Source organism: Spermophilus citellus (assembly GCF_964194105.1).
Source record: "Spermophilus citellus genome assembly, chromosome: 5".
Taxonomy (NCBI): Eukaryota; Metazoa; Chordata; class Mammalia; order Rodentia; family Sciuridae; genus Spermophilus; species Spermophilus citellus.
In genome coordinates this window covers 44,118,692-44,397,514 of record NC_138186.1, presented here as the reverse complement: position 1 = coordinate 44,397,514, position 278,823 = coordinate 44,118,692, and the positions used below count along the sequence as shown (strand labels likewise).

General features: G+C 43.9%; 16 protein-coding genes, 1 long non-coding RNA gene and 2 pseudogenes across 42 annotated transcripts; 9 read left to right on the top strand and 10 right to left on the bottom strand.

The window, feature by feature from the left end:
- Positions 1–36,890: 36,890 nt before the first annotated feature.
- IER3 (immediate early response 3) lies at positions 36,891–38,196 on the top strand. Its single transcript, XM_081293913.1, has 2 exons — positions 36,891–37,140; positions 37,252–38,196. The coding sequence occupies exons 1-2, from the start codon at positions 36,928–36,930 to the stop codon at positions 37,510–37,512; spliced, it is 474 nt and encodes a 157-aa protein (XP_081150039.1). The 5' UTR covers positions 36,891–36,927; the 3' UTR covers positions 37,513–38,196.
- A 366-nt stretch (positions 38,197–38,562) lies between these two features.
- On the top strand, positions 38,563–52,808 carry FLOT1 (flotillin 1). 4 transcript variants are annotated; one of them, XM_081293875.1, is made up of 13 exons: positions 38,563–38,796; positions 39,104–39,160; positions 39,435–39,514; positions 39,596–39,686; positions 39,969–40,112; positions 40,236–40,355; positions 40,443–40,538; positions 40,921–41,073; positions 50,295–50,476; positions 50,789–50,834; positions 50,962–51,099; positions 51,327–51,491; positions 52,508–52,808. In XM_081293875.1, exons 2-13 carry the CDS (start codon positions 39,140–39,142, stop codon positions 52,535–52,537), a joined length of 1,266 nt encoding a protein of 421 aa, XP_081150001.1. In that variant the 5' UTR covers positions 38,563–38,796; positions 39,104–39,139; the 3' UTR covers positions 52,538–52,808. The 4 variants fall into 4 exon arrangements, with proteins under 4 accessions (XP_081150001.1, XP_081149998.1, XP_081149999.1 ...); XM_081293872.1 differs by having other exon boundaries at positions 38,656–38,796; positions 39,435–39,510; XM_081293873.1 differs by lacking the exon at positions 39,969–40,112 and having other exon boundaries at positions 38,656–38,796; positions 39,435–39,510.
- A 1,089-nt stretch (positions 52,809–53,897) lies between these two features.
- On the bottom strand, positions 53,898–58,590 carry TUBB (tubulin beta class I). Its single transcript, XM_081293871.1, has 4 exons — positions 58,333–58,590; positions 56,848–56,956; positions 56,202–56,312; positions 53,898–55,936 (listed from the first exon to the last, which is right to left on the bottom strand). Exons 1-4 carry the CDS (start codon positions 58,387–58,389, stop codon positions 54,879–54,881), a joined length of 1,335 nt encoding a protein of 444 aa, XP_081149997.1. The 5' UTR covers positions 58,390–58,590; the 3' UTR covers positions 53,898–54,878.
- Positions 58,591–60,528: 1,938 nt separating this feature from the next.
- MDC1 (mediator of DNA damage checkpoint 1) lies at positions 60,529–77,313 on the top strand. Of its 3 annotated transcripts, XM_081293847.1 has the most exons (15): positions 60,529–61,031; positions 63,529–63,667; positions 64,920–65,300; positions 65,386–65,458; positions 65,722–67,148; positions 67,288–67,353; positions 68,570–69,331; positions 69,442–69,485; positions 69,963–70,120; positions 71,573–71,909; positions 71,993–72,106; positions 72,215–72,397; positions 72,612–72,737; positions 72,842–72,952; positions 75,643–77,313. In XM_081293847.1, exons 2-15 carry the CDS (start codon positions 63,532–63,534, stop codon positions 75,808–75,810), a joined length of 4,086 nt encoding a protein of 1,361 aa, XP_081149973.1. In that variant the 5' UTR covers positions 60,529–61,031; positions 63,529–63,531; the 3' UTR covers positions 75,811–77,313. The 3 variants fall into 3 exon arrangements, with proteins under 3 accessions (XP_081149973.1, XP_081149972.1, XP_081149971.1); XM_081293846.1 differs by having other exon boundaries at positions 68,570–68,791; positions 69,963–71,909; XM_081293845.1 differs by having other exon boundaries at positions 60,531–61,031; positions 69,963–71,909.
- A 1,291-nt stretch (positions 77,314–78,604) lies between these two features.
- NRM (nurim) lies at positions 78,605–83,480 on the top strand. 3 transcript variants are annotated; one of them, XM_081293902.1, is made up of 4 exons: positions 78,605–80,526; positions 81,083–81,279; positions 81,837–82,013; positions 82,516–83,480. In XM_081293902.1, the coding sequence occupies exons 1-4, from the start codon at positions 80,403–80,405 to the stop codon at positions 82,795–82,797; spliced, it is 780 nt and encodes a 259-aa protein (XP_081150028.1). In that variant the 5' UTR covers positions 78,605–80,402; the 3' UTR covers positions 82,798–83,480. The 3 variants fall into 3 exon arrangements, with proteins under 3 accessions (XP_081150028.1, XP_081150027.1, XP_081150029.1); XM_081293901.1 differs by having other exon boundaries at positions 78,605–80,535; XM_081293903.1 differs by lacking the exon at positions 81,837–82,013 and having other exon boundaries at positions 78,605–80,535.
- A 466-nt stretch (positions 83,481–83,946) lies between these two features.
- On the top strand, positions 83,947–94,874 carry PPP1R18 (protein phosphatase 1 regulatory subunit 18). Of its 2 annotated transcripts, none has more exons than XM_081293864.1 (4): positions 83,947–84,084; positions 85,369–87,028; positions 92,083–92,293; positions 93,995–94,874. In XM_081293864.1, the coding sequence occupies exons 2-4, from the start codon at positions 85,397–85,399 to the stop codon at positions 94,012–94,014; spliced, it is 1,863 nt and encodes a 620-aa protein (XP_081149990.1). In that variant the 5' UTR covers positions 83,947–84,084; positions 85,369–85,396; the 3' UTR covers positions 94,015–94,874. The 2 variants fall into 2 exon arrangements, with proteins under 2 accessions (XP_081149990.1, XP_081149989.1); XM_081293863.1 differs by lacking the exon at positions 83,947–84,084 and adding an exon at positions 84,239–84,336.
- Positions 94,875–98,554: 3,680 nt separating this feature from the next.
- On the top strand, positions 98,555–115,150 carry DHX16 (DEAH-box helicase 16). The gene is made up of 20 exons (XM_081293850.1): positions 98,555–98,943; positions 100,699–100,946; positions 101,042–101,204; positions 101,530–101,586; positions 104,457–104,711; positions 104,867–105,070; positions 105,151–105,342; positions 105,848–105,958; positions 106,123–106,238; positions 108,464–108,674; positions 108,861–108,959; positions 109,068–109,220; positions 110,969–111,109; positions 111,288–111,450; positions 111,543–111,661; positions 111,787–111,854; positions 113,125–113,287; positions 113,397–113,558; positions 113,797–113,970; positions 115,012–115,150. The coding sequence occupies exons 1-20, from the start codon at positions 98,737–98,739 to the stop codon at positions 115,138–115,140; spliced, it is 3,135 nt and encodes a 1,044-aa protein (XP_081149976.1). The 5' UTR covers positions 98,555–98,736; the 3' UTR covers positions 115,141–115,150.
- Positions 115,151–115,274: 124 nt separating this feature from the next.
- Positions 115,275–119,174, bottom strand: LOC308648823 (uncharacterized protein C6orf136 homolog). The gene is given in 12 exon segments (XM_081293868.1): positions 115,275–115,568; positions 115,643–115,712; positions 116,280–116,480; positions 116,661–116,749; positions 117,036–117,437; positions 118,426–118,454; positions 118,457–118,516; positions 118,519–118,675; positions 118,679–118,717; positions 118,719–118,775; positions 118,777–118,845; positions 118,847–119,174. Coding segments are annotated over 12 exon segments (1,476 nt in total). The 5' UTR covers positions 119,036–119,174; the 3' UTR covers positions 115,275–115,454.
- ATAT1 (alpha tubulin acetyltransferase 1) lies at positions 118,963–137,778 on the bottom strand. 6 transcript variants are annotated; one of them, XM_081293886.1, is made up of 13 exons: positions 137,607–137,778; positions 137,080–137,140; positions 136,873–136,964; positions 136,690–136,750; positions 136,453–136,566; positions 135,740–135,841; positions 125,882–125,927; positions 125,702–125,770; positions 124,088–124,159; positions 123,654–123,897; positions 120,614–120,693; positions 120,486–120,528; positions 119,835–120,152 (listed from the first exon to the last, which is right to left on the bottom strand). In XM_081293886.1, the coding sequence occupies exons 1-13, from the start codon at positions 137,711–137,713 to the stop codon at positions 119,978–119,980; spliced, it is 1,266 nt and encodes a 421-aa protein (XP_081150012.1). In that variant the 5' UTR covers positions 137,714–137,778; the 3' UTR covers positions 119,835–119,977. The 6 variants fall into 6 exon arrangements, with proteins under 6 accessions (XP_081150013.1, XP_081150012.1, XP_081150008.1 ...); XM_081293887.1 differs by lacking the exon at positions 120,486–120,528 and having other exon boundaries at positions 118,963–120,152; positions 137,607–137,763; XM_081293882.1 differs by lacking the exon at positions 125,702–125,770 and having other exon boundaries at positions 137,607–137,761.
- A 460-nt stretch (positions 137,779–138,238) lies between these two features.
- Positions 138,239–144,673, bottom strand: MRPS18B (mitochondrial ribosomal protein S18B). 2 transcript variants are annotated; one of them, XM_081293904.1, is made up of 7 exons: positions 144,549–144,673; positions 143,354–143,462; positions 143,159–143,256; positions 142,957–143,025; positions 141,217–141,283; positions 139,552–139,611; positions 138,239–138,785 (listed from the first exon to the last, which is right to left on the bottom strand). In XM_081293904.1, the coding sequence occupies exons 1-7, from the start codon at positions 144,624–144,626 to the stop codon at positions 138,490–138,492; spliced, it is 777 nt and encodes a 258-aa protein (XP_081150030.1). In that variant the 5' UTR covers positions 144,627–144,673; the 3' UTR covers positions 138,239–138,489. The 2 variants fall into 2 exon arrangements, with proteins under 2 accessions (XP_081150030.1, XP_081150031.1); XM_081293905.1 differs by lacking the exon at positions 142,957–143,025.
- A 519-nt stretch (positions 144,674–145,192) lies between these two features.
- Positions 145,193–160,846, top strand: PPP1R10 (protein phosphatase 1 regulatory subunit 10). Its single transcript, XM_081293851.1, has 20 exons — positions 145,193–145,270; positions 145,491–146,011; positions 151,936–152,053; positions 152,697–152,783; positions 152,944–153,079; positions 153,454–153,505; positions 155,080–155,157; positions 155,303–155,476; positions 155,684–155,789; positions 155,889–156,001; positions 156,520–156,620; positions 156,846–156,993; positions 157,224–157,382; positions 157,480–157,726; positions 158,086–158,149; positions 158,277–158,471; positions 158,659–158,734; positions 158,995–159,108; positions 159,271–160,113; positions 160,382–160,846. Exons 3-20 carry the CDS (start codon positions 151,947–151,949, stop codon positions 160,489–160,491), a joined length of 2,910 nt encoding a protein of 969 aa, XP_081149977.1. The 5' UTR covers positions 145,193–145,270; positions 145,491–146,011; positions 151,936–151,946; the 3' UTR covers positions 160,492–160,846.
- Positions 160,847–164,676: 3,830 nt separating this feature from the next.
- Positions 164,677–169,267, bottom strand: LOC308649354 (POU domain, class 5, transcription factor 1-like; annotated as a pseudogene). Its single transcript has 3 exons — positions 169,185–169,267; positions 165,679–165,925; positions 164,677–165,146 (listed from the first exon to the last, which is right to left on the bottom strand). The product of its transcript is annotated as a POU domain, class 5, transcription factor 1-like (transcript).
- Positions 169,268–172,452: 3,185 nt separating this feature from the next.
- ABCF1 (ATP binding cassette subfamily F member 1) lies at positions 172,453–189,180 on the bottom strand. 2 transcript variants are annotated; one of them, XM_081293856.1, is made up of 25 exons: positions 189,023–189,180; positions 183,546–183,592; positions 182,529–182,624; positions 182,268–182,397; positions 182,089–182,126; positions 181,901–182,008; positions 180,682–180,756; positions 180,491–180,604; positions 179,352–179,447; positions 178,818–178,940; positions 178,297–178,397; positions 178,136–178,221; positions 177,706–177,845; positions 177,470–177,618; positions 177,063–177,146; positions 176,724–176,848; positions 176,407–176,519; positions 176,130–176,301; positions 175,716–175,790; positions 175,556–175,626; positions 174,133–174,165; positions 173,879–174,047; positions 173,512–173,576; positions 173,358–173,430; positions 172,453–173,216 (listed from the first exon to the last, which is right to left on the bottom strand). In XM_081293856.1, the coding sequence occupies exons 1-25, from the start codon at positions 189,093–189,095 to the stop codon at positions 173,050–173,052; spliced, it is 2,523 nt and encodes an 840-aa protein (XP_081149982.1). In that variant the 5' UTR covers positions 189,096–189,180; the 3' UTR covers positions 172,453–173,049. The 2 variants fall into 2 exon arrangements, with proteins under 2 accessions (XP_081149982.1, XP_081149983.1); XM_081293857.1 differs by having other exon boundaries at positions 182,268–182,394.
- A 1,837-nt stretch (positions 189,181–191,017) lies between these two features.
- On the bottom strand, positions 191,018–198,166 carry PRR3 (proline rich 3). Of its 4 annotated transcripts, none has more exons than XM_081293909.1 (4): positions 197,262–197,327; positions 194,959–195,140; positions 194,363–194,653; positions 191,018–193,716 (listed from the first exon to the last, which is right to left on the bottom strand). In XM_081293909.1, exons 2-4 carry the CDS (start codon positions 195,116–195,118, stop codon positions 193,610–193,612), a joined length of 558 nt encoding a protein of 185 aa, XP_081150035.1. In that variant the 5' UTR covers positions 195,119–195,140; positions 197,262–197,327; the 3' UTR covers positions 191,018–193,609. The 4 variants fall into 4 exon arrangements, with proteins under 4 accessions (XP_081150035.1, XP_081150037.1, XP_081150036.1 ...); XM_081293908.1 differs by lacking the exon at positions 194,959–195,140 and adding an exon at positions 198,010–198,166 and having other exon boundaries at positions 191,021–193,716; positions 197,262–197,324; XM_081293911.1 differs by lacking the exons at positions 194,363–194,653; positions 194,959–195,140 and adding an exon at positions 198,010–198,166 and having other exon boundaries at positions 191,019–193,716; positions 197,262–197,324.
- Positions 198,167–199,175: 1,009 nt separating this feature from the next.
- Positions 199,176–208,760, top strand: GNL1 (G protein nucleolar 1 (putative)). The gene is made up of 12 exons (XM_081293865.1): positions 199,176–199,314; positions 199,734–199,899; positions 200,240–200,376; positions 200,513–200,664; positions 200,779–200,850; positions 202,008–202,212; positions 202,380–202,475; positions 202,838–203,032; positions 207,262–207,440; positions 207,516–207,678; positions 207,907–208,047; positions 208,408–208,760. Exons 1-12 carry the CDS (start codon positions 199,242–199,244, stop codon positions 208,647–208,649), a joined length of 1,821 nt encoding a protein of 606 aa, XP_081149991.1. The 5' UTR covers positions 199,176–199,241; the 3' UTR covers positions 208,650–208,760.
- A 3,380-nt stretch (positions 208,761–212,140) lies between these two features.
- Positions 212,141–239,064, bottom strand: LOC308648827 (H-2 class I histocompatibility antigen, Q7 alpha chain-like). 5 transcript variants are annotated; one of them, XM_081293876.1, is made up of 6 exons: positions 238,747–239,056; positions 235,052–235,348; positions 233,349–233,624; positions 232,476–232,754; positions 232,226–232,355; positions 212,141–213,315 (listed from the first exon to the last, which is right to left on the bottom strand). In XM_081293876.1, exons 1-6 carry the CDS (start codon positions 238,922–238,924, stop codon positions 213,225–213,227), a joined length of 1,251 nt encoding a protein of 416 aa, XP_081150002.1. In that variant the 5' UTR covers positions 238,925–239,056; the 3' UTR covers positions 212,141–213,224. The 5 variants fall into 5 exon arrangements, with proteins under 5 accessions (XP_081150002.1, XP_081150005.1, XP_081150006.1 ...); XM_081293879.1 differs by having other exon boundaries at positions 238,864–239,048; XM_081293877.1 differs by lacking the exon at positions 212,141–213,315 and adding an exon at positions 230,057–230,114 and having other exon boundaries at positions 238,747–239,054.
- Positions 229,239–229,990, bottom strand: LOC308648839 (nuclear inhibitor of protein phosphatase 1-like; annotated as a pseudogene). Its single transcript has one exon. The product of its transcript is annotated as a nuclear inhibitor of protein phosphatase 1-like (transcript).
- Positions 235,411–258,108, top strand: LOC308648849. Of its 2 annotated transcripts, none has more exons than XR_014021920.1 (3): positions 235,411–236,087; positions 237,040–237,075; positions 258,026–258,108. It is a non-coding gene; the product is annotated as an uncharacterized lncRNA (long non-coding RNA). The 2 variants fall into 2 exon arrangements; XR_014021921.1 differs by lacking the exon at positions 258,026–258,108 and adding an exon at positions 254,713–255,872.
- A 13,201-nt stretch (positions 258,109–271,309) lies between these two features.
- On the bottom strand, positions 271,310–277,760 carry LOC308648828 (saoe class I histocompatibility antigen, A alpha chain-like). Its single transcript, XM_081293881.1, has 7 exons — positions 277,553–277,760; positions 277,062–277,331; positions 276,536–276,811; positions 274,829–275,104; positions 274,593–274,703; positions 271,554–271,586; positions 271,310–271,421 (listed from the first exon to the last, which is right to left on the bottom strand). The coding sequence occupies exons 1-7, from the start codon at positions 277,743–277,745 to the stop codon at positions 271,378–271,380; spliced, it is 1,203 nt and encodes a 400-aa protein (XP_081150007.1). The 5' UTR covers positions 277,746–277,760; the 3' UTR covers positions 271,310–271,377.
- Positions 277,761–278,823: the final 1,063 nt, after the last annotated feature.

The following is a 278,823-nucleotide window of genomic DNA, read 5'->3' as shown; positions in this document are numbered from 1 at the left end:
ACTGGGTTCTCAGCATCACATTAAAAAAAAAAAAGTCCAACAACTAAAAAAAAAAAAAATTAAAAAGAAAAAATCAGCCTCAGCAAAAGTGAGGCTCTAAGCAACTCAGTGAGACTCTTTCTCTAAATAAAATACAAAATAGGGCTGGGGATGTGACTCAGTGGTCAAGTGCCCCTGAGTTCAATCCCTGGTACCAAAAAAAAAAAAAAAAAAAAAAGTCATAGCCAGGTGCAGTAGTGTATACCTGTAATCAACCGGGGAGGCTGAGGCAGGAGGATCTCAAGTTAGAGGCCAGTCCCAGAAACTATCTCAAAATTTAAAATAAAAGGACTGGGGTTGTCGCTCTGTGATAAAGCATCCCTATGTTTAATCCTCAGTACCAAAATAAAGGCATAACTTGAATAGATACTTGTACACCTATGTTCATAGCAGGATTATTCACAATTGCCAAAAAGTAAAAGCAGTCTGTGCCCATTAATAGATGAATGGCAAAACAAAACAGAAAGAACATGCAAGAGGTAGAGACACAGAGAATGGACAATTATCCACTCTTAAAAGGAAAGAAAATTCTAACACTTGCTATGAAATTTGAAGACATTAGTTAGGTGAAATAAAAATCAGTCACATATAGCTGGGAATGTGGCTCAAGTGGTAGCGCGCTCGCCTGGCGTGCATGTGGCCCGGGTTCGATTCTCAACACCACATACAAAAACAAAAGATGTTGTGTCTGCTGGAAACTAAAAAATAAATATTAAAATTTCTCTATCTCTCTCTCTTTAAAAAAATTTTTTTTTTAAAAATCAGTCACATAAGGAAAAAATAAAACTTGAATGAGTCCACTTAAGAGAGGTACCTAGGAGACAGAAAGTAGAATGGTGGTTTCCAGGAGCTGAGCCCCATGAGAAATGAGAAGATATTGCTTCCTGGGCACAGAGATCAGATAGGACAGAAGAAAACACTCAGGAGATGGATGTGGTGATGGTTGCATAACAACGTGGGAAAATTTCATGCCAGTGAACTGCACACTTAAAAATGGTTAAAATGGTAAATCTTATATACACTTTACCACAGTTTTTTAAAAATAGAGATATAATGCCAGGTGCAGTGGCACACACCTATAATCCCAGCTACTCTAGAGGATGAGTAAGGAGGATTCCAAGTTCAATGTCGGCCTCAGCAACTTAGCAACACCCTATCTCTGAATAAAAAAATAAAAGGACTGTGGGTATAGCTCAGTAATAGAGCACTCCTCAATTCAATGTCCATCACCCCAAAAAGGAGGCATATAGTACTTACCTCACAGGGTCATTGTGAGGATTAAAGGATATGAATATTGGCAGAAGAAATGGCTCAGATGAGCCAGAGCTGTGGTACAGAGGCTGAGGCAGAAGGATCACAAGTTCAAAGCCAGCCTCAGCAAAAGCGAGGCACTAAGTAACTCAGTAAGACCCTATCTCTAAATAAAATACAATAAAGGGCTGGGGATGTGGCTCAGAAAAGAAAGAAAGAAAAGAAAAAGAAAGAAAGAAACGGCCCAGAAGAGTAACAGTATTTATGAACCAGGCAGGGAGAGGTGTGGGGAATGAGGGGGGGGGATTAACTTTCTACTTTAATTCATTTATCTTTAGAAAAAAAAAAAACTGGTGTACTTTTGTAATTCAAAAAGGTAAATGCTAAAAAAAAAAAAAAAAAAAAAAAAGTAAATGCTGCTTATATTCCTGTGTTACCACTTAGTTCAGGATTTAGAGCCCACAGAAAAGTGCAGGAGGATTGGGATCATCATTCTATTCTTGGCCTATGTTTAACCTTCTGCATTTTATCTTTGTGTATCTTTTCCCAGATTTCCTTAGCTTTGCTTACCTTTGCTCTCATCCACCCTCTATTTACTTGAGTCTGTTAGTCACAAGATTTTCAACCTCCTAGTGTAATCATTGAATCCTCCTCTCTTGCTCTGAGAAAGGCCCCAGACCCCATGGAGGGCTCCCTGCTCGCCCCTCCCCAGGGTCCCCCGAACTTCTCTTTCCCATGTTTACCTGATTTCCTGTAGTAAAATCTTCCCTGAGATTTCATTTTTCAGTTCCTCTCTTGGCAACTTGAGAGACCTTCCCTCCAGGAGGTCAGAGATGGCTCAGAGCCCACCCAGCCGGAAGTCTGTTTCCTGGGCCAAAGAACACTGGCTGAAATCCAGACCACTGACGTCACCTGGTCCAGATGGCGGAAACCATTGCCCAACAATAGGAAATCGATGCCAACAACACATTTTCTCTCTGGGCCCAAAAAAGCATTTTCCTAGACAGGAGGCAGCTGAGTAGTAGTGGAAAGAAATGCCCTGGCCTTCAACCCCGAAAAAGTGTGGAGTATGAGGCTGGCCTTAGCGTCAACTGACTAATACTATGAGGCCTGAGCACTGGACTTAGAGTCAGAAGACGCAAGTCTGAGTAGGAGTTCAGCCTCCTAACCTCTGACATTTGGATTTTCTTCAGGCGATTTTTTTAAAACTATGAATAATGAATATGACCTCACAGGAACTATTGTTGCAAGGCTACTGTGAAATCATCTATGTGAGAGATTTCATAAACTTGGAGCTGTTGCCAGTGCAAAATTCCACGTCTGTGAGAGGCTTCCCCAAGAGGAGCAGATCCTGGGAGGCCTGATGAGAGTGTTTGCAGGCTGATCCTGGAGCCAGGCTGTGTGAGGGTGGATCTGCCTATGGCTAGCTCTGCAGCTGGGAGGCATGGCTTAACCTCTCTGTGCCTGATTACCTCACAGTCAAAATGCAGATGATAAAAATACAGGTGCTGGGGCTGGGGATGTGGCTCAAGCCGCAGCGCACTCGCCTGGCATGCGTGCAGCCCTGGTTCGATCCTCAGCACCACATACAGATAAAGATGTTGTGTCCGCCAAATACTAAAATAAATAAATAAATAAATATTAAAATTCTCTCACTCTCTCTTTAAAAAAAAAAAAAAAATACAGGTGTTGACCAGGCATGGTGGTGCATACCTGTAATCCCAGCGGCTCAGGAGGCTGAGGCAGGAGGATCACAAATTCAAACCAGCATCAATATATTAGTGAGGCCTTAAGCAACTTAGTGAGACCCTGTCTCTAAATAAAAATTATAAAAAGAGCTGGGGATGAGGCTTAGTGGCAAAGCACCCATGGGTTCAATCCCTGGTACCAAATAAATAAATAAATAAATGCAGGTGTTGTTGAAAGGACAGTCTTTTCAATAAATGATGCTGAGGAAATTGGGTAACCACATAGAGGAGAATGAAATTAGACCCTTATCTCTCACCAGTTATAAAAATAAACTCAAAATAAATTAAAGCCATGAAACTACTAGAAGAAAACATGAGAACTACTTCAGGTCATTGAAATGAAAAAGTATTTTTCTTTTCTTCTTTTGACCCAACACCAAAAGCACAGGAAACAAAAGTAAAAATAAGCAATGAAACTAGATCAAACTAAATCCCATCTATACAACAAAGGAAGCAATCATGGAGGGAAATTCAATGTACAGAATGAGAGAAAAATATCTGAAAACTATACATCTGACAAAGGTTAATATCCAGAATATATAAGGAACTCAACAGCAAAAAACAAACACAAAAAATTAAATTGCAAAATGACTAACAAACCTAAATAGACATTTCTTTTAAAAAGATTCATGAATAGCTAACAAGTACATGAAAAAATGCTCAGCATCTCTAATCATCAGGGAAATGCACTCAAAACCACAAAGAAGCTGGGCACGGTAGTGCACACCTGTAATCCCAGCAGCTCTGGAGGCTGAGACAGGAAGATTGAGAGTTCAAAGCCAGCCTCAGCAAAAAATGAGGCGCTAAGCAACTCAGTGAGACTCTGTATCTAAATAAAATACAAAATAGGGCTGGGGATGTGGCTCAGTGGTCCAGTGCCCCTGAGTTCAATTCCTGATTAAAAAAAAAAAAAAAAAACAAGAGATATCACCTCATTCTGATAATAATGGCTATTATCACCCACACCCACACACACACACACACACACACACAATGAAGATAACAATTGCTGGCAAGGATGTGGACCAAAAGGAACATTTGCACCCTATTGGTGGGTATGTAAATTAGTGGTTATTTTGGTCATCCAGGCTGGTCTTGAACTCATGGGCTCAAATGATCCTCTCATCTCAATCTTCAGAATAGCCAGGACTACAAATATGAGCCACCATTTCAGACTACTGCATTTATTTTGGAAAACACTATGAAGCTTTCTCAAAAAAAATTTTTTTTTTTCTTTTAAAGCTACTACATAAACCCAGCATGGTGGCACACACCTGTAATCCCAGCAGCTCTGGAGGCTGATACAGGAGGATTGCGAGTTCAAAAGCCAGCCTCAGCAAAAGCGAGGTGTTAAGCAACTCAGTGAGACCCTGTATCTAATTAAAATACAAAATAGGGCTGGGGATGTGGCTCAGTGGTTGAGTGCCCCTGAGTTCAGTCCCAAGTACAAACATAAAGCTACTATATAATCCAGCAATCCCACTTCTGGGCATATAGCCAAAGAAATAAAATCATTTGTTGAAGCATTGGCATTCGAGTGTTTTTACAGCACTATTGAAAAATAGCCAAGAAACAGAAACAACTGAAGTGTCCATCAACTGATGAATAGATAAAGAAAATGTAGTAAACATTCACCATGGAATACTATTCACCCATAAAAAGAATGAACTCCTATCATTTGAGACATAGATAGAACTGGAGATAACTACATTCAGTGAATTAAGCCAAACACAGAAAGACAAGTATCATATCAAAATATTGCTGGAATTGTAGCTCAGTGATAGAGTGCTTGCCTAGCCTGGGTGAGGTACTGGGTTCAATCCTCAGCACCACTTTGAAAAATAAATAAATAAATAAATAAATGTAGGTCAAATTAAAAAAATATATTGTATCATTTCATCTATATGTGAATTTTTTTTAACTGGGGATTGAACCCAGGGGTGCTTTGTCACTGAACTACATCCCCTAGCCCTTTTAATTTTTTTTTTTTTTTTTTTTTTTTAGTTTGGAGACAGGATCTCTATATTACTTAGGGCCTTGCTCAGTTGCAGAGGCTTGCTTTGAACTTGCAATCCTCCTGCCTCAACCTCCTGAGCCTCTGAGATCTCAAGTGTGTATCACCAGCCCACCTTATATATGAAATCTTAAAAAGTTGAAATTGAGATGGTAAATATAAGAGTCTGTGGAGACTAAATGGGAAGAGTGGAATGGGGTAAGTTTGATCAATGAGTACTAAGAAGATGTAGTGTGTTACTATACAGTAGTAGGTTGACTATAGTTAACAATAATGTATCATGTATTTCAAGGAGCTAAGAGTCAGGTGTGGTGACACATGCCTATAATCCCAGCTACTTGGGAGACTGAGACAGGAGGATCACAAGTCTGAGACCAGCCTCAGCAACTCAGCAAGGCCCTGTCTAAAAAAATAAAAAGGAATATAGCTCAGTGATAAAGCACCCCTGACTTCAATCTCTATTACAAAAATAAATAAATAAATATCAAAAAAGAGCTAAAAGAAAAGATTGTTAATGTTTTCACAATAAAGAAAGAGAAAAGGAGAGAAAGAAAGAAAAATATCTAAGCCACAGATTGTGGGGAGGATGACATGCTCTAGATGGAGCCTATAAAACTGTTCCACTCTCTCAGCATTGACTAGGATGTTCTCCTGGGACTATCTTGTCCACCTGCCTTTTCTAGGCTGGGCATTCAGCCTAATCCCAAGAGACCTCATGCAAAGAGATGCAGTCCCAACCTACTATTTACCCAGAGAGCAGAGCAATTTAGCAGAAGCAAAATCTGTCACTTCCTTGTTTGCCCAAATCTGTCACTTCCTTGTTGCCCAAATCTCCCCTAGCCTGTCCAAGGAAAGACTAACATCTAAACTTGATATTTGAGTCTCTGCGATAGGCCCCTAAGTCTCTCTCCAGCCTTGTCTCCTGCTGTCCACTGCCTCTCATCAAGACTGCAGCGGGCTGGGGATGTGGCTCAATCGGTAGTGCGCTCTTCTGGCATGCGTGCGGCCCGGGTTCTATCCTCAGCACCACATACAAACAAAGATGTTGTGTCCGCCGAGAACTAAAAAATAAATATTGAAAAAAAAATTCTCTCTCTCCTCTCTATCTTAAAAAAAAAAAAAAAAGACAGCAGCAACCCCAAACTGCAGCTCCTCATGCCCTCTATCTGGCTCCTGCCCTTCTGCCCTGCATGTCTTTCTCTTTCCATTTGTGAATCTTGCCCTTGCTAACTCCCAGCTATCCTTCAAGACTCGAACACATTCATGTTGTCCGAAAACCCTCTTTAACTCCTTGATGCAGGGCCTGGTTCCTCTTTTCCCTTTATTCCTTGTGGCTGTCCATCATTGGTCAGGCCAACTGATAAATGGACAACCAGGAGCTGAGAGTCAAGCTAGTTTGTAACCCTAACATAATAAAGATGTTTGCCTGGGGTTGGGATAAACAAACAGATGCAGTTTCTGTTTGCCTTAGCTGTTGGTTTTTTTCTTAGAGTTAGGGTCTAGATGGAGGAATCCTCTGTACTTCTCTCTTCTTATATTTTTTTTTTTTAAAGAGAGAGTGAGAGAGGAGAGAGAGTGAGAGAGAGAGAGAGAATTTTTAATATTTATTTATTTATTTTTAGTTCTCGGCAGACACAACATCTTTGTTGGTATGTGGTGCTGAGGATCGAACCCGGGCCGCACGCATGCCAGGTGAACGCGCTACCACTTGAGCCACATCCCCAGCCCTCTTCTTATATTTTGTCTCTCCTTCTTTAACACTTTGTTTCTCTTCCTGGCTTTGTCTATTTCTGTACCCTTTTTTGCTTTGTATCCTTTCCCCTTCTCTTTTTTGTGAACGAGTGATTGCCTGATATCTCGATTCTCAAGCAGGACTCTAGATTGGGTAGGAATAATCCTGGGCTCATGACTTCTTAAAAGGGAGAGTTTGAAAGGAAGAAAAAAAATCAAGCCTTGTTATGCACCAAGAAGTTTCATGCAATTTATTTCATATAATTTTAGTAATAAATCTGTAATATGGTACATCATTAAAGGCTAGGTTATACTTCAGTAACAAATATTTCCCAGGTCCCAATGACTTTAAGCAACAAAGATCTATTTTATGTTCCTGCCATATGTACATGGTGGGTTCACTGAGGTTTTGCTCTGAGCTGTCACTGTTCTAACTCCAGGACCAGGATGGAGAGTATCTGCTATCTAGATACAACTATTCAGTTACTACAGTAGAAGAAGGAAAGGATGTGGAAAAGCACCCACTAGCATTTAAGACTTCCATATAGAGTCAGACAAAGTAATGCATACCTGTACTCCCAGCAGCTTTGGAGGCTGAGACAGAATTGCAAGTTCAAGGGCTGGGGATATAGTTCAGTTGGTAGAGTTCTTGCCTTGCATGCACAAGGCCCTGGGTTCAATCCCCAGCACCACAAAAAAAAAAAAAAAAAAAAAAAAAAAGAAAAAAAAGAAAAGAAAGAAAGAAAGAAAGAAATACCGGAATTGCAAGTTCAAGGCTATCCTCAGCAATTTATCAAGGCCCTAAGCAACCTAATGAGACCCTGTCTCAAAAAACAAAAAGGACTGCAGATGTAGCTCAGAGGTAAATTGTCCCTGGGTTAGATTCCCAGTAAAAAAAAAAAAAAAAAAAAGACTATTTACATAGAAGAACATATTTTAATTGGCCAAAATAAGACACAGCTATGCTTAGGTTAATTGGTAAGATTTAAATAGAATGACATCCCCCAACAACTTCCTTTTCTCTCAGCAGGAAGTAGTTTAGAGATGTTATTGCCCATTTTCCCACAGAAATGGAACGTAGAAATTGACAGTGGGGAAATGTAATACCTTGTACTTTGAATATAGCCCTTGCTGCTCTGCCACGGAGACTTATTTTTTAAAGGACCTGTTTCTTTCTCTTCCTCTTCCCAAACCTGCCTTTTCCCTAATGTCCCCCCCTCCCTAATCTCAGGGGAAACAGGATTACTTTTCTTCCCCTAGACAGACAGAATTATCTGTTCTTGAGCACACACCCACCACAGGAATGAAGTAATTCAGACATGGGGGTGGCACTGGAAGATCTCAGAAATGACTCTCCCAAATTAACAAGTAAATTACAACTCCAGAGAGAGATTGTCACCTTTGAACCACCTCTTTAAAACCCCCCTGTTCCTGTTGATGGGCAGAATGACAGCCTCTGGAACAGGAGTCCCCTGTGCTTCTCCTTTGCTAGCAAAGCAACAAACCTTCTTTTTCCTTTTTCTTACAATTGTGTCCTCATTTTAGATTGGCATTAGGAGCAAAGACTGAGCTTTCAGTAACATTACCACTGAGTCACATCCCCAAACTTTTTTTTTTTTTAATTTTGAGAAAGTGTCTTGCTAAGTTGAGTAGCAACTTAGTAGCTGAGTAGCTGAGGCTGGCTTTAAACTTGCAATCTTCCTGCCTCAGTCTCCTGAGCTGCTAATTATTATTATTTTGAGTGTTTTTGTTGTTGTTGTTATTCTGGGAATTGAACTCAGGGCCTTGTGCATGCTAGGCAAGTGTTCAACCACTAAGCAATATTCCCAGCCCTGAAACGGGTTTTACTATGTTGCCTAGGCTGGCCTCAAATTCCTGGGCTCAAGTGATCCTCCCACCTCAGCCTTCTGAATAGCTGACACAAAAAGTGCATGCCACCACACCTGGCTCATGGTGGATATTATTGTTCTAAGATGAGGTGTCAGAGGGCCAAGAAGCTCATGTGCTTTGTTAACAAACATGCAGTAAATGTCAGAGAAAGACACTAACCCAAAGTCCTTCCCACTTCTCTGGATTTTTAGGGTATCTAGGCCTTTGCTGCCATTTTCTACTCACTTTTTGGAGTCTGTTGTGAGTCTTGCCTTGCTAGCCTTTGTTTACCAGCATCTTTAAGGGGCATCAGAATGTCTCTCCAAGAGAATGGAAGGCTTCCAATTTCCAAGACAAAAACAGATAGGTCAGAAAATTAGAACACTGTCATTAAAGACTTTCTAGGAAAAACCAATCTATGGTAATATTGCTGAAAGCTTGGTCCTCATTCCGATGCCAATCCAATAATGAGGACATGGTTTTAAGAAAAATGAAAAAGAAGGTTTATTGCTTTGCTAGCAAAGGAGAAACACAGGGGACTCCTGTCCTAAAGGCTATGATTCTTCCCATCAGCAGGAACAGGAGGCTTTTTGTGTGTAGTGGTGGTGGTGGTGGGAATACAAGGAATTGAACTCAGTGGCATTCGATCACTGAACCACATCCCTAGCCCTATTTTGTATTTTATTTAGAGCCTCACTGAGTTGCTTAGTACCTCGCCATTGCTGAGGCTGGCTTTGAACTCCTGCCTCAGCTTCCCAAGACACTGGGATTACAGATGTGTCATCATGCCCCACTACAAGAGGCTTTTAAAGAAGTGATTCAGAGAAAATGAGATTAGGGAGGAGAGATCAAGAAGGAGAAGATTAGGGAAAAGATCAGGGAGGAGAAAGGGAAAAGAAGGTTAGGGAAAAGAAATCTTGTAAGTTTCAAAGCAACAAGGAATATAGTCAAAGCATTAAGTTACATACTTTGCTGTGCAGCTGTTATATCTCAATAAAAATAAATAATAAAAAGGAACCTTCATCAAAATAAAAATATTCACCATGCAAAAGATCCTCTTAAGACAATGGAAAGACAAGTGGGAGAAAATATTTGCAAACCACATATTCAACATATATAAAGAACTCTCACAACTGAACAGCAAGAAAACAAACAACATGATTTAAAAATAGGTTAAAGCTGGGCACGGAAGCTAGGCCATAGTTCCAGTTACTTGGGAGGTGAGACAGAAGGATTGCTGGAGCCCAGGAGCCCAGGAGTTTAAGTCTAAGCTTGGCAACATAGTGAGACCCTAGATCTTGAGAGGTAGGGAAAGACTTGAATAGACAATTTACCAAAAAGGATAAAAGAAAGGCAAATAAATATATTAAAAGATGCTAAACATTATTAGCTATTAGGAAAATACAAATTAAAACCATGATGAATTACCACTACAGATTTATTACGATGGATAAAATAAAAAATTTTGGCTCTGTACAGTGGCACACACTTATGACCCCAGAGACTCAGGAGGCTGAATCGGGAGGATGGCCGGTTCAAAGCTAGCCTCAGCAAGTTAACAAGGCACTAAGCAACTTAGCAAAACTCCATTTCAAAATAAAATATAAAAAGGGCTGTGGATGTGGCTCAATGGCTAAGCACCCCTCCTGGGTTTGATTCCCAGTACCAAAAATAAATAAATAAATGAAAAGTATTGACCACACTATTGATGATGATGAAGAGCAACTAGAGCTCTCGAACATTACTGGTAAAAGGCAAGATGGTACAGCCTTTAGGAACACAGGTTGGCAATTAATAAAGTTAAACATATACGTTTCATGAGACTTAATCCTCTAGGAATTCACCTGAGGTAAATACAATTGTGTTCATGTAAAAACCCAAACACTAAGTGTTCATGGCAACTTTGTGTAAGTACCAAAAAATGGGTAAATGGATAACTTGGAATGCCCATACCATGGAATACTATCCAACAATAAAAGGAAACTCAGATCTGGCATGCACCTGTAACCTCAGCTGCTTGGGAGGCTGAAGTGAGAGGATCATTTGAGTCCATGAGTTCAAGAGCAGCCTGAGCATCATAGTAAGTCTCTATCTCACAGAAGGGAGATGAGAGGAGGAGGAAGAGGAGGAGGAGGAGGAGGAGGAGGAGGAGGAAGAGGAGGAAGATGAAAAGGAGGAGGAAGAGGAAGAGGAGGAAGGGAACAAGAAAGAAACACAAATTATTGATATACACAATACATTGAAGGTTATACACCACTATATAAAATTCCATTTATGTGAAATTTTGAAAGACAAAACTAGAGTGAGAGAGAATTGATTAAAGGATTCACAGGGAGTAGGAAGAAGGATGTGACTACAAAGGGAGTTTTGGGGGAAAGTGGATTGGTTCTGGTTTTTTTTTTGTGTGTGTGTGTGTGTATGTGTGTGTGTACACGTGTGTGTGTGTGTGTGTGTGTGTGTGTGTGTGTGTTGCTGGGGATTGAACCCAGGACCTTGTGCATGGGAGGCAAGCACCCTACCAACTGAGCTATATCCCCAGCCCTGATTCTATATCTTGAGTGTAGGTGTGATTACATGAATCTTCACATGTGTTACATTCATGGCATTGTACATTAAATAAAGTTAATTTTACTATATGTTACTTTTTAGATATAATTTTTATTTTTTATCTGTTTACTAATTTATTACCAGGGATTGAACCCAGCAAGGGCGCTTAACCACCGAACCACATCCTTACCCCTTTTTTGTTTTTTGTTTAGAGACAGGGTCCCACTAAGTTGCTTAAGGGCCTCTCTAAGTAAATAATTTTTTTTAAATTAAAAAAATATATTTAGTCCAGTGCGGTGGCACACACACCTATAATCCCAGTGGCTTGGGAGGCTGAGGCAAGAAGATCGTGAGTTCAAAGCCAGCTTCTGCAACAGTGAGGTGCTTAGCAACTCAGTGTGACCCTGTCTCTAAATACAAAATAGGGCTGGGGATGTGTCTTAGTGGTCCAGTGCCCCTGAGTTCAATCCTTGGTACCAAGTAAATAAATAAAATAATATATTTAGCTAGGTAAGGTGGCACACCCTTGCAATCCTCCCAATACTTGGGAGGCTAAGGCAAAAGGAATGTCAATTCAAGGCCAGCCTTGGTAATTTAGAGAGATCCTGTCTTAAAATGAGAAATAAAAAGGGCCCAGGGTATGACAGAGTGACCTAGGTTCAATCCCCAGTACCACAAACAAAGGAACAACCAAAATCCTTCCAGCCCTTCAAACAGCAGAGACCAGTTCCTTAAAGGAATCTTAAAGGAACTGGAATCGCTGAAAAGACACCCTGCCACCCACCCTGCACCCACACAGGGCCTGAGATTGTCCTCAGCCCTCTGTGCCTAGCCCTCCCCTGTTTTCCCGGGCCTGGGGATCCAGACATGCCTCCCCTAGACTCTAAATAGGGGAATCAAGGAATTCAGTCTGTTTTGCTCACTCTTAGACTCCCAGCATCAAGTGGCTGCTCCAAATGAAGGAACTTCTTAGCAACAGGCCTGTTCATCTGGGTACGCTGTACACCCTACTCTGTGTTAAGCCTCCTCTCCAGCTGCCCCCAGCATATGAGGACACACCACAGCTGGAAGGCATCCCTGCCCCTCACCATCATGGGCCAGGCGTGGGTCACAAGCTCACCCCTCCTGGAAAGCAGTCTCTAGCTATCCTGTTGCTTAAAGAATTTAGCAATCTGAGTGTTTATTATTGCTGTCATTTGAATTCTTATCGTACAAATAACATCTGTTCAATGGTTGGGGGAAAAAAAGAACTCAAAGAGTCTAAAAATAAAATTTTAAGAAAAGCAGGCCCAGCCCTACTTTCCAGGGGCCATATTATTCCTAGTTCCTTCTCTATCTAGAAATATAAATGTGGGGCTGGGGATGTGGCTCAAGCAGTAGCGTGCTCGCCTGGCATGCATGTGGCCCGGGTTCGATCCTCAGCACCACATACCAAAAAAAAAAAAAAAAAAAAAATAGAAATAGAAATGTGTACATAAGCACATATGCCCATATCTCTTATCAGTATGACTGCTCCACAGCCCTTGAACTACAAATAATGTCCTGTTTCACTCATCCATTCTGGCTTCAGCTCTGACCATCATTGGAACTCCGGTGTCTGACAGTTTTTAGCTAATCTCCTTGGTCATACAAAATGCCCAGGCATACGCAGTGCTGAAGAAACAACAATCTGGTAACTGCCTGCTCTCTGCCCAGGCCTGTGGGGTCCCTTGATCTCAGGTCACTCTGGAAGTTTCTGATCACCAAAGTAAGGGATCAGCAAAATCAGGAGATAAATAGACAAAAAAAAAATTTTTTTTTAACTCTGCAAATAATTTAAAATTTGAGGAGGAGGAGGAGGAAGAGAATGAGGAAGAGAAGGGGGAGGCAGGGGAGAAGAAAAAGAGGAAGAGGAGGAGGAGGAGGAGGAAACCACCAAAGTAGTCATGCTTCTAGGAGAAGTCACAAGTCTGTAGCCTGTCCCTAACTGCTTTGGTCATGTAGTTGTGGGGGTTTTGCTTTTGTTTTTTATATTACTCTGGGCATTGACTGGGCATCATATTTTTAGCACTTCTCTATAGTCTTGATCTGGCTGGGGCTGGGGAGCCTTGGCTGAGGCTCTCAAAGTGCCTGGTGAGCTTCCAGCCCAGTTCTCACACCCCCTGGCAGCCAGTCATTTGCAGGAATGCTTTGGAGCAGGCTTGGGTCTCTTTATACCCTGAAGAAACTATACCCTGCCTCTTTTTTCTGAGTCCTCAGAGGTCCAGGAATCAACAAAGGGGTGAACTCCTGCCCCATGTTTTTCCCTCAGAGACTATCCAGAACCTTCCAAAAACAAGTCTTACTTAAGGTGAGTTGCCTTAGAGCCCCACCCAGAGTGATTCTTCTTCCTTCTTCTAAAATGTACAAATCTAATCCTTCAGGGATTAGGAAACACAACTTCAAGAAAACAAAGTCCTGCCTAGTCAGAAGAGGAAAGGAACACTTTTATCTCTCCTTAATTCTCAGTAGATTGTGGTTAACATTAAATTAATAATAAATTGCCCTTCATAACAACCTATTCCCTTCTCCCCCACCCCCCTTTGGTACTGGGGATTGAACCCAGGGATACTTTACCACTGAGCATATTCAACCCTTTTTATTTTTATTTTTGGAATAACTGTTATGACACAGGGAGTGCCAGCAAATGAAACTTGGAGAAAATATGTCTTCTTGTAACAAAGAGCTTTTGGAACTTAAGAAAGTTTCAGAAATTTAGAAGTACAAAAACTCTTTAATACTGGGCGTGGTGGTGCATGCCTGTAATCCCAGCAGCTCGGGAGGCTGAGGCAGGAGAATTTCGAGTTCAAAGCCAGCCTCAGCAACTTAATGAGGCACTAAGCAACTCAGTGAGATCCTGTCTCTAAATAAAACACAAAATAGGGCTGGGGATGTGGCTAAGTGGTTGAGTGGCCCTGAGTTCAATCCCCAGTACCAAAAAACAAACAAACAAGAAAAAAAACCCACCAAACTCTTTTAATTAGCAATGAATGAAGCAAGGCATGATGGCACATGCCCATAGTCCCAGCTACTTGGGAGGCTGAGGCAGGTGGATTACCAAATTCAAGGTCAGGTCAACATAGCAAGACCCCGGCAGAAGGAAGGAAAGGAGTGCAAGGATTTGGGTGTGAATCTTTTTTTTTTTTTTTTTTTTTTTTTTGAGAGAGAGAGAGAGAGAGAGAGAGAGAGAGAGAGAGAACTAGAGCTATGGGGTGAGATCCAGGAACTGCAGATAAATACCAAAAAAATATTCATCATATTAGAGATTGTTACTTTAGCTGTGATGCCTGTTGGGTATGTTTTTATGGGAAGATCAGTTAATAATCATTTGTGAAAATTTTCTTGGATGAAGAAACTCATGCTGTTGGGGATTTAAAGAAAGGAACATAGAGTATCTTTCTGAACAATTTCAACTCAAATTAGACAACAAATACATGTACTATCTGAGAAACTATTTGAGGACAACTCAGATCAAAAGAAACTTACTGAGAATCTACCAATACAAGCTAATATTTACTGATCACTTACTATGTGCTCAGCACTGAACCAGCCCTGCAGTTACTGCAACCAACTAGAGATGCTGCCTGCCCTGTAGAGCTCAGAATGAAATCATGACTGTTAACAAACAGTAGTTATAGGAGCATATAAGAGGACATAAGAATAAAGAGCACTGGACTTAACACGGGATGGGGTATCAGTGAAGACTGTCCTTAGAAACTGATATTTAAACTGACACTCAAAAGTGACAACCCAAACACAAAGATGTTTGAAGTGGGTAGAAGATGTTGGTGGGGGACAGAGGAGAGAGCTGAATTTATTGCCTTAAAAGGCAAAGGGAATTCAATAAATGAATTTGAGGACTGGAGGATAGCTCAGAGGTAGAATACTTGCCTCACATATACAAGGCCCAGGTTTCTTCCCCAGATCCAGAAAAAGAAAAAAAGAAAAGAAAAGAAAAGAAAAGAAAGAAAGAAAGAAAGAAAGAAAGAAAGAAAGAAAGAAAGAAAGAAAGAAAGAAAGAAAGAAAAGAAGGCTTAGGTATTCCATGGTGGGGAGAGGGAATGTGGGGATTGCAGGTTTAAAGGGGATAATCAGAGAAGACCTCAATGAGAAGTTATTCAATTGAGCAATAACTTAAAGAAAGTGGGAATCTGGAGGGTCAACATTCAATACAGAGAGAATGGCCAGCCCAAACGTCATGAGGTGGGAATGTGCCTGAAAGGACAGCATGAGTGAGAGGGATGTGGGAGGAGATGAGATCTGAGAGCTAATGGAGGAGGAAAGATAGCTGGCTTTTTCCAGTTACTTCAGATAATTTAGTATTCACTCCAAGTTGTAAGCAAGAGCATTTTGGCTGTGGGTTTGTTTGTTTGTTTTATTTTTTTTAATTTATTTTTGTTTGTTTGTTTTGTTTTTAACAATGTCACATTGGTTGCTACAAACAGACAGTAAAGGAGCAAGGGTAGAAGCAAGTAGACCAGGATTGTTGTTAGGAAAGTAGGAATCCTGATGAAAAGTGGCAGTGGCTTAGACCAAGGTGGCAGCATTAGAGATGGTAAGGAGTGGTCAAAGTTTAGATATTTTGAAGGTAAAGCAAGTAAGATTTCCTGATAGACTGGATGCAGAGAAAATAGGGCATTGAGGTAGACCCCCAAAGCCTGAACAGTTGAAAGAATTCAGTTGCCTTAATAAGATAAGTAGATCATCTTCAGGGGGAAATACTAGGACTTTTTTTTTTTTTTTTACTATATTTTTTAGTTGTAGGTGAACACAATATCTTTATTTTATTTTTATGTGGTGCTGCGGATAAAAACCTAGTTCTTCACATGTGCCAGGCAAGCGCTCCATCACTGAGTCACAGCCCCAGCCCCTAGGAGTTTATTTTTAATATGTTAGTTGGAGATGTCTGTGGTATGTCAGAGTGAGCAAACAGTTGGATACTTCTTTGGAGAAGCCCTAGGAAAGAGGCTTGGGGTACAGAATTTTCAGCATATATATGGTATTTAAAGCAATGATACAGACAGAATGAAACCACCAAAGGGAAAATAAATTGCCCAAGGATAAGAGAGCCCTTAGGTGCTCCTTAAGTCCTTAGGGAGAGAAGCCAGATGCAACGGTGAACGCCCTTAATCCCAGCAACTCAGGAGACTACAGCATGAGAATCATAACTTCAAGGCCAGCCTGGGCAACTTAGTAAGGCTGTGTCTCAAAATGAAAAATAAAAAGGACTGGGGATATAACTCAGTGGTAAAGCACTCCTGGGATCCATCTCCAGGACCTGAGTAAATAAAGAAAGTACTAAGTGTACAGGCCCATGGTTATTCCAGGAAGGCATCTTGGTACAATATGTTTGGGTCTTCCATACAGATGGCTAGAGTGGACACTAGGGCCATTAGAATAAACAAGAAGATGCAAGGCACAGTGACACTATGTATGGTCCCAGCACTCAGGAGGCTGAAGTAAGACAATCACTTGAGCCCAAGGGTTCAAAATCAGCCTGGGTGACATAGTGAGGCCGGGTCTCACATACATAAACAAACAAAAGAACAAACAAGGCCAGTCATAGACATTACATCAAGTCAATTGGCTAAGATAGACATTAGAGATGAGGACCAAAATGATGGTTAAGGGTTGGGGTTGTGGCTCAGTGGTAGAGTGCTCGCCTAGCATGCATGAGGCACTGGTTTCGATCCCCAGCATCACATAAAAAACAAATAAATTAAAAAATAAACAAAATAAAAGTATTAAAAAATGACTCCATGTTTTTAAAAAATAATGGTTAATTCCTACATGTGGCAAATACTACAAGGAAAAGAACTGGTATTATGAGTGTATAACAGAAGACCTAACTTGAGGGGCATAGGAAAGTTTTTTCAAAGAGTGACCTCTATGACAATGACGATGAATGGATTACTCACACAATGAGGGAGGGTCAAGTGAAGGAGTGAGGGTGAGAGAGACTTTCATGTAGAAGGAACAAGACGCATGCATGAAAGCCTGGACCAGGGCACCCTGTGCAGACAGAAAGAAGTCCCCCAGAAAGGCAACGGAAGTTCTATTTGGATTGTGGAATTATGGGCATTCTCATTTTGTGTATGCTTTGCACTTAGCAAAGTTTCCCCAACAAACACGCACGGTGGGGGGAACGTTAGTTTAAACAAAATAATAAAGGATGTGGGAAGAAAGGGTGTCCTGGAGGAGAGGGTGCATTCCCGAGGGATTGATGACTCTAGCCATGAGTAATTCCTAGGGGGGTGGGGAGGTGGGACAAGAGGCACATTGGTGGGGCAGGAACAACAGCAAGGGTGACTCACACATGATACAGTTGAGGCTGGCCTACCAAGATCCATGAAGCTGAGGCCGGGAGGCAAAGGTGATATGAGAAGCCATAGTGAGCTACTTTCAGAGGGACTATTCAGGGACAGGCATATTTTAGCAGAAGGGAGGATGGGGAGAAACCAGAATAAAAAATATCTAAAAAGACTCTGCAGGGCTGGTATGGGACAACAGGGGAGGAGGGTGGACTTGGAAGGCATCAAAGGGTTAGAAAGCCCCATGTTTCCTGCCCCTACAACAGAAATGGAAATTGTGGTTTGAGAGTCCCTTCCTGATCTGCAATCTCCAAAATAAACTGTTAGCTTAGGGACGTTTCTAAAAAAGATAAAGTCAAAAGATTGGTAGTGGTGGACAGGAGTGCAGGGGAGTAGGCCCAGGCAGGATTCGGAAATTTGAGGCCTATACAAGTGTTAAGATCTGTACCACCGGGCTGGGGATGTGGCTCAAGTGGTAGCGCGCTCGCCTGGCATGCATGCGGCCTGGGTTCCATCCTCAGCACCACATACAAACAAACATGTTGTGTCCGCCGAAAACTAAAAAATAAATATTAAAAATTAAAAAAAAAAAAGATCTGTACCACCCACTCCTGATGGTGATTAGCTCCCTCCCACCCACTCCAACTGCTGTCCTTTGTCAGTATATCCCCCTGATCCTAATGAAGCATTTCTAGGACTGGGATTTGCCTTGAGCAGGGGGGGGTGGTGGAAATTGGCTCCTCTCTCCACTCTGAGCTGAACCTACAGGAAGAATCTGGGCCACTTCTCTCTCGGTTTTCCCCTTTCCCTGCGCAGATTGGGGTCTGATTGCTTCACCTGAACTCTCCTGGGAAGTTCCCACTCAATGCCCATTCCTCCCTAAGAGCTTCCTGCTCACCACCTGGATAGTAAAATGAGGAGCAACTTTCTCCTGGCCTTCTACCATCCCAGAGGATGAATTCCACATAAAGATCTGTGCCTTAGCCCTTACCTACTCCCATGAAAAAGATGAAGTTAGATGCAGTGGTGCAGGCCTATAATCTCAGCAACTTGACGTGGGAGGCTGAGGCAGGAGAATCACAAGTTCAAGGATAGCCGTAGCAACTTAAGGAGACCCTGTCTCATGATAAAAAATAAAAAAAGGATAGGGACAAAGCTCAGTGGTTGAACACCCCTGAGTTCAATCCCTGGTATCAAAATAAATAAATAAATAAATAAAATATAAAAAAATTAATTATGTAAGATCTTCACATTAAATCTCCATGTGTATCAATGCAGGACCAGTCAGTAAGCAGCACAGGACCTCTGGACATAGCCCTGTGGTTGGCCCTGTGCTACTCTGAGGATGGAGAAAGCCAGGCTATTGAAGAAACAACACAGCCCCCAGGAATTTTATCTGCTGTTTGGAGAAAGCAAGTTCTTAATAAAAGCACCATCAAACTAGAGACCTGAGTTCATGTCACAGCTGAATTCTTGCTAATTGAGTTATTTGAGGCAGACAATTTATCCCTCTAAGCCTTAGTTTCTTTAACCCTGAAATGGTAATGATAGCTACTTCAAGATCAAATGATGCACTGTATGTGAAAAAAATAGATAATAGATCAAAGGAGTTTTTTCCTTCCACACTTATCTACAGTAGTCCTCCCTGTCCATGGTTTTGATTTTTTGGGGGGATTTCAGTTATTCCCCAAAACATTAAATGGAAAATTCCAGAAGTAAACAATTTACATTTTAAATTGTGTGCTGTTCTGAGCAGCATGATGAAATCTCCTGTCGTCCTGCTCTATCTATCACGCCCAGGATGTGAATCATCACTTTGTCCAGGGTATCCATGCTATATACACTACCCATCCAACATCATCATGGCCCCATGATCCAGGATCCTCAATGGCAGATGATCCTCTTCTGACACACCGTCAGAAGGTCAGTAGTAGCCTAATTTTATGTCACAAAGCTGTGTCATTCACTCAACTCATCTCATCACACAGGCAACATATCATCTCAAATCATCACAAGATGGATGAGTACAGTACAGTAAGACATTTTGAAAGACCACATTCATATAACTTTTATTACAGTGTATTATTATAATTGTTGTATTTCATCATAGTTATTATTGTTTATCTCTTACTGTGCCTAATTTATAAGTTGAACTTCATCATAGCTATGTAGAGGAGAAAACAGCATAGATAGAGTTTGGCACTATCCCCAGTTTTAGTCATTTTCTGGGGGTCATGGAATGCATCTCTTCCAGTACGTGAGGACTACTGTATTTTTCAAAGACTGATCCATATATTCATGATCTACTTGTCATATGACTAACATTCCAGGCTAAGGCCATGTACTCTCCCTCTGGGAGAACAAGGGCTGTGACTATTCTGGCCAATGGGGTATGAGAGAAGTTACACAAATCATAAAAAGGTGAGGTCATAAAAAGAATACAAGGGACTGGGGTATAGCTCTGTGGCAGAGCACTTGCCTAGCATGCACAAGGCCCTGAGTTCCATCTCCAGCACCTTAAGAGTAGGTTTGTGGGGAGAAAAATACAGTTCATGCCTCATCTCTCAGCAACCCAGCTACCATGCAAGAGAAACTCAAACTAGATTACAGAGAAGAGAACTGAGGTCCTCAAGCCAGTAGGCAGCACCCTCTGCCAGACATGGGAGTGAAGGAGCCCGTAGATGATGCCAATCGCCCAGCTTTTAGATTTCTAGCTTCAGCCCCAGACACCATGAAGCAGACACAAGCCATTCCCACTCTTCTGTCCAAACACCTTACCTACAGGATTGGTGACTATAACAAAGGATTGTCTTATGCCACTAAGACTTGGGAGATTTGTTGGGTATCATTAGGCAACCAGAACACAGGGTAACTTTAGGTCAAGACGGGATGAGTAGCGTGTAAATTGCAACAGAAAGTGCCCTAGAGGAGTTAAGAGTTAGTCAGAGCAGAATGGCATGAAATGTGAAAAGCATTGCTAGCCCTCACTATTGACATTCTACCCTATTCTGCTGTGAAAATTATTCCTTCAGAGGCCACCAACATCCCCTAAATTGACAAAAAACAAACACCTCGACCTTTTCTTCATACATTGCCCTTCAACATCTTCCCTGGACTTTCAGTCCTAATGAGAGGTCAATTCCCACACTAGCATGATTTTCTACCAGTCACTTTTCTGCATTTTTCATTTATTAGGTGGAAGGATCCACCTACCTTTCCATCAGGGTGTGACCAACTTACTTTCCAAAGGGTTGTTCCCCTCTTGTCTATCCATGGCCTTCCAATAACTCATTTTTTGTGGCTTACATTCTCACTTTTGTGCTAAAGTGCCTTCCCCCATATCCACATATCCAATACTTTCATATGGACTCCTATCTTGTATTGCCAATTTCTCACTAATCACCAAGAATATCCTTATTTCTTTTCCACCTCAAATTAATTTTAACTAAAATGGATCCATTGTACTGGATGCTGTTGGGACCAAGATCCTTTTACCCAGCTGGTGCACTCATCCCCTGGTTGCTGGAAATGTCACACAATAACCACACATAGCTGTTCCCTCTCCTAGAACATCGCTGAGGGACAAATGGAAGCCAGGCCATCCTCTCTTGCATACAGGCTGAACAGACCTTAACTAATAACTACCTGACAGGGCTGCAAAACACCAGCCCTGCCTCCAGGTGTAGCTGACTTGGAAGAAACATAGTTTGTAGCCCTGAGCTTCCCCACTAGCTCATACTGAAGCTAACCCACATGGTTGCTTAGATCTTTCTCCTTTCCTATTCTATTCTATTCCCCTCAGTCTCTTTCTCCTGAGAGCCTCCCCCATTAAATCCCTTGAACAAAACCCCTGTCCCAAGTTCTGCTTCTAATAACCCAGTCTAAAACCCCAATCATCTAGTTTTACTCATTCACCCTACTGTGGGGAGCCTTTGTCCCAAGGCCCCAGCTTGAAGCTCCCTATGAGTTCAACCATCAATCCTAATCCATTTCCTAGCAAATCCCTTTCTTTTATTTCATGCTCCTCACTCCCATTGCCCTCATAGTGGCCTCCCACTTGGACTGTGAAATCAATCTCCTTTCCCACCCCACTGCGGCTTCCTGTTTTTCCTCACTTCTCCAATACATGCTCCAAGTCAGTTTCAGATTAAAATTGCTTAAATACCTTTGATTTTATAGCTCCCCTACTGAAGAGTTCAGTGCCTCTGGTGTCTCACAGCATGAGACAAAAATTCTTTTGTCTGCTTTCCTGGACCTGAGGCTTTCACTTTGTTTATTTAACCTCACTTATCAGTATTTCTATTCCAGTCAGCTTCTTCAGATATAAACAATGTTTATTCCCACTACACGGACACCAGTTTCCCCTTTCTCCTACATGTTCCTAAATCCTGCCCATTTGGGGGAGGGGCTGCCAGCTTTCTTAGCATTCTCTCAGGATCCACACTCCCCTTCCTCCCACTTGCATACAGGGTATATGGCTGCCTGCAGTACCCAACACATCTCCAAGCCTCCCTTGCAGCTAGACATGGCTGAGGAATTCACTCTAACTCATTTCAAGTGAGTGAAAGTGTTATGGGTTACTTCTGTCGGTGGCCATAAGAGGAAGAGGCATGTGTTTCTTCTCCCTTCTCTTTGCTACTGGCTGAAATGTGGAGCTTGAGCCTCCATCTTAGATCATGAAGCAACCGCTAGTCTTTGAGGCTGGTGAGGCAGCCAGGTAGAGCTTATGTCCAAGCCCTGAACTCCCTGCCTTGATCTGAACTTTGTTTCTTCCAGAGAGAAATTAACTTACAGCTAGGAAGCCAATGTTCCATTTGTTTGTCACTCATAGCTGAACCTATTTCCAAACTGGCACACGGTCCTTCACAGTTCTGTTCACATCTTGTGAAGAAAGGAAAGGAAAGAATGCCAAACAGGGGTCAGTAAACGTTTAACAACTGCCTGGGGGTGGGGGAGTGGAAGAGACCTGATTTGCATAATTTCCAATTTCTTTGGTGTAAATACTCCCATCAATTGAGGTCAACTACAACCTGTCAACATCATATCAGTGGGTTCACAGAATGATCTGTTCTCATGAGCTGATGTGAGCTAGCTCCAAAAATCCACTGAGTATGAATAGAAGGGCTGGGAATGGGGCTGACATTTAATGAACCTTGCTGTTGTTGCCAAGCAGGATAATAGACATTTTGCATTCATTATCTCCTTTAGTCCTTATGTTCACCAGTCAGGGGCAGGTAAAGCAAAACTTCCTCAACACAATTCATTCTTTTTGGGGAAAATTCCAGTACAGCTGGATTTATTTATTTATTTTTAATATTAGGTTTTAGTTGTAGTTAGACACAATATTTTTATGTGGTGCTGAGGACCAAACCCAGCGCCCATCACATGCCAGGAGAGCTCTCTGCCACTGAGCTACAATCACAGCCCCAGGATTTATTTTTACATACCTCTTTTTTTTTTGACAGCATTGGAAGATTCATTAGTTACCCCTATTATGGATATTAGACAAAGAAGAGAAAAGAGGTTAAGAGGAGAAAATGGGAATGTAGTAGATTTCTGGAATTTAATCATCTTTTATCTATACTCTCCTCTTTTGATCACAGTTGTTGGATTCTCTGTGCAGTACCAAAGAACTGTCAGCTTATCCTACTCTCTACCTAAACTAAGCTAATCAGACTCCTCTGTTGGGGCTTTGAATGATAAACAGGAATGAAAAGGATAGAAAAAAAAGTGAATGATGCCCATTCATTTCAGCAAGCCACCAAGGCAAGACTGTTGATTCTCACTACCAATCCTCTAGAACTACCCTGGTTCCTGTTGTTTCCTGAGGCTGGTATTCTAGTCTTCTTTTGATTCTAGAAACCATCCAACATCCTCCCAATATTCAGCTTTTCAGTTTAAGTGAGCCACAATGTGTTTCTGTAACTTGAAGCCAAAGAAATTCAAATATTAAAGAAGAAAACTAAAAGCTTTAGAAAAATTAAAGGAAGTTGAAGTAAAGTGGATAGAACTTTAGAAGACCATTGCTAAATCGCTAGTGGCAAGAAAGTGGCTGTAATTATGTAAGGAGAATTTAGGCAAGCCTGGTCAGAGTGCAAGGTTGGACTTTTCGTGTGTTCTATACCAGAGAAATTATGGGCAGAACTAATATTATATAACCCCGAGTGCTAGGTAAAATGTTTGAAATACACCACAGGATGCTCACCACAGCATTATTAAATCAAAACATTTTACATTTAGAGTATCCAACTTAAACTTCTAGAGTCACTGTGAAATGTGCAGGAGTTTTTTTGTTTGGGTATTTGGGTGGAAAACTGGAGAGAACATAGACCAAGTACTCTTAGTCACCTTTTTTTTTTTTTTTTTTTTTTGGTAGTACTGGGATTGAACCCAGGGGTATGTAGTACCACTAAATTACATCCTTAGTTCTTTTTATTTTTTATTTTGAGTCAGAGTCTCACTAAATTGCTTAGGCTGGTCTCCAAATTGTAACCTTCTACCTCAGCCTTCCAAGTTTCTGGGATTACAGGTATGCACCACTGTGCGTGGCTTTTGGTCAGCATTTTATCTTCTAGGAAATAAAAGGAATCCAGGTGCAGTGGTGCCCAGCTGTAGTCCCAGAGACTCAGGAGTCTGAGGCAGGAGAATCTTGAATTTCAGATCAGCCTGGGCAAAATGGCAAGACCCTGTCTCAGACATATGCACACACATATGCATGCACACATGCACCAAATGTTATGCCCGAATTCGGGACCCCCAAAAGACCACCAGAAACCCAAGATTGATGTAAGCAGCAAAGAGGTGTTTATTGCGAGCTAGCTTGGTCCTCCGCGCGCACACACAGCAACTGGTGACGCTGAGAGGCCTCGAACCCAGGGTTTGCAGCAGTTTTATACACTCTTTGGAGAAGGCAGGGACCCCCACATACATCATAGCATCTCTTAGCAAATCATCACACACTGCGGGAAAATCAAATAACAATTCTAAAACATGATTAGCACATTCACTGGCGGGAACAAGTTGGGTAGGGGTGATTGGTTACTACAAGAGGGGGATTCATTTGAACTGATTGGTTTAAGCCAAGAGGGGTGTTCATGCTGAATTACTTGGTTTCCCAACACGTTATCAACCACCATAAACTACTGGGAGGGTCATCTGGCATCCCAGGTATTTCCCTGTCTCATGCTGATTGGTAGCTGCTAGGGGGTTGCTATGGATCCCCACCTAGCCTGACTGAGTCAGGGACACCTGGTGCAGCAGATCTCTCCTGTTATTTGTAGATAAACAACTTAGCAGGGTGGGAATGTGCCTAGAAGTGCTCTGTGGGTCTTTCCAAGGACAAAGGTCATGTCCCTTCCTTGGACAGGCTTTGCTCTGAGGTAGAGGCTAGTTTTTCACATTAAAAACTATAAGCAATGGAGTATATGGTTTCTAGTAAACCAAGAGTTGTATCAAGTTTGCATGACTATCTGACATTCCTGCTGGTTCTATACTTCAACCCAAACTTTCCCCCAACCCCCATTTTGCAGTGATCTCACCCTGCTCTTCAGAATGTTTGCCCTCTGTCTCAGCATTCCATTCATTGACATTCATCATGGTCATCTGTGAGGTCTTCATAGAAGGAAAAGTTCTTATTAAGATCTAATGTTTCAAGCAAATATCAGCTATTATGTTATTAGATATACACACAGCTACAGATAGTTATATGTAGCTACATAGTTATTATACATCTGTCCCTTATTTTTCTTTAACTAGGTTATAAATTCTTTTTTTTTTAAAGAGAGAGTGTGAGAGAGAGGGAGGGAGAGAGAGAGAGAGAGAGAGAATTTTAATATTTATTTTCTAGTTCTTGGCGGACACAACATCTTTGTTTGTATGTGGTGCTGAGGATCGAACCCGGGCTGCACGCATGCCAGGCGAGCGCGCTACCGCTTGAGCCACATCCCCAGCCCGGTTATAAATTCTTCAAAGCTCATATGTTATACATCTCTCTGCCTTCCACAGCTCCTAGTTGGAAAACGTTTGAAAGTCAGCCTACTAATGCTTTTTGCTCTTGTTTTTGGTATCAGAGAGTGAACTCAGGGCCTTGAACATGCTAGGTACTTTCCCATTAGCTAATCACTCTACCACTGAGCTACAACCTTATCCTTTTAAAAAAAAGTACATATATATATATATATATATATATATATATATATAGAGAGAGAGAGAGAGAGAGAGAGAGAGAGAGAGAGAGAGACATGGTCTCCCTAAGTTACCTAGGTTGGCCTCAAATCAGGATCCTCCTGCCTTGGCCTCCTGTGCAGCTTGGATTACAGGCGTGTTTCACCACACCTGGCTCCTACTGATGTTTTGAGTGTGGAGACTAGCCTCCACTGTTTAATAAGTCTATGACCTTTGGCCTCTTATTCTCACCACTCTTCTGTGTCCTTACAGTGCTGCCTGAGAATGGATGACATCATGGGTACAAAGCCCGGTAGAATAGTTAGTTTTGTGTCGCCAATGACAGGGAATTTAGTCGCCTTAGTTCCCCCTTCAACCTCCTGACTTCCTTTTCCTAGAAGTGTAGATGTGAACAGAAAGATCTTTCCTTTTCTCAATAAAATATTTCTCAGGAAGTGGTTTCTGGAGTCCTGAATTGGCAGTACGAGAAAAAAAATCTAATGAGAGGGGATTGATCTTACCTCTTTCTTTCTTTTCTTTTCTTTCTTTTTTTTTTTTTTAGTACTAGGGAACAAACCAAGGACACCAAGGACTTTGTGCATGCTAGGATTATACACCTCTCAACCCTTTTTATTTATCTATTTATTTTATATTTTGAGACAGGGTCTCACTAAGTTGCCTAGGCTGGCCTTGGACTTGCAATTCTGCTCAGTCTTCTAAGTAACTGGGATTATAGCCATGTACCACCACATCTAGCAAATGATCTTAACGTATTGTTTATTTATTTTGTAGTACTGGAGATTGAACTCAGAGGCGCTCTACCACTGAGCTACATTCTCAGCCCTATTCAAATATATTTATTTTTTTATGTAGAGACAGGGTCTCTTTAAGTTGCTGAGGCTGGCCTAGAACTTGCTATTCTCATTCTCCCAAGTCACTGGTTTATAGGCATACACTATTGCTCTTGGCTGATCTTATTGTTCTCAAAAGTCCACAGCCTATTAAACCCATCAGCCTACACTGTTTTCTCAAGGAAGCACTTTTCATTCTCTCACCCCACCCATCATCTAACCTAGTACTAGATCTTTCTGTAAGTATGGGAATGTTCTATATCTGCCCTTTCCAGTATGGTAACCACCAGCCATAGATGGTTATGGTGTTCTTGAACTGTGGATAATACATAATAAAGAAAATGAATTTTAAACATAATTTAATTTTCATTAATTTGAATTTAAATAGTCATATGCTACTGTTAGACAAGATAGAGCTAAATTAAGAGAATCTAGGCCTCTTTATTTATTCATTCATCATTTGACTAAAATCCATTAAGTACATAGTATATGCCAGGCACAGTGCATCAGTGCATTTAATGATTAGTCTTCTTATCAGAAAGAACTCAATTCATTTGAGGAAAGAAATAATCTTTTTTTTTTTTTTTTTTTTTTTGGTAAAAGGGATCGAACTCAGGGGCACTCAACCATTGAGCCACATCCCCAGCCCTATTTTGTATTTTATTTAGAGACAGGGTCTCACTGAGATGCTTAGCACCTCTCTGTGTTGAGACTGGCTTTGAACTTGAGATCCTCCTGCCTCAGTTTCCTGAGCCACTGGGATTGCAGGCGGTCACCACCACACCCGGCTAGAAATGATCTTTTGAGATGACCTCAATGTCTTAAAGGGTCTTCTGGTTACATCCACTACTCAGGAGAAGATGTTTGGGGGAGAGCCTTAGGTCTGGTCACCCTAGACATAACCTTACCACCCAGATCTCACCTGCTAAATTAAGATCTCTGCCATGTTATGGGCATTGGCCTCTTCCCAAGGGCTGGCAAGAGGTAAGAATGTTTCACAGGGCTGTCCCACAAGGTCAGTCTATCCTGGGAGTGTGTACACAGCCCTTTCAGAGTTTGAACATAAAACAAAAGCAGGGACACAAACGTCAAAGCAGGTATAAAATCCCAAAGTCACAAAGAGCAAGGGCAGTGAACTGGATAATGTGAATAAGGAGGCTTGTAAAGAGGCAGGAAAATAGATGGTGACAGCTTTCTCTCTGGAGCCAGATTTTTTTTTTTAGAGAGAGAATTTTTAATATTTATTTTTCAGTTTTTGGTAGACAGAACATCTTTTTTTTTTTTTTAGAGAGAGAGAGAGAGAGAGAGAGAGAGAGAATTTTTTTTTTAATATTTATTTTTTAGTTATCAACGGACACAACATCTTTGTTTGTATGTGGTGCTGAGGATCGAACCTGGGTCGCACGCATGCCAGGCCAGCGCGCTACGGCTTGAGCCACATCCCCAGCCCTGGTTATGGAATTTTGAGAAAGTGAGTTGCCTAATTTGTGGCATCCATGAAAAAGGGGTATGGGGAATAATGGAGGGTTATGAAGGTTTCATGAGTTGATTCATGGATAGCACTTGGAACAGTGTGGTCAAGACACTGCACATGCTTGGAAGCTTGGGCTGGTGTTATTTCATACTACACCATAGAGCCAGGCAGCAAAAACAGAGCCAGGAGAGTGGCTGGCAGGCTGATTCTGAGCCCAGGTTAATCTTGGGTTAAAAGAGACTGTGTCCTTGAGGCTACTGCTGCTTTTCGAAGCTGCTGTGGTCTCTGGTGGACATGCCAGTCTAGGCTGTTGGCTGCTGAGATGGCTGCATCCCAGCCTACCTCTGTCCCCTAAAGTAACTAGAGGGAGAAGTTATTCCCTGACAAAATGTTTTGACCTTACAAAGTTAAAATAAGACTTTACAAGAGGGACATTTCCATGCAGCCTCCTTAAAACAGTCCTATCATAGTATAAAAGCAACATGGTGATTTCTTCTCAAGTTAAAAACATACCCAGTTATACTACTTCTGGATATTTAAGAGATATGAGAATACACGTCCACAAAGACTTGTAAATGAGTGTGTATACCAGTTTTATTCATAGTAGCTCAAAATAAGCCAGTCACAGTGGCCACATGCCTGTAATCTCAGTGACTCAGGAGGCGGGGGCAGGAGGATCACAACTTCAAAGCTAGCCTCTGCAATTTAGCAAGGCCAGAAGCAACTTAATGAAAGCCTATCTCTAAATAAAATATAAAAAGGGCTGGGGATGTGGCTCAGTGGTTAAAGGCCCCTAATGCCCCTAAGCTCTCAGTACCAAACAAACAAACAAACAAACAAACAAACAAAAATAACCCTCAAAACAAGAAAAAAAAATCATAAATGCCTATCAATAGAGGATGAATAAACCAAATGTAGTCTATTTACACAACGGGATATTATTCACAAATCAAAAGAATTACTGAGTCATGCAATAACATGGATGACTTGCAAAAATATTGTACTGAGCAAAAGAATCTAGACACAGAGTGTGTACTATGGTTCCATTGAGATGACATCTTAGAATAGGCAAAACTACAAGACAGAAATCAGATAAGTAGTTGCCAGAGGCTGGGAGTACATGTGTTCAAGGGGGAACTGATTACAAAGGGGCATGAGGAACTTTCTAAGGTGCTGGAAATGTGGCATTTACATAATACATGCATTTATCAAAACTCATCCAAATAGGGGCCAACCATGGTAGCACATGCCTATAATCCCAGCTACTCAGAAGGTTGAGGCTAGAGGATCACAAGTTCCAGGCCAACCTAGACAACTTAGTGAGATCCTCTTTCAAAATAAAAAATCCAAAGAACTAGGGGTATAGTTCAGTGATAAGCACCCCTGGTTTTAATCTTCATTCCAAGGACGGAGGGAAACTTCATCCAACTAGGGGCTGAGGGTATAGCTCAGTGGTAGAATGCTTGCCCTAACATGTATAAAGCCCCGAGTTTGATCCCCAGCACACATACACACACAAAACAAACAAACAAACAAATACTTAATTAAATCATATTCCTGAAAAGGACACATTTTACTGCACTTAAATTATGTTTCAATATGTCTGACTTTTAAAATATGCAATATCATCAACCAAATTATAAAAAGGTTAGAATCAGAGAGAGGATGAGCTCAGTCCCCAGGGATGAAGTGAGAATATCTTGATTACACATTTACTGATTTTTTTTTTCTTAATGCTGACATTTTTCTTCCCCAGAACTGGAAATTGAAACCTGTGCCTTGCACATGATGGGCAAACTGCTACTGAGCTATACTCACAGCCCCTAAAATGGTGATAATTTAAGAATCTTCATAGGCCTTGTCAAAAGATTCTCAGCATTAAAGGAACTATGTCACAATGATACATGCATTCCCCAGGCAATCAGAAAGATAAAACTACACAAATTACTATAATACAGTGTGTTTGATACATCAAGAGATTCATGTACAATGTAGATGGACTAATTTAGAGAGTTTAGCATGCGTGAATCTAGGCATGGGGGCACATACCTGTAATTCCAGCAGTTTAGGAGGCTGAGATAAAAGGATCACAAATTCCAGTCCAGCCTTGGCAACTTAGTGAGACCCTTCTCAAAATACAGAAATGAAAAAGAGCTGGGGATATAGCTCAGCAGTAGAGCACCTCTGGGTTCAACCTCTACTATGGGGGGGGGGGGTTGACGTGTGTGAGAGGGGCACAGATGGGGAGACAATGGGATTGTAGAGAGAGAAAGCCTGTGAAGTTACCTAGATTTAGGTTGAGAGACCAGCATACATGCCACCAGAGAGCTTGGAGCCACTTAAATGACTAAAGCAGCCATTGACATGGTCAATTCTGTGTTTTAACAAGAAAGTTCTGAGGGTAGAAAAGGTGGAGTACAGGGATTAGAGTTAGTTAGGTTCTTTGTGGCCCATGACTGTTATAATTTCTGCTAAAATAAATTGTGCCTTTCTAGTAATGAACTGCTCTGAATTCCGAAAGTATTGGGTAAGTTAGTCCCAACTGGGATGCAGCAGCCAGAGGGTAGTAGCTGAGCTGCCCAGTAATTAGGGATTCCCTGTTTCTTTCCTGAACTGCGGAATCCTAGCAATCAAGCAAGCCCTTCATTCAACCTTCTAGGGTTAGCAGCGCTTATTTTGGAAATAAGATGGTCATGGTCCAGGAAAAGAGCTCAAAAGAGCCAAGAGCACAAGTCATTCTCAATCTCCCCTTGTGAACAATCAGTCTTCTGTGCTGGGTGGGATTTCCAACTCAGGGAAATAACTGACCAATTGTCTGGGAAGAGAAAGTGTCATAAAAGGGCTAGAGCTGACTAGGAGCCAAGGTGACGGCAGCCTAAGGCCCAGACACTCTAGGGAATCCATGAGGTGGTGGAGAGAAAAGCTGAGGGAAAGCAGAGCTACTACTGTCTGCCCAACCCAGCTTCCTCTTTCATGAGCTCATGGTCAAAGCCGGGAGGATGCCAGCAATTGAGTGAGCTTGTTTTTCCCTAACTTGGTTCTGAATCACACATGGCATCTACCCTTCCCAGAAAACCACCGCAGGGCTCACCCTTGGCAGCAGATCAAACCCCAGTCTAACACGCGATCCCCACTGACCAGGGACAGGGAGCTGTAGGCGGGCCACCCCCAGCACCCTTCTCTGTTCCAGAGGCCTCTCTGGGGGAAAAAAAAAATCCCAATCTTAAAAGAAAAGGGTCTATGGCAGTAGCTTCTTTGAAAGGAGGAAGGAGGCATGTTTAACTTTCAGGTACAGATGAGAGATGCTGCTGAATCATGAGGTTTCAGAGGAGGAAGAGCCACCAGAGAGCCTTTGGTCTAAGCCCTTCACTTTATAGATCAAGTCAACAGTAAATACAGGGTGTCTGAAAAGGCAGGACAAAAGGGAAATACTTTGTTTGTTGTACCCCACCCATAGTCATATGTTTTTTTAAAATTTTTCTTTTTCTTTCTTTTCTTTTTATTTATTTATTTTTTGGGGAATACTGTGCTGAGGATGGAACTCAGGGTCTTGAGCACACTAGGTAGCACTCTATCACTGAGTCAATTTTTTTTATTTTGAGACAGGGTCTTGCTAAATTGCCTGGTATGATTATGTTTTTTTACTTGAATTGCAGTCATCCTCTCCAATGCCTACACTGGAGTCAAGTACAGAGAGCTACAAGCTGCCTTCCCTTTGATCAGCTCTAACTAAAGAGTCTTGTGTTTCAGACAGGCTGTATTGATCTAGGCACTGGAAATGGCACCAAACAAGATGGATGAAGTTCTGCTCTCATAGAATTATAATCTGAGAAGGAAACAAGCCAGAGGAAGGAGCCACAACCTTAGGTCCTGGAAGCTAGTGTATGAAGCTGGTGCTGGCAGGAGAGCAGGGATGCTGCGTCCTTTCCCCAGCTCCCTGTTCTCTAAGGCCTCCCTGTGTAGCTAGGCTGCATTGGGCTGTACCCGGCTGAGCTACATCCCAGTGCAGGTGGCAGTGTTACTTCTGTGACCTTGCCTTGATGCTTCAGGCACTCTTGACTTGCCTTTGCGTCAGGGGAAGCTGCCAGGGCCTGGTCTTGACCTGGTCTTTAGCACCTGGGAGCTAAACAAATGTCTTTAGGGGTCATTTATTAACTTGCTGCCTAAAACTCACCACCCCACCCTACCTCCGTGCCTCTGGCCAAGATTGTTCTAGCTAAACTGCGTACAAAGAGGGTGACAGGGGAAGGGTGTCTAAAATCATCTGCATTGGATGAACAAGAACTATGAATGCAGAAGTCTCTGCTCCTCTGGAATAAACAAAGAACCACAAAGCCTGCCTGAGTTGGAAAGGGAGGGAAGGGGAGATGAAAAGATAAATGGCCTCTCCTGGTGATCTTAGCACTGGGAGGCTGTTTTCTCATCCTGGTCTCTTGTTCCAGGGCTAGCCCACTGTGCTTGCCCCTGCTCTGAAGCAGCCCCTTTACACTGAAGGGTACCACAAGGAAAGTCCCTACTACTGCCTGGGATAAGAACACTTATGTTCTTAATCTTTGCAATCACCTAAAGGTCAATTTGCCCAGGTGTTAATTGAGGAAACAGGCTTTTACAGAAGCAACTGGTTCAATATCAAATAGTTAATAAGTAGCAGCTGGATTTCCTCCAACATCACTAGATTATAATGTTCTTTTTGTTACCCCTTGTTTCCATTCAACCTCAAACCTATCTCAAGTTAACAAGTAGTTATTATCTACTATGTATCAGATATAGCTAGGAGTTTTCAAATTGTCATTTCCTGTCTCCAACTCCTGGGTTCCATTCCTGCTTCCCTTTCTCAGAAGCTCCCACTTTCAAATATCTGTCTCCCTTTCACTGTCCAGTCTGCTTCCACCCTTTCTCAGCACCTTGCTGGCCTCCATTCTGGACCTAAGGTCAGCAGTGCACTCCTAGGGCTTCATCACCAGCAGTTGTTCCTGATTCAGTGGCAGATCAGCCAAGTCATATGCTGATGCTACCACAAAGATCTATTGAAAAAGGGCAGATGTGGCTCTAGAGACTCTGGAAATTATATTCGAGTGTGTTTATGGTGGTGGTGGTGGGGGGGGGATAACAGCAAAAAGTAAACAAAGACAGGCCAGAGATGTAGCTCACTGATAGAGCACTTACTTAGCATGCATGTGCCCTTGGGTTCAGTTCCCAGTATTCTCCCCCCAAAAGTAAACAAATACAAACATGATTCCTCAATTGCTATGAAGAAAACAAACAACAGGCTTCGAATTTGGGAGGGTGGGGGGTCAAGACACCAATCAAAGGAAGGAAATGAAGAAACATGATGATCTTTGAAATATGGAAAGAGACAGGAGGAGAGTTAAAAATGCCAGAGACTAAAGGCCTGTTTCTCTAGGATATGGACATTGGGAACAGATCCAGCACATGGTCTTAGCAACTGGCACTTCCTGAACTTATCTCATCTCCCCACTCTCACCCCCACACTCCCTCTTTAGCTTAGTGATTCATTGTCAACCTTTCCCTAATTTCCTGGGTGTCAGGGAGGAGCAGGAGCAGAGCCCTGGGTAGCCAGAATGGGAATGAGATCGGGTGAGAAAAAATGATGAACAGTCTGGGTTCTCTGGGTCTTCTCTTTGTCTCACTCTGGTTCTGCCACAAAAAAGAAGTCTCTCTGTGGCAAGAGGACAGTGAGAATAACTAGGCCCGACTGGAGGCCCAGATTCCAGATGTAGGAGGTGGTGGTGAAACAAGATCCTGACATCCCTTTCATTTCCCCTCCCTGCCTAAAACCCTGCAGAAATTTTCCATCATAAACAAGTTATGCATTCCTGACTCTGGGTGCCTCCCCCTGTCCCCCACCAAAGTTTTCTTCCATCATCACTCTTTCCCCCCTCCACCCTAACTTAGGTCTGTGCATGAGGGTCTGTCTACCCCCCCCCATGTCATGTATGTTAGTCACCGGGTTGTGTGTGTTACCTTGGAACAAGGATCCAGACAGGTGTGCAGTGCACTGTGCTCAGGTATAAATGTAAGGGTGGTGGCAGGTGTGAAAGGCAGATGTGGGAAAAAGATATCCTTGCAGAGGAGGTGTGTTTTATGCCTGCCAGGAAGAGGTATGTCATACGGAAGGGGACTTTTATTGTTTAGACAAGAAGAGTAGGTGTAAAATGCAGCACATATAGTGTCAGGAGGCAACTGATTATACAGTAACAGTATATCTATTTAGGGACTTATTTGCCTTCCTACATATGTCTTTGGTGAAAAATGCCTTTTGGTATTTCCTGCTTGACATATGTGTCAAGAGTTATCCCAGCTTTTCTTAAGACCCTGTACATTTGTTTGGGGGATTTGGAGGAGTGTATCCATGTTACAAAAGCTAAGAGGGGCTGGGAGTGGTGGGGCAGGCCTATAATCCCAGCAACAGGGGAGGCTGAGGCAGAAGGGCCACAAGCTTGAGGTCAGCCTTAGCGATTTAGTGAGGCCCTGTCTCAAAAATAAAAAGGACTGGGATTGTAGCTCAGTGGTAGAATAAAAAAAAAAAAAAATCCTGGAGGGATCTAGTGTGTGAACGCTATGTGCACATTTATAGCTCTGCATCATGCTGGGTCTATGGAGGACACAAAGACATGTGTAGCCAATTCTAATGGAAGAGGTCATATGTGTATCACCTTCTTCACCATGCTGAATAGGATGGTGTAAAGATCTGAACCAGTTAGATGCATTTCAAGTCCAAGAGTCAGCTCTAGTCTTTTCATCCTCTTGCTGTCATCAAGCCCCTTAGGTTCCCTTTCTCTAAAGATAACCGTGTCATTACCAAATTCTGGTAATCTCATGCTAGGAATATCTCTTATAATCACATTTTCAGGCCCATGTTACCCTTGATCTGAGCCCTTGCAGTAGCCTCCTGTCGCCTGCCCCAGCCTCTCATCCTCTAGGCAATATTGTTCATCACAGTCAGTTTCCAGTTTGAACCATGAGCTTCATGGTGGAAAGTCAAACCCATGCCCCTGGCCTGCCAGCTAAGATTTCCCCACCCTGCCAAACTTCTTTCCAGACGTTTTTATTTCCCACTACTCTTTTACAGGAAACTTACTCTGAGATTGTTTTTATTGTGATTCCCCAAACACATCCTGTACTTTTCCAGCTCAAGGTCTTTCTGATTCCATTCTCTTTTTCATAGTCATCCTTTACATCTGAATTTGTCATATCCCACACACTGTTTAAAGTCATCTCAAATGGCACTCTTCCATGAAGTCTCCCCTGATTGATCACTCAAATATGAATACTTGTTCTTTGGGGTTCCCTTCAACAATTAGTTTTCTTAGGACCCTCAGGAGAGTTCTAGTGGTCCTGGTCCTCTCCCCATGCCAGAGGGTAAGGCCCTTGGGGCCAAACTGGCAGCTTTATTGGATTTGCTTCATTTAGCAGCACAGACATTGAAACTGACTTCAGAATTCTCAACAATACTTTTTCTTTTCTGTTTTGTTTTTGATATGGGGGTCTTGACTGTGTTACTCAGGCTGGCCCCAAACTCCAGGGGCCAAGTGGTCCTTCCTCCTGCCTCAGCCTCCTGAATAGCAAGGACTACAGGTATGTGCCACCACACTCTGCTTTAGTGGTAGTTTTAACAGAGCTCCTGCCACAGGTGAATACTCAAAAAATGTTAAATTCCATGTTCGCAAGTGGTCTCTAAGGCAGTATGGAAATGTGTCCATAGTGTGTTGGCTAATTATCACTTCTACAACATTTGAATAATGTCTCACAATTCAAGAAGTTCTTCACATAGATTTTGTTATTCGACCCATACTACTGGGGGGAAATGTGGGCGGTTGCTAACCTCTTGCCTTTGTATTTTGTGGTTCTCTGCACCAGCCTATGTGTGAATATTTCTGTACACACCTAAGAGTAATTTTGTTGTCTCTGTGCAGTCTTTACTTTGTGTTGTGTCACGTGCATATAGCATGGGAATGTGTAATGTACTTGTGTGTTTTCATGTGTGCTAAGATAGGCAGGGCTATGTCTGTGCTTTCTTCTGTTTGTGTTTTCTTATTTTTAAAAAATTGTCTTTTTGGTACTGGGGGTTGACGCCAGGAGCACTTTATTTTTTTTAATTTATTTTATTTTTTTAGAGAGAGAGAGAGAGAGAATTTTTTAATATTTATTTTTTAGTTATCGGCGGACACAACATCTTTGTATGTGGTGCTGAGGATCGAACCTGGGCCACACGCATGCCAGGCAAGCGCGCTACCGCTTGAGCCACATCCCCAGCCCCTCCAGGAGCACTTTAACACAGCTACAACCCCAAACCCTTATTTATTTATTTACATACTTATTTAGAGGCAAGGTCTTGCTAAGTTGCTTAGGGCTCTACTAAGTTGCCCAAGCAAGCGTGGAACTTGTGGTCCTCCTCACAGGGATTATACAGGCATGTACCGTTATGTCCTAGGGAGCCAGGAGTGTGTGCTATCCACGTGCCCTTGGTATGTGAATGTGTGTTCTAACTGTGGTTCCTTGACCTTGAAGGGTCAGTATTGTTGCATAATGGCCATATCTCCTTTTCTAAGACCCCCAGCCTCCCCACGATGGTGGCTGAATCATCTTCTAAACCATAGTGGGCCATGCTCCAGCTGCCACAATGCCTCGACATGTGTCTGCCCCCTGGGATTTCACCCACCAGCATTCACGACTCGCACGCACAGCGTGCACTCCGGCACCTAGAGATGCACAGTCCAAGTCTCCACCCACTCCCTTTGCTTAACTGTTGGAATTTCCAGCCCGGCTCCAGCCAAATGCTCCCCTGCTGCGAGAGGAGGAGTTACAAGAACCCGCCCAATTCTCTGGTGTACTTAAACAGCTCTGCCTGGCTGTAGGTCAGCTCTTAGCTAAACTCTCCTCAGCACTGATGTGTCACTCTCGAAGCTCGCTCCCCACCATGACCGGCCTGAGGGCCCCGTCGTCCCCCGCCCCCTCCACCGGCCCGGGACTCCGGCGGGGCTCCGGCCCTGAGATCTTCACCTTCGATCCTCTCCCGGAGAGGACTGCAGCCTCGGCCACACGCCTTGGCGCCTCTCGCGGGCACCGTAAGCGCAGCCGCAGGGTCCTTTATCCTCGAGTGGTGAGTGTCTCGGAAGTGGGGAGGCCGGGGGACACGCCGCCCAGGTTCCCTGGGGAACGACTGGACTCCGAGACCTTGACCTGATCTGTCCATTTTTTTGTCTCTCCTAAGGTCCGGCGTCAATTGCCAGCCGAGGAACCTAACCTTGCCAAAAGGTTCCTCTTTATTCTTCTCGCCATCATCTTCTGCCAGATCCTAATGGCTGAAGAGGGTGTGTCGGCACCCCTGACGCAGGAGGACGTCCCCAACTCCGCGTCCCCTCTGCCCATCCCGGCTCCCCCAGTCCTCGAGCACTTGAATCTAACTTCGGACCCCTCGGACTACTATCTGGACGTAAGCACCTTTCTCCAGCAACACCCAGCTGCCTTCTAACAAAGAACCTGAAAAACCCAAGAAACACCAGGCGTATCTGGTGCCCGAGAGTGTATCCCAAACTGGGACTTTCAAGACAACTAGAACTCAGAACACTACAGCCAAGACCAGGCCGACCGGTGCTTGGGGCGAGACCGAGACAGACTCGTCCAGGCTAAGCCCAGAGGGGAAGGAGAGCGGCGTTAATTTATTTGTCACTACGCCTAATTAATATTTATATGTATTTATGTATGTCCTCCTAGGTGATGGAGGGATGTATGTAATATTTATTTTAACTTATGCAAGGGTGCAAGATATGCTTCCCCTGCTGTAAATGCAGATCTTTTGGTATTTATTGAGCCTTGTGAGATTGGTGGAGGGAGGGCTCCTAGAACTCAGGCAGAGTGGGAAAAGGTAGTGGAAGGGACGGGTGGGATGACGCCCGAACTGGGAATCGGGCATGGTGGTGGGTCTTAGGTTTAGAGGGTGATACTCCGTTCTCCAGCACCTCAACTCTACCGGTCTATTGTCTGAGATTTAAGCAGACCGTTGGGAATAAAGTCCATGGCCTTCAATCTCGAAGTTCCCCCTTAGGGAGAGCGGGGTTGGACGTCTATGGGCTGTCAGGAGGCGGCAGCCGGAGGTCGCCCAGTATGTTCTGTGAACAAAATAAACTTGATTTTACTGAAAGCAGTCCTCCGAGTGTATCTTTGTCCGCGGCGAGTCCCCATTACCCATCTTCACGCCCCAATGACGGGCGGGAGGAACTGTGGCCACATCGCCAGTCTGTACCTCTCCCCGGGCCACGAAACCCATTTTCCCCGGAGTCACGGGACAGATCCGGCCTCTGAATGTAGTCGTCTGTGGCTCATACGGCGGTTTTACCAGTTAGTCCGCGGCAAACCCGAGATGTGGCAACCTTTCTTATTCAGGAAAGCCTGCGGCCCGCGCCGCGGGGCGGAGCGTGGAGGGCCTAGGCGGGGCCCTGGGCTCTGGCAGATGACCCGGCTGCGGCCAGTGAGCCCCACCCGGTGCTGGACTGGCAACCCGGGGGAGCTGGCGGGCTGCAGACCCAAGCGGGGCCTGCCGGGAAAGGGGCGGAACGATCGCGCGGGGCCGAGGGGTTGGTCCGCGGTGGGGGCGGGGTCGCGTCTGCCGCAGCAACAGGGCGCGGCCGGTTTGGGGGCGCGCGTGTGGGCCCAGCTTCCAGGAAGGTGGGACCGCCACGTTCCTGCTGGTCTCCCAGCTCTGCACGCCCCTGCCCTTCCCGAGACCCCAGCCCCGCCGCCTCCCGCTTCCGGGAAGGTGAGTGGGGGAGGGGAGATGAAGCCTGGAGCTGCAGAGGATGTGCCTGGTGGGGAAAGGTCTGGGGACCTCAGGCGCGGGAGGGCTTCATCTGATAAAGGGGAAAGAGCGTGCACGCGTAGGAAAGGGTCCTTGTGAATCTTAGGAATTTCACAGAGAAGAGACTTAGCAGACCTCTGAGCACCGAAGGAATTGAGCGGTAGCGGGTGCAGACTGGGTGGGTCTGTCGGAAGGGAAAGGGTTCCCTCCCTTGGCCGCCACAGCGCTCCTTTCCCATCTGCAAAAGCTTCTTCTTCCTCTCCTCCAGCTCCGGTTTGAACCATGTTTTTCACTTGTGGCCCAAATGAGGCCATGGTGGTCTCGGGTAAGTATTCTCTTTCCCACAAGTGAACCCCGAACCCCTATAAGTCTGGTCTCTGCCCCTTCCTCCCCCTACCAGCTCCCGACCCCAGACCCCAAGCTTCTGCCCCCTCATGACCTCAGGCTACCTGCTTGAGTTAGGAACTCCCAACTCCAAGGCCCAGGCTGCCTTCCCCAAAAGCTCCCATATCCTCTCCTGTGGGTTGTTCCTACCCTCAAGTTCTTCATTCTAACACATCCTAGCTGTATCGTGGCTGCATAATGCCTTCACTTTGCAGGTTTCTGCCGAAGCCCCCCAGTCATGGTGGCTGGAGGAAGAGTCTTTGTACTGCCTTGCATTCAGCAAATTCAGAGGTAAGTAGGAAGAGAACCAAGGAAGGGGAACCTCAGTTTTCACTCTACTCTTTTTCTTACTGTCGACCCCTTCTTTTTCCCGTAGGATTTCTCTCAACACACTGACCCTCAATGTCAAGAGTGAAAAGGTTTATACTCGCCATGGGGTCCCCATCTCAGTCACGGGCATTGCCCAGGTGAGGCTTTCAAAGCCTTTCCCCACCAAAGTCCACTTCCCAGTCTCTCTGTCCCACACATTAAGAATTTTCTGACCATGGCCTTCTCAATATCTGCCTCAAAAAAAAAATGTCTCTGCTATTGTCCTACTACAGCCACCCAAGGCACTTGGCTCCTCCTCCTCTTTCTCCCTGAGATAGAAGAAACTGCTCTTAGAGGCTTTCCCTTCCCTCCCCTCCCTGCTTCTTCCTTGGCTTCATGATACCTAATGACATCCCCCCCCATCCCTACTCTGGCTGCAGGTGAAAATACAGGGGCAGAACAAGGAAATGTTGGCGGCTGCCTGCCAGATGTTCCTGGGGAAGACAGAAGCTGAGATTGCTCACATTGCCCTGGAGACGCTGGAGGGTCACCAGAGGGCTATAATGGCCCACATGACTGTGGAGGTGGGCTTGGGGACAAGGAAGCATCCAGTAGAGATGCCATACTGAATGGAGCCTAAGGACTCAGCTAATCTGTGAGACATGGTGGATCTGAGAGCTTAAATTCCTACCATTCTTTTGTCTTAGGAGATCTATAAGGATAGACAGAAATTCTCAGAGCAAGTTTTCAAAGTAGCCTCCTCGGACCTGGTCAACATGGGCATCAGTGTTGTTAGCTACACTCTGAAGGACATTCACGATGACCAGGTAAAACTAGGCAGCTATTTTTTCCCTACTTCCTTGCTTCCATCTCAAAACCTCATGACAACTCTGGTTTCTGCACCTCTCCCATAGGACTATTTGCACTCTTTGGGGAAGGCTCGAACAGCACAAGTCCAAAAAGATGCCCGAATTGGGGAAGCAGAAGCCAAGAGAGATGCTGGGATCCGGGTGAGAGAGATGGGAATTGCTCTGTCACCATAGGCTTATAGGACACACAGTGGAAAAATGGGTAGAAGGGGCAGAGCTAATGAGACTATAGTACTGGGTTGGTAGGAAGCTAGGTGTGGCTGTGTATTCATGCCGGTAACCCCACCTCTACTAGGAGACTGAGGCAAGAGGATCAAAAAAAAAAAAAAAGTTGGGGGTTGTAACCAGTGGCAGAGGACTTGCCTAGCATGCATGGCCCTGTTTGAGAATTGTAAGAAGTGAGTTAGCAGGGGGAAAAATGAGGCCTGGGGTAAAGGCAGTGAAGCCTGGTGAGGGGTAGGCTCTCATCCATGGCCTTCCTCATTCTGACCTGACTTTTCCTACCTGATCTGTGTTTGGACAGGAGGCTAAAGCCAAACAAGAAAAGGTTTCTGCTCAGTACCTGAGTGAGATCGAGATGGCCAAGGCACAGAGGGACTATGAACTGAAGAAGGCTGCATATGACATTGAGGTCAATACTCGCCGAGCACAAGCTGACCTGGCCTATCAGCTTCAGGTGAGAGCTGCCACACTAAGCAGATGGCCAAGCTGCTTATTGCCCCTTCCTACTTCCTCCTGTGCTCTCCATTCCAGCACACCACTATTTATCATTCTAACTGTGATCTTCTTCTGGATCTACTTTTCTGATCTACCTCCCCCCACGTGAAGAGGGACTCAAAATACTCAAACTTGAGCTGAAAAGCAAAGGCATGAAAGGATGTGAGCCAGATAAAAGATGCAGCCCATGCACCACTTGCCAGGCTGTACACTGTGGCATGGGTCTGCATCCACAGAGAGGAAGTCACCTTTTTCTGATTTGTACAAGAGCACACAATAGGCTAATAGCAGCCCTGATGATCAAGACAGAGTATGAGGAAGAAAACATGGACATGGACATTGAGTCCTGCAAATTGATCTATGGGCATCCCTTAATATTGCAAGGAGGTATAACTGATTCCTATTATTCATGGATCCCATATCTGAAAATTTGCCTATTCACTAAAATTTATTAGTAACCCCAAAATTAGTACTTGCAGCACTTTCATGGTCATTGGCCTGTATTGAGCAGAGTAGTGCAAAATCCTAGTTGCCTGACGCATAGCTTGTAGACAATTCTAACAAGAAGATGCTCTGCCTTCTTGTTTCAGCTTTCACACCATAAACAGAGTCATTTTCATGGCATATTTACTGCCACACTTTTTGCATTTTTTTGTGCTTTTTGTTGGTGATCTTGCTTTTCAAATGGCCCCTGGGGCCGGGAATGTTGCTCAGTGTTGATTGCTTGCCTAAAAAGCATGAATCTCTGGTTTTGATTCTTCAGCATCACAAAAATAAATAAATAATAAAATCATAGGCAGGCATGGTGGTACATGCTTGTAATCCCAGTGGGTTGGGAAGCTGAGGCAGGAAGATTGCAAGGATGAGGTCAGCCTCACCAATTTAGTGAGGCCCTAAGCAACTTAATGAGACTCTGTCTCAAAATAAAAAAGTTGTGGGTATATGGCTTAGTGATTAAGTGCCCCTGGGTTTGATGCTGGTACCCCAAACATAGTGCTGAATTGCTATCTGGAATCTCTTAACACAAGAGGCTCTGATGTGCCTTATAGAGAAAATATATGTTACATAAGCTTTGTTCAGGCATGAATTGACATACTGTTAGACATGAAGTCTGTGTTACTGAACCAACTATAATAATATATAAAGTGTCTTTAAACAGAAACACATAAAACAAGCTTATATATTGATTGGTTGATAAAAATGTTATGATTAGCCAGCCACAGTGGCACACACCTATAATCCCAGCAATTTGGGAGACTAAGGCAGGAAGATTGCAAATTCAGGACCAGCCTGGGCAACTTAGTAAGACCCTAAGCAGTTTAGTAAGATTCTGTTACAAAGTAAAAAACAAAAAATGACCCTCGGTTCAGTCCCTATTACCAAAAAAATAAGTTTTGATCAGAGGCTCACAGGAATCTGACCCATATTTCTCCTAGGAACAAAATAAGTATTAGCTAATTCAGTGTTCATGGCTATTTTACAAAACAAAACTAGGGTAAGTAATAAGAGTCAACGTTACCTTTGAGACTATCTGAAGGATAGCTACATTGTGAATTTTGTTTTTGCCAAGACTTGGTACTAGCTGAAAGTAAGTTGAGGTACAAAACATCTTTAATTATGATGTAGAATTTCAGCATGGTTTGGCAGATTATTGGCAGTACCATACTGCTTTATTACTCAAAGTATGGTCCATCTAGAAGCAGCAGGAACACTGAGAAGGTTAGTGGAAATACAAAATCTCAGGCTCCAGTCTAGACTGACTAAATCAGAATCAGTGTTTTTAACAAAATCCCAAGGTGATTTGCATGTACATTGGAGTTGAAAAATATCACATAATAAAAACTACTAGCTTACGGTGAGACTGTAGATATGATTCTTTTTTTTTTTTTTTTTTTTTTCTTCCTGGATTAAACCCAGGGGTGCTCTTTCAATGAGCTACATTCCCAGCCCTTTTTTCCACCTCCTGGGTTTCTGAGATTATAGGTGTATAATAATCTTATATAATTATATAATCTTACCAGGCCTGGCTGGTAAGATTTTTGTATTAGTCTCCTTTCTGTTACTATAAGAAAATATTTGAGATAATAAACTATGAAGAGAAAAGATTTATTTTAGTTCACAGTTTTGGAGGTTTCAGTCCATGATTGGGCTTGTAGCAAGGTACCATCGTGGAGGGAGTATGTTGTGGAGCAAAACCATTCACCTCATGGCCATGACATAATGGCCCACAAGGCCCCAACTCCTAAAGGTTTACCACCTCCCAGAAGTATCACCAAGCCTTTAGCACTTAGGCCTTTGGAGGACACTTATCCAAACCATTACAGTTCCTAACCTTTTTAAAAGGCTTTCTTTGTCTCAGGCATGTTGGATGGGCTCCGTTTAACTCTTATCAGTTTCTTATGTGCCAGACACTGTGCTAGGTACTCAAAAAGTAAATATTCATTTAGCAAACAACCTATTAGTGTCTATATGTGACAGATTTCTATGTAGGGGAAGGGGAATACTGGGGATTTAATCCAGAGGTGCTTTACCACTGAGCTACATCCCCAGTCTTTTATATTTTTTGTTTTGAGAAAGGGTCTCACTGAGTTGCCCAGGATCTTGCCGAATTGCTGAAGCAGGCGTCAAACTTGTGATCCTCCTGCCTCAGCCTCCTGAATCACTGGGATTACAGGCATGTACCACTGTGCCCAGGATAGAGATTATTTTGAAAATGAGGATGAATGTATGAATAAGACAGAAAAGATTCTCATTCTCAGGAAGCTTGGGTTATAACAGAGGAAACTACTAATAAACAAATACATGACCTTCTCAGACTATAATTATTTGGGTCCCCCCCCCCTTTTTTTTTTTTTTTTTTTTTTGCAGTGCTAGGAATCAAACCCAGGATCTTATGCATGCTAAGTTCTACCACAAAGCTACATCCCCAGTCCTTATAGTTATCTTACCTAAGTGCTGTGAAGGAAATAAACAGGGTGATGTGAAAACTGTAGGGAAGACTATATCAGGTTAGGGGTGGACAGAGAAAGTGTCTATAAGGAGGTGATATTTGAGATAAAACCTGAAAATAAGAAAGAGGTGTCTAGGCGAGGGGTTTTAGGTCTAGAACATTCTAGGTTAGTTCTGATTAAATAGACATGTGACTGGGCTCAGTGGCACATGCCTATAATCCCGATACTCCGGAATCTGAGGCAGGAGGATCTAGAGTTCAAGGCCAGCCTGAGCAATTTAGCAAGATTGGGGATATGGCTCAGTGAGAGAGCGCCCCTGTGTTCAAGCCCAGTACTGCAAAAAATAGTCATGTAGCCATACACAGTGGCACATGCCTGTAATCCCAGCTACCTGGAAGACTGAGGCAGGAAGGTAGCAAGTTTGAGGTCAGCCATGGCAACTTAAAGAGACCCTCTCTCAAAATAAAAAAGAACTTGGAATGTAGCTCAGTGATAGAGTGCTTTTCTAGCATGGATGAAGCCCTGGGTTTATCTATATATAGTACTACCAAAACAAAACCAATCATGTGTCCTTAGTGACTAGGTAAAGGGACCAATAAGTACACAGACCCTGAGCTTGAGCTTGGTATGTCTGAGGAACAGAAGATACCTGATCTGATGTGGTTGGTATTCTGAGTGTGAGAAGAAGAAGCAGGCAGGACCCGAAACAGACATAGGATTTGGTTTGAGACAGAAGATAATTCAAAGCACAATGGAAAAAGCTATTAGAGAACATTACTCAGGGAGATGCTATGGTCTAGTTCACTTTGTGGCGGGTGGGGGTGTGGTGTTTGTGTGTGTTTGTTTTGCTAATCCACATCTCCAGCTGTTTACATTTATATTTTTTAAGGATCAGTCCTATTGCCTTGCAGATAATGAATTATCAAAAGAAAAAGACAAGGTGGGTTGGCATGCTTGGAGTGCCAGCTACTTGGGAGGCTGAGGCAAAAGGATCACTTTGAGGGCAGCCTGAGCAACAGAGCAAGATCCCATCTTTAAAAAGAAAGAGGGAGGCTGGGGTTGGGGCTCAGCAGTAGAGTGCTCGCCTGGCACGTGCTGGGTTTGATCCTCACCACCACATAAAAACAAATAAATAAAATAAAGATATTGTGTCCAACTACAACTAAAAAAAGTTGAGAGAGAGAGGGTGAGAAGGAGGGAGAGGGAGAGGAAGCAGGAGATGAATTGGAATCTTTTTCAAAGATGGTGGTGAATGCCTATGATCCCAGCCACTAGGGAGTCTGAAGCAGAGGATCACAATTTTGAGGCCAGCCTCAGCAACTTAATTAGAATCTTGTCTCAAAATTAAAAATGAAAAGGTTGGGCTGGGGCTGTAGCTCAGTGACAGAGCGCTTGCCTAGCACATCTGAGGCACTGGGTTCCATCCATAGCACTGCGTAAAAAAACTAAACAAAGACATGCTGTCTATCTACAACTATAATTTTTTTTTTTTTAAATGAAAAGGCTGGGGCTGGGGTTGTGGCCCAGTGGTAGAGTTCTCACCTAGCATGCAGGAGACACTGGGTTTGATCCTCAGCACCACATAAAAATAAAATAAAGATATTGTGTCCACCTAAAACTAAAAAATAAATTTAAAAAATAATGAAAAGTTCTAGGGATGTAGGTCAGTGGTAAAAGGACTCTCTGGGTTCATTCGTCAGTACCCAAAAAAAAAAAAAAAGATGTGTTGAGCAGATGCAGCTAAATTATGCTTTCTAAAAATCTCACCAAAACTGCAGAATGATTTTTTTTTTTTTTGTTTTTTTAAAGGTATAGATGAGGGCTGGGATTGTAGCTCAGTGGTAGAGCGCTTGCCTTGCATACATGAGGCCCTGGGTTTGATCCTGAACACCACATAAAAATAAATAAATAAAGGTATTGTGCCCAACTAAAACTAAAAAATAAATAAATAAATAAAAATGGTATAGATGGAGAAAATAGGAACAGACACCACAGCATTGTTTTGAAAGCTGGAGATCAGTGGTAGTTGACCAAGCTGGTCTGAGAGTGCTGAGCTTGACATCTACTGGGAGGAAGACAGTGAAGGATCTAAGGCTCAGGAGCTAGCAGCACCAGGTGCCCTTGGAGCTATAATAAATGCTGGTGAAATAGAAGGAATAGGAGAAAAGTAACTTATGACTAGTGCCCTTTGCTGGCCTCCTACTCTAGGTAATGGCTTCTCCCCTGCCGCAGCAGCATTTATTGTTAGAAGAAAGTAAAGCAAGGGGATGTGATGGAGGCTGTCCTGGCACAGGTGAGGGCTAGACTACTTTACCAATAAGAGGGGCATGAGGGACTAGGGTTGTGGCTCAGCGGTAGAGCACTCGCCTCGCACATGCAAGGCCCTGGGTTCGATCCTCAGCACAACATATAAATAAATTAAATAAAGTTTAAAAAAATAAGAGGGGCATGAAATGATGGTTAGCCTTTTGAATGCTAAGTGCTGGCAGCCAGCCCCTTCAACCCCACACAACTCCCAAAGCTCCATTTTCCAAAAAAGAGATGGGAACACTGCTCTGGGAAACATGACCAATTCAAGAAGAAAGACTTCAAGGTCCTGAATTGGAGACTTCTCCAGTACATGGTCTGCTCAGATCACTCCAAAGGGGGGAAAAAAAAGTCAAAGTCAACAAGGCTCACCCATGCACTCAGAGCCTCTTTTCAGTGTTTAGACACTCTTTACCCAGAAGAGACAACTAGGAATTACCTGATCAATGAGGATATCCTCCATTGTGGAAGACAAAAGAGCAAAAATTATTTGAAGGATGTGTAATATCCAGAGAGAAGAAGGCTTGAAAGAATAGCTGCTTAATGGCAGAGCATGTGCTTATTAGCATGTGTGAAGCTTGGGTTCAATTCTCAGCACCAAAACAAAGACAAAAACAAAATGTCTTCTGTGAGATAAGAGGAAAGCCCAGGGTCAGGAAATCAGGACATAGAACAGAAAACAAACAAACAAAAAAGAGCACATAGAAACTAATAAGGTGGCAAAAATTTAAAAAAAAAAAAAAAAAAAAAAACAGAAGAAAATTCTAGTAAACTTCCCAAAGGAAGAAACAGTTGGAACTATTAGTAAGGATAAGAATATTACAGACCAGTCCAGGAGCTTCAGCAGAACAAAGAAAATAGGAAATCACTAATGGATTAATTCAGAAATGTATATTTGCACTGAAGGGCAGAATTCCTTTTATTTAGGCAGATTTGGTAAGAAATGGTCCACCCAGCCAGTGTGGTGGCCCATACCTGTAATCCCAGCAGCTCAGGAGGCTGAGATAGGAGGATCCTGAGTTCAAAGCCAGCTTCAGCAATGGCAAGGCACTTAGGTACTCTGTGAGTCCCTGTCTCTAAATAAAATACGAAATAGGGCTGGGGTGTGGCTCAGTGGTTGAGTGCCCCTGAGTTCAATCCCTGGTACCAAAATAAATAAATAAATAAAATAAGAAAGAAAAATAAATTGTCCACCAAATGTCTGACACAATGAATGGAAAATATCTATATCAAAATAATCAATATGAAAGAACACTTATGACAAAGAGAGAGAGAGCTAAAAGCTTCCAGAGAAAAAGAACAGATCTCAAACAAAGGGCTAGGCAGCAAAAAACAAAAAACAACCCAGCACAGTAGCCCACATTTAGAATTCCAGGGACTTGGGAGACTAATGCAAGATCAAAAATTTAAGACCAGCTTCGTCAATTTAGTGAAACCCTCAGCAACTTATCAAGACCCTGTCTCAGAATAAATAAAAAGAGAGATATAGCTCAGTGGCAGAGCACCCCTGGGTTCAATCCCCAGTGACAAAAATAATAAAACCTTACAGTAACAAAAATGACTTAAATTTTCTTAAGATGGAAGACAGTGGAGCAGTACCTTCAAAATTCTGATGGGAAATTTGTTCCAACATAGAAACTGTTCTCCGCTTAATTGTTCAAATAGAAGGGTAAAATAAAAAACTCAGAGAAGTAAGATCTGTAAATAAAATTTTTGTCTTCATATTCTGAAGGAGTTACTGAGGTTCAATTGCACCAAAATGTGGGCAGAAATAAGAAAAGGTGTGTGTGGGGGAGTTGGTGACAGGATACAGGGACTCCAGTATAGGAGACAGGTGATCCTGCACACTGGTGTAGAGGGCAACCAGTCCAGTTTGGAATAGTTTTGAAAATTAAGGGTCAAAGACAATACAAGACACCATATCCAGAATTAAGAGCTGGGTCCAAAAGAAGGCAAATGAGTTGGGCACGGTGGTGCAGGCCTGTAATCCCAGTGGCTCAGGAGGCTGAGGCAGGAGGATCTCGAGTACAAAGCCATCCTTAGCAACTTATCAAGGTACTTAGCAACTCAGTGAGACCTGTCTCTAAATAAAATATACAAAAGGATTGGGGGGCTGGGGATGTGGCTCAGTGGTTGAGCACCTTTGGGTTCACTCCTCAGTACCAAAAAAAAAAAAAAAAAAAAAAGAAGAAGAAGAAGAAAGCAAATGAACCATCATTTGTACTGATGAGACCTATAGGTCTGATGGTTTGTGGCTGAGCTTGAGTAATAGAACTATGGAGAAGGGTATTCCTTTCCTGGTACTTCTCAACATCTTGGCAAGAGCCTTTTGATCCCTGTGCACTACAGGAGTAAGAAAAATCTGCTTAAATAAGAGGAATTCTGTATACACACACACACAGTCTTCTGGGTATGGTGGCACATACTTGTAATCCTAGCTGCTTTGGGAGGCCAAGGCAGGAGGATTGCAAGTTTGAAGCCAGCCTCAGCAACTTAGACCCTGTCTCAAATTAATTCCCACCCCCAGTACTGAGGGTTGAATCCAGAGTCTTGCATTTGCTAAGTGTTTGACCACTGATCTACACCCCAAGCACCAAATTAAAAAAAAAAAAAAAAATTTACAATGGGCTGGGAGAGAGCTCAGTAGTAGAGAGTTTGTTTAGCATACACAAGGCCCTGGATTCAATCCTCATTATGGAGATGGGAGGGCTGGTCACAGGGTTGCTTCCTAGGTAGTTTGGGGAGAGAGATGAGAGGAAGCATTATTTCATATCATCTACTTTTTTCTTTTGAACTTGTGCCATATGTTAAAAGTAAAAATGAAAACCATTTTTATCCAAGATATCCACCGACTTGGCAAAAAAAAAAAAAAAAGTCAGCAGTCTGTTGCATTAGTTGGGGCTGGAGTTGATGGTGGCCCACACTAAATTAAGGCAGCAAAGATTGAGAGAGGCAAGGCTGGTGTTGTGGCTTAGTGGTAGAGTTCTTGCTTAGCATGTGTGAGGGAATGGGTTCAATTCTCAGCACTGCATTTAAATAAAATAAAGGGTCATGGACAACTAAAAAAGTATGAAAAAAAAAAAAGATGGAGAGAGGTGGATGGATTTGAGTGAAAATGTGAAGGTAGCAGATCACCAAGTGCTCAGCATCCTCAAGGTATTTGTACTGTAGAAGGAGACAGTGGTGCAACAGATTAATATGTAAGCTTCTCTGAGGGACACTTAACCCCCTGCCTGAGGGAGAGGAGGGAGCAGGTCCTGGCCCCACCTAGCTCTGAAGCTAAATCTTCAGATCCCCCCCCCCTTTTTTTTTCTTTTAGTACTGGGAATTGAACTCAGAGATGCACTACCACAGAGCCACATCCACAGCCCTTTATTTTTTTTATTTTTTATTTTTAAAGAGAGAGTGAGAGAGGGGAGAGAGAGAGAGAGAGAATTTTTAATATTTATTTTTCAGTTCTCGGCGGACACAACATCTTTGTTGGTATGTGGTGCTGAGGATTGAACCCGGGCCGCACGCATGCCAGGCTAGCGCGCTACCGCTTGAGCCACATCCCCAGCCCAGCCCTTTATTTTTTTATTTTTTATTTTGAGAGGGCATCTCACTAAGTTGATGAGGCTAAGCTGGAACTTGTAATCCTCCTGCTTCAGCCTCCTAAGTGCTGGGTTTACAGTCATGCCATCTCTAATTGGCTAGATCCCTCATCTTTTTTCCTGGATCTGAAGAAGAGCATGAGGCTGCCCCAGGGCCCTGCCTTGGATCAGTATGGGAAAGGACTCCAGTGAACAGGCTGAGCAGACTGGGAACCGATTTCATGGACCTAATCCTATTTTTATGCTTCATCCTGGTGCCCTGGTCTCTCTGGTTCCTCCCGGGTACATGGCTTTTTAGCTCTGACTTTGAGGGGCCCCCTCATACCCAGGTAGCCAAGACTAAGCAGCAGATCGAGGAGCAGCGGGTGCAAGTGCAGGTGGTGGAGCGGGCCCAGCAGGTGGCGGTGCAGGAGCAAGAGATCGCACGCCGAGAGAAGGAGCTGGAGGCCCGCGTGAGAAAGCCGGCGGAGGCTGAGCGCTACAAGCTGGAGCGGCTCGCTGAGGCGGAGAAGTAAATGCTCCCTCATTGGTTCCTTTTTTTTTTTTTTTTTTCTTAATTGTAGATGGACACAATATCGTTATTTATTTATTTTTTAATATGGTGCTGAGGATCGAACCCCGCGCCTCACACAGTCCCAGCCCTCCTTGGTTCCCTTTTGACTCTCCTGCCAAGCTTACCTGCAGATGGAGAGCTGAAGCCTTCCCCACCCGGTCTCCTAAGGAGCTTGGGTGTGTTGGGGGGGTGTCTCTCCAGTGCTGGGTGTTTCTCCTGGGAGCAAGGACCCCGCCTCTGCTCCTCCCTCCACTTGCTTTCTGTCCCTAGGTCCCAGCTGATTATGCAGGCAGAGGCAGAAGCCGAATCTGTTCGGGTGAGTTAGGATGTGGCTCCTTGCTGGCTTATGGAAGGAGTGGTTTGTGGGTTCCTGCATGGCCTTGGGTTTCTTGTTCTTAATTACTCCCATTAATTCCATTACAAGTATTCTGTACCTTGGTCAGATGCGCGGGGAAGCCGAAGCCTTTGCCATAGGGGCCCGAGCCCGTGCAGAGGCTGAGCAGATGGCCAAGAAGGCAGAAGCGTTCCAGCTGTACCAGGAGGCTGCCCAGCTGGACATGCTGCTAGAGAAACTGCCCCAGGTCTGGGGGTAGTAGGGCTCTGGGAGAGAATTCACAAGCAGGGATTGAGGGGTGAGGTGAAATGAGGAGGTTGGGGAGAACCAAGCTAGGGGCCATTAAATTAGGAGTGGGAATTAAAAGCCAGGGAGCAAAGTGAGAAAGCATGAAGTAGAATAAGGGTCTTTAAGTTGTTTGATGAGAGATGAGGCCAGATCATGGGCACTCACAAGGCTTGTCTCACCCACCAGGTGGCAGAGGAAATCAGTGGTCCCTTGACCTCAGCCAATAAGATTACACTGGTGTCCAGTGGAAGTGGGACCATAGGGGCAGCCAAAGTGACTGGGGAGGTACTGGACATCCTAAGCCGCCTGCCAGAGAGTGTGGAGAGACTCACAGGTGTCAGCATCTCCCAGGTGAGGGTCTCTGGGGTGAAGAATTTCTGAGTTTCTGTGTCATGTGATGGATGGAGTAGGCCTAGTATTTCACCCACACCCAGGACACCTGGGAATCCAGACATTAACTGCTTTCTGTGTGTCAGACACACTGTTACGCTTCTACCTAGATGGGTTTTTTGTTTTGTTTTGTTTTTTTGTTAGTTTGTTTGTTTTGTTTTAAACTACTTTTAGGGTATATAGTATTTTTACAAAGTGAAGAACACTACTTCTGACATGTAAAGTAACAGCCCACTCATAGCTGGTGAAGCTGGGCCTGTGTTATTGTTTCACTAGTACAGGGAAGTAGTTGCAGCCTGTTGATAATGAATTAATTCCAAGCCATAATTATCACTATTTTCCTTGGAGCCTCAGTTTGCTCATCCATGGATTATGGAAGAGGTCAGATAACAGGCCCTGGAACACTGTTTTTGTGTGAATTCTGGCTCCAATGCCTGCTAGCTTAACCCCTCTGTATCTGAATCCTTACCTTAAAAACGAGTTAATAATAGAAACTACCCTGTTGAATTGTTAAGAAGGAGCTGGATGGATAGCTGAATGGTAAGTGTGCCCAGCACTCACAAGACCCTGGAGCCTACACCACCCCCACTCCACTCCTCCCGCCCCCACAAAAACAAAAAGCTTTGAACTGGTAAAGAAATATTTTCAGTGATCAGAACCATGCCTGGCACATAGTAAGCACTGTTTGTTAAATAAAAAGTATGTGTACAGATGAAAGCATTGGATCATACCAGTGACTTTCAAGCTGGGTTCCTTGGAGCCTTCATGAGGTCTACAGTACAAGATAAAGGGCCAAGGGTAGTTCTACCCTCTTCAGTGACATTTTATACATGGGTCTGAATGACTTTGCTTGGCAGTGCACTACAGAAAGATTCTTGGACTTATGTGTCCTCCCTACAGCCCATTTATCTGAGTGGGGGCCTGGGAGATCAGGGTACCTGGTTTGCAAGTGCCATCAATTCTTGTCTTTTTGCCAGGTGAACCACAAACCTTTGCGAACAGCCTGAACCCTCAGCCCCTGCCTGTACCCAGCCTCCAAGTTGCCTGAATGGTTTTGATGCATGCATCCCAGCTGACCTCCCTGAGTATCTTTTGACAGTGGGGTTCCTACATCTTGCCAATAGCCTGTGCCTTGCCTTGAAGGGGGTTGCTCCCCTTCCCAAATTCAGTCTGCCATGACTCTCAGTACCCCAGAGGTCCCCTGCCAGCCTTTGATGATCCCACTCCACCCCATCCCAACTTATTTAACTTCCTTAAATAAAATTGTCTGAGCCTGTTGTCTAGAACTTGTTCCTGACAAAGATTGAGGAATGGTCTTGGAGGTTCTTACCAAATAAATGCTTAGTTAAGTATGAACGATTGATAGAACCAGTTCAAAATGGATGCTAGAATGTAGCTTGCTCCCTTGCATTTAATTGCTTTCCAGACTGGAAGAAAATAAAGTTGTTTGTATACTATTAAGAGTTGTAGTTAATTTCTTCCCCAACATGTTGGTTGTAGCCAGAAAAGCACACTAAAGATCTGGGCATGCTGGGTGCACACCTGTAATTCTAGCAGCTTTGGAGGCTGAGACAGGATCACAAATTCAATGTCAGCCTCAGTAATTTAGCAAGGCTGTAAGCAACTGAGACGCTGTCTAAAAATTAAAAGGAGCTCAGGGGTAAATTGCTCCTGGTACCAAAATCCCCAGTACCAAAAGGGGTGGGGGAGGACTGGGAATGAAGTTCAGTGGTAAAGTGATCCTAGGTTCAATCATTGTAATAATTGCTTTAGGTGCAGGGATTTTCGCTCAGTAGGTAGAGTGCTTGCCTGCCATACACAAGGCCCTGGTTTCAATCCCTAGCACCATACACAAAAAAAATTGCTTTACTTCTTAGAATTTGCTAAATTCCTTATACAAAAATGCAGTATTTGCATGTAACACACATATCCTCATGCATACTTTAAATCTTGATTACTAGTAATATCTAATGCTAGTGAATGGGGCTGGGGAATGTGGCTCAAGTGGTAACACACTCGCCTAGCCTGCGTGAGGCACTAGGTTTGATTCTCAGTACCACATAAAAATAGTGTCCACCTAAAACTAAAAAATTTTTTAAAAAGTGAATATTATAGATGGCAGTCTCCCTTATGTATATTCCTTGCTTTATCCCCAGAGGCCCTAAGACAGCCCATTTTCCCTTGAATATATATCTGATCTGCTTTCATAAGTAAACCTCTAATGCTTTGGGTCTGGAGTGGGGAGAGGACAGGAAACAAAGACAATTAAATGTGATATTCTCATCAGTTTAAGGAGAGCAGAATGTAACTAAACTTTGGACTCCATTCCTCCACTGGCAATCTTCCCTAAATGAGCACACATCTGGCAACTTTTTTCCAATTCCCATTTATTTTTGGCTCTTGGGGCAATGTCATCTTTTCAATATGAAAAAAAGCAGCAAGTTCAACACAAATTAGAAATCTGAAGTGTAGGATAGGACAAAATCAACAGTAGGAAGGAAAAAGCAATAGCAAAAGAAATGAGATGTTCTTTAAAAAAGGGTTTTGTTGCCCCTCCTCTGGAAGTGACTCACATTTAGGTGGTAGTATATACCTTTCCACATATCAGACATATTACTCTTTGGAGGGGGGGTGAAAAGGTGGGGGTTGGGGAGGACAATTCTGGAAGCTTAGGGACCAAGGCTGGCCTTCTCCTTTTTTGAAACACTGAGAGGTAGAGCAGAAAGAGGAAGGATTCACACCTCTCAGAGTGGGGCAGATTCCTCTAAAGGGAGAGCACAACAGGGGACAGCTGAGAGGGAAGCTGCAAATGGAAATAATACTGTTAACACCTCTCCTGAAGCTGAGAGATGGAGCCTGGAAGTGCCTAAAAATGACTGTAAAAGCATAGATTCCCCTCTTTAAAAAACTGTCCTAAAATGAAAAATCCCATCCCCATCACAAGTGATTTCTACCCGCTGCTACCTTCTACCTTGTACTATTTTGCCTTAGGATGGTGGCCACTAAAAGCACCTGGCTAGTTCTAAATGGGATCTGGACAAGAACCAGCTTCTTGGGAGAATCATTTTGGAAACAGAAGATATTAAATGGACAGATGTGAAAAGTAGGTACCAGAAAGAAATGCAGGGTAATCCAGAATGGAAGAAATTTAAGTTTGCCAGAGTGGAAAGAGGAGACATTCAAGAAACAAATATTTATTGAGCGCCTAATATGGGTCAGGCACTGTTCTGCATGCCTCCCAAAAGGAAATAAAAAAGGAAAAAAGAAAAGGCAGTTAACACAAATTCTGAAGAAAGGGGCAGCGGAAGGCTGGGGAACTGAGAAGCCTGAGGTGATGGGGGAGCCTCCTTAGGCCTCCTCTTCAGCCTCCTCACCGAAATCCTCTTCCTCTTCTGCGGTGGCATCCTGGTACTGCTGGTACTCGGAGACAAGGTCATTCATGTTGCTCTCAGCCTCGGTGAACTCCATCTCGTCCATACCTTCACCTGTGTACCAGTGGAGGAAGGCCTTTCGGCGGAACATGGCAGTGAACTGCTCTGAGATGCGCTTGAAGAGCTCCTGGATGGCTGTGCTGTTGCCAATGAAGGTAACTGCCATCTTGAGGCCACGAGGTGGGATGTCACAGACAGCTGTCTTGACATTGTTGGGGATCCATTCCACAAAGTAGCTGCTATTCTTGTTCTGCACATTCAGCATCTGCTCATCTACCTCCTTCATGGACATCCGTCCACGGAAGACTGCAGCCACAGTGAGGTACCGACCATGGCGAGGGTCACAGGCAGCCATCATATTCTTCGCATCAAAGACCTGCTGGGTGAGTTCAGGCACAGTGAGGGCCCGATACTGCTGGCTTCCACGGCTGGTAAGAGGGGCAAAGCCAGGCATGAAGAAGTGGAGACGTGGGAAGGGCACCATGTTGACTGCCAACTTGCGGAGGTCAGCATTGAGCTGGCCAGGGAAGCGGAGGCAGGTAGTGACACCGCTCATGGTGGCTGAGACGAGGTGGTTCAGGTCTCCGTAGGTTGGTGTGGTCAGCTTGAGGGTACGGAAGCAGATGTCATAAAGGGCCTCGTTGTCAATGCAGTAGGTCTCATCAGTGTTCTCTACCAACTGATGGACGGAGAGGGTGGCATTGTAGGGCTCAACCACAGTATCAGACACTTTGGGTGAGGGTACTACACTGAAGGTATTCATGATGCGGTCAGGATACTCTTCCCGGATCTTGCTAATGAGCAGGGTGCCCATTCCAGAGCCTGTGCCCCCTCCCAGTGAGTGGGTCAGCTGGAAGCCCTGCAGGCAGTCACAGCTCTCTGCCTCCTTCCGCACCACATCCAGGACTGAGTCAACCAGCTCAGCCCCTTCTGTATAGTGACCCTTGGCCCAGTTGTTACCTGCCCCAGACTGACCTGTAATGGGTTAGAGAGAAAGCTTAATTAATTATTTAAGGTTTGGAATGTACACGTTTCTACCTTTCAACTTTTAGGAAAATTCCCTTAGAGGTAGCTCCTTTCTCTTTCACCTGTGATATATTTTCATAATATCCCAAATAGTCATTTGCCTCCACCCTCCATTTCAGATTTCCTGTAACTCTCCAGTGCAATAATCATCTAACTTTTGTTCTTTCTTGCACCTAAATATAAGAATATCACTAATAACATCTGCATAACTCACCAAAAACAAAGTTGTCTGGTCTGAAGATCTGGCCAAAAGGACCTGAGCGAACAGAGTCCATAGTCCCAGGTTCTAGATCCACCAGGATAGCACGAGGAACATATTTGCCACCTAGAGGGAATCAGGTAGATGTTTGAGAGCTGGCAGTGGGGAAGGTTAAGCAATTGCTGTTAGGAAACAGCCTCATATTTAAATTTGTCATGCCAAGCCCAGCCACCAGGTGGCAGCAGAGCTAGTCTTTGGCCCCTTTATGGTGGGTGTCTAAAGAAGAAAATGATGGATTCATCCAAAGGGGACAATGGGCCCCCAAGAATGGAAACAGCGGAAACACTGGCTCATGTCTGTAATCCCAGCTGCTTGGGAGACTGAGCCTACGCTGCTCTCACTAGTTAGAGAGCAGCTTAGGGCAACTTAGGTAAGACAGTGTCTCAAAATACAATTAAAAAATAGCTGGGCGTGGTGGCACCTTTAAACTCAGAGGCTTGGGAGGCGAGATCATACCTAAAAAATAAAACATTTAAGCGCCCCTGGGTCCAATCCCTGGTACCATAAATTTATTAAATTAATTAAAAAAGAACAAATAGAAAGAGATCCTATAGAAGTGTTAAAGAAATGAAACCCGACTTTCCTGGGCTCCTGCCCTCACCTGTGGCTTCATTGTAATACACGGAGATGCGGTCCAGCTGCAGGTCACTGTCCCCATGGTAGGTACCGGTGGGATCGATGCCGTGTTCATCACTGATCACCTCCCAGAACTGCCAAGGAAAAGCAATGAGCCTTAAGTAGTGCAAATCCCACGCAAATATGCCTCTTCACGGGATCTACATTCCAGATGGGTTGGTGGTAAGTCCTGTTCTAAGGCTTGGCATTCCGTTATCTGCCTGCCACACCTTTGCCCTAGACACTTGCACACTCAGGAAAGCGGCAGCTTTCGTTGCTCGGGATGTTAAGATGATATGCTGCTGGAAGGCCTGGCTTTCGCTAAGTGGGAGTGAACGCATGGAAGGGGTACCCGTCCCCCTTGTAGGAACCGCCCCTGCATGCCGTGTCTGAGCCACCTAGGGCTTTTGCAGTCGACCACCCCCTCCCTCCACGTGACGGCAGCGCACGCGCACTTAAAGAATCCGACAAAAGGAGATGTAGCGCGCGGGCGGGGCTCAAGGCAAATTCCGCGCGCTTAGGGGCGGGACTGCGCTCCAGCTAGCGCGTCCCCGCCGGCGGGCAGGGCTGCATTGTCCCCGCGCGCCGGGGGCGCCTGGACCCCGCCCTTCGGCTACAACGTAGCAGCCGCACTTCCTCTCTGCCCCTCCCCCGCTACACTGTAACCGCGCGCAAAAAAGAAAAAAAAAATCCCCCTAAGGCCTCGGAATTTTATTCTCTGGCCAGTTTTTTTCCCTTTCCCCCCCAACTTGCTTTATTTTTTCTCCAATATTTGGTACAGAGGGAATTACTTAATGGAAGCACCCCTTCCACCTTCTCCCTCTAAGAATGTGTTGACGCCCCAAAAGGTCTTAGAGGCAATGAAAGTTAAAGGAAGCCCCTATATATATTATTCTCCATCCACAGAAAAAGACGGGAACGCCCCTCGGGGATCGCAGAAACACCGATGTCTCCGATCCTTTGTGAAGGTTGCGCGTAGTGTAGCCCACCCTGGTGCAGTGTTCCCCACCTTTGCACTGGGACTTTCGGCAGCTGCCCGCCCAGCCTCAACCCTTCCCCCGCCAGTTTTGCTCTACAAATCCCCGCCAAGCGGGGGGAGGCGGGATCCACATGGGGAAAACCTCGCCTCGCTTTGTCTCGGACCGTTTCCGCATCACTCCTCCCTGGTCCTTGGACCGTTAGAAAAATCTCCTTTAAGAAAACCCTTACAGATCCTGGGTCTTCCAGGCCCCAAACCTGAAAGGTCCTTTTAGTAGCACTCCCCCATAAATGTGCCTGCCAAAATAAATTGCCCATCTTTTCAAAAATCAAATGCTACTACAAATGTGTATCCTTACAAGTAAAAAACTTTTGGAAGGCAAAGCTTGGTTAAGAATGGAGAGTGCAAATTATCCCATAACCATCCTTCGTAAATTAATCGGGATTTTTCTTCTAAGAAATATAATTAAAAGGAGAGGCTTAAAATTCTTACCTTGGCACCGATCTGGTTGCCACACTGACCGGCCTGGATGTGCACGATTTCCCTCATGGCTACAATTTATTTTAATTTATTTTTGCTCGCCTCAATGTATGTTCGGGGCAAGGAAATATGTAATTCGTTTTCTGTGCTGGTCGCGAGCTGAAAGAAGGAACGTGCCCGGGAGGATGGAGCAGTGAGATCCGAACGCGACGGCAGGAAGATTCTGAGAGGCAGAAAAGCAGGGAGGGCGAAGGAGGGAAGGCGGGCAGGGCGGGGCGCGCGTGCGCCAGGGATGGGAGGCGGGAGAACGGCACCCGCTGGGCGGCGGGAAGACAAAGCCTTCTCCAGCCTGCCGCTGATTAGTCGATGCTGATCATGTACCAAACGGCCATTGGTTTCTACGCCAGTGGACTAGCGCAGTTCTCTCTGGGAGTCGTAGTCCTCTATTGTTGTCCACGCTGCAAAATGAAGTTACGAATGGGTGGGTACTTGGTATTTTGCTTTTTGTGGTTTTCTTATTTTTTTTAATGAAAAATTACCTTGCACAAGATTCTTTCTATGTCAGAGGTTTTTGTGGGGGTTTTTTTGTTTGTGAAAAAATGAAATCGTTCTTGGTATGTGGGAATCTGGGGTTCCAGGAGCTAGGAGGTGGGGTAGGCACGCCCTGAAAGCTGCCCACTGCGGTAGCTCTCGGGGAGACAGGACTGCTTAGCTCAGCGAAAACTGGAAGAACTGTGGTACCCTCTTCTGCTACATACATCTAGTCCTTTGGTGACCTTAGGCATAAACTTCAGTAAAAACCCCGTTCCCCCAGACACCTCAGAGGAATAAGGAAGGGATTATCCTCCTCCTTCTTTGGGACTTTTGAGTAAGAAGGCAAAGTTTGGTTAAGGATGGAGAGTGCAAATGATCCCATAACCATCCTTCTTAATTAATCTTAAAAAAGAAACAAAATTGTAGCAAGTGCTTTTCAGAATACAGAGGTTGTCTGGAAGGAATGTTGAAAGAATAAATTGAATAGTTTAGTGAAGCTGAGATCCGGGATTTGTGGAGCTAGAAGTCTCTCTTGGTCCATGAGGGGATCAGGGCTTAGAGTTTGAGGACACCTTGGTCACCTTGTCAAAGGGAACTATGGGGTGAGGTTCCTGATAGAATTTCAGTGTCTTCCCAGCCTGCCTTTATTAGACTCTGAGATGAAGTCAGTAATTTTTCAGTTTTCTAATTTCAGTGACTAGGTGTGGATATCGCAAAGCCTCAGGATTTAAAAGGTGGGGAGGAGGGAAAATGGGATGGGCTCAAGTATGAACCTCTCTGCTTCTTCCCAGTGAGTCATTCATTTGATAGATACCAAGTATCCACCAAAGCAGGATACTATGGATACAAAAATGTTTAAGAATTAGTTCTTTGACCCACAGAATTTTGAGAAGTGTATTAACAAGAAGGTGGTGTAACAGTAATGTGGTATCAAGATCATTAATTGGGGGGAGGGTGTTGGGGTTATGGCTCAGGCTCAGTGGTAGGCTAGTATGCATGAGGCACTGGGTTCGATCCCCAGCACTACATAAATATAAAAAAATAAAGGCATTATGTCCACCTAAAAGTAACAAATAAATGAATAAGATCATTCATTCACATTTGACCAATACACAGATCAATACCCTTTTCTAAGTCACTTAATAAATAAAGGAACATCAAATTATATAAGGCCCCTCTACTCTTTTAAAACATAATGTTTTAAATGTCTAGGGTGCGCTTGCAATGAAAGCAGTTACAGCGTTTGAGGAAAGAGATTCAGAATTCAAAATTATAGAGAATTTGATTCAATTAGTCTTAAGGAACCTAAGCACGTTATTTAACTTCACAGAGCTTCAATGCTTCGTTTATGAAGTCAATTTTAGTATATTTGTTATAGACACAGTTAAAATACAGATCTTACTAGATTATGCACGTGTCAAATTCTCACTATTAATGTCTTATGAAATGAAGTAAATGATTTTTTCATTCTTTCCTCGTCTCTTGAAAGGGAAGCACAGACTTTTTAAGATAGTAACAAAACAGCATTCTCTGTTTGCCTAGAAACGTTTGCTTTAGGTTCTTCCATTTAGGAAAATGATCTCAAAATGTCCGTCAGGGATGACATGATTTCTACTAAACAAATTAAAAGGAAATTAAATTCCGCTGCAATGAGGAGTCCTCAAGCGCCACGCCTACGGGCTATTCTCCAAACTGCAGCCTCGAGCCACGACTGCAACCACAACCCATTTTCATTTCTCATGAGTCAGCGGACTCCATGTCTGGGAGGACCGCGGAAGGGCGCTCTGGATGCAGGATTCGGTAGACATCTATGGTAGAGCCCTTCTATCTGCTGCCAGCACTTTCTGGCGCCAGACTCTCTGGTCGCGGTTTGGAAATCTGCGCGGGAAGTGGGCGGTAATGGGTTGTCCCTTGGAGCTGCCCAATCTTGGTGCGTTATTCCGTAAACTCCTGGCGGCCTCGGATTATATTCTACTTTAACTCCCGCTTGAGCCGTGAGGGGGCGGGGAAAGGGCGGACCTTCGAAAGTGCCTGTGCTCTGGGAGCTTCATCAATCAGCGCACTGCAGCATATGAAAGACAGCTACAGGAGCCAATCAGCGATTCAAGTTCCTTCCGGACACGCACTCGCGCCACCCAGGTCACGGCCGTTACTGGTGGCGCGCGCGGCGACTCAAAGTAGGTAAATTCTGGGGGCCTCGCCCTCGGCTCCCCGGGTACCATCTTGATTCCTCCGGAGGGCGGGAGGGGCGTGCCTTGGGTGCGACTGGGTGGAGGTAATTTAGAAATTTGCTTCTTAGATTGTAATACTCATCCTTGTCTGGAGCCTTGAGCCGGGTATGAGCACACAGAAAGACGTTGGGCTACGAGGGAACCCATTGGGGTGTGGGGAATCAAAGATCTTGGCCCTTGGAATTGGAGCCAGGGGTCGTGGGCATCGCTGAATTGGCGCGTCAAAAGTACGGATTTAACACTTTCTCCATGGGGGCGTCCTCTTTTTCCTAGCAACAGTTTTCCTCTAGGGTGGCATCTTTCTAGGTAAATTCCACTCATGCTATTTTGAGTTTCTACCTTATTTTATTTCTTCTTTCATCAGTAGGCTCGATGATGTCTTTTCCATAGGGTAGGATTCATGTTTATGTTTGGTTTAGGATGTATCCTGAATACCTCCAACTGTGCCAGGTGCACCATAACCATAAACATAAATGATGGACCCTAGGGAAAAGACACAGTTCACTGATCCAATCCTGGAAGTAGTGTGAAGGTTATAAGGTTTACATCATAGAGTCCTTGCTAAAAAGTTTAGGTTTTATTTTATGCTATGGGCATTGAAAGCCATCAAGAGACTATTATACAAGGAGAGAGATTATTTGGGTGATCTTGGGCAAGTCCCTTAACCCATCTATGTTGAAGTTTCTTTATCTGGGAAAAAGGAGAATAATAATACCTACTTTACAGGGAACAGTAGATGAGGCAGTATAAACTATTTAGAACAGTGCTTGACACATAGAATCCTCTTGTGTATACCAGCTGTTATGTTCTTTACACTTCAGTCTGATTACACTGAGGCGGTTTGATACAGTGTAAAAAGTGGGCTTTGCAATCAGAAACATATTTATTTCTGTCTGCCCACCTATCTGCTGTGTTATCTTGAGCAAGTTATTTAATGTTTTAGCATTAGCTGACTACTGTGCCTGGCAATATAATACCCAACACATGCTTGGCACATGTTAGCAAAATGGTTTTTCAAACTGTGAGTTGCACTCCAGTAGTGGATGGTGAAATCAATTTAGTGGATTGAAATCAGTATTTAAAAACTATAGTGAATTGGGCATGTAAATATAGGCCTGTAATCCCAGTGACTCAAGAGTCAGGCAGAAGAATCATAAGCCTTGGCAGCTTAGCAAGGCTCTGTCTAAAAATTAAATAAGAAAGATCAGCGGTAGAGTGCCCCTGGATTCAATCCTCAGCCTCCCAAGTCACTGGGAATACAAGTATTCATCACCACATCCAGTTCTCAAAACTTTCTTGAGGTGGACCCTTGCTAAGGTATCAAGGCTATTAGATCTAGGCTATTGGGCTTCAGTGATTCTCCTGCTGCATCATGCCCAGTTTTCAGTTTTATTTTAAATTTGAAAAGCACATATTTGTATATAGTTTGTACTTGGAACATTGTGATATTTCTTACTTTGTGTCATAGTAAAAAAAAAAAAAAAATTCAGGGGCAAGGGTGCATACCTGTAATCCCAACAACTCAGGAGGCTGAGACAGGAGGATTGAAAGTTCAGGGCCAGCTTTAGCAATTTATTGAGGCCATGAGCAACTTAGTGAGACCCTAAGGGATAAGACAAAAAGGGCTGGAGATGTAGCTCAGTGGTAAAGCACCCCTGGGTTCAATTTTCATAACAATAAATAAATAATAAGTTATTTTAGCCAAGCATGGTGACATACACCTATAAACCCAGTGAATCAGGAGCCTGAGGCATGAGGATTACAAGTTAAGACCAATCTCAGTAACTGTCAAGACCCTGAACAATTTAGCAAGATCCTGTCTCAAAATAAAATATAAAAAGGACTGGGGATGTGGTTCAATGGTTAAATATCCCTGGGTTCAATTTTTGGAACCAAAAAAAGTAATAAAAGGGGCTAGAGATGTAGCTCAGTGATAAGTGCCCCTGGGTTCAATCCCCAGTACCACAAATCCCAGTACTGGTTCAATACCCAGTATTGGAAATTGAACCCAGAGTCCCATCCATGCTAGATCATTCTACCACTGAGCATTATCCTCAGCCCTTTTTATTTTTTTAAAGACATGGTCTTGCTTAGTTGTCCAGGCTGGTATGGCACTTGAAATCCTACTGCCTCAGCCTCCTGAGTAGCTGGGATTATAGGCATTTGCTGCTGTACCCAACTTAAAAGACTTTTTAAAATCAATAATGCAGGGGACTGAAATCAGGGCCTTGCACTTGCTAGGCAAATGCTGTACCATTGAGTTAACACATATAGCCACCCCAGAATATATTTTTTTAGTGCTTCAGAAGGATAGAAATAGAGTGATTGGTGGGAAGAGAAGCATCAATTACTTTTACTATCCAGGTTTATCCCTACTTATCATTCTCTCTGATGCTGTGTATGAACAAGTAATGGGGATGATGATAATGTGTTTCCTTCCCAGACCATGGAAGACACCCAGGCCGTTGACTGGGATGTTGAAGAAGAGGAAGAGACAGAGCAATCTAATGAATCCTCAGGATATATCTTGGAGCCTATAGGACGACTGCATATCTTCAGTGGTGCCCACGGACCAGAAAAAGGTCAGAGGGTATTGAGTGCTGAAGTTTGGATATAGGTCTTTTATTTTTCTTGGTTGGAGAGTTACAAGTTTACATTTGTTTCAAGGAAATATGAAAAACTGTTTTACTAGGTTGGATAAAAGGGGACTGACAGATGATTGTTCTGGGCTACAGCCCTGGACACTCTAGGAGTTATTTTACGTTGATAGGAGAAGATGAAGAGGATCAAATAAAAATCTACTGTGGCTGGCGTGGTGGCACACGACTGTAATCCCAGAGGCTCGGGAGGTTGAGGCAGGAAGATCATGAGTTCAAAGCCAGCCTCAGCAAAAGGGTTGGGGATATAACTTAGTGGTTAAATGCCCCTAGGTTTAATCCTCAGTACCAAAAACAAAAAAATAAAAATACCAAAAACCTACTGTGGTCTGGAAATGGATGGTAGTGAGGTAGTAATGATTGCACAACAATGTGCTCTTTTTTTTTTTTTTTTTTTTTTTTTTTTTTAGTTGTCAATGGACACAATACCTTTGTTTATTTATTTGTTGTTATGTAGTACTGAGGATCAAACTTGTGCCTCACACATGCTGGGCACATGTTCTACCATTGAGCTACAGCCCCAGCCCCAACAGTGTGTTCTTAATACTATTGAACTGCATGCTTTAAATGACTAAAAAGGTAAATTTATATTATATATATTTTATATAATGAAAAAATCCCCATGTAGATGGGTTGCATATGAATAATGCATTGCATATATATATATTTTTTCTTTATTTATTTTAGGTGTAGATGGACACAAAACAATGCCTTTATTTTTATGTGGTACTGAGAATTAACCCAGGTCCCGCCTGTGCTAGGCAAGCACTCTACCGCTGAGCCATAATCCCAGCCCGCATATATTCTTCAATTCCTAGATTTTTCTAGGAATTGGGGGGGGGGGCAGGATACCAGAGATTGAACCCAGAGGCTCTTACCTACTGAGCCACATTCCCAGCTGGTTTTGTATTTCATTTTGAGACAAGTTCTTGCTAAGTTGCTTAGGAACTCACTAAGTTGCTGAGCCTGGCTTTGAACTTGCGATCCTCTTGCCTTAGTCTCCCAAGTTATAGGATTTATAGGCATGAACCACTGCACCTGGATGTTCTAGGACTTTTTATTTTTCTAATGTGCTTTTGGGAGCTTTGAGAAAGTAGTAGGGTATTTAACTAGAAGATTTTCCTAATGACAGGCCAGGACTCTGGCCTTGGAACCTGTCTACCTCTCTCATTTTTAGATTTTCCACTATTCCTCGGGAAGAATGTGATAGGCCGACTGCCTGACTGCTCTGTGACCCTGCCCTTTCCATCCATCTCCAAACAACATGCAGTGATTGAAATCTCAGCTTGGAACAAGGCACCTGTCCTCCAGGATTGTGGGAGCCTTAATGGTACTCAAATCTTGAGGCCTCCTAAGGTCCTGAGCCCTGGTTTGAGTCACCGTCTCAGGGATCAGGAATTGATTCTCTTTGCCGATTTACCCTGCCAGTACCATCGCCTTGATGTCCGCCCACCCTGTGTTTCCCGGGGTCCCCTAACTGTAGAGGCGACCCCCAGGGTACAGGAAGAAACTCAGCCCTCCAGACTTCCCTTGGCTGAGGACTCAGAGGAGGAAGAAGGTAAGTTTGTGTATTGGCAGTGTGGATGAAGAGACAGGGATGATGAGTGTGATATTGTCAAGTTACTCCTTTTTGTTCTTGCCAGGTTTCTCAAAAGGGTGTGTGGTGAAAGAATCAAGGACCACATCTTCCTCTTTGGCAACAGTAGTTCCAGAAAGGTAAGTACCACAGGGCTAGATATGTGAGTCTTCAAATAGGAAGAACCAGGGTCTGGAGGATCAGTCTCTAACAGAGATGATCACGTTGAAAGTTGAGGCTGTGGGTTTGTATATATTCATTCACTCAGCTTATTTTTTATGGAGCACCTAGATGAACCAAGCTGGAGATAGAAGAGCAAATACTACCTGTGTCTACAACTCATAGTTAAGTGGGGTATCCCTTTCCAAGAAATTCTTTAGACTCTTTCTTTTCTGTTTCACAGTGATGAAGAAGGACCTTCTCTGGCCCCAGGTGACTCTTTTGCCTTCAACTTGGACAGTGACACAGATGAGGAAGAAGGTCAGCAACCAGCAGCCAGGGAGGCCTCTTCAGCTGCTAGAAAATGTGCTGCAGCAGAGGCAGAGCAGCCTGAAGCCAGTGGAATTACAACTGATATGTGGCTAGGAAAAGTTCAGCCTCCAGGAGAGATCGATAAGGACCCAAAAGTCAAAAGGGATACAGGGAATAGGGTGGTACCAGTTGGGGTGATTTTGGAAAGAAGTCAGCCTCCTGGGGACAACAGTGACACAGATGTGGATGAAGAGAACCGGCCTCCTGGAAAGACAGCTGAGGCCCACTTGGAAAGGGTCCAGCCTTCTGGCTTCTTGGATAGTGATACTGATGTGGAAGAAGAGGGGATCCCTGCAACCCCAGCTGTAGTGCCTATGAAGAAGAGGCAAGTCTTCCATGGAGTTGGTACAAGAAGTCCTGGAACACTTGGATTGGCACATCTTCAGGAGAGCCCAGCTGGTAGTGATACAGACATGGAGGAGGGTGAGGCCCCATTGGCTGTCCCTCTGGAAAGAAGCCAAACCTCTATGGTGATTGATAGTGATACAGATGATGAAGAAGAAGTCTCAGCAGCACTCACTTTAGCATGTCTGAAAGAGAGCGGAGCTGTTTTATGGAACAGAAATGCTGATATTGAAAAGGACAGAGTCCAACCTGTGTTCCTTCAGGAGAAAAGCCTAACCACCTCTGAGAGAGATAGTGACACTGACATGGAGGAGGGGCTCCCAGTGGAAAAGAGAGAAACTGTCCTCAATGGTCATACAGACAAGGAAGAAACCCTTGTTATAGCAAATTCAGAAAATGGACAAACTCCCCTTAGAGACAATGATGTCGGTGAGGAAGCAGATATGAGTTCACCAGGGGTCCTTCTGGAGAGAAGCCAAGCTGCCTCCACCACAGGGTACATCAACATAGAAGTGAAACAGGAAGTTCCATCAGGGCCAGCTGTTATATGTTGGGGAAAGCATCAAGTGCTTGTGAAGGGGACAAATCAAACAGATAAGGAAGCGAAGCAGGAATCAGCAAAGCTGCCCATAATGCCTCTAGAGGCAGTCCAGTCTTCTGATGAGGATGGTGAAACAGATATGGAGGTGGGCATGTCTTCAGAAGTGGCAGATGTAAGAAAGAGCCAGCTTCTGGGAGAAGGGGATGCTGAGACAGAGAGGGCTACAGCTGTACTTGAGTCAGAGGGCACTCTCAAGGTGGGGGCCTATGGTGGATCACAAGTACAGCAGATGGTGGTGCACACAGGTGCTTCAGGGGAACCCCTCCAACCACAGACAGAGGGATATCCCCTTATAGGAAAGGAGAAAAAACCGCATATGAGTGAGGCCAAGGACTCCAAAGACAGCCATGATGGTAAGTGCTAACCTTTCTTCTTCCTTTGCTCTTGAAATAAACAATGGTTAAAAGGAGTGGGGAGAGAATAATAGGGTAAAGTAAAGTGTTGAGTGTTAGATATGATTTTTTTTATTATTGGTCCTATACTTCCCACCAGATTCTGAAGATCTGGACCTTCAAGCTACCCAGTGCTTTGTGGAGAGGGAGAGTCAGAATCTGGACGGTGAGAACATTTGTATTGTTTGGATTCCAGTGCCAGTGGGAACTGGGAGATAGACTAGTAGTCTTTGAAGGGTGTGAAGATTGGTGGGTATAGGGCAGGAGACAGGGAATGGGACCCTGGAGTTCTGTGGAAGAGCTGTGTTTAGGCCATCTATTCTCATGCAGTTGTTCAAAACTTGGAAGATTTACCCACCCAAACCTTCCTGTTTACTCTGCCCCAAGAGCTTGGCTCTTCCTGTTGCAGTTTTTAGACCCCAGGTACAAGAAGCTCTCTTCTCTGTACCCTAACTTTTCATCCTTTTTTGTTTTCTTTCTCTACATGTTTCTTTCATACTCTTTGAGTATTGTGCGATGTTTCTCCATCTCATCAGAAAAACGCACCATGTTGGGCTAGGGTTGTGGCTCAGAGGTAGAGTGCTTGCTTAGCATGGGCGAGGCCCTGGGTTCGATCCCCAATACCACATAAAAATAAATAAAGGCATTTAAAAAAAGAAAGAAAGAAAGAAAGAAAAACGCACCATGTTATGTCAGACTTTAATTGATTAATTTTAAAGAGACAATTGTGGTGGCACACACCTGTAATCCCAGCAATGCAGGAGGAGCACAAGTTCAAAGACAATATCAGCAACTTAGCAAGGCCCTAAACAACTTAGTGAGAACCTGTCTCAAAATAAAATATAAGGACCGGGGGTGTGACTCAGTGGTTAAGTGCTCCTGGGTTCAATCCTTAGTACCAAAAAAAAAAAAGAAAGAGAGAGGGAGAGACCACTGAGGAAGCTTTCCTGTGGGGATATATGTATGGTCATTTTGTTTGTTTTAATATTTTTTAAAGTTGTATATGGACACAATACTTTTATTTATTTATTTTTATGTGGTGTTGAGGATCGAACCCAGTGCCTCATGCATGTGAGGCAAACATTCTACCCCTGAGTCATAATCCTAGCCCCTGTATGGTCAGTTTTTGTTTTCATTTTTGTTTTGGCATTAGGAATCAACCCACAGATTTGGGTACATGAGGCAAATGCCTTACCACTGAACTATATCCCAGCCCCATGTATGGTCTTTTTATAACATTAAATATTTTAGCTATCACCCTTATCCCAGCTTTTCTTTAATATTATATTTATTATCCATGAGTTTATCTTATTTGCTTCTTAACCTTAACATTTTTTATCTACCTCTCTTTTCTTTCTGTCTCTCTGACTCCTTACTTTTAGGTGCTTTGGATGAACCATGGGAAGTCTTGGCTACACAGCCATTCTGTCCGAGAGAGTCTGAGGCCACTGAACCTCAGTTCATAGCCACCCACCTTGAGGCTAATGGATCTTGCCTGTGTCCACCTAGGGCAATACCACAAGACCAACATCCAGAGAGCCCAGTTCACACAGAGCCGTTGGGGATTCAAGGCAGAGAGATACAGACTGTGGAGAAAGACATGGGTACACGAAAAGAAACAGAGAGGGTGACCCCTGAGAAAGGGCCACTGGAGAGGGAAATCAGGGAAGGGCCACCAGAAGGAGAGAGAAAAGATGTGATGGAGGAGGAGGAAAAAACTAGAGGGATACAGGACAGAGAGCAAAAACAGGCATTAGCTGAAGACACTCAAGAGTCTGGCAAAAAGGCGAAAAACAAGAGTCCTGAAAGGTATAGGGAGAACTCGAAGGTAGAAATGGAGATATCTGAGGAAACAGAAGAGACAGAGATAGAGAAGCAGACCCTCACAAGAGAAGTATTTGAGAAAGTAGTAGAAAAACCAGTTCCAGAGAGAATGTGTGAAGCCGCTGAGTTAGAAGTGAACTTGGAGAGAGGGGAGACAGAGGGAGGAAACCAAGACCAGAAAGGACAGGCTACTAGTCCAACATCAGAGCCTGGAGTCAGGGCAGAGGAACTTCAGGGACTTGCTTCAGCCCCTGTAGTTTCTGGGAACCAGTCAGGTGGAGGAAGGGGAGCCCCAGTGAGCCCCACGAGGCAGCAGAGAGGTAAGTGAAGGCAGAAAGGAACACAAGGTGGTATGCAACCCTCATGATAATCAATCCCTGAGCAACCAACTACTTAGAACTCAACTACCCTTTTGTTACTTTCTGTCCAGGCCACTTGAATTACAAGATGCTACCTGCTGAGACAACTTCCATGGTGAGAGTTACTTTCTTGATTTCTTCCTATTCCACAAGTCATCCCTGTATCCCACCAGTGCCCTTCTCCTGGCCATGCTTTAAGCTAATCCTCTCCCCATATTCTCACTTTTTTTCCATCATTATCCCTTCTTAGTTGGCATCCATCGCTTTGCCCTTGGTACCCATTGTTTTCCATACCTGTTCCCCAAGTAGTATCTCCCTCTGACTCAGAAAGGTAGTCCCTTTCATGTTTTGTCCTTCTTTGCCCCAACCATCCTCTTCATGTACCACCACCCACATGTGGAGAACACCAAGAGGAGAGCTTTGTAGGGAAGAGGACTGCTTCCTCCCAGGGAGGTCCCAGTCTAACGGAAGAGAGGTCACATACAGGAAGAGAAATGCCAGAGGACACACTTCCACCATAAACAAGGATCAGGAACAGTGTCCCAATTTCTCTTTCTCATTACCCTCCTGCCTTGTTTCTGTTTTTCCCCAGGGTGATCCAGAATCCCCAGATGCTTGCCTGCCTGCTACAATGCCTGAAGCCTTAGCCCTACCCCTCAACTCCTTTAGCTCTCAGAGCCAAAAACATCCTGAACTTCAGTCCCTTCTTTCTCCTCTTTCATCTTCTGAGCCACTCATTCCTAGGACCAGGTACAAAAGGAGTCAGGAAACTCCAGAGCCTCCCCTATCTTCAGAGCTGGAACCTTTCCCCCCAAAGCCCAGTGTTAGGCCCCGTCGCTCCCCCAGGATGACACCCTCTCCACTTTCCTCCGCTGCCCTTGAACTCTCCTCTATTGCCCCCACAGCCCAGCCTGCCACCCCTAAGTCCACATCTCGTGCCACTAAGGGAAGGACACACAAGTCCTCTGACAAGACCCCCGAACTCCAGCCTTTCGCTCCCACAGAGCAGCCCATTACCCCCACACCTACATCTCGAGTCCCTCGGGTCAAGACAAATAGGTCCTCTGTCAAGACCCCTGAATCAGTTGTCCACACAGCCCCTGAACTCCAGCCTTCCACCTCCACAGACCAGCCAGACACTCCTAAGCTCACATCCCGAGTTACTCGGGGCAGGACACTTAGGTCCTCTGTCAACACACCTGAACCAGTATTGCCTATAGCCCCTGAACTCCAGTCTTCTGCTTCCACAGACCAGCCTTTCATTCCCAAACCCACATCCCGAGTCACTCGGGGAAGGACATGTAGGTCCTCTGTCAAGACCCCTGAACCAGTTTTCTCTGTCACCCCTGAACTCCAGACTTCCACTCCCACAGAACAGCTCTTAACCTCTAAACCCACATTTGTAGACTCTCAGGGCAGGACACATAGGTCCTCTGTCAACACACCTGAACCAATTTTACCCACAGACTCTGAGCTCCAGCCTTCCACCTCCTCAGACCAGCCTGTCACCCCCCAGCCCCCATCCCGAGTCACTCGGGGCAGGACACACAGAACTTCTGTCAAGACCCCTGAACCATTCTTACTCACAGGCCCCAAAGTCCAGCCTTCTACCTCCACAGACCACCAGCCTGTTGCCCCCCAGCTCACATCCAGAGTCACTCGGGGCAGGACACTTAGGTCCTCTGTCAAGACCCCTGAACCAATTATACCTATAGCCCCTGAGCTCCAGCCTTCCACCTCTGCAGAGCAACCTGTCACCCCTAAATCCACATCTTGGCCCACTCGGGGTAGGACACATAGGTCTTCTGTCAAGACCCCTGAAGTAGTTGTCACCACAGCCCCTGAACTCCAGCCTTCCACCTCCATAAACCAGCCTATCACCCACAAGCCCACATCTAGAATCAGTCGGGGCAGAACACGTAAGTCTGTTGAGACTCCTGAACCAGTTGAACCATCAGCCCCTGATCTTGAGCCTCCCAACTCCACAGACCAGCCTGTCGCTTCTAAGGCAGTATGTCAGAGTGGAGCACTAGAGTCTTCAACACTAAGTGCTGCCACACTTCCTGTCACTCCTGAATTCCATCCTTCTGTTACCACAGAACAGCCTGTTCCCTTTGAGCGCACTCAAACCAGTTGTACCAGGAGACAGAGAGCTGCTGGGAAGCATGGTTCCCTTACAGCTCTCATTGTCCACAAACCTAGCTCTACACCCCCTGAACCTAAATGCCGATCCTCAAGGAACCAAAGACCAAGGGCACAGAGAGCAGCTGAATGCCTTGGGACTGTTCCTGAGCCTTCCTTTCCCCAGCTTCCTGAGGCACCCATCCATGCTTCCCAGATCCAAAAGGTGGAAGCAGCAGGTACATCTGGGTTCATCCCAGAGCCCCCACCTAAGGCCTCTCGAAGCCGCAAGAGACCTTCCACTACCATAGATTCACCCCCTCTTCAAAAACGTCCCCAAAGAAGGGATGTCTCCCAGGAGACAATGTTCCCCAAGGAGGAGGAAGAAGATCCTGAGGAGATGCCAGTGAAGGAAGAGGTGAGGAGAGGGCTGGAGACTCCAAGCAGGGAGGAAGAGCTTCAGGGCTCAGACTCTCCCACCAAGGTATTTTTCAATCCCAGGACATAGTGATTCCAGACAAGAGAAGGAGAGACCAGACAGAGGAGGAGCCCAAGGGAATACCAAGCCGAAGCCTTCGACGGACCAAATCTAACCAAGAATCAGCAGTCCCTAAAGTAGGAGAGAAGGGAACTGGGGTTACAAAGGGAGGGTGGTAGCTGGTTTGAGAGATGGGCACTCCTGGCATAGCTTGCTCTGACCAGCCCAGTCTAATCCCCCAACAGGTTCTCTTCACAGGAGTTGTGGATGCTCGGGGGGAGCGGACAGTGCTGGCATTGGGGGGGAGTCTGGCCAGCTCAGTGGCAGAGGCCTCCCACTTGGTTACTGATCGAATCCGCCGGACAGTCAAGTTCCTGTGTGCCCTAGGGAAGGGAATCCCCATCCTGTCCCTGGACTGGCTACATCAGGTGAGAGGTCAGGAGATGATGACAGACCAATAGCAAGAGTGACAGGAGAAGACTGCTTACATAGCTCTGTAGGAAAATGGGAGGAAAGAGGAGACTGAGAAATGGGGCTTTAGTGATTCATACAAAAAACATTTCAAGTGCTGTCACCAGCTGCTAGGCAGGAATGCTAGGTGGGGTGTGGCTGAGATCTGATGCTGATTGCTACCTCCCTTAGTCCCGCAAGGCTGGTTGCTTCTTGCCTCCAGATCAATATGTGGTGTCTGATCCTGAGCAAGAGAAGAATTTTGGTTTCAATCTTCGGGATGCCCTGCACCGGTCTCGGGAGCGAAGGCTACTGGAGGTGAGAGGCTATCTTCTGTCCTGTGCTTCTGCCTTGCACGGGTTTCACAGTGCCTCACAGCCTTTCAGTTGCAGATATCTACTGTCACCATTTTTCTCTCTTAGGGCTATGAAATTCACGTGACCCCTGGAGTCCAGCCACCACCATCTCAGATGGGAGAGATCATCAGCTGCTGTGGAGGCACTGTCCTATCCAGCATGCCCCGGACCTATAAGGTATGGTTGGTGAGTTCTGGGTCTTCTGAAGGAGTAACTAAAAGAGGTTGCAGGATGGGCTGGAGATATAGCTCAGTTGGAAGAGTGCTTGCCTCAATGCACAAGGCCCTGTGTTTAATCTCCAGCACCACAAAAACAAATAAACAAAGAAGTGGTAGTGGGAATAGGAACATTTGGAGGAAATATAAAAGTATAGATGGGAAAAGGGTAGGGATGAGGGAACAGATCTGCTGACACCAAATGGACTTAGTTTCATTTTGTATTTATACATTTTCAGTTGTGCATATGCTACATTTATTATCTATCCCTTTGTTCTTTTGTTTCATAAACTTTTTTTTTCTTTACCCTTCCCCTACTTTTTTTTTTTTTGAGATGTGTTTCACTATTATTGCCCAGGCTGGATTTTAACTTTTGGGCTTAAGTGATTCCCCCCTACTTCAGCCTTCTGAATAGCTGGGACTATAGGCATATGCTACTATGACGAGCTTTACTGAAGTGGTTTTTTTGAGGGGGAGGGAAGTTGGTACTAGGGATTAAACCTAGGGGCACTTTATCACTGAGCTACATCCCCATCCCCCCCCCCTTTTTTTTTTAGTTGTTGATGAACCTTTCTTATTTATTCATGCATTCATTCATTTATATGCAGTGCTGAGACTCAAACCCAGTCCCTCACACATGCCAGACAAGTGCCCTACCACTGAGCCCTGGGCCCCCAGTCCTTTCTATTTTTTATTTTGAGACAGGGTCATGCTAAGTTTCTCAGGGCCTCACTACGATGCTGAGGCTGGCCTTGAACTTGCAGTTCTTCTTCCTCAGCCTCCTGAATCACTGGGATTACAGGCATGCACCACCATGCTTAGCTTTGCTGAAGTATTTTAAAGCAAACTGCAAATATATTACTGTATTACTTTCTTTCTTTTTTTTTTTTTTTTTTTTTTTTAGTGAGAGAGGAGAGAGAGAGAGAGAGAGAGAAAGAGAGAGAGAGAGAATTTTTAATATTTATTTCTTAGTTCTCGGCGGACACAACATCTTTGTTGGTATGTGGTACTGAGGATCGAACCCGGGCCGCACGCATGCCAGGCGAGCGCGCTACCGCCTGAGCCACATCCCCAGCCCCTACTGTATTACTTTCTTCTGTATACTTAAGTATATATCTCCAAGAAATATGTACATTCTCTTTTTTCTCTCTCTCTTTTTTGTCAGTACTTAGTATTTAACCCAGGGTATTCTACCACTGAGCTACATCCCTGGCACTTTTTACTTTTTGAGACAGGATCTCACTAGGATTCCCAGGCATGCCTCAAACTTGGGATCCCCCGCCTCAGTCTCCCAAGTAGCTGGGGGACTACAGGCATGTGCCATTACACCCAGCTGACACCCATCTCTTAAAAATAAAACAAAAAAAAACAAGAAGGGTTGGGGATGTAGCTCAGTGGTAGAGTGCTTGCCTAGCATGCACAAGGCCCTGGGTTTGGTCCCCAGCACTGCATTAAAAAAAAAAAGAAAGAAAGAAAATAGATACTCCAGTGCATTGCTGCATTTGTTTTTTGGGTGTTTTTTGGTTTTTGTTTTGTTTTTGTTCCTGGGATTGAACCCAGGTGCACTTTACCACTGAACTACATCCTCAGCCCTTTTTATTTTTTCTTTTGAGACAGAGTCTCACTAAGTTGCTGAGGCTGACTTTGAACTCATGATCCTCCTGCCTCAGCCTCCTAAACCACTGGTATTACAGGTGTGCTCTACCTCGTCCAACTTGCATTTATTCAGTCTCCTCTTACTGTGGAGCATTGCCTAACTCATTCTGCCTTTTGTATGTCATTCACTTTCTGCCAAAACTAGATCAGTCATCCTTTAGAATATTTGCCAGTTTGTTCCCTTGTTATATGCTATATTATTTACTATCTATTTTATGTATTTCCTATAAATTGTAATTATTTATTTGAAGTACTAGGGATGGAATCTAGGGACCCTTCACCACTGAGCTACACCCCAAGCTCTCTTCTGCTTTTTTTTTTTTTCCCTTGGGTACTGGGGACTGAACTCAGGGGCACTCGACCACTGAGCCACATCCCAAGCCCTATTTTGTATTTTTTATTTGGAGACAGGGTGTCACTGAGTTGGTTAGTGCCTCACCATTGCCGAGGCTGGCTTTGAATATGCGATTCTCTTGTCTCAGCCTCCCGAGCCACTGGGATTACAGGAGTGTGCCACCGTGTGTGGCTCTTTTTTTTTTTTTTTTTTTTTAAGTTTTCATTTTGAGATAGCATCTAAGCTGCCTAGGCCTGCCAAGGTACTGGGATTACTGATGTGCACCACCCTGCTTGGCTAATTTTAAGAGTTAGGATGAATTCAAGAGCAGCCTTTCTGGCAAGAATACTTCACAGATAGCCAGCTACTTGGGAGGCGAAGACGAAAAAAATCAGAAGCCTTCCTGGAACAATTTAGCAAGACCTTGTTTCAAAATAAAAAGGACTGGGGATGTGGCTAAGTGGTATAGCACTTGCCTAGCAAGTGGGTTCAATCACAACACCACTAAAAAGAAAAAGAGAATATTTTATAGGCAATAAGTACAATGAGCTTCATATCAGGAGGTACTACTTCAGTGATGCTAGCCCTGATTAATGGGTCCTGAATCTATTTCTAGAACTGTTTATCCCCCCTGACTTCTTTCTTTGCTCTCTCTTCCCCAGCCTCAAAGAGTTGTGATCACATGCCCCCAGGACTTCCCACGATGCTCCATTCCATCTCGGGTTGGGCTGCCCCTCCTCTCTCCTGAGTTCCTACTGACAGGAGTGCTGAAGCAGGAAGCCAAGCCAGAGGCCTTTGTCCTCTCCACTTTGGAAATGCGTTCCACCTGAAAATTCCAGCACCCTTTTCCCTACCAGACAGTAAAGTTTTCTAGAAAACAATTGGGGAAAAAAAAAAAAAACTCAGGACTTTAGAAAACACTGGGGTGTATTGATATGACTTATGATGGAAATGGTTGGGACCAGGTTTATGGGAAAACGGGGAGATTTGGACCCACAGATTTTCTGAAATGGCCATTTTAAAATCAGCCAATCCTGGAATAGGAGTGTAGCTCAGTGGTAGAGCACTTGCCTAGCATGCATGAAGCCCTGGGTTTGAGCCCCAGCACTACCCCAAAACAACAAAAAATTGACTAATCCCATGCTCATATATTTTAATGGATGCTTGTCTTTAGCCAGACAGATGTAATTATTACTCTATGGCACACTCTCCTGCCTCCAACTTGGAAGCCATCTCTCTTCTTTTCTTTCTGGAATTCTTACTTGTCCTTGAAAAATAGTGAATACAACTTTGGCATTAGGCACTTGAAGGGATACTTGGAGTGAGTAGATATGAGGTGGAATTGTGGAATAATACTAAAATATTATTCTCTCTCCCATCCCACCTGCTTAGGAGCATCCTTAGCTTTATCTTTGAGCAACTCTCTGCACTTTTCTGGCCTGCTTTTTCAGTATTTATAAAATTAGACCTTCGGCCTGATCTCTGCGATCAATAAATATTCACTCTGTGCCTTATGGTGTGGTGCAGTTTTCTTTTTCTTTGTTTTTAAATGTCTGGTTTTGAGACACCCTTTTTTAAAAATAGTTAGGAAACTGTATTTAATTTACTGTTATTTTCTATTTAGGACAAATTATGTAATATTAAAAGTTGGTCAATTACAAGGATGTAGAGAAATTGGAACACTTACATATTGGTGGTAGGAATGTAAATGGTTTGGCCTCTAAGGAAAATAGTAACAGTTGACAGTTCCTTAAGAAGTTAAACATTAGAAATTACCATATGACTCAGCAATTTTGCTCCTAAGTATATACCCCAAAAAATGAAAACATGTTTTAAAAAATATTTATACATGAATGTTAATATCAGCATTTTCCATAATAGCCAAAAGATGGATATAATACAAATGTTCAACAAGGATGAATGGATAAAAAAATGACATATGCATACGTGGAATATTATTCAACCATAAAAAGGGATGCAGTGCTGAAAAGTGCTGCAATATTTTAAGGATTAGCCTTAAAAACATTTTGCTAAGTAAAAGAAGCCAGACACAAAAGGACACATATTATATGATTACACTTCCATGAAACATCTAGAATGGTAAAACTGTAGAGACTAAGCAATATTGGTGGTTGCCAGAGGCTGGAGAGAGGAAACAATGGGTAGTCACTGCTTCATGGGTCTGGAGTTATATTTTGGAATTAAATAGAGGTGGTAGTTATGCCCATTTGCAAATGTTACTAAAAGCCATTGTATTCTCTTTAAAGGAATTAGTTTTATGTCCTGTGAATTTCACTTCAATAAAAAATAAATAAATTTATTTGTATACTTTTTCTGCATGTCAAGTATGCTTAAGCTTGGAAAAATGGTGTAGTAGAAATAATGCAAACTTTGCCAAAACACTGTTAACTTTTTCTTTTCTTTTTTTCTTTTTTTTTAAGATCTGGGAATCTAATTCAGGGCCTTGTGCATGCTAGGCAAGCATTTTATCACTGAATATATTCTAGTACTGTGCTGCCTTTTCAAAAGATTTTAATTTATTTTTTGGAACTGGAGATTGAATCCAGGGTGCTTTTCTTATTTTGAGACAGGGTCTCACTGAGTTGTTTAGGGCATTTTTAATTTGCTGAGGCAGGTCTTAAACTTGGAATCTTCCTGCCTCAGCCTCCCAAGTTGCTGGGATCAAGGGTTGCACCACCATGCCCAGACTGGTTTTTAAACTACTACTCATCTTATATACTGAACATAGCCATTGTGAGTGTGGCACACAGTAGGACCTAAATACTGATCCCCTTTTGGCAAATGAAATTTTCCATATCCCTGAGGCTTATGGGATTCCATATAATACCTACTGTCTCTAGAGGCATTTAACATTCAGGTAGTCAGGCACCTTGGAACATGCCTGTAATCCCAGTGATTTGGGAGGCTTAGGCAGGATGATTGCAAATTCAAAACCAGCCTTGGCAACTTAGCAAGGACCTGAGCAATTTAGTGAGACCCTGTCTATATAAAATATAAAAAAGGGCTGGGGATGTGACTCAGCTGAGTTAAACTGAGTCCAATCCCTGATACCAAAAAGGGGGGGGGGTTGTACTTCTTTCTAATTGGTCAATTTAAATTTCTAGAGAATAGGGATAGGAATCTTTTCTTACACTTTCAATGAATCCCATACTTTAGCACATTGCTCTGTATAATATCTATTTGTCACAATCCTAGTAGGAAATCGATGGTACAATTTATTAGAAAATTTGGGGGAAGTGTTTATAATTCAAAGAAGTAAATAGGGTTTAGGGAAATCTTAAACAATATTGCATTGTCCACAGCTCTGCTACAGCCTGAACTCAAAAAGATGAGAGCAGTTATGTGAGAGGAAGGACTTCCTGAATAAATATTGTGACCTTCGTTGGTGTAGTCCATTCAGGACCACTTTCCTATGCAGAAAGCAGGGTGGAGAGTGAGTCTATGTTTGGTGCACAATATATATGATGGCATTGATGCAGAGGAATATGGGAATACTGATCTCTTGAGAGGGAAGGAGGAATGCAGAGCCTGTGGGAGGTTCCTTAGTGCTCTTCAGCAGTTTTCACATCCCTTTACCCACAAGATTAACAGCTTTCTTTAACTCTCATCTTGTGCAATAAAAGTTGAGGGAGTGAGTTTGTTGGTTTATTCATTCACTTGTTTTTGAGACAGGGTCTCTTGCTAAGTTGCTTAGGGCCTTGTTAAATTGTGGAGGCTGGCCTCCAATTTGGGAGCTGTCACAGCCTCCCAAATCACTGGGATTACAGGCATTGGCCACCTCACCCTGCATAGTGAGTAAGCTTAATGATAACTAAGGTCCATATATGTACATAGTTACTTACTATATGATCTTTAATTCTGATGAACTTTATATATATCCCTTTATTTATGTTTATGTGGTGCTGAGGATCGAACCCAGTGCCTCAGAAGTGCTAGGCAAGTGCTCTAACACTGAGCTACAACCACAGCCCCTGATGAAGTTTACTTTTAATTTGCTTGTTAGATATTAATATTAATCTGTAGGTAATTATAAGCAGTCTATAGGAAATGTTAAAAGACCTTAGTGGAGTCAAACTAATGAAGTTGCAGAATAAAGTCAGTGTCAATTATTACAACCTTGTATAAAATTACTTAGCTTACAACTGTAATAAATTAATAGTTTTGCACCACAAATATTTTAACAGTTTTACTACCATGGTTACAATCTTTGCCACTTATTAGAGGCTGACAATGTAGCTTAGAGGTTGAGCTTTTGCCCTTCTTGTGGGAGCCAGAGTTCATCCCCAGTATCTCAAAATAAATAATTAGTAACAAAATAGCCAGGCGCGGTGGCGCACACCTGTAATCTCAGCAGCTTGAGAGACTGAGGCAGGATGATCGCGAGTTCAAAAACAGCCTCAGCAAAAGCAAGGTGTTAAGCAACACCGTGAGACCATGTCTCTAAATAAAATATAAAATAGGGCTGAGGATGTGGCTCAGTGGTTGTGTGCCCCTGAGTTCAATCCCCCGTACCAAAAAACAAACTGCCAGGTGTTGTGGTGCAGGCCTGTAATCCCAGCAGTTTGGGAGGCTGAGGCAGAAGAATTGAAAATTCAAAGTAAGCCTCAGCAGTTTAGCAAAATCCTAAGCAACTTGGCAAGGCCCTGTCTCAAAAAATAAAATGGGTTAGGGATGTAGCTCAGTGTTGATGCGCCCCTGGGTTCAATCCCTAGTACCCCAAACAAACCAATCTTACAAGATGTAATAGGTGATTCAGAGCTTGAGGTTCTCACCCTGGGTCAAAATCCGTTCTCTCGCCGTTCATTATTGAAGTCTTAACTGAGGATTTGTAATGTTAGCCCCCATTGTTTTCCAGTCACGGCTAAATTAAAGAGTTTTTTTTTTTTTTTTAATGCTTAACTGGGGATAGAACCCAGGGCGCTATACCACTGAGCTATATCCTGTCTCACTAAAGTGCCATGGCTGGCCTCGAATTTGCGATCCTCTAGCCTCAACCTCTCATGTCGCGGGAAATACAGGAGCCAGCCACCGCGCCCAGTCGAAAAGGGGGCTCCTAAAGTTCTGTTTCCACAACTGCCAGAGAGGAACTGTCTTCATATTTTTCGATGGGAAAACTAGCCCAACTGGGAGTCAATCCCAGTTGGCTGCAGAACTGCTGTCCTTACCACTTCCCTGGGGTTCTAACATTCCCTTCTGTGACGCGGACATCGCAAGCTCGGGACACGAACCCCAGATTCTGCACTGCCTTCGGGCGGGGAAAGCCGCGCTCGCGGGCGAGCCGGAAACCCGGTGTCTGCGTGCAGGAGCCCCGCCCTCCTAGGCGTGTCCCCGGGTGGGGGGCGGGGCCTGCTGCCGCGGGAATCCCAAACCCGCCCCTTTCCCCACCCCTCCATTTCTCGCCATGGCCCCTGCACTACTGCTGGTGCCAGCTGCCCTTGCTTCTTTCATCCTGGCCTTTGGCACTGGAGTGGAGTTCGTGCGTTTTACCTCCCTTCGACCACTTCTCGGAGGGATCCCGGATTCCGGTAGTCCGGGTGAGAGCGGGAGGAATCGAGTACTAGCTTTGAAACAGGGAGGTGGGGCCGGAGAAGAGGGTGCGAGGGCGGAGCTTGGAGACAAATGACAGTGGAAGTCTGAGCGAGGGAACTGGAATCGCGAAAGCTGCTCAAAAGCTGCAGAGTAGAGGGACCATAGGAACGGTTTGGCGAACCGCGAGACTAAAGACTGAGCGGGAGGGAAAGGGCTGTAGACAATATTCTAAGAAAAGTATTTTGTAGAGAAAACTTCGGAGAGAGAAGTGTTACAAAGGGGCGATCCAGAGAATCCTCCCCAGCCATGCTTTTAGTGACAATCCAACATGCATTTTTCTATGAATTCTCTTTCCCAGGTCTGACGAAGGCCTAGGGAAGAGGGGGAAATACAAGGGATGGTAAAGTGAGAGGGGCCAGCCTAGATGGAAAACATTAACGCTTTGAAACCATTAAGGGACATGGTCTGGGACCCCAATGGGAAATGAGGGTAAGGGGAGATTTTCTATTTATCTTCTTGATGTTTTGTCCCTTTCTCCCTCAACTCCTCCAGATGCCCGCCAGGGATGGCTGGCTGCCCTGAAGGACCGCAGTGTACTTGCCTCCCTGGCTTGGGATCTGGGGCTCCTGCTACTCTTTATTGGGCAGCACAGCCTCATGGCGACTGAGACAGTGAAGGCATGGACATCCCAGTACTTTGGGGTCCTTCAGAGGTCACTGTATGTGGCATGCACTGCTCTGGCCTTGCAGGTATGAGGACATGGCAGCTGAGTCCCCAAGGGAGACAATCTGTGGGAGGCACCCCCTGGACTGGAGGGGCAAACTATGATTTTTGAGAAGAGAACTGAGGATACTAATCTTAGCTTCTATTCCTTCATGGCACATATCCTACTTTTTATCAAGAAGGGTGTACTTGTCATTCCCTAAGCACAAGATGTGCATTCTCACCTTTGCAACTTTGTTCACATTATCCTGCTTGAAATCCCCTCCTTAATTCCTTTTTCAGTCCTACCATTTCTTTCAAACCACCTCCCTAGGTTTCAAGAGAAAGCTTGCTTTTCATTTAGCAGTTACCTATCTTCTCTTTGGGTGCCTAGTACTATCAGGCACCTATCAGGTCATCCCCATCCATTCTGTAAATCCCTATCCATTCTGTAAATCCTCAGTGTGGATACAGGTCATCCTCACTTTCATGGGAGCTTACTCAGCACCCTCATAAGTGGGAAAGGGGAACAGGCTCTGGGTCTGGGTTTCTTAAAAGTAGGCAGGTTGGCTGCTGGGATACTTAGTTCCTCATCCTTCTCCAGTTGGTGATGCGGTACTGGGAACCTGTACCCAGAGGCCCAGTGTTGTGGGAAGCTCGGGCAGAGCCATGGGCCACCTGGGTGCCCCTCCTCTGCTTTGTGCTCCACATCATTTCCTGGCTCCTCATCTTCAGCATTCTTCTCGTCTTTGACTACGCTGAGCTCATGGGCCTCAAACAGGTGAGGCTTCCAAATCCCTACCTAAGACCTCTGACCCCATTTAGAATTCTTTCCAAAGATTTTCCTCTTCCACCTGCCTGCCCCCCTGCTATTCTACTTTCTCCCTTGCTTTTTATTCTCTCCTCTCTCTCTTTCTTTCTTTTTTCTTTTTCTTTTTTCTTTTTTGTGGTGCTAGGGATCTTTTTTTTTTTTCTTTTCTTTTTGTGGTGCTGGGGATCAAACCCAGGGCCTTCCTTGTGCATGCAAGGCAAGCATTCTATCAGCTGAGCTATATCCCCAGTCCCTCTCTTCTTATAAGAGTGGCTCCTCAAAGGCCAGCATCCATGGGTATCCTGGGTCTGGGGAAGTCACATGAAGCAGAGATCAGGGTCAGGGGGTGGAGTCTCAGAATGAGGTTCTTGGGCCTGATTTCCAGGAGGGTGGTGCCTGGAAGAAAGAGAAAGAAACAGCTAAATTGGAAAAAGGGTTTGATTCCATTTCTGAGCCATTCTCCTTCTCTTAGGTCTACTACCATGTGCTGGGCCTGGGTGAGCCTCTGGCACTGAAGTCTCCCCGAGCTCTGAGGCTCTTTTCCCACCTGCGCCACCCAGTGTGTGTGGAGCTGCTGACTGTGCTGTGGGTGGTACCCACTCTGGGCACTGACCGCCTCCTCCTTGCTCTCCTTCTTACCCTCTATCTGGGCCTAGCTCATGGGCTTGACCAGCAAGACCTCCGCTACCTCCGGGCTCAGCTACAAAGAAAACTTCACCTGCTCTCCCGGCCCCAAGATGGGGAGACAGAATGAGGAGTTAACTCTGATTCCAAGCCCTGTACTTTCTCTACTCCTCAAATTCAAATCCTTAACATCCCAGGCCCTGGTTGCTTCAGACCTGAGGCTCAATGCCATGGACTGAAAGAGCTGTCCCTTCTACTGCTTGAGACTTCATTCCTCCAGTCCAGCTCCATACCCTAAATTCTGAGTTTTGGCCACTAGATTCCAAGGTCCAGTTCTCACCAGCCAGGAACAGAGGGTGTAGACTTCATTCCCCTCCTCACAGTTTAAGGCCTGACCTGCCTCCTCACAAGGAAATGGGTCTGCCCTGACTGCTTCCCTGGCACTCTTATTCATCTCTGTGCCTCAGGGATCCCCTTCTCCATCTCTAGCTTCCACTCCTGGGCCAGAATCTGTCTGCAAGTTTGCCAGTAGTGGCCGCGGGGTCTAGACTCCAGTCATGCTCTCCACTCCTACCCTAGTCTCTCCACCTCCCAAGGCTCCGCCCCAGGGCTGAATCCCACTACCCCCCTCTCCCCTGCAACCCTCGCCTGGGCAACCTAGTGGAGCGGATTCTCCTGCTCTTAACTTGGGTGACTTGGGGTTCCCTGCTCTCCTGAGAAACACTTGCTGCAGGAAAATAAAAGCCTCGTTTTTCTACATGTGGTATTCTTTACTCTGCGACGTCTCAATCTACAGGGCTGAGTTTGGGAAGGCGAGCCAGAGCCTGGGAACACCAAGTTCGAGTTTGGAAGCCACCTCATCCACTGGCTACCCTCTGGGCTGCAGCCAAGCTCCATGGGCTCACCCCCACCTCCAAGCTGCCCAGTCCTGCTTCCTCCAAATTCCCCAGTTTTCCCTCTGCAGAACCGGAGACGCAAAGGAGACAGGGTGAAACTAAAAACGGAGGGGACCGCAGCTCTGGAAGGGAAGAGAGCTTCCAAAGCCATTTGCTTCTGAGCACTGCTCCTGCAGCCTCCTTCCCTACAGACCTCCTCCTGTCTGGAGACGGCTCTCAACCCACAGCAACAAAGGCTGGCCCGGGAAGGCAAAAGCGTGGGGAGGAGCTGCCAGAGATGGGAAGGGCGGGCCCCGTTCGCAGCAGCTGGCGCTTCCTCCTGAGTCCCTAGAGGGGCCTGACTCACGGGCCGCCGCCCTGGGTTGGGGAGCTGGGTGGGGGCGGGGGTCTGGATACCAAGGTTCTCCGGGACTACAGGGCGGGAAGCTGTTGAGGGGCCCTGGGGTCTGAGAACCGAGAACCCGTGATTGCCACAGAAACAGGGGAGTCCCAGAGCAGAGTCCCACGCGCGGTGGATGGAAGTGAGGCCCCGCCCCCTCCTCGGGCTCCGCCCTGCGCCCCCTTTCCTCTCGGCATTGTCCTTAGACAAAGCTGTCGCCGCCCCCCGCCCGGCCCCCTGGTCTCTGTCTCTGTCCCTCCTCCTCTTTGCCTCCTCCTCTCCCTCCCTTCACCCCTCCCTCTAGTCTCCGGATCTCCCTCGCTACCTCTCTCCTCCTCTTCCTCTCTCCTCTCTCCGGACGCCTGGCTCCTCGCATCCCCTCCCCCGGGAACGTGTGAGTTGACTGAGGGACTGACTTGAGGACAGGGGTGTCTTCTTGCTCCCGTCCCCGCTCCCGTCCGAGTCCCGGACCTTGGGCTGTCTCCTCTTTGTGCCGAGATTGTCTGCTGACCGCGCCGGGTGGGGATGGCTTGCTATGTCAGGGTTCCATGAGAGCAGGGAGCCAGCCACGGACTTGCAGGCTCAGGACCGAAGAGGCGTGGATCCGGTCTTCAGCATGCCCGGGTCCCGGGGCTCAGCCGGTGGGGGAGGCTGACGGTAGTGATCGGACTGGATGGGGGTGGACGCCAGGGTTCTGGGAACGTGATGGCATCGCAGTCGCCCGTGTTCCAAAAGTCCCCCAGGGAGGGTATTTCCCCTGACCCGCCTTGGGGGCGGAGTGCACGGCGGAGGGGTGGGGGCTGGAGGGCCCGAGAGGCGGGGCCCGAACCTAGCCGCGAAAGGAGCCGGGATCTTTGGGGCCCGCGCTGAGACCCGCCGGCCTGCTGCCGCGGCGCTCCCTTAACCATTGCCCCTGAATTCCCCTTCTCCCCTAAACCTTTTCACTCTCCACTTTTCCTTACCTTCCCGAACCCCCTCAGATCCCGTCTATCCCTCTCTGGCGGGATTCCCCGTCTTTCCTTCCCATTCTCACCTCCAGCCAGTGTCGTTGAGGCAGCCTCTCCTGTACCCGGTCCCCTCTAAACCCCAGCCATTCTTTTCTCTCATCTCTTTCACCCCAGCTCTCTTTTAGCCCTTTTCTCTCCTTACATTATTGAAACTGTCTTTAATACTCATTAACCCTTTACTATCCAATCTGGCTCCTGCCTTTAAATTTTGACTTCCTTTCACATCACCTCCCCTCAACTTGGTTGAACAGCTTCTCGTCCCCACTTTTCTGCCCTCCTTCTTATCCCTTTCCCTCTGACCTCATCCCCAGCTCCTCTACCCTTCTCTGTATCCCACCTCAATCCTCCATTTCCTCCCCGCAACCCAGTCTCACCCCTTGGGCCTCTCTGAAGCCTCTCTTCCGGTTGTCTGCCCCCAGCGTTCCCTACCCTCACCTCCCGGAGACCATGGCCACTATCCCAGACTGGAAGCTACAGCTGCTAGCCCGGCGTCGGCAGGAGGAGGCAGCAGTTCGTGGCCGGGAGAAGGCAGAGCTGGATCGCCTGTCCCAGATGCCAGCCTGGAAACGGGGACTTCTGGAGCGCCGCCGGGCCAAGCTTAGCCTGTCTCCTGGGGAGCCTAGCCCTATGTCTGGGACTTCAGAGGCTGGACCTCCAGACCCAGACGAGTCTGCTGTTCTTCTGGAGGCCATTGGGCCAGTGCACCAGAACCGATTCATTCGGCAGGAGCGGCAGCAGCAGCAGCAGCAGCAGCAGCAGCAGCAGCAGCGGAATGAAGAACTGCTGGCTGAGAGAAAGGCTGGGCCTCTGGAGGCCCCAGATCGGAGACCCAGCCCTGGGAATTCAAGGGATCAGAGCCCCAAGGGAAGAGAGTCAAGAGAAGAGAGGCTAAGTCCCAGGGAAGTCAGAGAGAGGAGGCTCGGGATAGGAGGAGCCCAAGAGTCAAGTCCCAGGCCTTTGGAGACTAGAGACTGGAGGCAAAGCCCAGGAGAGGTGGTAGACAGAAGCTCAAGGCTGTCAGAAGCACGAAAATGGAAACTAAGTCCTGGAGAAACTCCAGAACGGAGTGTGAGGCTAGCGGAGCCTGGAGAACCAAGTCCCAGGAGAAAAGAGGTGATGGAAAGTAGACTGAGCCCAGGGGAGTCTGGCAACCAGAAGTTGGGCCTGACAGAGGCCCATAAATGGAGGCCTGACTCCAGAGAGTCTCAGGAACAGAATTTAGTACAGCTGGAGGCATTCGAGTGGAGACTGAGCTCAGAAGACAGAAAAGACTGTTTGGATCAATGTAGGAGAAAAGAAGAGAGGACAATTCAAGGGATGACCCCAGAAGAGATTACAGAGTTATCAGAGACCCTAACAAGGGAGGCTCATGACAACATCTCCAGAAGAGTGGAGACAGCAGAACAGAGGCCCAGCCCTGTGGAGGATGGTGAGAGGGGCTTGAAGACAACTGAAGGGTGGAAATGGACCCTGAACTCTGGGAAGGCTCGAGAATGGACACCCACATATATAGAGACTCAAACTCAGAAATCAGAATCTCCAGAGTCTGTTGAAAGGCATCTGGGACCTCCTAGTATAGAGGCCGGAGAAGGGGAGGCTGAGAAGGAGGAGTCCGGGGCTCAGAGCAGGCCTCTGAGAGCCCTGCAGAACCACTGTTCCGTCCCCTCCCCCCTACCACCAGAGGACGCTGGGACCGGAGGAGGCTCGAGACAGCAGGAAGAGGAAGCAGTGGAACTCAGGCCCCCACCATCAGCCCCTCTGTCTCCCCCACCCCTAGCCCCAAGTGCTCCCCAGCCTCCTGGGGATCCCCTCATGAGCCGTCTGTTTTATGGGGTGAAGGCAGGGCCAGGGGTGGGGGCCCCCCGCCGCAGTGGACACACTTTCACAGTCAACCCCAGGCGCTCTATGCCCACTGCAAGCCCAGCCACTCCAGCTGCCCCAGCCACAGGTGATGCTGCAGTTCCTGGGGCTGGGAAGAAGCGGTACCCGACTGCTGAGGAGATCTTGGTTCTTGGGGGCTACCTTCGTCTCAGCCGCAGCTGCCTTGTCAAGGGGTCCCCTGAAAGACATCACAAACAGGTAGGGGAGCAGCCAAGCCAGACTTCTTAGAAATCCACTTGCCAATTCTCTCTGGACTCTGATCTTTCTTGCTTTTTTATACCCTGTATTCTTGTCTTCCTCTATTCTTGTTAATTCCTGCCACCTCCCTTCCTCCCTCTGCACACACACCCTTCCTCTAGTAGCCCTCCTTTGCCATTCATTTTGGAGCCCCAAGAGCCTGCCCAGCAATCAACCACTGTGCCCGGGTGTGTCATTTTCAGGGTGTGCCCAGGCTGCTCATTCTCCCTACCCTCAGGCTCTGGGTTGTGTCCCCACCACCACCATACACCTTTCTTTCCTTTCCTCTGAGTTTGTGACCCACCCAGGCCCATGTGGTGGGAAAAGAGGGCAGTTTGCCAGGGTGAAAGCTCAGCTTTGGAGAGGAGAGAATGTAGAGGCAGCAGTCTTGGGAGGTGGAAGATAGGGGTCTGGGCTCTACAGAGAAAAGGCAGGAAGCATTGAGTGGGGGGAAGGTCTCACAGCCCTAGGAAGAGGAAGGCAGAGCTGAGTGGGGACATCCTAGGATAGAGGGAGGAGGGGTGATGGGAAGGGCTGGCTAAAAAGCAGAGAGAAGGCTTTTGAACCCCAAGTCTGCCCCATGGGAGAGGCATACACAGAGGCCATTTGAACAGGGTGACCTCGGGGTTGCACACCCCCAGCTGGGCCACTGCTTCAGACAGTGCTCCCTTCTCTCTTGGGACAAGAAAAGCCTTCTCCTCTTCCCAAATGCCCCCACCCCCCACCCCCCACTCCTCTGTCCTTCCTCCCTGGGCTTTCCCTCCCTCCGAGAACTGGCTCAGCCATGGTTTTCCCCTTTCTTCCTGACACCCTGCCCTCTCCCTCCCCTTGGGGTAGAAAAAGAGAGAAGTGCTTTCCGAGGCCCTGAGCTTGGAGTGGCTGGGGTACAATGGGAGTTGAGGACAGGGCAGGGACTAAGGCTAATAGATCAGAGGTTAGACTTGAACAAGGACATGCAGGGAAATGTGAGCAGCCAGGCTGACTTCTGGTCCTGGCTCAACTCCATCCCTATACACATCAATTAGTTTATAGCTTGAAAATCTCTAGGAGGTGAGTCAGAGGTCTCAGAGCTAAAAGTCTATCTTTCTAACATGAATCTCCCCAGAGTTTGGGAAAACCCATCTCATCCTTATCCCACGTGTTAACACCTTTTTTTTTTTTTTTTTTTTTTTAATCCTTAATGTCAGTGAGAAACCACAAGGACTAAAGATCTAGGTGAAGCTCTAGGGGGAGGCACTGGATCCGAGTTCATCTTCACAGAAACTGAAACTCCCATCCCCGAGCCCTGGTACCTGGGAATCTACCTGAGACCTCTGACACTCTTCAGTGATGGGCAGATACAAAGGAGGGAGGACAGGAAATTCTCCTAGGCTGAGGTGTTCAGAAAAGTCACTTCCTACTGAGGTTGGCTAGTGCTTCCAGGAGGAGGCTTGTGCCTTTGGGGAATGAACAGAGGGAGGCATGAAGCTTTGGACCCTGAAGCTCAGGGACTATCTGAAGAGAACCAGGAACCCAGTGCAGAGCAGGACCAGTGATGGTGACCATACCTAGGTCAGGGAGTAGGGGGCCGGAAGCAGATCGCCCAAACAGGAAGCCTGGGGTGGGGGCCGGAAGGCTGGTGGGGCTGAGTGGGGAACTCTAGGCCATGGGCCTGCCAGAACTGTGCTCAGGATGTGGTGAGAGAATAAGGAAGCAGTCCAGCCGTGTTTCGTTGGGGGTGGGGAAGAAGCAGCAGAGTTCCCTACACCCAGTCACCTCACCCTCTGTCCTCTTTCAGAACTTCTCCCCTCTCAGGGCCCTGCTTCTCAAGGACTGGTGTGCCCTGTCCCTGCTCACTGTCCCAACCCACTGGCTCAGGGATAGGAGGACCCATCCCCACCCCCACTTTCCCTAAATAACTCATGTTTGCTGGCAACTTCCATCAAACATCCCTGCCATCAGGAGAGAAATCCCAGCCCTGCTGCTGAGCCCAAGGGATGGGCTGTGACTGGTCCCCTTTCCCAGAGGCCCCTCTGGCTGAGAGACCTGCCCCTCCCTCCCTGCCCCCCTTGTGACCTTATATAGCTGATGGGAGAGGAGTGAATGAGTCACCTCTCTCCCTGTCCGTCCTCCCCCCCCCCCCTTGCAGGCTGTGCATTCCTGAGAAGCCCTGTCAGAAGATTGGTAGTGGTGGTGGGGTAGGGGCGGTTAGAAGCAAGGCAGGAGGGGACAAACAAGCTGAGCAAATCAAATGAATCCTCTTGCAGAGTGGATAATAAACTACAGAGATTGTTATCCTAAAATGGAATATGGAAGCAGAAATGGGTTCCCAGAAATTTTGATAACAGTAACAAAATCTGAAAGGATCACTTTTGAGTAGTTTGGATGTAAGCAGTCTGGCTGCTGTCACTTGATTCTACCAGCATTTCCATGTGGACTGGGGGTCAAGTGTGTACAGATTGGACTATCCCCAATGTCCACCCCATAGTCTTGGTCTGTTGGAGCCTCATCTGAGGTCTGAACAAACTCTTTTGCATTGAAATAATTTCCAAGTTGCTTTCAACATCAAACACAAGTATAATAAATAAGTACAGCCGTTCCTCTGTCTCTAAGGGTTCCACGTCCCTGGGTTCAACCAAGTGTGGTCAGAAATATTCAGAAAATGGGTTGGGGTTGTGGCTCAGTGGTAGTGTGCTCGCCTAGCATGCATGAGGCACTGATTCAACCCTGAGCACCACATAAGCATAAAGACAATTGGGCTGGGGTTGTGGCTCAGCGGTACAGCGTGCAAGACCCTGGGTTTGATCCTCAGCATCACATAAAAATAAATAAGTGAAATAAAGGTATTGTGTCCAACTACAACTAAAAAATTAAAAAAAAAAGAATAAAGACAATAAAATCCATCAACAACTAAAAAAAATATTTTAAAAAAAGAAATATTCAGAAAAAAATTACATCTGTACTAAGCATGTAGGGACTTTTTTTTTCTTGACATTATTCCCTAGAAAATGTAACAACTATTTACAGAGTATTTACATTGTATCAGGTGTTAAAAGTTATCTAGAAGCCAGGTGTGCAGGCGCATGCCTGCCTGTAATCCCAGGGGCTCCAGAGGCTGAGGCAGGAGGATCACAAGTTCAAAGTCAGCCTCAGCAAGTTAGTGAGGCCCTAAGCCACTTAGTGAGACCCTATCTCTAAAAAAAATTTTAAAAATGGGATGTGGCTCAGTGATTAAGTGCCCCTGGGTTCTATCCCTGGTGTTGTCTCCCCACCAAAATAAGTTATCTAGAGATTATTTAAAATATGCAGAATTTATGTAGGTTATGTGAAGTATTACACCATTTATATGAGGGACTTGAGTGAGTATTTTGGTATCCAAACAAAGGGGTCCTCTAATAAGTTAGAAGCAAGTAGGTGATTGTGGAAAAAAATCAGAACTGGGTAATTATAACTTGGAAGGTCAGGAAATGGGGGGAGTGGATGTAGCAGCTTCAGAATAGGGTGAGAGGAAGGGAGAGAGTCTTGAGGGGGGAGAGTGTTCCCTCAGTACAAAGGGCATGAGGTCAGAATGTACCTCTTGGTACATTGGTGGACTTGGAAGAAACCAGGCCACTGTGACTAGAGTTGGGGAGAATGTCAGGGAGGGGGACTGGCACATTGACATTGATTAGACTCTAGCTAAGTACTGGGGATTGAACCCAGGGACACTCAATTACTAAACTGTATCCCCATCACTTTTAATTCTTTGTTAGTGAGACCCTATCTCACTAAGTTGCCCAGGTTGGCCTCAAAGGCCTCCTGCCTCAGCCTCCCAAGTGGCTGGGGTGGCTCTAGTTCTGCGTCAAATGAAAAGGGGAGCCATTGCAGGGTTCGAAGCAAAGGAGTGACACATACAATCCCTAAGTTTTAGCTTCCCATAGGGATCCATGTATCACATCCCATACAGCCTTAGCAACCTCAGCAACCTCTTCCCCAGCCACCCTTCTCACATCACAGCTCACATAGAGATTCCGGGATGCAGGGCCCCAGCCCTAAGTCTTCCCAAACAGATGCCAGGGACAGCCTGAGTACGTCATCTAGACCTTTCCAAGTAGTTCACATGGAATCCTCCTGTTTGTCTCCCTAATCCCTTTGGCTCCCAGAGTTAATCCTACCATCCCCTTCCCGTTGAGCTTCTTAAGAGGGCAAAGGGGATGGGTAGAAAAGCAGTAAGAAGAGCTGGGCTCACCTGCACTTGGGATGGCCTGTTTATGAAGGGCTTTCTATCCCCTTTATGGTCTTTTGCCTCTGTCTCTGCCCATCCCTCTGGTGTTCTCTGCACCCCTACCTCTCTGCCCTTATCACTTCTCCCAGTTGCACCTTTCAGGGATTCAGGGGCTCATCTTCTCCCCTGTGTGTTGAGGAAACTCTTGGCTGTTGGTCTCCTATCCCTTCCCAGGCCTAGGCCCCCTGCAGTGGGTCTACTCCAGCTATAGGAGAGGAGTGGGAAGGGGAAGGTGTTCAGGGTTTCCCAGGGTATAGCAAGTGTTAAGGGTATGGAACTCAAGGTAACTGTCCTTGATTTTACCTGGGGATTTGACTCCATCCCCAGCCAGCTCTTTCCTGCCTAGCCAGCTCAAATGTCACCTCCTTTGGGAAGCCTACCTGATTGCCCGGGTCAGACCAAAGGCTCAGTTCTGATCAGAGGGATTTAATTTAATCCTTTATTTTAATTTCTTTTTACACCTCTGCCTCCCATTGAACAGCACTGGGTTCAATCTGCAGTACTAAGGGCATGGGACCTTAGTCCTGTGTTATTCATTTCTGCCTCTCAGGCATGTGCCAAAGCACAGGCCAAAAGTTTGACCTTTTTGAATTATGTGATTAAAGAGGGGAAGGATTGGGGAGCTGTAAGAAAACTGAATCCCAGAATGGTCGGAGAGAAAGTCAATGGAGTACCTCATTCCAGCCCTCACTCTCCTTCCACCTCCTCCTGTGGGCTTCCCTGGGCTGTGGATTCTGAGCCTGCCTCCTTCCCCTTTCCATCCCACCTGCAGCTTAAGATCTCCTTCAGCGAGACAGCCCTGGAGACTACATATCAATACCCCTCTGAGAGTTCGGTACTGGAGGAGCTAGGCCCGGAGCCCGAGGTCCCCAGTGCTTCCAGTCCTCCAATGGCCCAGCCAGACGACGAGGAGGACGAGGAGGAGCTGCTGCTGCTGCAGCCTGAGCTCCAGGGCGGGCTGCGCACCAAGGCCCTGATCGTGGGTAAGCGGAGGAGGCGCGGCCGACCCCGGGGCGCCCCCTTGTGTTGGAGCGGACACCGCGGTCCAGGAGGGAATGGGAGGGTTGGAAGGGGCTCCCTTGGGCCTGTAGCCCAATGCGTTTGTTTACTTATTGCAGTACTGGGGATCGAACTCAGGGCCTGGGCAAGCGGTGTACCACTGAGCTACATGCCCAGCACCCCCCCCCGCCCCAACGCTGTCCTTTAACAGATGGAAAAATTGAAGTCCTGGGAAGTGAAGCGCACATTGACTGTAGATATTTCAAAACTAGGGCTCCTTCTGAGCTCTTCAGTCTGGGTAAAAACAGGGATTGGGTCAGAGAGGCTGAGTTTGAATTTCAGCCTGTTCTCTTCCTTGTGATGTGAACTCACAGAAACTATCTGACCTCTGGCCTCAGTTTATCATTTATGAAATGAGGTTAATAATAACCACCTCCTCTGGGCTGGGAATGTGGTTCAAGTGGTAGCGTGCTTGCCTGGCATGCGTGTAGCCCGGGTTCGATCCTCAGCACCACATACAAACAAAGATGTTGTGTCCGCCGAAAACTTAAAAATAAATATTAAAATTCTCTCTCTCTCTCTCTCTCTCTCTCTCTCTCTCTCTCTCTCTCTCTCTTAAAAAAAATAATAATAACCACTTCCTGGGGCTGAGAGTGTAGCTCAGTGGTAGAGTACTTGCCTAGCACATTGGAGGGCTCGAGTTCAATCCCCAGTACTGCAAAAATAACAACAATAAGTACCCTCTGCAATTTGAAAGAACTGAGTAATTTGAAGCACCTAGGCCAGTAGTTATATATTAAATTATTTATTCTGGGATTATTGTGAGTTTAGACAAGGTATAATAATGCCTAGCTGGGCGCAGTGGCACAGGCCTGTAATCCCAGCAGCTCTGGAGGCTGAGACAGGAGAATCATAAGTTCAAAGCCAGCCTCAGCAAATTAGTGAGGCCCTAAGCAACTCAGCAAGACCCTGTCTCTAAATAAAATATAAAAAAAGGGACTGTGGCTGTGGCTCAGTGGTAGAGCACTTGCCTAGCATATGTGAGGCATTGAGTTTGATCCTTGGCACCACATAAAAAATAAATAGATACAAAATTAAAAAATTTTTAAAAATGTATATATATATAAAAAGGACTGGGGATGTGGCTTAGTGGTTAAGTGTCCCTGGATTCAATCCCTAGCATCCTCCTTGCCCGTCCCCACACACAAAAAAGACCTAACATAGCCAGGTGTAGTGTCAGCATGCTTGTAATCCCATCTATTCTGGAGGCTGAGGCAGGAGAATCCCAAATTCAAGGCTACCCTGGGAAACTTAGTGAGACAGTGTCTCAAAATAAAAAATAAGTGCTGGGGATATAGCTCAGTTGATAGAGTGCTTGCCTCACATGCATAAGGCCCTAGGTTCAATCCCCAGCACCATCAAATAAAAAATAAAAGGGCTGGGGATGTAGCACAGTACTGGGTTCAATCTGCAGTACTGAAAAGAGTGTAGGGGAATGCCTAGCACAGAATCCAAGCTAAGGGATGGTTTGTTACTGGTGGCAACAAGTACCCAAGACATGGAAGATACAGGACTTCCAACATATGAGCTGCCCTTCAGTTGGGGAAGGGGTGGGGAGAACAGAGGCAGATGCCCTCATTCACAGAAGCCTTCATTCTTTATCCTTATTACCGCCTCTCCCACAGATGAGTCCTGCCGGCGGTGACCATCTTTCAACTAGGGGACATACCTCCCTCCTTCCCAGAACTGAAGATCCTGGAGCCTAATGATTCAAAGCAGAGGACCCTGAAAATGAGCCTGGCAGGGACAGGCAATCAACATCTTCTGACTTGCTTTCCCCATTCTGTTTCTAGGAGCAAAGCCAATTGCCCAATTTCCACCCTAACCCAGAATCTCTGATGTGCCCTAGTATGGGTGAGGTCAATGGGCTGGAGCATCTTAGGTGACCCAAGAGTAACCACCAGGTCCTGGGAGGAGCATAGAACTCCCTGGGGTGTGGAGATGGAACAACCCTCATCTCCATGAGAGGATACAGTCTTCCCACAGCTTTCCTTGACTCTTCACAAACTGCAGAGTCCTTAGGATTTAAGAACTCATTTCCATGGGAGACTAAACCCCACTGCATTCACAGGCATGTGTCCCCACTTTGTTTGCAGCTACCTGCTTCTTCTCATGACCATATCCTAGTTTACAAATCCTACCAGCTCCAAGACCCACCTGGTAAAGTCCCAGGTTTACAAGCCACACCTACTTGCCATGTCCAGGTGGAGTTTGTCCCCTGTCCCCGTCATTCCTTTCATGGGGAATGACCTGGGGATGTGGCTTCTTCCACCTTTGCTTAGTATTACTGTATTTCAGTTTTCCCACAGGAGGGAAGACAAGGAATCTTAACTCTGTACCCTTTGAAAGATATTTAATTCTGTCCCTCCTAATGATTCACAATTGATTTGAATTGCAGTGGTGTGGAGTGACTAAGGAGGCAACTCACTTCCCCTCTCCCATTGCTCCTTCAATTTTGTTGTGTTCATTTTTTAACTTTCTATAATAAAATGGAGCTTTCTCTGACTCTTCTGCTGCTTTTTTTGGGGAAAAAAAAGTTCATGTAAGGGAAGACTTAGTGGATGTGGGAGGGGAAAATGAAGGGGGATGAACCAGGAACCTGGCACTGACATAGAAATTAGTCTGGAAGTCAAACACAGCTGTACACACCTGTAATCCCAATGACTCTGGACGCTGAGGCAGGAGATTGCAAGTTCTAGGCCAGCCTCAGCTACTTAATGAGACATTGTCTCAAAAAAATTTTAAGAAGGACTGGGATGTATCCCAGTGGTAGAGTGCCTCTGAGTTCAATTCCTAGTCCAAACAGAAAAAAAAAAAAAAAAGGGGGGGGGTGTCTCAGGACCTCTGTGCGGTTTTCACAGAGGACAAGCAGAAGTCATAGGTAAGGGCTGTTGACTTGTCCACTAAACTGAAAAGTGTGGTGAAAACAGATTATGACATTTGAGTTCACTGCAGTATCCCCATACCTGGAGCCTAGTAGACACTTTTAAAATAAATGACCAAATGAATGAATAGATGAAAAGAAACATTTGGAAGCAGAGGTTACTCTGAGTTGAAGTGTTCCAGTATTTCAAAGCTGGCTTCAATGCAAGCAGTCAGGTAGTCAAGTAGTCAGCAGCTTGTGTATGACACACAAGCTCTAGGGACAGTTACTCAAAGAGTTGGGACTATGAAGAGTAAATCTCCCAAAACTTGCAAAATTTAGTGGATCCAGAAGTGCAGGTCCTGGAAAAATTTTTCTTCTGATAGACGATGGATTTTTTTATTCCTAAAGATTTAACAACCATCAGTAATTTATAGCTTTGCTGCCCAAATATAGTTGATTCTCCCATTTCAAAGAATTTCAATTTTCTACAAATGTGAATCATTTTATTTGACTCATCAGTTATATGAGTATATATACATTATATGAGTATATATACATTTAAGTTCACTGCAGTATCCCCATACCTGGAGCCTAGTAGACACAAAGTTACTTTTAGAATAAATGACCAAATGAATGAATAGATGAAAAGAAACATTTGGAAGCAGAAGTTACTCTGAGTTGAAGTGTTAAATAAATACACACACACACACACACACACACACACACACACATATATATATATATATATATATATATATATATGATGTTAATGGTTAATGGACCTTTATTTTTTATTTCTTTATATGTGGTGCTGAGAATTGAACCCAGTGCCTCATATAAGCTCTGCATGCACTTTACCACTGAGCCACAACCCCAGTTCCGGTTTGTTTTATTTTTATTTTTAGATGGTCTCACTAAGTTGCCCAGACTGGTTTCAAACTCCTGGGCTCAAATATTCCCCCTGCCTCAGCCTCAGGAGTAGTTGTTTCTGTGAGACTAGTCAGAGACCCTTTCTTTTCCCAAACCCAAAATGTACTAGACAAATTGACCTTAAGCATATGTCAAAGTTCTTAAATTTACCAGCAAGGAAATAAGCAAGGTGTTAAGAGTGAGCAGAGAAGATGAGGGTGTAGAAAAAAAAAAAACATTAGTATTTAATTAGATAAAGATCCTAATCAGTTGTGACCCAGGAAAAGAGAGACAGGAAGCTCTGAGACCCCAGAGGTGCCACAGTATATCTTAGAAATAGTAAATGATGTGTCCAAAAAATAAAAAGTATGGATTCACCTGTGGCTTTTCACTAGAATAGTAATTTTTATTTCCTAACTATAGTGTCTGGCATACCCAATTAATTATAAAATTGTATCCAGGTGCCCATAAAAGTGTATCCAGGTGTAAGCCTGTAATTTCAGATATTTTTGAGGCTGAGGCAAGAGGATCACAAGTTTGAGGCCAGCCTCAGCAACTAAGGAAGAAGCTGTCTCAAAAAATAGAAAGGGCCAGGCTGTGCCTGTAATCCCAGAGGCTTGGGAGGCTGAGGCAGGAGAGTTCAAAGGCAGCCTCAGCAATTTATTGAGGCTCTTAGCAACTCAATGGGACCCTGTCTCTAAATAAAATATATATATAAAAAAAAAGGGCTGGGGATGTGGTTTGGTGGGTAAGTGCCATTGGTTCAATTCTGGGTACCAAAAAAAAAAAAAAAAAAAGTCTAAAGAAGGGCCACAGAGATCAGACTGCTGTAAAGGAAATAACAGATTCTTCTTATTGATTGATTGATTGATTAGGATTGGGGTCTTCCTGGGGCTGGGATAGTGGCTCAGTGGTAGAGTTCTTGCCTCACATGTGTGAGGCACTGGGTTTGATTCTCAGCACCACATATAAATAAATGAATAAAATAAAGGTCCATTAACAACTAAAAGAAAATTTTTTTAAAAATAGGATCTTCCTACATCACCCTGACTACTTCCAACTTCTGGGCTCAAGTAATCCTCCTGTCTCAGCCTCCCAACAACAGGGGACTACAACCTCTTTACCATGCCCCTATTGGTACTGCTAATTTTAATTTTTATTTATTTATTTATTTAAATATTTATTTTTAGTTGTAGTTGGACACAATACCTTCATTTATTTATTTTTATATGGTGCTAAGTATCGAACCCAGGACTTGCACATGCTAGGTGAGCACTCTACCGATGAGCCACAACCCCAGCCCACTGCTTATTTTTAAATAAGCAGCTGCCAGTGATTTCTTAAACTGTCAGCAAAACAATTAGTCCATTCTTTAGTTTGTAGATTTTTCTTCCCCTTGAACAGCTTTCCCCAATTCCCAAGTTTCCTCTTGCTTGGAAGTCCTCCCTTATGCCTAACCTGTATTCACTCCTATTGCAGTTACCAGTCTTAGAAAAGGTCACTTCTTATCAGTGCAGACTAATTTTTTAAAAATGTTTTATTTATTTTTAAATATTTATTCTTAAGTTTTTAGGTGGATACAATATCTTTGTTTTACATTTATGTGGTGCTGAGGATCGAACTCAGTGCCTTGTGCATGCTAGGCGAGCACTCTACCACTGAGCCACAACCCCAGGCCCCTGCTTTATTTAAAAAAAAAAAAAAATATATATATATATATATATATATATATATATGTTAATTAGTAGTTGTGCGCAATATCTTTATTTTATTTATTTATTTTTATGTGGTGCTGACGATCAAACCCAGGGCCTCGCGCGTGAACTCAGGGCCTCCCACGTGCTAAGCGAGAGCTCTACTTCTGAGCCACAACTTCAGCCCTTAATTTTTATTTATTATTATTATTATTTTATTAATTTATTTATTTTTATGTGATGCTGAAGATCAAACCCAGGGCCTTCTACGTGCTAGGCAAAAGCTTTACTGCTGAGCCACAATCTCAGCCCCTAATCTTTGATATAAGTATGTATTTGCTGATCTTCCCATTTGAAATAGAACCTTACCTCCTTATCCTGCATTATTTTTGGCTCCATAGAGCTTATATATTTTACTTAATTATTATGTATCTTGGCTCCTTGAACCCTGAATGGATATTCCTTATGGGATTTTTGTCCGATTTGCTCTACGCTTTAGTTCCAGCTACTTAAAAGGCCTAGCACCCATTAGGCGTTTAATAAATTGGTTGCTTTTAGTCAATGAGTGAGCAGAGCACTTGCATACTGACCTTCAGGGGGCGACAGAGAAATTGAATAAGGATGGAAATGAAAGCTTATTACCCCCACCTTAGGGAACGGTTCTGCGAAATTTGAACTCGCTCGGCCACCATAGGGCTTAGGCCGGAAAAGCGCAGCCCCTTCCGGGCGCCGCAGTACGGAAAGACGGCTTTGAGCGGCCGAAAATTGAACACAAGTACTAAGGCAGCTCCCTCGAGGGGCTGAGGCTCTGGTCTAGGGTTCCAGGGCTTCGACACTCTGGGCTATCAGTGCGGCTGGTCTGGACGCGACGGGGCTCTAGCAGGGAGCGTGGGTCGCCATGGCGACGCCTGCAGGGCTGGAGCGCTGGGTTCAGGAGGAGCTGCACTCGGTGCTAGGGCTCAGCGAGCGGCACGTCGCGCAGTTCCTGATTGGTACAGCGCAGCGCTGTGCCTCCGCCGAGGATTTTGTGCAGCGCCTACGAGACACCGATACCCTGGACCTCAGCGGGCCGGCCCGGGATTTCGCCCTGAAACTCTGGAACAAGGTGTCGAGCGGGCGGGGCGGGGCGGGGCGGGGCGGGGCGGGGCGGGGTGGGTGGGGCCTGGCGTGGGAGCGGAGGTAGAGGAGGTGGAACAGGGGAGGGCGCTTTTACCTGCGCTAGGGAAGTTGGTCATCCGAGGAGTTAAGTTCAATTCACAAACATTTGTCTATTGTCCGTTGTCGCCTAGGCAGGTGCTGATTATCCAGCTCAGTGGAGAAGATGGAAGGTTTAAGTATAGGGTTAAGTACTATAGAGAATTGTTTCTGGAGCTTTAACCTACATATGATTCGTCCAGGACCCTTGCCAAAATGCAGATTAGGTAGCAGTCTTGTGCATTTCTAACAAGTTCCAGGTGATGCTGACGGTCAGGAACTACACTTTGCATAGCGAGGTTATAAGAGGTGTGTAGGAAGTGCTGTGGGAGGTTGGAGAGATGGGAGACGTGATCAGAAAAAGCAGGCCCAAAGATTTCCCTGGAATTTGTCAGGTCGAGAATGGGAAAGAGTAAGACTATATATAAAAGTGAACTGGTGGACAGGACTGTGCATTTCTTGTCTTGTATTCTTCCTACCTAACACTTTTCTGCCTTACAGAACAGGTGCTAAGTAAGTGTATACAAGGAGTGAAAGTGGAACTGGGGTTGCAGCTCTGAGGTAGAGCGCTTGCCTAGCATGTGAGGCAGTGGGTTCAATCCTCAGCATCACATAAAAATAAATTTAAAAAAATGAAGGTATTGAGTCCATCTACAACTAAAATAAAATTTTTTTAAAAAAGTGAAAGTGTTCAGAGAATGGCAGATAGCCTATTATGGCTGTCCCATAGAGTGTTTGATGAGAAATGAGGTTAGAATGTAAGACTGGGCTCGGGGGTAGCCAGCTGGGGCAACAGAGCTTGAGGCCTAAGCTCTGCTGGAGAAGAATCTATCTTACAGTTTCTGGGAGACAGTGAGGAGAGTAGTAAGGATACTGTGGGTAGGACTGGGAGCAGCCTTCAGAAAAAGTGTAGGAAATGGAAACCTCTCAGGCTGTACAGTGGTAGAGCATTTGTATAGGATGCAGGAAGTCCTGCATTCTATTGCCATAAAATGGGGAGAGAGAGAAAGAAAAGAAAAAGTAAGTTCCATGATGTACTATTCACCAGTGAATCCCTGGAGTCTAGTACTCAGTCAGGCACGTGACAGGCACTGTCAAAAGTTGCAAAATACCCCTTGAAGTATGTTAGTCCTTGTATAGGAATGCCTTAATCATTGGGAATAATATAGCTATGAGAAAGACAATTGAGAATTGGGTTTGAGAATGTAAGCTCCATGAGGGCAGACATTTTTGTCTCTTGTTTATTCCCGTATCCCTAGTACTTAGCATGTACCTGATACACGGCACAGGTTTCAATAAATGTTTGTTAAATGGTGACTGAAAGGAAATTCATAAGCTGAAGGGCCCTTTTCAAGTTAATGAACATGGGGTAAAGCCATGTGAAAGAGGGAGATTAAAGGTCAGATTAAGATCAAGTAATTTCTAGCTGGGTGTGGTGGTACACACCTGTACACCTAGTAATTTGGGAGGCTGAGGCAGGAGGATGGCAATTTCAAAGCCAGCCTCAGCGGATAAGTGAGGCACTTAGCAACTCAGCGAGACCCTGTCTCTAAATAAAATATTTAAAAAGTCTGGGAATGTGGCTCAGTGGTTAAGTACCCCTGGGTTCAATTCCTGGTACCAAAAAAAGCTTCTCACACACCTTTGTTTCATCCTCTGCTGACAGGTTCCAAGGAAGGTGGTGGTAGAAAAGCCAGCTCGGGCAGCGGAGCGAGAGGCCCGAGCCCTACTGGAGAAGAACCGATCATACAAGTTGCTGGAAGACAGTGAGGAAAGTAGTGAGGAAACTGTGGGTAGAACTGGGAGCAGCCTACATAAGAAGCGTAAGAAACGGAAACACCTCAGGAAGAAACACCAGGAGGAGGAGGAAGAAGAGGAAGAAGAGATTCCTGAGACAGGGAAGAACAAGACAGGGTAAGTCAGAAGCAAGGGCAGAGAGGGTGGAGTGAGTGGACAGGGGGATGATAAGCCTTCTGAATGTCTTATTTGATGCCCTGGGCGAGGTACAGGGCAAGCAAACAGCAGACTGAGAAGCCAGAGTCAGAGGATGAGTGGGAACGGACAGAACGGGAGCGCCTTCAGGATCTGGAAGAACGTGATGCTTTTGCTGAGCGGGTCCGGCAGCGAGACAAGGATCGGACTCGTAATGTCCTGGAGCGGTCAGACAAGAAGGTGTGGAGAAGTAGTATATTCTATAAGTCCCCTAGGACCTTAGGTGAAATCTTGAAATTAGCTATAATTACAGAGATTATGATATTTAGAAAGACAAAGAGCTCTCTCCAGTGATATATCCTCTCTGTGGTCACAGGACCACTGTGAGTTTTCTGTCTAAGGCAACTCTGTTGTACATAGAAAGCCAGAGATTCCTTACTGAAAGGGAACATTCCTTGTACCCATTCAGAGGGTACATCTGAATGATTCTCATGATTTCAAACGGAAGTGATCATGGGTGTGAGCACTTTTTGACCTCATCTCTGACACTATTGGTTTCTTCTAGGCTTATGAAGAGGCTCAGAAGCGCCTCAAGATGGCCGAGGAAGACCGGAAAGCCATGGTAAGTCCCAGGGTCCAAGAAGCCAAGATCAGAGGACAAAAGGACTTTGTGATGGAGTAGTTAGCCTTAGGAAAAAGTTAAACAGAGGAAATGCAGTGAGAATGTTGATAGGGGTGATTAAGTCTCTAGATGAGGAGGTTTGGTTGCTAGGAACTCATAAAGATGGACTTAAGTCATAGAGAGAAGGAATCCATCACAAATCCTCCTTTATGCTTTCTTTTTTTGGGGTACTGGGATTGAACTAAGGAGCACTCAACCTGAGCCACAAGCCCAGCTCTATTTTGTATTTTATTTAGAGACAGGGTCTCACTGAGTTGCTGAGCGTCTCGCTTTTGCTGAGGCAGACTTTGAACTCGTGATCCTCCTTTCTCAGCCTTCTGAGCTGCTATAATTACAAGGCATGTGCCACCACGCCCGGCTTAAATCCTCCTTGACTCTTTAGAATCAAATCACACTGTATATAATTGAGTGAAACATTAGCTCTCCCTTTTCCTATGACTTAGTGAGACATAAGGCAGCTGGAATGTTGTTGAGGGGGTGGCTAGAGGGCAGGTTCAGGATGCTGTCTCACTGTCCAGGCACATCTCTGCATCTCCAAATACCTTTTCTTTTCTTTTCCTTCCTTCCTTCCTTCCTCCCTCTAGGAATTGAATCCTGGGGCACTATATCACAGAGCTGTATCCTCAGTCCTTTTTCATTTTGAGACAGTGTCTCACTAAGTTGCTTAGGGCCTTGCTAAATTGCAGAGGCTGGCTTTGAATTTGTGATTCCCCTGCCTCAGCCTCTTGAGTCCCTGGGGTTACAGGCATATGCCACTGTGCCTGGCTCCAATGTCTTTAATAACTACTTTTCCAAACTAGAATACATTCAGGACTCATGTGTTGCATTTGGTTGTTAGGGCCCCTAAGTTTGTTTTGTGTTTTCTCCCTTTTATCTTGTACATTTTTCTATATTTTGTATCTGTCTGATCCTTGTGGTGTTAAGTTTTTCTAAACCCTATACTTCCTTGAAAGTGGAAATTGGGCCTAAATCTTACATGGACTCAAAACAGTTGTGGCTGATGGGGATTGAACTCAGGGACACTCGACTACTGAGCCACATCCCCAGCCCTATTTTGTATTTTATTCAGAAATAGAGTCCTGGGGGTTATAGGCGTATGCCACTGTGCCTGGCTCCAATGTCTTTAATAACTACTTTTCCAAACCAGAATACATTCAGGACTCATGAGTTACTTAGTGGCTTGCTTTTGCTGAGGCTGGCTTTGAATCGCCATCCTCCTGTCTCAGCCTCCTGGGCCATTGGTATTACAGGCATGTGCCACCTTGCCCGGCTATAATTCTTTCTTAAAAGGTGAGGTAAGAACTGGGGCTGTAGCCCAGTGGAAAAGCACTTGCCTAGCATGTGTGAGGCACTGGGTTCGATCCTCAGCACCACATTAAAAAAAAAAAAAAAAAAAAAGTCCATCGACAAGTAAAGAATATTAAAAAAAAAAAAGGATATATTTTTATTTCCTTTTAATTACCAATTTTCACATAAGAAGTTTTGTGTAATAGTTATTTCACTGATGAAAATTATTTTTCACATTTTTTTTGTTTTCTGATCTCATGAATTATTATTTTTTAATACTTTATAATCTCCTATCATTATTCTTTTTGATGTTCCGATATTGCCAGTTCTCTCTTATCATTGGCCCTGAAAAGCCTGTGTCACAGGTAACCATTAGAAGCCACATTATAGGGGGAAAGGTTAGTCCTAGAGAGCTAAGTGTCCCTGATTATATTTTGCCTTCTAGAAATACTCTCTTGTGCTATAGTCTCAATTTCTATACATGATCTTTTTTTTAATATTTTTTAGTTGTAGATGGACACAATACCTTTATTATTTTATTTATTTATTTTTATATGGTACTGAGGCTCAAACTCAGTGCCTCACCTGTGCGAGGCAAGCGCTCTACCACTGAGCTACATCCCCAGCCCCACCTGACTGGGCTTTTTTTGTTTTTGTTTTTGTTTTTTGGTACTAGATATTGAACTCACTTGATCACTGAGCTACATCCCCAGCCCTATTTTGTGCTTTGTTTAGAGATAGGGTCGCACTGAGATGCATTGCTGAGGCTGGCTTTGAACTCACGATTCTCCTGTCTCGAGCTCCTGAGGAGCTGGGATTACAGCCATGCGCCATGCCTGCCCCACCTGACCAGTTTTTAATCCCTTCTCTTTGAGTTTAAGATCAGAGCATATAAATTAGGGCTGAAGATTGCCCACAGTTGGCACCCCCAGTAGTTTCCATCTTTGTTTCTCATTTTCAGTTTGAGATCTATGCTTCTAAATACTGGATCATTCTTTTTGTTTTCACCCTTTCCACTTACTTTAGTAAAATAGAATCAAGTATTCAAATAATTGCTGTGATGTATCTATTTTGACAAAGAGTGTGACACTGCCCAGAAGGTGCTTCCAACTAGATTCAGCTGCTAGAAGGCAATTTGTGGGGTCAGCATGTGGCATTCCAAAGAAGCCCCTTTAGCCAGGTGTGGTGACCACATCTATAATCCTAGCTTTTCAGGAAGCTGAGGGAGGAGTAATGTAAGTTAGAAACCAGCCGGGGAAACTTAGTGAGATCTTGTCTCAAAATAAAAAATAGAAAAGGTTGGGGATATAGCTCAGTGGGAGAGTGACCTTGGGTTCTGTACTGGAAAGAAAAAAAAAAGTACAGTTTTGGGCAAATCTTTTGTTTGCAAGGGAGTGTGAAGGGTCTGTCTTTAGATTCTTACACCTGTTGTCTGGGAATTTTTCATATTGAGAGGTAGCTAGGGAAAGGTGTTGCTGCTCTAGTGAGATGAGGATTTATTTGACTATTCCTTCCTGAACCAGGTCCCTGAACTACGAAAAAAATCCCGCCGAGAATACCTGGCAAAGCGGGAGCGAGAGAAGTTGGAGGATCTGGAGGCAGAGCTGGCTGATGAGGAGTTCCTCTTTGGGGATGTGGAGCTCAGCCGACATGAGCGCAGGGAGCTCAAATACAAACGGCGAGTGCGGGATCTAGCCCGGGAGTACCGGGCAGCTGGTGAGCAGGAGAAGCTGGAGGCTACCAACCGCTACCATATGCCCAAGGAGACCCGAGGACAGGTGCGGTGGTGAGGTGAAACTGGAGAGGCAACACCTTGCCTGGCTCTTTACTTCTCTTGCTTTTTGCAGTGGGTGGAGATAATGAAGAGGGAGGTGGGGACTAGGCAGAGAGGGCATCCCCTATTTTCATTTCCTCATACATCTCCTCTTTGTAGCCAGCTCGTGCTGTGGACCTAGTGGAGGAAGAATCAGGTGCTCCTGGGGAAGAGCAGCGGCGATGGGAGGAGGCCCGTCTAGGGGCAGCATCTTTGAAGTTTGGAGCCCGAGATGCTGCCTCCCAGGAACCCAAATATCAACTGGTGCTGGAGGAGGAGGAGACCATTGAGTTTGTCCGTGCCACTCAGCTTCAGGGTGATGAGGTGAGAGGGAGAGCTTTGAGACATTCTGAGGAGGCCCTGAACTGGCTGTGGGGCTCACAGCCCACCCTCTTTTTCCTTAGGAGCCGTCAGCTCCACCCTCTTCAGCCCAGGCTCAGCAGAAGGAGTCTATCCAGGCCGTCCGCCGAAGCCTCCCTGTATTCCCATTTCGAGAGGAACTCCTGGCTGCCATTGCAAATCATCAAGTCCTCATCATTGAAGGCGAGACAGGCTCTGGGAAGACCACCCAAATTCCACAGTACCTTTTTGAAGAGGTATGGTCATCAGACTCTCCAGGTCCCAGGCCCAGGGCATTGATGAGCATAATACTCATCATTGAGCTCCTTTACATGATATTTAAGTCTTATTTCCCTGGCTTTTCCTGTTAAATCATGAGGATCTTGAGAATAAACAGCAGATCCTTTTTGCATTTCTATTCTTATTTTCTGCTGTGTAATTTATGCCTTGGAGATGTTCAGATTGGAAGGATGTATAGACAGATAGATGGAGTGTGGTGTGGTGCCCTGTCCTTGGTAACCTAAAGAGTAGGACTACAGGGCTGGCTGAGCACCTCCTTTGAGAACCTTCTGTTTGTCATCCTATCTGTTTGTCCTTCTTTTCTGATTTTCATCTTCTGTCCACTGTTTCCTTTCCTCCTGCCCCACCTGGCTTTTATAACTTCTTTCTCTGAATTGTGATTGGGCCTCAGGGGCCATATTTAGCAAAGGAAAACCTTCTACCACAGAGCTATTGGAACCTTCTTTCTTCCTTGTCATTCAGGGTTACACAAAGAAGGGTATGAAAATTGCCTGCACTCAGCCCCGGAGAGTTGCAGCCATGAGTGTAGCTGCCCGAGTGGCCCGGGAGATGGGTGTGAAGCTTGGGAATGAGGTGAGACTCTGGGGACTCATGGGTGAGGGGAACCCCTAGGATCTGGGATTCAGTCCACACTTTCCTTATATCATAGGTCTGGGTATTGGTCCTTCTTCCTCTGTCCCTGAGTTCCCCTTGGGGAACTCCAGCCCCCTCTTGGTCACCAATGGCCCCTTAACCAGGTTGGCTACAGCATCCGATTTGAGGATTGCACATCAGAGCGAACAGTTCTCCGCTACATGACAGATGGGATGCTTCTCCGGGAGTTCCTTTCTGAGCCTGACCTGGCAAGTTACAGGTACATCATACAGGCTCTTGCCCCTCTGAGGAGAGCCACCTGTCTTCTCTTCCCTGTGTCCTGCTGCCCCCTCCCCCTCAGTGACTTCCTGTATCATTTAATCTCTTTCTTTCCATCTGGCTAATTTGGCCATTGAGTTCTGATTAACCCACCATGTCTTGAATCTGTGTGTTTCCAATGGTCCTAGAGCTGACCTGCAGGTCCATGGAGTTGGGGCTGGAGAAAAGAATAGATTGCAGAGAAAACCTGCCCCATTGCCTATTCATTTCCAGAGTTCATGAAATCAGGATGGTGGAGTGGTGCTATAGGGACTTGAATTGTATGAGTAGACCATTTGAAGACACCCAGGATGTTCAGATTGGAGGAAAAAAACTTAGGACATATGCTGGTTTCTTCAAAATATGTGAAGGGCTGTTACATGGTTAAGAAGGATTACACTTGTTTTACATTACACCAGAGGTCACCACTTGGAACCATGGGGCGGATACAGGGAGATAGATCAGCTCAATATCAAGAGCCATGTAACCCTCATAGGGCAGAGATTATAGGGGTTGTCAGAGTGCCTGGACCCTGGCTCTAGGTCCTTAGCCCACATCTCAAGGTGGCTTGGTCTGTCACCACTGAGCTCTTATTACTGGAGATGGCCAAGCAAGGGTTGAATGAAGGGGAGAAGGTATTCTTGGATGAGAGGGGTATGTGGGGTGAGCTGGTCAAGCAGTATGTACATTTGCACCTTTTCAGTGGGTGGACTTTCAGATCTTGGAGAATCACAGTGGAGAACTTAAGACAGTTATGATTTGATCCTTCACAGGTTTTGCAAAAATCTCTGGGAACCTATGGGAGACCAGGTATTGCAAGACTGTCTAGGGTGTGGGGTTTCCTCATGGAGCCAGCCTACTTTATGAAATGGCTGAGACTTTACATTCAGTCAGGGCTAGGTACAGAATAGTGGGGATTGGGGGAGGTGAGCTCCTGTGGTCTTGGCTGCCACCCAGAAAACCAAAAAAGGTGTAATACAAATAACTCAGGCAAAAACCAAGGCATCTGTGCAGTTCTCTGAAATCTAGGGTAGAAATGTTCTCCTTCTAGAGAAGGAGCAGCAGTCACCCCACGGGTCCCTGGGAGTTGCTAGGATGTTTATGTCCTGGCAGCTCAGGTCTTTGTGTTCATCTCTAGCCTCCCTTGTTGAAGAGTCCTGCCCTCAGTTTTTTTTAAATTTTATTTTTTATTCTAATTTGTTATATATGACAGCAGAATGCATTACAGTTCATATTACACATATAGAGCACATTTTTTCATATCCCTGGTTGTACACAAAGTGTAGTCACACTATTTGTGTCTTCATACATGTGCTTAGGGAAATGACTTCCAACTCATTCCACCATCTTTTTTACACCCTTTGCCCCTCCCCCCCTTTGCTCTATCTAGAGTTCGTCTAATGTTCACATGCTTCCCCTCCCAACCCCCTGCCTTCATGCTTTTATTCATCTTTAAAGTATATCCTTACTTCTGCTTTCTCCAGTAAGGGCAGCTGCTGGCACTAAGCAGACTCTTGTTTGTTTGTTTTTGTGGTACCAAGGATTGAACCCAAGGATAGTTTCCCATCAGGTACACACCCCAGGCCTTTTTGGTATTTTTTTATTTTGAAACAGGGACTCACTAAGTTGCCAGACTGGTCTTGAACTTGAGGCAGAACTCCTTCTGCCTCAAGTCTCCTGAGAAGCTGAGATTACAGGGGTGTGCCACTGTGCCAGACATCTAAGGAAACTCTTGACTCTGATTCAGAAATGTCTGACTTGTCACAGCCTCTGCCTCTAGCCTTTACATTATGGCCACTTTTTAAAAATCTTTTTATTTTTTTATTTTTTTGTAGTTGTAGATGGATAGCATGCCTTTATTTTATTTATTTACTTTTATGTGGTGCTAAGGATCAAACCCAGTGCCTCACACATGCTAGGCAAGTGCTCTGCCACTGAGCTACAGCCCCAGCCACATCTTGGCCACTTCTATCTGCCAATGCTGGGATAATTCGTAGACTACCAGGCCTTTCCTAACCTTCTGCTGGTCTTACATAACTGAGAGGCTTGGCTATTCCTTAGAACCCCTGCCCCCACATTCATTTTTGGGTCTTTTAGTTCCATGGCGTCCCTCTCCTCCAGGGGCCTGGTGTCCAATCCTGCATTGCCTAGCTTTCCTCCCTCACTTTCCCCCTATTTCTCCCCCAGTGTGGTCATGGTTGATGAAGCTCATGAGCGGACCCTACACACAGACATTCTCTTCGGGTTAATCAAGGATGTTGCTCGCTTCCGACCTGAGCTCAAAGTCTTGGTAGCCTCTGCCACACTGGATACTGCCCGTTTTTCCACATTCTTTGATGATGCCCCCGTCTTCCGGATTCCTGGACGCAGATTTCCAGTTGACATCTTCTATACCAAGGTGCCCTCTCAGGGAGGATGGGCTTGAGTCTGAGGCAAGAAACTGGGGCCTTTGGAGGAGGTTATCCCAAGGAGGCAAGGGTATAATTGAAAGTTTAAAGGGAACTGGGATAAAGTTATAATGAATTGGGAGAAGTGTGTCTGAGCAAGTGGCCATCCTGTGACACCATGTCTTCCCTCTTTCCAGGCTCCAGAGGCTGACTACCTAGAAGCCTGTGTTGTATCTGTACTTCAGATCCATGTGACCCAGCCACCTGGGGATATCCTGGTCTTCCTGACAGGACAGGTATGCGACATGGTAGGAAAGGAGATGATGTATACCAGGGAAAGACTGGACCGGCCTATTGGCCTCTGTGACTCTAGGACCCCTGTTGCTCTCCCATCCCAAATCCAGGAAGAGATTGAGGCTGCCTGTGAGATGCTCCAGGATCGTTGCCGCCGCCTGGGCTCAAAAATTCGGGAGCTCCTGGTGCTGCCCATTTATGCCAACCTGCCCTCTGACATGCAGGCTCGAATTTTTCAACCCACACCACCTGGGGCACGAAAGGTAAGTTGAAGAAACCTCCATTCTTCCATGCTAGAATTCACACAGTGGGTAGTGAAACAGAGTCTATACATCCCCCATATAAGGCATGTGCTGGGCTTTGCTACAGAAACTAAGGAGCAGCCAGTCCCTTACTTCTGGGGCTGGAGAGAGAATGAATATGATGTGAACCAAGAAACAGCTAAGTGCATGATTCAGGGAGTAAATACTATAGAGATTCAGAAGAGAAGGGAAGCTCTTGGTGAGCCAAGAGGAAGAATTTGATATGGGCCTTTAAGAAAAATGACTGGGGACTGGGCACAGTGGTTCATTCAGGCCTGTAATCCCCAGTACTTGGGAGACTGAGGCAGGAGGATATAAAGTTGGAAGTCAGCCTCAACAACTTAGCAAGATGCTATCTTAAAATAAAAAGTAAAAAAGGGCTGACTGGGCTGGAGTTGTGGCTCAGTGGTAGAGTGCTTGCCTCGCATGTCTGAGACCCTGGGAGACTGAGGCAGGAGGATATAAAGTTGGAAGTCAGCCTCAACAACTTAGCAAGATGCTATCTTAAAATAAAAAGTAAAAGGGGCTGGGGATGTGGCTTAAACGGTAGTGCGCTCGCCTGGCATGCATACTGCGGCACGGGTTCGATCCTCAGCACCACATACAAACAAAGATGCTGTGTCCGCTGGTAACTAAAAAAAAAATAAATAAATATTAAAAAAAAATAAAATAAAAAGTAAAAAAGGGCTGACTGGGCTGGAGTTGTGGCTCAGTGGTAGAGTGCTCGCCTCGCATGTCTGAGACCCTGGGTTCGATCCTCAGCACCACATATAATAAATAAATAGACAAAATAAAGATATTGTGTCCATGCATAACTAAAAAAATTTTTAAAAAGGTGGGGCTGAGGATGTCACTCAATAGTAGAGTACCCCTGGTTCCATCTTTAGTGCCCTGCCCCCAAAAAACTGTGACTGGGGAAATAGAGGAAGGCCCAAGATGTGTTTGATGTCAGAGTGGAATTAGTGGACTTAGTGGGGTGTTCATGTGGTGCAGCAGAGAGCCAAGACCAGATCAACTGTGGGCCATGATGAAGGAGGACCTCTGATGGCAGGCAAAAGAGTTGGACTTTAGACAGGTGAGTGGCAATCAAAAGATTTTGAACAGAGATTTCATTCAACAAATGTTTAATGAGGGGCTGAATGTGTGGCTTAGTGGTAGAGCACTTGCCTAATATGCTCAAGACCCTGGATTTCTTCCCCAGTGACTCCCACCTCCAAAAAAAAAAAAAAAAATGCATTCTTCCTGTGTGCCAGGAGATGAGGATACAGTGATAAGCAAAACAAAGTCTCTAGCCTCCCAGAACTTCCATGGGAAGCCATGGAAGGATTAGGGAGTAATATGACGGGTTTATATTTTAAAAGGACCATTCTGGATGCCACATGATAGAGGGTAGGAGACTGGTTTAGAGGCTGTGATGTATGAAGATGAATATGAAAATGGTGGTGGGGAAGATGGGAAAAGAACCTGGACACTGCCATCTCCAACCTCAGGGTGGAGGGGGAACCCTATACCTTTTTTCCATTTCCTTTCTGCATTGTGTCCTTGCTGACTCTCCTTGCTTTCTTTCCCCTTCTCCTGTCCTTGTCCCCCTCTTCTGATGTTGGCCACTAATTCTGTCAGCTCCTGCTCCTCATTGTATCTACTTCTCTACTCTTAGTTTTCCAGGATAATTTTTTTCATGAGTAAAATAACCACATCCTTTCACTCAGGTGGTTGTGGCAACAAACATTGCTGAGACTTCACTCACCATTGAGGGCATCATTTATGTGCTGGATCCAGGGTTCTGTAAGCAGAAGAGCTACAATCCCCGCACAGGCATGGAGTCGCTCACTGTCACACCCTGCAGCAAGGTCAGCCTGGGTCTCCATGGGTAGAGAAAGGTGGAATTATCCCACAGGGGAAGTCCATCTCAGGAGCTGCTTAGAGAATGGGGGATAATAAGCATTTTGTATTTTCCCAGATGACTTGTGTAAATACTGCTTTTTCTCTTTTCCCTGACCAAATCATCAGCTAGCCTCTTCTTTCTAGGCCTCAGCCAATCAGCGGGCTGGCCGGGCAGGTAGGGTTGCTGCAGGGAAGTGCTTCCGCCTATATACAGCCTGGGCCTATCAGCATGAGCTGGAGGAGACCACAGTGCCTGAGATCCAGAGGACTAGCCTGGGCAATGTTGTACTGCTGCTCAAGAGCTTAGGTGATTTGGCTTCCTGAAAGAGGGAGGGAGGGGAGCCAGAGTCACTGGTTCCTGTGTGGGAACTCTGTTGTATCCTTCACACATTTCTCTAGGGATCCATGACCTAATGCACTTTGATTTCCTGGACCCTCCACCATATGAGACCCTACTGCTAGCTTTGGAGCAGCTGTACGCTCTGGGAGCCCTCAATCACCTGGGGGAGCTCACCACGGTGAGGAGGAGGGCATCATGGACTGGGGCAGGTCAAAGGAAGGGGTTGGGATGCCCCAAGGATCCCTGTCATGATGGAAGGAAATCTGAGGGAATTCTGGCCTAAACTCTCTTTCCTCTCCTTAGTCTGGTCGAAAGATGGCAGAGCTGCCAGTGGACCCCATGTTATCAAAAATGATCTTGGCTTCTGAGAAGTAAGCACTCATACCCTTTCTGGCCCCTAAACACAAATCAATCATACCTCCCCTGTTTTGGGGAATATCTTTTTCTCTTTTTTTTCTGTCATAATATTATATAACAGATAAGTTATTAGAGAACTATGATTGTCGTTTCCACCCACCCACTTTGTTTTTTTGGTACTGAGGATGAAATCCAGGGCCTTGACATACCTATTAGGCAAGCACTCTATCACTGAGCTGCACCCCCAGCCCTTTATTTATTTATTTATCTTGGTACTGAGGGTTGAACCCAGGGATTCTTCACCACTGAGCTACATTCCCAGCCTGCTGAGGCTGGCCTCGAACTTATAATCCTCCTGCCTCAGCCTCCTGAATTGCTGGAATGACAGAGGTGTGCCACCATGCCTGGCTCCTTAGTGCCCCTTTTTTGTGGGGGGGGGGGTACCAGAGATTAAACTCAGGCACTCGGCCACTGAGCCACATCCCCAGCCCTATTTTGTGTTTTATTTAAAGACAGAGTCTCACTGAGTTGCTTTGTGCCTCACTTTTGCTGAGGCTGGCTTTGGACTCTTGATTGTCCTGCCTCAGCCTCCCGAGCCGCTGGGATTACAGGTGTGCACCACCATGCTCAGGTCTTAGTGTCCTTTTTGAGGTCCATAGGGGTTTATATAAAACACTGTCCTGTCCTTGTTCTTATTAAATTGACAGAGAAAACCTAGGAGTATGAACAAAAGTGGAAGATTTCCATCTATGAGATGTGCTAAGCGAGATTGTTTTTGGAACTTGCTGATTCCTAAAATTTCAAACTGAGACATTTAGATATAGCTGTGGGATACCACCTTTAAATGCTATTCCTGTGTTGTGGTTGAGGTCAGAAATATTTCCTCAAGTCACATGATGCACACCTTGCTCAGAAGTCCCAGTGCTTCCTGCCTCTGCCTCCATGCATTTCATTTTATGCAATTGTTTCACCTATGGCTCCCTCTCCTGGACTCCTGTTGCTACTGCTGCTGCTAGAATCTGCTGTCTGATGTATAGCTACTGTCCTAACTGGCTTCCCCATCACAGCAATCACTTTTCCCTCGTGTGTCTGTTCCTAGGTGTTTTTTTTTTTTTTCTTCTTGATTTTTTTTGATATCTTTATTTTATTTATTTATTTTTATGTGGTGCTGAGGATTGAACCCAGGGCCTCACACATGCTAAATGAGTGCTGTACCACTGAGCCACAATCCCATCCCTCCTAGGTGTTTTGCTTTGACCTTTTGTTCTTTTCGGTCCTGCTCAGGTACAGCTGTTCAGAGGAGATCCTGACAGTGGCTGCCATGCTCTCTGTCAACAACTCCATCTTCTACAGACCCAAAGATAAGGTTGTCCATGCTGACAATGCCCGAGTCAACTTCTTCCTCCCTGGTGGGGACCACCTGGTTCTGCTAAACGTGTATACACAGGTCACTGGTCTTGGGTGAATGGGAATGAGGGAGAAGTGGGGGTGGGGGTTCTAGTGTACTATATACTTAAGGCCTCCTACACCTCTTTTCTTTTGAACCCTTTTCACAGTGGGCTGAGAGTGGCTACTCTTCCCAGTGGTGCTATGAGAACTTTGTACAGTTCAGATCTATGCGCCGAGCCCGGGATGTGCGGGAACAGCTAGAGGGGCTCTTGGAGCGAGTAGAAGTCGGTCTGAGTTCCTGCCAAGGGGACTATATCCGTGTACGCAAGGTCAGTGTTGTCCACTCAGAACCTACTGGGGGTGTGCAGCAGTTCCCCAGCCTGAGCTATTCCCCTTATGCAAAACATTCTCCAAAACTTTTTCTTCAGACTAGTTTATTCTCAGTGGGTTCTTCATACATTTCTTACCTTTCTAGTTCTCCCAAAGTCTGAACTAGGAAGGTGGTGAGTGCCAAGGGTCCCCTAGGCCCGCCTTTCTAGTTGATTTTCTTTCTGGACTACTCCTTAGGCTATCACTGCTGGCTACTTTTACCACACAGCACGGCTGACACGTAGTGGCTATCGCACTGTGAAACAGCAGCAGACAGTGTTCATTCATCCTAACTCTTCCCTCTTCGAGCAACAGCCACGCTGGCTGCTCTACCATGAACTTGTCTTGACCACCAAGGAGTTCATGAGACAGGTAAGGGACCATCCTAGAGATTGTATGGGGAAATTGTGCTGGCAAGGTAAGAACCCAGGTTCAAGTTGCTAGGACTGGCACAAATAACAGGAAAATAAATTGTTTAAGGTAGGATCAAGCCATTCTTTCTAATAGCTTCTCAGTGCCTTGCAAGATCTGAGAACTATACTTCATTCTGTATTTGTGAGCGGGGCACACTGGAATATACCTGTAACCCCAGTGACTCAGGAGGATCACAAGTTCGAGGCCAGCCTTAGCAACTTAGTAAGACCCTGTCTCAAAAAATAAAAAGGGCTAGGGATATATTTCAGAGGTTAAGTACCCCTGATTTTCAATCCTCGGTATGTGTCTGTGTGTGTATAAATAAATATTTGCCCACTGTCTCAGTGTTTTAAGATACTGGGCTATAATTGCAAACAAAGCAGACGTAGTCTGTCCTCACAGAATATACTTTATTTAGTCTCTTTGTTCTAGGCTTTTCTTAGGGATAGCTTACTTGATATCTTAAGTACATGTAGAGGTGTGTTTGCCTTTTGGGTATACAGCCAGGTACCTTTTCCTTTAGCTCTTCAGTCAAAAGGGAAAGAGGTACAGTATCATGAACTGAAAGTGAATTCCATGCACGTATGAGTTAGGATGAACCCAACTGCTATGTATAATTATAAAAGACCTCCCCACTGCAAAAAAAAGAAAGAGAACATTTGTTTGACCACATACACTTAAGATTCCTGATTGGGGGCTGGGGTTAAAGCTCAGTGGTAGAGCACTTGCCTAGCAAGTATGAGGCACCAAGTTCAATCCTCAGCACCATATATAAATAAGCAAAATAAAGGCCCATTGACAACTAAAACAATTTTTTTAATACCCTTATTTTGTTTATTTATTAACTTTTATGTGGTGCTAAGGATCGAACCCAGGGCCCTGCATGTGCTAGGCAAGTGCTCTACCACTGAGCTACAACACCAGCCTTCTTTTTCTTCTTTTAAAAAAATTCCTAATTGGATAGAAGGGAATACTACTGATACTTTCTGTTTATTCTAGGTATTGGAGATTGAGAGCAGCTGGCTTCTGGAAGTGGCTCCCCATTATTATAAGGCCAAAGAGCTAGAAGATCCTCATGCTAAGAAAATGCCCAAAAAAATAGGCAAGACACGAGAAGAACTAGGGTAGAGAAAAGGACACAGATGGAACCTGACACCAGCTCCTCCTTTTCCTTCCATATATTATTTAATATCTACTAAATAAAATTATTTTTGGAATAAATCTTGTGGAAACTTTTGAAGTCCAGAGAAAGTGACATCAAATCCATCCCATATTGTTACTTTATTATTTACAAGTTAAATTACACAGCAGCTTTACACAGCATGAGATGGAGAGGAAGGAGAGAAAAGGAAAAGCAGCTGGCTCAAGATTCTTGGCCACCTCCACCTCCTTCTCTTGTGCGTAGCAAAGTCTTCAGTGCTGCTTCCCTCCCAGTTCTTGGCTCAGGCCTTGGAACACACGTGTACGTTGGGTTCTGGTTCTGACAGCCCCAGGGCCACCAAGGCTCCCATTAGCAGCTTCTTTACAGGCGTTGAGGGTGAGTGTGAAGGCATCAGCTGCAGGGAGAGCGGTTAATGCCAATTGGGGAGGGGCACACAAATGTTCCTTTTATCTTAGCCCCAAGACTCACCTTGTCTAGACGATGTCGACAAATGAGGCCGCTGGAATTCAGGTAGAAGGTGGAATAGGCATCGTAGGTCCTGGTGATGGGGGAGAGAGGCTTACTTAGGGAGAAGGTCCCTAAGCTTAACTCAAGCATTTGTTCAAATGAGGAGTTATTAAGTTTTATTATGTATTAGATCACCTGAGGGAACTTTTAGAAACTGCAAAGCTGAGGTTGCACCTTGAGCAATTAAATTGAACGGTCTGGCACCAATATCAAAAGATCCTTAGGTGATTCCAATGTTCAGTAAGTCAGTACCTATACTATAGGCCAGGTAAAGGTACCTGAAGAAATAGAAATTCAGGTTTCTTTTATAGACACAGGGTCTCACTGAATTGCTTAGCGCCTTGCTAAGTTGCTGAGGCTGGCTTTGAACTCAGGATTCTCCTGCCTCAGCCTCCTGAGCTGCTGGGATTACAGGCATGTGCCACTGTGCCTGGCCCAGAGGTTTCTTAATATATTCAAAATCCTTATTGTTTTTGCTATAGAATAAAACAGATCCCTCAAGTGAGGGCAACTCATGGATTGGAGACTAGATAGTCAAAGTCTTAAAAGGTAAGATAAGGAACTGATTATAGTTTGTATCTTTTCCCATTTCTCTTACCGGTAAAGGTCCTCTTTGTCACGCCTGTAGAAACGCAAAAAGAGCATGTGAATGGGAAGTCCTATGAGCCGCCAGCGGGCTTGTAGGGTCCAATTCTCAGGGTGGCGGGTCAGCTGTAGAACCTCCAACCGAAGTTGTGCAAAATAGTTCCAGGCCAAGAAGCGGCAGAGGGTCAGTGACAGAATGTACCATGTCCGGCCCCTATGAAAAAATGATGGGAAAGAAATCTCCACAATGACAGAATCAGAAAAACAAACTGGCTTCTGTCACAGGAATGGCAGACACTTGTGAGAAGCTATCCAGAATCCAAGAAGTAAAAAGAGTCAAGTGTATAGCATTGGGTCCTTTTCCCTTCCCAGCCTTACCCATGTCAATTCTTACTTGGTACGTATGCTCAGAATCTCATTGATAAATTCCACATCAGATGAATAGAGAGTATAGTCATGGGAGTGAAGGAAGAGGTTGGGAAGCTAGGTGGAAGAAGAGATATGAACTCAGTAGAAAATAAAGATGATCCAATTTCTCAGTTTTCTATTTTTAGGGCCTTCTTATCCCCTCTGAGTGAAAGGTCATCTCTTTCCACGTTTGACCTCCCTTAATCTCAATAAAAGAGCATCTTTTTCCTTGGGAAAATGTTCACAGCACAGTTCTATGCCTGCCTGATGGTTCTAAGATAGTCCAATTGACTTAACTATTTTTAAGGATTATTTATATTCTTTTCCACTACAGATGAAGACCACTCTTGAACTGACTTACCTCTTGTCTCAGTCTCTCATACATGACAGCCAGGTGTTCCTCCATACTAGGATCTCCTGATGGGGTGGTAGGGGAAGGATGGGCAGTTCCAGGGGCTTGGAAAGGTGTCAAAGCCCCAGGATATGGGCAGGGAGGTCCCTCAAAAAGGCTCCGAAGTCCATCTAAGCAGCGGCTGTGCAACTCTGGTCCTGGTCCCTCCTCCCCCTTTCCTGGAGGGAGAACTACCCACGGTGAGTTGAGGGCCTGGATCTGAGGGAGAGGTAGTAGACAAGGCCTGGGGACAGGCTGGGAGGGAGGATGTGGGAGTCGAGGGGACCACAGAAGAGGAGAAGATGGGGAAGTGGTGGTTGTGGAGTGGGGCCAAAGGGGTGGGAATGGTAGATTCCGAGAAGAAATCTGGTCCTAAGGAGACAGAACAAGAGAAAAAGGTAAGAATCCAGTTGCCTCATAAACAGGCTTCCAATCCCACCTACTACTACTGACAGAGGAGCTGCGACTTGCTAGAAGAAAAAAAGGTACAGATTCACTTCCATCTCTACTGAAAATGGGAGGAAATAGTTTGATGTGCCACAGGTACTAGTAACTCCCTCAATTAATAGCAAATGCCTTTACATTAATATTCCAACATTGGCTGGGAGCCATGGTGCACTCCTGTAATCCCAGCAGTCTGGGAGACTGAGGCAGGAGGATTGTGAGTTCAAAGCCAGCCTCAGCAATTTATCGAAGCCCTAAACAACTCAGCAAATTCTCTAAATAAAATACAAAAAAGGGCTGGGGATGTGGTGTGGCTCAGTAGTCAAACGCCCTGGGTTCAATCCCCAGCACCAAAAAACAAAAAACAAAACAACCAATACTGAGTCCCAGGGGCTAGTTTCACCTCTCTTATAGTAAGGATCATATGAGAATAGATATTTAGTAAATGAATAATAGGTTTGATTGTGCTCTGAGTGAAAATGATGTAGTCTACAAGACATCTCCATAATTTAATATGCCAGGTAAATGTAGCACAGGGAAAAGAACATAGGACTGAAGCTAGGAATCTGAGTTCCCATTTTATTGTGCACTTTCATCCCTATACCTCAGTTTCTTATAAATAAGGATGATGAAGCCTCATTAGGTTTTATAAGATATTAATGAATGTAAATAAAACTTTTTCACCCATAAAATAGAACGTAAATGAAAGCTATTATTTCAGTGCCACTATTATTTATGCCACTAAATGGCATAAACATCCCAGTAGTATATTAAAGGATGAACTTCATTTCCCGGTTTACTAACGTTGAAACTGAGAAGATGGGAAGTCACCCACTAAGGTTTGACCCGAGTCTCGGCTCCCAAGGAATCCCCTGGGAGTTTCACTTCCCGGAGGGCTGGTGGGCCGCGCGGGTACCTCAGTCCCGGACAGTGACCCAGAGGCGCGTCTCCGCTGGAGGCGTGGCCATGTTGCCCGCCCAAGCACAGGGGTCTGAATTGGGTCCACTGGGTCGGTTTTCCTGCCCGGACCACTCTCCAGATGCAGGATGTGCGGACTGCACAGCACGGCCTGCGGTCCTGGTCCGGGCTGACGAACTCCCTGCAGCGCTGCGGCCGGGATTCGAGCCTCTGCCCCTGCCCTTCAAATCACCTCCACGCACAGGTAATCAAAGAGTCTCGGGCGCAACGGAGTCGCTCCAGGCTGCCTGGACGTTGACCACGCTCGCCCGCTCTCAGGACAGAGCTAACATGCCCCGGCACCAGCCGCGCAGAGGCTCTTACCCATGCCTGCGACCCCAGCCCCCTCCACACGCCAACCCATACAGGTGGGAAGGGGGCGGGGGGTGCCATTGCGCCTGCGCGGAACCCGGCGAGCGCTCCGCCCCACGCACCGGCTCTGAGAAGGGTCTCTCCCCGCCCCCTCTCCTCCCCTCCCGTCTTTCCTCTGCTCTCACCTGGGGTCGAGCCTGGTAAGCGCGAAGGCAGGGGCCGAGACGCTGGGCTGCCCCCCGGCTGGGGTGGTACATGATCTTCCGGGAACGGAGAGGGCGCCTCCCAAGTTCAGCCTCCAGCCTCCGGCCTCCTCACAGGGGTGAGCGTGCCCCAGAGCCGGCTTCGTGAAGGGGAAAGGAGGGGGGGAAGGGGCTGAGGGGAGGAAAACGGAGATGTTGCGCGCTTGCGCACTGCAGGCTCCAGGGAAGCAGCTGCGCTCGGTTCGCCGTTAAGTGCGCCTGCGCTCGCCAGACCGACGCTACCTTATGGCGCTTGCGCAGCAAATTAGCGGCACTGAACTGTACAAGTGCCTGTGGCACTTGCGCAGCAACCTAGGCGAGGATGCGGCTGAACAGTGTGAAAGGAGAAGAGTGGGGACAGGGAAGGAGAGGAGCACCTTTAAGAGGGAGGCTTGAATCTGCTGAATCACCAGTTTGATTTAAGGGTTCACTTAAAAGATATCCACTATGAAGAGAGGGCATATGTGCCAGGGCAGTATTCAGTGTGAAGAAAAAGCTTGGAAGGAACCATCAAAGTAACCAGGAAATTGGATTTTAAGACTCAGAAACCAAACTAGATCAAACTAGGTATGATTGTTTATAATTGCAAAAGTGAACAAAGAAACAAAATCCAAGCTGAACCGAGGTGAGATATGACATTACCAATTGGTGAGAAGAATGCATTTGTGGTACATATTTGTAGTTCTGCTATACTTTGTGTTGCTACCACTTTGGATCTTAATTTTCTGGATTAAGAGAAATAATGACGATCAAGTTTTTTAATAGCTTTTTTATTTATAAAAATAAATAATTTTATTACTTTGGTTAAAAATAAGATACAAATGATCTGGAGCTGATAGGAAAGCCTGTTGAATGAATGAATGAATGAAAACATCCATTAAGAGGGCTGAGCTTTGGCTGTCTCCTGTAATGAGGAAGAAATAATACTGACTTTGAAAGTGTGAAAAAGGGCTGTGGTCACCAAGGCCTGGTGCTGCGACGTTCCTGCAGGTTTCGAATGAACCTGGCGTTGAACATGTCCCCACCCACTGTCCAGGACTGGGATGGTGGAGCTTGGGCCTGTTGAGGAACTGTGTGTGTGGGTTCCTCCCCAGACCCATCTTGTGACAAGACCTGCTCCTCACTGGCAGACCTGGTGAGTGAGGAGATGGAGAGTGCGTTATAGAGGCACTTAAGGGGGAATTACAAATACAGATTCTTTAAAGTCTCATAGGTGGCAGATGTTAATGTAGAGGAGGACACATGGAACTCATTAAAATTATATCCAACTTAAAACTCCTCAGAAACTAAAGGGAAGCAACAGAGTTGAACCTTTGAGGAAACAGGCTTGTAGGATGTTAGTAAGAAGGATTTGTGGGAGGAGCTGATGTCCAGTTCATAGGAGCAAAATTTAGGAAAAGGAAATAGCTGAGTAAAAATCTTCAGAAAATGGTGGAAACTGTTAGGGGAGGGGTTTACACCTCACCTAATCTCTGTTTCCTGTTCTGCGTACTTCAATTCTTGTTTGCCTGTGAAAATATCAGGCATGGGAAGGCTGAGGCAGATAGTGGATGTGGCCTACTTTATTTGAGGATAGAAGGAACAAATACTTACCTGTATTGGGGGATGAGGAATTAGGCCCCCCATGGCGGCTGTAGCAGCAGCTTTGGGCTACCAGCCCTGGGGGAGTCCCCCTGTAGAAGAAATGGGAGATGATGGGGAACAGGCTACAGGATGAAAGATGAGTGAGTATGGAGGGATCAGAGGAGAGGAATAAGAGGAACAACACAAGAACAAAGAGAAGGGGATTAATTATCATTCCTAAGGGGTTTTAATCTAAGATGTGCTCCAGAGGGAGAGGGAGCTCATTTTACATCCCAGTTTTCTGGATCAATCCTGAGTTGTTGCTGTTTTCTTTCTAGTTGATATTATGTGTGAAATGTATGGCAAAAGTGACCAAATCATGTCATAAGAGCAGGCTCACAGGGGCTGGGGATGTGGCTCAAGTGGTAGCGCGCTCACCTGGCATGTATTAGGCACTGGGTTCGATCCTCAGCACCATATAAAAATAAAATGTTTAAAAAAAAAAAAAAGAGCAGGCTCATATATAAGCAAAAAATAATTTGCTGGACCACATACCCTGATGTTTGGCTTGAAAAATATGGTTACCTTAAATAGAAGACACCTCAGATTAAAGGGAAATAGGGAGTGACAAGGCCAAATTTATGAGGAAAAGGAAGGAAGCTTTGGAACAGGATAACAGACTCTCTTGAACTCTAAATGGAGGTAACAGCTTGACTTGAAAGAAATTCAAGGAATTAGTGGGTCACAGGTTTACAGGAAATCGCAGCATGGTAAGAGTCCAGACAACAGTTGGTAGGTAATTAGTGGATCCCAAGATATTGATAAATCTTGACATCTCAGCAAGGGCTGGCCAAAGTCAAGGGCAGAAGTCACTGGGGAGACCTGGAGGGAACAGGGAGTGGATATAGAAGCCCATACAGGGGGATCTAATGACTCCATGAGGAAAAACAGCTTAAGTTTTTTTTGTTTTGGGGGTTTTTTTGGTGATGCTGGGGATTGAACCCAGGGCCTTGTGCATGCTAGGCAAGCACTCTACCAACTGAGCCACATCCCCAGCCTGGGAAAACAAGCTTGGAAGGAGAAAAATCAGCAAAGAAGATGCATAGGGACAGATGCCAGATCCTAGAAGGGGAGCTCTGATACTTCTTGGAGGAAGATCTGCCAATCTCAGAGGTGAAGAGGATGAAAGGGACAGAGGTTTTGAGACCCCAGAAAAATAAGGGGTGACACAAAAATGAGGCTGACACCTTAAATTGTTTCTTATGTAGTTTTTTTTTTTTCATTGAAAAGGTCAGTTTAGAAAACACAGAGGAATTCAGCTTTATTCAGACAACACAGAGGGAGAAGAAAAGGGAGGAGTGAGTGGGGAGAGAGGGAGATCCTGCTCCCAAGGCTTTGAGGGAACACAGTAGAAGTATCTGATCTACCACACATTCAGAGGGTGGAAAGGGGAAGGATCTAGCTGTACCCCGTGCATGGAGCAGGGAAGGAGGGTCTTGCTAAGAGGGAAGAAGAGATGAAGGCCAGTGGAAGAGTGGTCCTCCATCTCATTTCAAGACAATCTCACAAGACAGAGGTTTATCAGCATAGCTACCAGGGAGGGACAGATGGGAGAGGGGATTCCAGGATCAAACAAATCCTTGAGACCCAGATTATCTTCAAAACATGACTAAAAGTGATCCCAGGGTGCTTGCTGGGATCTACTGCCCAGAAACAAAATCTGGATCTGAAGGAAGCAGTGGCATCAATGAATCTTCTTTAGAGACCCCAAAGCAACATCAGTTTGGGGGTTCCCTGATACATACACAAAACATGGAAATTAAGAGTTTGGCAACATTGAGTTGAACCCCATTGGGGAGCCGGTGAGTCCCTGTCCTATATAATTGGACTGCTCTGAAGCCAAGTTTGAACACTGGCTAGAATGAACAGGCTGAAAGGGCAAGTGTGGTAGGCAGCATAAACAGTATTAGAACCACCACTGGACCCTGGGGAGGGAATATGGGATTATTCCATGGACAGGACTCCTTAAACAGTTTTCCCTGATAGAGGAGGCTCTTGGACCTTCCATGGTAGTCTAGAGTCTGATGGCAAGCAAGAGTGTGCTTCTCTAAGTAATCAGTATGAACTGGGGATACAGCTCAGTTGGTAGAGTACTTGCCTAGCATGTGTGAGGCCCTGGGTTCAATCCCCAGCACCACACACACACAAAGTTCAATTAATTAGTATGAGCCACCCACTCAAGGGTCTGGCTGTCTGGGGATGTTCAGGCCAAGTTGGGAGAGCAGGGGTGCCTTCTGTAGTAAGAAAAGCTACAAGTAGTATGCCGTTTGGGACCCTGACAACCCAGTTGTCTAAGAAAAGGGAAGAGGGAATCCCATGGGCTCTGTCAGGTTCCACTGGGTCCTGGAGGATGCAATGGAAGAGTGAATCTGAGGTTCTCAGGGAAAGTAATCTCTGCCTACCCCAGGTCTCCCGGGGGTTGGGGGGAAAGGGGTGACTGTCAGTATCGACTCTCATCAGAGCGGGGAAGGGAGCTATGGAGAGATGTTATGGACAGGAAGAAGGGAAAGGAAAAATGGGGGAGAGAGAAAAACAGAAGTCAGAAGTGAAAAGAAAGCTAATGAGAGAAATAAAGGAGATACCCACTACCTGCTTGCTGGGAAGGGTTCTTGGCACACAAGGCATTGACCCTGGGGACCCAGGGGTTCATAAAATGTGTTAAGTGATACTGCGCATCTCTAGCAAGTGTTAAACCAAGATTTCCCCCAACCCAATGGATTTCTGAATTCTTCCCACCCTTCTCACATTAAAACTAGGGCTTAAAGTTCTTCCCACCCTTCTCACATTAACTCTCACATTAAAACTAGGGTCCCTAGGTTCTTCCTCTCAAACTTTTTTCCAGATCACTTCCACAAATATTTTTCAATATGTTTCTTCAAAGGTTTTGGGACTCCTCTATCTACCCATAGGTTTTGGGACACCCTAATCCACATCTCTGACAGATTCAAATTATCCTTTGCCATTTCTAAGCTCCTCTTTCACATACCAAGAACTCTCCAAGTTCTATTACCTGGTGCGGCGACGCTGTGCTGGGCTGCCCCCAGGGTCGGTGGCCAGCAGAAGACGAGCAGTAGGATGGGGTGGGCAGAGGCGCAGGGAACGTAGTAGTTCCTGCTCTGGCACAAAGGGGCGGAGAGGGCCCCGTTCTGGCGAGTTTCCTAAGCTGCTGGAGCGGGGTGGTGGGTGAGCTGGAGGTGTGGCGCGGCGAGGGGCCCTGTTTAGAGGCCAAGGAGGCTCCACAGCTACCTTCAGAACTGGAGGAGATAAGGGAAAAACAAACAAAAAAAAGAAGAGTCAAGATTAGGTTAAAAAGATTAGTAAAGATTAGGTTAAAAAAAAAATCAGAGCCATAGAGATCACCATCCTTCCCCTGGGTCCTGAGCACCCTTTTTCCTACACATTAAGCTCCCCAGGCCCAGCCACACCCTATCAAACCCCTCTTACATTCTCGGTCACTAGAGGAATATGGCTTAATATCTCCCTCTGCTCTCTTGGGTGGCAGCTTCCTTGCTGGAGCTGGTGGTGGAGGGGACAAAGGTAAGGGAAGAATTAGTAAATATACTTTGTACCCTCCTCCCCACCACTACCCCCACAACCCCACACCTCTACTCCCTAATACAACAGTTCCTCCTGAGAATGCCATCGCAGAAGCCGAGCTATGGCAAAGCCAGCACACCAAAGGGAATTTGGGGGGGAATGCTGGAGCACTTTTGGGGAGAGCCAGAAGGAGTAGGCCGAACACAGAATTAAGGGAGAAAACCCAAGGGGAGACTGGGGGCCTGGGAGATGCGGGAAAAGGGTGGCCAAGAGGAGGCAAGCTCTTACTGTCCATGGGTGCTGTCAGGCCCCCTTGGGGTTCTGGGGCAGTGGAATGGTCCCAGCTGGGCCAGCGAGGACCCTAGGTTCCTCTAGATGAGATGGACAAAGCCCTTGGTTAATTGGGAATTGCTCTGGAGAGATCGAGGAAGAGGGGGGTGGGACAAGACCTCCCCTTCCTGTGCAAAAAGATGTGGAGAGATTGAAGTTTTATTAGGTTTAAAAAAGAAAAAAAAATGAAGAGAAAATGTAGGCACCCAAAAGGAGCTATCAGTAAGTAGGAGCTGAAATAGTGGCCAAAGCTCTCCCTTCGTGCTTCTTAAGAGGTTCTCCAAGACTATCAGACACAGTCACTTAAGCTTTATCCACAGCGCCCTCTTCTGGAGATCTTCATTCTCACCCTCCCTGCAATGAGGAGCCTTGTAAACCAATGCCAGTCACTCATATCAGTGTTTGATGTAGGCTGATGCTAATAATGGGCAACAGACTATTCTTTGGGTGGCCATTCTTTCCTTTCCTGATCATACAGCAAGGCAGGAGCTAGCCATAAGGTCAGCCCAGGAAGAAGACCCGTCTGTCTATACTAGCAAGTACTGCACAGCTAGCGAAAGCTACACTGTTCTCTTTGAGGATATGCTGAGGGAGAGGAAGAATGGGGCTCAGACTGATAGGCTATGTGTATGTATATGAGAATGGGACAAGAAAACTGGTCAGCACTGTAGGTGTGGTTTCTCCAGTTCTATTTCATTATTTAGCTGGAAATGCCATAAATTCTTGACATTGCCTTCTAAAACTAATGTTTAAACTTTGGACCATTCATATTACTCTTCTACATTTGGAAATGGCTGCACTTGCCTATCCTTCCCTGGCCTATTTTGATGAATTTGACCTAGCAATTGGCTCTACTCATCTCAATTGTCAAACAGGCTCTGAATGGGCTTGCTTAGTTATGAATCTTGTCGAGTATGGTGCTGCGTATGTAGTCCATGTAGAGCTCATGCTTAGCATTCACAAAGCCCTGGTTTCAATCCCTAGCATCAAAAATTAAAAAAAAAAAAAAAACCTGTCAAATATAAAATGCACTGAACTCCCATGAGGACAAAGGAAAACAGAATGAGTGCTGGAGACATGGATTACTTCAGAATTTCAAAAATTGCCCATGGAAAACACTGTCCTCCTGGGGCTTCTAGAATAACTAGCCATCACTGTGCTACAGTTCCACACATTTGATGCAGGCTTTACCAGCAGGCGTGGGATCAGCTGCAGCAGCACGAGAATGTCGAGTTGCCCTCGGAGAGGGAGCAGGGGGCCCTGTGAGGAAGGAAGTGGTGGTGCCCCTAAGTGGGGGCCAGTGGGACCAAGAGCCCACCTCTTTCCTTCCGTCGTCCCAACTACATGACAACACAAGATGAGAAAACTTACGATGCTGATGGGCAAAGAAGCCTTCAAAGATCACAAAGTTGTTCACCTAGAAGATGAAGCAAAGTATATTTGTTCATTCAGCCACTGAGCACATTACAGAGCCTGTACCAGAAAAACCACAGTAGAAGAACAAAACCCAGATTTCTTATCCTTGGTAACAGACCAAAAACCTAGACCCTCAAGAAAAGATTAAACAAATACCCACACACACACACACACACACACACACACATCCAGTATACCAAAAAACTCAGACCCCAAACAAGCTGATCCTAAAGCTCATGTGGAACTGCAAAGAACCTCTAAGAGCCAAACAATGTTGAAGAAGGATAAAACCAGAAGACTTGCCAGGTGTGGTGGCGCACTCCTGTAATATCAGCAGCTCGAGAGGCTAAGACAGGAGGATAGCGAGTTCAAAGCCAGCCTCAGCAATGGCGAGGCGCTAAGCAAATAGGGCTGAGGATGTGTCTCACTTGTTCCTGGGTTCAATCCCCAGCACGCCCCCCCCCCCAAAAAAAAAAAACCTGGAAGCTTAACTTTAAAACTATAGGAATCAAAACAATATGGTGCCAGAGGCATTAGTGCACACCTGTATTCTCAGTGGCACGGGAGGCTGAGGCAGGAGGATCACAAGTTCAAAGCCAGCATCAGCAACTTAGCAAGGCCCTAAGCAACTTAGTTGAAACCCTGTCTCAGAATAAAAAATAAAAGAGGCTGGGATGTAGCTGAGTGGTTAAGCACCCCTGGGTTGAATTCCGAGTACAAACAAACAAAAAACCCAGTGGTAGAAGAGTACTAAAAACACACACAACAGTGTGGTGTGGCACAAGGACAAACCAATCAATCAAAAGAATGGAATTGAGAGTTCAGAAATAAACTCATATGTCTAGGGTCAACTAATTTTCAACAAAAGTGCCATAATCATTCTACAGGGAATGAACAGTCTTTTAAAAAGTTAATGCTTGAACAACTGAACATCCCACATTCAATATTATAAATTTGGACCTCTATCTCATATATCATTTTGACCTCAAACAGCGTCAAAGACCAAATGTAAAAGATAAAACTATTGCCAGACAGCTCTTCAGGAGACTGAGTGGGAGAATCCTGAATTCAAGGTTGGCACAGCAACAAGACACCATATCTCAATGGCAAAAAGAAAGCTAAAACTATGAAACTTTTTTTTTTCAGTAATAGAGGAACACAATACCTTTATTTATGTATTTTTATGTAGTGCTGAAGATCAAACCCAGTACCCCACACATGCTAGGCAAACGCTCTACCACTGAGCTACAATCCCAGCCCAAAACTACAAAACTCAGAGGAAAGCAGGAAGCAGGAGAAAAATCTTTGGTACCTTGGATTGAACAGGTTTTTTAAAAAGTTTAGTTTTTTTTTTTTTTTTTTTTGTACCAGGGATTGAACTCAGGGGCACTTGACCACTAAGCCACATCCCCTGTCTATTTTGTATTTATTTAGAGACAGAGTCTCACTGAGTTGCTTAGCACCTCGTTTTTGCTGAGGCTGACTTTGAACTCACGATCCTCCTGCCTCAGCCTCCAGAGCCACTGGGATTACAAGCGTGCACCACCACGCCCAGCAAGGGTTGATTTTTTTGATGCCAGGGATTCAAGCCAAGCCCTTGTACTTACTAAGCACACAGTGCCCTGAGCTACACTCTCAACTCCAGGCAAGAGTTTCTTCTAACAGTCCCCTACCCCCATCATTAGTACAGGGTATCGAACTGGGAGGAATTCTTCCACTGAGCAATATCCCCAGCCCTTTTTATTTATTTTTTTTAGACAGGGTCTTGCACTAAATTTATGATCCTCCTGCCTCAATCTCCTCAGTCACTGGGATTACAAGCATGTGCTACTGTGCCCACCTCAGGCAACAGTTTCTTAAATATGACACCAAAATCAGAAACAAAAAAGGGCTGGGGTTGTAGCTCAGTCGCAGAGTGCTTGCCCAGCATGTGTGAGGCACTGGGTTCAATACTCAGCACCGCATATAAATAAATAAAAAAATAATAAAGGTCCTTTGACAACAACAAAAAATTATTTTTTAAAAAAAGGGAATAGACGATCTCCAGAGTGGGAGAGAAACCACACACTGATAAGATTGTTATATTGAGAATATGTTTAAAGAACTCTTACAACTTAACAACAGACAACATAATTTAAAAATGGATAAAATATTTGCATAAATGTTTCTTCAAAGATATACGAATGGCTAGTAAAGCTGGGCGTGGTGGCACATACACGCCTGTAATCCCAGGGACTCCGGAGGCTATGGCATGAGAGGTTGCTATTTCAAGGCCAGCCTTAGCAATTTAGCAAGGTCCTAAGCAACTTAGCAAGACCCTGTCTCAATAAAATAAATAAAAAATAATGCTGGAGAATGTGGCTCAGTGGTTAAGCACTCCTGGATTCAATCCTCAGTACCCCCCCCAAAAAATTGCTCAAGAATAAATAAATAAGTGTTTAACATCAGTAGTCATTAGAGAAATACAAATCAAAACCACAGAGGCCAGGCTTAGCGACACATGCCTGTAATTCCAGCTTCTCAGAAGGCTGAAGTAGGAGGATCACAAATTCAAGGCCAGCCTAGAACGTAGTGAGACCCTGTCTCAAAAACTAAAAAGGGCTAGGGATGGTGGCTCAGTGGTAGAATACTTGCCTAACATGCAAAAGGCCCACAGTTCAATTTCTACTACCACCAAAAATAAATAAATAAATAAAACCCCCCAAGCAGCCCACAAAAAGATACCACACTTCATACCCACAGGAACGGCTGCTATTTAAAGAAAACAACAGGGGCTGGGGCTGGGGCTCAGTGGTAGAGTGCTTATCTAGGGAGTGTGAGGCACTGGGTTCGATCCTCAACACCACATAATAAATAAATAAATAAATAAATAAAGATGTTGTCTCCATCTACAATTAAAAAAAACCCAACAACAACAAAAAGAAAAATAACAAAAGTTGACAAGAATGTGGACAAATTGGAACACTCCTACATTGCTGGGGGATGCAATAAAGATGATACTGCCACTGTGGAAAAACAGCTTGTCAGTTCTTAAAAGTTAATTACTATATGTCACAGCAATTCAAGAAGACTAAAAATATGTGCAAACAAAATCTTGCGCACGAATGTTCGCAGCAATATTATTCAAAGACAAAAAATAAAGGTAGTCATACATCTAACACTTGATAAATACAATAAACAAAATGTGGTACAGGGGCTGGGGTTGTGGCTCAGCGGTAGAGCACTCACCTAGCATGTGTGAGGCCCTGGGTTCAATCCTTAGCTCTGTTTAAAAATGAATAAATAAAATAAAGGTATTGTGTCCAACTACAACCAAAAAATAAATATTAAAAAAAAAAAATGTGGTACATTGCCGGGTATGGTAGCACATACCTATAGTCCCAGATACTCAAAAGGCTGAGCCAAAAGAATGACAAGTTTGAGGCCAGCCTGGACAACTTTATTAAGACCCTTTCTCAAAATGAAAATTTAAAAAGCTGGGAAGGGGCTGGGATTGTAGTTCAGTGGCAGAGTGCTTGCCTAACATATGTGAGGCACTGGGTTTGATTCTTAGCACCACATAAAAATAAAATAAGGATTCCACCTCTTGGGTCCCCTTCTTCCTCCGGGAGAAGTCTTTTCTGCTGTCCTTTAATAACCTTCTAATCTCTACTCTGACAAAAAATAAATAAATAAAAATAAAATAAAATAGGGGCTGGGGTTGTGGCTCAGTGGTAGAACACTCGCCTCACACATGCAAGGTACTGGGTTCGATCCTCAGCACTACATAAAAATAAGTAAATAAAATAAAAGTATTGTTTCCAACTACAACTAAGAAAAAATTAAAATAAAATAAAAGTCCGTCAACAACTAAAAAATATATATATTGGAAAAAGGCTGGGGAGGTAGATAAGTGGCAAAATGTTTTGTCTTGCACGTGTGAGGTCTTGGGCTCAATCCTCAGCACTGCAAAACAAAACAATAAAAACAAAATGTGTGGCATTATCCATACAATGGAATGTTATTCAGCCATATGAAGGAATGAAGTACTGCTACATGCTACAACATGGGTGAACTCTGAAAACATTATGCTAAGTGAAAGAAGCCAGACACAAGAAAAGGCCATATCATGATTATATGATTCTCTGTATATGAAATATCCAAAATAAGCAAATCCCAAAAGCAATAGATTAGTTGTTGCCAAGGGCAGAAGGAAGGGGAATAGGGGTAACTGCTTAATAAGATGGGGATTCTTTCTTTTCAAATAAAAAGAAAGAATATATTTATTTTTGTATTGTTGGAAATTGAACTCATTGGGCTTGCTGTGCTTGGCGACAATCTCTGAGATAACTTCCCCAGTCCTTTTTATTGATTTATTAAAAAATTTTTGAGACAGATTTCTGAGTTGCTCAGGCTGGCCTTGAACTTATGATCCTCCTGCCTCAGTCTTCTCTCAGTACCTGGGTTTACAGTTATGTGCCACTGCACCTGGCCTAGTGTCTCTTTTTGAGGGATGAAAATGTTCTGGAAATAGACGGTAGACATAATTCCCCAATACTGTCATTATTAAAAACAAAAACAACCCTATACTTTAAAATGGTTAAAATGGTAAAATTTATCTCAAAAACAAAACAAAAGCCAGGCATAGTGGTGCATGCCTGTAATCCCAAGGGGTTAGGGAGGCTGAGGCAGGAGGATCGAGAGTTCAAAGCCAGCCTCAGCAACTTAGCGAGGCCCTAAAGCAACTTAGAGAGACTCTATGTCTAAATAAAGTATAATATAAAAGGGCTGGGGATGTGGCTCAGTGGCTAAGTCCCCCTGAGTTCAATATCGGGTACCAAACCAAACCAAACTAAATCAAAAAAAAAAAAAAAAAAAAAAAAAAAACCCAGAATCAGCTTTTAAGTCTACCAGGAACAAGGTTAATGGAGTTACAGTGCACAAAACTAAGTACACAAACACTTAAGAAACATTAAGAATTCAGCAGAGTTCAAATGGGTAGAGCTAGTTAAGGCAAGACATGTGCCCATATGACAACTAGTAGCTGTTTATTTCAGAGTTATTTACTATCACATTCAATTTGGCCTTCACAACAGTACTTGGAATCACTGTTTTTTTTCTTTTTTGAGCATACTGGGATTGAACTCAGAGCCTTATGCATACTAGGCAAATGTCTACCACTGAGTGAGTTAACCCCTAGTCCTTTTAAATATTTTTAGTTTCAATTTGTTTAGGGGGTTAGTGGGGATTGAACTCACAGACACTTTACCATTGAGCTACTACACCCACAGTCCTTTTCATTTTTATTTTGAGATATGGTCTTGCTAAGTTGCCCAAGCTGCCCTTGAACTTGTGATCTTCCTGCCTCAACCTCTGAGTACTAGGATTATGGCACAGGCCACTACAATTAGCCTTGAATCACTATTGAGTATTGTGATTAGTAGAGAAAAGCGGGGAGGGGGGTGGGGATGGAGACATGGCTTACTCAATATCACACAGCTAAATTGGAAGGCCTAACCTTGAGACTTCTGATTTTAGCTATGGTGTTTTAGCCAGGAATACAGTACAGAGATTAAGAGTGAACTATGAGCTAGGTGTGGTGGCACACACCTGTAATGCCAGGTGCTTGAGAGGGTGAGGTAGGAGAATCACAAGTTCAAGGCCAGTCTGGACAATTTAGTGAGACCCTGTCTCAAAATTAAAAATAATAATAATAATGTAGTTCAGTGGTAGAACAGTTGCCTAATATGTGCAAGACCCTGGGTTCAATCACTAGTACCACATAAAGAAAAAAAACAAAACAAAATAGTGGCCTATGGAGGAGCTAGGCTAAGTGGTACATACTTATAGTCCCAGCTGCTCAAGCGGTAGCCTTGGAGTTTAGAACCACCCTAGGCAACATAGCAAGACCGTCTCTCAAAAAAAAAAAAAAAAAAAAAAGAATATAGATTCAAATTTGGGCCTCTCCCACTTATTAACCGTATGAACTTGGTCAAGTCACTGATTTGTATAAATGAAAACGGAGCCAGGCCTGGTGGCACATGCCTGTAATCCCAGCAGCTCAGAGGCTAAGGCAGGAAGATTGTGAGTTCAAAGCCAGCCTCAGCAATGATGAGGTGCTAAGCAACTCAGTGAGACCCTGTCTCTAAATAAAATACAAAATAATGCTGGGGATGTGGCTTAGTGGTCGAGTGCCCCTGAGTTCAATCCAAGGATACCCTCCTGAAAAAAAAAAAGGGAAAATAGAATCAGAGCACCTACCTCAAAGAGATATAAAAGGTTCCACTGGGATGATGCAGGAAGCTTTCACATAGAGCTCATGCATTGTTAATTGTTATTATTTATATTCTACAACTGCTTTGCTCTTACATGTTAACTGATTAAGGTGTTTGATGTTAAATATTGTGCTCTTTCCACTGCTCTCTACTCCCTCTTAATGGAGAAATGCACTGTAGAAGGAATTTCTTTCTTTCTTCTTCTTTTTTTTTTTTTTTTTTTTTTTTTTGGTGCTAGGGATTGAACCCAGGGCCTAGTGCATTCAAGGCAAGCACTCTACCAACTGAGCTATATCCCCAGCGCTGTAGGAGGAGTTTCTAAGTATACCCTGTCTATCTCTTGCCTTGACCTTGCTGTTGTGTTTACCAACTCAACCTTATCTTCTCCCCAGCAAGCACACACCTAGCACTCCAACCACACCACAATGCTTGCACTGTCTTGCAAGGTGGTTTAATACCTCTCTGCCTTTGCTCATGCTGGTTCTTCTATATAGAATGCACTTTAACCTGCTTCCTTTTCTAACCTGACAAACATTTGCCTTTTAAGATTAAGCTTAACACCTATAAACCCAGAGACTTGGGAAGCTGAGGCAGGAGGATAATAAGTTCAAAGCCAGGCTCAGCAAGTTCGTGAGGCTCTAAGCCACTTAGTGAATCCCTGCTTCAAAATAAAAAATAAAAAGAGCTGGGGGATGTATCTCACTGGTTAAGCACCTCTGGATTCAGTCTCAGTACCAGGAAAAAAAAAAAAAGCTCATATTAAGCTTTTCTTTACTCAACCTCTACTCTAATATAGCACTCACTATCAGTGTCCTTATGCTTTGTCTCTACTCATGTCTATCAATTTATATTATTTTGGATGAATGGTGCACACTCCTATCCAAGGCTAACTTGTCAAACAAATCCCAACCCCTTTTGCCCACTCACCATCACTACTTCAGCAATTCCTCCCACTTTCGTGTCACCATCAAATTTTCTCTATACTGAATCATTCTTATACTGTTAGTTCTTCCATCTGAAAAGAATCAACCCTCTTTTGATCCACTTCCTCCTCTAGCTATTTGCTCTACTTTTCTCTTTAAAGTGGCACGATTTATATTTGCATTGAGCCAGGGCCTTGAACATTCTAGGCGAACACTCACCACTGACCTACATCCCCAGGTCTTAAAGTAGCATTTAAAAGTGGCCTATTCTTGCTGTCTCAAGTTCCTAGCTTCTCTGTCTCCAAACCCTGTCCATCTAAACCTTTACCTACCACTGCACTAAATAGCTCATCAGTATCACTAGTGATCAAAGGCAGCTAAATCCAGCAATCACTTCTCAGACCTCCTTAGCTCAATGATCATTAGCATTTTACTCAGAAAACCTTTTCTTCCTTTCAGAAACACTCTTCATCAACCTTCCAGGTTATCCCACTTTTAAGCTTTCATCTCCTTCACTAGTCTCTTGGTTACATCTGCTAGTTCTTTCTTCTGATCCTTACTCTCTTACTTGTGTGTGTGTGTGTGTGTGGCGTATGTGTGTGTGTATGTGTGTGTTTTACTGGAGGTTAGGGCCTCATCCATGTAGGCAAGCATTCTACCACTGAGCTATATGCCAAGTCCTTTTCATTTTTTTGAGACAAGTTTTCTCTAAGTTGCTCAGACTGGCCTCAAACTTGTGATCCTCCTGCTTCAGCCTCCTGAGTTCCTGGGATTATAAGTGTGCACCACCACACTAGGTTTCTAACTTCTAGTTTCTCCCTAACTTCTTAAAGAGCACCCAAGAGCTTTCATATCCTTGATCCACTTACTCTCTCTTTAGTGGTTTCATCCTGTCTCATTGCTTTAAATACTATATATATATGCTAAAAACTATCTACCCCAAACCTCTTCCCTAGGGCATCTCCAAGGAAGTATCCAACTGTTTGCTCAACATGACATATCACAGACATCTCCAACTAACATATTAAAAATAAACTCCTAGGGCTAGGGCTGTAGCTCAGTGGCAGAGGCTCAATTAGCATGTGTGAGGCACTGGGTTATATCCTGGAGCACTGCATAAAAAAACTAAACAAATAAAGGCGTACTGTCCATCTACAACTATAAATAAATAAATAAACTCCTAGTATTTCCCCCAAAGATGATCTACCTATCATCTCATTAATGCAACATAATTTTTCCAACTGCTCAGGCTTTGGAGTCTACCTCAATGCCCCATTTTCTCTGCTTCCAGTCTATCAGGAAATCTTACTTGCTTTACCTTCAAAATATCTAAACTTTGACCACTCCTTACCATCTCTAATGCTGCCACCTTGGTCTAAACCACTACCATTTTTTCATCAAGATTCTTACTTTCCTAACAACAATCCTTGTCTACTTGCTTCTACCCTTGCTCCTCTACTGCCTGTAACAACCAATGTGACATTGTTTAAAAAAAAAAAATCACAGCCAAAATGCTTTTATTTTTCACTTGGAGTAAATATCAAAGTATCTGCAGTAACTCATAAGTCCCTAAATATCCTTCCTTCTCCATTACCTCTCATATCTCATCTCCTACCATATTTGCCCTTACTCATGCTTTTTTTTTGCGGGTGTGGAGGAGTACTGGGGATTGAATTCAGGGGCACTTAACCACCAAGCCACATTGCCAGTCCTATTTTGTATTTTATTTAGAGACAGGATCTCACTGAGTTCCTTAATGCCTCACTGTTGCTGAGGCTTTGACCTCAAGATTCTCTTGTCTCAACCTCCCAAGCCACTGAGATTACAGGCGTGCACCAACACGCCTAGCACCATGTTGTTCTTTCAGGCACATTCCCAACTCATGGTCTTTGTGCTGGCCATTCTGTCTGTTTTGGAACGTTGACCCTTCAGAAACCCATTGTATTTAAGTTTTTGCTCAAACAACAACTTCTCATTGAGGTCTTCTCTGATTATCCCATTGGAACCTGTAATCTCCTACAGCCCCTCCCCATGGCACTCCCAAGTCTTATTTGCCTTCATTTTTCCAGAGCACTTACTATTAATCACAGTATAGATTTTACTTATTTATGTTTATCTGTCTCCCTAAGTAGAATATAAGCCCCATAAGGGCTGCACAAGGACTTTTGTCTGTTTCACTGAGTAGAATATTCCTACTGCCCACAGCAGTGTCAAGCACTCAATAAATACTTGCTGAATGAATGGATACCATTATTAACTTATTTCAACAACTTATTATAGACAAGATCACCTTTCCTTTGTTTGACCAAAGCTCCCTGATGACAGAGAATATATATCATTCTGGACCTTTGCTAAACCTTAATTGAAATTTTAATTAGCCAGTGTGAAACCAAGGAGGTGGAAGTGAGCTGTGCTGGGAGTGAAACTGAGGTTTAGGAAACAATCCCTGATAATCAAAAATACATGAGGATGAAATGACTGCAGGATGAGCAATGGTAGCAAAAGAAAGAGTTAAGCTGTATAAAATGAGTCCTATATGATGGGGAACAAGGAGCTCTTAGAAGTGCCACTTCTCTGCCCCAAATAATAAGTACAGTGGCATTGTTCAGTAGGGATCTATAGTTTAAACCTCTAACCTGTGGTACAGTAGTCTCCAGGTTGTAGTGCTTATTCAGGAACTTCAACAGCTTCTGTGAAGGTCGGTCAATGGCCAGTTGGTGTGGTTCAACTCGCTCCTTCTGCAGAGAATAGGAGACTCAGGGTAGGAGAGTGTAATGGCAGAGCAAGCCAACAGGAACTTAGGAGATTTATAAGGGAATAGGGGGATATGGGATCACTGCAGTGAAGGAGAGCAGCAAGGCCTCTGGAAGGGCTCAGGGCAAAGGAACAGTTGATCTCTATTTTGGATGAGTGGTAAAGAAAGTGATACTGGGGCTGGGGATGTGGCTCAAGTGGTAGCGTGCTCGCCTAGCATGCATGCGGCCCGGGTTCAATCCTCAGCACCACATACAAACAAAGATGTTGTGTCTGCCGAAAACTAAAAAATAAATATTAAAAAAATTCTCTCTCTCTCTCTCTCTTTAAAAAGAAAGAAAGAAAGTGATACTGGGTGCTGTGGTGCAGCCTTTAATCCCAGAGACTTGGAAGGCTAAAGCAGGAGAATCATAAGTTCAAAGCCAGCCTCACCAATTTAGCAAGGCCCTAAGCAACTTAGCGTGACCCTGTCTCAAAGTAAAAAATAAAAAGATATGGGAATGTGTGACCCAGTGATAAAGCGCGTCTGGGTTCAGTCCCCAGTACCACACATGAACACACACACACACACACACACACACACACAGAATGATACCTGCAACATATGCTGGAAGAGTTCTCGTCCATGGCCATGACGTTGCACTGACTCGTGAATGTAGAAATCCAGGATGCAGAGTGGTTCTACCTCATTGTGAGCCTCACGATCATCCTGCAAAGTAAAGAACAATAAATATCTTTTAAGATCCAGCCATCTTTGCTTCCCATGCAACCACCAGCACTTTTGTTCTCTGGAAACAAGGCATACAAATCCTCTGTTTCCAATAACACTCACCAGTACAAAGAGCTTCTTATATCCAACTTTGAGAAAACCAATAATGGCTCCTTTCCCAGCCCTGTAGGATGAGGAAAATAATGAACAAGCCAGCAGCTGTCTGGAAGTGGTAGAGTCAAAGAAGGGGGGAGGGTTGAGGCAGGAAGGAATTAAGTATAGAATGTAGGAGAATTTGACACTCACGGTCGGGCTGATGTGTCTTTGAGCACATAAATAACATGGCGATTACTCTGCATCCTTGATGCACTAGTAATAGGAGCAGGAAGATTCTGGGCCTGCCAAAAAAATGAAGACACAGTTTCTAGAAGTCCCTTTTAAGGGACCCAGGCCTCCCTTGTCACCATCCCCACTGAGGTCTACTCTTTATTCCATCAAAAGCCTCCCCAGTACCTTGGCAGATGCCTTGCCCAATTCATCTACAATGGTCATAATTTGCTGCTGCAGATCAACACTACAGAGAGAGGAGACAAAAGGGTCAGATACTCACTGAATTAGAGGGTCCTGAGCAGTCATTATTGGGAATCTGGACCACAATTCCAACCCAGATTCAATACTTAGGGATCTCTGCGTTTGCCTGGATGTCTTTCAATCTGGTTTCCAACCCAACCCCTCTGGAAACCAAACTTTTGTCACACCTTTCAAGGTGATACTCTCTCCTCCCTTCAGGTAATTAAGGGAAAGCAGGAAGGGCGGGTCTACCACAGCCTTTGACAGGGGCTACATTGGGCCAAGGGGTGAAAGTTCACAGATCCAAGCGCTAATCTAACCCATTAGGTTGCGAGTCAAAGGTCACCCAAAGGATGGGCCCGGACATCAAAAGGAGTGGCCACTAGTAAGTAAGAAGGGGGCGTGGTTCCTGGACCAGGTTTGGAGAGGAACCGGGAAAGAAGGGCCATAGGGCGGGTTTCAAATGTCACCGGGCCGGCGTTGTGGTTCCGGGTCGGCGGGCCGGAGGCCGCAGGTGCTGGTCCAGCACCGTGATCCGCTCCGGGAGCAGCGCGTCCACATCGAACGGGAACTCCATGGCCCATTGTGCGCGGTCGGACCCGCCCCTTACAACGTCACTTCCGCCCCTTTGCCGCACCGCCCTCAGGGTCTTCCATTTCCAGTAGCCGATGGGTGGGGCCCGAACCCGTCCCCTGGCAGGGTCGGCCCACCCTCTCCCCAAGTCCTGGCAGCCTTCCAGGATACAGGCGTTTTTCACTTACACCAGCTGACCCCTTAGCAACGCCACTCCCCAACCCTCGCGGTGCCATGGTAACGGGTTAGTCCTTGGCTTAACTTGTCACTCTCAACTCCCCTTTATCCCCTTAGTAAACAGCTGGGAATGATGTTAACACCATGTGTGAGGAGAGGGGGGCACAAAGCCCATCCTAGCAGCATGGCTGGAATGCCTATCCCTGCCATTTCTGGTCCCAATGGAGCCAAGCTAAACTTGAGCACTTCCCTTTCTATAGCAGCATCCCATTTCTTATAAAAAATAAAAGCCACTTGACCAACCTGCCCCCAATGGCATTCATCCCAAACCCAGCACAAAGCAAGACAGAGACAGAGATAAAGCTTTATTGTGGAAAAACTGAGTTGGCAGAAGTTTGAAAACACAACAGTTGAGCCCATCTATAATATATAGGGGCTGGGGTTTCCCATTCAGTCTGTACTGCCCTTCCTCACCCTCAGATGGGTTTCTCCCCTTCAAAAACTCCTGGGTCTGCCACTGGTCACAAAACAGAGTAACATACCATCACATAATCCTAGGCACTAGCTACTAATCTCTCAGGTTCCCTCCTCAGTTTGTAAATCCTATGGAATGCTATGGGGGCTGGTCTGCTCAGTGGAGGAGGCTTCAGTTGGTGGTTTCAGGGGCACCCCAGGCATTGATTCAGGTGGGGGGCCACTTTCTTCTAGGAGATTGCCCTGATAGAGCCGGCGAAGGCGGGACAGTTCTCTTTCTGGTGGCTGTTTCCAGGTGTACCATGGGTACCAAGGGTCACCTGAAACTAGGGTAGGAGCTGGTGGTGTAGAAGTCACAGCTCCATGAGATGTACTGAAGTCAAGGTCCCGGGGTTCAACCTGAGGAATGTTGTAACTGAGGAGACCTAAGGGATTTAAAAAAAAGAAAGAAAATTAGGGAGGAACTTGTTAGTCACTGGGTACATTTATACATGTTGTATATTGCACAAAATTAGCTGGCCAAGACTGCAACGGAGGGATGACATACTGCTTGGGCATTTGACTGCAAAGCTATGCAGACTTCCCCACACCAGGATTATATAGCTGCATCCACTCTAGGGGAGGAGTACTTTGGGCAAAAGCACTATGTAGTCCATGGCCAGAAATTTACACAAAGATCCTCCTACGAGGGTTGAGGTTATAGCTCATGGGTAGATTCCTTGCCTAATTTGTGCAAAGCCCTGAGTTCAATCCCCAGCATTGCAAAAACAAAGATCATCCTATCGTCTTGTTCTGGTATTAGGACCAGCAACTGAATAATAAGAGGGAAGGGAAAGGAAAGATGAAGGATAAGGGGACAGGGAAATGACAAGGTTAAGAGATTCAGCAGAGCTGACATGGGATAAGACTCTCTCTTGAGAAGAACGTGTTGAATACTCCCTTCCTGGAGAGGCGGGAACACTTACAAGCACCCCCTAAGCCTAAATTAACTTCCCTCTGCCTAATAAAATTGCCCTGTCTCCCCGCTCCTTTTTTTTTAATATTTATTTTTCAGTTGTAGTTGGACAATACCTTTATTTTATTTATTTTTATGTGATGCTGCGGATTGAACCCAGGGTCTCGCACATGCTAGGTGAGCTCTACCGCTGAGCCACAACCCCAGCCCTGCCTTGTTCCCCTTTTAACACTCACCGTGATCTCTGGCTTTCTGGATGGCCTGGGTCAACTTCTTATGCTGCTTCATACAGACTCCTATAAAAAGAAAAATAACCTGGTATTCATTCTATAAGACACAGTAACTAAAAGAACGTATTGCTTCTATATGGTGATAAAGCGCTCTGGATTTGGAGGATATGGTTTTGCCTGATGACTCCACTCTCCTAATCCTTCTTTGGGCCTCAGTTTCCCCATATGGCTAATGAGAAGAATCCTACCCCTCTGAGAGCTGGGATAGTAAATTAAGATACCGAGACACCACGGGGAAGCCATTTAATGATAAAGGCTGCAAGACACAGAACAGTACATAATTCAATGTACAACTGTGGTTAAAAGGTTGAGTTGGAAAATCCTCAGAGTCAATAGGCAAGAAGTGATTTCAGATCTGGGGAAGATCATTTGAGAGTGGCAATAATTGTCTCTTTAGCTTTCTTTTTTTTTTTTTTTAATAACTTTATTTTATTTATTTATTTTTATGTGGTGCTGAGGATGGAACCCAGGGCCTTGCACATGCAAGCCAAGAACTCTACCACTGAGCCACAACCCAAGCCCCTGTCTCTTTAGCTTTCTACAGCAATAAAAACTTCTGTGGAAAACTGAACACTGGTCATGGTGCCACCCCCCAATAATGGTGGGTTCAGATTATTCTTTGCAAATTTATCTTGCTTGAAAGCAGGAATTGGCAAATTTTAGGGGGGGGGGGGGATAGGACCACACAGTAAATATCTTAGGCTCTGCAAATCCTGTGGTTATCATCTCAGCTACTCAATTCTGCCACTGTTGCTAGGGAGCAAACAGGATTTCATACTGCAGATAATAGAAAATAAATGGACATGGTAATGGGCCAGATCTGGTCTGTAACTGTAGTCAGAGAACAGATATAATCCTAAATTGTTAACCTTATAATTTTAAATCTGGAAAATCTAATTTGTCAATGGTATAAAAGAACTTACGTGACAGTCAGGTGGTGAGAAAAGTCTTCTGGGAAGAGACATTACATAAAGGAAATAATCACCTTTTATTTATTTATTTAGGGAGTGGGGACTGAACCCAAGGGTGTTTTACCACTGAGCAACATCTCTTTTTTATTTTCATTTTGAAACAGGGTCTTACTATATTGCTGAGGGTGTTGCTGAGATTAGCCTCAAACTTGAGTCTCTGAGATGGGAGGCATGTGACACCACACACACCACAAACATTTACTTTTTGTTTGGTACTGGGGATTGAACCCAGTGGCTCACACATGCTAGGCAAGTGCTCTACCACTGAACCATGACCCCAGCCCCCCCACTTTTTTTTTTAACCTTTATTTTATTTATTTTTATGTGGTGTCCAGGATGGAACCCAGTGCCTCATCCATGCTAGGAAAGTGTTCTACCACTGAGCTACAACCCCAGCCTGGCCCCCAACAATTTTTAAGAACCACATTTATAAAGTCTGCTCACAGAGGTCCTAACCTGTATTTTGCCCACATGTAATTAATTGTTTTAGCACCTTATATTCACATTAAGCCAAGATTTCCAAAAGCATACTTTGTATGCCAGAAGTAATAGACATCAAACAAATACCTCGTCTAACTGCATGAACAAGAAGTGTCCCAAGGAAAAACTATTCTGGTAGTTGTAGAGATGACAGGCTAACCTGTATATGGAGCATGGAAGATGATACCCGTGTGGGCACAGACAAACTGTTCCAAGAGCTTCACATTCTGTGGGGGAGAATGGTGGAAACAAATGAGAAGACGAGAGGGAAGACTAAAGAACATAATCCTTACACACCCATACCAATGCCCTTGACCCCTCTCTGTCTCTCTGGATGCTATCCTCTTCCATATCCCAGTTTTAGCCTCATCCATTCATTGGGCTTTCAACCGTTTCACATGCACATCCTATATTGTCACTGGGTTGATATAGAAGTCAAACTCGTATTTTTGACATTATTGTTTTGTTGTTATTACTATGGGATTATAGGCCACCATGCCTAGCTACAAGAGTTAACTGCTAAAGGTAGCCTTCAAGCAAAAACTTGGGGAGACTCATTGGAAGTCCCAGAAATCACCCAGAAAATGCTGCTATAATAAGTATATACAAATGACTAAGAGATATAACAACAAACTAACTGAATATAACATACATACAAGAACAATTTGTTTTTTTATTTAATTTTTTTTTCTTTTAGTTGTAGATGGACACAATACTTTTAGTTTTTTTTTTTTCCAATGTGGTACTAAGGATTGAACCCAGTGCTTCACACATATTAGGCAAGTGCTCTACCACTGAGCCAAAACCCCAACCCCAATTTATGTTTTAATTACACAGAATGACTCACAACTAGCAAATCAATTACAGGAAATTAGATTCTTAAGGAAAAATCAGGTAATCTGGGGAATGGCAGGTAGGCAGAACCATCTATAATCTCAGTCTTGGTTATATAATTATTTATGCCTCTTTTTATAAACTATTGTATATGATTGAAACTGGCAAGGTATTATGGGACTGCCCTATAACCTGTGTCATAAGGGTCATTAGAGTAGCTGGACTCCCCCATTTGCTGACTGATACACAAATGCCCTCCAACTCCCCTGATAACCAGTCATACATCTTAGGCTCTAAGATCTTCATTACAAACTCAGAAAAGCATTTTCCTGTTATCATTCTTAAAATATTTTCTTTCTTTTTTTTTTTTCCTTAAAAATATTTTCAAATTCTTGAAGGAGCAAGTCCTGTCCTGCTCAGTGTTGAAGGCTTTCTGAATAAAAATAGTCTACTAGACTCTTTACATTTCTTCATATCTCTGTCTTCCAGCCCCAGGACTCAGAATGCCACTAAACATTGACATGACAACAAAATAAAGAAAACCACAGGAAAAAGGTAAGTGAATATAGTCATTAATAATTGTAGTACATATAAAGGAAGTTTGGGGCATGGTTCTCCTATTAGAAACAAGCCTTTCTATAAGGTGTGTTGGCGCACACACCTATAATCCCATCAAACCAGGAGACTGAGGCAGGAGGACTGGAAGTTTGAGGTCAGCCTCAGCAATTTACCAAGGCCCTAAGCAACAAAGCAAGACCTGTCACAAAATAAAAAGGGTAGGGGATGTGTTTCAATGGTTAAGTGCAACTGGATTCAATCCCTGATATAAAAATAAGTTTAAAAAAGGTCATTTTTTCTTGCCTGCCAATTTATACTGTAAATTTCATGGACATGGAATAAACCTTCTTAGTCCAATTCATAATAGAGGTAAAAAACTGGAGAGGGATGATTTTATATTGCAAAAGTCACTGCAACATATACTGCAGGGTGCCAGAATATGAAGAAGTGTGGTGTACCTATAGTAATCTCTTTAGCATTACAAAGAGAGTCCAAATATTCTCCTTACCCTAAAGTCGACATACAAATTGTGATCCCGGCAGATGGGACAAGGATTCCCAGCAATTTTATTCTTACGCTGTAGAGAGAAGAAACTGGTAGCTGAAGGATGTTCACAACCTTGTCAAAAAAAAAAAAAGGCTGCTTCTAAGGTCCCTATGGCCCCCACCCTCACACCACATCCCACCTAGGTACCACCCTCAGAAACTCACAATGCAGGTCTTTCGAGTTTGCTGGGGTGGGATACCACCTTTATGGTTGCGGCGGTAGTCAGCCCAGACTGGGCGATTACCATAGCGGTTCTGGTATTCTGAAATGAAAGAGAAGTTATTCCTAAGTAAGGGTGTAGGGGTGTCTCTATTTACTTCAGGCCCCACCTGACCCACTCTTTCCCCACTTAAGGATACCTTCTGAGTCCAGATATTTCCAGGGTTCATTCTCATAAGGGGAAATGGGAACTGAGGGCAATGAATCTTTTTCAGGGGGGGCGCTGGTGCAAACAGTCTGGAGGGTAACCTATAAGGGGAGGAATGAAAAAATGAGTTCAAGAAAAAGACTCACCTGTTTTATCATACTTTGGGAAAAGGACAAATGCATGTTAATGTAATTTAAAAGGAATATATATATGAAAGGAAATATTTTGTTGAGATTAAACTGACATAAATCAACAATTACTCTCCCTATCTCTAACTGGATCCTGAGAGGCTAATATAGGAGGAAACAATCTTATTCAAGAAAACAATTTTAGAATATGGCACATAAAAAGTCTTTGTGCTTCTGGGGAATTAGTTGGGTCTAAAGGGGGAAAAAAAGGAGTATATCCAGTCTTTTGGAAGTTAGATGTGTGGTGGCAAGGGGATAAGTTGAGTCTTCAACTCAATCTCACAGCAAGACAGAGTTCCCAGTTTTATAAAATGTTGAAGTTCAACATTCCATAGGGCAAAAACAAACTTGGGAGTCCTAACGCCAGCTTTAAAGCTACCAGGCCTGCTATTAATTCAGTCCTGTCAACATTCCTCAGTCCCACTCTAGGGAGTGGCAGCGGGGTAAGCCTTGCTTCTCACCTTGTCCCACCAAGAAACTGCCCTGCCCTATCAAGAACCTCCAGGGTGGTAAGTACATGAGGCTGAAGGGAAACCTCAATCCCAAGGACAGAACTAAGGTCGAATGCATGCTTTGATAAGAAACTGAATTATTAAGATAAACAGCTGAGAATCTGGTCCCTATGTCGTGAGAATGTATCCTTGCTTTACTGGGAGATAGCCGGGCTGGTGGAAATTACGATCCCTCAATCAGAGGACACTCGAGAGCATCACAGATTTAGACACTACTTACCTAGTTAACACCTAATTGTATACGACCAAGGGTCAATCCCACTACCTGGGTTAAGTATAGTATTTGGGAACAGAATGACAGCTGACCCGAGGTTTTAACCCTGGATTCGGGCAATACCGGGCAAGGGGTGGAGGTGCCGGAATTGAAGTGTTGCCTACACAACAGAGACATAAGAACGTGGGTCTCCCCCCGTGGATTCTCGGAAGCTTCCACCTAGAGAAGGCATAACTAAATTGGGATTGTACATAATATCCTCTGAGGAGTTACCTGAACACCTCTGGCATTTCGGAAAGTGGAAAAGATAGGAAACCGCCTCCCAAGCGTGTTCAGTACGGCGGCCGCCATTTTGACGTACGCCCAACGTAGAATGCCTCAGAAGGAAACTGCGCATGCTCCAGACAACTGACGCGGATAGGGCAAAGGGCGATCCCGCAGTGCGGAAGGCAACCGCGCGAGTTTGCGTCAGGACGGAAGCGTAAGAGGGGGGCTTGTTAGAGACGCTAATTTCAACTGCGTCACAATCGAATTAGGCTTCAAAAAGATTTTTTTCCTGGACCAATCATTAAAACTATTAGATTCCATACTTAGACTTTGCCTTTTAAATAATTTTGAAGTCGATTTTGACCAGGATTCTTTCACTGCGCATGCGCACCTTCGTTTCTACCAACCCGGGGTGAGAAATATTGTCCAAGGCGGAAGTGGTAGAAGCAAAGGAAAGGGTGGTGCTAGGCTCCCTGGTCACGCGTACAAGACTGGGGGACTGGAAGGAGGCGGAAGAGGGTAGTAGAGGGAAGGGGCTGCCCGTCGGCGAAGGAAGGATAGCCAATCAGCTGGCGAGTTGTCTTTCGGGTTGACCAATACGTTCACGCCTCGCGCACAATGTCTCGCGACAAGGGCGTTTCACTAGCACGTTTGGGCGCGTTGGGCGGCGTCCGGGTATAAAAGACTCCGCCCGAGCGGGCAGCCGCCATTCTGGGGTTCGTTTAGAGGTAAGTTTGGTTTTCTTGTCGTGTAGTGGGCAAAATTTTGCGGAGTACGGTGGAGTAGTTTATGGAAAAGGAGTGGGTTCGGTTGGGAACCACGGCCTATACGAAGCGGCTGTTTGGTATGGGGTGTGGAAGAATGGGACGTCAAAAGTGCTACTTTGGATTGTGTTAAAAGCGATCCGTACTGATTACATCTTTGTCCCTTGTGTTCTTTTTATCCCAGGTTTGAATTTTCTCGGAGAAAGACAGGCCTGCCACGAGGAAAACAGAAACAAGCCGCAGCTACATCTAAGCCCTTGAAAGGATCCTGAGAGGGGGGAAAGGGAAAACAGCAGCCACCAGCCCAACCACTTGTGTCTTCTGCCCCTACCCACCTATCTTGCCCACCCCACCAGCCCACGCTGCTTGGGACTTGAAATCTGTGGCCGAAGGACCGTCACCACATAACTTGAAAAATAATCAACCACCCTCCCTTCCCAAACCCACCCAATTTCACTCATCCAGCGTTTCCTTTTTTGATTTCCACTCAGAATTTTTTTCTACGACCCCCCTCCCTAAATGGAGTTGGGTGGGGGGGGAGTGAATACTGAGTTGGCCTTTATTTTTTAAGAGACTTTTTGATCCAATGAGGCCCCCCAAATAATTTGAGTTTTGGGTCCTGGTTGGTTGTTTTATTTTTTTTCTCCAAAATTTTACCCCCTCCCCCCTGAGCCCGAGGTGCTGACGTCGCAAAAAAATTGGATAGTAAGTGTCGAATTTTCAAAAACCAGCCTTGCAACAAGAAATCAACGTTTCCCGTTGTGAAACCAAAAATAATGAGAGGAAGAAATGAGACCATAGAACAAATAGAGAGCTGGAGATGGACCGATCTGGTCATTTAATCTCCATTAAAAAGGGCCTTTGGGTCTGAAACAGTCTTGTTCTCTCTCCCCTACCACCTACCTCTTCCTGCCCTGCTGCAGGCAAGGAGAGGGTGGAGGGAGGGCCAGCAAGTGAGGATTTTGATGGTTAACCCTTGATAATCCAGTCAATTTCCAGACTGCCAAAGCATGTGTTTGCTTTTTATAAGGAGGAATGTTTACCTTCCTCTGGTTAGCAGTCTTCAAAAGGGTTAATGAGCTCACATACAAAAGATGGTGGATCTTGTGGCCCAAAAGTCCCACTTCTTTGTGTGTGAGACAAGCAGGCGCCTTTCAATTTGCCAGATTAATAAGCAATCTGTACATAAAGATTGCAGGGTAAGGAGATGGGCAGAGAGAAATAATAGCTGGCTGTGACTTAAAATGATTGTTAAATCCTCTCAATTTTAATGTAATTTGCTTGGGGTATATTGTATGGTTAAGATAGGTGGCAATCTATGAATAAAGATTGCAAGACACTTAATTCAGGGCAAAATATAATCTTAGTACCAGTACATACAATAATAGTTGGGGAGGTAAATGTCTTGTAATTGTTGCAGATTGCATAGGTTATTTAAAAGCAAAAAAGTGATTAACATTTTAAGTTGATACTTTTTGGTGGGGGGTGATCAGTTAAAATAGAGGGTGGAAAGGTGGGGAAATGTGGAATTCAGGAGTATAATTTTAAGAGCCATTTAGTGCAATTGAATGCTAGCTTTCTAAAAGATTTGTGTCGTTAAAAGGAATTTTTTTCTTCCCTGCTTCAATATGGCGACTTTCCTTGTCCTTTTGTCTTCCAAGCGGCGTTGCAGGTTGTGTCTTGACCCAGTTTTCTCCTGTCCTCCCACCTCAACCCTATTTGTTGAGAGGGGTCCAAGTCCTCCCCCTTTTCCTTTATTAGGGAGGATGGGGTGGCCGGTGATAGCAGATTCATTTCTTCCTTGCAGAAAATTGTTCTTTTAAATAATTTAATTGCTTTTATTTTCACTATTCTCTTTCTGATTGAAAATAGGTCAGAGATTATTCAGGATTGGGGGTTGGCTTCTGTTATTTTTTACTTAAGAGTGTATTATAATGTAATAGCTACCGGCAGAGCTGGAGTGAATTTAATTTTGAATCCTCTTCTCCATTACAAAATGGCGTCCCTCCTTTGTTGTTTTTCTTCTCCTTTTGCCATCCAGAGCTTAGGGCCGCCCTAGAAACTTGTTCTAGTGGGAGGAGCAGCATTGAAAGGTGATGTAATCAGCTTGCTTCCTCCTCTCTCCACCCTCTCAAAACTCCACCCCTGAGCAGATTCCTTCTGGACTCCTTTGCACATTGCTGCTAGGGAGATACATTTTCTTGTTTAGATAAAATCTTTTGATAAAAGCTTATAGGAATTAGATATTGAGGCTGTCCATCTCCTTGGGTAGCTCTAGTTGATATTTTAACAACCAACCCTTTGCTTTTTATTTTCACTTTTTCCTCCATTCATCACAACTACTTGGAAGCTTACCCCACTTCAGTTTCCAGGAGTGGAAAAACAGTCAAACCTCAACTGCACTTTAAGACTAGGAGGCTTTTGGGGTTGTGTGTGAGAGCTTGTGTGTTTGTATATATGTGTGGGATTGGGGAGAAAAAACAAAGGGCTTATAACTCGAGTAGACAATTGGGGCCTAATGACATTTTTGCTCAGTAATCAGTCCTTGGGCCTCTTTTGGTTGCTCTATAATGAGAATCTGGGGGGGGGGCGGTTTGAGTACTTTCAGGACTTTTCTTCTAAATCACCCTTATTCCCACCTCTCAGTTCGGGGATAAACTCTTTGTATTCAGTGCTGTGTCACGTTCTCCAGTTGCTTAGTTCCTGTACATTGGTGCTAGGATGAGAAGTGAATCTTTAGGAAAGGAGGCGGCAGTTGTAAACTCAAGGCAGGGGGAATCAAGCTACGGTTTCTGGTAAGCAAAACATTTCTGGTATTACATTTCACAACCTTCATTTCTTTTTTCCAAAGAACCACCTTTTTGAATTCCTTTTTCCTTCCCTTCTAAAAAGAAATTCCTTAAAAGCATTAATGAAAAAAATAACGTCCTCTTCATTTTTTTTTTTTAACTTGTGCAGTTGCTGTTGCAATGGTGCATGTTGAAAGCCATGCCCTACCTGAGACTGATATTGGGTGTCCAGTTCTTATCTCTTCCCAACTTTTTCAGTCAAATCTTCAGCAGACTATCCATATACCTTTCATTTTTTTTTTAAGTCCTGTAATGAAACGTAGGGGTTCTAGGCAGAATTGAAAACCCACTTTATACAATATACAATTATCTTGGTAAACTTAAGGCTAATTTTTGCTGTGTTTGGGTTCTCAAATTTAACTTCTGGTTTGGATGGGAGGGACTATTCCATGTGTCTATTGACCACAGTCTTTTTTTTTTTTTTTTAAGCAGTTTGCCATGTACTTCTGCAGCATACCTACTTGGGAGCTGAACATTACACCCATTGGGGTTCCTGATCTCTAGTGAGCAGGGGATTAATAAAGAAGATCTTCCTTAACATGGGAGATGGGAAGCAAGGCCTACTAGGGAAATCAGATCCATCCAGAGAACTTTGGAGAACCTGATCCTTGTAGTTTGTGGCCAGAATTCTATTCTGGAATCCTTTCCTGTGGGTGGAAATGGTGTATGTGATTTTGCACATCTTTATTGAGAAGCAAATAAGCTCATACCAGGTTTTCAAAATGACAGAGCTTGGGGCCTACCACTTAGAAGAAAGGAACTCGAGAATCACCTGAGGGACATAATTCAGTCCACTGATGTCCATTAGGAAATGCCTAAACAACAAAGAAAAGGAACAGCATTTTCATTTCTAGAAGTGCTAAGGCCATAATGTAAATGTGGGACTCTTCTTACTGAAAAATGATAGTGCTATGGCTTGCATAGAATTTTTTCCCAAAACAATTCAGTACTGTTTTGTTGGTGATGGGTGTGGAATAACTTTAGCCAAAATGGATTTTTTTTCACCTTAATCATAATAACCCTGAAATAAGATTCATTTTGGAGGCAGGTGCATGAATTTTATCTCTGATAAGTAGAAAATTCCCTAGTGCTTTGCATCAGTAGTACATGCCTCTGTCTGAAACATCCTCCATAAAGAAAGCCTAACTATAGGACAAGGTAAAGTGAGGCCAGAGGGTTTTCCTCCTGCACCTAACCACTCATGTACCTGTTACCTTCAAGGAGTTTAGCAGCTCATTAAAAACATGACTTTTCTGGATTATTCCTGGTTCCAGAAACAGACCCAGGCCCAAATCTGGAGTGACATATTTTCAAGCTCAATTCCAGGCCCAGATCTGGAATGACTTGGTCATTGCTCCTGCCTTACTCAAGTCACCTTCTGGACTGGATGACTGTGTCAGAAATATTGGGCTTTTCATATTTTCCAGAATGTGCTGACTTCCAAGTAGGGGAACTAGATTTTAAGACACTTTGGAATCCTTAATTTTGAGTAAAAACTAGAGAAAAAATCACCATGAGAAAATCCACTTAACATTTTATCACATGATTGATGTTCATGAGACAAAATTCAAAATTTTAGTTATTTTTCCAAAATACAATAGTGGGAAATGGATATTCTAACATTCTGTCTTGTCTCCTAGCTTCCTTCACTGTTAAATCTTTTATTCTTTTCTATACCAATGGGAATTTAAAGTATCTGGGTCCCATTTCCAGCAGAGGGCACTGAACACAGTTTAGCTTTATACTCATTGGTCCATTTTTCTTTCTATGAATGAATATTAATATTCTCTCTTCCTCTTAATTGAAGGAACATTTGATTTCAGGTGACTTTTTTTTTTTTTTAAGTTCCTGAACAAAGTAGGGGTAGCAAGCCTATTGGCTTAGCTTTGTAGTTGGATATGCAAAGAGTTCTCCAAGGTTTATGTATACTTACCTCTGGCTTTGAATTGGTGGAGTCAGCTGTGTTCAGGGGGCACTGGTTTGAAGTGATGTTTAATTCAAGACTTTATCAAATTGAACATATTTTGGTTTGGGATTTAATGGTAGGTGTTCATGTATGTATGTATAGATAATATTTTAAGAATTTCTTAGTCTCTTGCATATGATATTAGTCTGAGCCCATTCATAGCTTTTCCAGTCCCCAACAGATGGGAAATTTATTTTTATATATTCCTTTATCGTATTCCTTTCTTGTATCTATTCATCTCTAATTTATTATCATATAATCTTATTACATGGAAAAAATTTCCTTCTCTCTTTGTGTAAGAATTACCATGTAATTAGCTTCTACTAAGAACTTCTACTAATCTTCCAAAATTCTACTTGAATGGGTTTTTTTTTTTTTCTCTTCTCTGATCTCAGGTTTCACTTGTTCTTGTGGAGGTTCCAGGGCAGCAGCTTCAGCACATTTGACCTAGTTTTGCCCATTTAACATTTCTTAACAATTTGTTCTTTCCCTGTGTTCAGTCCACAGGTCATGATCTCCAGAACCAAGATTGTACTACTACCCTTTCCTTTCTGGGCTGCTGCCTCATTGCTGCTGTGGCTGCTGCTTTCCTAGGTTGTTAGGACTTACACATTTAGAAATTGACTGACCATTTTCTGGGGGAAAACTAAAAGATTGTTGTGCTGCTTTTTCATTGTTTGAGAACAAACAACTAATTTGCATTATCTTACAAGAAACCTGTTCCCTTTACTGCACAAAATATAGTCATCTTTGTAAAATAATTTATTTCTTTTCACTCTTCCACGGTGTTGCCTGTTAACCCTGCTAGATGCTGGATGCAGAAAGTCATCTTTTCCCCTTCCTACCAGAATCGAGTGTTTGTAGAGGTAGTATGATAAAACTACCAGTCAGAACCATATGGATTTTAAATTATGTCTGTGGAACTTTGGTTCTGCCTAGAAATTGCTTCACACTTCTGTCCCTTCCATAATAAGCATTTAGTTTTTATCTAACTCTTTCAACCTGGTAGCTGCTTAAAATTTAATAGCATTATTCCAGCCTTTAGCTTTGTTGCAGTCCTAATAGTTCCATGATTTTTAGTTTTGGGTTAGGCCTTTCTTGAATATCCTGGACAATGTTGTAGTTTTTGAAAGTAGAGGGTCAGATTTGCATCTTTGCTTTTATAAGCCATGTTTTTCTTGGAAACAATAAAAACCTGTGTAGGTGTTTGGTCAATGTGTGACATTATTCAAGGTTTAGGAAGACCTGCTTGACATCCTATGCATCAAATTGTGAACATTTCTGGGAGCTACTGTCACATTTTCTGGGGAATGGGTTCTCTTTCCATGTTTTATTTCTCTACCACCTGTACTTCAGGTGACACATATCCTGCCACTTGTGGTGATTATGACTCTTAAAGGGTTGAGATAGAAAGGAATTGACTCTTACAAGACATTTACCCCAAACACCTGAGATTGACCCAGTTCAAGCTTTGGAGTTCTTTCAGGCCAATTTTGTCATTAAGGGAGGTATCCTAACAGCAAAAAATAAAAGCCTTGTGAAGTTAAGCATCTTGTTACAGGAATTGGAGTCTTACCTCTAATCAAGTGAAATCCAGCTGTGTTAGCAAGGATGTAACAATGAAAGACAGGTGGGCTACCCAGCCCTCCATTTTAATTGCCTTCTGATTCAATCATGTATTAACCCCATGCTTAACTTGACAAGAGTTTTCTCAGTGACCATTAAGTAATTAGTGTATTTTGTCAAATACAATGATGACATATTGGAACTGTCCTTGCCACCCATTTATTCTGTGGGTTTGTTTTTTCCTCTAGAAACCATAATCATGGGTTCAGGTCCCATAGACCCCAAAGAGCTTCTTAAGGGCCTGGATAGCTTCCTGAATCGAGATGGGGAAGTCAAGAGTGTGGATGGGATTTCCAAAATCTTCAGGTGAGTCTGTGTCCTTTGGATTAATTATGAGTAGAGGATACTGTGCATTGTATTATGGCTACAGTTGAGAAGACAGGAGAATAAGTGAAAAAAGATTCAAATCCAGTGATTTTAGGATAAGGGATTGGAAAAGTTGATTCCTTTGTTTCTGGCCATAATGGCCCCCCAAGATTTGGACATCCATAGACCCAGAGGAGACATGGCTTTAGGAGAGCAGGGGGGCCTGGTGATAGAATTCTTGATTGATTTGGGTCATTTTTTCACCCACCCTAAATATCATTTTCTTTTGAGATTTTCATGTTTTCTTGGGAAAAGCATATAACAAACCATTTTGGACAGACACAAGGGGATGGTTGTTGAGGGCTGGACTTTTCACCTAGAAGCAGAATCAGATATACTGTGTGTTAGGGAAGGAATGATGTCCCCTTCCCCAGATCAGAATTCAGTGCCTCCTGAATTATCTTCCATCCTCATCCTTTCATGGGTTTCCATGTCACCCTGGATTCACCCAATCCTCCTAGAGGCCTGTATGGCTCTCCACCTCTGGAGCAAGACTCAGTTATCACAAGTATTTAGGCACTCTACTGGCTAGATTCTTTGCTAGACCTTGCTCCCTTTCTAACTCTTAACTCATTTCCTGCAGCCTGATGAAAGAAGCACGGAAGATGGTGAGTCGATGCACTTATTTGAACATTCTCCTGCAGACCCGTTCATCAGAAATACTGGTCAAGTAAGTGGGAATCTGGGTGGCTGGCCTGGGAAGAAGTAGTTAGAAGATAGGGGAGGTGAGGCATGTGGTTCTTGGGGTCATTGATGGTGGACCAGGACTGTGGGATGTGGTAGTTCCAAAACCCAGGAAGTACTTGTATTCTATTCCTATCTGCCTGCAGGTTTATTGATGTTGGTGGCTACAAGCTTCTTAACAATTGGCTGACATATTCAAAGACAACCAACAACATTCCCCTCCTCCAGCAAATTCTGCTGACCCTGCAGCACCTACCGCTCACTGTGGACCACCTGAAGCAGGTACCTTTGGTCTTAACCCTGGTTCTTTTTTTTGGGGTTACCCTGACAGGTGAAAAACTCATACCAATTCTAATTTGGCTGTTGGTTGGGGCCTGTGAGATAGAAAAAAATAGTTCAGAATTGGATAGGTGTGAGCTTGGGATACTTTAAACCTCAGTTTATCTGTCTATAAAATGGGAATAATCATACCTACCTCACTTGGTTGTCCTGGATTAATAAAGAATACATCCATAAAGCTTTTGTAAAAGGTACAAAGTCAGTATTAGTCTCTGTTAAGGGACTATGGAGGGATTATAAGTTTGTAGGGGTGTTAGCTCTAAGTGAACTTATTTCCCTTCTTGCATTTACCTTTTTGCTATTCCCATATCTTGTAGAATAACACTGCCAAACTGGTGAAGCAGTTAAGCAAGTCAAGTGAAGATGAAGGTAGGGTGCTTGTCATGGACTTTGTTCCATTATTTCCATATGATTATCTTCATCTCTCTCCCTATCTTTAGATTGTCTTTCACTCCTGCCTACTTTCTACTTTAGTTTGCTATTTCCTTCAAGAATTTAATTTCTCACCAGGAGCAGTGGCACACAGCTATAATCCCAACAACTCAGGAGGCAGTAGGATTTCAAGTTTGAGGCTAACCTCAGCAACTTAGTGAGACCCTGTCTCATTTTTAAAAAAGACTGAGAATGTAGCTCAGTGATAAAGGGCCCCTGGGTTCAATCCCCAGTCCGAAAAAAAAAAAAAAAAAAAGAAGAATTATTATTTAAATATTCTAACTTGCTCCCTCTTCATTATCTTCAATTCCAAATGAAAATATCCATTTTCCTACTATTGGATATGAGATAAAATGCCACACTTCAACTTATAGCTGATTCTTTCACTTGGTAGAAAATTTATACACTTAAAATTCTTGGGGGAAACAGAGTGAGATGATGGCACACTCTTATAATTCCAGCTACTCCAGAGAAAGGAGGATTATACGTTTGAGACAAGCTTGGAAAATCTAGTGAGACCCTGTCTCAAAATAAATAAGGGCTGAAGGTGTAGCTTGGCAATAGAGCATTTGCCTAGTATGCATGAGCTTTGGGTTCAATCCCTAATATAGGGAAAAAGAAAAATTCTTGGAAGAAGTATTGTCATTCTAGAGTGAATTGTACACATTTACTCATGTTTTCCTAAATAAATATAGCGTATACTGGGACCTTCAACATCTGTTTTCCTAACAATAGATAGACTAGTTCTGATAAAAATATATTCCTAAAGAACATGGGCAAAATCTTGACTCTTATACTATGTCATGGTTCTGATAGTGACAGATTCTTTCCTAATTTAAAAAAATTTTTTTAGATGTTGATGGATCTTTATTTTATTCATTTTTATTTTTATTCATTTCATATTTTATTCATATGTGGTGCTGAGAATTGAACCTAGTGCCTCACATATGCTAGGCAAGCACTCTGCTACTGAGCCACAACCCCAGCTTCCCCCTCCTCCAGTTTGCTTTTAAATCACATTGTGGTGTAAGTGAAGAAATATTCCCTAGTTTTCCATCCCCTCACTCCCCATGGTGGAGATCAAACCTAGGTCCTTGTACCTGATAGGTGAATGCTATACCACCATCAAGCCACACCCCTAGCCTGAGTTGATTTTTTTTTTTTTAAGCCATTATCATTAACATCATTCTAGGAGGGGCTGGAACTGTGGCTCAGTGGTAGAGTGCTCGCCTAGCACGTGCGAGGCCCTGGGTTCAATCCTCAGCACTACATAAAAATAAAATAAAGATATTATGTTCAACTACAACTTAAAAAAAAAATTGTTCTGGGAAAAAAGCTTGCCCTAGAAAATCTTTTAGAAGTTTGGTTTTTGGGACATCTCATGTTCTTAAAAGTCTGGATTACTTTTTCTATTGCACATATTTTCCCAGTAGTTTTTCAAACATAGCATTTTCTGTTAACCAGGAAAACTACTGAATTATTACTAAATTATTTACATTACTCATCTACAGAGCTCCAAAAATTGGCCTCAGTCCTTGTCAGCGACTGGATGGCTGTCATCCGCTCCCAGAGCAGTACCCAACCAGCTGGTAAGTGCTTAGTCTTTTATTCCTTTTTTTTATTTCATTCCCACTAGGATGTGGCCTTCGGGTGTCCCTTGTCAGTTCCACTTCTGACAGTCTTTCCTTAATCCAAATGAAATCCTTTTCTACTTTTTTTTTTTATCCATGACAGAGAAAGATAAGAAAAAACGTAAAGAAGAGAGCAAGAGTCGAGCCACTCCTCCTGAACGACCTTTGACTGAGGTGAAGGCTGAGACACGGGCTGAAGAGGCTCCAGAGAAGAAGAAGGAGAAACCCAAATCTCTGCGAACCACAGCACCAAGTCATGCCAAGTTCCGTTCCACTGGTAAGATGTTGACTGGCCTCACAGGGAGGGCCTGGGGGCATGTGCACAACTGTCACCTCATGGAATACTTCCATTTGTAATATGAAAGAGGGAAGTCTACTGGAGAATCTGGGAGACACTTGAGAGAAGATTGTTGAGAAGAAGGGTAGGACAATTGGTTAGTGTTAGAAGATGGGTTGAACTGACAACAACACTTATCTCCCCAAGGACTAGAGCTGGAGACACCATCTTTGGTACCTGTGAAGAAGAACGCCAGCACCGTGGTAGTTTCCGACAAGTACAACCTCAAACCCATACCCCTCAAGCGCCAGAGGTATGGACCCTGTTGTAGGTTTCTGAATAGTTGGGTCTGTGGACACACAGTGGAAAGAAGGGGTGAATCAAATGTTATTGATTACTCCTCTTCCCATAGCGCCACGACTGCTCCAGGAGATGCTGCCCCTCCTGCAGAGAAGAAGTATAAGCCCCTCAACACAACACCCAATGCCACCAAAGAGATCAAAGTGAAGATCATTCCTCCACAGCGTGAGTCTGAAACAGGGAATGCACTGGGAATTAGGAGTGTGCTCTTTTCTTGGGAATGAATGTCCTAGGAGGGAAAGGTTTTTTGTTTTTTCCCCCTTTATTATTTTGTTTTACTTGCCTTTGATTTCTTAGTGTCCTTTAATGTTTGCACCTCTGGGACTCTGTTTTCTTAGTGTTATTTAGGAGTAATGTTAGAGATAAGGTAGGGATGCTGCCATTCAGTGACTGGTCACAGGCATGACTTTGTTACATCTTACATGTAACATCTTACATGTTCACAGGAATTTATTTCATGGTTTCCTGTGCTCTAATTCCTGCACAAAGCGATGCCTTACCTTCCAAAAGAAAGATGAAATAACCTCGGGAGTTTTTTGTGTGAACCCTCTTGCATGTGTTCCTAAGTCACCTTGAACTTTTGTGACCTAAGTGTACACAAAGTCTCCATCAGCCCATCTTCATCTTAAACTTTGAATAGGACTGTGAAGGATGATTCCATTCTATGCTCTTTTGTATTATAGCTATGGAGGGCCTGGGATTTCTGGATGCTCTCAATTCAGCGCCTGTTCCAGGCATCAAAATTAAAAAGAAGAAGAAGGTGCTGTCACCTACTGCTGCCAAGGTATGGGCACTAAGAAGTGAGTTTCTATGACAGAGTACACAAGATCCAGAGGAAGAAAGGGAACAGCATCAAGGAGCTGTTAGGGGAGGATTGGGAGTAGGACTGTAGAAGCCAGAAGGTTCCTTTATAGCAACTGTTGGGCATCTTACTCAGGTCCTGGACTAATTGCTTTGCCTTGAACTTGGCTTCCTGTCAGTTAATTAACTTTTTTTTCTTTCATAATAGCCCAGCCCCTTTGAAGGGAAAACAAGCACAGAACCAAGTGCAGCCAAACCTTCTTCCCCAGAACCAGCGCCCCCTGCTGAGACAGTGGACATAGACCGCCCAGGCACCCCAGTGCCACCTGTTGAAGTCCCCGAGCTTATGGATACAGGTAATCTGGAAACTGATTTGGGCTTGAGGGGTTTCTTTCTTTCTTTTTTTTTTTTTTTTTTTTTTTTTTTAGTTGTTGATAGACCTTTATTTATTTATTTATATGTCGTGCTGAGAATTGAACCCAGTGCCTCGCATGTGTGAGGCATGTGAGCCACTGAGCCACAACCCCAGCACCTTGAGAGTTTTCTGAAAGGAAGGATTTGAATCTGAAACCTCTCCTGCTTCCAGCCTCTTTGGAGCCAGGAGCTCTGGATGCAAAGCCAGTAGAAAGCCCTGGAGATCCTAGCCAGCTGACCCGGAAGGGAAGGAAAAGGAAAACTGTGACATGGCCTGAGGAGGGCAAACTGAGAGAATATTTCTATTTTGAACTGGATGAAACTGAACGAGGTAAGACCCCAAGTTTCCTGTGTAATAGATGTGTATAGGAAATTTTTCAAGGACTCAGTCGTGTTTACTTTTCTCCTCTTTTTTCTCTTGTCAATAGTAAATGTAAACAAAATCAAAGACTTTGGTGAGGCAGCTAAAAGAGAGATACTGTCAGACCGACATGCATTTGAGACGGCCCGCCGTCTAAGCCATGACAACATGGAAGAGAAGGTGCCCTGGGTGTGCCCTAGGCCCCTGGTTCTGCCCTCACCTCTTGTCACCCCTGGAAGCAACAGCCAAGAGCGATACATCCAGGCTGAGCGGGAGAAAGGGATCCTTCAGGAGCTCTTCCTGAACAAGGAGAGGTGAGCAGAGGGGTTTAGGTCCTGGGATGTGGAGTGCTTGCACTGCTAAGGGGACTATGACCTAGGAAATTAAGAAGTGGTAGAGCTGGGTGCAGTGATACACACCTGTAATCTCAGTGGCTCAAGAGGCTTAGGCAGGAGAATTTGAGTTCACAGACAGCCTCAGCAACTTAGTGAGGCCCTATCTCTAAACAGAAAACACAAAAGGACTGGGGATGTGCTCAGTGGTTAAGCGTCCCTGGGTTCAATCCCTGAGACCAAAAAAGGGGGGGGGGGGGTTATAAGCTAGAAAGAACTTCAAAAACCTAAATAAATATCATTCTTTTTTTCTCTTCCATTGCCTGCGGTATTCCTGATAGTCCTCATGAGCCTGATCCTGAGCCCTATGAGCCCATACCTCCTAAACTCATCCCACTAGATGAGGTAAGTGCCAGTGGTACATGATGATAGTGGGTAACAACAGAGGTTGTGATGGTCATTGATTTCCATGTAAGGATATCTCTGCATTCCTTCTCATCAGTGATGATTTTTTTGCCTCTCCTCTTGTTAGGAATGTTCCATGGATGAGACCCCATATGCTGAAACCCTGGAGCCCGGGGGATCAGGTGGCTCACCTGATGGGGCCGGAGGCTCCAAGCTACCTCCTGTTCTAGCCAATCTTATGGGAAGCATGGGTGCTGGGAAGAGCCCCCAGGGGCCTGGAGGAGGAGGCATCAATGTCCAGGAGATCCTTACCTCCATCATGGTATGAGCCCTCTTCCTTTTTAAATTCCTATGGAACCTCCTAAGTCTTTTTTTCTGATTCTCTCATTCTCTTTACCCCAGGTCTTCCAGTCTTTCCCCTTAACCTCCTAAATAATTAGCTCTTTTTCTACCAGTGGTTACCCTTGTATTTTATTGACTTTTCCCTCTTGCCTTCTTAATCCTCACAGGGCAGCCCAAACAGTCATCCTTCAGAGGAATTACTGAAACAGCCGGACTATTCAGACAAGATCAAGCAGATGTTGGGTAATCTTCAGGGCAAGCCCCAGGGGTCTGGGGGAGGAAGCCGACTGTGGAGTTGGGGGAAGCAGAGTTTCACAGACACTGAAAGCACAGGGCTATTGCCACTAGGCAAGAAACGGGAGGGGAAGACTGGTCGGAGAGTGTTACTCTGCCAGGTTGGTCTAAGAGGGTCAGATGGGCACACCTACATGGGAAGCCATGCCATTCTTGTAGAATCTTCTTGCTGACTATTTTACTATTTTTTTTTTTTTTTAAATTAACAGTGCCACACGGACTTCTAGGTCCTGGTCCAATAGCCAATGGTTTCCCACCAGGAGGCCCTGGGGGTCCCAAAGGCATGCAGCACTTCCCCCCTGGGCCTGGGGGACCTATGCCAGGTAGGTGGTGAGTGAGGGGTTGAAGTGGGCTTATCTGCTTAATTGCACCCTGGTTAACAGTAGAGGAGTAACTAGAAGGTGAGAGGTAGTTTAGATTGGGAGATTACAGTTCCTAACTGACAGTTAGCTGATATTCTATCCCTTCTTTTTCTTCCTTAACAGGTCCCCATGGAGGCCCTGGTGGACCAGTGGGTCCACGTCTTCTGGGTCCCCCACCCCCTCCCAGGGGTGGCGATCCCTTCTGGGATGGTCCAGGTGACCCCATGCGGGGTGGCCCAATGCGAGGGGGTCCAGGACCAGGTCCTGGACCATATCATAGAGGCCGAGGTGGCCGAGGAGGAAATGAGCCACCACCACCACCACTTCCGTTCCGAGGGGCCAGAGGAGGTCGCTCTGGAGGAGGACCTCCAAATGGACGAGGGGGCCCGGGTGGGGGTATGGTTGGAGGTGGTGGGCATCGTCCTCATGAAGGCCCCGGTGGGAACATGGGCAGCAGCAGTGGACATCGTCCTCATGAAGGCCCTGGTGGGGGCATGGGTGGTGGCAGTGGCCATCGTCCCCATGAAGGCCCTGGCAGTGGCATGGGTGGTGGCAGTGGACATCGTCCTCATGAAGGCCCTGGTGGAGGATTGGGCAGTAGTCATCGTCCCCATGAAGGCCCTGGTGGAGGAATGGGCAGTGGACATCGTCCTCATGAAGGCCCTGGCAGTGGCATGGGTGGTGGCAGTGGACATCGCCCCCATGAAGGCCCTGGAGGAGGAATGGGTGCCAGTGGTGGACATCGCCCGCATGAAGGCCCTGGTGGGAGCATGGGTGGAAGTGGTGGACATCGTCCCCATGAAGGCCCTGGACACGGGGGACCCCATGGCCACCGGCCACATGATGTTCCTGGTCACCGAGGCCATGACCATCGAGGGCCACCTCATGAGCACCGTGGCCATGATGGCCCTGGCCACGGGGGAGGAGGCCACCGAGGGCACGATGGAGGCCACAGTCATGGAGGAGGTAAGGATTACACTCTGCTGTCCACGTGGGTTTTGGTGTTCCATACATGTTTGTGGTGGTGGTTAGGGGAGAGGCAGAACACGAGGTTTCCCTGTCTCTGGCTCCCAGTATGCATGGCAGTTTCTACCCTCTGCCCTTTCTCCCAAATGCTTAAGATATAGTGGTCTCTTTGAGATTATCCTTAGAATGTTGTGAACTGGGGCAGTGAGGGTGGCATTGACCTCTTAGGCATTTCCTATCTGACCATTTTGCCATCATTTTCCTACAGATATGTCAAACCGACCTGTCTGTCGACATTTCATGATGAAGGGCAACTGCCGCTATGAGAACAACTGTGCCTTCTATCACCCGGGTGTCAATGGGCCCCCCCTGCCCTAGGGACCACCTGCCTACCCTACCCACATGCCCCCCTGTGGACTGCAGCCTTGCTCCTTCCACCCTGTTATGGCTTCTGTGAGGCCCAATTTCCCCTTTCCCCAGCTGATGAGGAGCCGGCCCCCTCAGTTCCCACCTGCTTGGGTTCCTGGGGGTTTTCTGATCACTGGTGCGCATTGATGTACATATTTTCCTCCAGTCTGGGAGGAGAGAGACTGGACACATTCTGTAACCTGGACTGCTGAAGAGGAGACCCAGTTGGCTTCATTTTATGAGGAGATTTGCCCTGTGTCCCAAACCCCTTTCCAGTATTACCCCTAATGCCTGAGAACCTAAAGCTGGTTATCCTGGAGAACACCTCTACTCTCCTATTGTGGGTCCTCCACATGCACACAGAACTCAGACATGGGATCCGCTGCACTTAGGAAATCATCCCAGCCAAGTTCATTATTCCTCATGGGGTGGGGTGATGGTAGGGGTATTATGTATCCCACTGCACTGAGAGGGCTCAATCAAGCTGGATTTGAGTTCTGGAATATACCATCCCCGCTCCTGTTCCAACTTGGGCTTTAGAGTTCTGTCTCAAGACACTTCCAACTTTTTGTTTCTACACCCAAGTTTGCATCATGTGTCTGCTAGGTTCGATGATGGCAACTTCAAGTCTGCATCCATCCAGTGAGAGTTTTATCTGGCAGAGGTATGGCCAGTGATGTCGGTCTGCCTCTGCCAACCTGCTGTTCTGGAGACTTCATAAAACACTTCAGTGAGACCAGCTTTTCATCAACTTAAGCCCACTATGCTGGGCCTGACAGTCACACTACATGCACTGCCTTTGGGAGTTTGCTTGCTCCTTACCCCACTTGGAACCTTGTCAGGTGAGGCTTCCAACAATCTTGCCCTGTCAGCCACCTCTGAATGAATCCCCACCAGGTGATTTCCTGGGTGGATTCAGTGAGATGATTTTTGCCCCTTCCCAGTCCTTTCCTTCACCTGTCTTGGCATCAGTTGTTTTCTATGAAAACAGTGGATTGGTTGGGTTTTGTGCAGGGTCTTGGGTTAGAGCCACAATGGATTTGAGGACGAGTATTTCTTTTTCTTTTGGTTTTGTATATTTTGTACATTAATAATAAACAGTGGAAAGAGAAGCAGCTTATTTAACCCCTGTTGTGTTTGGACTCTCTTCATTAAAAAAAAAAAAAGCGGGTGGGGGGTGGGGGGTGAGAAACAGATGGTGGATTGGAGTTACTTGGCATTTATTTGCCTGTTGCCTTCACCAGAACAGCAAGGACCAGTATTTCTGAACTTCACCTGGTCGCCAATTGCAGTTACAGTCCAGCACTTTGCTGCTGCATGCTTCTCAGATGTGGGCCTGATGATTTGGTTTAATCTCATGTAGCTGCAGGTTAGTACTGAGTGTCTCTAACCTGCCATATTCTTCTCCCCTACCTTAAGTACTTAAAACAGCTAGATAATACCTTTTTAGAAACATTAAATACATTATTATAAGCATTTATGGAATCTTTTTCAGTCCTTTGGAGCTAACATTTGTTCTACCTTCAAGTCACAGAGTTGGTATCAAATATTGAAGGAACACAGTTGTCCTTCCATATCTTGTCGCAGGAGGCAGGGGAGTGATTCCAGGACGTATCTGCCTAACCCCCACATACACCAAAATTCAAGCATGCTCAACTCACACAAAATGGCATAGTTGCGTATAATCTATGTATATCCCCCTGTATTTGAGATCACCTATAGATTATACCTAATACAATGTAAATCCTACATAAATATATAATGACAACATACAATGCAATTATTTTTGGACAAATACTTTTGATATACATTTGATTGAATCTGCATGTGGAACCATGGATACAGAGGGTTAACCCTACTTTGAAATATATGTGAAACACTTTGTGAGATCTTTGGGAGTCCAGAGCTCCTCACAGACTGACTGTGGGACTGTCAGTTCCAGCTGAATCTACCAGCCTTGTGGAGCTGCTTAGGAAAGGAATGAAAGTGGAGAGTATCTGGGGCAGGAAAATCTGGGGAATGAGGGAAATAAGATATAAGAAGTTGTTGCCCTCGTGTGGCCGGTGCAAGCATTTTCTCTCCCCTGTTGTAGACTATTCTCTCTGCTTATTTCAGTTTTCCTCTCCAAAACATCCTACATCTACTCAGCATTTTCCAGATCAGCAACAGGAGCACCTCTTATTGACAGGCCAGTTTCAGTGGAAAAAGTGGAAAAGACAAGAAAAGTGAAAGTGTACTGGGCACCCATGGTGCACACCTGTAATCCCAGTGATTTTGGAGGCTGAGGCCAGAGGATGGCAAATTCAAGGCCAGTCTCAGCAATTTAGCATGACCTTGTATCAAAAAATAAAAAATGGGGGCTGGTGTTGTGGCTCAGTGGCAGTGCACTCGCCTAGCAAGCGTGAGGCCCTGGGTTCGAACCTCATTACCACATAAAATCAAATAAAGGTATTGTGTCCAACTACAACTGAAAAATAAATATTAAAAAAAGCGCTGGGGATATGGCTCAATAGTTATGCACCCCTAGGTTCAATCTCTGGTACCAAAATTTTAAAAAGGTGGTGTGGAGGGGAAGTGTTGTAAACTGCTTGTCCCAGAAAGCTCTGCAAGAGGGAATAAGCCAGCTTCTAGATGTAGGGTAAAATGATTTTTAGTTCTTCAAAACAGATGTTAGACTGAGGGCCTAGTTGATGGAATAAGATTTCTACGAAAAAGAGACCAGACATGAAGGAATAGGATTAACTTCAAATAAGAAGTAGGCTACTCTTGAAATCAGAAATTAGAGTATATTATATTGCAAGGAGTGGGACAGAGATGGGGAAGATGGGACTATTGGGGTGTGGGTCATTTGGGAATGATGGTCTTTGAATGACTTGGTGTTCATCTGAACGGCCGGACAGAAGACAAAGGGTGAAGTACAGCCATGTTTCTGATTCTATAGATCTAGGGTAGATCCTGAGACTTCATAGTTTTAACAAATTCCCAGGTGATGCTGATGCTGGAAAATTCAGAGAGCCCTGGACAGTGTCCTGCTATTTCAGGCACTGGCCACAGGGGGGCAACATCTCAAAGGTCTCAAGACATTCAGTAAGGTCAAGGCAGCTGGGGTTCCCTTCCCGATTTGAGAGGGATCAGGTCAGTCTATTGTTCAATCCACTGGCAGAAAAGGAAGGACCTGTCATAGTCTAAGGACCAAATTTAAGTAAAATACCAAAGTACATGGCTTAGGTGAAAAATCAAATGAACTTGCCCTAAACTAGTGGCCTCAGCTTACCTTGTGGTTCCCTCTACTGCCTGTTTCTCACCTATCTCCTGTGACAGGCCACAAGAACTTTTAAACAGAGCTTAACTTTTTCTCTGTATTTTAAAAATGAGTTCAGCCATTTGTCTTTAAAATTCTCCATGAAAATCAAAAAGGACTTGTTACTGTTTACTTATGTAAACATATGTGATTTTTTTCCTTTTAAAATATATTTTTAAAGTTTTTTAAAAATTATAGGTGGACACATATATTTACTTTGTTTATTTATTTTTACATGGTGTTGATAATCGAACCCAGTGCCTCACATGTGCAAGGCAAGTGCTCTGCGACTGAGCCACAATCTCAGTCCCTCTTTTTCTTTTTTCAAGGGGATAGGCTAAGTACCTCTTACATTACATTTCACTATACCCACTGACCTGTTGAAGTCCTGCAGGCATTTTCCCTCCCCTGTTGCAGACTATTCTTTCTGCTTGCTTCAGTTTTCCTCTCCAAAACATCCTCCCAATGATAGACATTCTCTTTTTGTCAGCTCTTCCTTAAACCCACCAGGCTATCTCCAGTGTGTGTGTGTGTGTGTGTGTGTGTGTGTGTGTGTGTGTGTGTGTGAGAGAGAGGGGGAGGGGGGGAGAGAGAGAAGAGAGAGAGAGAGAGAGAGAATGAATCCAGGGGCATTTTACCACTGAGCAACATTCCCAGACCTTTTCTTTTTCTTTTTTCTTTCTTTTTTTAATTTTTTTTTCTTTTTTACTGTATCCCAGGCTTCTTTATTTAAGAACAAAGTATGTGTGATGTGGGGATTAAAATCAAGAGCGTTCGACTTCCCTCCAACCAGTTCCCTAACTCCCCACCCCCACCCTTTGAGCTTCCAATTCCTTCCTTAGTGAAAGAAGAACTTAATCCCAAAAGCCGTGGTCCAGACGCCAGTTCCTCTCCCCAGCTCCTCTTTCCTCTACCCCCGTACCTGGGAAGGGCAGGCAGTTTGAATGTATGGGAGAGCCCAGAGTGGTGACAGAGACAGAGGGAAAGGCTTCTCCCTCAGGAAAGGGACCTGGGAGTAGAGTGTGGTGAAGTGAGGGCTTCCGTAACCTGGGGTACCAAAATGGGGCCCTGGGGCCAGAGGAAAGGATACAGATTCCCCTGAGAAAGGAGAAGCTGTAGCCTGAAAATCCTCTCATGGGGAAGAGTCAGTGCTTTCTGGCGCCGGTTACAGAACCACACTTGCCCCTAGCGTTGGGCAATGTGGCTGATCTGCTGCAGTGTGGGTTCACTGCAGGAACATGTACTCCAGGTTGCCTCTCACTTGGTTCTAGATACTCATTCGCTTTCTCTTCCGAGCCTGCAGGAGGGTCTTTGCTTTGCATATCTAGGCAAATAGGGAAGGGGTGACAAGGTCAGGCTTTGGACCTGCTGAAAAACAGCACCATATTGAGGGGTCAGTGAGTTGAGAGCACATTGCTAAGGAGACAGTGACTGGATTTATCCCCAGAGCCAGAGGGTATAAAAAAGGAGGAAACTGAGCTGGGGTTGAGGCTCAGTGGCAGAGTGCTTGCCTTGCACAAGTGAGGCACTGGGTTTGATCCTCAGCACCACATAAAAATGAACAAACAAAATAAAGATATTACATCTATCTATAACAAAAATATTAACAAAAAAAAAAGGAGGAAACTGGAAGGAGGGGGTTAAATCCCCCAACAGAACTGAGGGATCATACTCCATCCCATTGAGAATGCTGCCCTGGGCTGGGAAAGGAATTGTAGCTCAATGATAGAATAGGAGGGCCAGGCTCTGGATTCAATCCCTAGCAGAGAAAAGAGAGGGAGAGAATTGCTGCCCCTGCAGGCCAGGGAGGGAAGCAATCTCAGCTGACCCCAGGGCAGGCCCCTTCCCACCCTCACCTCCCGAAGGTTCTCATTGTTGTCTGCTTCCTCCACCCACTTCTGCAGCAGGAGCCGCAGCTTGCACAAGTTCTTGAAACTGAGCTGCAGAGCCTCAAAGCGGCAGATGGTGGTTTGGCTGAACACCTTCCCAAAGGGAACCCCCAGGGTGAGCCCCATATCATCCTGGTTGTATACCAGGGGGATCCTCTTCTGTTTCAGTAGCTTGGAAAGTTCTTTCTGCAGAGCCTGGATATCTTGGGACTCCCTGGGTTTTTTTTTTTTTTTTTTTCAAGAGAGAGAGAGAGAGAGAGAGAGAGAGAGAGAGAGAGAGAGATCGAGAGAGAGAGAGAGAGAGAGAATTTCAACATTTATTTTTTAGTTATCGCGGACACAACATCTTTGCTTGTATGTGGTGCTGAGGATTGAACCCGGGCCGCACGCATGCCAGGCGAGTGCGCTACCTCTTGAGCCACATCCCCAGCCCTCCCTGGGGGTTTTGATCCATCTTCTCTTCCTCCACTTTCACCACAGCAGGGTGAGCAATGCAGAGCTCAGGGGAGGCCCCCTCAGAGTTGCTCTCCATCCCAGCTCCCACCTTGCTCTCAGGCTGAGAGGTCTCCAGGCCACCATGGGGGAGGGATCAGGCCCTTTCCAACCTGAGGTCCACAGTATGCCACCCCTCCACAGAGCTCATAGGGCGGAGGGCATGAGGGAATCCCTCACACCTCCAAACCTGGCCCAATTTCTGGACCATCAGGAGGGTGTGGGAAGCTTAGCAAGGTTTGAGGGTCAATCCAGCCTTGCTTTGGCCCTCCTGGCCCATCACCCCCACCACCAGGAGGGGGCCAGAAGGCAAAGTTCAAAGCCAGATGTCCGGCCATGGGTTAGAAGGACACTCCAAGCTGGGGACCTGAAGAAATACCTTTTTAATTTTTGAGAAGGATCTTGCTAAGTGGTTTAAGCTGGCCTCAAACTTGCTTTCCTCCTTTCTCAGCCTCCCAAGTCTCTGGAAATACAAGTGTGCACCACTGCACCAGACTGCCTATCTCCAATTCTGAATCATTATACTGTCTCAATCCTGTTGTTCATCAGTGAACCTCATGTTGAAAAAACATACAACCCTACCATCTTGGTCCAGTATAAATAATTAGCATTGGCTCAACACTTCCTGTAGTTTGACAAACTTCTGAGTTTTTTGATTTGGGGCACCAGACCCACAGAGAAAGTAAGTCCCATCCAATGTGAGTGCCATTCCCTCCTATTCATATAAAAATACTTCCCTTCTTGAAGGAAGAGCATCTCCTCCTTTCCAAAGTAAGGAAAAAAATATCTTTTAGCATTTCCTCTCTCTGTCCCTACCCTCACCATCCTTTACCCAGGAGCCAGAGCAATTTTGTAAAATGAGAACTCCCATGCCCCTATTATCACACCCCAACTCCCTGTCAAGGCATAGCACAAGGCCCTGTGGGTACTGGCCCCTGCTCAAGATCTAAGCTCAAACTCTTCTTTGATCATGTTAAACTCTCTCCAGTCTCAGGGGCTTTGCACATTCTGTTCTCCTGAAGGCTCTTTTTCTTTTCCCCCTACTCATCTTGTTTCCTTCTCCACTTTTAGGCTTTGGTTTTAATGTTACTTCATTTAAAAAGCCTTCCCTCAAGTCTTTTTGTTTGCTTTTGGTACCAGGGATTTAAATCAAGGGCACTTGACCATTGAATGACATCCCCAGCCCTATATTGTATTTTACTTAAGAGACAGAGTCTCACTGAGTTGCTTAGCACCTCACTGTTTGCTGAGGCTGGCCTCCTGTCTCAGCCTCCTGAGCCGCTGAGATTACAGGTGTGCGCCACGGTGCCCAGTTTTTTTTTTTTTTTAATATATATTTTAGTTGTTGATCTATCTTTATTTTATTCATTTATTTATATGCAGTGCTGAGAATCAAACCCAGTGCCTCACACTTGTGAGGCAAGCACTCTACCACTGAGCCACGACCCCAGCCCCATTCCTTCAATTTTTTTTAATATTTTTTAGTTTTCAGCAGACACAACATCTTTGTTTGTATGTGGTGCTGAGGATTGAACCCGGGCCGCACACATGCCAGGCGAGCGCGCTACTGCTTGAGCCACATCCCCAGCCCTCAATTTTTTTTTTAAATATTTTTTAGGTGTAGATGGACACAACACAATGCCTTTATTTTTAGGTGGTGCTGAGGATCGAACCCGGGTCCCGCCAGTGCTAGGGGAGAGCTCTACCGCTGAGCCACAATCCCAGCCCCTCCCTCAATTCTTAATGGAAAGGTAACTCCCCTTCACCCTTTCTCCTCTCCTCCTAGCATCATATTTGTATATTTTGATTTTTTTTTTTGTTTGTTTGGTAGGTGTGACACTGGGGAATTGAACATCTATCACAAAGCTGTATCTCTAGCCCTTTTTGTTTTTTGATGTTAGGAATTTAATCCAGGGGTGCTCTATCACTCAGCAACACCCCATCCCCTTTTTATTTTTGTACTGAGGATTGAACTCAGGGGAGGTTTACCACTGAGCAAAGTCCCTGGTACTTTTTATTTAGTTTGAGACAGATTCTCAATAAGTTGCTGAAGGCCTCATTGAGTTGAGGCTGGCCTTGAACTTTCAATCCTCCTGCCTTAGGCTCCCAAGTCACTGAGATCTACCTTTGAGTGCAAAGAGTCTAACAGACTCCTAGGTGCTGCTGCTGCTGCCTGTATAAAACCCCTGAGAACCAGTTCTAAATGTCTCACTTGCTGCATTCATCACTGGCCTCACAAGGGCAACTTCTTATATTCCCAGGCCTACTTTGAGTTCCCTTATGGCTACAGGTTCCTTCTCATTTTTGATACTGGGGATTGAACCCAGGGGCCCTTTACTGTGGGAAGCCATTCTAACACGTGATTGGGTGACTCCCGTTAAGGGCCTGAGGCGCTTTGGCTCTGTCGAAGCTTTCCCGACCCTTTCCTGATGAGAGAGCCCATCCGTGTGGGGGTGTGCCTGACCACTGACCCCGGGGACCCAATCACTGACCCTGACCTTGGAGTGCAGCCCCCTCAACCTTCATTGGATGGAATTTTCCCCTGAATCTCTTGTTCCCCAATAAAGGGCTACTCCCAGGCTCTCTCTCTCCTGCTAGCCCTGAGTAATCCTCGCTGCCCTGCTGGGCAGCTAGAGGTGGGAACCAGAGAGGGGAGCCGTCTCGGACCTAGCAATATAAATAAGGTAACTGGTCTGTGTGTTTTATTTCGATCTCTTCTAACTAACTTTATGCCTAGAACCTCATTAATGAAACCACTGCACAGGACGCGTGCTAGACTTTACCACTGAGCCACATTAGTAGCCCTTTTTATTATTATTTTTATCATTTATGTTTGAGACAGGGTCTCACAAAGTTGCTTAGGGCCTCCCTACATTGCTGAGGCTGGCTTTAAAGTTGTGATGTTCCAGTCTCTAAAGTTGCCTGGATTACAGGCATGTCATCATGCCTGGCTACTTCTGGTTTTCTTTTTCTCAGGGTACTCGTCTTCCCTATAATGCCTCTTGTATGTTCCTAAACAGTCCTGTTCTGGCTTCATGCCCCTTTGGAATGCATCTTCGGTCATCCTGCAATATTCTACAGAGTAGTGAGGAAAACCCAGATACTGGAGTTGAACAAATAAGGGCCACTGTCCTAGCTCCACCCATCCACAGGCTGGGTGATCTTGGCAGGCTAAATTTTCATATTGCTCAGCCTGTTTCCTCACTAGTAGAGCTTGGAGAATCACTACTTTAACCCTAGTAACTCTGGAACTTGAGGCTGGAGGATGGCAAGTTCCAAGCCACCCTGGGCAGCTTAATAAGATCCCACCTCAAAATAAAATAAAAAGGGCTACAGATGTGGCTCAGTGTACAGCACCCCTAGGTTGAATCCCTAGTACCACAAAACAAAAATAATAAAAAAAATAAAAAATATTTCTGCAGTGCTCATTATGTGCAGCAGTTGTGCATGACTTGTAAGTAGTAAACATTGTTTATGAATAAAAAGAATTAATTCTAATCAGGTGTGATGACACACTGTAATCCCAGCAACCTTGAATGCTGAGGCGGAAGGATTACAAGTTTGAGGCCAGCCTCAGCAAATTAATGAGACTTTCTCAAAATAAAAAAAAAAATTTTAAAGGGCTGGGGCTGGGCACAGTGGCATGCACACCTATAATCCCAGCAGCTTGAGAGGCTGAGGTAGGAAGATTGCAAGTTCAAAGCTCAGCAACTTAGCAAGACCCTGTCTCAATATAAAAAAAAATAAAGGGCTGGCACTGAGGTTAAGTGCCCCTGGGTTCAATCCCTGGTATAAAAATAAATAAATAATCCTGTTATTTAGGCTTATACTTAAGCATGTACTACAATGTAAACTTTTGCTATGTTCCATTTCTATGCTGATTCTTTTTTTTTTTAACTTTTTTTTTTTAGTTGTAGTTTTGACACAAAATCTTTATTTCACTTATTTTTTTATGTGTTGCTGAGGATTGAACCCAGGGTCTTGCACGTGCGAGGCGAGCACTCTACCACTGAGCCACAATCCCAGTCCTTATGCTGTACTTTTTTGAAGGGCATACTTTTGCCCATATTTAGATGAAGAATCACTAACTCCATAACAGTATTAGAAAGAACTAAATCTGTGCCTCTAAATCACTGAGGAGCATCTTGAGTATTTCCAGTGAAGTCAGTGATAAAAACTTCAAATGCAGGGGCTGGGGTTGTGGCTCAGTGGTAGAGTGCTCGCCTAGCACATGCGGGGCCCTGGGTTCGATCTTCAGCACCACATAAAAATAAATAAAAGGATTGTGTCCAGTTACAACCAAAAAAATAAATTAAAAAAAAAACTTCAAATGCAGGGCTGGGGCGGTATAGCTCAGTGGCAGAGTGCTTACCTTGCATGTGTGAGTCACTGGATTTGATCTTCAGCACCACACAAAAATAAATAAAGGCATGCTGTCAACTACAAACAAACAAAACCTTCAAATGCAAAATTTTCATATTGCTCTATAAATAATATTTCTATGTATTTTATGTAGTATCTCATCTAGTGAACTAAAATGTACACATAAAAAAATGTGTAAACATAACAAAGTGTAATGTGAAATATATATAAAGAAAGAAAAATTTAAACATTAATGTAAGTAATTACACATCTAGGTCCCTATTAATCCTGTGACAGATATTTATCAGCTTCATTTCATTCATTCATTCGTTTATTTATAAGTGGTGCTGAGAATTGAACCCAGTGTTTCACACGTTAGGCAAGTGCTCTATCACTAAGCCCACAACCTCAGCCCTATAAGCTTCATTTTATACATGAGGGAATAGGTACCAAGAGGCCAAGCAGTTAGAACAAAGGCACACCATTAGCAAATGAATCTGAAGCCTGGATTCCACTAGTCTGATACTCCACTTCACAGAACTGTGGAAATTGCATGTCAGCTGCTTGACCCAAGTGCCTGATTTTTCCCTCAAATTCCTTAAGAGTGGTGTTCCTGGTGCAGGCGTTGTGGCTCAGCAGTAGAGCACTTGCTGAGCATGTGTGAGGCACTGGGTTTGATCTTCACCACCACATAAAAATAAATAAGTAAAATATGGATATTGTGTCCATGTACAACTAAAAATAATTTTTAAAAGTTAAAAAGAATGGTGCTCCTCTGTCCCCTAAGTCTTAACCATATGTATCTTCAAATATTTGACACTCTCTTCTCTCCCCAGAATCCCCACATCTAGTTATTTTCATTTGTCCTTTCCCTCTCTTACGCTGGTGTAGATGTCACCTCATCCTGCAGCACACACACAACGTCTACCTCATAAATTCCTACAGCCCACTTTACACATTACCATTATTTATTTATTTATTTTTTTGATACTGGGAGCTAAACTCAGGTGCATTTTAACACTAAACTATATCTCTAGCCCTTTTTGATTTTGAGACCAGGTCTCACAAAGTTGCTCAAGACCTCGCTGAATCGCTGAGGTGGGCTTTAAACTTTTGTGCTCCTCTTGCCTTAGCCTCCAGAATTGCTGGGATTACAGCGTGCATACCATACCCAGCAGACATTACTATCTAACACCACCACCAATATATTTGTTTTCTAAATCTCTCTCTTCAACTTAACTCAAAGAAAATGCCCACACCAGCTCTGCTCCCAACTCCCAAAGTGTTTTCTTCAAGTCTGTTCTGTTTTCCTTATTTTTGAAAAGTGATTCCCTGTTCTCAGATTATTCAAATCCTTACTATTTTTAAAGGTCCACCCTCCCTCAAGTGATCCTGCCAAATAATACCTAGATAATTCTACTCTTCTTGGAACATGCAGCAATTTTGACTCTAGAGTATCATACATTTGACAATTTATCATATCATATATGCCCATGATTTATTCTTCAAGTCTGTTCAACAAAGGCAGAGACTGTTGTTTTTCTTTTGGTGCTGGAGACTGAATCCAGAAGTGCTCTATTGCTGAGTTACATTCCCATCTCTAAGTTACTCAGGCTAACCTCGAACTTGGGGATCCTCCTGCCTCAGTTTCTAGTTGCTGAGATTATAGACATGCACTATTATGCCTGGCAAAGTTTGTCTTTTCTGAGGGTGGTTGAGGGAGGGAGAATCCTGAAACAGTAAGACTCTATCTAAAGTGAACAAAGACCTCAAGATAGAGCCATCTGTCTTAGTGGGAAAGGGGGATGGTAAAAACTTTTAGAAAACCAAATAAAGCAAATCAACATTGAGTAAAAACAGTTCCAACACCCAGGAATCTCCAAACAGTGACAGGCAGCAGCAACTCCTTTCCTTTATTTCTTCCTTGTGTAAAAGGAAATTCAAGTTTTGCAGCTTTCCTTTCCTGCCCTCAGGTCCCCCATCAGACAAGTGATCACAGGCACCAAATCTTAGGCTGGATAACAGCACAGGCCTCAGACACCTGCCTCCAATTCTGAGGTCCAAATGGATATTTGTGTAAGTCAGCATTAAATCCATCAAAAAAGAAAAGTGCCACTCAAAACCCGTGGGGGCAGCTAGGCCTGAAGCTTTAGGGTAGATCAGAGGCAGTCTTCTGAGGAATGAGTCTCAAGACAAGAGGCCACCTAAGCTTGGTTGGATGGAACCCCACGATAATGATGGTCACCTCTGTTTGTGTAGAGGGCTGCTGAGGGTAAGTCAGCTCAGTTGTCTGAAGAAAAGTGGCACACACAAATCTTTCAAAGGAAGCAATCAAAGCGGATCCTGGTCACAGCTCCACCTTCATGTGCCCAAGTGGTTGCTGGGTCAGCTGCAGGGCAGAGGCAGGCTTCCAAGGAGAGGGAGACAAGGGGTACTTCTAGGCCACATAAGCCTCTCTCTCAGGAGATTTCCAGGAGGGGAAGCTCATTCTCGGGGTCGGTTGACCATGACTTCGCCCAGGGCCTCTAACACCTCCCGCTTGTAGTCTTCGAAGTCCCCATCAATTTGGCTAACACTTTGCTCCTCCACTACCCACAGTTGGCAGTTGGTTTCTGTGATGAGTCGGGCATCATGGCTGACGACAATCACAGCTTGAAGAAAGACGATGAGAACAGAAGGCAGGGAGAAAGGAGAAAGAAGAATCAGAACATGGACAGAAGGGAGTTCCAGCCAAAGGACACTACAGCTTGGTCCCCAATGGGAGAAAGAAGGTATGTTCAGAACTGACTTACCACCCTTGTACTCATTGATGGCCTCCCCCAGAGCATCGATAGATTCTATGTCCAAGTTATTGGTTGGCTCGTCCTATGGAGGAGGAAGAATGCCATTACAACCCCTACCTTGCATTGCTGTTACTCTTTTCCCATTCCCATTCAGTTCTCTCACCAAGATGAGGACATCGGGCTCCCGACAGGCCAGCTCTGCAAAGACAACTCGGGCTTTCTGTCCACCTGTCACAAAGAAAAAGGAGGTTTAAGGCTGGAGTTGTGGCTCAGTGGTAGAGCACCACATAAAGATAAAATAAAAATAAAATAAAGGTATTGTGTCCATCTACAACAAAAAAAAATTAAAAAAGAAAGAAAAAGGAAGTCTATCATATCTCCCACCATCTTACACTGCTGAAGGTAACCCTCAAAGAATGCCCATGTGTGCCCTAAGGCACCCCAATTCTTGGTTCCTTCTCCTTTCTGCTCTAGGAACAGTGTGTACATGCATGATGAGGAGGGCATCTTCCCAGCCCCTGGAGTGGTACCAGAGAGTTTGCAGATCTGGATGGTGTGCGCATGACTCTCAAGGCCAAAGCGACCCAGGCACTTGCGTGCATCCTGGTAGGCCAAGTTGAAGCTCCGCTGCAGATATTCAGTGGGCGTCTCCTCCATGTGCAGCTGCTCTGCATATTGCTGGTTGAAGAAGCCAATTTTCTGCCCAAGAGGAAAGGGAGGTAACCAATCAGAGTGGTGCTTCCTCTACCCAATTTTCAGTCCCTGATTTCCAAAGTCAACTTACCAACCGGTGGTTCTTTCTCATTTCCCCATGTGTCTGCAAGGAAAAAGCAAGTGGTAAGGGTAGGGAAAGGGTAAAAGGGGCTGCACTTCCATATCCCAACTTTTCTTTTTTCTGTGGTGCTGGGGATTAAACCCAGGGCCTTGTACATGTGAGGCAAGCACTCTACCAACTGAGCAATATCCCGGGCTCCCCAGATCCCAACTTTTCTGAAAGAAAACACCAGAATTGGACTGGGAACAAGTGCACACACACACATCCTAACAGGATGAACGCACACCCAGGAAATCAGAAGGGGCAAAAGGAGTAAGAAGGAAAATAAAGGAAAGAAGGAAAAAAAGGACAAGCAGGAAGGGATTAACTGCAACAAACTTCCATATGGTGAAACTTACGAATAGCACAGGGTAAGGCCTCTACCTTAGATGGGGATTTAAGACAGCTGCTGGAAAGACTTAAAAAATACCTTTCTAAAGATCTACTTTGTGTGTCTTCCCTCCACTGGGAGAGGAGAAAAGGCTACTGTCTTTTTAAAGCACCATATGGCAATACTCTGCAAAAGTCCTGCAAATACCTATTACCAAATAAACTATGGTAGACCATATAAACTAAACATATGAGTATATAATAAATAGCATACAGAAATACTTAATATAATTGTTATCTGGAGAAGGCTCATAATAATTCATGTGATACCCCACTTCATAAGAATAATAATGTATCTTTGCAAAGGAAAAAAAGGAGAAAGGTATCCACCAAAACAGAAATACCAATCATATCTACACTTTCCTCTCGGCTCAAACAATTCTTTTTTTGCCACTGTGCAACCTGCTTCAACACTAGGAGTCTACAGGCACAGAGGCCAGGCAATGGTTTAGGGTCGGAGTATGCTCTGGCATGGGATACTATGCTAGAGGCCCAGGGGAAGGGTCTGGCATAAATCCAAACCCAAGCATAGCTTATGTATTTTTTTTCTCTTTTTTTTGGTACTGGGAATTAAACTCAGGGGCGCTCAACATTGAGCCACATGCTCATCCCTACTTTGTATTTTATAGGGTCTCACTGAGTTGCTTAGCATCTTGTTTTTGCTGACGCTGGCTTTGAACTCCTAATCCTCCTTCCTCAGCCTTCTAAGCCACTGGGATTACAGGCATGTGCCACCATGCCCAGCCTCGATATGTATTTTTTTTGTAACATGTAAAATTGGCTTCTTCAACATGGAGAGGTGCCCCCACTGCAACCCAGGCTTTCCTTTCTCTCTTCCCTAAACTGATTTACACTCTCCTCCTCTATTACTCCTTAGGGAGCTGAATCATCTGTGATGGGGTTTTCAACCCACCCTACCAAGGGGGTTCCCTGACTCTAGCCTCCATTGGACAGGGGGGCCGTCACACTTCTCATACTCTCCCTTCCTGGCTCCAGGACTCACCGGTGTCAGCTTGCCTGTCAGCAGCAGGAGTAGTGTGCTTTTCCCCACACCATTAGGGCCCACGATGCATACTGAAAGAAATAAATGACCAAACCAGGAGATCTCCAAAACTCTCCCTGTGACTCCTGTTCCACACCCAAACCACCCTATACCAACTCACTCCTTGAGTCCATGTCGATGCCAAAATCCAGATTCTTAAAGAGTGGTTTCTGCCCCTCATAGCCAAATGTCACACCTGAAAGTCAGCAAATGAAGCAATTTATGCTCATTTCAGTTACTGTAAAGGTGACCCTAAATGTCCTGGCCTCAGAGGAAAAGAAAGGTCCCTGCTGGGGCTGGGACTGTGGCTCAGTGGTAGAGCACTTGCCTAGCATGTGTGAGGCACTGGGTTCGAGCCTCAACACCACATAAAGATAAATAAAGGTATTGTCCATCTACAACTAAACAATAAAAATATTTTTTTAAAAAAACCTGTTTGGAAAAAAAAAAAAGAAAAGAAAAAAGAAAGGTCCTTGCACCGCTGGAGTCTGGGTGCACACACTTGTGCTTCCTGTTGGCGGTGGGTAGTACTCACCATGCAGACCCAGCACAGGAGGGCTGAGTGGCGGGGGATTTGGGAAAGTGAAGCGCACAGTGTACTCCTTCGGGCGCTTCAGGAGCTCAGGGGCTTCCTGGGATTCCTCATCTTGGTTTTTCCGACGGCATTTCTGCTGTTTTCGAGTCAGGGCCTCCTTTGTTTGCTTTTCCTGGAGGGAAAAGAAAGAAATCTGTATGCTACCCAGTACACTGTTCTTGGAAGGTGTTCCACAGACCCCCTGCACTGTTAGGCGAAGAGTGGTAGTGGTACTCACCGCCTGCTTGGTGGACTTGCCACCAGCCTTCAGCTCCTTCAGCTTTTTTTCCTGCTTTTCATACTGTTTTAGCAGTTCTTTCTGCTTTTGCTGGTACATCTTCTTGAAGGTCACTAGCATGCAAAAGGGAGAGCGGTTTCAATGGTTGCCCCCTCTCTAGCAGAGGGACAACCGAGGATAGAAAAGGATGGGGAAGACTATCACAGTTAAGAAATTTATAAAGATTCAGTTATCACAATGCCCCTACAGCCCTGCTACCCAGGCCACCTATTGAGAGTCAATCTCTCCCTCTGCCCTTCACAAACAATCCTACTTACTATAATTGCCTCTATAGTAGTGGAGCCGCTGGGCATCGAGATGGATGATATCAGTACACACATCATCCAGAAAGCCCTGGTCATGGGAGACAATCAGCAGTGTCTTCCGCCAGCCCTGAAGATAGCTGGGTTCAGAGAAGTAGGGAAGTGTCACAATGGTGAAGGGACAGACAAGTCCGGAAAAGCAAACAGGCAATGAGGAGGACCGGAAAAGAGGAGGACTGGACCGGGAGCTGTCAAGGGCATTGCAGACAACTAGAGGGAATGAGGGCAGGGAGGGATGGGGTAAAGTACACAATGGAAACCAATGACCCAAGGCCATAACCCAGAGCAACGCACTTATTGAGCCAGATAACAGCATTGAGGTCGAGGTGATTAGTGGGTTCATCCAACATCAGCAGTGTAGGCTCCATGAACAGTGCCCTAGAGCAGAGAATGGCAGTGCTGTCAGGGCTGGAAGAAGATCCCTGCTCAGCAAACCCCAGAGAAGCCTCCAGGAGGCAGAGCCCATGAAAACAAACACTTCCTCCTAACCTCTCTTCAGAGACGGTTTTGGGCAGAAGATGTTGACAAGAACATACCATCAGGTAGGGAGAGAAATGGAAAAAGACTCCAAGGTCTCAAAATGTACATAGTAAGAGAGAAGCTGACCTCAGAACTCCCTACTGGCCTTGAAAGAGTGGGAAAAAGTGAGAAGGCCCTAGTAGTTTGGGGTTGGAAGGGAGGTGGTGAGGCAGATGGCCCACCTGGCCAGAGAGACACGCATGCGCCAACCGCCTGAGAACTTCTGCGTGGGCCGATTTTGCATTTCAGGGTCAAAGCCCAGACCGGCCAGGATCCGTCGTGCTTTGGCCTCTGCAGCTGCTGCCCCAGTGGCTCGCAATTCCTCATATACCTGGGAGGAAGAAGAGGACTCATGTCTGAGGGCCTAGAGGCCCCTCCCCCCAAGTCTGAGCCATGTCCCCTGTGCCATCTCCTCTACCTTCTCTAGCCTCTCAGCAGCTGTGTCATCCCCCTGTTCCAACTGCCTCTGAAGTCGTCGTTCCTCTTCCAGCAGCTTCAATCGCTTGGTGTCAGCTCGAAGAACAGCCTGCACTGCTGGTGTTTCATCTGCTACTACCTCTGGAGGGCAGGGGGACAACACTCAGGTCACTTCTGGGCCCACAGAACCTATTTTTCTCTTCCCTTTAGATCCAGTGCTGGTCTGCCTAACCTCTCCCAGCACTTTGTACTTATTCCAAATAAGATATTCTTACATCTTTCATTTATCCTCCTCTCCTGTCTTTCTAGCAATCCTTTCCCAGGCCCCAGCCTCCTTCATGTCCTTCCCAACTCCACAACCACAACTTCTATTTTTGACTGGCTCTTCTGCTCTAACTGCCCACCCTGTCTCCCTCTCCACACTGGCTCACCCTGCTCACACAGCAGCACATCAATGTTAGGAGGGATGCTCAGGGCACGGTTGGCGATGTGCTTGAGGAGTGTGGTCTTGCCCTTGCTGGGGAATGAGAACTATGAGGATCAGGCCAACATGGAGAAATCCCTTCTTTCCCCTCCAGTCCCATCTCCTCACCCGTTAGGGCCCACCAGCCCATAGCGGCGTCCAGCTACGATGTATAGATCTGCATTCACAAACAACTCCTTGCCGTGGGCCGAGATACTGAACTTCTCCAGCTATAGCCATTGGGACAGGGGGCAAAGGGGAAGGTCAAAAACATAATAAGTCTCATTCTAGGACAGGAGCTACAGCTTTGGCCCCACAGGGGAGATCGACAAACCTCTACTTCCAGCAGAATCACCCTTTTCTCACCATAGCAGGCTACTGCCTCTTATCAGAGTCTTCCCATCTCTAGCCAGGTTGGTGTACCCCGTTCTTTTCCCTCCCCAGGTGGACCCCTCTGCTTCCACTGTGTTTTCTGTCTCCTTGCTCAGGTTGGTAGAACCCAAGATGCAGAAAATACCTCCCCATTTTCTTCCTGGTGGAGTAGCCCTTTCACACCCCGACTTCCAGGGTTGCCACAGCCACTCAGGGCAGGTGAGAGAACCCACTCCTTCCTAGGTGATCAGGTTGGACAAGGACTCCTCAGATCTCACCTTGATATCAGATGCATTTTCTAACATGGCCTGTCGGGAAGACACCTCTGCCTGGGATACAGAGAAGTCATTTTCGGCAGCATTAGCTGCTTTTAATGAAGCCACCTGGCGCTCATAATCCATCTGAGAAGGAAAAACTACATTGGAGGTCATCTGTATCATCGCCAGTTTCCTGGTTTTTTTTTTTTTAAATTGTTGGTTGTTCAAAACATTACATAGTTCTTGATATATCATATTTCACACTTTGATTCAAGTGGGTTATGAACTCCCATTTTTACCCCGTATACAGATTGCAGAATCACATCAGTTACACTTCCATTGATTTACAGATTCCTGTTATCATGATACAATCCCATGTCATCAGGCACTAAGATGATGTTCAGAGCATAATTCTTTCCTTGCTCTAATTGTTTTACTTCAAGTAGTCCCCAAAGCTCTCCTGCCTTGTCCCTAACTTCACATATGCCTTAGTTAAATCATTAAAAACAACAACAAAAAAGCCTTTGTTTTGACCACTAAGAACCAATGACTTACCTGTTTCTTGAGCTTTTTCTTCTCCTTTTTGCTAAGGTGAGCATAGGGATCATCTGCCTTAGACTCTCCTTCTTCCTCCTCTCCTTCCTCTGAACCCTGTGGAAAGCAGTGGATTATGGAAAAAAATAAAGACCCTTCTATAACTTGAATTTCTATCATACATACCCACCTTACTCCCCTCCCACCTGGCCCCAGTTCCACAGCTGGTTCTGTCCTCCTTCACCCACAATCCTGAGAGGTCTTGGGATCCTATCTTATTCTCACTCCCACCCCTTGCTCTCCATGCAGTACTGTTAGTCTCTGCCACTAAGTATAGGACAACACAGATGGTATGAATATGAGTATATGAAGTGTAACAATGTTTATGTACCTAGAGATACAATTTTTAAGAAAATATAACTGAGGGTGGAATAAATGAGTTTTAAATGATATTCATTTGTATCAAATAAATTTCTGTAGTTTATACATTAACATGCAAGGAAAGGATCAGGCAGCCCTAATGTACAACCAGTGAAGAATATAGAACTTCAGAACTAGAAACTACTTAGTGGGGTTAGGGGAGTGTAGTAGAGTGATAAAAGTGCTTGCCTAGCATGTCTGAGAGGCCCTATGTTCAATCCCTAGCACCACCAAAAATAAATAAACCATTAGTTATACGAACTCTAGAAAACACTAGAATTCCGTACATCACCCAGATGGAAAAACTGAGAAAACAAGAGGTAGGAGGGTCACACAGGTAGTGAATGGCAGATCTGGACCTGACTAAGATAAACCATAGGGCTCTTTCCTCTCTGGATCAGGAGCCAAAAGCTATAGTTCATGAGCCAAATCTGACCTGATGCCTGTTTCTATATGGCCCGTGAGATAAAAATGGTAGTTGGATGTAGCTCAATGATAGAGCACCACTGGATCAATCCCTAGTAACATACAAAAAAATTAAAACCAACAAAAACCAAAAAGGAAGAATATGCAACAGAGATCATTTGTGAACTATAAAGCCAAAAATATTTACTATGTGACCTTTATAGAAAAGTCTGCAGACTCCTGCTCTGGTAGTGACAATGCCCCCATCACAACTCTCCCAGGAGGGCCACAGAGTCTCAGTCCTTCCCCAAACCTCCCCAAAGCACGATAAATACCTGTTCCAACTTTTTGGCCTTCTCTTTTCCTTGTTTGGGAGGCTCCTTTTCTTTCGTTATTTCATCTTCTTCAGCTTCCTCTTCACTATCCAGAGCAGCAAATTTATTTTGAGGCTAATTGAGAAAAGACAGGAATGGTGAAATGCTCTAATTCTCAAGACCCAGTATCCCCTCCTGTCAGTCACTCTCACCTTGGCCTTCCCTTTTGACTTTTCTTCCTTTCCCTTTTTGCCCTTGAGCCCAGGCTGTTGCTCCTCAGATACAGCCTGAAGGAGATACAAGCACACACAGAAATTAGTTTGTTGCTCTGCTGCTGAGTATTTTTAGGGAGCCTATTGTATTCCAGTTAACGATACTGAGTACTACTCGGGAGAAATGAGACCCAGAAAAGCCCCCCAAAAGAGAACTCAAGAACATCAGCAAAGCTGGGCAGGATAGCACATGCTTGCAATTCCAGCAACTCAGGAGGATGAGGCAAGAGGCTCACAAGTTTTGAGACCAGCCTCAGCAATTTAGGAAAACCTTGTCTCAAAATTAAAAAGGGGATGGAGTTGTAGGTCAGTGGTAGATTGCTTGCCTAGCATGTGTGAGACATTGGGTTCAATCTCAGCACCACATTAAAAAAATAAAATAAAGACACTGTGTTCATCTACAGTTAAAAATATTTAAAAAGATATTAAAAATGGCTAGCAATGTAATCAGTGGTAAAGCATCCCTGGGTTCGGGGAAGTGGGGGATGGAAGAGAACACATGTGAGAGAACATCAGTAAAGCTAAGGGACTCTGAGTCAGGCAAGTGCACAAAGTGGGTGGGTGGTACCAATGCAGCACGGACGGCTTCCTTGGAAGGATGAATCTGGAGAAGAGGTATTGGATGTTGGGCTTGGAGGATTCCAGGGAAGGGAAAGAAGCAACATGAAGTACAAAGGCTTCAACACTGACATTGTTAAAGTGAATGCCAACATGTGGTCAGGCTGATGGGAAAAGGAAGAGTCCCAAGTGAAAAAGCAAGGGCCAAGGGCCCTTGTTTTAGATTTTGAATTTAAGGCAAGAGAATCACTGAAGATTGTTAAATGATAGAGTATTTTTTTGTACTGGGAATTGAACTTAGGGGCACTCAACCACTAAGCCACATCCCCAGCCCTTTTTTGTATTTTACTTAGAGATATTGTCTCATTGAGTTGATTAGCGCCTCTCTTTTTTGCTGAGGCTGGCTTTGAACTTGTAATCCTCTCGTCTCAGCCTCCGGGGCCACTGGGATTATAAGCATGTGCCACCAGGCCAGTTGATCAAAGAGTATTTTTAAAAGATGGCTTTGATAGTTTAAATAAGATAAATCTAGAACAGTTAAGTTTAAAGCAGAAAACTACCACACTGTGGCCAGAATGGGGTGTAACTGTATCACTTTCACCTTATTGATCCGATTCTTCTCTGGCTTAGCAGCCTTAGGAGGATGCTTTTCTTCCTCCTCCTCTTCTTCACTCTGATCCTGAATCAGGGCTGCAAAAACATTACCACCCTAAAAAAAGGGACACAAAAGTTAATGTGATGGTCACAGTTGTATGCTTAGGGTCCTTGGTTACCACACCAATGTCTCACCTTGGTCTTCTTTCCTGCTCGGGGTATTGGGGCAGGTACTGAAATGACAAGGGGAAAAGATGAGGTTGATAAGAGAATTCTGCTTGGCTCCTCCATTTTATCCACATCCACAATCAAAACATGAGGCATTCCACATCACACAAGGAATCCATGTACCTACTTTCCCTCAGGTCACTTACTCTCTTCCTCTTCGTCACTGGCAGGTACAGAAAGCTTCTTAAGGCGCTCCATAAGCTCTTTTTCCTCTCCATCATCATCCACATCCTTCTTCCGCCGGCCTTTTCGAGTGTCTCGCTTCTTCTTTTGCTGCTGAAAGAAAACGAAAAGGGGAGGATGAAGGCCCCTGCTATTTCTCTGCACCAAGGAATGCTCCCTATCAGATGAGTTGGCTGGAGGTGGACCCCAGATACTCCAGGATTAGGGGCCCCTGTCACTTGTACCTGTTGCTGTTGCTGCTGCTGCTGCTGTTCCTTCTCCTTGAGCACTTTCTCTTCTTCCCCAGCCTGTTTATCTTCTACTGCCAGCTCCTCAAAGAACTATAAAGGGGTTAAGATATGATTCAGTGTGGCTCCAAGACCAATCAGGCCCTGCATCCTACCCTCACCCCTTCTCAATTTTCTTTAAAAAAAAAAAAAAAAAAGGCCTGGCACAGTGGTGCATGCCTGTGATCCCAATCAACTTTGGAGGCTAAGGCAGGAGGACTGCAAGTTCAAAGCCAACTTGGGCAACTAGCAAGACCCTGTTTGGGGGGCAGGAAAGGAAAAAAGGCATACACTGGGGGGAAAGGAGTGGGGGTATAGGTTAGTGGTAAAGCACCCCAATAAGTTAAAGCACCCATAGGTTAGTGGTAAATGCTCTCAAGTTGCTGGGATTATAGGCGTGACCACCACCCTTTGTTCAATCCCAATACGCCACCTCCCTACCACACACACACAAAAATAATGTAAAAAAACAAACCAAACCAAAAAACCCAAAAAACAACAGAGGATACCTTATTTTTAATGTTGTAGTTTTGAGATGGGGATCTCACCTGTACTGCCCCAAGGCTGGCCTCAAACTCCTAGGCTCAAGTAAGCCTCCTGTCTCAGCCTTCCAAGTAGCTGTACTACATGTACCCGGCTCTGGCCCCTCTCTTGACAAAAGTTTTTTCCTTCCCTCAGACTTCTCACCCACCTTCACAGAGCCATTTATTTATTTATGGTACTAGGGACTGAATCCAGGTACACTTAATCACTGAGCCACATCCCAGCCCCTCTTTTTTATTTTAAGACAGAGTCCTGCTGAGTTGCTTTAGAGCCTTGCTAAGTTGCTGAAGCTAGCCTCGAACTTATGGTATCTTGCCTCAGCCTCTCAAGTTGCTGGGATATACAGGCCTGCACCACCACACCCAGTATGGCCATTTATTTTGCCTGGAAACACCCACAGTCATTGCTCTTCCTCAACCCTCATTTTCTCACCGTCTTTTTGGTCTTCTTGTCCTTCTTCCCTTTCTTCACCACCTTGTCTGGAAGGTTAAGCAGACATCATAAATGCTCAGCTACAAATTCCAAAGCTGCCTGATCTCCCCTGCTAAACTTACAGTGGCCCTCACACCTCTGTGATATTTTTCAGCTCAGGTATTACTCCCTAGACTTTGTACTGCCCCACAATTCCTAGCAATCCTATCCCACCCCACAAGTATCTCTTTACTAAACAGCTACCATGCATCAAACAAAGCAGCAAATGAGACAACTGTGCTTCCCTATGGAGTGTGTGGGCTTTGGGAATAGATTTCTTTGTCCCCCCGCCTTGGTATCAGGATTTGAACCCAAAGGGACATAATCTCTGAGCAACATCCCCAACTCTTTTTTTTTAAATATTTTTATTAGAGACAGGGTCTCACTAATTTGCTTAGGGCCTGGCTAAGTTGCTAAAGCTGATTTTGATCCTCCTGCCTCAGCCTCCCCAGCCACTGTGACTATAGGCATTTACCACTGTGCCCAGCTTGGGGGAGAGATTTTTTTTTTTTTTTTAAGAGAGAGAGAGAGTTTAGAGAGAGAGAAAGAGAGAGAACTTTAGTATTTAGTTTTTAGTTATAGGTGGACACAACATCTTTGTTTGTATGTGTTGCTGAGGATTGAACCCGGGCTGCAAGCATGCCAGGCAAGCAGGCTACCGCTTGAGCCACATCCCCAGCCCAAGGGGGAGAGATTTTTAAAAAGCAATTACAAGCCTGGCACAGTGGTGTACACCTGTAATCCCAGCAACTCGGGAGGCTGAGGCAGGAGAATCACAAATTTGAGGCCAGAATTGACAACTCAATGAGGAAACTTTGTGAGACCCTCTCAAAAACAAAGCAAAAAAAAAAAAAAAAAGGACTGGGACTGGGGATGTAAAGTGACCCTGGGACCCTGGGCTCAAATCCCAGTACGAAAACAAAACAAAACTAAAAACTAAAAAGGTAAAGCCTACTTGGCAGTATGCAGAGGGATCAACCCCACTGTCCTCATCTCTGGTGCCATCCACCCTGTGGAGATGGCTTGTAAGCTAACACCTGAAGCATGAGTAGCTGGTAGGCACATGGTGGGGTTCCAGTGCTACACACAAGTCCAGCTATAAGAAAGCATATCCACTGGGCAACAGAGAAAGGCTTACTATGGCTAAAGCTTAGAGGCTGAAGAGTAGAATGGCAAAGGTAAGGCTGGAGTAAGGGTTTATGATCATGAGTGAGGATATATAGGCGTTTATAATCATGAATGAGGCCTTTATGTATATGATCACTTTTGTCCCTGGAAGTACCACTCTGGCTTCAAGTGGAGCAAAGACAGGAGTGAACAAGAGTAGTGGGCAATCTGTTGGGAGTCCATCATAGCAGTCCAGGAGACAGACAACAGTGGCTTGATTAAGGGTGGTGGCAAGGAGAGAAAGAGAAACAAGAATTCAGGGGCCGGGGTTGTGGCTTAGTGGTAGAGTGCTCGCCTAGCACGTGTGAGGCAATGGGTTCAATTCTCAACCACATATAAATAAATAAAAGTAAAGGTATTGTGTCCATTTGCAACTAAAAAAAAAAAAGAATTCATAGGATGGAGGCAGTGGTTTAAAAAAAAAAAGTGAGAACAGTATGACCCTATGTGCATATATAATTACAAGACCAGTGTAATCCTACATCATGTACAACCAGAATTATGAGAAGTTACAGTTCATTTATGTATAATGGGTCAAAGTACATTCTATTGTCATATATAACTAATTAGAACAAACAGATTTTTAAAAATAAAAGAAAAAGTGAGTGTGCAAGAGACCATTCCTGTATTTCTTTTTTTCTTTTGGTACCAGGAATGAACCCCGGGCGCTCAACCACTGAGCCACATCCCCAACCCTTTTTATATTTTATTTTGAGATAGGGTCTAAGTTGCTTAGAGCCTTGCTAAATTGCCGAGATTAGCTTTGAACTTGCCATCTTCCTGCCTTAGCTTCCAGAGCTGCTGGGATTATAGGCGTGAGCCACCACACCTAGCTGTTCTTATCTTTTTAGCTACCAAAATTAATTGATTATTGGTTCCATTCACTAATTTAGGAGACAGTGGAAAAGATCCCTTCCCCCAATTTCAACTTCCATGCGGGGAATGATAGGAAGATTTCATGAATTCAGTTTGGGATGCTGTGTATATGTTGTATGTAGGCCATGTAAATAGATATCTGGTAAGTGAAAAACAGCTGGGTCCATGCCCCATCTGCTCTGCTCATACATTAACACAGATCACAATGTCATATTTACCTGTTTGTTAGTTTTTCATTCTAAAAAGCCACCTGAACAGTTTAATTTGTATTCACAGGGAGCAAAGTGGGAGGTCAATAAAAGTTTGCTGACTTGGTGGGCACGGTTGCGCACGCCTGTAATCCCAGCGGCACAGAAGGCTGAGACAGAAGAATCTTGAGTTCAAAGCCAGCTTCCGTAATGGCGAGGCACTAAACAACTTAGTGAGAACCTATCTCTAATAAAATAAAAAAATTGGGCTGGGGATGTGGCTCAGTGGTTGAGTGTCCCTGAGTCAATCACCTGTTTAAAAAAAAAAAAAAGTTGCTGACTGGATTTCTTTCAGCTCCTCCCTTCAGTCCATCTGTTTCCCTGAAGGTAGAGGACTATGTCTAATCTCTGCCACCCATAAGATTGAGAGATAAATTACCAGCCTCTTGATTTCTCTTTATGCCAGGCCTATCCACTATCATAGAAACCATATATTCCTCTAAAGCATTTCTATAATCATTTAACAAGACAAAAACAACAATAATGACAAACAAAGCAACTAACCACAATAGCTTAAATATTCTTAGGCTTGAATTCTCAAAACCAGAATTCCAGTAATTCCACAGAAATCTCTCTTTTTTTGTAGTAGGGACTGAACCCAGAGTACTAAACTACATCCCCAATCCTTCCTATTCTTTGAGACAGGATCTCACTAAGTTGCTCAGGATAGCCTCTAACTTGTAATTCTCCTGCCTCAACTTCCTAAATTGATAGGATTACAGACACATGAAACCAAGCCAAGCTAAATTAGGAAAGTTTTACTGAACATCTACTTTGCTAAAAAACCAGAGACGAGGAAGGGCAATCACAGTCTCCTATCCTTTCTGTTCCCTACTCCCACCTATGCTCTGGACATTGGCATCTCCCTGATCCCTGATGAAGTCCCTTGAATTTTACATACACATACATACACATGTATATTTTAGTTGTAGATGGACACAATACCTTTATTTTATTTATTTTTATGTGGTGCCAGGGATTGAACCCAGTGCCTCATGCATGCTAGGCAAGCGCTCTACCACTGAGCCACCCACCCCGGCCCTCCCTGAAATTCTTCTTTTTAATATTTACTTTTTAGTTGTAGTTGGATACACAATATCTTTATTTTTATGTGGTGCTGAGGATCCAACCCAGGGCCTCGCATGTGCTAGGCGAGCGCTCCATTGCTGAGCCACAATTCCAGCCCCACCTCCCTGAAATTCTTATATCTTCAGTTACTCTGTGTCCCCCATCCAGAATACATTTCAAAATCTGATCCCAGTATTAGACACTAGTGTGATAGGATTGGAAAGATGAGTAAAATCAATAACAAAAGGCTTTACATGCCAGCCCAAGGAATTCAATCCTAAATATATTAAAAGGGAGGACCCATCCAAGTACATAAGAAGGAATGATGTGATCAGCTTGCCCTGACAACATGCTAATTTCCTCCAAAGACAATCAAACTATGTCCCTCCTTTTTTTAAACCAGGGATTGAATCCAGGGGCACTTAATCACTTAGTCACATCTCCAGCCCTTTTTGAGACAGTGTCTCACTAAGTTACCTAGGGCCTCACTAAATTGCTGAGGCTGGCTTTGAATTTACAATCCTCCTGCCTCAGCCTTCCAAGTTGCTGGAATTATAGGCATTTGCCACCACACCCAGTTTTAATTTTTCACCCTTCATCCTAGTTCTAGTGCATGTCACTTCCTTAGTAACTCTTTGTAGTGTTCATTCTCTTACCACTTCTTACCTGAATCACTGCCAGAGCCTCCAAAATAGGTTCCCTGTCTCTATCAACCAATTCAAGGCCAATCTCGACTGATCAGTGTCAACAGGATAAACTTGATCCTATCATTCAGTTATTTAATTCATTTCCCTCTTAATGCCTTTAGGATTAAACTTCTTGAAAGAGCACTTGAAACCTTTCATATATTTCGCCTGCACATCTTCTCAACCCCTCCACAACAGTCACAAGGTGCGAGTCAGGCTCACCTACATTTCTATCTTTACACAAACTACTTCTACTTGGAATGCTCTTTCCCCTTGCTAACTTATCTGATCTTTCAAGAATAAACTTAGCTATTTCATATTCTTAGGAGGCTTTGCTGACATACCTACTTTACCTGTCTGAAAATGTTCCTCTACAGTCCCATTGCTTTCTCAGGCACATTCATCACACTCCTCAGTCACTGGGGTGAAAGCTCTATCCCTTCTATTGGACTGGGTGCCCCTTGAGGGAAAGGCATGCTTTTTGTATTTCTTTTGTTTTTGATACAGGGTCTCACCATGTTACCCAGACTGGTCTCCAACTACTAGTTTCAAGTGATCCTTCTGCCTCAGTCTCCTGAGTAGCTGGGACTACATGCATCTGCATCACTACTTCCAGCAAAAAAGCTTATTTTTAATCTCTAGATTCCCAGTTACTCTGCACAATACCTGTATACAGTAGGCATCCAATAAATGCTTGTAACATTACTCATTGTGTACCTATTGTGGTTATTTGTGTCCATTTATCTACTCCTTGAAGTCACTTCAAGTCTGCGAAGATGTCTTCATGTTTTTTCTTTCTACTCCCAAAGCAGTATACACCATACGTAACTGAAAACAAGCACTCCGCATTCTTTGCTTTAAGTAAATCTTAAACCCTATTCTAACATCCAAAATCTATAGCCTTGCTCCAGTTGATTTAGATGGAGCTGTCACAAAAAAAAAAAAAAAAAAAAGGCCCAGAAGGAGAAAAAGCACACAAGGAGCCATCCTTTCCTGAAAAACTAGAGGTATAATTGATTAGGCGATGTGCGCTCGCGCGCTGGGGCAGCGGAGCTCGAGGCGGAGTTTCTATGTTGCTGAGCTATACAGAGTGATGGAGAAGATGTCCAAAATAAAAGAATGGAGGACCTTCTCATTTCTCTCCAAATCTCCCTAGATACCATATGTTCCTCCTTTTCCCTGCCTAGTCCCTCGTAAGCTCACAAACGAGATTCTGGCACTTTTCCTTTCCCCACTCCAAACACTCTCCTGCCGGGGCAAACACTTCCCGGCACCACAGCACACATGCGCAAGACCCCGTGCACGGGCCTGACGACTCTAGCGCCTAGTAACCCCTCCTAAGGCATGAGCCTTCTCTCTCTTCTCCCGTTTCCTCCGTACATACGATCCTCACCTGCGGGACTTGTGCTGTCTCCGTCCCCGATCCACTCGGGCTCCGGTGGTTGCTGCCTGGGTCCCTTCGGCATTGCGGTGGCAGTTACTGCTACCCTGGCGGCGCCCTGTGCTATTTCCGCTTCCGGTGGCGTGGATTTCCCCGGAACGGGGTGGGCTCTCCAGGCCGGCTTGGTCGTCTCCGCCCCTGCCCCCGGCGGCCCACGTGCGCGCAGCCCGTCACTTAGCGGGCGTGGTCTGCAGTTTCGGGGCGGGGCTGTGGTCCACCAGCTGTCTTTGCGTCGGCAATGCTTTTATGACTGCCGGGGAAGCCTGACCCAGTGTCCCCGTGACACTGACAGACCCCAAAGAATTTACATAAGGATTTCTAGGTAGTATTAAGTAGTTGAGGCATACTTTTTATTAAAAAGTGAATGCTATCTTCTAACATTTCCGTATGACTGATCAGGGGCAAAAAAGACAGTAGAGTTCATCAACTAAGAAATAGGCTTGTCGGTCCAGTGTTGTTGACATGTGTAACAAAATCCCGAAATGTACGGGTGTAAACGAGGAACTCCAGCACATAAATCATAGTGCAGCAAGCCTGAGCTCACTGTTTTTGTTTCCCTAGATGATTACTTTGCCGAGTATGATTCAGCTACGATAAACTGCACATACAGTAAAATGACATCCAATGCAAAGTGTACACTGATAAGTTTTGGCATCCATACACCCTTTAAACCATCACCACAATTAATTTGCGGGTTGATTTCAAACTACTGTTTAATAGATGAAGGGCCCAGTGCACAGTGTCACACACCTCTAATCCTAGTGCCTCTGGAGATTGAGGCAGGAGTAGCAAATTCCGAGGCTTGCCTGGGCAACTGAGAGAGATTCTAAAAAAGAGGAATGGGGATTTAGATCAGTAGTAAAGTGCCCTTGGGTTCAATCCCCAATACTGCAACAAAACAAAACAGTAGGTATGGAAGCTTGAGCAAACTGATTGTATAGCCTTGCCAGCTCCTGAAGATCAGGGGCTAGTTTTTCTTTTTCTTTTTGGCACTGGGGATTGAATCCAGGGGTGCTTTACCACTGAGCTACATCCTCAATGCTTTTAAAAAAATTGGAGACAGGGTCTGTTTCTGAGGGTATCTCTATGTTGTTGAGACTGGCTTTGAACTTGTCATCTTCCTGCCTCATCCTTCCAAGACTCTGGGATTTTAGGCATGCATCACTATTCCAGGCAGGGGCTAGTCTTTTGACTTCATCCTCCTCACTTCCCAGCAACATTTGGTAGTAGTTGGTAACTGCTTTCCATCTCACTGGCTTCTCCCTTTTATTTTTTAGACAGGGTCTCACTAAATTTCTGAGGCTGGCCTCAAACTTGCAATCTTTCTGCCTCTGCTACTAAATTGCAGGAGCTTGTGCCATGTCTGCCATGGATGAGGAAGCTAGAGCTTTCGTAGGACTGTGAATGAGTTTGTAGACCATAGAACTGAAAACTGAGGTTTTTTTTTTTTTTTTTTTTTTTTGTACCAGGTATTGAACCCAAGGGTGCTTAACCACTGAGTCACATCCCAGCCCTTTTTGAGATAAAGTCTCAGTAGGTTGCTTACAGCCTCGTTTAGTTGCTGAGACCATCTTCAAACCTGCAGTCCTCCTGGCTTCAGGCTTTGTGGTGGCTGGGATTACACATATGCATCACCATGTCCAGCAGTTCTGTGTTCTGAATACCTAAGGGCCTTGTGGTGGCATGATTGTCACATATGCATTGGACTATCTTTTGTGAGAGAAATTAACTGTTTACTTAAGACTAACTTAAGGCATTACAACTGTAATACTTAAGCCTGGTTATCTGAGACATGGTAGGTGCTTTAGAATACATGCATGATTGTGGCTTCAACCATCACCTATATGCAGATGACACATATCAATGTTTCTAGTAATCTATCAAAACCTGTATATCCATCCAAGCACTTACCTATGCTTGGATGTCTTAAGACAACCAAGCCAAAATTAGTGGCTGCCTGTTTTCTCCCAGTATGATTCAGCTACGATAAACTGCACGTACAGTAAAATGTTTTTTTTTTTAAATAGAGATATGTAAGCCAGAATAACCTGGAGAAAATCTAAAAGTATGTTCATTTTGACCTGTTATTTACAAATGTCTACTTTTCTCCAACTTGACTACCCAAATCTACGCCACCATCACAGCTCATCTGTATTAACTGAAGCAACCTTCTAGCCAGGCCATTTCCATATAAATGGAGTTTTTTGGGTTTTTTTTTTTTGAAACCTGGGGACTGAACTCAGGGGCACTCAGCCACTGAGCCACACCCCAGCCATATTTTGTATTTTATTTAGAGGCAGGGTCTGAGTTGCTTAGTGCTTCGCCATTGCTGAGGCTGGCTTTGAACTCATGATTCTCAGCCTCCCAAGCTGTTGGAATTATAGGTGCGTGCCCTGCACCCAGCTACAAATGGATCTGTTTTGGAAAAACCCAATGGATCCATGATCCTCACCAGTATGCAAAACTTTAAAATTCCTTTAAGATCTAAATCCTTATGTTCTGCAACCCTGAGTGGTCAATTTCTCATTGTTCTACCTTCTTTACCACATCCTTCATCTCTATCATTAAACACCTTTACTGGGACTACCCTCCCATCCCACCTCTTTGTTTCTTTCAGAACTTATCTTGGGTATCATTTCCCTTTCTGATTTTATCATACTCTCCCCTTTCACTGTCTCTCTAATTTCACAGGTATTTGTGTGTCCCCCCTTCACGACTAGGGATCGAATCCAGAGACACTTCTAACACTTGAGCTATACCCTCAGCCTTTTCTTTTAAACATTTTTAGTTGTAGATGGGACACAGTACCTTTATTTTATTTGCATGTAGTACTGAGGATTGAACTCAGCGTCTCACATGTGCTAGGCAAACAATATAATACTGAGCTACAATCTCAGCCCCCTTTCTACTTTTTGAGACAGGGTCTCACTCAACTGCCCAGCTGGCCTTGAACTTGTGATCTTCCTGCCTCAAGTCTCCTGAGTGGCAAGGGAATACAAGCATGTGGTACTTGGCTATTTGTGATTTTTGATGAACATGTTTCCTTGGAAGGTGATTTAAAATGCACTGGTTTTAGCTGTTATCTTTAGTGTCTGGTATACTGCCTTGCCCACAGGAACTCAGTCATAGAGCATTTGACTGCTTCATCATTTCTACTTCATATACACAAACTGACAAACATGAAATAAAAATTACTCCCCAGCCACCTGTTTTTCCTTTCTTCTGTGCCCTTGACCACAATGTAGCCTGGTTTGGTTGATGCTTGTTGGCTAAAGGGACCCCAAAAATTATCTTGGGCTGGAAGAGACTTGCATTCTCCATCACCACCATCTGAATGACTAGAACACTGGGATTAAGGAAATGCTGGTTTCCACTGCATTTATTACTAATATAAAAAAATGTTAAAAAGAAAAAAAATTCATTCTCAGTTCTCCAACGCTCTCATCCCTCCCTCTTGCCCACACAACTCCTGACCCATTTCCTCAGGGCCAGCTCAAAACTGAACCTGTTCACTGCTGTTTTCACAGAAAACAACCAGTGCCAGGGATGTGAGGGAAGAGTGTCAGAAGAGAGCAACAGTACTGTCCAGGTTCCACCCATAGATAGGCCAGGTGGAGATTCACAGAATTCAAATGGAAAGGGCTGGTGGCTTCACAATGACATAGTCTAACTAAAACAGGCTGAAAAGGAGCTGGGTAGGGAGGCCCATCTGAGGCTTTACAAGACATCATTGGCCTGTGAATAATCAACACCAGGAGAAGTACAAGGAGGACCAGGGAGGCAGTCTTGTGGAGTTTCACGATTCTCCCAAGTTGGGATATGGGGAAAGTCTAGAGGGCACCAAGAGCCTCACTCATTTTGGCAGAAAAACTTATTCTAGTGTTGGGAAATCACAAAAATGCCACGGACACTGAGAGAGGCTACGAGGGGATGCACAGTTTCACAAAGCACAGTGATCACAGACCATAGCGGTGGGGATCATGCTACTGACAGAGAAACTACGAAATCCAAAAGCAGGGGCAGTTGCCTTTCAGGGAGCAACTCTGTACCAGTCACCCAAACTTGACCCCAGGTCAGAAAACCTGGCGAGTTTCCCAAGCAGCTGAAAACACTGGGATGTCACATAAAAAGGACTTAAAATAAGCAGCTAAAGTGGGTAGGAAACCGCTCCAGGGCTCTCAGGAATTGAGGGCAGTACTGGGGACAGGTGGACAGATGCACAAGAAACAGCACCAAAGAGGTTTCCTGTTCAGCAGTCATTTGGCGAAAGGGAAGAAGATCCAGGAGGCAGTTGAAGGGAGCAAGGGGTCCCGAAGGCATGTCTCTGGAGGCTGGATCAGAATACAGAGCGCACTGCGCACCAGTGATGAAACACAACTCTGGACCCCAAACCAGGGAGGTGGTGGATGGGGGTGGACGTGTCATTGACCGAGGGTGTTGGGTGGAAGAGCCTCACAGTAGCCATCACAGGGCCACAGGGAAATACATGGCCGCTGGGTCACAGAGGGCTCCTTCCAGCCTGGATGGGAAGGCACAGTCTCACAGAGGAGGTCCATTGACGCCTGGGTGGTAGAAGGCACAGAGGTCTTCATATCTACAGTGGCCCTTTTTCGAAAAGTGTCGACAGACGGGGCGGTCAGATTTGTCTGTGAACAAGTGAAAAATAGGTAAGTTTAAATCTGAGTAAGACAGAAAACAAATGCCATGAAAAGCAGAGATAAAGCCAGATTTGCTACCTTCTACTACTTACAGGTACTTTGGCTTTTTTTTAGCAGGAGCCTTGGGTGTGCTACGTGCAGACTCTACCACTGAAGTAAACTCCTAGCCCTCTAGGATTTTGAAATGGTAGTCTTTCTCCTGGGAGAAAGAATATTTAGGACTAGTTCTTCTAGGTATAGATATATGCCTGTAATCTCAGTGACTCAAGACAGAGGCAGGAGGCCAAGTTTGAGGCCAGCCTGGGTAACTAAGAGACCCTGTCTCTAAAAAATAAAAAGGGCTGGGGGTATAATTCAGTGGTAGAACACTCCAGGTTCAATCCCCAGTACTTAGAGGGGAAAAAAAAAAAAGTTGGTCCAGGGGGTGAGGGTGTAGTTAAATGGTATTGTGTTTACCTGCCATGCCCGAGGCCCTAGATTCAATCCCCAGAATCACAAAAGGGGGAAAAAATAAAATAAGTAAGTAAATAAATAAATACAGCCCCAAAGAGAGGAGTCGTGGGAATCCTGGGAATTAGGCCACTGGGATTTAATGGGTATGAAATATGCACAGGCATAACAAAGTGGACCTCACCTTCCATAACCTGGGGGCCATCCTTAGGCGGGCAGGTATTCTTGATAAGAGACCAGCTTTTGAGCCTTCGAGGGTTTCTCTGCTCTTTGTGAAAGCTTTCCCTGGAGGGACCCCCATGGCCTGGCCCCAGAAAAGGGGGTTCAGCACTGACCCCCCACCAACCACGACCATATGGGCCAGACCTGGGGCCGAGGCCTCCCCGGATTGGGCCTCTGCCCCGGGGAGGAGGTGGGAGACTCAGCAGTGGTGGAATCATCAGTCCCCTTGATCCTGGAGGACCTCTGTGAAGAGCTGGACAAAGAAAGACACAGAAAGGTGACCAATGGGCAGCTTATTCCTGACACAGAAGCCTGATCCCTCCCCTGAAGTACAGCATATAGACAAAGATAAACCAGTTTTAAGTGCACAGCTCAATTATCACAAAACAAACACACCTGTGTTTCCACCACCTAGGTGAAGAGATAGAGCCTTATTAGCACTTCAAAAGATCCACTGAAGTATCCCTTCCCCCTCCCCAAATGTAACCACCATTCTGACTTGTAATATCACAGATTAGTTTTTGCCTGTTTTTGAACTTTGCATACATTAAACCATACAGTCTGTATTCTTTTGTGTCTGGCTCCTTTTGCGAAACATCATGTTTGTGAGATTCATCCAGTTTGCCTGTAGCAGTAGTTCATTAATTTTCATTGCAGTGTAGTATCCCATTGCATGCATACAAACAACTGATTTATCCATGCTACTGATGATGGACATGTGGGTGGTTTCCAGTTTGGGGCTATAACAAGAAATGTTGCTATGAACATTTTTTATATGTCTTTGTTACACATACGTATGTATTTCTGTTGAGTATATAGGTAGGTAGCAGAGGAATTGCTAGGTCAAAGAACGTATGCACATTCAAGTGTAACAGATAGTCAAGTTTAATAGATATTGTCAAACTTTGTTTCAAAGTAGTGGTACCAATTTACACTCCAAGGAGTAGTTCCATAGCCTCAAAAACACTTGTTATTTTGTCTTTCTGTTGTGAGAAGTGGCAGACTGTTTGTGGTAAAAACTACATATATATAAAAGTTTACCATCTTAACTATTTTAAATGCACAGTTTAGTAGTGTTAAGTATATTCATATGTTGTGAAACAATTCCCCAGAACTTTATTTTGCAAAACTTAAATTTTATACAACTCCCTGCCCCTCTCCTGGGCTACTACTAACCACCATCCCACCAATTCTTTTTCTATTCCTCCTTTTTTTTTTTTTTGAGATGGGTATCTCACCATGCTGCTTAGGCTGGTCTCAAACACCTTCCTCCTGCCTCAGCCTCCTGAGTAGCTGGCATCACAGGCGCATACCACAGTACCCAGTTCTGTTTCTTTGAATGTGATTTTAGATACTCATGGAAGTAAGATCATACCATCTTTTGTGACCAGCTTATTTCTTAGCATAATGTTCTCAAGGTTTATCCCAGCTGTAGTGTATGACAGCATTTTGTTTACACCTTTTTTTTTTGAATCCACTTTTCTGACAATGAGTATTCGGGTTGCTTCCGGCTCTTGGGTACTATGAATAGTGCTACAGTGAATGAAAATACAGATATTTCTTCAAGACACTCCTTTTAATTCTTTTGCATAAAAAATCCAGAAATAGGAGTGTTAGATCATATAGTAGCTTTATTTTTAACTTTGTGAGGAGTTTCCATACTGTTTATGAAAGATGGTTGTACCATCTTACAATCCCCTCAATGCAGAAGTTCTAATTTCAAAGTAGTATGTTCTAATTTCAAAGTAGTATTTATTTGATAATTAAGGATATTAAGTACATGTTCACACATTCTTGTATTTAGATCTCCATTTTTATAAGGTGCCTTTCTTTTTTTTTGGTCAATTTTTCTAATGGACTGTCTCAGAAAAAGTTCCTATTTATATCTTATATATAAACTCTTTTTTTTTTTTTTTTAAAGAGAGAGAGAGGAGAGAGAGAGAGAGGGAATTTTCAATATTTATTTTTTAGTTCTCGGCGGACACAACATCTTTGTTGGTATGTGGTGCTGAGGATCGAACCCGGGCCGCACGCATGCCAGGCGAGCGCGCTACCGCTTGAGCCACATCCCCAGCCCTAAACTCTTTATTGATTATATTTGTTGCAAATATCTTCTACTCTAAGGCTTTCTGTTAATTTCTTAATGATGCCATGATTAACACATGCTTATCTGATGTTAAATTTATCAATCTTTCTTTTATGATTAGTACACATGTTTAAAAACTCTTAGCTTTTCTCAAATTTACTTTCTAAAAGAATGATTTTCACTTTTCACACTTCAGTTCATTTGGACTGACATTTGCATCTGATCACTGAAATCTGAAGAAGTCAGATTTCATTTTTTCCACATGAATGTCCAATCAGTTCAGCTTCATTTATTGAAAATACTACTTCTTCAGTTCTACCTTTACATAAACGAAGTGTTCCTAGATCTGTGGGTCTATTATTGGATGCTAAACTGTTCTATTGACTTATATATCCATTATTGTGCCCAAATCACATTTTTATAACTACTGGAGCTTTACTGTAAGTCTTGGTTTTCATAGTAAGCCCTCCTACTTTAAGAATGTCTTGGTGGTCTCTCACCCATATCCTCTGCATTTTCATATAATAATGTCAAATATTTATTTCCACAAAAACATGACAGGGATTCTGAGAGGAAATGCAGTGAATCTAGAGATTACTTTGGGAAGAAATGACAACTTTTACAACATTGAGTTTTCAAAGACGTGAATACACAACTTTTCTCCATCAGATACAGAATCCTCAATTTTTTTACTTTAAGTCTCTGATGAGTTTTACTCCCTCCCCTGCTCCCTTCCTCTGGGCCTGAAACAAGAATCAGGGCCCTTCCTCCTCACCTGACTTGGGGTCACCAGGCTTTCCATTGGCCATGGGAGGAGGGCCCAGAAGGCTGGGTGGTCCTAAGAGTAGACACGAAAATATGGTCATCAAAACAGATTAAAGAACTGATGTTCCTTTATGTGTTTTTGTTCTATTACTCATTTCTCAATTCATTGTGTAAGATCAATTATGTTCTCAACGGTGTTGCAAATTCTCACCTCGTCTATCTGCCCTTTGTAACGCTGCTTCAGGTTTGGCAAAAAGTGGAGACTCAATCAAAGGGCACTGACAATTTATCTTTGCCTTACACTGCTACTATCCATAACATCCCAGGTGATTTCAGAGATAATCCAAAGGTTCAACCTTTAGTTGCTGGCCAATCAGACCTTTCCTCAGGGGAGCGGTTTACAGAAGGCTGTACTTCCACCTTCCCTGTGAAATGTGGTCACAAATTGTCAACCCTGTCATTGCAATGTGATATCTTTACTGCCCCTCTCCCCTGCCATTCGGCGGCTGCGCAAACGGGCTCTTTGCCCTCTCCTCCTCCGCCTGGTCCAGAAAGGTTTGGGCCTGGGATTGAGCTTGAGGGCTCAAGTAGGAGAACTCCTCATTCAAGGTTCTACCATCAACAGGCCTCCTCTGCCCCACCCCCGCGCGTGCGCCCTTCCTCCTTCCGTTAGAGCCCCCTCCCCCGCACTTTAGCAGTCCTAGCCCCTGGTCTGGAATGGCTGACAAGCATGTGCACACCCTTCCCAGGCCCCTCACCTATGGGACTCTCATCCTCCTCATCTCCAGTCTCTTCCCGCTCGGGCAATGGTGGCTGCTGTGGCGGCGGCTGCTGTTGCTGATTCTGCTTCTTTCGTTTCGGCATCGTGGCTGCGGCAATGGCTGCAGCGGGATTTGGAAGGCAGTGAGGAAGGGGCACGCTGAGATTCTGTTTCCGCTTCCGGGGGGCGGTGGGCACTGAGGCCAAGGTTCCCGCCACTCCACTTCCGGAAGGCAGCTGAGAACTTTTGGCTGTGGCTGCATTCTCATGTAAACCGCCTCCTTATATCTCTGCCAGGCAGGGCGAAAACACTAACTCTTCTCTTTGCCGCGTTTCTACAAGTGCTTAAAAAAACTCTCTCCACGGTGAAAAGTAGCTTTCACAGTGCCACAGAGTCGGCAAGCTTTCGGGCCAGAAAGCCTGAGAGGAAAGGCCTGTCGCGTCTTAAAATCGCCACATCCGGTCCGCGGTTACTATGGTAACGGCTGCAGGCACAACTTCGTGCTCTCGGACCCGTCTCCAAAAGTCCTGTCCCAACTGGATTTCTCTTCTGGTCTGCGCTTGCACTTAGGATCTATAAGCCTGCTTCTTCTCGTCGTTCCCACAGGGAATTTGGGTCCCAGCAGGTCGGCACCCAGAACCTCCAACCGTCCCTCAAGACCTCTGACCGTGCACCCAGTGTAACACAGCAACCTGGTTTTATTCCTTGGACGCGCAGTCTCGGCTTTCCACTAACGTCAAGTTCCCGGGTTGGTAGTGTAGCTTCAACGTGTCCACGCCTCCCTTTCCCCAGGGTAGTAGGACCCGCCCTCCTCCTCTCCGCCGCCCCCTCCAGGTGAGTGGTAGCTTCTCCCCGGAGCGCAAGGTAGTGATGACACGCGTCCCCCCTTCACCGGGCGCTCGTTGGTAGAATCCGTGACGGAGTTAGTTCGATCCTCCCACGCGCGCCTCTTTCCTCGCCGCCGCTGCGCCTTCTCGGTGCTACTGGCTCTCGTGTGTTGGTAGTCCACCCCGCATCACCCTCTCGCCTCACTTCTAGAGGGAAGTGACTGTTTCCCCCGTGCGCTTTCCATCCCGACCGCCGCGGCAAGTCGGTGGTGCCCTCCCGCTGACGTCACCTGATAGCTCCGCCTCCTCAAGGGTCCCGGGCCCTTGCGGCGGGGACTACGGGGGGAGTCAGTTGAGGCGGCTGTAGCTCGGCGAAGGGCGGGCCAGGTGACTGGTCCGGGCCATGCCGAGGAAGAAGCCCTTCAGCGTGAAGCAGAAGAAGAAGCAGTTGCAGGACAAACGGGAGCGGAAGCGAGGTCAGTGCGGGAGTGGAGGAGGGGGCGGGACTCGGGCTCCCGCACATCTGGAAGGAGGGGTGTGCCTGCCGCACCTCTGGGGGGGCGTGGGAGGGGGAGTGGGCCCGCGCGGATCTGCGTGGGCAACCGCGGAGGGGATTCCCATATTCCAGCGCGCCCCCCCTTGTCTGGAAGGGATGGGAAAGGATGAAGAGTTGGGGGAGGGGAGTCCCTCCAGCTCAAACGGGGCGCCATCCCAGCAATTCCCTGGAAGAGTGACTACCCCCACGCACACCCGGAGGGTCCTGGAGAAGGAGGCCCCGAGGACCAAGCTTCAAAAGTAGTTGGATGGGCTGAAGGAGAGCCAGGAGGTCCAGGTAGGGGGGTCTTTTGGCCCCTGAGAGCTAGCCTGCACTGGCGTCACTCTTCCCTCTCTGCAGGGCTTCAAGATGGGCTGCGCTCCAGTTCCAACAGCCGCAGCGGGAGCCGGGAACGGCGGGAGGAGCAGACCGATACCTCTGATGGGGAATCTGTGACCCAACAAATCCGCAGGCTCAACCAGCAGCCTTCCCAGGGCCTGGGTCCACGAGTTTATGATCCAAATCGGTGAGGGAGGGGTGAGGGAGGGAGTGGAGCTCTGGCCCGGGCTTGCCCGCCTTCTTGAAAGTGGGAGTGTTGAGGGAAAGCTAGCTGCTGTTGGTGGACATTTGAAAGTGTAGAGGGTGAGGCCGGAATGCCACTGTTCTGCCGGAGCAGGCCATAATTCTCCCTTCCAGAGCGACCCGAGAGTTTGGCTTTTAGAAGGGGTTGGCCCTGTCTTCTATGAAAGGGGGACTTGACTGAAAGGAAATTTGAACAATTGAAGAGAAGAAATTTTGTTTTCTGTGGGGATGAGGTAGGGGTAGGGGTTGTGGTCTTGCTGGATGTATGATACTTCTTCCCTTAGATACCGGCTTCATTTTGAGCGGGACAGTCGGGAGGAGGTGGAGAGGAGAAAGAGAGCAGCCCGGGAGCAAGTGCTACAGCCCCTCAGTGCTGAGGTGTTGGAACTGGACATACGGGAGGTCTATCAGCCTGGCTCAGGTGAGTGAGGACAAGACAAGATTGGTGTTTCCCACGCAAGGGGCTTGGAGAGTTTGGAAGGGTAAGGGTTGACTGTGAGGAAGGAGGGATCTGGGATGCACACTTTAATGCTGAAAACATCTTACTGTTTTCTCAGTCCTGGACTTTCCCCGGCGTCCTCCTTGGAGCTATGAGATGTCCAAGGAGCAGCTAATGAGCCAGGAGGAACGAAGTTTTCAGGAGTATCTTGGGAAGATACACGGGGCTTATACTTCAGAGAAACTCAGCTACTTTGAGCACAATCTAGAGGTGACAATAGAATGGGGACAGGAATGGGGTAGTGTGATCCATGGACAAATTTTTCTGGAATCAGACTGGAAAGGAATTCTGGGTTCAGATTCTCTTCTGATCTTGTCTTTTCAGACGTGGAGGCAGCTATGGCGAGTGTTAGAGATGTCTGATATTGTCTTGCTCATCACTGATATTCGTCATCCAGTGAGTACTTGGGATGAGGGTGGGCAAGGGGGAAGAGGGTCAGGTTCTTATGGGTAAAAGTCAGAGGTAGAATTTGAAAAACAGAGAGCTGTCCTTCCTTTCTTTTTACCCTATCTACTGTGTGCTGATAACTGCAGTCAGGAACTAATTTTTCTGTTTGTGTCTTGCCATAGTCTGTTGCTTCTATCCTGGCTAGCTGACTCCTTTTTTATATCCTCTAATGAGAAGCTGCATGTCTTGTCTTACAGCATCACCAGAGATAAACCAATAGAAAATCCCACTGTGTGGGGCTGGGTTGTGGCTCAGTAGCAGAGTGCTTGCCTAGCACATGTGAGGCACTGGGTTTGGTCCTTAGCACTGCATAAAAATAAATAAAATAAAAGTGTTATGGGAAAAAAAATTCCAGTGTGAAGCTCCAGGGATTCTAATGAAGGCAACTGGGGGCTTCCTCCTGCCCAGCCCAAAGATGCCTTTTCTTCCTTATTTCATTTCTCTAGCCTGTCTACCTCGGTTGCTGCAGAAACTACCTGGAATGTTAGGGTAGTAGTTAAGGCTGTAGGCTGTGCTGCTGGACTGCCCTGTGATTCCTGATTCTGCCACTTCATTGTGGTCCTCCAGTGGAGAAAGGGAAGTCTGTGGGGACATTTAGGTTGGAAGTCCTTAACGAATGTGTACACACATATTCACAAATACATGTATGCATGTGTATATTCATACACAGAGGCACATTTACACATACTCATGTTTGTAGTCATTCATACTCAACACATAAACTTGCATCTATAAGCATATACTTGGATGCATGCTCATATGCATGTGTACACACTTGTACAGTTATGTGCACACAATACATAATAATTTCTACCCTGACCCTCATTTCTATTCCTGATTCTAGTCTTTACTTCAGTATGTAAGGTGTTGCTATTTCCTTATCTTATTTTTGGTTCACTTCAAATGCTAATCATGACCTGTCAGAAGCCCCCTGAGACTTGCACAGGTATCACTAACCCCTGCTTTGTCCTTATTGTTCAGTTTGGCTGATTTACTGTTTTCACCCCAGAATTTGCTACTGCCAGGGTTTTGTCTCTGAATGTGCTTCGTGAGTGGGGAGCTGGAGACAGAGAACTCTGGGATGACCTCTCATTCTTCTATCCCAGGTTGTGAATTTTCCACCAGCACTTTATGAGTATGTGACTGGAGAACTTGGTCTGGCTCTCGTGCTGGTCTTGAATAAGGTGGATCTGGCTCCACCAGCTCTTGTGGTTGCCTGGAAGCATTATTTCCACCAACATTATCCTCAACTCCACATCGTCCTTTTTACCTCTTTCCCTCGGGACCCCCGCACTCCACAGGACTCTAGTGGTGAGTGGGCTTTGAGGAGGGCAGCATGGGAGAGATGGTTGACAGGGGGCAAAGGGAAAAACAGAGAGGCTTGTTGGCAAGGTGGTACCTAACTGGGGGCCTGAGGGTGGTGGGAGAGATGAGGTGTAAAAGCCTAAGCATAACTGCTCTGTGCATTTTGATTCTAGTCTTGAAGAAGAGTCGGAGGCGGGGGAGAGGATGGACTAGGGCCCTGGGGCCAGAACAGTTGCTGAGAGCCTGTGAAGCCATCACTGTGGGTAAAGGTGTGTGATCCTTGGAGGTCATGGGGGAGATCTAAGATCCAGAATCATTTTGTTACCCTCTATTATGGATGGGCACAAGGGGGATAGAATAAAGAACAGCCTGGCTTGGTGGGACAAGAGAGGCAGGAGATAGGTAGAATCCTTAGTGGATTGCTGCTTTCAGTTTTTCTGGTACTTTTCAGAAACTCTGAAAAATGCATATGGCTCAAGGGTGGGATCAAGTGAAGTCTGGGGAGATTGTGGTCTGCAGTTGTGCAGGTTGTCACTGTGAGACTCCAGAATATGCTAGTGACACCAGCTATGCAGCTATGCCATCATACACAGAGGCCCCAGGAAACCTTCTTTATCTTTTTTCTGAACAGTGGACTTGAGCAGCTGGCGGGAGAAGATTGCTCGAGATGTGGCTGGGGCCACCTGGGGCAATGGCTCTGGGGAGGAGGAGGAAGAAGAGGATGGGCCTGTAGTCCTGGTGGAACAGCAGACTGACTCAGCAATGGAGCCAGCTGGCCCAACACGGGAACACTACAAGGATGGGGTGGTGACCATCGGCTGTGTGGGTAAGGAAGCAGCGATCTGCTCACAAAGGCCCCAGAAGTGCTGAGTTTCAGTATTTGGAAAGGAGGAATGATCTGTCCTTATTAGGCCCCAGGATCTTTGAGGGGTGACTTCTGCCAGTGGTCTTAGGCATGGCAGAGGAGGCCGTCTGCTAGTGTGGATGTAAACTTCATCTCTTCTCAGCTGTATGATTTTGAGCAAGTTCTTTGAGTCTCAGTTACTTTGATTTTAAAAATGAGGATGTTTATACCCAGTTCAAAGAATGAATGTGAAAGGAGTAGTATTGAGAGAGTTCAGTGGTGTCTGGCAATAGTAACATTAGCAATTGTAGTGATTATTATTAAACGTTAGCATTTGTGTGGCTTTTACTGTGTGCCAGGCATTGTTTGAGTGATTTATACAAAGTCATTGTTCAGCTGTTATTAGACTCTAATACAGGGATCATTAAATCATAGCAGGTCACAGTGTTAGTTTTCTCCTTCGTTTTAAGTCTGTGATGGGGGGAGTCTCTTCTTGATTAGAGCTTTGTCTCAGATCCTAGTGGGGAAAAATGGATATATGATTAGGTTCCAGGGCCCCTTTCATCTTGGGTTCATCTTGGATGAGAAGAGACCTTGGCAAAGTTGTATTTGAGATACCATTGGAACCATAAAGGACCTAGCCCATAAATCTAGGAACATGGAGTGGCTAGTAGATAGATAGAAAGAACCCCTGACTTATCTCTCAGTGTCCGTTGTGTTTGTGAAAAACATGCTTGACTGTTGAGTGATTACTCCTCTTTCCCTGCACTGACTTCTTTCCCTTTCAGGGGCCCTTTTTCCTCTCAGTAGCCTCTGCACTAACTTGTTTTTAGGGTGGTATGATAGTGAGAGTTTTTGCTGGGTGTGGGTATATCTATTTGTTTTCATTCATTCATCCATTCAACAAATATTTACTGAGCACCTACCAAATGCCAGGTACTGTTCTAGGGATGGGAATACTGATGTGAAGATAAAAGAAAGCATCTAAAACTCATGGAGCTTGTTTTTTTGTGAGTAAATGTATTAGAGATCTGAAATCATATTATTTCCTCTCCCAGAACTCTCAGATAGAGAGTTCTGGGAGAGGAAAGGTCCTCTGGAAGGTTCTCAGGTGAGAGGACTTAGGTGAGAAAGAGTTGGGTAAGAAAAGGAAGTAAGCCATTCAGAGTTCTGGGGAAAGGGGCTTGGGAGCCAGAAGTGTTAGTGAGTGAGAGGGTCTTGAGGTAAGAATGGGTTTGGTGATACTGGGACCAGCAAGACTGTCAGGGAGATTGCAGTATGAGAGCCAGGGAAGATAAGGAGGAAGGCAGGATTGCCAGGCACCACATGATGTAGGGTGTTATGGCTATGAAGTGCATTTTGAATTTTATTCTCAGTTTTAATGAGAAGCTAGTGGTGGGTTTTGAGCAGGGAATGACAGGATTTGATATCCTTTTTTAGAAGTTCTACCTTTGAGTAGATGAATGGTACAAGGTGGATAAGAAAGGAAGCAAAGAAAGCAATCAGTGGCTACTCCATTAGTCTTAGGAGAAAAATAAGAATTGCTTAGAGAGAGAAGGGAGGAAAGAGGAAGAAAGGGGTGGTGATGAGACAGAGACAGAAACAGGATATATTTTAAAGGCAGAGAAAATGAGACTGCTGATGCCTTGCATTTGGTGCATAAGAGAAAGCAAGGAATAAAGAAGGACTTCCATGTTTTTGTCCTAAGCAGCTGGAAATACTGAGCTGGGAAGACTGGAGAGAACAGGTTTGGAGGACTGATGAGGAGGGAGAGAGGAATCATAAAGAATCAGAAATTAAATTTGAGATTGTTTTGAAATATCCCATGCAGAGATGTTGACTAGGCCATGGGTATAGGAATCTGGATCTTAAAGGAAAGAAGAGGACTTGAAATTTGAATTTGAGTGGTCTTTAAATTTAGGGAGCCACTGGTGTATATAGGTGGTATTTAAAGCCATGGGATTAGATGAAATACAGTGGAGAAGTTATGTGAAAGAAGAGGAGGCTAATGATTGAGTTGTAGGGCAAGCCTGCACTTAGAGGTTGGAAAAAGGAGGCGGAACCAGCAAAGGAGAGTGAGAGGAAAGAAAACCAAGGAAATGTCTGGAAGTGAAATAAAGAGTGCTTGAAACAGAAAGGAGGGTTCTGCTGTGTCAAATATGGCTAATAGGAGGAGTGAGAGGAGAATGCAGTCTTGTTCAGTAGGTGTGGTGATGTGTTCAGTGGTTTGGAGGAGAAGGAAGAATATGTGAGATTCCCCAATTGCAACAACATGGGGAAACTCATGTAATGTGTGGTTGGCACCAGACACAGCAGTATCCATGCTGCACAATTCCATCTGCATAAGTTCAAAGACTACAAAATTAAATCACATTGTCCAGAAATGCACAGGTCATAAATTAACAAGAAATGTAAGAAGTGGAATCCCTCAAAAGTCAGGATAAGAGAGAGGGGGTTATAATGGAGAGGGACACATGGGGCCTTTGAGCAAATATGTCACACTCTGGGCTCATGGCTGGGTGCTGTGGAGCTCCTTGGGCTGCATATCCATGTTCTGTGTGGGGTTTTTTGTATGTTAAAGTTTATACTCACAAAGAAGTTGGCATATAAAAGTGGTAATAAGAAATAGTAAGTCTTTTAAGGAGTTAAGGTTGGAAGACAGGGAAATGGGCTTGTCAAAGAATTGTTTTTCCTCTCTCTCCTTTCAAAAGAAGATACTTCAGAGGCTGGGGTTATGGCTCAGAGGTAGAGCGCTTGTCTAGAATGCATAAGGCACTGCGTTCGATCCTCAGCACCACATAAAAATAATAAAGTGGAACCAACCTAGATACCCTTCAATAGATGAATGGATTAAAAAATGTAGCATTTATACACAATGGAATATTACTCAGCACTAAAAAATAACAAGATCATGCATTTGCAGGGAAATGGATGGCATTAGAACAGATTATGCTAAGTGAAGTTAGCCAATCCCTAAAAAACAAATGCCGAATGTCTTCTCTGATATAAGGGGGGTGACTCAAAATGGGATGAGGAGGAAGAGCATGAGAAGAAGACTACCACTAAATAGGGAAGAGAGGTGGGAAGGAAAAAGAGGGAGAAGGGGAGTTGTACGGAAGATGGAAGGAGACCCTCATCATTATACGGAATACATGTATGATGTTGTGATGAGAGAAGTCTCTTTCTGTTCTATCCTTTAAATAAAACTTGTTCTCTAAAAAAATAAAAATAAATAAATAAAGATATTGTGTCCACCTATAACTAAAAATAAATAAATAAATAAATATTGGGGGAAAAAAAGAAGATACTTCATTTTATTGAGAAGCTCAGTCTGTTTGTCAGTGTGGCTTTTCCCAGCCACTGTCAACTAACTGCCCAGCAGCAGGTATTGCATGGGCAGACAATTGCATTTTACAGAGTTGGGGTTTTGCCTGGAGTGTAAAATAGAGGGGAAGAGGTGGGACCTGGGAACTCAAGATGTATAGGTGCAGAATTGGATCATGGACTTTGAGGTGGATATGAAAGAAAGTGAGGTAATGAATCAGTGTTGTATAGTGTTACCCTGATAGAGTTAGGGGCAAAGAACTATTGGGATAGAGGAGCCAGAATAAGTTAGCTTGAAACATGGGATGAGGAGTACTTGGGGAATTGAGACTTTGGAGGTATAAAGTGACAGGGCCTAGTGTGACCTTGGGTGTGGGTACCTGAGGTAGAGTGAAGGAAACAAACTTTGAGAGTGAGATTCAGGCATTGAGGAATCAGAAAGTGGACTTGACCAGAAAGAAGGTGGTGGTGGTGGTTGTGAAGAGAGGGGCAGTGAGCCCAAGGGCTGCCAGTCGTCTTCTTGTCAAGTCACGATAGGTATTATTAAATGCAAATCTCACCTGTGTTGAGTACTTTGTTGTAGGCCTAGACCTGTGCAGTTGTATCTGTTGTCAATGTTACCCAGATCCACTCTGAGGTAGGAGCTATCTGTCCTATAAAATGAAGAAAAAGGCTCAGAAAGTTGAGTAAATTGTCTTGAGGTCACAGAGCCATAAGTGGGGAGGCTGGGATTCACAGCTGGCAGCCCAGGGCCTGATTTATAGTTTGCAGTGTTATACCACTTCCTTAAATTCTGAGCCCTAGTTCCCCTTTCATCTGTAGTCACTGAGTCCTGCCTGCCACTGAGCAAGGGCCTAGTAGACATTCACTTTCCTTGCCTCCCTCAGGTTTTCCCAATGTGGGGAAGTCCTCACTGATCAATGGACTCGTGGGGCGGAAGGTTGTGAGTGTCTCCAGAACCCCAGGCCACACCCGATACTTTCAGACCTACTTTCTAACCCCCTCTGTGAAGCTCTGTGACTGCCCAGGCCTTATCTTCCCCTCCCTGCTGCCCAGGCAGTTGCAGGTATGAGGGCCAAGGGTGGGGGGGTGGGTATGGAAGGCAGGATGCTGAGGAAGATCCTGAGTGCTGTTCCTGCAGGTTCTGGCTGGCATCTACCCCATCGCCCAGATTCAGGAGCCCTACACTGCTGTGGGCTACCTGGCCTCCCGGATCCCTGTACAGGCCCTGCTTCACCTGCGCCACCCAGAGGCTGAGGATCCCTCAGCAGAGCACCCCTGGTGTGCCTGGGACATCTGTGAAGGTGAATTTCATGCCTGGGTACAGCTGTCCTCCCTTGCCTGCTCTCTCCTCCTCTCTCCCTTTACCTTGCTGTCCTCTCCTTAGATTTTGCCAGGGTGAAGTGGCTGTCCACTCATTCTTAGGATTTTGGACAGGACTACCAAGATCTCTGGCCTGGAATGTTTTGGGTGGTGGGTGACTGGTACCTGATACACAGGCTTCCCTTCTTATTGCTCTTTTATCCCTCCAGCCTGGGCAGAGAAACGTGGTTACAAGACAGCCAAGGCAGCTCGGAATGATGTGTACAGAGCTGCCAACAGCCTCCTGCGGCTGGCAGTGGATGGCCGCCTCAGCCTGTGTTTCCATCCACCAGGCTACAATGAACAGAAAGGTCAGAACCCAGATATTCTTCCCTAGCTCCTGTTTTGGGGTGGGCAAAAGTGGCCAGGGGGTCAGACCTGGTTCTGTACCTGTTGGCCAGCTTTGTACTCTTTAACATCTCTGAGGCAATTTTCTCTTTTGCAAATGAGGATAACAATCACCCTCAAGCAAGATGGTTGTGAAGATTGAAATTGATATGCCCGAGTGTCTGCTCAGGGATCTGTATGTGGGAGGTTGAATGAATGAACGGGTTCCAGCAGCTATAAGAATTATTGTTATTCCTGGTCTTTGCCGCTTCCCCATCTTTCTCTGGCTTTAGTTCCTTGTGCAAATTCTTCTACATTTTTTTTTTCTTGTTTTGGTTCCCCAGGCACCTGGGAGTCTCATCCAGAAACCATGGAGCTGGTGGTTTTGCAGGGCAGGGTGGGACCATCAGGTGACGAGGAGGAGGAGGAAGAGGAAGAGCTGAGCAGCTCCTGTGAGGAGGAGGGAGAGGAGGACCGGGATGCAGATGAGGAGGGAGAAGGGGATGAGGACACCCCAACCTCAGCTCCAGGGTCCTGTTTGGCTGCCCGAAACCCTTATGCCCTACTGGGTGAGGACGAGTGCTGAGTCCCCGCCTAGTATCAACTTCCCATTATCTTTGCTTTTGGACTGACCTGGAGGCATCTCCCCTTTGCCACCCCAATTGTGAATAAAGATTGTCTGCTTTGTAGCCCCTTCCCCAAGTGAACTGAGGTGAGAGCGGTAGTTATGGGCTGACAGCTGTGGGAGATTTATCTCCTCCCCTCTATTCTCATGCATTCCCTTTGCAAAGGAAAGTTCTCTTAGGAATTAGTTCAGTGGGTTCTTAGGCCCTTTGCCCACTTTCCCTCTTTGCACCTTAAGAATCCATTTTCCTCATGGAGAAAAGAGGTCTAAATTCAAACCTCCTTTGGAGTTTGTGCCATTCAACCTGATTTGAGCTGCAGCCCTGTGCGCCCCCTGCTGCCAGTCCTGGGTTATACCGGGAGCTTCTGGGAGAAGAAGCAGTAAGAGGTGTCATAAGCTATCATCTCCAAGTGAGGTTTTTACAGGGATTTTTCAGAGTCCACAAATATTTATTGAGGATTTACCATGAATCTGGACATGTGCTAAGCACTGATCATATAAAGATGCACAAGCAGTGCCTGGCCTAAATTTGAAGCCTGGGCACAATCAAGACCCCATTGGGCACCCAAGTTTTTGGATTAAGCATGTTATATAATCCTGGGGGCTCACACAGTATAATTCTAGGACTTTCTATTGATATAGATTTTTAGTTAAGACAAAATGCTTGTGAAAACATTGATTAAATGTGTACAAGTAGAGAATTACTGCCAAAAAAACTGATGTGCACATTTATGATTTGAGCAGAACAGCCCTTAAAGTACAATGTTAAGTTTCATTATTTAAAAGCTTGGCAGCTAACAGTGTACAAGCCACATAGGGGAGGGCACAGAAACAGCCTTTGTAGTCCATTTACCAAAGATGACCCAGTCAGGGTCTGAGATAGAAGTTAGCAGTGGCCAGAGCCATCTTAGGGTGTCGTTTCTGCATTTCAGCAGAGATTTGCTCTTTTGTGAGTCAGGGGTACTTAGGCCTTGCTGGGATTCACCCTTGCTAAAGCAAGCAGCTAGACTCTTAGTTTGAATTCCTGGAGAAAAGGGAGACTGGGCTGTGTTTTATTGACTGCCACAGTGTCCTCTGGGTTGGGTGGTAGCAAAAAAGTATAGTTTTATGAGTTAACCACTCAGTGCAGGGGTGAGGAGAAATGGAAGGATCAGATCTTCTTAACTCAGAAGCATCCCATTGAGGTGCTGGGTCATGGAGCAGTTTCTTTAATGCCAGCAGAGACCATCAATGTAGGAAACTACATTGAGAAGAGGCCAAGGTGTTTGGGCCACACATTCTGACAGGCTCCTTTAGTCCAGTGAGAACAAAAGTCCTGAAATTTGCATTCTAGTACAAAATTTAAATAAAACCAGCATATGAATGTGCTTGAAGGCTACCCAGGATGTGCTAGAAAAGAGAAAAAGTCCTATTTGAAAGAATAATCCACCTGTCTTATCTAGGGGCTCAGCCTCATAAATAGGTCTTTTAATGAAGGAAAGGTGATTCTAGCTTAACTGAGTTCATGATACACAGAGATAGTCAGGCAACTTCAGTGCTTCAGGAGATGTGGTGAGACATTGGATTAATTTTACTTGTCTTGGTCTTTTGCCATCTCATAAGTTTCACCAGGAGCATCTGGGACAAAGATTGGGCACAGAATGCTGATGGTGATGACACAAAGAATTGTGATCAGGAGCTGGCTGGGCTTGGGGAACTGTGGAGGAGGATGTTTATGTTGAGGACCTGGCAGGAGGCAACCCTTATATACTCAAGGGCTCGACTGTGTGATTTCCTGAGCCTCTGTCAGTGACTCACTCTACAGGAAAGTAGCACCAGGAAAAGGTAGTTACATTAGGGACAAACAGGTCAGGGAGAAGGATAGATAGTGCTCCAATGTTAGTGTCTAAGACTGAGGTTAAAACTTATTCAAAGGACAAAGGAAACCAGGGTCCAGTCTCCCTTCTATGCTGACCTTCCTAGAACCTCTGTCCTTATACCCCTCTTGCCTGGGTCATGTCCACTAAGTGGATTACTTGACCATAGAGATCTGAAGCTCTGGCAATACCCACAGCTGGCCAGTCTCTTGGAGAGAAACCAGGGCTTCTCTCATCCATGCTGGAATTTCATTTAGATGTAAACTTTTTCCCAATCTTTCCTTCTTCCAGATTGGATTCTGTCTTGATTCTGAAACAAGTATGTGTGTGGGCCAGGGAGGTTCAATTATCTGAGCCTCTTGTTTCTTCATTTCTTAAACTCATTAATACAGTCAAAAACTGGTTGAGAACAGTCTTGTCAGACATGCTGAGTTCTGGGACAAAAGAAAAAATTGAACAAAGTATTGACTCTACCCTCAAGGAGTTGAACTGCCAGACACTAAATAGTAAAATAACTTTATAGCACTGTATAAGTTATGAAAGTGTTACTTGTCATGTATCCATTGTACTGTCATATAGTTGACATAATGGATAATAATCACCCCAAGGATTCATTGACCCACTGACCATTTTTTGAGCAATTACTGTTTGCCAGTTACTGGTAAGTGGGTAGAAGGAATCTTTTGTGGCACTCACAATTTATTGGAAAATAAAGACAAATAGACAATTTTAATGTGGGGGAAAATTAGACAGTTTTAAAAAAGGGATGTGAGACGGGTGGTATAAGATCCCTTGGGATAGTGGTGTCTTCATAAGACTGAAAAAAAAGCTCTATGAGAACCACCATAGGAGCAGATTAGCCAGTCTTGGTGAGTCAGAGGAAGCCACCTGCAGGGACAGAGAGCTCCAAGTTGAGCCCTGAAGATTGGGCAAGACTTAGGCTGATGTGGAGAGACAAATATTCCAGGCTGAGGAGACAGCAAAGGTTGAGGAACATAACAACTTGGGGAGGCTAACATGTTCAACATGGCTGGGGCAGAGTGTGCCTGGAGAAGTGGGGGAAAGTGAAGATGGAGTGAAAGGTTTGGTTCAACTCTGTGGAGCCTTTCCAGCCATGTTTAAAATGTAGACTACCTAGAGGAACATTCAAGAACATTAACCCTAAGATTAAAAAGGAGAGAGTTAATTGTGCCTTAGCTCACTGGGTGCAGTGTAATAACTGGTTTGGAAAGGAGAGATCAGAAGCTTTTGCAGCCATTTCAGGAGGAGAGAATGGAAGCCAGAAACAAGGTAGTGGCAGATGGAAAGAAGATAGTTTATGAAATGCTTGGGAGGCAGAATTGATGGGTGTTGGGATAGTTTTGTGTGTGGGGAAGGAGGAGGGTAAGTCAAGAGTGCACATTCTGTTTTGGATTTAGCAACTGGATGGGTAGGCTGATTCCTGAGACAGGGTTCGTGTAAGTGGAGCTTGGAGAGAGGTCATAGTTGCAGGCAGAGATCTAGGCATCATCAAGGTGTAGGTGGGAGGAGAGTAACAGGTCATGTACAGAGAGAGTGTAGCATGAGGAAGAAAGTGCATAATGTATGAAAGGGCAGGGTGGGGGTGGGGGTGGAGGTGGGTGGGAGAGGATCCAGTGAGACCAAAGAAACATTAAGTGGAGAGCCATGAAACCAAGGGAAGAACAAAGATTGGGCACAGAATGCTGATGGTGATGACACAAAGAATGAAGAGCTTTCACTGGCAGCAAAGGATGAGTTAAGTTCCGTTGGAGAAGGAAAGTTGAGGCTTTGGAAGTAGGGATATAAATTTCAAGAAGTTTGTGATGGCGATGAAAAAAAATAGGGAAACAGAACATTGAGTTTGGAGTGTTTAAACTTTTAGGCAGAAAGCACAGTGGAAGAGAAAAGTTGAAAATTCAAGAAGGTGGGGATTGGTAATGGAACAAGCCTCCGAGAGAGGCAGGGTGGTCCTGGAATCCCAGTGCAGGAGTAGCCTCAGGCAGGAGCTGGGTAGCTTCTGTCATAAGAGGAGGAAACAGCGCTGACATTCAGCCGTCTTGCACTGGTACGGCTCAACCAGTTATTAAAACACTTCTGTACCAGTTAGTAAGTAGTGTAAGAGTAACTGCAGTAAGCAGTAAAAATAATTCGTAAGTGGGCTTCCCGCTGCACCTGAGAAGCTTTGCAGCGCCATCTGCCAGTGCGGCAGCATCACTGCAGGCTGAGAGATTGCTTTGCACTTTCTTTATGAAACACTAAAACTGCCTGTTTTAAATTACCTTTGAACTGTGGAGCTGCTACTGCTTCTAAACAATTTAGTTTCTTTATTGATTTTGTTGCTAGTACATTGTCATTATTGTGCCAGTAGCAAGTTTCAGTGTTTTAATATTTACAAATTCAAGAATTTTTAATAAAATATTAAAGCCGAACTTGAACAAAGAGACAACAAAGTTTGGATATGTTTCTTAATGTGCCTTTTGAAATATTATAAATGAGAATATTTTTGTTCCTCAGAAGAACAAAAAAGAAATCACGTTAGTGAGCTGCAGCCTGGAATGTCTTCTGTTATGAAAAAATCCACAAATAGTTTGGAAATTCTTTCTGGCTTTTTATTTTGAACATCTCCTAACACACAGTGAAAAAGGACAATAAATACCTAAACGCGGGCTGGGGATGTGGCTCAAGCGGTGGCGTGCTTACCTGGTGTCCTCGGGGTGCTGGGTTCCATCCTCAGGACCACATAAAAATGAAGATGTTGTGTCCACCAAAAACTAAAATAAATAAATGTTGAAGGATGTTCCCCCACCACTAAAAAAAATACCTAAACACATAACATAAAGATTCAGTGAGCCCTGCCATTTTGCCTCACTAACCTCTACCCATCTTACTATTCACCTGCCTATTTACTCTTTTTCTTTTCTGAACATTTGAAAGCAAGTTGAAGACATCATGATCATTCATATCTAAATAACTTCATATATACCTCTTACACAATCACAGTACAATTATGTCTAATGAATTAATTCCTAAGTCTAACAGTTTATGAACTTAAATGCATTTCTAAAAATTTTTTATTATTTTTTCTGATTTTATTAGGTTTCAATTTTTTTGAGCTTTATTAAAGTATAATTGACAAAATTCTTACAGCACTCAATATGTTTTGAGATATAAGGTTTTCAAATTCCACACACTGCGTTATTTAAACTGTCCTCTCCTCTCCCCTTTTCTCTTTAATCTAGAGCATTCCAGTCTTTTTTCTTCTTGGAATTGACTATTTGAAGAGACTAGGTCAGTGTCTTATAAGAATGCTCTACATTTTGGATTTGTGTCATTGTTTCTATGATGTCATTTAACTTGTTCCTTTCTCCCTCTGTATTTTGTTTCAATTTTCTAAATTAGATTCTAGGCCAATCTTAATCCATAACTTGTGGCAGAATCAGCAAATTGCCTCAGGAAAAATTGACCAGTTTCCATAGCTTATCTGGGAACTCTTTCCTCCTTAGAATTTTAGTTCATTTAGTCTGGTTACCTCTGCAACTCTCTGCTGTCTTTATTTTATTTTTGTGGTGCTGGGGATTGAAACTTGGGGCATCTACCACTGATCAACATCCCTAGCCATTTCATATTTTCTTTAATAGAAATGCCATTGTTTATTCTGCTGTATTAAAAAGTCATCCTTAAGTAACAAAATTTCTTCTTAGAAGTAATATATTATTTAGGTCATAAATAATCAGCAAACATACAACTGTTGACATCTAAAAAATAAACGAACATTGGTGTTTTTCATTAATGCTGAAAGCATACCTGCTTAGGATTTATTTATGATAGTACAGTACTCAAACACAAAAATTGGCTCACATGCCAAGTCCTTTCTCTTCTGTCTTGTCAGAGGGACTTGATGTACCCACTATATATTGGTCCCCAAAGCATGCTGAGTTCAGCAAATGTCTTGATATGTTAGCATTATGACTGATTAGAATCCAGTGGAATTCTGGTGAAATTAAATAAGGATCTGACTTCATGAGCCCCTCCCTGGTGTGAATGCATTTCCTTCTCTGAAGGAAGAGTCTGCAGTCCTTGGTGGGATGTGAAGGTCCTCACCTCCATGGCCTTTTTGCACCTGGGGGAGGTAATGATAGGGTTCTGAAAGTAGCTGAGGGCACTGTTCACAGAGTGGGCAGGGATGGAGGAGTGGGAGTTGAAGATGGTGGTGGTGAAGGCGCCTTGACCAAGCACAGGCATGGCAGGATCATGCACCTGGTGGTGTAGGGCCATGAAGCTGAAGTTTGGGGAAATGAAGCTTCTCTATTTCACAAACACAGCCTTTTCTAGTTTTTTTTTTTCTTTTTTTCTGGTTAGTCCTCATGAGGTTAGTGAGATAGATGGTGGTTGACTAGAAAATGCCCCCCTGACATGAACCATCACCCTTTTCCCACATTCTTGATGGAATCTATGAAGTCAGTTGCCTCATTGTATCAGGAGTTGTGAGACCTGCCTTGTGATTGTTTCCCACAAGGATGCTCTTCTACTGCTAGTGTCCTTCAAAATGGTTAAGGCAATTGGCTGAGACATTGATCGAGGTAGTGATGCCCAAGGCATCTAGCATGTCCTCATGGGAAGCACGGTAGGCACTGCCCAGGTACAAGAAGGGCAAGATCTCCACTGGGACACTCTGATCTTAGAGCAGGGTGCTGCAGGAACTGCATCCGGATTCTGCACTGTCAGGGACACTAGTACTCAGGGGAAGGCTAAGCCCCATGGAGGTGGACTGTTTATAGCACCATTCTGGGCAGGAAGCTGAAAAAACTTCATATCCTCCTTTGAGGAGGTGGTCCGGCTGCACCACGGCATAGTAGGTTTTGGCCAGTAGGCGGCAGCGCAGCTCAGCGTTGGGCACCACGAGCTCCAAGGCGCCCTTGGCCTGGTGCCACACTAGATGTCGAGCCACATAAGTTGACGGAGCCGGCAATGTGGCCAGCGTTGAACTTGAAGTAGCACCAGTCCAGCAGCAGGTACCAGCCGCGCGCTCCCGCAGACCTTTGGCAGTGCCCACAGACCTTCAGGACCATGGCCAGCTCTAGCACCCCCAGCGTGCCCGGCCCTTGCTATTCTGTCCAGGAGGCCAAGGGAAGGGCAGAGGCTTTCAAGGAACTACATGACCCTGGGTTTATGTGCGGGAACCAAAACCTGCTCTAGGACCTAGCGAGAGATGCTACTCTCTCTCGCTGCCTGGTTTCCTCGTTTCTGCCTTTTTCACCCTGGTCTTTCTTACTCCCTTTTTATTTTATTTTTCCTTTTTATTTCATTTTGAGATAGGGTCTTGTTCACTTGCACAGGCTGGCCTCGAACTTGTGATCCTCCTGCAGAAGGCTCCTGAGTACCTGGGCTACAGGCATGCACCACCATGCCCTGCTCCCTCTCTCTGTCATCTTTAAAGCTGTGATTTTTATTTTCTGCAATCAGTTCTTTTTTTTTTTTTTTAATTTTTAGACAAGGCCTCACTAACTAATTTGTCCATGTTGACCCTCAAACTTATTATTTTTTTTTTAAAGAGGAGAGAGAGAGAGAGAGAGAGAGAGAGAATTTTTTTTTAATATTTATTTTTTAGTTCTCGGCGGACACAACATCTTTGTTGGTATGTGGTGCTGAGGGTCGAACCCGGGCCGCACGCATGCCAGACGAGCGCGCTACCGCTTGAGCCACATCCCCAGCCCCTCTATAACTGTTCTTATAGTCACATATATCCTACCTGTAAGCAGAAGTCGGTACTAGCAGATTTTTTGGGGGGGGAGGGGGGAATGCTGCTGGGGATTGAACCCAGGGCCTTGTGCATGCATGGCAAGCACTCTACCAACTGAGCTATATCCCCAGCCTTAGTAGCAGAATTTAAACACCATCTAAAGTATAGCTCAAGAGTTGGGCATGTAAAATGATTAACTACCATGTGTGAGGCCCTGTTCTATACCCAATACTGCAAAAATAAATAAATAAAATAAAAATATATGTATGTATTATGTATATACACACACATGCACATGTATATACACACACACGCCTATATAGTTCAAACTGAGCAAAAAAAAAAAATCAATAAATCAGGGCTGGAGATGTGGCTCAAGCGGTAGCACGCTCGCCTGGCATGCATGCAGCCGGGATTCGATCCTCAGCACCACATACAAACAAAGATGTTGTGTCCGCTGAAAAACTGAAAAAAAAAAAATATTAAAATTCTCTCTCTCTCTCTCTCAAAAATAAATATATATATCAATAAATCAAATAATAACTTGTTGAGAATGTGTGTCTACTGAAATGAGGAAAATTTTTTTTAAAAAAGATTATAAGTTAACCATTATCAATGAAACTTCAGGTATTTTACTTACAAGTGTTTTAGTAACGTACATAAGATGCAGAACCTTGAAAATACTTTAATGATTGCTTTTGTTTGATCTATTGAAAGTAGAAGAGGGGCTGGGGATGTGGCTCAACCGGTAGCGCGCTCACCTGGCATGGGTGTGGCCCGGGTTCAATCCTCAGCACCACATACAAACAAAGATGTTGTGTCCACCGAAAACTAAAAAATAAATAATAAAATTCTCTCTCTCTCTCTTTCTCTCTCTCTGTCTCTCTCTCTCTTAAAAAAAAAAAAAAAAAAAAAAAAAAAGAAAGTAGAAGAAACAGTATCCGAAATAATATAGCCCACTTTTTTGTGTATACTTGATTGGTTTTATTTAGTTTTTTTGTTTGTTTGTTTTTGTGGTACTGGGGACTGAACTCAGGACTTGGGGCATGCTAGGCAAGTGATCTCTGTCACTGGCTACACGCTCAGCCCTATCATGGGTCCTTAGCTTTTTTTTTTTTTTTTTTTTTTGAATCCAGGGGCATTTAAACATTGAGTTAAATCCCAGAAATCCCAGCCCTTTTTACTTATTTTTTTGGTACCAGGGATTGAACTTAGAGGCACTTGACCATTGAGCCACATCCCTAGCCCTTTTTTGTATTTTATTTAGAGACAGGATCTGAGTTGCTTAGCACCTTTTTTGCTGAGGCTAACTTTTTTTTGTTTTGAATTTTTAACATTTTATTTCCCAGTTTTCAGAGACAGAACATCTTTGTATGTGGTGCTGAGGATCGAACCCAGGCCGCACACATGCCAGATGGGCGCGCTACCGCTTGAGCCACATCTCCAGCCCCTGAGGCTAACTTTGAACTCACAATCCTCCTGCTTCAGCCTCCTGAGCCACTGGAATTATAGGCGTGTGCTGCTGTGCCTGACCCCTTTTTACTTTTTGAGATGGGGTCTTGCTAAGTTGCTTAGGGTCTCACTAAGTTGCTGAGGCTTGCCTTGAATTTATAATTCTTTTGCCTCATTCTCCTGAATTGCTGGGATTACAGGTATGTGTCACCATGCCCAGCTCTAAATGTTTTAAATTGGAACTATCTAATTCTCCAAATTAAAACATGCGATTGAGGATATAAATTTAAGATTGTGTAAATTATTTTAAATCATTTGTTCATAAAGGAATTACTATGTATTTAAGCATAGAAAATTTAATAGTATATCTAAAGAGCTTGGAATTGAAGTAATAACATTAGAGTGGATGGATTTCTCAGCAGCTTATATTTCTCCTACAGAAAAAGAGTTTGGAAATCATGTCAAGCCGGTCCTCTGTGTTGGCTACATGATTTGCTCTTCCAGATCATTCTTCTCCACGCTATTTAGGCAGGACTTTACAGATTGTACCAAATTTCCTTTGCCCAAGGGATTTGGCCAATGGGAGGCATGGGCAAGAGTTTGGAGACTAAGAGAGCATAACATCCCAGCCTGCTAGACTGTGAAATTCCTCAGTCAGAGCTTGCAGTCTCTGGTTCTGCCCTCCTATCAGGTTACCCCTCTGTGTCAAGGTCTGATAACTGTTCCCTCCTCTTTCCCCTTCAGGTCTGAGGATGGTAAGGCATTGGCTTCTCCCAGGGTGCCTCAGGATCTTTTTGTTTGTGTTCCTTAACACTGCTCACACCATTGTAAATAGTAATTTCATTAGATTCTTCTTGGTTTCCCTACTTGAATGTATTATTTACCTCCTGCGGATACACTGACTACTAACAGTACTTTGTATCAGGGTGGCCCCAGGGGAACAGATGTTTAATGGAAGTCTAGGATTGGGTTGCTAATATATATATATACAAACAGACTCCATTTTACCCTGAGACTCCATGTCATGTAAAACATGCTTTTCCCATGAGAAAATTTTGCCTCTGTCATCCTGATCCTGCTTAGCACACTCTGCTTAGAAATGCAAATGTTTCTGCACTTCTTACACAATGTAAATTTGTTCTCTTTTTGGTTCCCATTTTTCTTGGATAATGTACCCTGTCAGAGAATGACTGTCCGGACTAGTAACCATTCTTTAACTTGTACTCAACTAGGGTTATTTTGACCCACTTCTGCTTATGATTTTAAATCTCATGATGTTTGTTCATGGTTTTGAATCATAGCAACAGCCATTTATGACTAATGTACTGACATGCTTTCCTTGTGGTATAAAAGGTGTACTCTAACCCCTAGGGGAGGTTGAAGGGTATAAACTTGTAGCCTGTCCCTTGGCCGATAGCTGGTGAATAAAAATGGTTCTACCTCTTGCTTTAAGATGGACTCAGTGATTTATTGCAATCTCAGCATAACACATATTGGAAAAGTGCCCAGATAACATTTTTGTTTGGAATTCAACAGTAATGGTTTGGAATGAAGTGCAAGATACTTTAAGATCATGCCGCTGTAGCTTTCGGTACTGTGATTACAAATAGTGTGGTATGGAATAACTACTTCCAAAGAGGATCGAGTGACAAGAATAAATTGAAAACTTTTCATGCCTTCTGTAGGTACAAAGGTTATACAGCTGAGAACCAAACCCCCTTTCTCAGTCTAACAATGGTGGTGTCACAGTACCAGTTAAATATGAAACCCTATATGTCAATATGCCAAGCTAAAGACACTGAGGAAGAACTCTGAAACTTCCTATCCCTCTTTCCTTTCCTTTCTCAAGAAATCACCCTTTCCCTGCATATTAAATGTTCAATAACATCTTGCTTCATAAGAGGATCTGATTCTCTTCAGGAATCCCCCTCATCATCTCTCATTACCTCTAAGCTTGTAATGAAAGGTAGATTACTGTACTTCTCAGACATAGAAGGACAGGCCTGCTCTATCAGGAGATAGCCCTACACCAAAGAGTAGTAGGATGTCACTAATTTGAATGGACACAGTCTTGGAAACATGTAGAGGAGTGATTTCCAGGGTGTTAATTAAGGACAAAATATAAGACTAGGTCAAGTTGAATTTGTCACTATGGGTGCCCTCATCTTAGACATAAAATGTAATGCGTTACCTTGAGCACCTGTCTGCTGAATTGGTTAATTAAAGTCTGCATTTGACAGGTCAGTGAGGTTGAAATACCAGAATTTCTGCAGCATAACAGAGAAGCTTGAGGAGAGGGAGATGTGAGAAATCATCTATTATATGCAATCTGCTTAGTTATGACCTACAGGAAAGCCCGGAGTTCACTCTTTTCATCAAGGCATGCAGGAATGCAGCTGGGTTCCCTAATATTAATGGAAACCTAAGGGGATCTCAGAGTGGCAGAAGTCAGGGTATGGCATTTATCATCCAGTGAAAGAGAGATATAGTCACCATAACAAGCCTCAGATTAGAGTGGTGGTAATCATGTGAGGTTCTGTGGAGACAGTTAATCATGGTCCCTAGGAAATAAAAATAAATTAGACGGACAGTTTACTAAGGTGCTGCTTGATATATATAGGTGGAATTGTTCTAGGTTTTTTTTTTTTTTTTTAGTTGGACACAATATACCTTTATTTTATTTATGTATTTTTACGTGGTGCTGAGGATGGAACCCAAGGCCTTGCAGGTGCTGGGCGAGTGCTCTACCACTGAGCCACAACCCCCACCCAGGAAGTATTCTAGGTTTGATGGGCATAAATTTGATGAGTCACCATGTTGAGAATTTACAAACTCTCATCTAGTTCCCTAATTAAGCTGATTCATAACCAGAACCAGCTGATTCATAACTTCTAGATTGATGGGCAGTCTTTTTGAACTAGAAAACTGTGATGGGGGCATGTTTCACTATGACTCTCACTTCAAGCTTTTCCCTGAGAGCAACTGTACAATAAAAAATGAAAATACTCAGACTTTGTGGGATTTTTTAGAACCTATCTCAGAATTGATGTATCATTTAGAAACCCAATATGGCTATCTTGGACCATTTATTTTCTGAGTGGGGGCTTATTTGTTTTTTAATATTTACTTTTTAGTTGTAGTTGGACACAATACCTTTATTTTGTTTATTTATTTATTTTTTTTAAAGAGTGAGAGAGGAGAGAGAGAGAGAGAGAGAGAGAGAGAGAGAGAGAGAGAGAGAGGGAATTTTTTTAATATTTATTTTTTAGTTTTTGGCGGACACAACATCTTTGTTTTGTATGTGGTGCTGAGGATCGAACGCGGGCCGCACGCATGCCAGGCGAGCGTGCTACCGCTTGAGCCACATCCCCAGCCCCTTTATTTTGTTTACTTATTTTTATGTGGTGCTGAGAATCGAACCCAGGGCCTCGAATGTGCTGAATGAGTGCTCTACCACTGAGCCACAACCCCAGCCCTGAGTGGAGACTTATTAAGGTTTGGTTATAAATGTAATCTCTTTGAATTCACGGTAGTTTCTATGGGTTTTTCCTGCATGATACTCTGACATCAACTGAAAGTGGACAACTGTTACTTTATAGCTATTCTCAGCTGTGGTGCCAGGAGGCGCTGGTGAAGGAAAATCTTCCAAACAGGCAGAACTTTAAGCAGGATATCTGCTTGTCGACTTCAAATAGAAGAAGAGATAATCGAGTACAGATTTGTACTGATTCATTAAGACACAAATGTGTTGACTGAGTGAGTAGTCATGGGACTTGGAAAGATAAAGATTGTAAGATTGATGATAAAGAAGTTTGGACTGCTAAGGGTACAAAGATATTGATTCTCCTGAATGCCCACTAGAAGGCATTCTGTGAGTAGAAGACTCAACAGTCAGCGGAAAGGAATCTATCCAGGAGATATCAGCCTCTTTACCCAGCTCCTCTAGGGATTATTCAAAGAAAGCATGGCTCCAAGAACAGAGACTAACATGAGCTCCTGAACATAGACTTCCCCTCACTAAAGTAGGTCATGCTCCATCACTGTTTAGCACCTAACCAGTCAATCGTGAAGGATGAGGTTGAGTCTCCAATTTGGCCAGAATTCCTGGAAAAATCAACAAGTCACTTAGTGGCAGGTTGATTAGACTCGTTGCATCATTGAATTTGTCTTCACAAGGGTAGACACATATTCTGAATACAGATTTGCCTTGCCTGTCCCTAATGTTCATTACTGTAGCTTTATAATGAGTTTTGAAAATCACTCAACTTTATTCTTCTTTTTCAAGATTATTTTGACTATTTGTGATACCTTGAGATTACATGCGAATTTTAGAAGGCATTTTCTATTTTTGCCAAAAAAAAAAAAATGTCACTGAGATTTTTTACAAGGACTGCATTGAAACTGCAGATCACTCTAGGTAGTATTATGATTTGGATCTGGGATGTCTCCCAAAGACTCATATACTTGAAGACTTGATCCTCAATGCAGCAATGTTCACAGGTAGAGCTTTTAGGAAATGACTGGATCATGAGGTCTGTAACCTCATTAATGGACTCATTTGATGGATTAACAAATTGAATGGATTATCATAAGGAGCTGGTAGAAGCTGTAGGAGGTGGGGCCTAGTTAGAGGAAGTAGCTTGGGGGGAGGCACTATGACTGGGGAATATTTTGTTCTGAGCAGTTTCCTCTTTCCCTCTGCCTCCTGACTGCTATGAACTAAGTAGTTTTGCATGATATTCTGCTTCTCTTGGGCTTAAAAACAACAGAGTCAGCTGATCATGAACTGAAACCTCCGAAACCAAAAGCCAAGATAAATAAATTCTCCTTTTAAGTTGTTTGTGTCAGGTATTTTACAACAATGAAAAGCTAACACAGGAAGTGTTGGCATCTTAACAACATTTATGTCTTCAAATTCAGGAACACAAGATATCTGTTTATTTGTGTCTTTTAAAATTTCTTTCAGTAATGCTCTATGGTTTTCATTGTACAAGTCATTTATTTTCTTGATTAATCTAATGCTGAAGTATTTTACCATTTTTATGGTATTATAACTGGGACTGTTTTCTTCATTTTCTTTTTTGTATTATTGTTAGTGCATTGAAAGGCAACTGGTTTTTGTATGTTGATTTTGTGTTCTCCAATTTTACTGAACTCATTATCTCTAACAATTATTTCTTTGGGAAGCTTTAGGGGTTTCTACATGTCATCTGCAAAAGGAGATAATTTTGCTTTTTTTTTTTTTTTCATAGCTCATGGTTGTACATTTTAACATCCCTTGCCAGAACTGATAGAACAAATAACACAAATGATCAGGAAGAATACAGAAGACTTGAGCAGCAGTATCAGCCAGTGTAACCTAAGTGACATTCTCAGAGTGCTCACCAGCACCTGGGGGGTCGCTTCTTCCTTTCTAGTTTGGATGATATTAAATTCCTTTTCTTGCATGATTGTACTGGCCAGAACTTCCAATCCTATATTGAATAGAAGTGGGAAAAGCAGATCTGGTCTTTTTCCAGATTTTTTTTTTTAATTTAGTAGTTGGACACAATACCTTTATTTCATTCATTTATTTTTATGTGATGCTGAGGATTGAACCCAGGGGCTTGCATGTGCGAGGCGATTGCTCTACCACTGAGCCACAACCCCAGCCCTTTTTCCAGATCTTAAAGGAAAATCTTTTAGTTTTTTACCATTTATTATGATCTTAGCTGTGGATTTTGAATATATGACCTTTATTATATTGAGGAAGTGTCCTTATTCCTAGTGTTTTCAGTGTGTGTGTTGTGTATCATGGAAGGGTATTGAATTTTGTCACATGCTTTCTCTGTATTAATTCAGATAATCATGTACTAAAAATAAAATGTGTTATTTTATTTTTGTAGTGCTGGGGATTGAACCCAGGGCCTTGCCTGCATACCAGGCAAGTGCTCTGCCACTGAGCACCCCCAGCCCACACTGATGGATTTTTGTATGTTGAAACATGGTAGCATTCCATGAGTAAATGCCCTTTGGTTGTGTTGCACAAATCTTTTAATATGCTACTGAGTTCAGTGTAATTTTTTTAAAAAAATATTTTTAGTTGTATATGATCACAATACCTTTATTTATTTATTTTTATATGGTGTTGAGGATTGAACCTAGGGCCTCACCCGTGCTAGGGGAGCACTCTACCAATGAGTCACAACCCCAGCACCTCAGTTTGATTTTTTTAAGGTAATAGGAATTTAACCAAGGGGTGCTCTACTTCTGAGCTACATCCCAAACCCTGTTTTTTGTTTTATTTTGCTGAACCTAGCTTCAAACTTGTGATCCTCCTGCTTCAGACTCCCAAGAGGCTGGAATTACATGTGTGCCACTGTGTCCATTAATCACAATAATGTGAGTTTTTGTTGTATATATTTCTTTTTTTTCTTTATAATTTTTAAATGTTTATACCTTTATTTATTTGTTTATTTTTTATGTGGTGCTAAGAATCAATCCCAGTGCCTCAAACATGTTTAGGCAAGCCTTCTACCACTTGAACTATACACAAAGGGGCTTCTACCATAGCCCCTTTGTGTATAGTTCAATGCTCATAAGGGATACTAATCTGTAGTTTTCTTGGAGTATATTTGTCAGGCTTTAGAATCATGGAATTGCTGGACTCATAGAATAATTAGGAAGTATTCCTTCCTTTTCAATTTTTGGGAAAAAAATTGAAAGAATAGATATTATTTTTTTTAATGTTCCAATGAGGCCATATAGTTCTGAGATTTTCTTTGTTGGGATGCTTTTGATTACTGATTTGATATTCCTACTAGTTTAGGTCTATTCAAGTTTTCTATTTCTTCATGGTTCTCTCTTAGTAGGTAGTACTTCTAGGAATTTGTCAGTTTCATTTAGGTTATCCAATTTGTTGGTATACCATTTGTTCATAATACTTGTTATCTGATAATCCTTTTTACATTTAGAATTGGTAATAATTCTCTCACTTTCATTTCTGATTTTAGTTATTTTGTCTTCCCTTTTTAAAATCTTAGTCAATCTAACTGAAGTTCTGTCAATTTCGTTGATTTTTAATTTTATTTTTTGGCACTGGGGATTTAACATGGGGCGATTTACCACTGAGCCACATCCCCAGCCCTTTCCGTTTTACTTTGAAATAATGTCTCAACTGTAGTTGCATAGGGTCTCCCTAAGTTGCTGAGGCTGGCTTTGAACTTGCAATTGTCCTGCCTCAGCCAGCTAAACTTCTGGGATTATGGGTGTGTGCCACCTTGCCTGGCTCTCAAAACTGTCTTCTAACTTCTCTGTGTACTCAGAGAAACTCACTCAAGGCCTACATGTTCTGACTGTAGCTCTGAACTTATCTTCCTTGCTCTCTGTTTCAGCCATCCAGGCCTCCTTGCTCTTCTGGAAACACACAAGCATGCTTCTTCCTTAGTGCATTGACACCAGGGATGATTCTTCATGCTCTTTGAATCTTTCCTCAGTGGTCACTATATCATAAAATTTTAAGAGTTCTTATTTTCTTGATGATTTAACCTCACCACAAACAGACTATGAACACCCCCACCCAGGGAACCATGTGCACCAGTGTGATAAGGCTGGTCCCTGCCACAAGTTCCTCAGCTAGTCTCCCTTAATCATGACCTGAAAACATTCAAATAAACCAGCAAAATCCCCTCATTCCTTTTGCTGTGTACTTCACCCTGAATCCCATGAGGGGCACTTACTCTGGGTTCTCGTTCTCACTTCCCACCTGCTTGGATGAGCCTGCTCTCTGGGAACTCCTCCCATGGTCTTCTGTTGGTGCGCCATGCCTGTCTTTCCTAGAATCTATGAACTCGATGACTCCTTCAATTTCATATGGCTCTCTGAGTAACTTACATAGTTGTGTTGGAATGATCCTTAAGGATTCCATTTACAAACCAGTCATCTCTTAAATGAGTTCCATACTGGTCATTCTAATAAAAGAGCCATCTTCTCTCTCGCCATAAACCCACACCCTGGATCATGTTCTCTGCTATATTTTTTCCTCTAGTTCTTATCAGCTTCTAATATAAAACTTGAATTTTTATTTTTTTTTAATATTTATTTATTTTTTTTAGTTCTCGGTGGACACAACATCTTTGTTGGTATGTGGTGCTGAGGATCAAACCCGGGCCGCACGCATGCCAGATGAGCGTGCTACCGCTTGAGCCACATCCCCAGCCCAAAACTTGAATTTTTAAAGTATGTTTGGTAGGCAAAATAATAGCTCCCAAAGACGTCCACATCCTAATCCCTGGTACTTATGAATATATTACCTCATACGACAAAAGGGAATTTGCAGATTTAGTAGTTATGGATATGGAGATGGAGAAGGTTTCCTGGATTAGCTAGGTAATCATAAACGAATACACTAAGTTTGTAGTATAAAATGTAATCATAAAGTCTGTATAAAAGGAGGCAGTGGGGCTGGGGATGTGGCTCAGTGGTAGAGTGCTCGCCTAGCATGCATGAGGCACTGGGTTCGATCCTCAGCACCACATAAATATAAAATAAAGATATTGTGTCCACCTAAAACTTAAAAAATAAATTTTAAAAAGAGGAGGCAGGCAAGTCAAAGTTAAAAAAAAAAAAAGAGGAAAAGTTGGAAGCAGAGGTTCAGAGGGGAAAAAAGATTCTGTGCTGCTGGTTTTGAAGATGGAGGAAGGGATCTCCAGCCAAGGAATGTGGGCAGGCTCCAGAAGCCGGAAATGACAAGGAAAAGGGATTCTCCTCCAGAACCTCTGGTATCAATGCACTAAGGAAGCCTGTGGACGCTTTTAAACTTCTGATCTCTAGGGCTAGCTGAAAGAGAATAAATGTGTGTGTGTGTGTGTGTGTGTGTGTGTGCTTAAGCTACTAAACTTTTATTTATATCAGCAAAAGGAACAAATACATTAAGTTTGTAGTATAAAGTCTTGCTTCTACCCAATAAAATATATATTCCACAAGGTTGGAAATTTTTGTCTATTTGTATTCCACCTGTGTTTCTCAGATACAAAAATAAGATGGGCCAAATATCTTACACTGCTCTCAGACCACACCCAGCAGAGGCTGCAGCTGAGTTATAGGGCCATTGTGTATGATTTTGATACTGGGGTTTGAACCCAGGGATGCTTTACAACTGAGCCACATCCCCTGCCCTTTTTATTTTAAGATAAGGTCTCCAAGTTGCTGAGGGTCTCACTAAGTTGTTAAGTTTGGTCTTGAACTTGTGATCCTCCTCCTCACCCTCCTGAATCACTGGGATTACATTTCAGAATCTATTGTGGGACTAAGGTGAGCAAACCTGTCCTGAGCCTCACTACCTCCTGTTCCTGTTGTCTCTCACCAAGAACCTCCTGATGCAAACAAACTGTAAGATGCTGCCCAGTGAACTTCCTCCTGGTTTTCATGCCCTTGTGAAATCTCCTCATGTTGGGAGTGTGTGGGACCAATGACTTGCTTTTAAACAACAGAATTATGGCAAAAGTGTCATGATCATGTGAGGTTGTGACTTCTGTCTTGCCAGGTGATGCCCCCCCCCCCCCCCCCCCCCCGTGCTGGGCATTGAACCCAGATCCTTGCATATGCTAGTTAAGCACTCTATCACTAACCAACATCCCCAGCCCTTTTTTCTTTCTGTTTTTTGTTTGTTTGTTTTGTTTTGAGACAGGATCTGGCTAAATTGCCCAGGCTGGCCTCAAACTTGCAATCCTTCTGCCTCAGCCTCCTAGGTAGCTGGGACTACTGACATGCATCACCACTCCTGGTATTGATGTTGTTTTCTGCCTTCTCTGCTTGCAAGCTCTGCTGAAATGGAAAGATCCACATGGCACTGAACTGAGTTCCATGTCCAAATGGCAATGAACTGAGTTCGGTGTCCACATGTCAATGAACTGAGTTCCATGTCTGGTCACCAGCCAACAACTAAGTGAGGCTGTGAGCCTAACAATGCATAAGAACTGAATTCTACCAACAATCACCTGAGCTTAGAAGTGGATCCTCTTACATTTCATCCATTTGGTAAGACCCCAGCTGTGGCTGACACTCAGATTGAAGCCATGCAGGCGGGCAAGGGTGTGGTTAGGCTGCTCCTTCCGGTCCATCCTAGAGCGCAGCAGGGATTGGAAGGGGCACTTAATGTTTCTTGGATCCATGTGAAGCTGGGCTTTGGGGCTGTGAAATAAAGCAGTGATGACTCATCTACTTGGCCACTGCTGGTCTTTCTCCTTCAACATTCCAGACAGTCCGCCTCACACATCCTGATGTAAATGCCATTGATTCCGATGTCAGTGCCAATGTCACCTCTTCCAGCAAGCACATTCCATCAGCTTATGTGTCATTTCACACTAGACAACCAACTGTAAGAATGGTGAGAAATGCAATAGATTCCATCTGGTATTGGTGTCTGGTAGGGAAAGGGAAATTGGGCAGAGCCACAGCAAGAGGTAACTTGGAATAGGGCAAGTGGACAGGTACAGGAATCAACATAACAGGGTGGTATTTGGGCTAGAGTTTCCCTAGAGTCCTGGTTCCCTGAGAGTCAACTTCAGTGGATTGTTTCCTTATCTGTAAAATGGGATTGATAACTCTCAGTCCCAAAGGGCTCTTATGAAGTTCAATTGATTAATTCATGCAAATCTTTTAGAGCATATGAAAATTTAAAGCATATAACATTTAATTTTTATTTGTTCTTTTTTAGTTATATGTGATAGAGAATGTATTTTGATATATTATACATACATGGGGTATGTATAATATATAAAGCTGAATATAATTTTTGTGATTGTACAAGATGTGGTGTTACACTGGTTGTGTATTCATATGTGAGCATAGAAAAGTTATGTCCAATTCACTCCACTGCCTTTCCTATTCTCATCCCTTCTCTTTCCTTCATTCCTCTTTGTCTAACCCAATGAACTTCTGCACTTCCTCTCCCTACCCTCCCTTGTTGTGGGTTAGCATCCACATGTCAGAGAGAACATTCAACCTTTGGTTTGGGGGGACTGGCTTATTTCACTTAGCATGATAGGCTCCAGTTCCATCTATTTACTGGCAAATGCCAAAATTTCATTCTTCTTTAGAGCTGAGTAATATTCCATTGTGTATACATACCACATTTTCTTTTCTTTTTTGACAAATTGGATCTCAAAACTTAAGACCTGAGGAAACACTTCTGAGTTTAAATCTTAGCTTAATGAAAGAATGCTAAACATTTTTTATAACACTGGGATTCATGGCAACCCTTTTGCTACCTGGGACTTGCAAAGACAGTGAATATAAATGAAACTGTGTGGGCTGGGGATGTGGCTCAAGCGGTAGCACGCTCGCCTGGTGTGCGTGCGGCCCGGGTTCGATCCTCAGCACCACATACCAACAAAGATGTTGTGTCCGCCAAGAACTAAAAAATAAATATTAAAAATTCTCTCTCTCTCTCTCTCTCTCCTCTCACTAAAAAAAAAAAAAAAAAGAAAGAAACTGTGGGGACCCTGAGACTGGTGAGGCTACTGCTACCTCCACAACTCTGGATTCAACCTGGGGTATGTGACCTCACATAAAAAATGATCTTAGAAAGGAGAAGAAAGAAGGAGGCAATAAAAGGCCAGGGAAAGAGCCAAGGCAGTTTATTTAAAATGACTATGAAACCTTTCTCTGCATAAGAAAGAAAGGTGTGGGCTTCTTGCTCAGCCAAGTCCCTCTGCATATTTTTTCTTCTTGGGCTCATGAACAGCTTCAGGGTTATAGACTGCAGGATTTGGTGCGTGGTTCATTTTCACTGCTGATGGCACGATGGGAGTCAAGTCCACATCAGGTATGGCATGGGCAAGCCACCCACAAGTGCTGTCCCATGAATGCCATGTGGCTGGGAGCCTGCTTCACTTTGTTGGGGGAAATCCCCCATAGAATCCCCCACTAAAGGCAAAATTCTGCATGTGCCTGCTCCCTCATTCCTCCAGGCCAGGGATCCAGGGCCCTCCACTCACTTTTTCTTCACTGGGACTACTGCAGTTTGCACCATGTTCCGGAATTGCCCAACTGAGGGATCCACATCATCTGAGTTGATGATCTTATCATCTCACTGAAAGTCACCCATGAGTTCTTCCTTTTCTGCTCTGGTCTCTGAATGTCCATATTTCCTTCCTTAATGTGAGGATAGAAATCCACTTCTTGTGGACAGTGTTGAGCTCTATCAGGTTATCAAGCTCAGTTTCTTTCTCTGGAAGTCCCAATGGGTCCTTGAGTTCATAATCTTCATTCATCTTTTCCTCTCCTTTCGAAGCTGATGGCAATGTCTGAGGTTTCTTGTGCAGTGTGTGCCCTTGTGGAAGTGCCAAATGAGACTATGGAATTTGTTGTGGCTTGTGAGTTCCAACTGAGTGTGACCTAAGAAAATGCCATGTGTACTGTTTTTTATTTTTTAATATTTTTTTTAGTGGTAGTTGGACACAAAACCTTTATTTTACTTACTTATAAATAAATAAAACCAGGACCTCGCACTTGGGAGGAGAGAACTCTACTACAGAACCACAACCCCAGAGCCCCCCTACCCCCACCCCTTGCACTTAGGAGGAGAGAACTCTACTGCAGAACCACAACCCCAGAGCCCCCCTAGGCATGTGTACTGTTAAGTGCTACATCCTGTGTGGCCAAACTTGCAAAGCTGATAAGACTCTCTTTTTTTTTTTTTTTTTAAGAGAGAGAGTGTGAGAGAGAGAAAGAGAGAGAGAGAGAGAGAGAGAGAGAGAGAGAGAGAGAGAGAGAGAATTTTTTTTTAATATTTATTTTTTAGTTCTCGGCGGGCACAACATCTTTGTTTGATTATGGTGCTGAGGATCGAACCCCGGCGGCAGGCATGCCAGGCGAGCGGGCTACCCCTTGAGCCATATCCCCAGCCCACAGCTGATAAGACTCTTGCACAGAGCCTCATCAAGCAAGGTGTTACCATAGCAGCTAAGCATTCTATGCCTTGCATAGAAACTTTCCCAGGCATCAGATATGCCACAGTCATGAAGTCATCAGAGACCCTCAATCTCAGTCATTGTTTTCCCATTCTGCATTGATATCCACAAAAACTCTCTTCAGATTCTTATGGTAGACTGATGCAGCATGAACCTGAGAGCAAGACTAGTGGTCAATGGTAAAGTCACACAAATCAAGTTTTCTCCCAAATGAGTAATATTTTTTCTCACCAATAATGAGTTTCTCAATTAATTTGTCTCCTTTGACTACATCCAGATGTAAACCATGTGGGGGTTTACCTGCCCAGGTTGGGCAATTGAACAGTGGGAGGCTGGAGCTGGAGTTTGGGGCTGCCGTATCTGTGTCTCCCCCTCCCATTTGGCAGGCCTGAAGCACACCAGGAAACTCCCACATTTTCTTTTCTTTTTTTTAAAGAGAGAGTGAGAGAGAGAGAGAGAGAGAGAGAGAGAGAGAGAGAGAGAGAGAGAGAGAGAGAGAGAATTTTTAATTTTTATTTTTTAGTTTTTGGCGGACACAACATCTTTGTATGTGGTGCTGAGGATCGAACCCGGGCCGCGCGAATGCCAGGCGAGCGCGCTACCGCTTGAGCCACATCCCCAGCCCCTCCCACATTTTCTTTATCCATTCCTTTGTTGAGGGCACCTAGCTTGGTTCCATAGCTTGGCTATTGTGAATTGAGCTGCATATACAATTTATTCTGTCTTTCCTATTCCCATATCCCTTCCCTTCCCTTCATCCCATTTGTCTAATCCAATTCTCTTTCCTTGCCCCTTATTATGTGTTTTATTAAAGCAGAGCCATAATTATTCTAAGTACAGCAAAGAATCTCTTCTCTCCAACATTTATCCAGGTGCCCTGCAAATGGAGAACAGTTTTTTTTTTTTTAAACCTGGTGGAACAACCAGTATGAGGAAGTCCTAAAGTAACACACACACATACACACAAACACATGTATGTCCATAAGTGTGCACAAAAAACCATACATGCTTATACACACACATTCACACAAACCCACATACATACAGTTGCTTATTAATATTCATGCATCTGCATATACACAGACAAGCCCATTACATACACCCTTCAGATCTGCCAACTCAGCCTTGGGGTCTGATCTATTCTCACTCAATCTCCTTTAGGAAACTTAGGCACCTGAGGGAGAAGGACCAGAGAAATTTTGTCCCATGTGAAGTAGACTCACTTCCCAGGCACTGTGGGACTAGCTGGGCCTTATGTATCCCTGTTCCTAGAACCCTCCTAGAGAAGCAGGAAGTCCACCAGATCAAGACTGTGGAGTTCAGAGGCAGCCATGGGACTTGGACAGCCTCTGAACTGGGGCACAGTCTTAGGGCCTGCAAGAGTCTCTAGCATCTCTCTTCACCAGCAGCTTCTCAGCCTGTGCTCCCTCCAGGGAGGTCCCTCCCAGGCTCTGCTACACCACAGGATGTTACCACATTAACCTCAACCTTTTGGGGTGAGGCACTGTTAGGACACCAGTATGTGGAAAGCCTGACCTCGTCATCACTTGACGTCTTCTCCAGTACACAATTCCCACGATGAGCAGAGGTATCATAGCAATCAAAGTTACCGTGACTACAGCTTTAGATTTCTCACTGGTGTGTTCATTGGGCTGAGAAAGTGGATCTGAAAAGAGAAGGTGAGCAACTCTTACCACCAGTTTTCAGCCCTGACTTGGCTGAAGGTTTCTGGAATGCCCCCTGCTTTCCCCAATAAACAAGTCCTGTACCTTCAACTCCTCCTTACCAAATCTCAGGGTGAGGGGCTCAGGCAGCCCCTCATGATGCACATGGCAGGTGTATCTCTGCTCCTCTCCAGCAGGCACCACCACGGCTGCCCATTTCTGGAAGTTTCCATCCCCTGCAGGCCTGGTCTCCACTACCTCCATGTCCTGACTGTGATCTTCCCCATCCCGCTGCCAGGTCAGGGAGATCTCAGCAGGGTAGAAGCCCATGGCCCAGCACCTCAAGGTGACTTCATTTTGGTCAGGGAAGGGATGGTAGGTCACACGTGTAGAGGGAGGCTCTGTGGATAAAGCAGGGAGGACCCATGCAAAGACTTATTGTAGTAGCTACTCTAATAACAAAGAAAATGCAACTCATGATGGTTTGGCTACCAACCAGGGCAAGGCAGGGGGTGTCAGCTAGGCAGGTGTGGACTAAGTACTATGCTAAACTGGGATCCAAGGAACTGTCCTAAGAGCTCAGTCCCAACATTCTTTTTTAGATCAAGAGCCATGTCAAGACTCTCCATCTTCTCATCAAGCCACTGGTCAGTGTTTCCAGATAAATGTTGATAGGTGCTCAGAGCTGCCATATCTCTAGTGGAAAAGGGGCAGAAGTGTAACCCCCGTCCCCCCCCCCCCCACCCCAGCCTAGGAACATGCCCAGAGGTCATGAGAGCAGTTTTGCCCCAGGGAGGACTTAGAAAACGGGCAGACAGCATTTTCCAGGAGACTTGCTCAAATCCATAGCTCCTGCTGTGTGGAAGCCCCCTTCAGTACAGTGGCCCTCCTCACCTACACAAGAGAGCCTATATCCCTATGCCCAGGTAGTCCTGGGGAGCTTTCCATCAACTCTGAAGAAAGAACCGAATGGGTGGGCTGAGGGAGGTCATTACCAGTTCGGTTCAAGGTCTTCCCTCCAAGCTTCAAATATCTCCGCAGCCACAAGATGCATTCCTTTTCCAAATAGCTCTTGTCTTTTTCTACCAAATGTCTATTGTCCTCCCACTTCTGCTTGGTGTGGCGAGCAATTGAAGAGACTGCAGTGTATTGAAGAGTGTCCAAATCCAAGATCAGGTAGTCACTGCCATCATAGCCATACTGCCAGTGCCCCCAGACGCTGTTGTTTTCCTGCAGCTCACAGCCATAGGTGAACTGAAGGGTGTGCAGGCCTACCCATCCCCCAGACAGGCATGTCAGTAAGGGCAGATGTACCCCATCATGGTCCCTGCTCCCTCCACAACTGATCCCTTGGCTTCTCCTTATGTGAAGTTCACACTTTGGACAACTTACTTTGGTCCCTGATACTGGTCTCTTTTATTTGCCATTAGCTCTGCAGCAGTGAGCGGTCTATGCTGGGTTCCAGGATGTCTTGAAAAAGATTTGGCATTGCCATGAATTTGTCAATTGGACAAATTATTCAACCTCCATAGCTCTCTATCTTTTGTACATGGAAAGGTTAGAGCATGACCACATAGATTTCCTTCTGTGTTAATTGTATCAGATTCCAATCATATCAGATTCCAATCATATAATTTCCAGCTTTCTGAAAACAGGATCACTGTACACAGCATTAATGTCAGAGGATACACCTCTGTGCTCAGTATTAATTCCTTGAGGTTCCAAAGAAGGCAAACTTAGCATTAACAAGCACCAACTTCTGCTGAAAACATAATGAATTTCAAAGTCAAATATAAATAACTCTGAGACTGCCCCAGCTTGGATTAATTGTGCCCTCCCTTGGGGTCCACAGTCCACAGGATCAAGCTTCTAAACCAACACTCACAAAGTATACCAAACTTTGTGCATTGTCTCTCCCCTTCCATGTCATGAGCCCTTTGCAGGTTGTGACTACACTGGTATCTGTCCCAGTGATCTGGCAAACCCTGTGGAACACATTCTCCTACCAGTATCAACTGGTAAAAAGCTTCAGTCTTCAGCTTTCATTATACCTCTTACTGATTTAAAGGCCCTTTACAAACTTATTTCAATAATCCCAAGCAGTCAGGAGACACTAGAGACCAGTAAGCTACATTCTGTTCCCTGAATGCACTCTGCCCAATCCCAGCCCACCCTTGGCTGTGCCCTAACTTCTGGCTACATGAAATGTATTTATCTTCCTAGCCCAAACCATACACATTCCATAGGTTCTATCCAAAGTTCCATCTCATTCATGAAACTCTCCCTGACCACTGGATGTCTTGTCTGTCTACTTCATTAAACTATTTTTCTGCTTCTCATTTGGCATTTAAGGAGCTACTGGCTTTTGACATCTTTTGGGATGCCTTATAGTGTCAGTAACATGTTTCCAGCCCTATGGGTGCCTCCCCATAGTAATTGTAAGTGCTTTGAAGACAAACACTTGGTCATGTTTTCTGGTTGTCCCCCTCCAGCACTGAAAGATAAATGCTAGGTATATATCTGCAAGGCAGTGAGTCTGCTGAATATTGAACTAAGAATGTCCATAGACCTTGTCCCCGGGAACCAAACTGGGCTAGCTTTTATTCTCAAGTGAGAACTTGTCAAAATACTTGCTGAGGGCCTCCGGCCTGTGGGGGTGGGGTGAGGCTGCTTGCCCTGCTTTCTCCTGGGCACATACCTGACAGCTCTCGTGGGAGCTCTTTGCTCTGACTCCTATTCATGCTGCTGTTGTAGTACTGTTGCACATTTCTCAGACTTAACTGGAAAATCTTCATCCGAGTCTTGAAGATCTTAGTCTCATCATCAAAGTATTCTGGCTTTTCCTTCAACCAGTCAACACAAGGATCTGCCTTCATCCCCTCGCTGTCAAAGTGAATAAAGAGTTGGTTGTCCACGAAGCCAGAGGCAGTAAACTTGGGGACGCCTGGGCGTGATTCAGACACAGCTGAGTAGAAATACTCCAGAGAGTGTGTTCCTGAGGCAGAGATCACGGATTCTGGTAAGCTTTGGTATTGGTTGAGGATCTAGCTCACAGTATGTGAGGGATGAGTGTGTGTGTGTGTGTGTGTGTGTGTGTGTGTGTGTGTAATAGAAGAGACAGGACATATAGCATAAAACAATGGAAATAATGGTGCAGAAGAACCCACCAGCACAAGTGCATTCAAATTCCACATTCTATACTCAGAGAGAATTCAAAGAATTAACAAAGAAATGTTAAGTGCAAGATCTCAATAAAAAGTTTTTATGAAGAAATTCTTGATCAGGGCTTGGGAAGAAGGATCTGGAGTACCCGGAGGTTTAAAAATAGCCCCAGGGCAGGGAATGACAGTGCCTGAAATAGACTTCTCCTCCAGGTCCCTGCTATAGTGCCATGACAGTTCAACCGCAGAGGCACAGGCCCTTCCCCCCACTTCCGGTTTAGGCACCAGTGCTGGTCTTGCAAGTGTTTCCCTAGACCATTTTTCCCTCACTGTAGGCCACTTTCTTTCTTATAGTTCAGCTTATTTATAGAAAAAGTGGACAACAGACAGTCTTTAGCCTTACTTCTCCCAGCTCCTGGGTCTGGCTTCTGTTCCCCAAACTTTGGATCCTTTATTGTCCCTCATCTGGAATCTCTACTGGCTACCTTTGGTCTTGCACTCTTCAGGTCTTTGCGGAAATGTCACTTCCTCTGGGAGAATCCACCTCACTCCCCACCTCTCACTGCTGGCAAGGTGAGCTTTTTCTGCTACTTTGCCTCCAGGATCAAGGGACATCACATGATTATGGACTCACTTTCAGCTTACCAACAAATCCCACAGAAATAGCAACTTTTCTTTCTTGTTACTCATTGTATTCTTAGTTCCTATAACTACTGTGTTAGTTAGCACCAGAGAAAGAAAACTAGAGGGAAAAAAAAAAGTTAGGATGAAGGAACTGCCTCATGCAGTTCTAGGAACAAGTGAGAATTGTTTCATGCAGTGGAGGTGGGGGAAAATTCAAAATCTGCAGGGGAGACAGGCTGGTGACAAAAATCTGATATTGCAGCTCAAGTCTGAAGTCACTGTGGAGGCAAAATTTCCTCTTCCTCAGGGGCCTTTTTCTCTTAAAGTCTTCAACTGACTGGGTAAGGCCCAGCCACAATTATGGAAAGCAATCTGTTTTACTCAAAATCCACTGACTTAAATATAAAACTCATCCAAAATACCCTTACAGAAACATCTGGAATAATGGTTGACTAAAAATCTGCATTGTCCCAGGCTTGGGACAATAGCTTCTCATTAGTTTGTTTAAGGGAGAATGGCAAAGTAGTAGCTAAGGGGGAAAAAACTTTTATATAAATTTAGTGATAGAATTTTCCTGGATAAGACACAATCAAGTGAGTACATTAATGATGCATTTCCACGTGAATATATTGTTTGTGTGTGTGTGTGTGTGTGTGTGAGTGTGTGTGAGTGAATCTCTTTCAGTTCTAACTACCCTTAAAACCAAGGATCAAAATGAACTCAGAACCATTGTCAAATACCTGTATCACAAATTGTTTGTTTGTTTTGTTTTTTGGTGCTGAGGATCGAACCCAGGGCCTTGAGCATGCAAGGCAAGCATTCTACCAACTGAGTTATATCCTCAGCCCCAGTATCACAAATTGTTAAAGCATAACTTTCTCTCTCTCCTTTTTCCTTCTAGTGCTGGGAATTGAACCCTGTACCTGGCCTATGCTAGGCAAGTACACTACTACTGTACTACTATACATCCCCAGCCTTTCTTATTTTATTTTGGGACAAGATCTCACTAAGTTGCCTGGTCTGGCCCTGGGACTTGCCATACTCCTGCCTCAGCTTCCCAAGTAGCATGAATTACAGGCCTGTGCCACCACACTCAACTAAAGCATACTCTCCTTAAAAAAAAAAAAAAAAAAAAAAAAAAATATATATATATATATATATATATATATATATATATATATATATATAAAGTTGTAGTTGGATGCAATATCTTTATTTTATTTACTTATTTTTATATGGTGCTGGTGCTGAGGATCAAACCCAGGGCCTCGCACATGCTAGGCAAGCGCTTTACCACTGAGCCACAACCCCTAAAGTATACTTTTCAAAAATAATTAAGCATAGTTACATTGCTGTCACTTGAAAATATTATAATTAATAATTTTATGAGGTTTTTTTTAAAAGCTGTTATTTAAATTATTTTATTTTTATCCCATCCTTTTGAATATCTATTTTTGGTACTGGGATTGAACCATGGGTGCTTTACCACTAAATGGCATTGCCAGCCTTTTTGGTTTTGAGACAGGTTCTAAATTTAGGATTATCCTGCCTTAGTCTCCTGAATTGCTGGGATTACAGGCTGTGCTCCACCGTGCCCAGCTTGAATTTCTATTTTTAAATATTTCATAATGTGCCAATGTATTGATGTACACTTATTTCATAAATACATAAATATTTTTAAAGTAAGGAAGAAAAAAAATAGAGTAAGGAAGATACTTTGAAAACATTGGCAGGAGATAGTGGGTTCAGACACCCAGTTTCTGGGTTCTTTTTAAAATTTTTTTATTCTAATTTGTTACATATGACAGAATAATGCATTACAATTTATATTACATATATAGAGCTCTCTCCCCCTCCCCTCCCCCTTCCCTCTCCTTCTGCTTTCCCCTCTCCTCCCCCTCCCTTCCTCCCCTCCCCCTTCTCCTTTCCCCCTCCCTCCCCTCTCTCCCCTCCCCCTCCCCTCCCCCTTCTCCTTTCCCCCTCCCTCCCCTCCCTCCCCTCCCCCTTCTCCTCTCCCCCTCCCTCCCCTCCCTCCCCTCCCCTTCTCCTTTCCCCCTCCCTCCCCTCCCTTCCCTCCCCCTCCCTTCTTCTCTCCCTCCCTCTTCCTTCCACCCCCTCCTTCCCCCTCCGTCCCCTTTTCCCTAGCTAGAGTCGATCTAATCTTCCCATTAGGAATCAGCCTCCTTAAGCCCCTCTTTTTTGTTCTTGTGTGTATGTGTGGGTGTGTGGTGCTGGGGGTTGAACCCAGGGCCTTATTCATGCGCTGCAAGCACTCTACCCAGTGACTCTTTTCTAAGTAGCTTTTTTTTTTTTTAAGTTGTTGATAGACCTTTATTTTATTTGTTTATATGCAGTGCTGAGAATTGAACCCAGTGCCTCACACGTGCCAGGCGCGTGCACTACCACTGAGCCCCAGTCCTAGCCCTTCTACATAGCTTTAAAGCTCCAAAACCGTCAATGTTGAGCACACAGGGTGCAGCATTCTGAGGTGCGCCAGCTTCCTACTAGTCTGCACCGCCCGCCCTGCTTTGCCAAAGCCCTTGTTTCCCAGACGCTGTAGGCTGGCGAGTAAGGACCTGCAACCATCGCTAAGATTTTGGAAAGTTACCCCGGGATTGCAAAATGCCCTGAAGTTTTCGGGCTAGGGTCTTTCTCTCTCCCCTTCGAGTTTCTCCCACAATTCTTGACAGCCCGCCGCCCCTGTCGCCCCTGCAGTTCCACTCACGGGCGCGGGTGCCCTTCAGGAAGCTCAGGAACACATGCAAGAGGACAAAAGTCGATAGCATTTTCTCAGCTGTGCTGTTGATTGACCTCGTCACCCGGGAGTCCAGACCCACACTGCGAAACTCAGTTCCGCCATAAGCTCGAAGTGGAGGGAGGCGCTCTGAGAGAAACGAGAGTTAAGAGGATCAGTAAGATAGAAGCTGTGGGTGGGGTGTGTAGAGAAGAGGTTTACGTAGGGTGGTTTCAGAAACGATGAAGCCTTGGGCTGTGGCTTCTTCCTCACCAAATACAAATGTCATTACACCTACCTAGGAAAAAAACCAGGGACTTTTGGAAAATTGTAGATATGAATGTTTAATGAGGGGACAATATTAAACATGAAGATCAAATGATGCCTATGTTAACAACAAACGTTACGGGGGGGGGAGCCTGAAAATACACAGAAATAAGATTCTGCTTTGGTGTTCTGAATTTGGATGATATCCTGCTTTTAATTGGAACATATCAACTTTCGTTTTACAGTCTTCAGTTACAGTCTGGGGCTTAGCTGGTAGAGTGCTTGCTTAGTCTCAGCAACCCACAAAATTATTTTCTTTTCATTTAAATAACTCAATTATGGGCTGGGGGTGTTCCTCAGTGGAAGAGCGCTTGCTAAGCAGTGGGTGGGGTGGGGCTGGTATTTACTCCATCCAGTACGAGAAGTAAAAGGGACACCCACAAAAAACCCACAACCAACAACTGCAGAAACTCAGAACCAAGAACGCTCAGGATCATTATTTCTCCCAACTCTAGGGAGGCCAGGAAGATTTCAGCGCGGTTTAGTGTGTGGACTCAAGTGAGCGGGGTCATTAAATGTTCTCAACTAATTATTTACATTTCTCTCTGACCAAGTAATTTTATTTTATTTTAAAAAAATATTTATTTCTTAAGTGTAGATGGACACAACACAATGCCTTTATTTTTATGTAGTGCTGAGGATGGAACCCGGGTCCTGTCCGTGCTAGGGGAGCGCTCTATCGCTGAGCCACAATCCCAGCCGGGCCAGAGTAATTTTAAATTTGCAATTTGCACTCCTCTGATTACTGTGGAATATGAGCCTTTAGCATATGAGCACAAACATATTCTGCGTCTAGCTCTTCTGTTTTCAGGCGGCCGCACTTTTCTTGCAAAGAGAACGAGAAGGATGCAGTTGCAATAAGTAAAAAAAAAAAAAAAAAAAAAAAAAAAAAAAAAAGTCCGACCTGGTCACCCAAACTGCAGCCAACTCCGTAGTAAACAACTTGCCCAGGAGTTCCAACCCTTAAGATAGGAATCCAGAGAGCAGCCTTCCTTGCTTCTCCCCTTTCTCCCGCCTCTTAGAATTCACTGAGTCCCTGATAACTACTTTAATCTCTTTGGAAGGCAGGGTCCCCAGGCTCTAACAGCCTACCACTAGGCCCCACCTATTAAAGGTCCCACAACATCTTAATGTCTACACACTCAGAACCAAGTTTCCAAACTTGAATCTTTGGGGGACACGTTGAAAAGTTCTCAAACCATAGCAAAGACTATTCAGATTTTGTTTCTTCTTTAGTTGATTTCAGCAGTTTGTGACTTTCCAGATATTTGATCTTTTCAACTAAGTTACCTAATTTGTTGGCATACAGTTGTTCATACATTCTCTCCTCTTAAATTTTTTTTTTTTTTAGTTGTAGGCGGACACAATACCTTTATTTTATTTATGTATATGTGATACTGAGGATTGAACCCAGGGCTTAGGCAAGTGCTCTACCACCGAGTCACAACCCCAGCCCCAAAATATTCTCTTAAACTTCATTTCTGCAAGGTCAGTAATAATGTCCTCTATTTTGTTTTTTATTTTGTTCATAGTTGTTCATAGTGTTCCCTTTCTTATCTTTTAAATTTCAGTGAGGACATTATTGATCTTTCCATCCTGACTTTGGGACTTTGGCTGTGTGTGTGTGTGTGTGTGTGTTTTCTCTTTTGGTCAGTCTAGCTAAAGCTTTATCAATCAATATTGCTAATCTTTTCCCAGAACTTACTGTTACTTTCATTGATCTTCCTCGTTGTCTTTCTGATTTTTATTTCATTAATTCCCAATCTTATTTTTACTTCTTCCTTCTTTCTATTGCTTTGGTTTTAACTTGATCATCCTTTTCTAGTTTTGGAATTTGGAAGTTTAGTTTTTTTCATTTTATTTTACTTTGCAGTGCTAGGGATGGAACTGAGGAACTCCTGCATGCTAGTCAAAAGTCTCTACTGCTGAGCTACAGCCCCGGCCCAGGTTATTAATTTTAAATAGTACTTTTCCAATGTAGACATTTACTGTTATGAATATCCCTCGAAGCATGATACTAGCTATATTCCGTATACTTTCCTATGTTATCATTTTTGCTTACTCAGCTCAAAATATATTCATTTTCCCCTTTCTCTTTTGACTTGTTGATAATTTAGAACTGTGGCATTCAATTTCCAAATAATTCTGGGTTTTCAAAATTTTCTTCTATTGTTGATTTTTATTAATTCATTGAAGTTGGAGAATGCACTTTGTATGATTTCAGACATTTTACATCTTTCAAAACTTCATTTCCGAGGTTATGACCTATCCTAGAGAATGTGTTGGTGTGCTCGGCAAGAATATATATTCTTTATTGGTGGATGAGATGTTCTATAGATGTCAGGTTAAGTCAGTTTTCACTATTTAGCCTTCTACATATTTGATGACCCTTAAGAATTCTCTAGGGCTGGGGATGTGGCTCAAGTGGTTGCGTGCTCACCTGGCATGCGTGTGGCCTGGGTTCGATCCTCAGCACCACATACAAACAAAGATGTTGTGTCCGCCGAAAACTAAAAAATAATAAATATTAAAAAATCTCTCTCTCTCTCCCTCCTCCCTCTCTCTCTCTCCCCCTCCTCCCTCTCTCTCTCTCTCTCTTTAAAAAAAAAAAAAGAATTCTCTAGCTAGGTGTTCTATATTGAGATTAGGGTATTTAGTCCAACTATTAATATTGAACTATTTCTTCCTTCAATTCTATCAGTTTTATTTCAGATAGTTATATGTTTATAATCATTTTACCTTCCTGATGAATTGACCCTTTTATTATATTACTGTGTCCCTAATTTTCTCTAGTAATATTTTTCATCTTAAATCTATTTTGTCCAATATTAGTATAGCTACTTGAGACTTTTTTTTTTTTTTTTTTTGGACCAGGATTGAACCCAGAGGTCTTTAACCACATCCCCTGCCTTTTTAACATTTTATTTAGAGACAGGGCCTTGCTGAATTGCTGAGGCTGGCTTTGAACTCTTAATCCTCCTGCCTTCCAAACCCCTGGGATTACAGGCGGTCACCATCATGCCCAGCTACTTGAGCTTTCTTATGATTACAATTTACATGGTATATCTTTTTCCATTTTTTTTAAAACTTTCATCTATTGTATATGAATCTGAAGTGTCTCTTATGGAGAGCCTATAGTTGGATCTAGTTTTTTTAATTTGTTCTTTTTAGTTATACATGACAGTATATTTTGACATATTAATACAAACATGGAGTATATCCTATTCTCATTAGGATCCCATTCTTGTGGTTGTACATGATGTGGAGTTTCACTGGTTATGTATTCATATATGAACATAGGAAAGTTATGTCAGATTCATTCTACTGTCTTTCCTATTTCTGCCCCCTCCTTCTTTTCATTCCCCTTCGTCTAATCCACTGAACTTCTATTCTTCCCCTTCTTCACCTTATCATGTGTTAGTAACCACATATCAGAGGATCTAGTTTGGTTTTCTTTTTAATATTTATTTTTTAGTTGTAGATGGACACAATACCTTTATTTTATTTTTATGTGGTGCTGAGGATTGAACCCAGTGCCTCACACATGCTAGGTGAGCACTCTACCTCTGAGCCAAATCCCAGCCCAGAGGATCTAGTTTTTTAAAAAATTAGTTGAGTCATAAAATCTCTGCCTGTTGATCAGTATGTGCAGTCCATTCATGTTTAATGTTATTTTTCAAATTGTTGTTTTGTGAAATAGTACTCCGTCCATGGAATACAATCCAATAACGTAGTTGGTTCACAGGTTTCTTTAAATTGCCTTTAAGACTAATGAATAATCAAGTAACTTGTAGGAGAACAATAGGTATACTAACCCTGAGAATAAACATGTGGAAACAAAGGAAGCCGGCTAAGAAATAACTGATAGTCATTGAAAATAATAAATAATTAAGAAATAAGAAGGCAAGATCAATGGGACTAACTTCTGATAGGGTCAACTGAAGATCATTGTAAAGCTAGAATTAATGGTCAGAATGATGTAGGACAGAAGAGGCTGGACAACCCGAGGAATTTTCAGGAAGCAGCTTTATTAGCTACAGCAGTCCAGAGTGGGCTATTGCCTAAAATTCTCTGGACCATGAGTCTGAAAATTCTTTGAACTTTATACCCATTAGGAGGAGAGGTTTGAAGGTTTACCTGAAAAGTACTTTTTGTTTCATTTTTTAGGCTAGACAGAGGTTTCACAAGGTGTTTTTTTTTCTTTTATCCTGCAAAGCTGGTATTTACAAAAAAGGTGAAGCCATAAACCAAATGCCCTCTGCAGAAGTTTTTGCTGCTATCCAGTGTAAAAATTTTTCTGACAAGAAGAGAAGCTCAATTGTGATGAGGGGGTCCCGGAGAAGCTTATATGTTACAAATATAGGTAGGGGCTCAATTTAGTGGGGGTTCCTGGTCTGCTCCAAGGGGTTTCTCAATATATTTCAGAAGAAATATTACTTAGCCAGACATACTAAGATGAAGTTAGCCTGGTCCTGGACCTCGGCACCTGCATTAACATAGGACTGACCTGGGGAATGAAACCCCCCTGAATGGGAGGGTTGCCAAGACAGTTTTAGAAAGGACCAACTAGGGTCAGAAACTCCCCTGCCCAATGTGAAGGAGGAGTTAAACACTGGATTGGTGAAGGCTGCAGAAGGTGGACCCCAGTTCTAGAAAACATCAAACAGTAATAAATTTGGAAGTAGCATTATGTTTCCTTTCTCTGCTTGTACTCAACCCACTCTCTCAAGTGTGTTCTTTGCCTGAGCCTTACTTTCACTTGTAATAAGATTCTCTTTTTTGATTTTTTATATCTGTCTTTGAAGTTTCTCTTGTCGGGACACAAGAACTGAGGCTTGGATCTTTGGCTTTCCATTTGACTGTAACTGTTGGATTTATGTTTGCCGTTTGTCATATATATGATATATATATATATATATATATATATATATATATATATATATGTGTGTGTGTGTGTGTGTGTGTGTTATATATGTATGTTTGTCTTCTGTTGCTTCTTTTTTTATTAAATAGTTTTTTGAATTTTTTTCCATAGAGATTTAATCTTCTAATTGCTTAAAAGAGGTCACAAATTTGTGTCCCTCAAGTTATCTAGAGTTTGCATGCATATATGTTTTCACACTCTTAGCAAACAACTAAGGTAATAGTTAAAATTTACAAACCAGTTCTTTTTATATAAAGCTTTAGATTTGTGACATCTCTTGGGAAAAAGTATAATATCTAACAACACTGTTCCAAATGTGCAGATTTCCACTGTGACTCTGCTGCTGAAGCAGACCAGGTACCCCCCCCCCCAACATCATAATTGTAATAATTAACCTTCTCCAGGGACCCCCCCACCCCACCCCCACAATTAAGCTTCTCTTCTTGTCTGAAAGATTTTTACAAAGAATTTTAGCAGGATTTCTGCAGAGAGCTCAATGTGGTTGGAAGCTTCCTCTGTCTTATGAAGGCTAGGATTTTCTTTCCTGTAGAAGCTAAGTCTGCAATAAACCTTGTTACTGTACAAAAGATACTGTCTCTGTTTTCTTGGTAAAAATGTGTAAAACCTCTGTCTAGCCTAAAATATGAAAAAAAAAGAGTAACTTTTAAGCACCACCCACTATTATGAAAATTCCCAAGGGTATAAAAGTTCAAAGAATTTCCAGATTCAGGGTCCAGAGACTTTTAGGCATTAGTCCCTCTGGACCACTGCAGCTTAAATAAACCTGCTTCCTGAAAATTCCTTGGGTATCCAGCCTCATCCTATATCACTGCCTCTAAAGACAGCATGTGCTTGATGGGTGTGGTGGCCCTCAGCTTAATTTTAGCAATTTGGGAGGCTGAGGCCAGAGGATTGCAAATTTGAGGCCAGTCTCAGCAATTTAGGGAGGCCCTAAGCAACTCAGCAAGACCCTGTCTCAAAATAAAAAATAAAAGGGGCTGAGGATGTGGCTCAGAGGGTAAGTGCCCCTCGGTTCAATACCTGTTATCAAAAAAAAAAAAAAAAAAAAAAAAGAGAGAGAGAGAGAGAGAGAGGGCATGTACTTTCAAGGTTCAACCCACTCCTGTTACTCTCTTTCATTCCTCTGCTCAGATACTGTTTATGACAGTATTCAGGTTATCGATCATTTTGCCTGTTTTAAAATTTTATTTAAAGAAATATTAAGTATATTTTTTGCATATGTGTTCTTTCATTCATTTTTTTATGCTTTCTAGCAAATCTTTAAATTTTTTAAAAATTAGTTCCTTTGAGTTAAACATAATATTAGGATTTTTAAATAGATACTTTATAGTAAGCTCCATGTCATTTTCTTCATTTTTGTCTATATTTTGGCTACCTTTTATGGTGATTTTGCTAAAAGTTACAGCCTGCCCCTTAAGTTGTCACATTTTTCTTTGATAAATTCTAATTTAATTCTAGTAAGCACAGTCATCTTGCTTCTTTATGGTTTTGTTACTGCTCCTCCCCTTTGTGCTACTGTTATACATATCACACCCATATGTTACACACCCAAAAATATAGCAACTTATATATTGCTTTATATAATTTTATGCCTTCAAAAAGGAATTGAGGTTGGGTGCAGTAGCGCACGACTGTAATCTCAGTGGCTCAGGAGGCTGAGGAAGGAGAATTGTGAGGTCAAAGCCAGACTCAGCAAAAGTGAGGCACTAAGCAATTCAGTGAGACCCTGTTTCTAAATAAACTACAAAATAGGGCGGGGGTGTGGCTCAGTGGAAGAGTGTCCCTGAGTTCAATCCCTGGTACCAAAAAAAAAAAAAAAAAAAAAAAAGTTGAGAGATGAAAGGAGTAAAACACATTTAATTAATTCTTTTATATTAAAGTTAATTACCATTTCCTGGCACTCTTCATTTCTTCTTGTAGATTGGAGTTACTACTTCATATTACTGCTTCATTCTACTATAGCTTTATCCCCTCTCCCCATCCTCTTTGCTATTTTTCTCATATGTGTTTGTGTGAATGTGTATGTACACATGTATCATATTTTGATGCCACAAGTCCCAAACTATAATTTTACAGTTATTATTTCATGTAATTTATGTTCATTTATTTATTGGGGGGGGGATACCAGGGATTGAATTCTGGGCACTCAGTAGAGCCACATCCCCAGCCCAAAATTACAAAATAAACTTTTGTATTTTATTAGAGACAAAGTCTAACTGAGTAGCTTAGCGCCTCCCCATTGCTGAGGCTGGCTTCAAACTCACAATCCTCCTGTCTCAGCTTCCAGAGCTACAGGGATTACAGGTGTGTGCCACTGTGCCTGGCTCATGTAATTGACTTTATATTAGTTAAAAGAAGATTAAAATGTGTGGTATTTTAAAAATAATGATCTACATATATGTCGTCTTATTTTTTAAAATTTCTTCATCAGATTGGTTTTACTTTCTGGTGTCATTTCTTTTCATCCTGATGAACTTACTTTAATATATATCATATAACATATTTGCTAGAAATATGTCTTTTCAGTCTTTATTTATCTGGGAATGTCTTCATTTTGCCTTAGGCTTTGAAGGGGAGTTGTGCTTGATATAGAAATTGATTGACAGGTGTTTTTTTTAAAATAAATTTCCTGTGATTTGAATTTGCTTCTGCCTCTGACCTCTGTTGTTTCTGATTTCAAGTAAGCTGTTTTTGTGTAAGCACACACACATGCAATACTGAGAGTGGGGTCATTACCACAACTATATCTGAAGATGTGGAGGAGCCTTTGGAATTGTTTAATAGGAGTAGGTTAAAGGAATTTGGAGGAGCAGGTTAGAAAAAGCTTAGAATGCTCTAAAGGGAGCATTACAGATAATTCTGGTGAGGGCTCAGAAGACCAGAATGCTGATGGTGATAGGTGACAGAAATATGTGAGTGGTGGGAACATGATGTTTAGGGAATAATTTGATAAGATAGGCCCACTGTGCTGACCCCCATGCTTTCTTTTCCAAGAAGCAATTTACCTGTAGCCTTGCCTGGCTTAAGTGGACAAGATTTGCACATTCCTCAGCAAACTGCCTGTTGTCCGCAGGAAAAATGTGGGCCTGAAATTCCAATAAGGAGAATACAAGTTACCCTAAAGCCGGTATTTTTGTGACCCTTACACAGACCAGATCCCAGAACTCAGAGAGATAAAGATAATTCCCCCTAACCATAAAATCTATAAGAACAGTTTTCAGTTAGAACCAGTCAGCATGGTTCTAATTGTGACCGAGAGTTGTCATGGCTATTGGAAACTTGTCATCCTGCTGTCAGTCAGAAGTCAAGAGGTGGGCTGGGCACTGTGGCACACACAAGCCTGTAATCCCAGTGTCTCAGGAGGCTGAGATAGGAGGATGGCAACTTTAAAGCCACCCTCAGCAATGGAGAGGTGCTAAGCAACTCAGTGAGACCCTGTCTCTAAATGAAATACAAAATAGGGCTTGGGATGTGGCTCAGTGGTTGAGTGCCCCGGAGTTCAATCCCCAGTACCAAAAGAAAAGTCAAGAGGTAGAACTGGGTGGAACTCTCTGGGAACTTCCTGGAACCACCGAAAAAACTGGAGGACAGGAGAGGCACTGTGTTTCTCTCCTCTCTGAGAGGACCCACTCTCTTTCTTGAGAGTGTCCCCTTTCTCTTTTTCTATCCCTTCTAGTAAACTCATGCCTATAACCGAGCAATTTGTCTGAAATCTTTCTGACTTGATCCCAAGAATAGGGTTTATAGGGAGGTCTTTGGGCTGCCTCAATTTTCCAGAAGGCCCCAGATATGTAACAATATGAATATGGGTAGTAAAGACCATGCTGTGAGGTCTCAGGTGGTAAGAGAATTCTATTGGGAATTGGAGAAAAAATGACTCTTGTTACAACATGGCAAAGAACTTGAATTTTGTGGAAGGTCAAAATCAAGAATGATAGTTTATTGGCTGAGGTTTCAAAACAGCAAAACATTCAGGCTGAAGCCATGAGTATTACTGGCCTCTTTTAGTCAAATTTATAGTGACCAAAGAAAAGCAGAGTGAAAGATTTGAAAAATTTGCAGCCTGGCCAGGGATGGAGTAAAAAAGTTTGTTTGGGACAGCAAAGTATGGCAGTTGAGCAACCTCTTGCCAAAGAGATTAGCAGAAATGCAAGTCATTCATATAATAGGAAAGAAAGCTTCAGGCCATTCTTCTCTTGGCAGGCCCAGTTAGAAGCCTAGAAGTGCAAATTTGTTTCAGAGACCTTCCAGGGCAAAATTGTTTCAGGAAAGATTCCTGTGGCCCAGACTTGGAATTCTCTTATATCTGAGATACATTGTGGCTGCTGTAGCTACACAGTGGGTCTAGATGCAGCATATGATGGCTGCAGACCTTGGTATTTTCCACATTAGGCTGGTTTTGCAAGAGTTGTGGGGTCATGAAGCTTTCACCAAGATTTCAAAGGAAAGCCTGGAAACCTGGATTGTAGTCCTTCAGGGAAGCGCCCAATGGAGTGATGTCTAGTGGAGCTATAGGACAGGAGATTGCAAGAACATACAGCAACTAGCAGTGTGCCACTTCAGCATTGGAGAGCTATAGACGTCCACATGCAGCCTCAGAGAACAGTCATGTTACCTGCCCAAAGCTCTGGGGGCCCATCTTCTGCCACAGTATGTTCTGGATGCTGAGCTTGGAGCTTTAGAATTTAATATTTGCTCTGCTGGGTTTCAGTCTTGTTTTGGCCAATTTCTTCTTTCTATTTGCTTATTCCTTGGTATTTTTAATACCGAGGTGCTGAAGAAATTCAATATGCGCTCAGAAGTGGGTCAGCAAGGCAAATTTGTACTTCTGCAGAAGGGTGCACCCCCAAAGGGAATATGGTAAGCAAGCACACCTGGGAGGGTAGTCTGCCAATATTTATCCCTAAGGAAGCACTGCCCTTTGCTCCTGATAGGAAGAGATTGGGGGTATGACTGGATACTTGTTAGGGAAATTTTTAAATGGCTCCATCCTGACCACATGGTTTCCTAACTTAGGATGGTTCCATTATACAAGTGAAACTTAAGTTACAGTAAACATTCCTGTGTTGCATTCTGTCAAAGGCTTAACTTTGACAGAAAACAAGACAAATCTTACACTTCTCTTTGGAATATTTACCCAGTGCTTGTCCCGTGATTGTATCTCAGAAATATGTAAATCAACTTTCTTTTGTTTGTTTGCTTTTGTTTTTATTTTTATAGGGACCCACAGCTGAAAGTTTTCCTGGACTCTCAGACTTTGATCTTGAACTTTACACTGATATTGGAACAGTTAAGATTTTGGAACTCTTGGGCTGGGGATGTGGCTCAAGCGGTAGCGCGCTCGCCTGGCATGCGTGCGGCCCGGGTTCGATCCTCAGCACCACATACAAACAAAGATGTTGTGACCGCCTATAACTAAAAAATAAATATTAAAATTCTCTCTCTCTCTCTCTCTCTCTCTTTAAAAAAAAATTAAAAATATCTCTTGACTCTCCACTTTCAGTTCTTTAAAAAAAAAAGATTTTGGAACTCTTAAGGATGAAATGAATATATTTTGCATTGTGAGATGGACATGAACCCTTAGGGAACAAGGACAGAATTTTATGGCTTAGATGTGGTTTGAGTGTCCCCAGTGGTTCATTGACACCAAACCACATCCCCAGCCCTTTTTATTTCATTTTATTTATTTATTTTTTTAAATTTTGAGACAGGGTCTTGCCAAGGGCCTTGCTAATTTGCTGAGGTTGGCTTTGAACTTGCAATCCTCCTGCCTCAGCCTCCTGAGTTACTGGAATTACAGGTGTGTGCCACTGGGCATGGTGACTTTGCGTATTACATTATCTGATTAGGTTTACAATGAATATTGGTGTAGTATACATGGTGATAATACCAGAAGGGTAGTTAACTGAAAATATGATGTTGTAAGTTTTTTGTATTTTACTGGATGTAGTTCAAGGTTACCTTAAGTAGATTGTGAAATGTTAAAGATGCAGATTTCAATTTCTCAACCACGGTGAGAAATGAATGCAAATATATACAACTAATAGCTAGTAGAGGCATTAAAAATTTTAAAGAATTATATATGTAAAGTTAAAAAAGTATATGTAATGTTTCTGTTGTTAGTTATTCCTTTCTGTATAAGTTAGTTATCATCTAACATCATTACACTTTAGGTTTTTCTGCATTTCAAATTACTTGTGCTGAAGGACTTCTAGTAAGGAATCTGGTCCATTTTTGTTTACCAGATACTTGGTTTTGCCTTGTTTCCCCCTTTTTGTCTATTAAGAGATTTATGTAAAATAAAATTCACTAATTTGAGGTGTAAAGCTACAGGAGTATTGGTAATTGTTCAGAATCATTAACCAGTGCTATGACCAGGATATGCTCTTAGCTACCTTTGCCCTACACTGTCCTCATCTACCTTCCTGCTTGATCCTCTCCTCCACCCCAGCTCTAGATGACCACCAATCTCCTTTTTGATTATAATTTTAAATATTCTAGAATTTCATGTACATACAACCATAGAGTATATAATTTTGTTATAATATAGTTATTTTTTTTTAAAGAGAGAGTGGGGGAGAGAGAGAGAGAATTTTTTAATATTTATTTTTTAGTTCTTGGCGGACACAACATCTTTGTTTGTATGTGGTGCTGAGGATCGAACCCGGGCCGCACGCATGCCAGGCGAGCGCGCTACCGCTTGAGCCACATCCCCAACCCTAATATAGTTATTTTTAAGCTTTGTTGTGCTATGTTGCTTTGTTGTGTGAGTTTTAATATTTCTTTTTTTTTTTTTTTTTGTACTAGGGATTGAACTCAGGGGCACTCAACCACTGAGCCACATCCCCAGCGCTATTTTGTATTATATTTAGAGACAGGGTCTCACTGAGTTGCTTAGTGCCTCATCATTGCTGAGGCTGGCTTTGAACTTGTGATTCTCCTGTCTTAGCCTCCTGAGCTGCTAGGATTATAGGAATGCACTGCTGCACCTGACAATATTTCATTCATTTTTAATACTGGGTATTATTGAAATACTAATTTATCCATTGGATTTCCTACTGAAAATATGTTAAACAGGTGGGTTATTGCCAGTGTGGGTCTGTTAAAGTAAAGCCACTATGAACATTTGAGTATAGTCTGTCTGTGTAGGTAGGTTTTCCAGCCTTTTAGACAGATGCCTAAGACTGAAGTTGTTCGGTCACAAGGTCAGTGTGTTTAATGATATCAGAATTTGTGATACTGTTTTACAAATGGGTTGTAATTTTTTCACATTCCTAACAGTAATGTGTTCTATATGCTGTTGATATGCAGTATTGTCACAAGTGTTTTTAATGTTATATATTCTAGTTGAGGTGAGGTAGCATCTCATTGTGGTTTTGTATATCTTTGGTGACTACTGATGGTGAGCATCTTTTCAATACTTATTAGGGCTGGGCACATGGTGCATAACTGTAATCCCACTGGCTTGGGAACCTGAGGCAGAAGGATCATGAGTTCAAAGCCAGCCTTGGTAACTTATCGAGGCCCTAATCAACTCGACAAGAGCTTGAGGGCTGGGGATATGGCTCAGTGGCTAAGCGCCCCTAGATTTAATCCCTGGTACCAAAAAAGGGGGGGGGGAAAGCTTATTAGGGACTTGCATGTCTTAGCCTGTGAACTGTTCTCCACGTCTTTTGTCCATGAAGGTAAGGGTTATCGTCTCATTGAATTGTAAATATTTTTCATATATTCTGGATATTGGCTATATGACAAATATATTTCCTGCAAAATTTCTCTCCTTTTCTGTTCATGTTTTAATTTCCTTTGCCATGATTATTAAAAGGTATGCCTTGGGCTGGGGATGTGGCTCAGGCCGTAGCGCGTTTGCCTGGCATGCGTGCGGCCTGGGTTCGATCCTCAGCACCACATACCAACAAAGATGTTGTGTCCGCCGAGAACTAAAATAAATAAATAAATTCTCTCTCTCTCTCTCTCTCTCTCTCTCTCTCCCCCTTTCCTCTCTCTTTAAAAAAAAAAAAAATAAAAAAATAAAAAAATAAAAGGTATGCCTTAAAGCAGGGTTAAAACCATTATATTTTTGTTTTATATTTTATGCTTTTTGCTTTACACTTCACGTAGTCAAAATTTTTTTGTTAATCTAATTTCAATAAATTTTCTCCTGGGTTTGTAAAAAGATGTGTTTAATAACTTTTTTTGCATTAGCTATATTGTGATTTAACTCTTGATTTTGATGGGAGGTAAAGATTGAGCTCCATTTCCTTTTCCCATATGGATTTCATTCAAGGTGTTCCAGTAATATGTGTTGAAACTCTGTGTTTTCTCCAACAAATTATCTTGGCACTTTTTTTTTAAAGAGAAATAGAATTTTTAATATTTATTTTTTAGTTTTCAGCGGATACAACATCTTTGTTTGTATGTGGTGCTAAGGGTCGAACCCGGGCAGCACGCATGCCAGGCGAGTGCGTTACCACTTGAGCCACATCCCCAGCCCCTATCTTGGCACTTTTGTCAAAAAATAAATGAAATGTGGAAAGAGAGAGAGAGGGATAAAAACTGATAATAAAAGTGTGGTCCCATAGCTGGACTCTAATGTTAGGAGTGATCTATGTGTCTATTCTTATACCTATGCCATGTTTTGTTGATTACTGTATGTTTTAATCAGCTTTTCTTTGCTATGACTAGAAGGCTGGACAAAAACAATTTTAAAGGACAAAAAGTTTATTTGGTGCTTAAGATTTTAGAGGCCTCAGTCCAGAGAAGGCTCACTCCGTTATTTAGGGCTTGAGGTAAACCAGGACATCATGGTAAAAAGGTGTGGCAGAGGAAAGCAACTCAGGACATGGCAACATGGAATCAGAGAGAGAGCGAGAGAGGGCACTTCCCTCACCACAGGAAAATATAAACCCCCAAAGCCAGTCCTCAGTGACCCATCTCTTCCAGCCACACCCTGCCTACCTAAAATTATCACTCAGTTCATCCCTATCAGGGGATTAATGCACTGATTAGGTGAAGACTCTCATAACACAATCATTACATCTCTAAACTTTCTTTTTTTTTTTTTAAGAGAGAGTGAGAGAGGAGAGAGAGTGAGAGAATTTTTAATATTTATTTTTTAGTTCTCCGCGGACACAACATTTTTGTTGGTATGTGGTGCTGAGGATCGAACCCAGGCTGCATGCATGCCAGGCGAGCGCGCTACCGCTTGAGCCACATCCCCAGCCCCATCTCTAAACTTTCTTGCATTGTCTTGTACCTAAGCTTTTGGGGGACACCTATTATCTAAATCATAACACTGTAATTTCCTAAGTTTTGAAATAAAATATTTTAAGCCTTCCAACTTTGTTCATGTTTTTCAAATGATTTAGCTATTCTAGGTTGCTATAGTTTGGATGGTGAATTTCCCCGACATGTTGGCTTGATCCTCAACCCATGGTTCTATTGGGAGGAGCTGGAACATTTAGGAGATGGACCTAATAGAAGGAAGTTAGATCACTAGGGGGTGGGCCCTTGGAGGAGATATTGGGAACCTAACCCTTATTTGTTTCTATATTGGATTCCTGGCTGGCATGATTTGAATGATTTCCTTCTTCATGTGTTCCCACCATGATATATTGCTGTGCTACAGGTCCAAAAGCAATGGAGCCAACTGACCATGGGTTAAAACTTCTGAGGCCAAATAAAGCTTTCTCCCCTCATATGTTGTTTGTTTTATCTCTGACATTTAGTCACAATTATGGAACATTGACAAACATGAGTATTATACCTTTACCTACACATTTTAAAAGCAACATGTCTGTATGGAGACATGAATTGGTGTGAACATACTTTATATATGAACAGAGATATGAAAAATTGTGCTCTGTATGTGTGATAAGAATTGTAATGCATTCTGCTTCATGTAATAAAAATTAAAACAATTTAAAAAAAGCAACATGTCAATTAAACCTGTTTTGATTTCTTTGGATTGTATTAACTCCAATCAATTGATATTGGGGAGGATTTTCACCTTAAGGATATTGAGATTTCTAGCTCGGGAGGCTGAGACAGGAGGATCGCAAGTTCAAAGCCAGCCTCAGCAAAAACAAGGCACTAATCAACTCAGTGAGACCCTGTCTCTAAATAAAATACAACATAGGGCTGGGATGTGACTCAGTGGTCCAGAGTCCCTGAGTCCAATTTCCCTTCATTCATAATTAATAGTTTTGAGAGTAAAACACTCACATCCTTTAAATGAAATTTATATTCAGGAATTCTTTTACACTCCTAAATTTTTTTTTTTTTGTTTTATACTCATTTTAGATTTACAGAAAGTTGCAAAGAAGTACAGGAAGTTGCCATTTATCCTTCATCTAGGTTGATTATTGCATGTTTATTATAATTAAGAAATTATGGACTGGGGATATGGCTTCGTTGGTAGAGTGTTTTCCTTGCCTGCACAAGGCCCTGGGTTCAGTCCCCAGCACCACACACAAAAGTTGTTTTATTAAAACTGACTAAACTATTTTAGTTTATCTTATATTTGTATTTTGTCAGTTTTCAAGTTAATGTGTTCTTTTTTTCTGTTCCAGGATCCAATTCAGAATATTGAATTTCCTTTAGCTAAGTATGTTTGATGTTATTGAAAGTGGAGTTTATAAAATTATCCTTTCCTAATTGCTTATTCCTAAGATACTGGAATAAAATTGATTTGGGTTTATTGAGACTGTATGCTATGGCCTAGCTAAATTAATTGATTAGCTGAGGAAATTTTGGAGAGTTCTTTAGACTTTTCTATACAAATGCTTGTGTTTCCTGCAAATAAGGACAGGTTTACTTCTTTCCTTTCTATTTATAAGAAATTATTTCATTTTTTTCTGTTGTACTGGCTATGTCATCCTCAATAATGTAAATAAAAATGGTGAGATCTGACACCTTATTTTGTTGTGAATTCCAAAAAAATAAAAAAAAAGTGTTGAGCCTTTGATCACTGAGACAGATGCTAACTAAAGAATTTTATTACTCTCCCTAATTTTGTTGAGAAAGTTCCTTTCAATCCCTAGTTTGCTAAAAATTTTACAATGAAATGATGTTCAATTTGGACAAATGCCTTTCCTGCATTCCTTTAAAGGGCTAAGGAAAATATTAAAGATCTTTCCTGTCTATATGCCTGCCATGACCTTTGCATATCCTTGATTGAACATCTGAAGAATGTTGACTTATTGGGTTTGGTTCACTCATGAAATCTTAGAGTTGTTCACTTATCTCAAGGTAAACATTCCCTTCTTTCTGAAATTTGAACCGTCCTTGGGAAGATAAAATCCTTGAGGGATCACTAGATCATGCATAGTGTTAGAAGGGAGACTTCTTTGTCCTAACTTGTATTCAGGGAGCATCACCGGGAATAAGGCTTTGGAGTCTCACCCATGGAGAGGATGCTCTACCCAGAACTTCTCAGTTGGGACCCTGAAAAGCTGCCCTGGGATTCCCTGGCTACATGACTTCAGGTGTTGGTGTCTCTCCCATCTGGTGATATATTTTCTTCTCCTTTGCCTTTTCAGTTTTGTTTTTACTCTTAAATTATTACTAAAATAAACACTATTTTATATAAAGAGAGTGTCTTTATTGTAAATTGGATCCAACCTGCCAGATTCAGCAGCTGTGCACACACGTAATACTTTAATGTTACACCCTATGACTTTTCAACTTCATTCTCTCTCCTGGGTGCTGGGGATTGAGCCCAGGGCCTTGGGTATGCAAGGCAGCACTCTACCAATGGAGCTATATATATCCCCAACCCTTCAGTTCATTCTCTTAATGTGATGACAAGGGTTTTTATTTTAGAATATTACACCAATCTTGATTTCCTATGAGATGATAAAACAAGTGTGGACAAATGTATGCCGATTTTTTAAAACATTTTTTTGTATTTGATTTTCTACCTTTTTTTTTTTTTTTGCAGATTTTTGAGTCTAGGTTCATGAAGGATTTTAGGTATTGTTCTCTTGTGATGTCTTTGCCTGGTTTTGGAATCAGGATAATATTTTTCTTATAAAGTGATTAGGAAAGTGTTTTATGTTCTTATTTATAAGAAAATATGTATAATTAATACTATTTTTAACTATATGTTTAACTTAAATCACCAATGAAAATTTCTGGATATTAAATTATGGAGAGGTTTCCAATCACAAAATAAAATGTATGATTGGAATATTACCTATTATTATTTTCCATTTTTTCTTAATGTCTCACAAGAAATTGTTAATTTATTCTAGGTTGTCAAATGTGTTATCATTAATTTACTAATATTCCTAGATCATCGTTCTTACATCTGGAGTATCCACACTGATATACTTTCTTTCATTCTCAGCATTGGTAATTTCTTTTTTCCTATAAAATCAATCTAGGCTCATAAGATAATATCTTTGATAGAGAATAAATTCCAGCTTTTTAGTTTATCAATTTTTAAAATTATTTTTTTAAATTTCATATTTGCCTTCATTTCCTTTTTTCTGCTTGCCTTGGTTATGTAGTGTTTTAATAAGATTGAAGTTATTAACTGGAGATATTCCACACGTTTTAATGTGCTACATTTCCTTAATCAGTTTATTTATTTATTTATTTATTTAATTTTTTTTTAGAGAGAGAGAGAATTTTATTTATTTATTTATTTATTTTTAGTTATCGGCGGACACAACATCTTTGTTGGTATGTGGTGCTGAGGATCGAACCCGGGCCGCACGCATGCCAGGCGAGCGCGCTACCGCTGAGCCACATTCCCAGCCCAAGAGAGAATTTTTTAATATTTATTTTTTTAGTTTTTGGCAGACACAACATCTTTGTTTATATGTGGTGCTGAGGATCGAACCCGGCGGCAGCATGCCAGGCTAGCGCGTTACCGCTTGAGCCACATCCCCAGACCCTCCTTAATCAGTTTAAAATGTTACCCAATTTCTTCTTTGATCCAGTGATTATTTAGAATCTTATTATTTAATTTCCAAATACTTAAGGTGTGCTGGTTATCTCATTGAGATTTGCTTCTAATTCAACTTTATTATGGTCACAAAATACACTCTGTTATCGGTACAGTATTTTCAGATTTGTTGAGAATTGTTTTATGGTTCACAAAAGGTCTAGCCTGGCAGATGTACATTTGCACTTGAAATAATATGTATGCTGTTGTTGATATTTGTATACGGTTTATTAATGTAAATGAAGTCTAGGTTGCTTTTCGTATTTTCCACATCTCTCTCTTTGCTTTCTTTTTCTCTCGTTGTATAAATTGCCGGGAAGAGTATAAAAGTCTCTGGTGTTGTACATTTCTCTGTGTAATTTCTGGAGTTGTATATTTCTCTGTGTAATTCTGTTTCTTTTTCCTCATGAATTTTAAAGCAGTGTTGTAGGGACCATGTACATTTCTGAGTGCTGTTTTCCTGTTGATCCTTTTATCCTCAGGAAGCATGCTTCTTTATCTCTAGTAACACATTTTATTTTGAAATGTGTTTTTCTAATAGTATCATGGTCACTTTCCTGTTAGCATGGGATATCTTTTCCCATAAATTTACTTTCACTTTCATCTTTATGCTATGAGTGCATATCTTGTAAACAGCACACCACTGCCAGTCAACCTATCAGCATTTTAATTGGAGGAGTGACTCCTAAGGTTAGTTTTAGTTGTTAACATCAAAGGTTTGGGGCCTACTCAGTTACTTTTCTTGTTTCTTGTTCTCCATAACCTCATTGTCTGCCTAATGACTTTATAACAAGAAGAAAGTAAGGCAAAACCTTTAAGGTTCTGAGCAAAATAAAGTCAATCCATAATATCTAGCAAAAGTGTCCTTCAAGAATGAAGAGAAAATAAACAGAATTTCTGATGAAAATTAAATTTTATTTCATCACCAATAGATCCACACTATATGAAATGGTAAAGGATTTCTTCAGTTTGGGGGCAAATGATACTATGGAAAACTCAGACTCCTAGAAAAGGTGAGAGTATCAGAAATGGTTTGGCTCAATACTATCTTTGATCTCTCTCCCTCTCTCTCTTGCTTTCTGTTTGACCTTTTTCACTTACTTAATAAATACAAATATAGCTTTTTCTTAAGCGCTGTTTCCTGAATTATCATATATTAAACATGATAACTATAACATAACAATGGTTACAGTTTAGAAGTCTGAATGGTTGCAAGATTTCTATATTTATATGAACTAAGACACTGTTAACTGGATGTAGTGTAAAGAGTTAAGGTAAGCACTGTAATCCTAAGGAAAACCCCTATGAAAGTGGTGCAAAAAAATAAAGCTAGAAAGAAAATAAAAATGGTATTCTAAAAACAAATGAAGTAATTCAAGCATTTTCTTGACTTAAGGGGGATTGAATCCAGAGGCCCTCAACCACTGAGCCACATTCCCAGGCCTTTCTTGTGTTTTATTTAGAGACAGGGTCTCACTGAGTTGCCTAGGGCCTTGCTAAGATGCTGGGGCTGGCTTTGAACTTACTATCCTCCTGCCTCAGCCTCCCCAGCCGCTGGAATTACAGGCATGCACCACTGTGCCTGACTAAGAGGTCAGTTTTGAAGGACAGTTTCAGTGGATATAAAGTCATTTGGGCCAAGCGCAGTGGTGCATGCCTGTAATCCCAGCAGCTCAGGAGGCTGAGGCAAGAGGATTGCGAGTTCAAAGCAACCCTCAGCAAAAGTAAGGCGCTAAGTAAAAACAGTCATTTGGCAGTCTTTTTCTACCAATTATTTCCATGCATCACTCCAATCTCTTCTGGACTCCTTTGTTTCTAAAGAGGAAAAAAGCCCTTGATTGCATAGTTGTTCTCTGTGCATTTGTTACTTACTGGTTCAGAACAATCACTCCAAAACACAGCAACTTAAAATTACCAATGTTTATTAATTTGCCCCTTTCCTCTAGGATTGCCTAGAGGTCAGAATTGGAAGGCTGATGAACAGGGAAGGACCTTATTCACAGCTCATTCCTGTAGCTCTTGGCTACAGCCCTCAGTTCTGGGCCAAGGGGGACTGCCTTTAGGTGACTGTCTGGTCGAGATGGCTGAGCCAGGAATGAATGTTCCAAGAGAGATCAGGGCAAGCAGGAAATCCTACTGTCATCATAATTGTCATATCCCACCCCCCATCACCAGAGATTGAAACTAGGGGCTATATCCCCAGATCATTTATTTATTTATTTAAATTATTTTTATACCTTTATTTTATTTATTTTTATGTGGTGCTGAGGATCAAAACCAGCGCCTTGTACATGCGAAGCGACCGCTCTATCGCTGAGCTACAATTTTTTTATTTTTAAAATTTTTTTAAAGAGAGAGAGAGAGAGAGAGAGAATTTTTTAATATTTATTTTTTAGTTTTTGGCGGACACAACATCTTTGTTTGTATGTGGTGCTGAGGATCGAACCCGGGCTGCACGCATCCAGGCGAGCACGCTACCGCTTGAGCCACATCCCCAGCCCTACACAATTTTTATTTTTAATGTTTATTTTTGAGAGAGGGTCTCACTAAGTTGCTTAGGGCCTTACTAAATTGCTGAGGCTAGCTTTGAACTTGTGATCCTCTGCCTCAGTCTCCTGACCCACTGGGATTATAGGCATGTGTTCCACACCCCATACCAGTCTTTTTATCTGTGGCTGCACACCATAAATTTTGTTTTATCTCTTCACTAAGTCCAGCTACATTCACGGGGAGGGGAACTAGTTTCTATTCTTAAATATCAAGGAATTTGTAGTCATTAGAAAACTACCATGGTCATCTTTCTGACACAAATTATTAATATTTCTTCCACATGTACAATAAACTGCTTTCCATCCAAGGCCTCCAAAAGACTCATTTTATGACCTAACCAGTGTCAACTCCAGAGTCTCATCATCTGAATCAGGTCCAGCTACAGTGAAGCTCCTTGAATGAACTGATGTCAATGTAGCTCTCCATATGCAGTCCATGAAAGCTCACCCTGTGAACTAAAGAGAAGAGCTAGCTGCACCCTGACAATCTTAATTTACAATGGTGAGGCACAGATGCTGGTCCCAGGAAGTTCTGACTCTTTTTGGTATGAGGAGAAGACTTCAGGGACTTGAAATAGGCAAAACCTGTAAAATTTCTTTGGGCCACAGTGACTCCTAAGGAGGTAAAACCTGTGAAGTTTCTGTCTTTCTTCTTAATGAACTCTCCCACTTTTAGAAGCTTTCCTTGTCCCAGGACTTTTCTTTTTCTTTTTTTTTAAATTTTTTTTTTTAAAGAGAGAGTGAGAGAGGAGAGAGAGAGAGAGAGAGAGAGAGAGAGAGAGAGAGAGAGAGAGAATTTTTAATATTTATTTATTTTTATTTTTTTTTTTAAGAGAGAGTGAGAGAGGGGAGGAAGGGAGGGAGGGAGGGAGGGAGAGAGAGAGAGAGAGAGAGAGAGAGAGAGAGAGAGAGAATTTTTAATATTTATTTTTTTTAGTTCTCGGCGGACACAACATCTTTGTTGGTATGTGGTGCTGAGGATGGAACCCGGTTCGAACGCATGCCAGGCAAGCGTGCTACCGCTTGAGCCACATCCCCAGCCCCTGTCCCAGGACTTTTCTGACATGGAACTTTTGAAAAACTATATTTCATCCCTCTTCCTTCAAAGCTGGATTTGAATAAATCCTATTTTTCTACTGTTATGATTTAGATATGAGGTATTCCCTAAAAGCTCATGTTGTGGCAACACAAGAATGTTCAGAGGTAAAATGGTTAGATTATGAGAGTTGTGACCTAATCAGTGGATTAATTCACTGATAGGAATTAACTAGGTGGTAAGTGTAGTCAATTAGGGTATGGGTGGAGGAGGTAGGTAACTGGAGGCATGTGCCTTTAGGATGTGTATTTTGTCCTAGGTGAGTGGAGTGCTTTTGTCCTGTCTCTGTCTCTCTTTGTTTCTCTCTCTGTCTGTCTCTCTTCCTGATTGCTATGTCCTGAGCTGCTTTTCTCCTCTACACCCTTTTGCTCTGATATTCTGTCTCACCTCAAGCCCAGAGCAATGGAGTTGGCCGTCTATGGACTGAAACCTCTGAAACCTCAAAACACAAATAAACTTTTTCTCCTTTATGTTGTTCTTTTTTTGTTTACAGTGACTCAAAGCTGACTAAAACACCTTCCGATTTTGAATTAGATGAAGTTTGGGGGGCAACACTTCAGCATTTTGGTCTGGTTTCTTTCCTACCAGGTGGTATCAGAGCTGCCTGATAATCTCTTCTTCCCAGGGCAGGATATTGTGCTGCCTGGTAACAATCTGGCCTTTTTTTTTTTTTTTTTATTGGTTGTTCAAAACATTACAAAGCTCATGACATATCATCTTTCATACATTTGATTCAAGTGGGTTATAAACTCCCATTTTTACCCCAAATACAAATTGCAGGATCACATCAGTTACACATTCACATTTTTACATAATGCCATATTAGTGACTGTTGTATTCTGCTACCTTTCCTATCCCCTACTATCCCCCCTCCCCTCCCCTCCCCTCCCATCTTCCCTCTCTACCTCATCTGCTGTTGTTCAATTCTCAATCTGGCCTTTTTTGTATAGGGTTAATGCAGAGAGAGAGGAGAAGGAGAAGCAGAAGGAAAAGAAGGAGGAGGAAGATCTTTTTTACTAATCTTATGGGGCACCAGTTTTACTGTTTTTTGACTCTATCATTTTTGTTGTTGTTGTTGTTTTCTCCCTTTCTATCTTCCCTCCTTTCCTCTCTTATTTAGCCTCAATCATCTCTTAAAGATCCAATCTCCAAACACAGTTATATTGGGGGTAAGAACGTCAACAAATAAATTTTCATTGGTGGGAGGCAGGGGTTGTGCAAGCATTCTGTCCTCCCCCAGGCCCTTGTTGCATGCAGAATACATTCATCTATCCAATACTCCCCAAATCTTAATCCATTCCAGCATCATTTCTATGTTTTATGTTCATAGTCTCTTCTAAAAGTTATTTAAATTAGATATGGGTCAGACATGGTACAGTTCATCCTGAAGCAAATTTCTCTCCAGCTGTGATCCTGTGAAACCAGACAAGTTATATATGTTTCCCACATACAGTGGTGAAATGGTACAGGATGGACATTCCTACTCAAAGGGAAGAAGCTGCAAAGAAGAGAGGGGTGATGGGTCCAAGCACGTTCAAAACCTAGCTGGGCAAATTCTACTAGTTTTAATTCTCAAGAATAATTCTCGGGCTGGGGTTGTGGCTCAGTGGTAGAGCGCTTGCCTAGAATGCGTGAGGCATTGGGTTTGATTCTCAGCACCACATACAAATAAATAAAATAAATAAAATAAAGATCCATCGAGGGCTGGGGATGTGGCTCAAGCGGTAGTGCGCTCACCTGGCATGCATGCGGCCCAGGTTCGATCCTCAGCACCACATACAAACAAAGATGTTGTGTCCGCCGAGAACTAAAAAATAAAAATATTAAAATTAAAAAAAATCCATCCATAACTAAAAAAAATTAAAAAAAAAAAAGAAAGAATAATTCTCTTCAGTTTGATGCTCTGTCCTCCAGGGGCACTGGGGAGGTGGTCCCACCTTCTGAAACCATTGGGGAAGCAGCTTGTCCCCAGGGCTCAGCTGGGTAGCCCTACACCCAGGCTCCAGATAGCAACAAGTCTGGCCTGTTGAAATGACAGTGGGGTCTCCCCCTTTGAGTTTTAGCTGGAGGTAGTCTTGCCCTTTTACTCTGAGGAAGTTGTGGCCTGTGGTGAGTATGGCATTCCAAATTTTCTATAGTAACGGAAATTCCCTTAGTTAATTCCCTTTAAAATTTTTCACTGTAGTTTTTTAGTGGTTGCTCTAGGACTTATTGTCCCAGAAACTACTTTGGATTTGTACTAACATAATTTCAGTGAGATATGAAAATTCTATTCTGTATAACTGTATTTCCTTTTCTTTTTGTGCTGTTAAAACACATATCTGAATATGTTAAAAACCCAAAAATATATTGTAAGAATTGATTTGTGTCATTTTGAAAGTTTCTATTTCTTTTTTGTCTTTAAGCTCATGTATCTTTTATTCTCCAGTGCAGCTTCTAGGCTATGTAGGGCTCCTCCTCTCTACCTTAATTCCCACCTCACATCTCTGATACTTTCATCTTTGGAAGTTTGATTGTGAACTTTTATGAACCCTCTCTTATTTATTTATTTGTTTAGTTTTTTGATACTAGGGATTAAAGCCAGGGCCTCATGCATGGTAAGAAAGCACTGTAACCGGGCTGGGGATGTGGCTCAAGTGGTAGCGCTCTCACCTGGCATGCGTGCGACCCAGGTTCGATCCTCAGCACCACGTACAAAGATGTTGTGTCTGCCGAAAACTAAAAAATAAATATTAAAAAAATTCTCTCTCTCTCTCTTAAAAAAAGAAAAAAGAAAGCACTGTAACCTAGATCTTTGTATTTTATTTTGACACAGGGTCATGCTAAGTTTCCCAGGCTACAATTGAACTTGCAATCCTGCTTCAGCCTCCTGAGTAGTTGGGATTATAAGCTTGTGCTACCATGCCTATTTTTTTATTTTTGCCTTTTAGGTGTCTTATGGAACCTTCTGAATATAAGGAATTAATTTACAATAACTGTCTTAGTGTTAAGTTAATCTGTAGTTTTTTATGTTGTAATGTGTTGCATTTTCCTGAATATTTGGCAATTTCTTATTTGATGCCACTCATTATTCACTGATAAGGACACAGACACTTCCATATACTCTGTCCAATGTCCAGAAAATGTGTCTTTCCAGCATGGACAGTGGGAACAGACACTTTTTCTGGCCCTGGGTATCCCTAGGTACCATTGCTCCCTCTGGTGCTTTTGGACTATCTTTTCGTTGTCCTGGGATAGTGTTCTTCGTGTGTGTACTGATGAACTGAGGACTCAAGAGGTGCCCTCTGGATCTCCAGTGCTGTTATTTTCAGCTACCTTATCTATGTGCCTTCATCTTGAATACTCTTCTGTTGTGACCTCTCCAAATACATGTCTGTCCCCTCAACTCCCTGAGGCTTCTAGGCTTTGTAGGGCTCCTCCTCTCTGCACTGTGTCTTGGGAATTTCCAGGAAAGAAGATGGACCCCTTTATGCCTCTCTTCTTTCATTCCCTTTCTATCAGATTGCAATCTCTGTCATATTGCCCTATGTCTGAGTGTCTTTCTATTTTTTCATGTTTATATGAATTTCTAGTGTTTCCTACTCCATTATGGCTCAAAGGAGAGGTCAGTGAACCTAATTTTTGAAAGAAATTTGAATTCACTTTATAATAATTAAATGTGGTGTTTTTGGAAAACAGCTAGGTCATTGTTACTTTCCTATATTCTGTAGGCAAGTTGAAGGTTGACATACTTTTCTTTATTCATAATACCAGTTATATGTTATTTTCTGTTTTAAAATTCAAATATGGACATCTTATGAGCCTCTTTTTCCTATCTGTTGTTTCTACTGATTTTGATCCTATTATCATTTTCCACTTGTACTTATTATACATTTCTGCTCTGAGCTTCTCGTTTCCTTTTGTTATAAATTGTGTAAATTGTTAAACCCATTGGTTTAATATGGATTCCTATAGAAATCTTTATTTCCTCCTTCAAATTTTGGGTTAACACTGACCCAAGACATCTATTTAAAAAAAAAATCATGTTTTTTGACCCTAACTTATAAAGTCAATCAGGACAACAAACCTATAGGAGTATGGGGTGGCAACTACAAATTCTCAAAATCAGTTGTGTTTCTACCTTTTTTTTTTTCTGGCTAAAGTTAATTTCCTAAGAATAATTTTGGGTGGTAAAATAAAAAATTTTCATTTCTTGCTCAGAGGATATAATTTTTGTTCCTGAGATTTAATGGAAAGCCAAATTATCTCCTATTCAAACTCTCTCTGAAGATCATACCTGTGTTCTTGTTATGATTAAATGTATGGTGTTCCTAAAGCCCATGTGGTAGAAACCTGGTCCCTGGGTGGTGCTATAGGGAGATAGTACAATCCTTGAGAGGTGGGGCCTAGTGGGGAGGGGTCCCCCTGAGGACATTGGGGACTGTACCCTTGAAGGACATTGTTGAACACCCACCACCTTCTTGCTCTCCTTCACTGCCTGGTGAGGAGGTGAGTGGTTTTGGTCTGCCCAGTGCTCCCAGCATGATGTGCTGCCTCACTACAGGTGTAATGTGACAAAGTCAATCATGGACTTCACCCTCCAAAACTGTGAGCAATAACAAATCTTTCCTTTTTACAAGTGAATTGACTCATGTGGTTGGTCACACTGATGGAAAACAAACATAGTAGTATACCTTAAGTAAGAAAAAGCTAAGTTTTTTCCAGATTTGGCAAATGCCTTCAGGATAAGATAAACTTTTCTCCATGAATTCTTGCACATTTATATTTTCAGCTAAAGGATTGCTATCTTTCTTATACTTCTCTACATTGAGATTCTTCTTCCATTTTATGTCTTCTTTTTAGGTAATTTTAGTGGAAGGGGAAGCCTTAAAACCACATTACTGAAAATAGAATCACCATGAACTACTGATTCCTTCCTGCTGTTGATCTGACACTACGCAGATGCTGGAATACTATTTCATATAGAGCAATGTTCCTAAAAAGTGTACTGTGTACACCAGGACTGGACTGTGAAAAGTTTGTTAACAACCCATAAGACACATATAGAAAGTGAAAGTGAGCAAGGAAACCTCTACCATACTTTGTGCCAGATTGACACCCGTCAAGCAAAAGATGCATATTTGCATCAAGCCCTTGGGTCTGCTGAAATCAGTTGATTATCAGCTGTTGGTATTGAAAGACCCCAGCCCCATAACCTAAGGCTTGATTATGAAAAGTAGAAAGTATGCAGTAAACAGGTGAGCTCACCACATGACCTGTTAGAAAGGGCACCCTGCCCACATCACAGGACATGCTTGAGCAAACTAGGATCATAAGCGGGAATAGGGAGGAAACACAATGTAAACCTGTGAGATTGATGAGTTTTTCGGGAACCTATAGTGAAAAACAAGTTTATCATAGTGAAAAACAAGTTTACCCTTTAAGTGACCTGTACGTTGGATTCAAAGGGACCAATGAGACACCTGTTACTGTGCTAGGCGGGAAACAACTCCTTTTTCCCTATAAAAGATCTGTACCCCAAAGCCCGGTGTGCCAGTTCACCAAAGCTTCGGCTGAGGTTTTGCTGTGCACCCGCAGGCGCCTGTGTATTAATAAACTTGCCTCTTGCTTTTGCAGCCAGTGTGACGCTAGTTTTCTTTTGGACGGGGGATTTGAGGGTCTGGGGGTCTTTTCAGTATAGCAGTTTGAACACCTCAGTTCAATATCTAAGGGCCTGAAAAAGTCTTCTCTTCACACATGCCTTTTCCAATCTTCTCTTCTTCATTGATGCAACTCTTATCTTTCTGATTACAGTGTCACAAATTTGTGGTGTTCTTCTTTCTCATACCTCAGTTAAGTTCATTAGGAAGTGCTGTAAAGTCCATCTTCAAAATGCATATGACATCCAAACACTTCCACTATTTCCCCTGCTCATACTCCCGGCAAAGTGATGACATCACCAGCATAGGACTGATTAGTTCCCTACAGTCTCCCTGCTGACTTGCTAGTCCTCCCATCTCAGTTCTTTTCTCAGTGCAACAGTTAAGAGTGATGATTTGAAAAGATTCACCATGTCTGTCTCTGCTCAAAACTGCCTCACTGAATGCAAGATTCTTTCCGTCAACCTCCAGATCTTGTGACACTGGCTGTGCCTCTGAGCTCTTCGCAGTGACTCTGCTCAGGACATTCTAGATTCTTGCTCTTCCCAGAACATACCCAGGGGATCCCACCCTGGTGCATTTGCACTGGAGTTTCTTCCTACCTAGAAAGATCTTCCTCCAAACATCCTGACAAATTCCTTCATGTCCTTCAAATCTATCCTCGAATGACTTGCTAACAAGTCCCTAACACCAGAGAGCACGCCGAGGCAAGGTCAGAGTAGAAATTATAAGTTTATTAAAGGACAACAGAAAAGACTTCTTCTGGAGGAAGAAGGGGACCCAAGAGGTGGAATCCGTTGAAGGGCGAATGTGTTCCCCTTTTTATAGGTTTGGTGATGGAATGTAAGGGGGAAGGGTTGGGACACAGGTGGGCCAAACAAGTAATCTGGGCAGGAAGGACTTCATTATCACTTCTTTGGGATAGGCTTATCACTTCTTTGGGTTGGGCTATCTCCAAATCTGTTGAGGGCTGTTTCCTGGGTTCCATTAACATTTCTTTGGGGTGGACTTTGGCCTAGGGCCTTTCTGGGACTTCATTAACATTCCATGAGTTGTCCTGCGTTTCAGGAACCATTATCAGCATGGCCTCCATTTTAGATTTCACTCGGTATTAAACCCAATTTACCTAACTACAATGACTACCTAATTTTAAATCTGGCTTCAAGATCTGCCTTGCAACACTTACCATCTAACATGAACATTGTCCTTATTTACTGTGCTTAGAGTATTTCCCCTTACTCTTTCCTATAGAACACAGGCTCCACAAAGTTGACAATTCTGGCCTGTGTTCAATTCCCTCATGTATCCTAGATGAAAACTGAGTGTCATCTATTCAGTACTCAACAAATGAGAGCTGAAAGAATGATCAGTGTCTTCCCCTCCCTCCTCTTATTAATAAAGCCTTAGACCACATGCTGTGTGGCATCTGCTGCACACTAAAGTCAGAGCCATTTGGGCTTTTCTCACAAGCGCTGCCCTCCTTCCCTCCACACCATCCCTCCTGCATTCCACAGCACCTGTAACGGTCGATTTGAATTATCAACCTGGTTGGATTAAGAAATGCCAAGGTATTTGCACACAGGTATTTGCTGTGTTGAGTCTGCTACAGTGGGGACAGGAGAAGGATGAAAGCAGCTGAGGATAGGGGCTGGGGATGTGGCTCAAGTGGTAGCATGCTCGCCTGGCATGCGTGCGGCCCAGGTTCGATCCTCAGCACCACATACCAACAAAGATGTTGTGTCCGCCGAGAACTAAAAAATAAAACATTAAAAATTCTCTCTCTCTCCTCTCTCACTCTCTCTTTAAAAAAAAAAAAAAGAAAAGAAAAGAAAGCAGCTGAGGATGGACAAGGTGGCACCCAGTCTGTGCTCAGTCCATCCTGGGCTTTGATGTGGTCAATGAGGGTGTATCTAGGAATGATTGGCATGTGAGATAGCCAACTGAAATGGAGACACTCCCTAAATGTGGGCAGTATTGACCAATAGGATGATGACTTGTGCTGAGAACTATAGCTTGTTATGCTCGAATTCGGGACCCCCAAAAGACCACCAGAGACCCAAGATCGATGTAAGCAGCAAAGAGGTGTTTATTGTGAGCTAGCTCAGTCCTCCGCACACACACAGCCACAGGTGACACTAAGAGGCCCAGAGCCCAGGTTTTGCAGCAGTTTTATACATTCTTTGGAGAAGGCAGGGACCTCCACATACATCATAACATCTCCTAGCAAATCATCACACACCGCAGGAAAATCAAATAACAATTCTAAAACATGATTAGCACATTTACTGGCGGGAACAAGTTGGGTAGGAGGGATTGGTCACTACAAGAGGGGGATTCATTTAAACTAATTGGTTTAAACCGTGAGGATGTCGCAAGGGGAGTACGTGCCAAACTGCAGGGCTTCTAGTGTAGATATTGGTCACCACACCTAGGTGGAAGCCATCCGGAATTTCAGATATGTGGTTTTCTTGGCCTATCTGTGGCTTTTCCGAGAACTGAACTGTTTCCACAGAGCTTTTCTGTAGATTTTTTTCTTGACTTTAGGATTACAATAAGTTAGAGGTTAAGTTTCAGAGCAAAATAAGATCCCAAGCAGAATGAAATTGCTTAGGTCTTTCATTCTAAGTAGGAATGACGCATGGCAATGTCCTTGTCAGCCTACCCCATGTTGCTTAGAGGAAGGACTCTCCATTGTGGAAATGGGCTTGCCTTGGATTCAGGTCATTTGCAGTGACATTGCATGTATGTTTGAGTAAGGTGACCCTGCTCAAGGACCAGGGTGGATCCGGGTTTAGGGAGGATCCTGCTGGATTAGGGTGGGTCCAGGTTTAGGGTGTATCCTGCTGGGAATAGGGAGTATCCTGCTCCTTGGGTTTAGGGCAGTTCCAGGTTTAAGGTGGACCCTGTTGGGAATAGGGTGTATCCTGCTGCCTGAGGCACCCGCCCACTCCTTGAGTTCCCGTTGAGTTCTCTCGGGATTCAGAGAGTATTGTGGGATGCAGAGCCCAGTGGAAGTGTGGATTTTCCCAGAAAGTGCGTGTAGAGTGCTGGTGACAGTTCGAGAATAAAGAGTTGCTGTTTGAATTTACAAGGCTGTGGCTCGTGATTTTGTGCCCAGCCAGACTGCGGCAGACTTGGATGGAATAAAAATTGGAAGGACAAGGAAGCAGCAGCAGTTGCAAGCTTGATTCTTCTTGAATGGGTTCTTGATTGTTGCTGTGATTATCTGAAAGTACTGGACTCCCACTTCTTCACTTTTCTAAAACGATTCTCCAGAATCTCTTTGGTCTCAGATTAGGGTAGCACCATTGACCCTCTTATTCTGGAGCTTCAGCCTTTTGGACTGCACAGCTAGTGGTTCTTCCGGCTCTCCAGCTTGCAGTCAGCCATTGTGAAATAACCCTAACCCCTTTTATTGAGGAGAAGCTATTCAAATGAGGTAAGGGGCCAGGTTTCAGGGGGCTGAGTCTATCTTCATAATGTCCACTGTTAGCAGGCTGACTGACATCTAGGTAGGCCACATCCAAGTGCACAGTAAGAGAAGGATACACACCCAAGGCACTTCCATGAAAGACTATCCTAAACAGGGCAAGGGGTTATATTACAAAGTAACAGATGAGCATAGCTCCACCCATGGGGCTTTAGGAAGACACGCCCAGGCACAAAGACAGTCACTCTTTTTTTTTTTTTTTTATTGTTGGTCGTTCAAAACATTACATAGTTCTTTTTTTTTTTTTTTTTTTTTTTAAAGAGAGAGTGAGAGAGGGAGAGGGAGAGAGAGAGAGAGAGAGAGAATTTTTTTTAATATTTATTTTTTAGTTCTCGGTGGACACAACATCTTTGTTGATATGTGGTGCTGAGGATCGAACCCGGGCCGCACGCATGCCAGGCGAGCGCGCTACCGCTTGAGCCACATCCCCAGCCCCATAGTTCTTAATATATCATATTTCACAGTTTGATTCAAGTGGGTTATGAACTCCCATTTTTACCCCTATACCGATTGCTTTATCACATCAGTTACACTTCCATTGATTTACATATTGCCTTTCTAGTGACTGATGTATTCTGCTGTCTATCCTATTCTCTACTATCCCCCTGCCCCTCCCCTCCCCTCCCCTCCCCTTTTCTCTCTCTACCCCCTCTACTGTAAATCGTTTCTTCCACTTGTATTATTTTTCTCTTACCCCTCCTTTCCTCTTATATGTAATTGTGTATACCCCTGAGGCTCACCTTCCAATTCCATGCAATTTCCCTTCTCTCTCCCTTTCCCTCCCACCTATCATCCCTGTTTAATGTTAATCTCCTTCTCAAGCTCTTCCCCTACCCTGTCCTTGGTTACTCCCCTTATATCAAAGAAGTCATTTGGCATTTGTTTTTTAAGGATTGGCTAGCTTCGCTTAGCATAATCTGCTCTAATGCCATCCATTTCCCTCCAAATTCTATGATTTTGTCATTTCTTAATGCAGAGTAATACTTCATTGTGTATAAATGCCACATTTTTTTTATCCATTCAAACCCTAGAAGAGTGGGGCAGACTAGCATCATGGGTGCCTGAGGCCACATGGCCCAGCAGGGGAGTTAACTCAAGTTTCTCACAAATGAAGACATTCCAGCCTCACATCTGCTACACAGGAAAGTTGACTGAGGAAGAGAAGGGTCTTAGTGATCAGGGATGCGCTCCTCTCGGTTTCCTTACATTAGGATGATAGGAAATGGTCAGAAAGAGAAGTTAGGACCTCTTGAAACTGTAGTAGGGAGCAGGAAGAGAACTGAAGAAATCCTGTGTTGCTTAGTCCCACAGAAGACAGCTAGCTGTCTCACACTATAAATGAAGGTATTATGAACAAATTCAGATCACTCATTGTAATGCAGACACTCTGAACAACCTATTAAATATTCAAAATGTCAGAAATTCCTAGGAGAGTCCTGTAACCCAGGAGTCTCTCCATTTCCCAATCCCTCTCTCTCTCTCTCTTCCAGCCCTCCAGGGTCTTACCTTTTTAAGTCGTGAGAGACACATCAGAGTGCTGGGCACTGTCATTCCCTGAGCAAAACAAAAACAGAACCTGGTCAGAGCCCATAGGAGATGAGGATAATGGAGAAATTATGGGATGGATCAGCTCCCAACTACACCACTATCCCAAGGGTCTCAGGGCTCACTGTTCTTCATACTTACAGAGAGCTGGAGCATAGGGCCCTTTTTTTATTCCTGTGGGAAGAAAACATCCTGTGAGAGAGCAGGTTAAAAACAGGTCTTAGAGGTACCCCCTAGTTCTGGACACTGGGGACATTTCTAGAACTGTGACTATAGATGTAGGGAAGGACCAGGAGACTAGAAGAAAATAGATGTATAGTGATAGAGCCAACTGCTCTGCTGGAGGTCTGTCCTCAGCAGGGAAATTCCCCTCTGGCCTCTAAATGCCAGTTCCCTATCACCGCAAAAATCAGGGGAAATTTTTCTCCATTTTTTCCCATGTGCTTTACAAAAGAGTAAACAAGTCCAGTATTGGAGGCCATATAAATTATGGGTTTCTTGGAGCCATTAAGGCAGGGAAGCTGCTTCTCTGGGAACTCCTGGGTGAAATTCACCCATTCAAGAAAGCCCAGATCATGCTGGTGCCACGTCTTAGCTCCCAGCCTTAGGATCAAACAGCCTCCAGGAGATGGGCCTAATCTGCCAAACACCAAAGAACCTGTTTACTGCCAAACCCAGAAACAAGACTCCTCCCACACTGAAACCTCATCCCTGCCTTTGATGTACTCTCCCTTAAATAAAGGATTAGGGCATCAACAAATATATAAAAAAAGTTACAACATTGCTAGTAATTAGAGAAATGCAAATCAAAACTACTCTAAGATTTTGTCTCACTCTAGTCAGAATGATAGCTATTAAGAATACAAGCATTGGCTAGCTTCACTTAGCATAATCTGCTCTAATGCCATCCATTTCCCTCCAAATTCTATGATTTTGTCATTTCTTATTGCAGAGTAATACTCCATTGTGTATAAATGCCACATTTTTTAATCCATTCATCTATTGAAGGGCTTCTAGGTTGGTTCCACAATCTTGCTATCGTGAATTGTGCTGCTATGAACATCGATATAGCAGTGTCCCTGTAGCATGCTCTTGTTAGGTCTTTAGGGAATAGACCGAGAAGGGGAATAGCTGGGTCAAATGGTGGTTCCATTCCCAGCTTTCCAAGAAATCTCCATACTGCTTTCCAAATTGGCTGCACCATTTTGCAGTCCCACCAACAATGAACAAGTGTACCCATTTCCCCGCATCCTCGCCAGCACTTGTTGTTGTTGGACTTCTTAATGGCTGCCAATCTTACTGGAGTGAGATGGTATCTTAGGGTGGTTTTGATTTGCATTTCTCTGACTGCTAGCGATGTTGAGCATTTTTTCATGTACTTGTTGATTGATTGTATGTCCTCCTCTGAGAAGTGTCTGTTCAGGTCCTTGGCCCATTTGTTGATTGGGTTATTTGTTATCTTATTATCTAATTTTTTGCCAATCCTTAAAAAACAAATGTCAAATGTCTTCTTTGATATAAGGGGAGTAACCAAGGACAGGGTAGAGACGAAGAGCTGGAGAAGAAGAATAACATTAAACAGGGATGATAGGCGGGAGGGAAAGTGAGAGTTAAGGGAAATTGCATGGAATTGGAAGGTGAGCCTCAGGGGTATACACAATTACATATAAGAGGAAAGGAGGAGTAGGAGAAAAATTATATAAGTGGAAGAAACGATTTATAGTAGAGGGGATGGAGAGAGAGAAGGGGAGGGGAGGGGAGGGGAGGGGTGAGGGGACAGTGGAGAATGGGATAGACAGCAGAATACATCAGTCACTAGAAAGGCAATTTGTAAATCAATGGAAATGTAACTGATGTGACACAGCCATCTGTATACGGGGTAAAAATGGGAGTTCATAACCCACTTGAATCAATCTGTGAAATATGGTATATTAAGAACTATGTAATGTTTTGAACAACCAACAATAAAAAAAAAAAAAAGAATACAAGCAATAGTAAGTGTTGTAGAGGATGTGAGGAAAAGGCACACTCATACATCACTGGTGGGACTGCAAATTGGTGCAGCCAATCTGGAAAGCACTATGGAGATTTCTTAGAAAACTTGGAATGGAACCACCATTTGACCCAGCTAGCTATCCCACTCCTTGTTCTATACCCAAAGAACTTAAAAATAGCATACTACAGTGATGCAGCCACATCAATGTTTACAACAGCATGATTCACAATAGCCTACCTAGATGCCCTTCAATAGATGAATGGATAAAGAAACTGTGGTATATATACACAATGGAATATTACTCAGCATTAAAAGAGAATAAAATTATGGCATTTGCAGGTAAATGGACGGAGCTGGAGAATATAATGCTAAGTGAAGTAAGCCAATCCCAAAAAAACAAAGGCCAAATGTTTTCTCTGAAAAGTGAATGCTGATCCATAATGGGGGTGGGAGGTGGGAGCATGGCAGGAATAGAGGAATATTGGATAGGGCAAAGGGGAGGGAGGGGAAGTGAGGGGCATGGGGGTAGGAAAGATGATGGAATGAGATGGACATCCTTTCTCTAGGTACATGTATAAAGACATGAATGGTGTGACTCTACACTGTGTACAACCAGAGAAATGAAAAATTGTGCTCCATTTGTGTACTATGAACACATTCTGCTGTCATGTATAACAAATTAGAACAAATTAATTAATTAATTAAAAAAAAGAATTGGGGCCTTTTTCATTTGTTCAGTTCCTATCAGGGCTGGAAGACCCCTCAGGAACTCCACTTTTTTTTAAATAAAAATATTTATTTTTTCATTGTAGATGGATACAATTTCCTTTATTTTATTTATTTATTTTTATGTGGTGTTGAGGATCGAACCCAGGGTCTCACACGTGCTAGGCAAGTACTCTACTGCTGAGCCACAAGCCCAATGCCAAGGAATCCCGTTTTTTAAATCTAATCTTTGTCTTTGTCTTTATTTCTTACTGATTATTTCAGACTTTTCATTTTCCCACACAGCTCACACCTCCTGAGCAGGAAACTGCTCTGCTGGGGCGCTGGTCACCCCGTCAGTCTAGGCTGAATAAGCACATGTGGGTAGACACTACTTCCCGTTACCAAGGCAGGGCACACTTCTACCAGGTACTTAAGACCACCAGTGGGACAAAAATTCGACCGTGCACTTTCCCTACCTGTGTTTTTCTTTCTCCACAAGACAAAACCGACCACAGTTCCAGTGACAACAAGGACAATCACAGCAGCAACAATTCCCATGATGGGGATGGTGGCCTGAGTGGGTGGCTCTGTGAGGGAAAGAGAAGTCAGTTGAGGGGCCCTGATCCCCAGGCTCTCAGTCCCTACCCTGCTGAGGGTCTCCAGAAAGCTTCCTGCTTGCTTCCTGACGACAGGTTCCGGGCCCTCATCTTACCCCATCTCAGGGTGAGGGGCTCAGGCAGCCCCTCATGGTGCACATGGCATGTGTATCTCTGCTCCTCTCCAGCAGGCACCACCACAGCTGCCCATTTCTGGAAGTTTCCATCCCCAGAAGGTCTGGTCTCCACAAGTTCCATGTCCTGGGTCTGGTCCTCCCCATCTCGTTGCCAAGTCAGGGTGATCTCCTTAGGGTAGAAGCCCAGGGCCCAGCATCTCAGAGTGACATCCCCTTCAGGGCTAGGGTGGTGAGTCACATGTGTCTTCGGGGGATCTGAGAAAAAAATAGGGAAACTCAGACATTTTGGTATTACCTCTCCTGGGCCACTGAAGCAGCACTCCCATAACCATTTGGAGAATGCACAACAGGATTGGGGTGGGGAGGGAGCACAAAACCTAGACAAAGCCTGGACTCTGTGATCTGGCATAATCTCCTATTCCTTGGAAAGTTCTAAAATCAGGTTGAGGTAATGCAGTGTAAGAGGTTTCAGCTCTGAGAGGGACTTCACGTTCTGATCAGGGTGGAGGCTGAGAGATGTGGAAAAGCTTGAGTCACACCTCCAAAGACACTAGGCAGAAATGGCCTGACAGTGTGTCCTTGATGTCAAGACTGCTGCCAGGGAACTGTGGTCAGTTATTATCTTTCCCATCAGCAAGGGAGAAAGAGACTGCATCGCTTACTTGTCCTAGGAGAAAGCAGCCTTCAGTTCCTCTCTGGGGCAGCATCTGGGAATCCAGGTCCACTCACTTCCCTTTGGACAAGGGTGGTGTCCTAGCATGGTGCCATTCTCTTCCCCTTCTTGGGGGAAGTAAGGGAGGAGATCTACAAGACATCATGCAGCCCCTCATACCTAAGTGCTGCAGTGTCAGGGTGATCTCAGCAGAGTAGAAGCCCAAGACCCAGCACCTCAAGGTGCTCTTGTGGTCTGAGATGGGATGTTGGGTCATGTGTGTCTTTGAGGGATCTGACAGGAAGATTCAGAAAACGTAGGCACTTTGCATTTATCATGGGAATAGAGTAGTGTGAACATTCTGACAATAGAACGTACAACTGGAGGGAGGAAAGGGTGCACAAAACCTATTACTAGGACATAGGCATCTGGGTTAATTTCCTTTTCCTTGAGAAGTTCTAAAATTAGGGTGAGATAGTTCAGAGTAGAAGACTCTAGGTCTTTGAGGGTGGGTCAAGAGGGAAGGGATTCTGGTGCTGACTTGGGTAGGGGCTGAATGAATCAGAAAAGCTGGAGTCAGACCTCCAAAGACTCTGGCTTCGGGGCAAAGAGGGAACAAGGCCAGAGAAAAAGTATCCCCAGGTGTTCCCAAAGCTTCTGACAGAGTCAAGGAACCAAGTCAAAGAGAACCGCTAATCAATTATTTCAAGAAAGGTCTTCCTCTAATCCCGGAGAGACTGGATTCCTAACTGTCCCTGAGGGGAAAGTAGCCATCCTAGCGTGTTACTCCGTGGTACAGGATCTGGAAACCCAGGCTACTTTTACCTCTCTCAATTCTGACTTCGAACCTATTTTTCTCTACTTTTTTCCCCTTTCGAGGGCTGGGGATTGAATCCTGAGCCTCCCGCCTTCTAGGCAACGCTCTACCACTGCGCAACATCTCGGGTCCTTTCCTCTACTTCTTGAGGGTCTTCAGCTGCTGGCACAACCCCACCGTGAGGGAAACTGCGAGACTTTCCTGTAGCCCCTCTTACCTATGCGCTGCAGGGTCTCCTTCCCATTCTTCAGGTGTCTGAGCAGCCACTCCACGCACTCCCCCTCCAGGTAGGCTCTTTGGTACTTAGCCTCTTGGGCTGCCTCAGATTTGTGCTTGGAGATCTGAGCCGCGGTGTTCGCCGCGGTCCAGGAGAGCAGGTCCTGATTCAGGGAGATGTAATCGGTGCCATCGTAGGCGAACTGATCATGACCTCGCAGGAAGCGGCCATCCGGGCCCACGTCACAGCCGTAGGTCCACTGGAGTGTGTGGGAACCTGGTCGGGTCCCTACGTTAGCCACACCCACGTGGCCCTGCCCCAAGTTAGTACCGCCCACTGATCTCTGGGGCCATGGGACCAAACCCAAAACGAAACTGAAGCGAATCCCCGTCGGCTTTCTCTAGATTGAGATCGGGCCAGGTCAAGGGGAGGAGAGGTGAATCTCCTCCCCAGCGACTCTGGACGACCTGGGCATATCCGTGAGGGATGAGGATCATGACCTGCTATTCGGGCCCCAGTAGCTCACCAGAATCACTCTGGTTGTAGTAGCCGCGCAAGGTTCGCATGTTTACTCGAAAACTCCTTGCTATGTCCTTGGCGCGCTGAGTCTGCTCCTCCCAATACTTGAGTCCCTCTTGCTCTATCCATGGCGCCCGTGGCTCCATCCTGGGATCAGCAGCGTCGCTGTCAAAGCGCACGAACTGCGTGTCGTCCACGTAGCCGACTGCTACGTACCAGGGCTGTCCGCCGCCGGGCCGGGACACCGCAGTGTGAAAATATCTCAGGGAGAAGGAACCTGGGGACCCGGGAGTTGCTCAGACACGGCGCTACCCTCCTCCTGGAGCAGGCGAAGAGAGGGGGAGAGGAGAGAGGGCAGGGCACGGGCGGCGGAGGGGACCAGGGAAGAGGTCTGGGGCTGCGTAGAATCAATTTCTCGGGGTCCTGTACCCGCGTGGGGCCATCCCATCCCTCCTTCCCCGCAGAGGCTGTTTCTTTCTTTCGGGACTCCGCACTCACCCGCCCAGATCTCGGTCGGGACCAGGCTCCCACAGAGCAGCAGGAGGAAGGTTAGGCGCGCCCTGGGCTCCATTTCCCAGCTCAGCGATAGTCCTATAATCCGAAATCGCAACCAGGAAAACTTCATCGAGACGATGATTGGCTTTTCTAGAATCACTACACCCAATGGGAGTAAGAAGTGGGGCCGCGTCATGGGTTTCCAGCAAGAAGGACTAGACCAGGGCTGAGAAACGAAACTGCTCAGGCGGTTGTCAACAATGGACTGGCTCCTTCTAGACACTTAAGGGCAGGACTAGAGCCATGTCAGAGGACCTGGGACGCGGCCCTGACTCCTATCCTGAGTGGAGCACTCTGTTACATTGCCTGTCTGAGCCCTGGCTCAATGAATGTGTGCTTTTTCAGTTCTTAAACTTTTAGGTTTCAGGATCTCTATAAATATATTCAGAGAACTAGTTAGAACACATACAAAGGGATTTTTTCCCCCTGTGGATTATGTCAATATTTATCATGTTAGAAATTATTAAAACAGAATTTTGAAAAAATTAATTCATTTGAATAACATAAATAACCATTGTATGTTAGCAGAAATAATATTTTTATGGAAAATAATTAGTTTTGAAAACAGAATTCCGTGTGATCATTTTACATTTTTGCAAGTGTCATTCTTATCTGGGTCATTTGAAGACTGATGCATTTATATTTGCTTGTACATTCTTTCTCTTAGAGTTTTTTTCTTTTTTTAGTGCTGAAGATTTTTATGTTTTAAACTATAATTATAATTTTGCAATGATGGAGATAGAACCCATGATTTTGCCCATCTTAGGCAAACCCTATACCACTAAGCTACATCCTCACCTTATTCTCTTGCTCTGACTGATGTTTACTAAAAAAAAAAAAAACAACCCAAAAACCTAAGGAAAGAAAGAAATCCACTTGACACAAATATTGAGTTTAAAAAGAGAGGATTAGTTTTAATAGTTTATTCAATGTATATCCATCTTTGATACTACACTAAGACCATACAAGTGATAATTTCATAAAGGTTAGTTACAACCTGGAACCTTATTATCAAATATTTCTGTTCTCTTACATTAAAATCAGTTGATCTGTAATGCCCATTGAATGGATCTTGTACTAATGGATGACTTTTTAAAAGTAAGGGTTGGTTCACTGAGTATGCAAATCTTTCAAGTGTTAACCCATCTCAACAAATTAACAAAAGGTTAAATTTGGCTGGGCACAGTGATGCATGCCTGCAATTCCAGCTACTG

What these genes read in the sequence shown, in the direction of transcription:
- NRM (XM_081293901.1), top strand. Translation starts at nt 80,403, where the DNA reads ATGGCCCCTGCACTACTGCTGGTGCCAGCTGCCCTTGCTTCTTTCATC. An exon ending in CCCGGATTCCGGTAGTCCGG is followed by an intron (nt 80,536 to 81,082) that starts GTGAGAGCGGGA and finishes CAACTCCTCCAG; the next exon opens with ATGCCCGCCAGGGATGGCTG. An exon ending in AGCTCATGGGCCTCAAACAG is followed by an intron (nt 82,014 to 82,515) that starts GTGAGGCTTCCA and finishes TCCTTCTCTTAG; the next exon opens with GTCTACTACCATGTGCTGGG.
- LOC308648828 (XM_081293881.1), bottom strand. Translation starts at nt 277,745, where the DNA reads ATGACGCGGCCCCACTTCTTACTCCCATTGGGTGTAGTGATTCTAGAA. An exon ending in CTACAACCAGAGTGATTCTG is followed by an intron (nt 276,812 to 277,061) that starts GTGAGCTACTGG and finishes GGACCCGACCAG; the next exon opens with GTTCCCACACACTCCAGTGG. An exon ending in GGAGACCCTGCAGCGCATAG is followed by an intron (nt 275,105 to 276,535) that starts GTAAGAGGGGCT and finishes TTTTTTTCTCAG; the next exon opens with ATCCCCCGAAGACACATGTG.
- TUBB (XM_081293871.1), bottom strand. Translation starts at nt 58,389, where the DNA reads ATGAGGGAAATCGTGCACATCCAGGCCGGTCAGTGTGGCAACCAGATC. An exon ending in GCAACCAGATCGGTGCCAAG is followed by an intron (nt 56,957 to 58,332) that starts GTAAGAATTTTA and finishes TTTCCTTGGCAG; the next exon opens with TTCTGGGAGGTGATCAGTGA. An exon ending in GTATTACAATGAAGCCACAG is followed by an intron (nt 56,313 to 56,847) that starts GTGAGGGCAGGA and finishes GATTCCCTCTAG; the next exon opens with GTGGCAAATATGTTCCTCGT.
- IER3 (XM_081293913.1), top strand. Translation starts at nt 36,928, where the DNA reads ATGTGTCACTCTCGAAGCTCGCTCCCCACCATGACCGGCCTGAGGGCC. An exon ending in GGGTCCTTTATCCTCGAGTG is followed by an intron (nt 37,141 to 37,251) that starts GTGAGTGTCTCG and finishes GTCTCTCCTAAG; the next exon opens with GTCCGGCGTCAATTGCCAGC.
- FLOT1 (XM_081293872.1), top strand. Translation starts at nt 39,118, where the DNA reads ATGTTTTTCACTTGTGGCCCAAATGAGGCCATGGTGGTCTCGG. An exon ending in TGAGGCCATGGTGGTCTCGG is followed by an intron (nt 39,161 to 39,434) that starts GTAAGTATTCTC and finishes TTCACTTTGCAG; the next exon opens with GTTTCTGCCGAAGCCCCCCA. An exon ending in TGGCCCACATGACTGTGGAG is followed by an intron (nt 40,113 to 40,235) that starts GTGGGCTTGGGG and finishes CTTTTGTCTTAG; the next exon opens with GAGATCTATAAGGATAGACA.
- PPP1R10 (XM_081293851.1), top strand. Translation starts at nt 151,947, where the DNA reads ATGGGTTCAGGTCCCATAGACCCCAAAGAGCTTCTTAAGGGCCTGGAT. An exon ending in CCCCGAGCTTATGGATACAG is followed by an intron (nt 156,994 to 157,223) that starts GTAATCTGGAAA and finishes TCCTGCTTCCAG; the next exon opens with CCTCTTTGGAGCCAGGAGCT. An exon ending in AGATCCTTACCTCCATCATG is followed by an intron (nt 158,472 to 158,658) that starts GTATGAGCCCTC and finishes TAATCCTCACAG; the next exon opens with GGCAGCCCAAACAGTCATCC.
- GNL1 (XM_081293865.1), top strand. Translation starts at nt 199,242, where the DNA reads ATGCCGAGGAAGAAGCCCTTCAGCGTGAAGCAGAAGAAGAAGCAGTTG. An exon ending in CGAGTTTATGATCCAAATCG is followed by an intron (nt 199,900 to 200,239) that starts GTGAGGGAGGGG and finishes TTCTTCCCTTAG; the next exon opens with ATACCGGCTTCATTTTGAGC. An exon ending in AGCCATCACTGTGGGTAAAG is followed by an intron (nt 202,476 to 202,837) that starts GTGTGTGATCCT and finishes TTTTCTGAACAG; the next exon opens with TGGACTTGAGCAGCTGGCGG.
- MDC1 (XM_081293845.1), top strand. Translation starts at nt 63,532, where the DNA reads ATGGAAGACACCCAGGCCGTTGACTGGGATGTTGAAGAAGAGGAAGAG. An exon ending in GGAGAGTCAGAATCTGGACG is followed by an intron (nt 67,354 to 68,569) that starts GTGAGAACATTT and finishes CCTTACTTTTAG; the next exon opens with GTGCTTTGGATGAACCATGG. An exon ending in CCCTGGACTGGCTACATCAG is followed by an intron (nt 72,398 to 72,611) that starts GTGAGAGGTCAG and finishes TACCTCCCTTAG; the next exon opens with TCCCGCAAGGCTGGTTGCTT.
- PRR3 (XM_081293908.1), bottom strand. Translation starts at nt 198,115, where the DNA reads ATGCCGAAACGAAAGAAGCAGAATCAGCAACAGCAGCCGCCGCCACAG. An exon ending in GGAGGATGAGAGTCCCATAG is followed by an intron (nt 197,325 to 198,009) that starts GTGAGGGGCCTG and finishes GTCTACTCTTAG; the next exon opens with GACCACCCAGCCTTCTGGGC. An exon ending in GCCTGGTGACCCCAAGTCAG is followed by an intron (nt 194,654 to 197,261) that starts GTGAGGAGGAAG and finishes TTCTTTGTCCAG; the next exon opens with CTCTTCACAGAGGTCCTCCA.
- LOC308648827 (XM_081293876.1), bottom strand. Translation starts at nt 238,924, where the DNA reads ATGCTATCGACTTTTGTCCTCTTGCATGTGTTCCTGAGCTTCCTGAAG. An exon ending in GCCCCTCACCCTGAGATTTG is followed by an intron (nt 232,356 to 232,475) that starts GTAAGGAGGAGT and finishes TTCTCTTTTCAG; the next exon opens with ATCCACTTTCTCAGCCCAAT. An exon ending in AGACGTCAAGTGATGACGAG is followed by an intron (nt 213,316 to 232,225) that starts GTCAGGCTTTCC and finishes TATTTATTTTAG; the next exon opens with TTTTTGGTGGACACAACATC.
- PPP1R18 (XM_081293864.1), top strand. Translation starts at nt 85,397, where the DNA reads ATGGCCACTATCCCAGACTGGAAGCTACAGCTGCTAGCCCGGCGTCGG. An exon ending in CTGAAAGACATCACAAACAG is followed by an intron (nt 87,029 to 92,082) that starts GTAGGGGAGCAG and finishes TCCCACCTGCAG; the next exon opens with CTTAAGATCTCCTTCAGCGA. An exon ending in CACCAAGGCCCTGATCGTGG is followed by an intron (nt 92,294 to 93,994) that starts GTAAGCGGAGGA and finishes CCTCTCCCACAG; the next exon opens with ATGAGTCCTGCCGGCGGTGA.
- MRPS18B (XM_081293904.1), bottom strand. Translation starts at nt 144,626, where the DNA reads ATGGCGGCCGCCGTACTGAACACGCTTGGGAGGCGGTTTCCTATCTTT. An exon ending in GAAATATCTGGACTCAGAAG is followed by an intron (nt 143,257 to 143,353) that starts GTATCCTTAAGT and finishes CTTTCATTTCAG; the next exon opens with AATACCAGAACCGCTATGGT. An exon ending in CTTCCATGCTCCATATACAG is followed by an intron (nt 139,612 to 141,216) that starts GTTAGCCTGTCA and finishes TTCTTTTTATAG; the next exon opens with GAGTCTGTATGAAGCAGCAT.
- ABCF1 (XM_081293856.1), bottom strand. Translation starts at nt 189,095, where the DNA reads ATGCCGAAGGGACCCAGGCAGCAACCACCGGAGCCCGAGTGGATCGGG. An exon ending in GAGCAGGAAAGAAGACCAAG is followed by an intron (nt 182,009 to 182,088) that starts GTGAGACATTGG and finishes CCCTTTTTTTAG; the next exon opens with GGTGGTAATGTTTTTGCAGC. An exon ending in GGGCTGGTGGGCCCTAACGG is followed by an intron (nt 178,222 to 178,296) that starts GTGAGGAGATGG and finishes CTCATTCCCCAG; the next exon opens with CAAGGGCAAGACCACACTCC.
- ATAT1 (XM_081293887.1), bottom strand. Translation starts at nt 137,713, where the DNA reads ATGGAGTTCCCGTTCGATGTGGACGCGCTGCTCCCGGAGCGGATCACG. An exon ending in TGGGCAAGGCATCTGCCAAG is followed by an intron (nt 136,965 to 137,079) that starts GTACTGGGGAGG and finishes TTTTTTTGGCAG; the next exon opens with GCCCAGAATCTTCCTGCTCC. An exon ending in TGGAGACTACTGTACCACAG is followed by an intron (nt 125,928 to 135,739) that starts GTTAGAGGTTTA and finishes TTCATCTTCTAG; the next exon opens with GTGAACAACTTTGTGATCTT.
- DHX16 (XM_081293850.1), top strand. Translation starts at nt 98,737, where the DNA reads ATGGCGACGCCTGCAGGGCTGGAGCGCTGGGTTCAGGAGGAGCTGCAC. An exon ending in CCCTGAAACTCTGGAACAAG is followed by an intron (nt 98,944 to 100,698) that starts GTGTCGAGCGGG and finishes CTCTGCTGACAG; the next exon opens with GTTCCAAGGAAGGTGGTGGT. An exon ending in ACAGGGAAGAACAAGACAGG is followed by an intron (nt 100,947 to 101,041) that starts GTAAGTCAGAAG and finishes GGCGAGGTACAG; the next exon opens with GGCAAGCAAACAGCAGACTG.